The following is a 280014-nucleotide window of genomic DNA, read 5'->3' as shown; positions in this document are numbered from 1 at the left end:
TGCCTCAGCATAGCTTGACAAGCAGCGCGTAGGTCTGCACCAGGATCCGAACTGGCGAACCCCACACCGCGGAAGCAGAACGTGCGAACTTAACCGCTGCACCACCGGGCCAGCCCCAACAATTTCCTTTTTAGACTTGATAAAATAAGTTGCCATACTCCCTTTAATCAATTATTTTTCTCAAAAAAAAACCCATAAAAGTACTTTCTATAAATGAAAGCTGTCTCTATCTCTGAATCACAAAGACAATATAACCTATTGTTTTAAGCAGCAATTTATTTTTTATTTCATATTAATGTTTCAGCTCATGAAGACTAAAAACATTTTACAATTATACATGTGTTTAATTATGAGATAGGTTTTCCCACTACAGTGTCAGTTCCATGAGGAAGGAACCCTAACTAGCTGGTGGTGATGGTGGTGGTGGTGGTGGTTATTTTAGTTTGTTTTGTTCTGGAATCAGTTGTTTTTAGTATTAGAGGGAATACATTTTTTTATCTTATTTGCAGCATTTCTACATCTGTATGTTTTAGATGTTTCTCTTGCAAGCAGCACATAATTTAATTTTATTTTTTCCACTCTGAAAATCTAGGTCTTATTTTTTTTTAAAACTTTATTGACATAGAATACACTAATTTTTAGGTGTGTAATGCAATGAATTTTGAAAAATACCTCTGTAAGCTACGTGAAAGTGAAAACATAAATATTTCTTCACATCAAAACGTTTCCTCGTGCCCCCTCCCCAGTTATCCACCCCAAAAACTCCCAGACACAGGCAACCACTGATCTATTTTCTGTCACAATACATTATATTTGTATTTTTCTAGAGTTGCATATAACTGGAATTACATAGTGTGTCTTTTGTGTCTGGCTTCTTTTCCTCGGCATGATGTCTTTGAGTCTCATCCTTATTGAATGCAAAACTGTATTTTGTACAAAACTTTATTTATTTTTTTATTTCTTAGTAACATTTCTTTGCGTAGATATGCAATTGGTTTATCCATCTACCCGTTGATTGATATTTGTATTATTTCCTGTTTGAAACTATTATGAATAAATCTTCTATGCACTTTGGTGTACAAGTCTTTGCATGGACATAGGTTTTCATTTCTCTTGTGAAATAGATAAGGGTGAAATTACTGGGTCAAATAGTAAGTGGACGTTTAACTTTTCAAGAAATGTCCAAAATCTTTTCCAAAGAGGTTGTATATTTTACACTCCCACAATGCTCTGCTCCCCATCCTCACCAACACTTGGTATTGTCAGTCTTTAATTTCTCCCCTTCTAATTGGTGTGGATGTTTTCTCTCAGTGGATTTAATTTGAATTTCTCGGATGGCCAATATGTTGAGCATCTCTTGATGAGCTTATTACCTAGTGAAGTGTTTATTAAAATATTTTTCCTGTATTTTTATTAAGTTGTTGGTCTTCTTACTGTGATTTCTCATATGTTCTGGCTACAAAGCCTTTGTCAGGTATATGTTTTGCACACATTTTCTCCGAGTGTATTGCTTGTCTTTTCAATTTCTTAATGAAGCCTTTCAAAAAGCAGAAACTTTTTATTTTCACAAAGTCTATTCAATTTTCTCTTTCATGGGTCATGCTTTTTTTAGGTCTTACCTAAGAAATTTTCACTTATCCCAAATTTGCAAGGACTTTCTTATGTTTTTTTCTGGAAATTTTCTAATTTGAGTTTAACGTTTCAGTATATAATCCATTTTGAGTTTATTTTTGTGTATGGTGTGAAATAAGGGATGAGGTTTACATTTTCCCACTGAGAGATCCAATTGTTCTAACACTTGGTTGAAAAGATTATCCTTTCTCTATTGAGTCACCTTAGCACCTTTGTTAAAAATTAATTGAAAACACAAACATGGATATATTCTGCCTCTCTATTCTGCTGATCTATATGTTTATCATTACACTTGTATCATATTGTCTTGATTACTGTAGCTTTATAGTAAATCATGAAATTAACCAATGTAAGTCTTCCAACTATGATCTTTTTAAAATTGTTATCTATTCTAGGGCCTTTATTTTCCAGAAAAATTTTTGAATAAGAATATTAATTTTTCCAAAAGCTTCCTGGAATTTTGATTGGGATTGCATTGACTCTATAGATCAATTTGAAGAATTTAAGAATACCATGTCTTCTGGTCCATGCACATGGTATATCTCTCTGAATATTTAGGTCTTTTAAATAACACTTCTCAGCAATATTTTATAATTTTCATTGTACATACATATTTTGATACATTCATCTATAAGTATTTCATTTTTTTGCATGCTAGTGTAAGTGGATTTTTTAAAATTTCAGTTTCTAGTATTTTGTTGCTAGTATATAGAAATCAATTTATTTTTGTAAAATGACCTCGTGTCTTGCAAACTTGCTAAACTCTCCTGTATTAATTTGCTAGTGCTACTATAACAAAGCACCACAAACTGGGCAGCTTAAACAACAGAAACTTATTGTCTCACACTTCTGGAGGCTGGAAGTCCAAAATCAATGGGTCGATTCCCTCTGAGGGCTGTAAGAGAAGAATCTGTTCCAGGCCTCTCTCCTTGGCCTACAGATGGCTATCTTCATGTTTACATGGCATCCTCCCTACATGCAAGGCTGTCTCCAAATTTCCCCTTTATATAAGGACTCCAGTCATATTGGATTAGGGCCTGTCTTAGTTCAGGCTGCTGTAATAAATTATCGTAGATTGAGTGACTTAAACAACAGATATTTATTTCTCATAGTTCTGGAGACTGGGAAGTCTGAGATCAGGTGTGCCAGCATGGTCAGGATCTGGTGAGAGCCCTCGTCCTTACCAGATGGCTGACTTCCCCCTGTGCCCGTATATGGCAGAGAACAGAGAGAAAGTGGAAATAAGCTCTCTGGTGTTCTTTCTTATAAGGGCGCTAATAGCAATCATGAAGCTTCTACCCTTATAACATAATTATCTCCCAAATACCTCACCTCCTAATACCATTACACTGAGGGGTTACATGTGAGTTTTGCGAGGACACAAACATTCAGTCCATAACAGGGCCCAACCTAATGACCTCATTTTAAATCCATAAACGCCCTATTTCCAAATAAAGTCACACTCTGAGGTACTGAGAATTAGGATTTCAACATATGAATTTAGGGTGAGGGACACAATTTAACCCAAGACATCACAAAAGTTCTAGTAGCTTCTTGTAGTTCCATTAGGATTTTCTACATATGTTATCTGTGAATCAACATGGTTTTACTTCTTCATTTCCAGTCTATACACTTTCCATTTATTTTTCTCCCCTTATTTCGATGGTTAGGACCTCAAGTATAATGCTGACTAGATGTGATGAGAGTGGACATCTTTCTTGGTCTTCCTGATCTTAAGGTAAAGCATTCAGTCTTTCACCACTAAATAGGATGATAGCAATATGCTTTTATAGATGCCCTTTATCAGATTGAGGAAGTTTCTTTCTATTTCAGTTTGTTGACAGTTTTTTTCATGCTCAGGTATTAGATTTTATCAAATTGTTTTGCTGCATTTGTTGAGATGATCATAGGGTAGTTCCCCTTTATTGGGTTTATATGGGGATTGTATTGTTTGATTTTGAAATGTTACAGCAACCTTGCAATACTGTTATATGCGCCACTTGTTCATGGTTTGTACTCCTTTTTATATGTTGATGGATTTGACTTGCTAATATTTATTGAAGATTTTTGCAATGATGTATAGGAGGGATATTGGTTCATAGTTTTCCATCTTGTTATGTCATTAAGTATGATTGTAAACTGGCCTGGTTTTGGCATCAGGTTAAATCTGGCCTCATAAGATTAGCTGAGAAGTGTTTCTTCCTCGTTTCATTTCATTCCGTACATAGTTGTATATATTCCAGTTGTAGGTCCTTCTAGTTGTGGCACGTGGGATGCCGCCTCAGCATGGCTTGATGAGCAGTGCCATGTCCGCACCCAGGATCCAAACTGGCAAAACCCTGGGCCGCTGAAGCAGAGTGTGCCAACTTAACCACTCAGCCACCGGGCCCGCCCTCCTCATTTCATTCTGAAAGAGTTTGTGTAGAATTGGCATCCTTTATTCATTAATGCTTAGGCCTGGAGTTTTCTCTGTGGGGGATTTTACTTAGGAATTAAAATTTTTAATTGATAGAGAGTTTTCCAAATGTTCTATTTTTACTTTACTCAGTTTCAGTAATTTGTGTCTTTCAAGGAATTTTTCTATTTCCTCTAGGTTGTCAAAATTATTGGTACATAGCTTTTCGAAATTTTCTATTATTATCCTTTTAGTGGCCCTGTGGTATGTAGTTATCTTCTCTCTTTCATCTCTGATGCTGTAATTCATGTTGTCTCCACCCACCCTCTCTCTCATCGATTCAGCTGGAATTTTATCAATTTATTGATCTTTTCAAAGAACCACTTTTTGATTTCATAGATTTTTTCTCTAATATTTGTCCACTTTCTATTTTATTGATTTATGCTATCTTTATACTTACTTTAAGTTTAATTTTCTCCTCTTTTACTAGCTGCTTAAGGTGGAAGTTTAGATAATTGATTTTAGATGTTTCTCTTTTTCTAATATAAGCATGTAAAGTTTATAGTATTAACTTTACCTGATCACACAAATTTTCTTTGTTGTCTTTAAATTTTTATTCAGTTCAAATATTTTCTAATTTCCCTTATGATTTCATATTTCACCTGTGGGTTATTCAGAAGTATATTGTTTGATCATCAAATATTTGTAGATTTTCTAGATAGCTTTCTGTTATAGATTTTAATTTATTTCTTTTGCGACTAGAGAACATACTCTGTGTGGTTCCAATCATTTTTTAAATTTAATGAGACCTAAACGAGTCACAGCATATTGTCAACCTTAGTGGGTGTTCCACATGCACATGAAAGAATGCATATTTTACATTTTATCAATGAAGTATTCTACAAATATCAATTGTGTCAATTTTGTCTTCTCTCCTGTAATTGTGGGTTTGTCAATTTCTCCTTTCCATTCTGTCAGATTTTGCTTCATGTAATTTGAATCTCTGTTATTAGATATATACATAAGTCATTATTCTTGATAAATTCTTCCTTTTATTATTACTGAATAAGCTTTTTTACCCACAGTAATATTCCTTGTTCTGAAGTGTACTTTCTCTGATTTTAATATAGCCACTTCAGCTTTATTTTGTTTGTTGTTTGCACTGTATATCTTTTCCTATCTATATTTACTTTTAAGCAGTCTCAATAACCATCAATAAACTTTTAATTCTCAAATCTGTAACTCTAGCCCACATCCCTCTCTTAAGTTTTACACCTATCTTCTGGATATATCTACCTGGATGCTTCAAGGAAAACTCAAACTCAACACCTGTAATAAGGATTTCCTTCACATCAGCGCCTCTTCCTACTTCTCCGTCTCAGGAAATGACATCCTCCATTCACTCAGTTGCCCAACCTGGAAACTTGAGTCATCCTTGCCTCCTTCCTCTAGATGCTATCGATTCTGTCTCCTGTAAATATTTCCCTAATCTGCTCTCCTCTCTACTACCCCATACCTAGTCCTCCCTGCTATCAACTTTTGCCTTCATTACTGAAACCTCCTAGGTGGTCTCATGGCAGGTGCTTCCTTGCTGAAGTAAGGGCCTTGATATGGAAGGAATGGGACTCTAAGACCTGGGATGGGAATATTCATATGGATCCACCTATGGCAGATCCTTGCATGATGATTTTCCTAGACAAGACTCTCCTGTTCCCACTCCACCTCCCCTCATTGTCTCTACACCAATAACTGGAATCAAGCCTCAGCATTGTCCAAAGGGAGGCAGACAGTACGGTTACTGGGAGGAAATAGCTTCCTCATCAAAAGAGTTACAGGATCTGGCTAATATGTACCAGCAGGAATCAGGGAAACACCTTTGGGAAACATCTTGAGGAAGTTTGGAGAGGGGGATTACAGAATATAAGGCTGTGTAGGCTAAGTTTCACTCACATGGGAGCATTCTTTCACAGTTCAGCAGTTAACATTCTGGCAAGGTCACCTGGAGCTGGTGCTAGTATACTGCTGAGATGGTTCCCTGAAACTTGAACATGATGATGGCCTTTAACAGGCAAAGTTGATATACTAGAACCATACTTAAGTTTATTGAGGACAAGATTAAAGTCTTAAGGAGGTAGGAATGTTAGACTAGATTTATTACTTAAGACTACCACCTGCTTATTTCCAGGAGGGTTCAGAGGATATTGCCTTCACTGAGGCAATAAAAAATGTTCCAGTAAGGGTCACCTGCATCTTTAAGAAGTTCAGTGGTAGCTGACCTTTGTAGGCCAGGGTTGATAGTAGGAGAAGCTGCTATGGAAGTGGGCTCCCTACTGTCAATGTGGAAGATAGAATTTCAGAAGGGCCAAGGCCAGGGCCAGGATTTAACCACCTTGGCAATGACAAGGTGGAAGTAACTGCTGTAATGAATAGCCCAGCTGGAGCACAGACTAGAGTGAAGGGATCTGTGGCTGTGGCTAACAGACTATTGTGATCCTAGGTGAGAGATAGAGGGATAACACACTTGGGTTTAGCTTGATTTCTATAACCAAAAGAACTCAAACAGTAGCCCAGGAAAAAGCTGAGAGCCACTACAGTGCAAAATCAAGAGAGGGCCCTGCACTTGGCCACATCATCTGGCATATCTAACAATGCTAGTGATAACTATAGCAGATATGGCTGACCCTCCAGCAAGCCTCAACAAGAGATTCATTGCACAGACCCCCTGGCGTTCTGAGCAAGGCCATGTTTTCTCCAGTAGACAATGACTCACCATTTGAAAAGCAGCTCCTGTTGGGCTACTGGCTTTAGTAAAGACTGAGCACCTGACCTTGGAACATCAGGTATGTAACCAGAACTGCCCATCACTATCTGAGTATTGTCAGACCCACCAAGTTAGAGGTTCTAGTTGGTGCAGCAGCAAACCATTCTATGGTGAGGCCTGAGCAGGTCCAAAAGGCACAAATAACTTCACAAGTAGTGGCCACAGGTTACCTGCTCTGTTTCACCAGGGCTCCCTTTCAACACACATCTATAGTCTGATGGTGGGTTCCCCAAACAAGCCAACAGAGGAGAAAAATGCCTGATCTTCATTCACAAATAGGTTGGCTTATTATGCTGGTGTGTCCTGAAAATAGACTGCTGTTGCCTATAGAACCACTAAGGGAGGACTCCAGTGGGCAGAGCTAGAAGCAGTACAGTTGATCGTCTACTTCATATGGAGGAAAAAGTAGCCTAAGATCAAGATATATTCCTGGGCAAATGACTTAGCTGATAGATTGGGGGCCTGGAAGGAGCAGGTACACAGACCTTATGGGAATAGGAACAAAGTGTGTAAGTCTTTGTGTCTTATGTCAATGCCCACTAGAGAGTATCCACCACAGAGAAGACACAAAACAACCAGGTGGACAGAACAATTAGTCTGGTGGATTGTTCAGTGGCAATCCTCAGTCACCCGAGTGCACAGTGGTCTTATCATCAGAGTAGCCGTTGTATCAGGGATGGTGGCTATAGATGGGCCGAACAGCATGGGCTCCCTCACCAAAGGTGGTCTAGCCACTATTTCTGCTACATAATCAATCTGTCAGCATCAGATTGACACTGGGTCCTCAGTATGGAACTATCCTGAGTAGAAACAACCAGCTTCTTGGTGACAAGTCAATTGCATTGGATCCCTTCCACTCTGAAGGAACTGATACCTACTCCAGATATGGGCTTATCTTCTCTTTCTGAAGTGCCTCTGCCAGCTTTACTCTCTGAGGGCTTACAGAATACCTGATTTATAGTCATGGGATCCTGCATAAAATTGTCTTGGACCAAGAGACCCCTTGAGAAATATGTACATGACCATGAGATTGCTAGTTCTACCATATCCTACCTATTTCCTGGAAGTAAGTGGTCTGATACTGTTACGGGTTGAACAGTGTCCCCCATAAATTCATATGTTGAAGTCCCAACCTCCAGTACCTCAGAACGTGACCTTCATTGGAAACAGGGTTGTTTCAGATGTAATCTCTTAAGATGAAGTCATTAGGGTGGGCCCTAATCCAATATGACCATGTCCTTATATTTTGACACAGAGACAGAGACACAGGGAGAATGCCATGTAAAGAATGGAGTTGCCACAAGCCAAGGAACACAAAAGATAGCTGGCAAACTACCAGAAGCTAGAAGAGAGGCATGGAGCAGATTCTCCCTCACAGCCTTCAGGAGGAACCAATCCTGCCAACTAGATTTCTAGCCTCCAGAACTGTGATACAATAAATTTCCATTGCTCTAAGTCACCTATATTTTGGTATTTTATTACAGCAGCCCGAGGAAACAAATACAGATACCATATTGCAATCACCTATTACGGTGCTAGTTCAGGTATAGCATCCTGTAGAGTTGGGGAACTATCCTCCATAATACGCCATCTCTATTGAGCCAATATATCAAGCTGTGTCCTTAATAGCTAGAATATCCAGGTCCAGACACCAAGAAATCGAGCAAGAATTAGCCCTTCTCATTATCATTCCCAGTAATCCATTTGTGCTTCCCATTCTACTTTAGGCTCACTGGCTAAAGTGGGGAGTGGGGAACAGTACTCCTAGTGACACAAAAGGGTTCCACAAAACCTGAAGCTACCACTAGTCTCTTTGGTTTCCTTATGTGGATGGAACAGCAGACAAAGAAAGGAATTACAATACTGGTGAGGTTAATCAACCTAGATTATCATGAGAAGCTAGGCTTGCTGCTACATAAAGGGGGCAGGGTATAATATGTCTGGAACTCAGAGGAATCACTGGGGTACTCCTATGTGCCTTTGTGTCTGATAATAACAGTGAACAAGTAATTGCAGCCACCATCATCCAACAACAGCAAGGCAACCAAAGGCTTGACCACTCTGAGGTGAAGTTCTGGAACCCCCACCAGGCAAATAAATTAGACCAGCTGATGTTGGCCAAGGATGGGGAAATCTAGAATGGGAGGTGGAGCAGAGAGTTGATGAATATCAGTCACGGCATTGGGGCCAGTTGTAATAGCAGGGACCATAGCTTATTCCACTAATTCTCTGTAGAGATTGTGGCTGCCATTTTGAAGATACAACAGAGTGAATTTAATACGGGGACAAGTGGATCTGAGCAGGATAAGTTGTGGTCTATAGCAAGTACTTTTATGATATCCCCTTGGCCCACCTCTGATTTCAGCCACAGCTGTGGTACAGTTCTGTGTGGGCTCAGACTCTTTCCATCTAAAGTGCAAGCCATGGGCCACTCTACTTCTCTGATCCAGGGCTTTCTCCAAAGCTGAGGGAGCTGCTGAGCCAGCACACAAGCACAGCTTGGAAATGTGGGGGAAGCTATAGCTTCTAGGGGCAATCCTCAGTGAATGGGGTCAGGAGCCAGTGGATAATTGCCCTAGCATTCCATCTTTCACATGGACAATTCTGAGCGGTCCTGTTAGAATCAAGCCCCTGGTACCCACCACAGTAATTGCCAAATAGCATCCTTTGATTGGCTTTTCCTCCTTCCCCGTCTCACTCTCCCTGCCCCCCACTTTGCTTCCTGGAATCATCACCTAAATAAACAACTTCCATCCAAGTCTTTATCTTAGTTTCTATTTTTAGGAGAACCCAAACTAAATGTGCATACAAATATGATTTATTATTTTCAACAAGTGAAAAATCCATCTTGGACTCTCAAATGTTTCAAAAGCTTCTGTGATGTAGATGGAACCTCAACTACCCCATCTGTGAAATTACAAGTGCCATCATATGGGGGCTGGCCCGGCGGCGCAGCGGTTAAGTTTACAAGTTCTGCTTCTTCGCGGCCCGGGGTTCGCTGGTCCAGATCCCGGGTGCGGACATGGCACGGCTTGGCAAAAACCATGCTGTGGTAAGCATCCCATGTATAAAGTAGGGGAAGGTGGGCATGGTTGTTAGCTTAGGGCCAGTCTTCCTCAGCCAAAAGAGGAGGGTTGGCAATAGTTAGCTCAGGGCTAATCTTCCTCAAAAAAAAAAAAAGTGCCATCATAATGGGTTTCCCTGGTGAGGGTTGTTTTAGACCAGGGGTTTCTGGTAGATAAGGGTCATGCTTTCATGCTTGTTTTGTGCAAATCTAGACTTCTTTTGACTACAGAACCATGAACTTAACACATTCTTTGGGAAAAGAATTAATTCTCAAAGCTTGATATTAGGAGATTTTTGATCCCTCTAGGAAAGACAGCCTTGCTAAATATTACATATTCAACATATTAATGTGATTTAAATAAATATTCAACATATTGGTATGTTTTAAGTAAATTGATTACAATGGGGACACTACTCAGTGATAGCGAATTAAAGCACAAAAAAAGGGTCTTAAACTTTTAAAGAGCTTTTTCTATTCCCACCACTAGGTGATTCCCTATACCTTAGAAAACCTTTAAAATGAACTGTCCCACACGCTCTGACTCACATTTTCCTTTCTTTCTAGCTCCCTCTGTCCCTTCCCTCAGTGTAGTTAATGTTGTTGTTTACTCTTTTTTTAATATAACACTTGCTTGTTTAAAGTAGAGGAAAATAACAGAAAAAATGATGGCCCATAATCCTACTGCTTATATAGTATATCTTATTAATACAATAGTAACACATGCACATGAGAAGAAATTGTAAACATTCAAAAAAGATATAAAAATGAATTTGGGAAACTAGAACAAATATTGGACATCCTCTAGACTAAAATTCTCATTTTGCAGCTGAGGTCAGTGAGATTAAGATATTTCTGGAAATCCACACAACAAGATACTGGCCCAAAAAAATGCAAATAAAGAAAATAGTTTAAACAGATAAAATGTCATCATTCTGGAATTAATTACCTTATAGAAATTCCAAACACATTCTTATGACTCTTGCAATAGTAGTTTTTATGAATGAACTGAAACAACTTGTACATTTTTAAAATTCTAATAGCATTTCATAGAAAAAAGATGCTTACTTAGTGTTGATTTTTTCCAAAGTATTAAAATCAATGTTCACTATATTTTCTATTCCTTGCTCTGAAAGCTGATCATCAAAGAAAGAAAGTGGCTGGTACAGGTCCAAGTTTCCAAAATGACAAGGATATAGCCAAAAATAAGTCTCCCAACTTGCAAGACAAGTTTGATCAAGGAGATGACGGTATTTATCATCACGTGACCGAATTTAAGCTCAATTTGTCTCTAGCTCATTTTCAATAGTAGTTTTGATCCAGGTGTTAGGTTAACCATGGAGGGAAGTGCATGATTCTCCTGACCTCTATGATTAGGGGGTTTGACACTTTGGAATAAAAGTTGAAGAAATTCCCTAAACCAGGAATGAAAATTTAGTGTCCCTAAGAGTGTCATGGAAAACTTTTCTAAAATGCAAATTTTGAGGCTATAGCTAGTTCTGATTAGTAGGTTTGGGGTAGAGCACACAAATCCATTTTATGAAGCACCTCTGTGGTCAACAGATAAGGTGGATATACTTCCTGGTTTATTTCTATTGTCCTGGCATCCCTCTGGTTTACCATGTGTCCCAGAGTTGTTGTTAATTGTTGTTGCTTTTAACAAAATATTATTATTAACAGTTGCAAAATAAGACAGGACAGGTTTGGTAGATCATATCATACTCCCACATTCTACCACGGTCTTTTCTAGTAGTGTGTGAGATACAGGTGCGGTAAGCAGAGTTCAACATGTAACAAGCGGTTAAATCTGAACCATCAGTGATAACCCTTCTCACTTTTTCCAAACCTTTCTAGACACAGGTAACTAAGTCCTCCACTTTAAGGACAGCATGCAGGATGCTGGCTGATTAACTGTGGTTGCATGCAGATGGCTTGGGACAAGCAACTTGTGGTCTCAAGGGATGTGGGAGAAGTGCTTGTTGCTGCTGCCCCTGGTGGCCATCTGGTGGATGAGTTGGTTGTGCCTTAGTCCAGAGTGGGACCTGCAAGATGATCAAGCCATCAGGCTGGCAGTCGGCCAGTCGGGGGCATCATTGTGAAATGTGGGAAATTAGAAATTCGGTAAATATGAAATATATGTAGGAAGTGGGGTTTAAGCATGCCTGCCATAGAGCTTATAGAGAATGGTGTGGACAATCCTGCAAAAACGGTTTGGTCATATACTAGATAGTGTAAATCTACAACTATTTATTTACTTTATTGTTTGGTAATACTTTTTAAAGATTTTGCATTGAGCCCTCTCAACAGCAATGAACCCAAGAAAAAAGTAAAACAAAAATGACATTGAGTGAAAAATTAAGTACAGAAATTTTATTTCTCAGTGAAGTTAATGATGAATACATAACGTACATAAAATATTTGCCAACATTTACCATCTACCATGGGACCTGTAGGAATGAAAACCAGAAAACATAAATAAGCTATAGAGGCCCCAGAATTTACTTTAAGCCTTAGAAATTATTTTAAGGCTCTCTTGGACAAGTATGAAATATGAGCAATAGCTGTTAATGTGTTTGGTTTAATTAACGAGAGAACTTTGCAGACAGCTAAATGGCTCTTTTACTATGTGTCACCAGATGCTTCAAATTAAAAATTAATTAATTCTAATAATTGCTCAATTTTTTCATGGAATCAAAGTAAAAAAAGTTCCGCTGACCTTATTGTGAATGCTATTGTAAATTCAGTTAAAAAGTTTAACTTTGAAAATAAAATTGTTTTGTGTGAATCACATGGGTACAAATTCTGCATTCATTCTATCTCTTGTCAATAAATTTCTTACTAAAGAAGAAATCTATAGATCAGGGATGTTCTATGAAGCTTTTAAAGAATTGCAGTTATGAAAAACAAAATTTGGAAACAAGGAGATATTGAAATTTATCCTATAAAAGCAAGTGAAGAATTGAATAAATTAAGCAATGAGAGCTAAATCAATTAAGATTTAATTCTGAAATTCTAAAATTGTGCCCTAAAATATCTAGACTTGTAGAATAATCATTTGATGGAGCTCCTTGTTTTTATTTCATAAATGTATATTCCGTCCCAGAATGGAATGAAAGCTTAAAATGTTGAAGCATCTAAATTATACCAAGTATTTTAAAGAAGTATAGAGACAACCTACTGACAAGTCTTGTCTTGTAAAAGTATTTGTGAAAGAAATCTGCTCTGAATGGGGGCAAACAGAAGTTGTCTGTGAAAATACCTGCACTGAAATATTTACATATTTTACAGTAAAAAGAATAGAGTTGAGAATCTCCTCCATTTAGCAGAATTTGTTCTGAACTTACCATCAACCTCAACACCTGAAGAGTAATTTTTCAGTTGAGGATATCGTGGGCTCTCATATCGTGGGCTCTCGAGAAGAGTCAATTGAAAAAGACTGTGGTAATTTTATGAATAAGAAGAAGAAGCTGATATTGAAAAAATACATTATTCAGAAATATCTCAGTAACAGAGTATCAGCAAATCATACAGCTAAGAAACTAAAGTATTAAAACATGTACCAACAATTACTCTGCTTATATTATTTTTAATATTCAGATAATCAATATAAATATGTTTCAAAATTTTGCTTTAATATACACGGATATATATGGTTTTAAGAAAGAACTCTGGGGTTTTTTTGAGGAAGATTAGCCCTCAGCTAATATCTGCTACCAATCCTCCTCTTTTTGCTGAAGAAAATAGGCCCTGAGCTGACATCTATGCCCATCTTCCTCTACTTTATATGTGGGACGCCTGCCACAGCATGGCTTGATAAGGAGTATGTAGGCCCGCACCCAGGATTCGAACTGGTGAACCCAGGGCTGCCAAAGTGGAGTGTGCAAACTTAACCGCTGCACCACCAGGCTGCCCCTGAAAGAACTCTGTTTTCGAAAATGGTTTTTAATGGAACTTATTTGATAGTTCCAACAATATAAAGAAAAACAATTTATTGGTTAACAAATATGTTAAAATTATAAATTTTTAGTAAGTTTAGTCCCCTCTTTTATTCTCAAAAATATCTTAATTTGGCAGCTAAATTGTATAGTCATTCTATTTTAAGCCCAAATTTGAGAAACAGTTAAGTCATCCTTGCCCTAAATTGGTGAGAATAGTTCTGGAATATTTTTTAATGGATTTGGATGGAGGTCCTTTTGTTGTCATTTTAGGGTATAGGACATTGAAAAAAAGACGAGAGAAAGTAACATTTTAAAACTGTTTCAATTGATTCTAAGCAAAATATGACCCTACACACTGAAGTTGCGTAGGTTGAGCTTGTTGAATTTCAAGGAGCCGTGTGGATGACCGACGCAACCAAATGCCCAGAACTGAGGGATTTCCTGGGACATGAGACTTTCAATGCTAAAACTGTGACCGTCCCCGACAAGCTGAGATTGATGGTCTCCTTCCATTACCCCTGTGTGTTTAGATGAGGTCTGGTTGGCATGTGGAGGTGGGAGAATTCATAAATACTGAGCCTCTGAGCCACGGTTTCAGAAAAGGAACTCCTTCCCTTTAGAATATCACAAAATAAAAAAGCCACTTTTCTGCTGCCCCTATATTCCAGTCCTCATTTCTCAAACCAGAAAAAACCCAGACACATATTTTGTGATGATTCACTTCCTTCTCCTTTGTCCCCAGGAGATGCCTCACTTCAGCTTCTTCACACTCCAACCCTAGCACTAGTCCTGCTTATGAGAGGAGATGCAATATTTGAACAGCGTCTGGGGCCTGCCTGACTTCCTAGGAGTCCAGTTCCTTTGCTGCCCACCCAGAAAGCTGAACATTGAACCCTAATGCCGGGCACATAGCAAGTTTTCAATAAATATATGTAGAATTTGTGAATGATAGATCAAAGCGCCCCCAAATAATGGGAACTCATCCAACTGAATTCTCCCAGCTATCTGATGAAAGAAAGTCGTCAGGGAAGGAGGGAGGAGAAAAAGCTGGAGAATAACCATTTCCCTTTTTGCCCCACCCAAGATCTCAGTGGATGAGGTGAAATACAAACAAACCACAAACGAACTGAGGAAAACTGTTCATTCCTCTCTCCTTTGCCTCTTGGAAGCTGGAGACAGAGGAGCAGCTGAAGGAACCCAGCTTTTCTCTCTTGGCTGGTCACGGCTAGCCAGATACCTGAGGCATAAAGGGTCCAAAATTACCCCTTATATTTTTCCTTCCAGGAGATTCTGTTTCTGGGATCCTAGAACCAGAAAATAGGAACCCTTGCCTATTTAAAAAACAGATAATCAACACTTTTCAGATTTGCCTATGTTCCTGTAATTAGCAAGAGAAAGGTATTGCTTCATGAGAAAGTCAACTATGATAGATCATGTATTCAGGATGTATAAGGTGACCTGTTGACCACAGCAACTGAAGAGTGTTCTCCTTGCCATCTAGAGTCCTATGCTGTCTGACAACCAGGAGGCAGCATGGTGCGGGTGTGTACGTGTCAAACCAAAGAACACCTCCCAGCACCACCGCGTACCAGCTGTGAGATGCTGGGCAAATCACTCAACTTCTCTTCACCCCTATTCACCTAATAGGGCTGTTATGAGGACTAAGTGGGATAATCTGTGTAAAGCTCCAGCACCAAGCCACATGGTAAGTACTCAAAAGATAGCTATTGGTACTTACTGTTCTGGACAGCTTGTGTCATCTAATCCCCTATAATTTCTGCTGGAAGAACTAAGGTGGTTTTCATAGCTCATAGTAAGTTTACAAGGTGTATTAACCACAGGAAAGGTTACGCGCTGAGTTGGTGGTTGCCTAATTTGATGAGTAAGATTGTTTTCTTTTCTCACTTCTGTGTTGAAAATAGAAATTTAGGTCAAAGTTTTGCTTGAGGCAGAAAAGCCTTCTTAATTGGTTACCTGTCTGAAATAAGACAGTAACCCCTCTTAATGTCTGGACGCCTATCCAGCCCCTCAGCTGATGTTAATAGATTTCCTTTGGCAACCTGAAGCAGGAGCCTTAGGACAGAGTCTGTATATGGGCTCTTAAGCCAGAAAGCATTGATTAAAATTTGGTTTAGAGTCTTTTGTCTCCAAGCCCACCTGAATTGCAATTGGAAAACTCAAAACATCAGAATTCTTTGGTTGACTTTAACAGACAATTTACACTCGTGGATAGCTTCACCAGATCAGAGCTCAGTTTCACTCCCCTGGGGTACACTGTCAGGGAAGGCTGCACAGCAGAGAGTGCATTTGATGGGAATCTTGAGGATGAGTAGGAAAATCCAAGGTGGTCTTCCTACTAAGATGAGCTAGTCTAAAGAATTGCTGTAAAGAATTAGATTCTTTTAGCTAATCTGAAGAATTGTTCTCATAGGCCTCTAGGTTGCTAATGATCCTACAGCTCTAATCAGCAGGAAATGGACACACATTTAATCAACCCAAAGTCCCAAGGTACTGTGATCTAACAAGAAAGGTGAATTGCCTATGTCATTACCACTAAGTGGGGTAACTTGAACAAAACTGGCAGATCTTCATTTTCCCAGTATTCTCCTTGGTGCCTGAAACTGGGTGCTGGCATAACCTTAGGCCATAAAGTACTGTAACATGTTAGTTCATGCTGGGTGGCAGCAGGTTTGTTTTTCATGATTATGTAATCTGAATTCTTTTTCCAAGAAAGGATTTGGAAATGAGCTATTAAATTGGATTGCCAGAAAGCATATTGTCTAAACGCACATCTACGTTAACTACAGTAAACTCAGACCCTTCCTCTCAAACTGCCTCCTCACCCCTGTACAAATCTATAAATGATAAATCAAGCGTGACCCATGAGAAATGTCCAGGAGCTGGCTGAGGTTTACGGAAAGCATTAAAATGCCTACTAGGGATTTTTAGGGAGGGTATTTGATTTCTCTCAGTCTTAAATAGCAACCTCATCAGCCAGGGATGGGTGCTGTGTATACTAGCACCCATATTAGATTGGCTTTGAAAACTAATATGATGTTAAAATATTGTGTAAAGTGTGCATACTAGAGTAAGTTCAAAGACTTGAGGTTCTAGGTGGGTATTTATTGGCTAGAAGGCTATTTAGAAGAGAGTTCACATTGTTCTTAACTTCTAGGACAAAGCTTAAAACCACAGCAAGTAACTGCTGGGGGTTTTGCATTCCATAATCCTGGCCTCACAAGCTAGCTTCCTGTTCCCTCTTGGCTGGGCAGACTTGAAGGACAGACGATGAATGGTTTGATTCTTATTGTTGGAGAATCTTCTCTGGCTTTCAGCCCCGAAGGTTCTGGGTGCCAGACCAGGTGTTATTTTTCACTTGAAGATAATTGCAGGAGAACAGACCGAGTTAGGCAATTGAGCAAAGACCATATCTAATAAAGATCCACACACCCAAATCCCAAAAAAGGAGTGTTTCAGAATAAGCCAGAACCAAACTTGGAAAATTCTAATCATTCCCTGGGATTTTCTTGGTAGGTTTCAGGAATTAAGAGGAAAAACGGAAGAAGGAGGAGGAGGAGGAAGAGGAGGACCAGTGGGGGGAGGAGAAGATGATGACAGAGGAGAACGAGAAAGAGAAGATGACAAGATCTTGGGTCAACATGATTAACATGATTTTTTTTTTTTTCTGGAGGAAATGGTAGATTTTTTTCAAGTGGTATGATAATTCAGCGCTTTCCTATGTAACTTGTATACACAACTGTATGTGTATTATGAGATAAAAGTCAAATGCTAAGATTTCTTGTACTGTCTTCACCAGCTAGCTCTATGAAATGGGCCCTAGGTCAGAACCTACTGGAAACTATAAGTGAAGGAGATAGATTCTAACTCTGGCTCTGTGTGAGTGTGTGTGTGTGTGTGTGTGTGTGTGCGTGTGTGTGGTGTATAGCAAACAGAGAGACAGATACTGAGAGAGAGAATTCCAGAATTTGTCCTTGTATGGAGTAGTTATAAGTCTGCTTTGAATTTTAAGTGGAAAACAAATTAACAGAATACTAGCACACTAGTTATTCAAATAGCATGCCCAACTTAATTGCTTAGGAAAAACCATTGATCTTTTCTTCTCTGCCCCACTATTCTAGCAATTTTAAAGGTCTTGTGGCCAAAGGACAGGATCTTGAAGGGGTAGGGATGGGGGGAGAGTTGAATTTTAACTTGGCTGAATTGGGGACTAATTTCCTTAGCAGCTCAAAAGCTCTTAATGAAAGCTTTCTGCCAGACAGAACCAGGGCAGGCCACTACCCAGTCACACTGAGGCTGGTCCCTGAACCTCCTTCAGAGAAGAGGAGGCTTGCATCCTTCTCTGAGGCAGCCCCTCCCTTGGGAAGGTCAGATAATCTTCCTCAGTCCCCCCGCCCCCCTCCACTGTGCCCATTCTGACCTTTGTGCCCTTTCAAACTCTGCTTAGAATTCTCTCTTTCTGCCTCTGTTTAACTCAACCTTTCACCTCCTCCCAGGCCCAACTCTAGGTCCTCAAAAAGTACCCAACAAAGCACGTCAACCCAATGGCACTCTCATTCCTGTAAGCTATCATCAAGTTGCTACAATTTTCACTATTTCTGGTAGAATCTTTGAGCTAGGTGGTCAACTAGAGACAAAAAACATTCTCTTTTCTTTCCTAGCTGTACTTTTCTTTCTTTTCTTTAAAAAAAAAAACCCTCATGATCTCTCTGCCTGATTTTATCATTGTTCACTGTACCCACAGAGATAGAACATAACTGATTTGTCACTGCTCTTGCGTCTAGGCATTGTTATTTCAACTTCTCAATCCACTGCACATCAACCCAAGCCCATATTTGGTTTTTGCAGAAGTTCTCTGACATTAGAATTTAAAAGCATCTGAAAGAATGGAAACTATTTCTCCAGTAAGGACAGGAGAAACTGAGGAAGAAATTAGTACATAAAGGGTATATTATGTTACTTACATTTCTCTACTCTAGGGAACATAGGCAGGAAGTAACATGGAAGGACTTTTCAGAAATACAGTCCAAAGACACTAAGGAAAAACATCATGTTTCTATTAATAAAAATGTCTTAAAGACTTTTTATGAGAAACAAAAAGTAGAAATGTTTTTACTACTTTCCTAAGTTTTTAAATCTCTCCTAAAAAGAACAGAGGTGGATACAGGGAATAGAGCTCCCAGGAGAGAGAAGTAATTCTTTGTCATGAGTCTAGACTTCTCCACCCAAAGAAACCTAAAGGAAATTGAGTGCAGTCAACCCGCAAGGGTGAGCAGAGATAAGTGAAAGGCACTGATAATTCAGAATCTCATTTCCACCTCATTAATTTCTACCTCTGTTCCCTTCTATTGGTACTTCTAAAGGGAAGAAAGGTAGACCAAATAGAAGATAATATCCTGTCCCCACTCTTGCCTTCTCCCACCCACGAGGTGCTCAGTCAGTAGACTAGAAGATCATTATCAGAAGAAAAAGACAAAGCAAGTGGTCCATATGATTCTCCACCCAGTGAGCCTCTCCTCCATCACTTAACTGTGCAAAGATTGCAGGTGGGTGTCACTTATTTAAGATTGATGAGAATTAATATGAAAATCACTCTTGATCTTGATATGTTTCTTATTTGTCAATACCAGAAATGCTTTTGCCAAGTTTGGAAACCTTAGCCTAATTATGGCTAAAGAAGTCACTTGACTACAGTCAGCAGATTTCTGTATTTTTACTCTCCCTCCCATTCTTCGGGAAGGGAGAATTTTGCACTGTTTTCAGTAGGACATGCCTATTCATTATTGCCTACACTGGAAAGCGACTGAGGCTCTGTCTCTCTCAAATATTTTCCTTGATCACTTCACAATGTGTATTTTTCCTATTATTGTATGAGAAGAAGGGTGCTTCCTTGTTGTAAATCATTATAAGAAAAACACCCCTATTTTCTTGCAAGTAAAATTTCAGGATTCATAAATATTAGATAATACCTCTGGATGCTAATCTGGGGAACATCAGACATTAATTAAGCATCCTGGAATAATGAGGCTCAAGTGCAAAAAAGAATATTCAGGGTCACAGGAAGCCATGGTGAAGAAAGAGGAGGAAATTAAAGCAGAGATGTAAACAGTAGGGACTAGAAGGAAAAGGGGTCAGAGGAGGCAATTTCCTGTGAAAGTCAGAGTGAGCTCTACTCAAAACTGTGCAGCAGACAAGCTTTGCTTTCCCCTTTCCCTTTCCTTACCAAGACCAGCTTAGAGTTTCCAATAACAGCATAATTATTACTACTACTTGTAGAGTTTACATTTTGACAGTGTTTGACACCTAATATTATCTCTAGTTGGCAAAGCTTTAGACTGGAAAAATACAGGTGATGGGAAATTTATGGAAGCCATTCCTTAGCCCAGAAATTCTATTACATATCAAGCGTGCCTCAGTCCAACCCTGGGAATAGTAAGGAGGAAAAAATTCTGGGCCCTTATCAAGGGTGTGAGGAAGGAAGATGCACATGCCAACCACATAAGAATAAAGATGAAAAGTCAAATACTTCTAGCAGGATGTGATGATTAGTTTTATATGTCAACTTGGCTGGGCTATAGTACTCAGCTTTTCAATCAGACACTAATCTAGATGTTGCTGTGGTTACCATCTACAGTCAATTGATTTTAAATAAAGGAGATAATCTTGGATGATGAATGTGGGCCTCATCCAATCAGTTGAAAGGTCTAAGAGCAAAACTAAGATTTCGCTGAGGAAGATAAGAAATTCGGCCTCATGAGTGCAGCATCAGCTCCTGCCTGAGAATTTCCAGCCTGATGGGCTAACATACAGATTTCAGACTTGCCAGCCCCCACTATCTATCTATATCTATCATCTACCTATCTACCTACATCTATCTATCTACGTATCTATCTATCTCTGGTTCTGTTTCTCTGGAGAACCTTGATCCAGAGAGTAACCAAGGAAGGCCTGAGGAGGTGATATTAAACTAAGCCGCAATGAATAAGGAGACAACTATATGAAAAGTAGAGGTTAATTATGTTCCTTGCAAAGTGAAGAGCATACCCAAAGGCCCTGAGGTAAGAAAGAGCTTGGCATAAATACGGAAGTAGAAAGGAAATCAGGATGTCTTAACCACAGTGAACAAAAGAGAGATGACCCAAGATGGGGTTGGAGACGTTTGTAGAGGTCAGATCATGCAAGACTCTTAGTAAGATATCTGAACTTATTTTTCAAACTACTGCAGAAGGTTGTTGAAGGTTTTTAACCTGGAGAAAGATGGCTGCTTCGTGGAGAAGAGAATGGAGGCAGACGAACACTTAGATGTTACTCTAGTGGTCCAGGTGGGAAATGATAATGGCCTGGCTCAGTGTGTTAGCAGAGGAGATGGGAAGATGTGGGCTGCCTCAAGGTTATATGATGGAAAGGATGAAGACTGTGGGAGGTGAGGGCAGCAAGGATGCCGCTACATTTCGGCTTGTACAGTTGGGTGGATGGTGGTGTTACTAAATACAGTAGGATAGACTGAGAGAGGAACAGGGCTAAAGAACACAAATTAAGTGTCTAGTTTTGATTCTGGAGCACAGAAAAGAGATTTCAACATGAGATATAAATTTGAGAGGCATGATTTGTAGATGGCATTTGAAGCCACACCAATGGAAATTATTAATCAAGGAGAGAAGGAGATTAATCAAGGACAGAGAGTGCTCAGGACTAAACCCTGAGTAATTCCGACACTTACAGATAGGGTAGAGAAGGAGTGGCTAGAGAGATGGGGGCAGGGGGAAGGAATAAGAGTGTGCCAAGAGGGGTTGTGTTTCAAGAAAGAGGTAGCAATCAACTCTGAAATGCTGCCAAGAAGCCAAGCAAAATGAGAACAGAAAAATAAACATAAGGTTTCATACCAGGGCCTAGCACTGTGTATTGTATGTCTGGTATGTCTGCTTATTTACTTAATGCTTTCTCATTTACCACTTACCATTTATAAGAGGAAGACCACTATCATGGCTGATTCCAGGCAATCTCCTAGGTTATTGGTTTTCATAATTGGACATACATGGGGCCTGTTTGTTTGTTTTAAAGGAGGAGGAAGGAAAGAAGTTGGTACCTGGGCACTTGGGGATGAGGAAGGAAGGGAAGAAAGATGGGAAAAGGAAGGATAGGATGTTCTGCTGTCCCCAGCCTGGCCTCAGAGATCACATCTGATCTATAGGAAGGACCTTATATAAAAGATGAATTGTTTTGAAGAGTCACATATCCCAAGTTCTAAGTTAGAAATCTTACCCTCTTTTTTTTTTTGAGGAATATTAGCCCTAAGCTAACATCTGCCACCAATCCAACTCTTTTTGCTGAGGAAGATTGGCCCTGAGCTAACATCTGTGCCCATCTTCCTCTACTTTATATGTGGGACACTTGCCACAGCGTGGCTTTTGCCAAGCGGTGCCTTGTCTGCACCCGGGATCCCAACCGGAGAACCCTGGGCCGCTGAAGCAGAACGTGAGCACTTAACCACTGCGCCACCTGGCCAGCCCCTACTCTCTCTCTCAATCTTATTTTTTCTCTTTTCCTTCATAACATTTGATGATTAGTTTTATGTGTCAACTTGACTGAGCTAAGGGGTGCCCAGATAGCTGGTAAAACATTATGTCTGGATGTGTCTGTGAGGGTGTTTCTGGAAGAGATTAGCGTTTGAATTAGTAGATTAGGTAAAGAAGATGCCCGCACCAAGGCGGATGGGCATTATCCAATCCGTTGAGGCCTGAGGGGGGTGTGTGTGTAAATTTACGTAAGTATTGAACTCATACTTATAATCAATACTGGTGCACATAGTGTAAACAAGCCTATGGTTCTAGCTTTGGTAATTTACCTTGAAAGAAAAACCACCCCCAAATATATTTATTTCATAAGTTTGGAATTTTTATATTAGGTTTTTTCTAAAGTGAGGCACAGCTGAACTACTCTGATGAAATCTCAATTTTAGTACAAGTGAAAATGTCACTTTCTCCCCTTACAAACTCTGCTAAGACAGTGGTGAGCTCACCATGTGTCACACGGCAAGGCCAGAGACCTGTGCTCCGGTGACCCAGGCAGGGCTCCCAATAGCTGGAGTGGAGGGGCTCATACATGAATTATATCCCTATCCTGCCAATTTCTTATAACTCACTTATTTCTGTGCATTTTTGAGGAAATTGATAGTTCTTTACGGCCACATATTAATATTTACTTTCTTGGTAACAGAATTTAGTGAAGAAATGACTAATCCTCCAGAAATATAGGGAGTTTTCTCAAATTCTTTTCCTAGAGTACTTGCTTTCTATACTAAAATTGGTACCAGTAGCTTTGCTGACTGCAAATCAATGAAAACGAGTATTTAGTCATATAAAAAACACACATAAAGATGTAACTCACTTTGCAGAACAGCTATTATTTACATTAAAACTTTTGTTCCTTATTTTAACATTGTTTTCTTGCTTTGTATTATTTGCAAATATTAGGAATTTTGAACTTAGAATCTATTTATATCCATTTACAGTTCTGACAGCAAAGTGCTATTTTAGCCAGAAATGGTGTTTCTGTGCTCCTACTGAGGACTGTTTTTTAAAATCTTAATCCTGTTTTCATGATTTGATGACGTCATAATTTTTTTTGAAGTTTTATGCCAAGTGTCATTTAATTTGAATGATTCCTTTGTAAATGAAAGAATACAGAAAAATGTGGTAATTATTCTTTCAAGAAAAGTAGCTATTGAACATTTTCCCCATATTCTATTATTTTAAAAAAACACACCCTTTTTCTTTATCAAAAGCATGTATTCATTCAAAATTCTGTCTTAAGGACAGGAAGATATCAAAAGATGACAACAAAGACTTGCTTCAGTCTAGGTATGGAAGATGTTTGATAGCTCCCCCATACAGGTCTTACTCAACTGTGTATTATCAGCACTTAGCAAACAGTAGGGGCTTATTAAGTGTTTTTGAATTAATGTTAACATCCACTATGTACACAGAAAAGAGTAATTAATTTTAGTCAATATTCATCTGTATATGGTCTATAAGCAGTAGATTAAATTTTACATAAATACCATCATATAAGTGTTCATAAGGAATATGTAGAAAAATTGAGTAGAAAAGATGTTTTCCTTAATTAGAAAAATTTTCACAAGAAAATTTTTACATTGATTTTACAGAACATATGGAGCTGGCTTGGCAGATGGGTGGGAGTAGGTGGTTCCTGGCGTGCAGAAGGGCCCTGTGGGTCCTTCTTCCTGCTTCTTGTCAGAAGAGAGAGAGTAAGACCGACATACACACTAAGTGTTTCTTTCTCTGTTTATAAATAAGGCTCATGTCGTTATGATACTTGGTCTCTATTTATATTTTTATGCTTGCTGAGCTTTCTTTTCTCCTTCTCTTTCTTGGACAAGTCTACTGTGATTAACTTATCAGCTACTTTAACGCAATAATTCTAGCTGAAACGAATGGTTTAAAAACGGAGTTGCTAGGATTGACCAGTTGTTTTGGTGCCCTATACAAACCTTACCTAGAGACCCCAGTCTCCTGACTTCAGATTCAGATCACGGACCATGGGGTGTGTACTTGTGTGTGCGTTTGAAAAGTTATGTGTAAATTTAATAAAACTTAAAAATCAAAATCGGTAGTGGTGTTCATCACTTAAAGGAGCCCTTGGTTATACTTAAGGTTACGTATTTTTCGTGAAGATTCCTTCTGCCCAATCCAAAGCAAATTTGTTTCCTAAGTTTAGAATCTTTATGTTGTGTTTTCTCTAATGTGAGGTACCTCTGAACTTACTCTGACACATTCAAACCCCAAACTTAGCACAAAGAAAAAGGCCATTGTCTCCCCTATACTGTTAACAGTTTGGTATCTGTACTTCCAGACGTAAAAAAAAATCTTGTGAATGTCCTACCCAAAATATAGGGTGACTCACAGTCAGCATTTTGTAGTAGCTAATACTTAACTTTGGCTTTTCCTTGCACTTAAAAAAAAAAAAACATATATATAATTAAAGTGATTACCTCTGGGGAATGTTAAGATGAAAATGGGATGTGAAAACAGACAATCCACCTTTTAATTATATACTTCAATATTGTTTGAAGTGAGAATGTGTTCTTTTTGTAATATATTTCTTTTTTAAACTTTTCATTATTATTAGGTGTTTAACTTCATTATTTACTTAAACAAAATTAACCAGAAGAGTATAATGAACTCCCATGTACCCAATTGCCCAGCTTCAATAATCATCAATGTATTGCCAATCTTGTTTTATCTATATTCCCACCCATTTCCCACCTCTGTCTTATCTGGAAGCAAAACCCAGATATAACATTTCAACTGTAAATATTTCAATACATATCTCTAAAAGAGGAGGACTCTTGATTTTTAACATAAACACAATACCAGTCATCATATCTAAAATATTTTACAATTATCAGTGTTCAAATGCCCTCACAAATGGTTTTTTGTTTTAGAGTCTGTTTACTTGAATTAGGATACAAATAAGGTCATGTGTTGTGATAGTTGGTATATCTTTTAAGTCTCTTTTAATGTACAGCTTACCCCTGTTATTCCCCTCATTGTTGAAATGTATGTTAAAAAAAAAAAAGTTTTCCTCTAGAGTTCTCCATAGCCTAGATGTTGCTCTTTGCTTCTCTGAGATCTGTCTGAACATGTTCCTCTGTTTTTGTATTTTTTGTAAATTGTTAGCTGAATCTATTCTAGAGGCTTGATCAAATTCAGATTATCTTTCTCAAAGAAAAACAGTGATAGTCTAATATCTGATTCTCTCTCTTTTTGTGATGTTAGCGACCACTGAAGCTCATGCCTAGATCCATTACTTCATCAGAGGTTGCAAAATGATAATATTCTCATTTTATCATCCCTTTTATCTATTATTTAGGATATTTCCCTAATGAAATACTCCTCCTCATCTACTACTTGCTTAGCAGTGCTATAATTTCTTAGGAAAGACAAGGAGAATGATTTATTTCTATCCTTTTATTTATCATTTTTCAAAATAATGAGTTGATTCCAGTGATGACTAATTAGTTTTTTTAATTGTACCATTATGAACTTACCGATTTCAACACAGTTGAAATGTTATAACTAATTGCTGTTATTATCCTTATTGATGCTAAAATTGGCTCTTTAGCCACTGAGAGTCTCTTCAAGGTGGTTCTTGAGTCCTTGGCTTATGACCCTAGTGTTCTTTGATAGCTTTCTTTTACATTTCTTTCCTCAGACCTGGAGTCTGTCGTTTCTCTAAGGAGCCCAGGTTCTGTTTAGTGGGAAAGGTTTGGAAGGAAATAAATTTTTGAGTTGGTTGGATAATTTGACTCGGTCAGCTTTCAGGAAACCCTGAGTGTATAGGTGGTGTTAAAAGCACAAGGTTTGGACTCACAAAGACCAGGGTTTGAATCCAAGCTCTATCGCTTACCACCTTGGTGATCTTGGAAACCTCCAAGCACCTGGTTTGGGGCAAGACAACAAAGCAGCACAGACGGAGTGTTCTCTCTTGGAGAGATGCCACAGGAGATGATGGACCTCAGAGCTGCGCTCAGCAACCAGCAGCAGAAACCCTGGGGTGGAAAGAATGGATTCAGTCCACTGGCAGGAACACTGGCCAGGGGTGGGGAGAGCCTAGGGTCACAAATCGGGTCCAGGTTTGGGGGAAATGTTTTAGTTCTGCCCTCTCCTTGTCCCCATATTGCCCTAGGCAGATATCCTCCTTCCTTTCGGGACTTCGGAGGTAGGATATCAGAGTACAGGCTAGAAGCAGTGGGGTAACTTCAAGGCAGAGCTCCAGCCTGGTATGCTTATGAGCAGATGGCAATGAGTGTAGCTGGTCTGACCGGTCCCTGAGAATCCCCCTCCACACACACACATCCTGCTCTCATCCCTCTGTGGGCATCCACTTATCATACAGAGTGGCTGCTTCCAGTAAAAGGTTATTCAGAAGTTCTTTGGAAATCAGTTAAGCACAATACCTCACCTCTCCCACAAACCCACACAACAACAAACATACACACCAACTCACCTGGAGAAGCACAAGCTTGCTAGACGTCTGCCCCTCCCCACGGCTGCATTTTACCAAGTAAGGCAGCTAATGGTCCCGAAGGAACAAGGATGCGCTCAGACGGCAAATGCTGAGAACTGTAAGTTTGAGGAACAACAAACTGAACAATCTATTCTGGGGAAAGCAGGACTCATGGAAAACAGGAAAATAATTTAAAACCAGAGTAAGAAATATGCTTGAAGACATTAGAGAAGATACTGGAAACAGGAAGCAAGAAGAAGCAGTTCAGTAAAAGAATTAGAAATATTAAGAATGAATCCTGCCAGACAGAGAAAGACAGTACTGCATAGTATCACTTATATGTAGAATCTAAAAAAAAAAAAGAACTAGTCAAACTTATAGAAATAGGAGTAGCAAAGTGATTGCCAGGGGCCAGTGGGTGGGGGAAGCGGGGAGAGGTTGGTAGAAAGATACAATTTTCAGTTATAGGATGAATAAGGTCTGAGGATCCAATGTATAACATGGTAACTATAGTTGATAACACTACTGTATAATCGAAATTTACTAAGAGAGTAGAACTTAAATGTTCCCACCAAATTAAAAAAAGTAAGTAGATAAGATGATGGGTGTGTTAACCGGATGGGCACAATCTTTTCACAATGTGTATGTAGATCAAATCATCACATTGTACTCTTTAAATAGCTTACAATTTTATTGGTCAACTACACCTCAATAAAGCTGAAAAAAAGTTAAATTTTAAAAATGAAAAAAGGAATCCTGTAGTTATGGAACAAAAAATTTAAACATTGCCTAAATATTGGAAGTTAATATGTGAGCAGGAAGATTAGGTCTGCTAGTTCCCCCAGGAGGCATCAGGAAAGGTTAAGGATAAAGAATGGAAAAAGAGAGAAAAGAAATTTGGAGAATCAGGTAAGTGTCAAAGTCTGTTCATTAGGGACGCCAGAGGAATAAATAGGAAATGGAGGGAGGCCAATAGTTCAATAATAGTGACCAAGAATTTCCCAGTGTCACACTGCTAGTAAATGGCAAAGCCAGGAGGTCAGCCCAGGCCATCTAGCTGGAGTATATACCCTTAACTATTATTTCCTGCCTTAGATCTTCTATGTCAGATGTCAGTCTGGAGGAAGGGAATTAAGTTAGGAATACGGCACAAAGGGAAAAAATTATAAACCAAGCAGAAAAGAGGGAGTGCATGAACAGAGCAAGACAGTGTGTTAGGAGTGGGGATAAGTCTGGCTGTCACACTCAGTGTGACTGAGGTCCTTGAAAACAAACATCGAAATCCCCAAAACACAGAAACCACCATCTAAAAATAACAACAAAAACAGACAAGTTACTTCATCTCTAATCCTCAATTTCTTCATCTATAAATGGGAGAATGTGACCCCTACCTCACAGGGTGGTTGTAAAGATTAATTAACGTAATACATGTAGAATTCTGAGCACAGGAAAATAACAACATATACTCACTTAAAAATAATACAGTTTTTATTTATTCCGACATTCAATAAATATTTGTTGAGGATCCTCTATGCACCAGGCAGTGAAATACAATGGTGAACAAAACAGACAAGAATCTCCACTGTGATGCAGCTTCTGGGATCGGGGGTGGGGAGACAGGCAATGAACAAATAAACATCAACAGGTAATATAATGTGAGGTGGCATGAGTGCCACTGAGGAAATCAGACAGGGTAAAGGAACAGAGAATGGGATGTGAAGAGGTGTGATTTTGACAGGATGGTTGGGAAAGGTCTATCCAAGGAACGAAGTGAGTGAACAAGCCAGGAAACATCTAGAGGAGTGGAGTACTTGGCAGAGGGAAGAGCAAGTGCAAAGATCCTGTGGTGGAAGTGTACTTGGCTGTATGTTCAAGGAATGGCAGAACGGTATCAAGGGAGCAAAGTGAAGCAGGGAAGAGTAATTGGAAATTAGATCAGAGAGTCAGCCAGTGGCCAGATCATTTGGGTCTTCATCTGTCACCAAAAATTCAATTTCTCTTTCACCATTTGAAAATTTTGTCTTTGTGTAGTCCATGACATCGGAGGTGCCAATCGTGGAGGGAGGCCCAGTGTGCGCCATCTTACGTTAGCCAACTCTTAGTCAGAAGATACCTCTGCCTCCTAGCTGTAGCAGAGGACCCCTCACAACAGAGCTTCCCAGGCAATTTGCCTCTCCCCTCCTGGCCACAGGAAGGATTTTTCGATCCTCAGTGGTCATTCCAAACCAGACCTATCATTGCCCTTGTCCAGGTCCGTGGGAATTACTCACAAATGTTTGAAGTCACAGAGTCAGCCACAGTCTGAGTCACCCTTCACTCTAGGGGAGGCGGCCAGGAAGCAGCTGGGTCTTAGGGGAGGTTTTGATTTGGTGCTGTTGGATTCTCTTCCGCAGCCCTGCCCATGCCTGCGGGTAACCCTATCTCGCCCCCGCAGGCTGGGGCATACGTGTTCTTTAGAAAGGCGTTCAAATGCGGCCTGGCCCTTCCCTCCCCCAGTGAAGGTTGTTCCTTGTCGCTACCCACAGCCTAAGATTCTCTCATGTTCATCCCTCTCAGAGAGGTGTTCTGGCTACAGCTACCCATGTCAGAAACAAACGCACCCCGTTCTTGTTTTACTTTCATCTCTGAATTTGTAACCTGCCTGGAAGTCTATCCAGCTTTTACTTCCATAAATCTGGTAGCACCGTTTGCATCATTACTTGTTGACACTTTCATCTAGGTCTTTAAATTACATTAAAAAAATAAGCCCAGAACCAAGGAGATGAGGGAAAAACAAACTAAAAAATTGCTACCTGTTGGGGCTTTATTTAAACGTGACATCTAAGACTACTAGAAGAGTTGGGGGTCCGTAAAATGGGAATCCAGTTTTCTCAGGCTGGATATAGTTTCAGAGGTTCGGCGCAGCTGCAAATATTAGCAAACACAGACAGTGTCAGAAAGAGCAACGTACCTGGACTGGCCCCTTCACTCTGAACACCATCATTAAGAGAAGGTAAAGAGAGAGTACCGCCCCCTCCACCCCAGCCCAGCTCCAAATACTTTTCTTCTGAGGTTGGTGGGAAAGGACTGAAAAAGTACGTAATGAAGAGGGGGATCTATTGACTTTTTACTCAGAAATGTCCTGGTTGACTTGACTTCTTATAAAAGCATGATTAGCCATAATTTTCTTTATCTCCTATGAACATGATTCTAAGATTCCACTCAGAATTTCTCTTCGTTATTCTTAGCAACCTGGCACTTATTCCCACTATCATGCCACAAAATGGCACCAGGCAGATATTTCGGAGAAGATTAGACGAGGATAATTACAGCTATCATTGACCTGCCCTCATGAAACTCCACGAAGGTGTTGATGGCTCCTTGGCCAGTCGCGGTACCTTTTACCGCTGTGTACCTTCCTGAGAGCTGGCCCAGGTAGGGATACAAACAGGATGAAGAACAGTTTAACTCAGTTCATGGATGAGAGATTCATAACTAACTATTCTTAGAAATTAGGGTATTTCTGACCTTTGAGATTGATGTTATGAATGGAAACGACTCCACACTCCCAGAAAGTGTGACTTCACGCCAGTCAAAGGCAACCTCCAGTGTGCTAGAAGGACCATGGACCAAACCTGCCATTTCTTGGACTTTACACAGGTGAACACATAAACTGCAAGGAATCTTGGGAGCCAATGACATAAATAGTAGTGAGGTATTAAAGCTCTGTGAAAGGATTTGCTCTCTGATCTTACAGCAGCAGCTCCCATTCCCCTTTTCACTGAGTATACTCAGAAAAACATGGGAAAAGAAGGATTTAAAATAACTGGAGATGCATACTCTGGGTATGCACCTTCTCCTTAGCACAATTGACCATCAACCAGGTAGAGCTCTTCCCTGGTAAATTTCTTCAATAGGGAATTTTGACCACACTCTCTCCTGCTTATGTTTTTATTTCCCGTTTTTACTATACAATTTTAGCTACCACCTAACCCTATTCCTGACATATAGTGGTGCTCAATAAACTTTGCAGCAACATGATGGATTAGAAAGAACATGTACTTTGGAATTAGAAAGGTCCGGGTTTGGATCTTGGCTCTACCATTTACTTAGGTACTTAATGTCTAAGTACATGTCTAACTACAAGGTACTTAGTGTCTTGAGGTCTCAGTTTATTTCTCTGTTAAACAACAACAAACACTAACCTCAGTGCATTAGTCTGCTCAGGCTTGCAGATCAAAATACTACACACTGTGTGGCTTAAACAACAGAAGTTTATTTTCTCACCGTTCTGGAGGCTGGGAGTCCAAATTAAGGTACTGTCAGGTTTGGCAACTGGTGAGACCTCTTCCCTGGGCTTGCAGATGGCCTCCCTCTCTCTGTGTCCTCACATGGCCCTTTCTCTGTGCACATGCGTGGAGAAAGCAAGCTCTGGTGTCTCTTCCTCTTCTTATGAGGACACCAGCCCTATTGGATTAGAGTCCTACCCATTATGACCTTCTCTGACCTTAATTATCTCCATAAAGGCCCTACCTCCAAATACAGCCATATTGGGGATTAGGACTTCAACTTTAGGATTTTGGAGGGACACAATTCAGTCCATAACACTCAAACACTGTCACATGGATTACTTCAGATTATGTATATACAGGACCTAGCCTTGTTCCTGTGTTCCTGGAGCATAGCAAGTGCTCGATGGATATTGGTTTCCATACCTTCTTCCCTATGTCACTCACCTCCTTAGTGGGTCACTTTCTTCTCCACATGTGAGAAGCCAGGTTGGCCCTCTGCATAGATGGTATACACAGTTACAGAGAGTGGAGGGGTTCCCAAGACTTCATTTTGGTAAAAAACTTCTCCCTTCCTTATTGGTGTGGCTTCAGATGCCCCCTGGGCCACTGTCTCCATTCTGAGAACTGTCCTTCCCACCCAAAGGGTTAGGCCCAGCCACAGCAGCCTGTTTCTTCTCCAAGACCCTTGACTGACAACTCAAACCACATTCCTTCTCTTGGGAACTGGATTTGAGATTCAGTCCCTGCTGAAGGTGAGAAATCCAGTCTGCAGAGATAGAATGTGGTTGATGATAATATTAATAGGTAACATATTGAGAGCTCAGTACGTACCTGGTACTCTTCTAAAGGTTTTGCACACATTGACTCATTTAATCATGACTACAACCCCAGGACATAGCTATGTTCATTACTTCCCCTTTTACACGTGAGGAAATTCACGTGTCAGAGCTTTAGTATTTTGCCCAAGGTCACATAGCCATTAAGCCTGGAGATGGGCAAATCTGGAGGATGGCACCAGCCAGAGGGAGAAAAGCAGAGTCCCCTCATGGTTCTCTGGTCCCACCCTTCTCTCTCGTGGATTCCATATGTTCCAGTATCCTGCCAATGTATTCCGTTTTTGCGTGAACAATTTGAAGTGGGGTTTTGTTCTTTGTAAACGGAAGGAACTTGTACTAAGACAATTGGCCCTAACCACCAGATCTCAGGTGGAGGATGTTTTTGAGTTTAACAACTATGGTGAGCGTGTGTGTATGTTTTTTTTAAATGACTCTATTTCATTACAAAGTTTACAATGGTTTAAATCAAAATTAAGAAGCCCTCTGTAAGAGACTTTGGGGGTAGTGAAGCCTCCTTCTCTGGATAATAGATAGTCTTCAGCAGTAAGGGGTGGGTAAACTTCACTGGCAGCGTGCTCCACATGGGATATGGTGATGACTAGATATGTATGTGCATATGCCAGTGTGTAGGGAGATACACTGTGTGTTCCCATCCAGCCTGGAAAAGCTGGAAGGCAAGGCTGGGGCTGGGGGGAGGCAGGGAAAGTCAGGCAGCTGAGCCAGGAGAATATCATTAGGAAGCTTACACTTTTAAGACCCGATTCAAAGGGAGTTTTCAACCTAAGGTGAAATTAGTAGAGAATGATAAAAAAAAAAAAAATACATCAAAACTGGCAGGATACTTAATTGTGCCTAGGTTTTATTTCTTTTAAATCTTGCTGAAAGTCCCAATAACGTATGTGAATTATCGTTCCTAGAGTGTACTTGATTAATATATATTGCTGCCTTATGGAATTTTTAAAGAGTAAACAGTTGGCTGAATCTTGTATGTTTTCACTGGAAAAACTAACGATCTGCCTAGAGTAAGTCTGCCTGAAGTATGTGACTCTGACTGATATCGTTGCCCACGTGGTCAACTGCAGTTGCCAGAGGAGCTGGCACAGCGTCCCAGGAGGACAGATTCATCTTTCTCCTCCCACCTTGAGAAAACACAACCTAAAAATCTTTGGTATTCTTTCCAGAAGGAAGCAACAAGGAAGTAATTCATCTGCAGCCTCAGGTGACAGGCACGGATCTGGAGGCCCTCTCTCCTTTGACTCTGGTGAGGGCAGTCCCTTGGGAAGGCAGGGATCCTTTTCCTCAGAGATGGATAAAGGTAGGAGAAATGAAATGGAGAGGTAATGTGGTGACCAGGAGGCTTGGTGGCCGGGGATGAGGGTGCATCAGGAATGAGAGTTGAGACATTAGGAAAGATGATAAAATGGACACAATTTACAAAATGAAAAGGTACAGGTATGGAAGGCTTCCAAGAGACTGGCGAGAAAACCCAAATAAACACTGTGCACTTTCATTTTATCAATGCCTCTACAAAAGTCTCCTATTATTCCATTTGATCAGTGTTGGAGAATAGTGACTTCCTGCTTAGTCAACCTGGGGAAAGGCTGAACTTTGGAGGGCCCCTGTTACTTAATATTCTTTGCAGGTGTTACTAATCTAGCCTTATTTTTTTTTATATTTTTGCTGTAGGTCAGCAGTTCTGAATTGGAGAGGGCCAAGCATAACAGAATTGCTTGGGAAATATTTTCAAAATATACTTGCCCAATACATCAACAAGAGAATGGATAACCAAATTGTGACATGTACACATACCCACAATATGTAATTCCATTTATATGAAGTTTGAGAACTAGCAAAAGTAATGCATGACGGTAGAAGTCAGCCTGGAGGGGTGATATTAACTGACAAGTCACAGAAGGGAAATTCCTTTGGTGATGGACATTTTCTTTGATTTTATTTATTTATTTATTTATTTTCCTTTTTCTCCCCAAAGCCCCCCAGTACATAGTTGTATATTCTTCGTTGTGGGTTCTTCTAGTTGTGGCATGTGGGACGCTGCCTCAGCGTGGTTTGATGAGCAGTGCCATGTCCGCGCCCAGGATTCGAACCAACGAAACACTGGGCTGCCCGCAGTGGAGCGTGCGAACTTTACCACTCGGCCACGGGGCCAGCCCCCATGTGATGGACATTTTCTGTGTCTTGATCTGGGTGGTAGTCTTGTGGATGTATCCATATGTATGCTGGATGTACACTTAAGATTTGTGCTTTTTATTGAAAGTGAATTATCTCAATAAAATGCTGTCCAAAAATATTATATGCATACACACTCATATATACACCAACCGAAGTCTCTACCCTAGACCCAGAGAATAAGATGAATAAAAAATAGTGAGCAGGGATGCAGAAAGGATGTGTATTTTGCAAAAGTTCCCCATTTCTCCTTCCCTCCATTACCATAAACTGCCAAATATCCTTTCAGGAATTAGAATTAGGCTGGGGATAAAAACAAAAAAATACGTATCTGACTTTTAAATGTGTCGAAGGCCCCTGAAGATCATCTGAGTTTTCCTAAGACTGTCTACTTTCCAGTTTGCTTTGATGGGGAGAACTTGTTTTGTTTGCTTTCAGTGATTTCAATGTTTTTGAAGGTATAGAAAGAAATGAATGAGAAGAACATATTGGGGGTGGGAGGAACCATGGAGGCCCACGAGATTCTGCTTGGCATCCTGTATTTATAGTTGGAATCAGGCTTTGAACAAGTTGAAATCTTTTGAGGGGACATTTAATACTGACAAGTTCCTAAACATACAAACCTTTAAAGGTGCAGTGATGTGTTTGGGGCCTGTCCCATCAACCAAACTCTTGGGCCCTCTGACGCATGTTAAGGAGATGTGAGTATGACGCAGACTTAGGGAACGGGCTGCTTTTTTTATTTTTTGAAAGAAGCTTGTGACATCCTGGCTTTATCTCTAAGCTTCCTCCATAGATATGCCATCTGCCTGGAGGAATATACCTTCCTCCAAATTCAGACCTAGGAAAAACCTCAGAGATGAAGGAATTCAACCAAGCTCTGACCTCTATGTCACACTCCACTTAAACTCAGGCCTACGGGTGAAGTGGCTTCGTCAGGGTCACAGGGTTGGTCAGAGACAGAACCAGAATTCTGTGTCTGCATGCAAGTCCTTTGCTCCTTCTACACCACAAGGGCCTCAGCATGCTGTGCTCACAGTTTGGTATCATGGTGGCTTCACTGCACAATACACAAATGCCACTTCCTTTCCTCTAAGACTCTAAGAGGCCTCCCATCTCACAGGAAAGAACAGGAGTTTAGGTTTTACCTTGAGAGCCTGCAGCTATTTCCGTGTCTTTAATCTTAATCCTGTTTTGGTCAAAATTCAGAAATTAAGAGTTTGCATTTTGGGGCCAGACAGACTACGGTCCATTATCATATTTTCCTAGCTGTGTGACCCTTGGTGAGACAGGTAATTGCTTCACGCCTCACTTTCCTCACCTAGGAAATGCGGACAGGAACACAGGAGCACAGAGTGCTTGCCAGGCTTCCGGGAGCACAGTAAGGCACTCCCTAATTTTCTTTGGAAATTCAGCAAGTCCATATTGAAGCTATCCAGCTATTTCTTAGAAAGTTTGAGAAACTGATGTTAATTCCCTTCAGCGTTTTCCTTCCATCCCTTTGAGGTCTTCTCTACTTCTTTATAGTTCTGGAGATGGGCAAATGCTCAGAGAAGTCAGTCCCCACAAATTTGTACACGATGGGTACGAAAAGCTTTGCTGTTTCATTTCCCATTTTCTTCCCCAAGAGGTCCAGAATTTTAGTATCAGTTGTGGGACAGTGAAGTAATACAGAACAATATCTTCTGTGACAATGACTTCAAGGATCCTTTTCAAGCTAACAAAGGTTGAAAGGGCTGGGCCTGAGTCCTGGTAAGATAACAGACTCCGAAGACATGTTTTTAGCAATGCAAAGGACCACAGAAATGTAGGCAAACCCTTTAATTTTACAGCTACAGAAGCCAAGGCTTTTGGGGGCTGGCATACCCCTCAGTCATCCAGTCGGTCACCAGCAGGGCAGGGCAGGGCCTAAAACATGGGTTCCCTCTCCTGGCTCAGTGCTTTTTCCATCATACCAGCTGCGTCTCATTAACTCCACCTCTGAAAGTACTAAGGAAGTTCCCTCCCAGTGCCTACCGAGGCAGGGTGGGGCGGTTCTGTGGCATGGAAAGAACCTGGAAAACCACATAGTCCCAGCATAAAGTGCGTTTGCGATTCCGGGAGGGGGGAGGGATGGTGAGATGAAGACACCAAGTCCGGTACCCTGAGGTTCCGGGTGTCCTGGAGGGAGAACTCTTGAGATAACCTGCTCCGTGAAGCCACCTTACTTTGTCCTGGTCTGTCTTCGCCTGTGCAGCGGCTGCATGGGGACGTCCTTCTCGGAGGAGTCCCCGAAATAAGATGGGCTATCCTCGCTCTAGATCGGAGCGGGCGAGTTCCTCCCGCTGCCCCGCCACTGCGGTTTGCGGAGGTCTAGGTGGGATTTTCCCTTCTTCCTGCCTTCCGCCCCCGCCGGAGCGGCGCTAGGTTGGGTTGGCTGCGGTCTCCTGTCCTTCTCCCCTCCCACGCCTCTTACTCTATAGGGAGTTTCATCCCGTCCTCCGTCCTCAGCCTTCACCTTGGAAAACAGTTTCCCAAGCGTCCACATTAAAAGTGCGCGACTTCTCGAGGCCTGCAGAAGGAGCTCCTGCAGCCCGGCATTCCTCGGATTCCAGCGCTGTGACGTCCCCAAGGCCGGCGCGCCTCCCGCCGGGGACCTCGGGCTCCACGCGCAGCCGCTCCCCCCGCCCCGGCGCGCTCCCGGCCGCGCGCACGCCCCCCGCCGCATTCCTCCCCGCCCCCGGCCGCGCGCCCCGCGCTCCCTCCGCCTCCCGGCCCCCCGCGCCGCCGAGCCCGGCCGGGGGTGGGGGAGCCGCGGCCGCCGGCGCCTGCTCCGTCCCCTCCCACTCGCACGGCCCCTTCGTCCCTCCTCTCCCGGCTGCTCGCATTTCCTGCCGCTCTGGCTCTCCCGGCCCCTAAAAGTTCTTCCCAACTTTCTCTCCCCCGAGCGGGCGCAGGCAGCGGGCTGGCTGCTGCGCTCCTCCTCGCTCAGCTGCCTGCCCTCCTGGCTTAGGTCCTCGGGGAGCGGCAGACCCCAAGTGGCCGCTGCCGGTCCTTCCCCTCCCACCTCGCCCAGCCTCCTCGCCTCGGCCCCCTCCGGCGGGACAGCCCCTGCTTAGGTGGTTCTCCTTTCTCCTCCTCCGTGCGCCCCTGCGCCGACTCTCGCGCCGGGATCGCGGAGGAAACCTCCCTCCCCTTTCGCCTCCTCCGGCTTCTTCCCTCGCCCCTCCTCCGCCAGCCACTGGAATCAATTCCTTGGGGAATTGGGGCGCCGCGGCCGCCGCGGAGGGCAGCCTTTCCGCGCGGGACCCCAGGCACCGACGGGGCCATGTAAGCAGGTAAGCGCCGTCTGGGGCGGGGGAGTCGGGCCCGAGGTTGGGGGCCGCCTCGCGCTCCGGGCGCCTTGCCGATGGCTTGGGCAAACGCTGGCAGCGCCAGCTTGCAGTCGGCGGCCCGGGACGCCTGGCAGGGCAGCGGGGGCGCGAGGTGGCCGGGCCGCAGGAGTTGGAAGTCGCGGTGGGAGCCGCTCGCGGTGAGGCGCACGGCTCGTCTGGGGCGTGAAGGTGGAAGGCGAGCGTTGTCTGGAGAGTTTGCGGTTAAACCGACCCCCTCGCCCCCTGCTCCCCATTCCCTTCTGCTTTTTGGGAACGAGAGAGGGCCTGGAAGGGGCAGCTGGAGATAGCCAAGGCGCTGGGGGCAGGACGATGAAAGGAACGACACTGCCGGCTCTCCAGCGGGAGAGGGTCTCACTTCCGGACCCTCCTCTGCCCCCCAAGGGGACAGGATCTCGGGAGGGAGAGGAGTTTGCATGCCCTCCCACTAGGCCCCAGCCGGGCCACAAAACTCCTGGGCTTCTCGGCTCCCACTTGGGTGGTCGGGCTGGCTCATAGGGAAAACCTGTGGCCACATAATTTCAGAACAGGTTTCCACCGCCAACCTTCCAAGTTCTGAGTATTAACAAGTTCTGAGACTGTTATTGATACACACTCTCCCCTTTCTCCCTGGCATGACCCCTACATCTGGGTTTTGCCTATTTGTAAGTGGGTTTTATGCCTTTTTGAGGGAGCAGTGAGGTAGCGCCCCCGCTGCCTCCCGTTCCCCTCCATCCGCTTCCTTCAGTTCCTGTCAGCCCCATCCCCAACCCCACCTACAATTTAAGGAGATTGTGGGGTTTCGGCTTCAGTCTGTCCAGGGACTGGCTGTTGGAGGCTCTTTGTGAAGGTGAGGAATCTCTAGATTGCAGGCTGCATATACGGTTACAGGGTTTCCACCCATGTGTTAATTTTTTAAAATGGATTAGTTCACTCATTCATTCAACAAACCTAGTATTGAGCTTCTCCTGCGTGCTAGGAACAGGGACTGCAGAGATGCTAAAACAAGATCCAGCTGCAGCCCCTTGGAAGAAACGCACAGGCTGATCGGGAATTACAGTGTGGTGAGAGAGGGGTTCCGTGACAGCCGGGGAAGGCTTGGTCCTGGAGGTGAGGGGTTGAGGTGCTGCTCATCTGGAGCAGTGATCAGGAGAGTGCAGTCCAGTAGAGGAAACAGCTTGTGCAAAGTAAGAGTCGTCCAAAAAGTGAGTCCAAAAGGATCATACCTAACTCCCAACCAGCGGGGTTTACGGTCAGGTTGCTGCAGTGTTGCAGAGATAGCATTATTAAAAAATTCTTTTAATATCAGAAATTAAACTGGAAGCGTGTTGGCCACTTACGGTAATGAAGTAGCTTGCAGAGGAGTACAAGTCTCTCTTTGTGGACACACCTCCATGCCCGTTGCTGATTCTACAAAAAGGAGCAGTTGTGCGACCATCTAAACTTTAATTGGCACTAATTGGCCTGTGCCTGGTTTCGTTAGAATGGTATTGGTTCCCTTTTAAAGAGCCGCTTGGTGGCAATAGGGGATAATACTGCAGCCTTACAGAACCTTGTATTCAAGTCACTTTATCTTTTGGTGTTGGGGTTAAAAGCTTGTGCCGTAGAAATGATAGCCTTAATGAGTGGGAGCTGAACAGCGTGATGCTCTTTTGCCTAATCTGAATGGGTGGCCATGATGTGCAAAATGAGTATGTGTTATGTGTCACTGTGTCCCTTATAGGATTCTCTGCTTTTAAAAGTCATTATTGCTTCAGCATAGTTGTAAGGGCTACTTTTCCTTCCTCTGAAACTTTATGAAAACGGAATATGTTCAAGTAGGTTGTTGTAACTTAATGGTCCAAGATTTAGCAATCCTGCCTTCAGAGTTCCTTGTAGAGCGGGAGCATTCTGTACATGGTTTGTCTTTCAAGGGCGCCTCTTCACCGGGCCGAAGCGGCATTGTAGTATTCTTCATAGGGGCTGAGTCCTGGCTGAGATGACAGAGGTCCAGCTTTCAGTGACCTCAGTGCATCAGAGTGGGAAGAGCACTCCGGCTTCCTACAGTTTTGGGTGTTTAGCCAAGCCCCTGCAGAAACACCTTCTCTTATCTCAAGAACAGCCCCTTGACAGGACTTTTCCTGAAGGCATAGGACCTGCATGAGAGAAAGGGCTGAAGAGCAGCTCTTTGTTGCTAATCCAGGTACCTGCCCGGCTTCCATCGTTGGCTTAAACACAAAGTTGTTAGTAACCCTTCAATGATTCAGGCTTTTGCGTACTGTGGGGCACGGACAGCTATCATGGAAAGAACAGTTAGACTAGTTTATTATGGACGAACCCAAAGAATTCAGAGAAAAATCAGAATTTTTAGGGAATTCTTATGTGTCTGGAACGGATGGGCCACGGTCCAAGAACTATGAGGATTTTTTTTTCCCCCAGGGACACAAATGTGAACCCTTTGATTGCACATTGTAGCCCACTGGGTTCCATAATCTTGTCCTTTTCCCCTGCAATCCTGCATTCGAACTTCTTTACTTAGTCATCAAGTACTGTGTATTTTTTGAACTGGTACTAAGCCTCAGAGCAGTGCTACACGCTTTGTGAGAGAGAAGATGAAATCGTTAGCCGGTTCTTGTTGCTTGCGCTGATTAGAAAAGAAGGAGGAAAAACAAGTTTTGGTGGAGAGGAGATTAAAATTAATGTCTGAAATAAGACTTTGTGACCTCTCCTTTCTGGTTTAATTACCCTTGCCCAGTCTGAGCCCCATGGAGGTCTTGTTGAGTGGTCCAAGGGGTGTGTGGGGCAAGTTCTGCAGCTTTTCCTGGCCGTCAGTGTGCTGGAGCAGGGGATCCAGGGTTGGGAGTTTGAAATATAGCTAGGTTTGAATTCCAGCTCTGCCATCTTTTAGCTGTGGGATGTTGGAGGAACTTAGCAGCCTTTCAGAGTCTCAATTTCTTCATCAACAAGATGGGGCCAGTGGTGTTTAACTTGCCGGGATATTATTTGTGGAGAATTCAGTGTAATGCCGTCTGTTCCTGTCCTAACACAGTGCCTCGTGCAGGGTAGGTGCTGGGTCAAAGATGGCTATTTATATGTTCCAGGAGTTATATGTGGCCATGAATGTACTCTTTGTGTGTGTCATTTTTTTCCAGCAGCCTGAATTCACGTGCGAGCCAACATACACATAAAGCTTTGTCTTTGACTTTTTTTTTTTTTTGGTCTGTTGGCTCAAAGCAAACATGTTGGCTGGCAGCTGGCATGTGGCCCCCATATAGGAGGAGGTTGAGAGTTGCACGACCAGGCAGGAGGACAGTTTGGGGAGGGAAAGCCACTTAGAGAAGAGGATCCTTCTCCCTGTACACTCCTTACTGTGAGAAGGGTCCAGTGCTAAGGGTCCTTGTATTTCTAATGTTGAAATCCAGTGAATGAAACGATGTTGGAATAAATCTGCCTGCCTTTAGCAAAAAGGCAGAAGGTAGTTGATCTTCACAAATGAGTGTCTTTGCATCCTTCGTTTCCCTCTTTGAAGTCCAAATATAGAGTCAACTGCTACACCTCTGGTGTAATGCCAGCCTCAGGTGGCTTGAACTTTAATATTGCCTTTCATCTGAGAAGCCTAAGGTATTTGACAAACATTAACGCATTGATCTTCCTATCACCCTCCCAGCAGGAGGGAATGTTAGAAGAAGGAAGCTCCTAAAATGTCAGTAGGGCAGGTGTAGTGTGTGTTCTGGAAGCAGAATGGATTGTTGTAGCCAAGAATGGTTAAATCCTGCATGCCGGATTGCGTGCGGGCCAAGAGGTCGTGAGAGGACCCCTTTGAGGGGTCGCGGGAGAAAGCTTAGGGAAAATGCGGATCTGGCGGGGATTTCTGCAGTGAGAGGAAATCCACATTGCCCAGACCAGCCATGCCTTTGCCGTACATTGCATGCATGCTGATTATGAAAATAAATACTCTGAATTATTTATAATTCTGAATGAAAGGATATGATGCAATGCTTGTGCATGAGGACTTAGCGTAGCTGAGGATGAAAGGTAATAGTGACTAAGTACCTTTTTGTGGGATGGGGTGGTTATGTGTCTAAGTTGGATTATAAATGGCATATTAACATTGTTTTAATTTCCTTTCCCTTTTTCCTGTTGGTTCTATGTTCCTTGGCTTGGTTTTGTTTCACTCTCCTGTCAAGCTTTTGTTTGACTTGCTTTGTGGGCCTTGCTATTGGAAAAAACATATTGTGGCCATTCTTAGATCAATCTTGTGTGTGAAATATGATATGTGGGTGATTTAGCTCAGTTCCTTGGGGGACTATATTAGGCCCAGCTCAAGGGTTTCGTCCTGAGCCTGGTCAGTTAGCTGATCCAGAAGTCTGTTGCATATCCAGAGGTCATGTAATCCTAGGGACCCATCCCATAAATGCTTAATGCAGGTCAACAGGGAGGTGTCTGGTGAGAAAATGTGAAGGGGATTGGCTGGTGGTGTGGCATCCTCTGAGAAACAGAATATCCTCTTCACGTTTGTGATGTTTGCGATTTTACTGTTGAACTAGACTCCTAAATTTGGAAGCTTTACTGTGTGGGCCGCTGACTGGATCTACTTTGCCTTGCAAGTTTTTAGCTCACAGGGAAAAATCACCCATTGTTGAAAATTAGCTAAAGTTCTTGATGCTTATCTTTGTGCAAAGTGTAGCCTTTCCTAACACTTAATTTCTTTGGAAGTCCATCTCCTGGGACTTCTTTCTTTCACACTCCATTCCCCTCAGTAATTGGGGCATTAGCTAAGGCAGTAGATCTCAAACTCCAGGGAGCATCAGATCACCTGGAGGGCTTGTTAAAACAGAGATTGCTATTCCCCAGGCTCACCCCAGCTTGATTCAGGTCTGGGGTGGGGCCTGAGAATTTGCATTTCTAAGGAGCTCCCAGGTGATGCTAATGCTCCTGGTCCTTGATCAACTGCATTTTGAGAATCAGAGAGTTAAGGAATCTCCTTTTGGTCCATCTACCCCTGTATTCAGGCTTGGTGTGGTAGTCAGTTGTTTTTGTCCGTTTTGGTTTGAATGATTCTGTTCTTGGTTGTTTGAGAGCTCTGGAGAGGCTGAGAGACCCTCCCTGGTCATTTATCCCTAGCCAGGCCCGTGGAGAGCATATCCAATCCAGACCCTTCCACTTGGTTCCAAACAGTTTGGTTTATCTGGTACTTCTCTCTGTCTGGGTAACTGATACACGTGGCAAATTCGACCTGTCTCAAATTGAACTCACTACTTTCTTGCCACAAAATCTGCTGCTTCTGCATTTCCTGTCTTAGCCAGTGACACTGCCATCTGTTGAGTTAGCTGCTGAAGCCAGGCTCTTGGAGTTTTCTTTAGCATGTCACTCTTTCTTAGCACCCTCCACCCCCTACTCTCCAGCCCCACGAGCAAGCCCATCCACTCCTTAGATCCTTTTGAGTTTGCATCTCTAAAATATCTTCAGTTTGCTCCCTTCCCTCCCTCCATCCTCACTGCCCTAGAGATTGTTCAAGAGCTTCAAAGGCTGTCTTTCATGTATTCTTCATCTCCTTTTTCAAAGGATTTTTAAAAACACAAATCTGGTTTTATGCTATTTAAATTTTTCTTTTGCTTCTTATTACCTGTAGGATAAGGCATCTTTACCCCTGACTCCCTTCCCGCTCCCCGTCTTCCACTCTTTCTCTCTCTAAGCGAGAGCCCTAACACTTGGTGGTGGTGGACTCCCCTCCCTTTGTTACATTCCAACCCAGCATGACCTCTCCCCTTGCTGCCAGCTTAGCCCTACGCATTCAGCTTCGCCTTCCTGCCCCTCCTTCCCTCTCCAGTTAGGCATTTCTTACGTCATAGTCCCAGAGCACTTCGCGCTTTCCTAGACTGGTGACGTCTGTCTCACCGTTTGATATATGTTTACCTCCCTGTCTCCTCTGTTAAGTTATAAGCCTTTCCTAGCAGGATTCATGTTTCGCTTGATTCAGAATCTCCACCCCACATGGAGGTTGCATAGCATTAGCCATGTCTTACATTTATTGGTGCTGACCCCATCCCAGTGTTCTCAGCACTTCAGATGATTTTATTAAAATCTTTCAGCAACCCGATGAAGTAGGTACTCTTATTGTCGCTATTTTGCAGCGAATGAAATGGAGTTGATTTTTTAAAGTGTTTATAGAATCAATGAATGAATGCATTTCTGAAATGCTGACCTGAGGGACTAGAGCCCAGCCTGGTTTGGAATTTACTATTTATTCCCTAATAGGAGATGTGGTGCTCTGGGGAAATTACATCATATTAATGATATATGTGATTTTAAAAATTAAGCAGATATCAGTGCTATTTATTACACGCATGTTGTGTGTTCATTTGAGGAGATGAATCATCCCTACATTATTTTATGAAGCTACTGATACTCTGCTTCTTAATATTGTTTTGCTTTACTTGGATACTTTCAAAAATGTGTTCATTTTCCCCCTCATTTTTCAAACCTAGGAAACCTTGCAGATCAGGGGAGTATAAATATCACAGAATGGTTCATAAGTAGGAACATTTGGGCATTAGGGCATAAAACTTGCAGGTTTAGAAATATTGACTAGAATATGCTTAATTTCCTTTCTATGCATTATTTTCTTTTATACTTTATATTAAAGAGGAAAAGACAGAATCACTCATCATTCAACCTCTGAGTTACTAGTTTTTAAAATGAGAGAGAGGGAGAGAGAGACCCTCTGTGACACCACGTCATGGCAGCTTTGTCAACTTGCCCTTAACCAAGATGTCCTGTTCGACATCTAGAAAGATAATAAGCAGCAATGATATCATTGATGTTATCCCTAAATCACAAGATTGGCTCCCGCCATTATTTTAGTTCTCAAGTACAAGGGATTAAGGCAGATTTCATGGTAATGAAAGTGAGTTTGTTATGAATTACATCTACACACTATCCACACTTCAGCTTAATATTTAAAGTTCTCCACAGATAATCTCCAGTGGTCCTCTCATTTCTTCAGATTTATGTCCCGCTATTCCCCTGGGTTCTGCCAAGCTGCAGCTGTTCCTCAACAGGCCCAATCATTTTCCACCTAAGTTTATGCTGTTTCCTCGCCCAGAATCCCAACACTCAGCATTGCCTGTCAAAAGCGTCTCTTGAGGCCCACCTCAAATTCTGCTTCTCTGGGCAGCCTCCCCCCATCTCGCTCCCTGGATGGGCCCTCCTGCCGCTTTGCTCCTGGCATTTACTTCTTTGTGCTTTGTGTGCTAGTTACCTGCCTCATCCCCCTCATTAGCCTGTCGGCAGCCTGGGAGCTGCCACCTGCCTTACTCCTCTCCGTTTCCCTCCCAGCGCTCGCTCAGCAGACTGTCCCTTCTCTTGCGCTGCTGGTTCATTCAGGTCTGCCTCCTCCTTGTCTCAGGAATGCCCCCCGAGGCTGAGGCTGCCCCTTCTCCCTTCATTTTGATGGTCACTGCTATCTCAGCATCTCTTGGTCACCTGTCTCACTGCTGTCACCTGTCCCACGGATGCACTCCAGAGACCAGACCACTCTCTCTACACTAGAGTCTTGTTTTAAACACATCTGATATTTTCACTCTCCTGCTTGACATTTTTCTTGCCACTTTATATTGTTAAGAGATACATATGTCTCTAGTAAAAGTATAAGGAAATGCCGGAGGGATAAACACCAGATCTGGCGGGGGGGGGGGGGGGGGGGGGGGGGCGGTGGGGGTGGAGGTGAGGATGGAGATGTGGTGTTGGTTTATTTCCTCATATGGGTGGTGGCAACATGTATGTTTACTATATTCTCCCATAGGTCTAAAATATTTCTTTTAAAAAACACAACCAGTTGCCCACGATTCAGTGCAGACTCCCCAGCAGAGCCTTCAAGGCTGTGTGCATCACAGCTCTTGTTTCCACCTAACCAGCCTTGGCTGACCTCTCTTGGGTCCTCGTCGTCCTTCTCCAAACATTTCTCATGGTTGAAACACTGTGGCTTTGAATTCCTTTTCACATCTGGCCACGTAATAATCTCCTCCTCTGTTCTTTAATTTCTAGTATGATTTTTATGACTTCTTAGGCGTATTGACTGGCATCCCCTTTTTATCACTGGGGACAGTTCATTGTCACCTGACCTGTCGTCTTGTGGTACTTGACCTGTCCTTTGCCATCATGCATCGCCTGGTATTATCGTTGCTTCATCCATCTCCACAAATTGTGAGCTCTTTGAGGACATGTTTTGTGGTTTATTTATCTTTGGGTTCTTGGCACCTGCTGCAGAGTAGATTTTCAATAACGTTTTGGGGACTTGTTGAGTAGTAGGTGTAAGATTAATGTTTTTAATTGAAGTAATTTTTTTTATGTGTGTCCCAAAAAACTTTAAAGCAAATTGAAGGGAATATCTCTTGGGCTCAATATCTGAAATTTAGATGTAAATCTAATGGATTTACATGCAGATTTTCTAATTCAAACTTAAGATTTGTTTAGAAATCATTCTTCTGCTATTATCATTTACCTTATGGTGATGGGTGATGGTTTGATCTTTTTGGGTCTTTTTTTTTTTTTAAGATTTTATTTTTCCTTTTTCTTCCCAAAGACCCCCAGTACATAGTTGTGTATTTTTAGTTGTGGGTCCTTCTAGTTGTGGCATGTGGGATGCCGCCTCAGCATGATTTGATGAGCGGTGCCACGTCCGCGCCCAGGATCCGAACCAGTGAAACCCTGGGCCGCCGAAGGGGAGCGCGCGAACTTAACCATTCAGCCAGGGGGCCGGCCCCTGGTTTGTTTTTGTTCCCCCACATCCTTCACCATGGAGTGTGTTGATGGTTTCTGTAGTAGTGTCCGAGGGTGTGTGTGAGTCCAGGTCTGGAAGTAGATCTGGGCTGTGAAGTGGTCCCACTTGTTGTTAGGGTGACTTCTGCCATCAACACTACTTGCTCTGGGACGGAGACGCAACACGTCCATTTGGAGGAGAGGCAGCAGAGTTTATTTTTGTGGCAGACGTGTCCCGCTGCAGAGCTATAATAACCGTAATGAAGGAGGATTATGCTGTATTATGTTTATGAAGGGTGTACTAGTCTGTTACCAGGGTCAGTGGTGACAGCTCAAGCCAACAATTAGGTTTCATTAAAGACTCCAGCAGGCAATTAGCATTTGCTTCTGCCAATGAAATCCTGTGATCTATTAAGCATATTCTTTTTTATTATACATTTTGTAAAATGTGTTGAGATGATGAAGCTACACATTTTTTTAGACGTATACAAGTCTCCAAATTATCATTTGAAAAATGGGGCTGAATTTCAGACTCCCTGTGTTTAAACCCATGGGTGATACTAACATACTGCGTGGGTTGTGCTGTTTTAAAATTGGTACATTTTGAAAAGATCAGGTACATTCTTTTATTCAAAGGTAAGAAATGGTTATGGAATGTTATATAATTATGTGACTTATGAGGGGAAAAAAGTGTGACTGACATGAGACAAATTAAAACTCCAAAATAATGAAATGACACCTACCGATCTTAATTATATTCTTTAGAAAATTATTGTTTTACTTCAGTAGCATCTAAAAATAAAGGCTGGAAAGGATGATTTGTGCTGTGCTTCTGCCGAGCAGCTGTTTGGTTGTTTTCAAAATGAGGCTTATTTTCCAAGTGCTGGGTTAGGTACAAGTGTGTAATTTCATGTGCCTGCATCCTTATGAATGTCTTCAGCATTTCAGCTTTGCCTGTAAACATGAAGTGATGTTTACACTTACTAAGCTATTCAAAGAAGTTTTCTCCTTCCTTCCTTCTTTCCTACTCCAGTGCTTTCTCCTCCCTTCTTTCTCCCTTTCTCCTTCCCTCCCTTCCTTCCTTTATAATAAACCTTCGTTTGGAGAGTTCTGATAGCTTCTGATTCTGTATATGTATTTAAAGTTGATATTTATCAGGGATTATAAAAGGAGAAGTGTACAGTGGCAGCCCATCAGGCCAGACATTCAGGGCAAACATCTGTAATGGATATCTCTTTCCGTGGGATAATTAGACGGTCTCCCCGTTGTTTGATTCTCAATTTGTATTATTTTTTCTCATTTGTAGACTGATAAAATGATAATAATGACTGAGCATAGCAGTTTGAATCTGTGTACATGGGCGTATTAAAGACTCCAAGAAGTCTTGCAGTCAACGACAGTGTCAAAGCCGAATTCATTTTAGTAAGGACTTATTTTTTATTTTCTCTTTTTGAGGAAGATTAGCCCTGAGCTAACATCTGCCGCCAATCCTCCTCTTTTTGCTGAGGAAGACTGGCCCTGAGCTAACATCCGTGCCCGTCTTCCTCTGCTTTATATGTGGGACGCCTGCTAGAGCCTGGCTTGATAAGTGGTGTGTAGGTCCACACCTGGGATCTGAACTGTTGAACCCCGGGCCACTGCGAACTTAACCACTGCACCCCCGGGCTGGCCCCCTTATTGTTTTTTTTTTTGTTTTTTTTTTTTGAGGAAGATTAGCCCTGAGCTAACTACTGCCAGTCCTCCTCTTTTTGCTGAGGAAGCCTGGCTCTGAGCTAACATCCGTGCCCATCTTCCTCTAGTTTATACGTGGGACGCCTACCACAGCATGGCTGCCAAGCAGTGCCATGTCCGCACCCGGGATCCGAACCAGCGAACCCTGGGCCGCCGAGAAGCGGAACGTGCGAACTTAACCGCTGCGCCACTGGGCCGGCCCCCCCTTATTGTTTTTTTTAAAAATTTGATTTTATGGAAGATATGTAATCTCAAGGGACACTAATATTATGTAGAATACTTTCTAGAAGAAGCTTTGTTTAGAAGGTCTCTGGAGGGGCCGGTCCCGTGGCTGAGTGGTTAAGTTGGTGCGCTCCGCTTCGGCGGCCCAGGGTTTCATCGGTTCAGATCCTGGGCACGGACATGGCACCGCTCATCAAGCCATCCTGAAGCCACATCCCGCATACCACAACTAGAAGGACCCACAACTAAAAATAGACAGCTATGTACTGGTGGACTTTGGGGAGAAAAAAGGAAAAATAAAATTTAAAAAAAAAAAAGAAGGTCTCTAGAATAGAGAAGACAAGACATGTTTCTTGTCTTGAAGAAACTCAGCATCTCAATTAGAGAGTATAGTGACTTAGATTATTGAGATGAGTAAACATTTTAAGTCTTCATTGGCAAACCAGACTAGCTTTATTTATTTATTTGTATTAATTGGATTTTTTTGTGTGTGGGGGAAGCACAGAACAAGAGCAAGTTTAAAATATCATGACTTTATTCACAAAACCAACTTGAAAGGAGTTTTAGTGACAGTAAACATTTAGTCTCATTTTATGTATTTGAAATACAGTGAAGAAGGGTGTTCAGATTAAGTTCAAGGCACCACAGGAACCTCACCCTTCAGAGAAAGATCCAGATATATTCAGTGGTCCATCTTATTGAGACCAGAAGCTGTGGTTAATGTACACACTACTGAAAAATCTTGGCTCTCCAAATTTTGGAAATCAGTGCTCCTCCCCTATTACTGATAATACTGCCAAGAAGAAAGCAGGCCAACTGAGGAAGTATAAACCATTGAGGGCTTTAGAAATGTCACTGCAATTACTTTATTAATAGCTGTGCCCATTTGAGTTGTTCTGTGTGACTGGGCCTTTAACAAAGGCATTGTGACTATAACATGAACAGCTTTTCCCCGCCATGGCCTCTTATTATCTCAAGCTGATTTGCTCAGTATTCCCTTCATTAATGTTCCCCACTCCCGTTTCTGACCTTTTCTAGAGCTTTATGCAGGGAAACACTTTTTCCTCTACAACCTTCAAACTCATAACAATCTTATGAAAGAGATGTTGTTTTTGTCTATAGTTATCCTTGGGAAATAGGAGTTAAAGAGGTTATTTGCTAAAGTCTCACAGCTAGTCAGTGGAAGAACTGGGATTTGAACCCAGTTCTTATGACCCCACAGCTCAGCTTCTTAGGTCCAGAAGTCTAGGCAGGTCAGGAACATCTGTTCTCTCTCTCTTCTTTCCTTCCTTCCTTCGTTGCTTTTCTCATTGCTTCCTTCCATCCTTCCTTCCATCCATCAGTTTGTTTAATAAATGCATTTTGATATTTTAAAAAATGGGGATGCTTTCTGTGGTCATGATCTTTCAAAGAATAAGCAACTAATAGTGTAGCCACAGGCCACGTGTGGACCGTTCAGCATTTGACTAGTACTTTGAGTTGAGATACGCTGTATGTATCAAAACACACACCAGACTTTGGAGACATAGTACAAGAAAAAAATGCAAAATATCTCATTGTAATTTTTTTAGGTGATTACAATTTGGAATGATATCTCGGATATATTGAGTTCAATAAAATGTTATTAAAATTAATTTCTTCTGTTTTGCTTTTTTAAATGTGACTACTGGAAAATTTTAAATTACCCATGTGGCTTGCGTTTGTAGTCCATGTTATATTTCTTTTGGAAAGATTATCAGACTCTTCCTGGGAACCCTAGTACCTGAGCAATGCCTCAGAGGACCGGGGAGCAGTGGATAGAGACAGAAATTAGAAATAGTTATTGGTGATGATAAGAAGCAAGCTTGATGGCACCTTAGATGACCAGCAGAGAGAGACTATTATTAGCTGGCGTTTATTTACTACTTAGCATGTGTGAGTACTTTGTCAAACACTCTAAGTGGATTATGGTTTTGATCCTTGCGACAACGCTGTGAAGTAAGCCCTCTTGTTGGCTTATTTTATAGATGAGAAAACTAGGGCTTAGAAAGGCTAAGGCACAAGATCCTACAACTAGTAAATACTAGTTTACCATTTGCAACATTATTGGCATGCAAATACTGGTAAATGAGGGAGCTGAGTGTCAGATCTGGGCGTGAATCCAGAGCAGGGACTTGTAACCACTCTGCATCACTGCCTCTCAAAGGCGAAAGAGAAAAGATCACTTAGAACCAATGGGTAGCAGCCCATTTATTCATTCAGTGCCTATGAAGGGTGAGCATTTTTCTTCCCAGAGTTGGCAGATAGCATCTTTGAATGAATATAGTACAACAACTGATTTCCTCAGAATGACCTCCAGTTATCAAGAAATGATGAAATTATGCTTAATATACTCCATTGACTAATCAAAGCTTGCCTTACCTAGGAAGGTATTTATCAGAAATTGATTTTAGAAATTTTAAGCACACTTCACATCGCTTTTTAACTGAAAGACATTGACTTATTTCATGGCAAGTACAGATTTTGCAAAGACTAGCATCGATCTTTCTCTCTCCTCAATATTTCTACAGTACTTTTAAAAAAAGTGGTAAAAGTCTACCCACAAATCTTTCTAGTTATTAAAAAAATTTTTTTATATTTTTCTAGTCTTTGTTCATATGTAAACATATTTTTATAGTTGTATTTTATGTACTCCTTCACATATATGCATGCTTTTCATGCTTCTTATGGTCTTATTAATATTTCAGTGTATTTTCATATAATTGATATACCGTAAATTCTCTTATTCTTATTTTTTATTATTGAAAATACATACATTTCTTGCTTTCCCATAGAAGATGATAGCAGGGATCTTCACATTAATAGTTTTTAAAAATTATTGTTGAATTTATTTTAGGATGAATTTCTATGAGTGAGATTGCTTGTTATGATGAACATTTTTATGGCTCTTGAATGATACAGATGTAACGCAATTTTGCACGTAGGTCATAAAGATAAATTCAAAGGTAACACGACTTTATTTTCAGATAGCTGATCTTTCAGATCTTGCTTTGCACAATGTTTGATGACTAGGAAGTGGATTATCCTAGCAAATAACTCTTGCTTTTGTCTGTTTTCTTACAGTTCCCTTCCTTGTAGTCCAACAGAAGAATTTGATGAGTCCTACATTCATACATTCAAAGACTGAATAATAACCCTTGCACTAGATTTGCTTTTCACCTAAGTGTCCACGAATCCTTATATCATTTAAAGCAGAAAAAACTGTATTGGATAGAATTATTTCTGTTATGAATATGATATGTATAGAATTATTGAAAAATACATTTATGTAAAGATAACATGTAAAAGGGAATTAAAGATATACATGGGTGCATACTTTATTGATAAAAAGAAATAATTATAGACTATTCCATCATTCTAAGTTAATTTCTGGTGCTTGTTGGCTTGCCTTATTTTATGTAGATGTCATTGGTGTCTGCCTATTATTCTGTCTTGTACTTTTTCACAAGCTTTTTTCAAACTTGTGTTTTCCTGTATCAGCTACTCTCTAATTTGCCATATTTTGATGACTGTTGTATTAGTTTTTGCTATGGTAACAAAAAAGTTTCCAGCATCTTAGTGGCTTTTGACAACCAACATTCATTCCTTGTCTGTGTTATGTGAGTGCTGTGGATGTCCTGTAGCTCTTGGGGGTTGACTGGGCTGGTGCCACTCCACATGTCTTCTCATTTGGGAACCCAGGCTAAAGGGACATGCTGTCGCCTGGCCGGGGGCAGGGTACAGCAAGAAGCATGCAATCTCCTTTAAAGCTGCTGCATAGATGTGGCGAATATGTTGTCTGCTCACATCCCATTGGCCAAAATATATCACGTGGCCCAGCCAAAAATCAGAGTGGGGATCTTCATTCACCCCACAGCATTCCCAGGCAAGTCACAGGGACGTGAATGGGAAATATTACAGGAAATGAGCAAAGGATTGGGATCAATAATCCCATCTTTTATGCTATCATTGATTTAACTATTCCCTTGTTTCCAGTTTTAACAATTATAAATAGCATTGCTATAAACTTTGTTGAACAAATTATATTTATTTACTTGGAGAGTATTTTCTTGGAATATAGTTTCCAAAGTAGGCTGTGTGGGTCAGAGGGCATGACTTGCTTGTAGATCTTGTTACATATAGCCAGATTGCTCTCTAGAAAGACTATCAGTTTACAGTGCCATCATCAATATTTAAGGATACAACTTTCCTCATATCCTACTAGTGCTGGGTTTTGCAGTGTTCATTTTGTTAGGTTCATCATTGCTTAGAGTTTACTTTTTGTAGTTACTAATTTTACATTAGTATATTAAAATTAGTATTTTAAAACAAACTTTTAGTATTTTTAAACAAAAACTTTTGGGACAAATTGTATTGTTATGCATCTATTAAATTGAATAAAACAAGAGCCACATAATTTTTTTTCCTGGTGGCTGAAAGTCATTGTAAAAAATACTCGTTTTCATCCTCTCTTTGTTTTCTTGTGGCCACATTTTTCTCAGTATACTGTTTCTTAAATACATTTTTATCCTGTACCTTAAAGCAAAACAGCTGAAAAAGTAGAAAGAAAACATCTGTTTTATTTGAAATTTTATAACTCTTTATCTGAATCAAATCATAGTAATTATTACTATAGAACTGGGTAAATGGCTGAACCTACTCAAATTGCTGAATTTTGTTGGCTGTTTTAAAGTCTTGGGAGAGGAGATTTATTTATGATCCTGCCTTAATTCCATGGTTTTCAGATTCCCCTATTGCTGTATGGTTTATATAGCAGAAAATATCAACTGAAACTTAAGAACCAGTCTTTCCTACAGTTTTCCCCCTCAAACTGTAAACTAAAACTTTTTATTACCCACTGTATCCTCTCACTTGGTTTACTTTACAAGTGTCACGTTGCCTGCTGCTACACGTGTCTTGGGCTTCTGCTTAGAAATAGTGGTATCTGGACATACCCATAAATATCCTTGCTTCTATTTCCTCTCGTAAGGCCCTGAGAGCTCACAGCAAAAGCAAGTAGACTTGCAGGGCAGGTAAGAGAAATCTTCAGGCTGCTGAATCCAGAGTCCGTAGGCAGAAGAGGCAGATTGTGTGTGTGTGTGTGTGTGTTGGGAAGTGGTGTTGGGCTTTGGGAATGATACCCGGATTTTGCAGCTATCATTGGAGTGCAAATGCCTCCCTCTTCGTTTAGTGGAGGAATGTTAAAAATCCTCAGAACTGAGAAACCCCTTCTCTGTGTTTCGAGACACAGCCTGGTAAAGCTTAAGAAATATTACAGCTCACTGGGGAGCAAGTCCAGGTGTGGGAGAAGTAAGTGACGTGGGAACCAGATGTCAGTGTGTGAACTAGAGTTTTTTGAACACTGGTAGTTGCTGATGGCAGAATGTTAAATGTGTGAGTGTTTAGAGTATTAGTAGGGTGAATATTAAATTCAGATTAGGGTTGAAGAAAAATGAAATTGAATACATTTGCCATGCAAGTCTTTGGATTTTTGTTTCTGAATGGTTTCTTATTTCAGTTTAAGTTCATTTTGTATAAGTCTTTTTAGAGTTTGTTGCAATTTCTTTGGAAGATGAGGACCAATTGGTTTATGAAATTTCGATTTTGTAATAGATCAATCTTTTGGGAAAACTGGATTCCAAGCCTCAAAGTGAGTGAGCACGAGGATGCTTTATATTAATAGAGAAGAAAGTGAATTATTATAGAAACTTTTAAAAAATCAGTGCAGTAAGACAGGATGCTTGTTTACATTGAAACATTACATGTCTGGATTGAATTTATAAAAAGAAGGTTGCTACTGAACTCTTCTCAAAGGTTGTCATGCTGGTGTTTTCTTAAGCTAATAGTTTTAAAGACAAAAGTCTTATCCTTGCAGTGTGTTCTGCTTCACTGAATTCCGTATTTTGGGAGAGTTGAGGCTAAGGGTGTAAAATGTGTTAAATGTATATATAGCTTTTCGGTCCAGGGTTGGTGGTGCCACCCATGGGACCCTGTACAGTGTTGCCTCAAATCAGTTAGTGTGATCCTCTCCACTCCCCAGTGCTTTCTCCTTTCTCTTCTGTTTTCCTTCCCTTCTAGTCAGTATGCTGGCCTACTAGTGGAGTCCTGTTATGTGGCGCTGTGGTCGGATTGTGTGCCCCCAAAATTCAAATGTTGAAATGCTAACCCCCAAAGGTGATGGTATTAGGAGGTGGGGCCTTTGGGAGGTGATTAGGTCCTGAGGGTGGAGCCCTCATGAATGGGATTACTGCTCTTATCAAAGACCCCACAGAGCTCCCTACCCCCTTCCCCAGTGTGAGGATACAAGAAGTCTGCGCCCTGGAAGAGGACATGAGGCTTAACTTGATGGGTGATTGTCAGGCCAAAAGTTGTAATTGTTTACCTAAGAAGGCCTGTGACTACTGGACTGTTTTAACATCCCTGCACCCACATACTTGGTCTTTCACCGACATTAAGTGTTCAGTCCAGCCATTCGCTTTTTAGACATATGACAAATTTGTGGTTCTTATAACCAGTTGTTTGTCATGTAGTAATTAGTCCTGTTTGTTGATGTCCATGAGCTGTTTGGGCTTGTTTATAGGGAGGGCAGTGGCAAAAACCGTGTTAATTTCCCTCATATGTCCTTGCCACAGATCCCCAAGGAAAGCATAAGCAGCACACTGTATTTTGCTGGTGTGCTTGGTTGTCAAATACAAGTGCATTTTGGGGGTAGCCGTCTTGTGAGTGACCTGTCATCTTTCTTGCTTTGAAGACTTTGGTCTCACAAACACATACTTTCCTTGTGATCAGGTATCTACAGCATATGGATTAGGCCATGATTCTTGACTTCTGTGCCTGTGAGTATCAGACTGAAGCCCCTTTTTTTTAAATTTATTTTTTTATTTTAATTTTAAAAAATTTTATTGAGGTCATATTGGTTTATAACATTGTATAATTTCAGGCATATGTTACTGTTTTTCGGTTTGTTTATAGGGTGCATCGTGTTTACCAATAGTCTAGTTTTTATCTGTCACCATTCGTGTCTCCCTTTACCCCTTTCACCCTCCCCCCACCCCCTTCCCCTCTGGTAACCACTAATCTGTTCTCCTTGTCTGTGTGTTTATCTTCCACTTAGGAGTGAAATCACATGGTATTTGTCTTTCTCTGACTTATTTTGCTTAGCATAATACCCTCAACGTCCATCCAAGTTGTCACAATTGCAGGATTTTGTCTTTTTTATGGCTGAGTAGTATTCCACATATATATATATATATATATATATATATATATATATACACACGTATACCACATCTTCTTTATCTGCTCATCAGTTGATGGGCATGTGGGGTGCTCCCATGTCTTGGCTATTGTGAATAATGCTGCAATGATCATAGGGGTGCATAGATCTCTTTACATGGTTGATTTCATGTTCTTTGGTAAATACCTAGTAGTGGGATAGCTGGATCATATGGTATTTCTATTTTTAGTTTTTTGAGAAGTCTCCATACTGTTTTCCATAGTGGCTGTACCAGTATGTATTCTCACCAGCAGTGTATGAGGGTTTGAAGCCCATTTTTTAAAACAACCATACTTCAGTTCTTAAAATGTCTCAAGAATATTCACACCAGTTATCCTTCCATGCAAACATAGCCACTGTGTTTTTTATATTCTTTCTAACCTTTCTATTAACTATATAAATATAATCATGTCTCATATATTGAATAATATTCAATTAGAATAGTATATTGAGAGAATACTTTTTATTCTGCTTTTTCCCCACTTAGCTTTTTAGACATACTTTTCCCTGTTTTACACAGTCTTTGTGTATAAATTTAATGGATGTGTAATTACTTCACTGAATTAATATAATGATCAATTTCCATTTGTTGATTATTTGGGTTATTTCCAGGATTTTTGGCTATTATAAATAAAGTGCCATTAACATCTTTGAACCTATAGTGTCTGTCTGCTTTTGGATCACTCCTTTGGGTTGAATTCCCAGGAGAGGGTTAATACATCACAGAAAATAACGCACACATTTTTATGTTCTTTTTTGGCAAAACCGCTCTTACAAGGATTGCCCAATTTACATGCTGCTAGATTTTCAGCTCACATTTAGTCATTGTTTTGTTTTGTAGATTAACAATAACTTTCTTATTAAGATATTGTTGACTTGATGTCAGGTCTCTTACTGCATTACTGGCCCTTCATAGGTGCTCACACATTTTGATTAGTTCAGCTTTAGGGAGGAGTGCTTATGGGATAAATGTTAGCATTTCCAGTGTTGTAACCATTCATCTTTGTGCAAACCGTATTGATTTTTAAATGGTGTTTACGGGAGTTTTTTTTTTGACAAAAAAGCTATGAAGAGGTGAAATTTTAAACCACCAGCCAGCATTTGGCCCAAAGGCTGTAAGCTCTGCTTACCTTCTTTCCCCAACAACCTGTTAGATTTTTCTCCTGGATTGACTGTGTTCCTTGAGCGGTGTCTCAGCCTGCATAGTGTTGTTAGACCGATAGAAGTTGTTGGGTAATGAAAAGGATTACTAAAAAAGAAGAGTTAAAAAGGAAATTAATCTTCAAAGGACACCTTGAACAGGCAACAGAGGGATCACTGCATGCGACAGGCTGTCCTTGTTTTATCACATAGATAGGATCATTTAATTCCCGTTATTCAGAATTTTCGAGTACTACACTGATTTGCCCAGATATTCGTCCTTTTGGTCGAGAATGAGCTGAGTCCCCTTGACAGTTAGGCTTCTTGGTATAATTTCTCAGTTGGCGTTGGTCACTCTTGGGTGAACTCATAAAATCGAGTTCCTTAACAGGCATAGCCAAAGACCAGCCCAAGATGTAGACAGAAGCCTTTGTTTACACCTGGACAGAAATCTCCAGATAGCCCTAAACATCCGGTCTGATTCTGAAGTCTTGATTAGGGCTTCCCTCTCCTGAAGGCAGTGCTGCCTCTTGGAGAACGGATGCCTTTTGGCCTTTCTCTGCCTGCATCGCCTGCTGTCTCTAACACTTCATCACTTTCTTTTCTTCTGATTTTCTGCTTTTTCCTCCGTTTTTGTCACCTATCATTTCTTCCATGCATCTCTGACTTAAAAGAAAAAAAATCAGAAAACCTCCTGGATTTTCAAATGGTTTGCCCATCAAAATGCCCCTTCTTTTGTGCTATGTCCCCAGTCAGTAGAAGGGTATAATCTTGAATTCCTTTACTACTATATATATATATATATATATTTTTTTTTTTTTTTTTTGATTTCTCAAAGAACTGCTTCTCTACTAAAGCTAGCTTTTCTTATATATATATTTCTTCTTTTAGTGTCTGGGGACCTTGAGTCCTTACTGAATGGATTCTAAAGGTAATCTCGTTATTGTGCATATTTTACTGGTAATTGAATACATTAAATGATGTGTTTTTCCTAAATTGCTATTTGACCTAGAAAACCAAGTAGTGACTTCTTTGAACGGTGTTTGTATTCCTGTTGGTATGTGTACCCTTTAACTCCAGCTTGATTTTAATCACTTTGATCACATATATGTCTAAAAAAACCACTACCCAGGAAAAAGGGAGCAGCGTTCTGAAGTGACTCTGGCTTGTTCCATGAGAGTCCCTTAGGCCATGTAAGATGAAACCGTTCTGGGCAGATGTGTAATGGGACAAGTCCAGTTTGAATTTTTGCAAACTCTCCAACCATTCCCCATCCTCACCCATATGGTCTAGTGAAAGATGCACTCCTGGGGAATTTCAGAAACCTGAGTCCTGGTTCTGCCACTAATTGGCTGTTTTGGTTTTAGGCAAGTTACTTAGCCACTCATGACTCAGTTTCCTTGTCTTCATCGTGAGTTAGCTGGTCAAGTAGAATACGATTCCTCAGGTTCCTAGCTCCACACTGCTTTGAAAACCCAATAGTTCTAGAAAACTTTTTTGTTTCAGCTTTGTGGTTGGATTTGTGGACAGAGCGAAAAAGGAAACCTCTGTGCTGTTACTCTTCTCAGAAGAAACGACTAGTCTGATTTATTTTTGTCCAGGAAAATATTCAAGTAGCATATTTAAATATCAAATTAAATTTTTTTTTTTTCCGTGATTGCTCATTTTATTTGAATAATTCTGTGGCATTTACCTCTGATCCTTCCCCTGAAAAACGGGGCTGTAACCTCTGCAGTATACTTGTTATTGCATTCACTTAAATTAATGTTAACTTTGTTGGATATATTTTCAGAGCTTCACCCTGGTCAAGGAGGCGTTTTAGGTAGTTTTAGGTGTTGCGCTCTCAAAGGTTGGAAGTCGTTGGGATGAGAAGATTAGTGGAATTTAGCAGAAGTTTCTCTGTGCTGTGGAAAAGGATACTTTTCTTGTTGTCCATCCATTGCAAAAGCGTTACTTTTCCTGACAGTGCAGGCATCACTTCCGTGTCTCTCCACAGAGATTCATGGTCCATACTGCTGTCACTGTGTAGGTCTTGAAAGTGTTTGTGGGTTGCTGTGTGTCACATATGTGCCTCTTCACCTTCCTCTGAACTGTGCTTTGTATCCTTTTAGGAATTGCAACATCATCTCTAAGGTTTTAGGTTTCCTGATGCCCTCCACGGCCGTGGATTTCTTTATAGCATTTGCTTATTACATTGATTTGTTTTGAGCATTTCATAACTTATTTTGAAATAGTTTGAGACATTCAGGGGGTATTTCGAATTCTAGGCTGGAAATCTCCAGTCTAGACAGCAGTATGTGATAGACCAGAGAGAAAAGAGAAGATTGGGAGGTGGGTCAGTGATTTCCAAATAAGGAGCCAGAGCTGACATGGAAGGGTTGCTGGATAGGAGCGTGGTCTGAAAAATAGATTTCACAGTATATATTTTGTCTTTCCTTTGATCCTATTATATTTTTAATTCTTTCATGTTTTTAAAAACATACTTTATGTTGCTTACTTTCTACTCTAAATAATTGGATTTTAATTTTAACCAAAAATCTTTACTTTTTTTCATTCTGGACACAGACATGCAGATACACAGTTTGTTTTTATTGATACAAATTGGTGTTCTTTTGCTTTCACCCCCTTGAAGCATGTGTACCGTTTGCATTTCTAGGCTCACTTTATCAAGGAGTGGTTCCAAAAGTTTTAAACCAATTAGCTGGGAACCAGGAATTGATTTTCCTCTAGAAACTATGTTAAAATTTGTGCTTAAATTCTCAGCTATCTGGTGAAAGCCCGTTACCTCTAATGTAGCGTTCTGTAGAGTGAAGCCACTCTTAAACACTATTTCAGTGCAAGAAGAGAGTCCTAGCTCCAAGCTCAGTGACAGGAGTTGGAGAGGGAGCCCCAGCAAGAGGAAGGGCTGCAAGCTTCATAGCTGTGGCCTGTGCTCGTGGGGCCAGCTGCCTGGGGAGTGCCGCTGGATTCCTCCGCTCCCCTTCCCCTGGGGCCTTCACAGAAACTGCCCTGAGGGCCCTCTTGTCAAGTGTCCAAAGCCAGTTAAAGTTACTCTGGGTTCATTCTTGGTTAGGAAAGACTGCCAATAAGGGATGTGGAACGAAAATGGGGAGATGGGGAGCAGGGGATAGCGGATGTGCTCCTGTGAGAGATTATGTTGACCTTTGGATGCAAGGTCCAAGGTCACTTCTCTAAAGAGATGGAGCATGGCTGTCTGTAGATCCTGTATTGTGAAAATGTCAGAATCACCCAAGGATTAACAGTTTATTCATCTCCTGTAAGCTTAGAGACCTTGTAAGTATGATTGAGTCTTAAAAGTCAGAATAATTTTCCTTATTTTGGTACATAGTCAGCTCCTGATCACCACTGCAATTTTTAGAAAATCTTGAGTTAGTATTTCCCTACTTCTTAGTAGGCCTAGTGGCTGTCTCCTTTTTCCTCTCAGGCTTATCTTGCCAGCATTTTAAATGTAATTGTTATCACTTGCAATTTTATTAAGTATTAAACATGAAGTTGCACATTAAATCACTAAAAAGACCAGGGCATTTATTTTCACAGTTTGTTATCTTTGATTGCAAGTAAAGTTTTTGCAGCTTTCTCGCTAATTTTTTCTTTTGGTGGTCTTTGTTTACACTTTTCATGTTCTTTCTTTAAAATAGCTGGGAGTCTGCTAACCGCACTTGTAGGCAATCTACTCCATTGCACCATCTGGTTTGGACTCAAGGAATATTAGCTATTTTTTAATGCTGGTGTAAGCCAAATGTAATTAGGAAAGCGAGTTCCGTTTCAGAACCTGATATAAAAGATGCATTGCATATGCATTCTTTGGTTGTATTCTACTGGTCTGGATGAGTTGAATTAGCTAATTATTGATCAGTCATTTTGCAAATTATCCTTTTAGAAAAGGAGACACTCATTTAATCTAAAGTTTGCCTTAGAGACTGTACCAGCTCCCAAATTAGCCATTCCATGCTCAAAGTTACTTTTGAATCTTTAAGTTGCTACATTACTTATGTGAAATCTCTCAAACTTGTGGAAAAAAATGATCTAAGATGCTTCCAATTTATTTTTTTTTGCAAATTAGATATAAACAAAACAAACAAAATAAAAATCTCATGAAACATGGTTTTTGGTCCCTCTGACAAACACTTAGGGGAATGCATACTGAATCAGTGTTGCCCTTACTTTTTCTGACTGTTTATTTTGTCACCTTTAGAAGGTTTTCCTATTGAACTCTTGTTTTTTCTCATTTCTATTTATTTATTTATTTATTTATTTATTTTTTAAGATTTTATTATTTCCTTTTTTCTCCCCGAAGCCCCCCGGTACATAGTTGTATATTCTTCGTTGTGGGTCCTTCTAGTTGTGGCATGTGGGACGCCGCCTCAGCGTGGCTTGACGAGCAGTGCCATGTCCGCGCCCAGGATTCGAACCAACGAAACACTGGGTCGCTGGTAGCGGAGCGCGCGGACTAAACCACTCGGCCACGGGGCCAGCCCCACATTTCTATTTATTTATACCGTCATCAACTTAGTATTTATACGTGTTTTCTCACAAGGCAGGGATCTGCTGCTTTAATTGTGTTAGTTGTTTCTTCAGAAAGCTTTTCTCTGTACCTGAGCTAGAGTAGGTGGCGAAGTCGTTTTTGCTGCTAAGTAAGGGACTGTCAGATACTTTGTGAAAACAACATACTTGTGTACACATTTACATGAGAGGTCTTTTTATTCACGCCATTAACGTGCCATGTGTTCCATGGACCTTGCACTGATTCATGCCTTTGCAACAAAACTTTTTTAATTGCATCTAGCTGTTCTTTTTTTTTTTAACTGCCACTTCCAAAGATAAATTTCGTTCTCTGCTTAAGAAAACAGATGACTCTTTTTCCCTAAAATTCCTTCTGTGAAATGACATGTGGACCTGGCAGTCATTGTGAATCTGTTTTATTTTCCCCTAGTGTTACCAAAAGCAAGGAAGTCATTTTAGCCCCTTTAAAGAGACACTAGCCTGGGGTAAATAACAATTTAGTCCAGGTGGGTAGAAAAGAATGCTTATGACATTCTTTTCATCAGCTCCATGTGTAACCTCCAAGCAGGAGGTCAGGCAGTAAAACATTTGAGTGAACTGGTGAAATGTTTTGTATTTATTTACAAGGCTCTTAATCACAAGACTGATCCCAATAAACTCAACAAGTCAAAGTGATGGAGGAAAGTATATGAGGCATGCAGAACAGTAAAAGTGGGGACTCGAAGGGGCCTTCAGAGTGCATTTTCCCTGCTCTTCTGTTCCCACTGTGGAAAGATGGCCATCAGAATCTCTGCTGCAGTGGCCATGAGTGGGTATAATGAAGAATGTAGTTATACTCATTCTGTTCCCATCTGCTGCTGAACTGCCTGACATTTTGCTTTTATTTTTACTTTTTGTTTATTTTTCACTGGGAAAGATTTGCCCTGAGCTAACATCTATGGCAATCTTCTTCTCTCTCTTGCTCTCTCTTTTTTTCCCACTTCCCCAAAGCCCCCCAGTATGTAGTTTTATATTCTAGTTGTAAGTCCTTCTGGTTCTTCTATGTGAGCCACTGCCACAGTGTGGCTACTGACAGATGAGTGGCCTGGTTCTGCCCCTGGGAACCGAACACAGACTGCTGATGTGGAGCATGCTGAACTCTAACCACTAGGCCATCAGGGCTGGCGTGGCATTTTGCTTTTAGATTCCAGGCATCCTGAAGTATTAGAATTCTGTTTCATTGAAATTTCTCCATTCTTTTTCTTAACCTTCTCTACCTGAAACTTCTCTTTCACTATTAGTGTATTCTGTAATTTCCCTTGTGCTGGAGTTGATGACTTGATTTCGTTGCTTACCACAGTCTGGTGTGAAGCAAAAGCATTTCAAAACCTTTTAAGTTTTGCCATTTTTATTGTTACTGTATTTTTAAAAATTTATTTACGTGAGCTTGTAGAGAATTAAAAAAAGGAAAGAGAACAGTGCCTCTGGATATGAGGTCCATTACATTTTCTACTGCCACACAGTAGGCTCTGGGGTCCCTAGACACGCCCTTGTCGTCTTTCCTGCAGCCTGGCTGTCCACCTTCTCATTGCATCGCCACCAAATGATGGGCAAAGCTTTCATTCATACCTGACTGCTCTGCTTTTTTATATCTCAAGTAAAAGATTTCATGACGTAGGAGGGTTAAACTCTTTGTGAATATTAATAATCCAGGTTAATTTGAAGGAACTTTGAATTTATATGCTACTAGAAAAATAGTTCATCTGAGCAGTTATCTTGATCAACTAGCAGAAATCTAGGCAGGATAGATTTAATGAGTAAGAGTAATTTAGTGTTAGCCTGTTGTACAAATAAGAGTGCTTTAGTATCTGAAGTAAGATTTTGTTATTATTTGGATATTTCCTTTTTCAAACCATCTCTGGAAAATATTAATGTATATTAGGAAGTTACTTCAGTTTATTAGGCACCGGCAAGCATTATTGAGAATTTATTGTGCTGGAGGTACAGAACAGGGACTATGAAAATGAATCAAGTGCTCCCATTTGGGGATGGGGATGGGGGTGGGGACAGACTCAGAATCAGATAATTTTAGTAGAGTGGTCAGGGCTTTGCTACAGGAGTGCAATTGATGCCACAATTGAGGAACATGCTTCTCTCTTGCTTCTTGAGGGATTTTTTTTTTTTAATTAAAGGTCCTGATCAACTTATCTAGGCAAGTAGTTTAAAACCAACATTTCTGGAATATAAAACAAAACACAGGGCAGACATTCTTAGGACATTTTCGTCAGGTTACTGTTTATTTTATTTTGCTGTTTGAATGTAAAGGCTATAAATTTTGTGGTTTAGCTTTTTAATTTTACCTGTTTAGCTGCATCTGACTTTACTTAAGATAAAATGAGAAGCTGTTCTATCAGAGGTAGAGGAAATAACAGAATAACTGAATCCCTTCCTTATTCTCTCCCACTTGGACCCAACTGACCCATCTGTCCAGTGGGGGATTGGATGGTTTCCCTTGAGTCCTCGGGCTCAAGAGAACCCATACGAAGTTCTTTTTCTTTTGGAGGAAGATTAGCTCTGAGCTAACATCTGCTGCCAATCCTCCTCTTTTTGCTGAGGAAGATTGGCCCTGAGCTAACATCTGTGCCCATCTTCCTCTACTTTATATGTGGGATGCCTCCCACTGCACGGCTTGCCAAATGGTGCCATGTCCACACCCTGGGATCCGAACCAGCATACCTGGGTCACCGAAGCAGAACATGCGTGCACACTTAACCACTGTGCCACTGGGCCAGCCCCAGGAAGTTCAGTTTTGAAGAGTCATCCTCTCTATATGAATAAATTACTTGATCGTTATCTACTGTTTTTCATTTTCTGTGAAATGTACCATCTGCCACGTGATGGAGAATAACAGATTTCTAGATGAAAGAGCTTCTATTTGGAACAGTTAGTGTAATGTAATGTTTAATCCACTTAATGACCTTAATGAACGAAGAAGTGAAATAAAATATTGTTGTTCTGGGGAATCGTTGGTCAAATTCTAAAGAAGTTTGTCTTTGAATCTACTTGGGAAGTCTCTCTTATTAGTACCGGTGAGTAGAGATGAGTGGTTTTGATATGCTGAAGTCATATTTTCGTTGGGTAGAAATCCCTCTAACATTTTCACATGACGTGGTACTTCTCCATTTCCTCCTAAGACAATAATTTGCTCTTTGGAAAAAGAATTCCATCAGGGCTGGATTTTCAGTTACAGATCCAGTTCGATCTTTTGACGAACTAATATCGTTCACCATGTGGTAGGTGAAGTGGATATGGTACTTGAGGGGTTATGAAAAGATGCCAAAGCATGCTTCCTTCTTTACAGGATTTTATTGTAAGTTCTTTGTATTTTAAGTCCCCTTTTCAGGTGACTTTATTATAAACTTTATATATTTTAAGTCTTTCCTCTTTCTTTCCCTCCTCCCCGCCTCCATTTTTTTTTTTCTTTCCATTTCATCTCAGAAGAAAGATATGTTTCACTTTGCTGGTATGTCCTTGCATCTCTTCATTTACAGCTCCTGGTTAATGCTGTGATGAGATTTTTGGATGTAAGTAGTTAAACTGATATTTCTTTCTTTAGCTGTTTTACTTATGTTATCCTCCTTAAATTTGGTGAGTTGACCTGGCAGCATCGTCTCAATCTTCTTCCTTAGATTCGACGGATGGACTGACTTCGTCTTGAACTAGTTGATGGTTGGTGTTCTGATGAGATATACTTGAGGAAGAGTTCTCCCTTCTCCACTTAGGTTCCTTAAGTTTTGGTGCAATAATAATTTCAGCAAGGAAGAAATATCATGCGTTTTGTAACGCATACATAAAGTTTGCTTTTGGGGAAGACTTGTATAGTCCACCTACTGTGCTTTCACAGAAGTGGAGGCAGAAGGAAGTAACTATGCAGGGTTGATGATCGCTCTGTTAGTGATATGAATGGAATATTGTGAAAGCTTAGAGATGGGACTGACTGCATTTGCCCAGCATGAGACACCCTTAGCAGAGGAGGAGATAGCTGGGTCTGGAAGGATGAATAGAACCTCCAGGAGGAGGAAGAGGAGAGAGAATGTCTCCAGGAGGAGAGAAGGGAATGTGAGCTCTAAGACTGGATGCCTTAAAGTGTGGGGCATGTTCAGGAAGCTAGGAGTCCAGTACGCCTGGTACTTAGGCGGTGGGGGTGGAGAATGGGAATTGCTTTCAAGCCTGGATATTATGGTAAAAAGGAATGTGTATGACTTTTCTATATGGAAAGATTAGAATTTTCCTAGAGGGGACACTTAGTACCTGCCTGTCTCATTGAGGTTTTTTCTTGTATCAAAGTTAATCCAGTGTTTTGAAACATAAACTTCCTTTCTGTTTCCGTTTGGTTCTGACCCCAAAGAAAATAAATATTCACAGTCTTGGTAGCTATGGATTGCCTGGGTAAGCGTTTAGTAATAGGTAGCTTCAAACAAACTTTACCAAACCACATTTTGTGTTTGTATTGCACTGGTGCTAATCTGGCAGGAATGATGTCCAGCAGGAAAGTCAACATATCTTAATAAGCCATCTGTTTTACAGGAATACTAGGTTTCTGGCAAATGTAATATATGCCTGGCATACATTTCACAGTGATGACTCTTTTAAACGTGTTCCAATGGGAACAGCAGCGTATTTCGCTGGTCACTATCGGCCTTGCAAAGGATAGTCTGAAGTGCTGTGAATTACTTTTCCATCTATATACCTACCTCGGTCTCTTACACTGTCAGCATGAAAAACAAAATCAAAACAAAACGTCATACAGAAATTATTTCTGCTGCTTCAGTACTGTGGCTTCAACGGTTAGAAGTGGGTGGGGAAGGGTGATGAGACTGGAGAGGCAAATGATTTGTTCTTATTTTGTGGCCGGACTTGTCAGCTATGCATGTGCCACTACGGGGAGGTTCTTCTTGGCAACCCAGGGGCGGAGTGGAGGTCGAGGGGGTGGGGTGGAGTCTCCCTCATCTGGGGTGAGATGGAGGTGTACTTCCTGTTACTGTGGTTTGGCAAGAGGGGTTCATGAGGATTATACCCGGATATCAGGAGCTTCTTTGAAAAGTTAGATGCAACCCTCTTTGTCAGATGTAGGACAAGGCCTAATGTGAATGTTAGTCCAGTGGCAGCTTGGCCAGGAAAGTTGTATTTTGGCAAATGTTACTTTTCCAAGGGCAGTGATATGTATAGCCAGACATTTTTGAGGGAAGGAAGTAAAATCCATTTATGGGATTAAAAATCCAATGAATATACTGAATACAGTTTTTAAAAACTCAGTGTCTGAAGGTTTTCATTGTCTTTTAATCCCTAAGATAAGGCTTTTTTCTGCCAATGGAGGGGTCTTTCTGGAATTTTGGATTGTTGACTGGTCAAAAGGCATTGAAGATATGCCATTCCCTGGGCCATCTTGCCATTTTGTTAAGTTAGAAGATGTATGGGGAGGAAACATTTCTTTTCTTGCAGTTCGTTCTGCTCGATCATTGCCGCAGATGGTCCAGGGAGACGGGTGCTGGTTTATTGTTAACTGGAGGCAGGGCACTGCCAGGAGCCTGAACAGGGCTAAGAGGGCTTAGACTAACGCTGCTGGCTGCTCTGGTCCTCACACTGAGTTTAGGGCACTCAGATTCTCTGTTGCATGCGGGTCCTGAGGGCACACAGCACGTCTCTTTGGGCGTCTTCAATGTGTGGTGGTGTGCACGGTGTAGTGATTGGTTTGAGCTCAGGTGATGGGATGAAGGCTGCATCTGAAGATGGAGGTGTTGGCACCCTCCAGTATCTCAGATTGGTCCCAGCTCTGCCCTGCTAGGAACTCATCAAAACTAGGTTCCTACGAGGGACCCCAGATGTGGGGAATCGTAATCTCTAGAGGTGGATCCTTGGAATCTGCATTTTAAGAAATTCTCTGGGTACCTTTTCAGTTGGAAAACCACGGGTTCATAATTTCCTGTCCACAGATGACTGCTCTAAGCCCATTTTGCAATTTTGGAAAATCTTTTCCTCAAATGATCCAGCTATGGGATGGTGGGTGAGTGGCCCAGAGCCGTTTTTATGAACCAACAGGGCTCCTATATGCAGGACATCTTGAAATCATGGTCCCTTCGTGATACCTTTGCAGAGAGCTTGAGAGTCTATTTCAAGCACCAGGTTTATTGCCTTTTAAAACAGGGTGTTTTATCCTGTTTAAGGACAGCCTCAGGCTATTAATTTTGCTCCCTGGAGCTATATGTTGAATGTGCATGCTGCACTGGAATTTGTAGCCTGGGAACATCCAGATGGTAAAAGACCACCTGGAGTTTCTAAGTCCTCTCTCAAAATTATCCTGGATTGAAAGAAGAAAAGGACAGAAAAGAAAAATGGTTGAAGACTGGGGTAGTTCAAAGAGAGTCTTTCACAATTGGGCGGTCCTGGAATTTCCTCCATATTTTAATTTTTTTTTTTTTTTGCCATAATGGTGGTGATGATGAGAGTAATAACAAACACAACAAAAAATAATAAGGGTAGCAAATATTTAATGAGGACCTACTCTGCCAGGCACTGTGCTAAAACCTTTGCGTACATTGTCTCATTTAGTTTTTGTGACAACCCTATGAAATGAGTACCTTTATTATCACCTCATTTTATAAATGAGGAAACTGAGACAGAGAGTTTAGCTAAAGTCAGGTAGTTAGTAGTGCAGATGTGGAATTCAAACCCTGTAAAGTCTGACTTGGAAGCCTGGGCACAAAATATAGTGCAGATTAAAGATTCAAATGCCTATAGGACTTGGCAGGAAGGAAAAATGAATGAAGCATGCCTGTAGTTGCATAGGGAGTGGTGGGGACTGCAGCCAAGCCAGAGAGTGCTTCCCCCATCAATGGGTGGTCACTTCAATCCCAGCTCATTGTTGCTAGATTGAAATTCAGGCCAATGCTATCAGATCTTTTTTTTCAAGAGCTAATGGAAATCTATATTTTGGTGTGAAACATCTTTTTTTCCTTCTTCTTCCCAAAGCCCCCCAGTACATAGTTGTATATTCTAGTTGTAGGTCCCTCTGATTGTGCTGTGTGGGATGCCGCCTCAGCATGGTCTGATGAGCAGTGCCATGTCCGCACCCAGGATCTGAACTGGCAACCCTGGGCCGCTGAAGTGGAGTGTGTGGACTCAACCACTAGGCCACAGGGCCAGCCCCTGGTGTGAAACATCTTGATTTTTAAATAGTGGCAACAAATTCAGATTTGAAAATAAAACTATCTGGGGGAAACAAGACATCAGAATATAAGCAAGGTTTTTAGTGTGTTTTGTTTACTGAAGTATGCACAGCACAGCATCTAGAACACTGTTTGACATATAATAGATGCTCCGAAAATGCTTGTTAAACAGATGAATGAATGAATATTTATGGACTGCGTTACACTCTCAGGCTGCCATTTTCAACCTCTGCTCTACTGCTACCTTTTAGGTTTTTCTGCTGCTTTCTATGCCAGCCCAGATCATTTTTTAACTGAATATGTAGATTTGATGTATTTCAAAGCTTAAAATCCTTTGGTTTGAGTTGGTGTTTGAACCAGCATTTCTGGTGTCGTCTTATGTTTTTGTTTGTTTCTAAATCCTTTTAAAAAATTTGTGGTAAAAAACAAAATTTACTGTTTTAAGCATTTTTCAGTATACAGTTCAGAGTGAGAAGTGTACTCACGTTGTTGTGCAACAGATCTCCAGCTTTTTCGTCTTTCAAAATAAACTCTATACCCACTAAACAACTCTCCCCACCCACTTCCACCCCCTGATAACCACCATTCTGTTTCTGTGAATTTGACTATTTTAGATACTTCATGTAAGTGGAATCATACAGTATTTGTCTTTTTGTGACTGGCTTATTTTCACTTAGCATAATGTCCTCAAGATTCATCTATGTTGTAGCATTATCGGAATTTCCTTCCTTTTTAAGGCTGAATCATATTCCATTGTATGTATAGACCACATTTTGTTTATCCAATTTGTCAGTGGACACTTGGGCTGCTTCCATCTCTTGGCTATTGTGAATAGTGCTGCTGTGAACATGGGTGTACAAATATCTCTTTGAGATCCTGCTTTCAATTCTTTTGGGTATATACCCAGAATTGAGATGACCGAATCATATGGTAGCTCTATTTTTAATTTTTTGAGGAACCTCCATACTGTTTTCTATAGCACTGTACCATTTTACATTCTCATTAGTGGTGCACAAGAGTTCTCATTTCTCCACATCTTTGACAACCCTTGTTATTTTCTGTGGTTTTTTTTTATAATGGCTATCCTAATGGGTATGAGGTGGTATCTCATTATGATTTTGGTTTTCATTTCTCCCGTGACTAGTGATGTTGAAATCCTTTCATGTGCTCGTTGGCCATTGTTTTGTATTTTACTATTGAGTAGCTCCAAATCTGTGAGCTTTCAAGAGTTGTAAAAACACGTTTCCTATTATTGCCTTGGTGTAGCTTGGGAGGATCTTCTCAAGGTAATTGTATTTGCCCCTGCACAGAGGCACAAGCTTATCCAGCCAACCTAACTCGAGGAGCCATTTAAGAATCAGAAACTAAAGCTAGGAACCCTGGCCTCTGGCTTTAACTTCTTGGACAACATACCATTCATTTTCAGAGGACCTACTGTATCCTGGCCTACGTTTAGACCTACCCAGGACAAACACATTGAGAGGATCCCCAGCCATTTTTCCATCCTAGAGGGGTCACTTTTCATCCTGAGAACATTATTCTGTGGAATCTGATTAAGCTTTTTGAGGTGAGGTTGTGGAGAAGAAGGGAGATGAAGAAGGAAGAGTGGCTGTGAGCCTTGTTTCAGAGAGCTGAACCATCTCATCGTGGCAGAGAGCTCAGTGTGTTTAGAAGGGATTGCTAAACTTAAAGTAGCTGTATAAGAAAAGTAAATGAATGATCTCTCACCCTACCACATTGTTAGTTGGTACTGGTTGGAGCAAAAGAAAGTTGGTTGAATCAGTGTGGTGAAAATAATGGTAATGTCTGAAACCCCAAATCCTGGAGAAGAGTAAATTTCATTCTGTGACAGCTAATTTGTAGTTTCAGGGTTAAAAGGTGTTATGTACACTTCTTGAAAATTTCATTCTATAATTTACTATCTAGGGCGAACCCCTGCTGACTCAGGATTAGTTGAAAAAAGGTACGTATGTTGAGGTCTTGACTTCTGAGATGTCCTTTACTAATAGACATTGATGTGGGATTAACCATCTCTGCAGCCTTCAAAACAGGAGGTGTTCCTGCCTTTTCACTGCCCGGTTTACAGACCTGGAGGGTTGGGAAGGATTGCTGGGGCTATTGTGAACCTGCAGGTTAATGGTTAACTCCTGCAGCATGCCAGACATAACACCTAATCTTTGATGAGACCTACCGCTCAGAATGAATAATGGTTAACCATTCCTTACCTCTGGCTAAGACCATATACCTTCCATGGTTTGTTCTCTTAAATATGTGAGACTGTGAAGATTTTTTTTTTTCTTTTGAAAATAAAATTTACATAGCACAGAAGTTTTATGACTCATTCCTTGCAAAGAAAGCAGGTGGTATCCATGAATAGTTTGCCGCCTTTTAGGGACTAGTAGAATGATTGCTACCCAATTTTCACTTAACTCCATCACAGCTGTGTAGTTGGAGACTAACACAAAATGGTCCTTCCCTCAGTGCAAAACGTGATGAAGAATAGCGCTCTTGTTAGCAGACGTGTCTTTTTAGTCTGCTGTGCTTTATATGACGGTAAGATTTTCTTATTTATGGGGAAAGGTCATCCGGACTGGAAAAAGATAAAAAATAAAAGCAAAAGGAGCAAAGAAAAATTTGATGTCTCCCTCCCCTCACAGGGACTGCTTCAGGCTAGTTGCATTGTCACTGACCTGGTGGCTGTCTCTGAGGAGCCAGCCACCTCATTCCTGGTTAACGAGCCGTGGTCACCTGGTAGAATTCCACCACCATGAAGATGCAGCTTCAGGTTCACCATTGGTTCTGTCCAACTGAAGCTTATGGTGCTCTTGCCAACTTAAGAACATGCTGTAATCTTTAGAAATAACTTTTATATTTTTTTAAAAAAAAGCTTGGCTGGAGATGAATTTTTGCCAGTTCTGAGAAGTTTGTTCTTAATGGTGTTAATGATTCCTCCCTTGTTATCAGGGTCCTAGTTTCCTTTCTTAGTAATCTGTCTCAGCACTTGTTCCTAGTTTCCTTTCTTCATAGTCGTCTGTCTGCCATTCTGTCTGCCGTCTAAGCCGAGGATGCCCAGCTGACATGGCCAGTGTCTCTCTGGTTTGGATTTATCCCTAGAGTTCATTGTAAATCTGTTCTGAGCTGACAAGTGGGTCCAGGGTGGAATATTTCTTGCTTATTACAAACTCTTAAGTTAAAAAGAAAGAAAAAAAAAAGACTAGGCTCTTTCCTTTGTAGCCAAGGTTTTTGGGAAAGTTCTGAGAGCTGGCTGCATCTCCCATTCCCGTGGAGCTTGGCTCCATGCACGTTGCTGGCAGCCCCATCTCTCCTCCAACGCTGCCTTTGCCAAGGGGCCAGGCATCTCCTAAATGCCACACTGCATATTTCTTAGTCCTTATCTTATTTGACCTTCTTTTGGAATTCGACATTAACTGTGGCCGCCTCCTCGAAGCATTACTTTGCTTGGATCCCCTCATGTTCCTCCTCCTACCCTGGGCCTTCCTTTTCACTGTCCTTTGAGGGTCCTCCGCCGGTCACATGTTGAGTGTAGCTGTGGTCTCTCGTCTGATCCTCTGCTTTCCTGACACAGTTTTCTCAGGGGTGTTCACAGCCATGTCCATAACTACTACTCTGAGCTCATCTGTAACTCAGACCTTTCTCTCTTCAGGGTCCCCACATTCCATTGCCTACTGGATTTTCCACGCGATTGACTGCAAGTATCTCAAACTCAGAATGTCATAAACGGAATTCGTTGGCTTTCTCCTCAAACCTGTCCCTTTTCCTGTATTCCCTACCTTGCTGATGGTGTCACCTCCTGTCGAGTTAAACAAAGTGGGGACTTGAGTCAACCTGAACTCCTCATTCTCTGTCACCCTTTATCTGCCACAAGCACCAAGACCTTTTCCTTACTCTAAGGTAGCTACTTCTGTCCTATTCCAAGCCACTCCTGTCTTTCAGATTCAGTATGTACTTTACCTGCTGCCGAGAGAGTCCCCAGAGTCCCAGACCTACTTCCTCATCCTGGGGTATACTGAGGCCTGTTCACCTGTTGGTCCCCCACCGATAGAGTTTAGCCGTGGCTGGGGTCATGCCTCATTGACCATAGTTTCCCAGGGCCTAGCAGAGTGGTACCTTGGAAATATATTATTTAGTGGAAGCGTCTGAGTCCTATTCCAGGGCTGATGGATATGCTACCCTTGACATTAAGAGATGAGGCTGGGCCATCAGTCTGTGGGCTTCCTGGTCCTGAAAGCCCTGTTTCTGTGCTGCCTATCATTTGTTTGCTTCAAGTTGGTTGTGACAGCTTTGGGAAGGTGATAGAGGGCAGGAGGCAGTTTTGGTGCAGTGGGAAGAATACAGACTTCTAGAACTCTGCTGTAAGAATCAGGGAACAATAATGCATCAGAAGCACCCAGGGAAGAGCTGGTCTCAGTAATGATTTGTTTGGGCAGCTGCCCATTGCCAGGGGCTCGGCTGGATGCTTGGGTGCAGCAGTGACAGGCAGGTTCTCTGTCTGGCTAAGTGGCCACTGACTGAGGCCACAGTCCTCATGTGTTTTCTGACTCCTTGAGCGCAGTGTGAAGGTTTTCTCAGAGTGGGGCTCAGCGGGAGGCAGGGGCAGGTGCTTTATGTTCCGTCATGTAAGTTGGAAGACTCTTCTTTAATGTGAAGTTGACTTTCCCATGTTCCTGTAACTAGTAGGGAGGAGCTGGGAAGTGGGGGCATCACTGGCAGCATTCTAATAACCCTTTCCTAGGTCTGTAGTTGGTGGAAGGTCCCAGAGTTTCCTGACTATCCCTCACACTTCTCAATGATGAGAACGCTCTGTGAACAGAATGGTTAGAGTCCCGGGACCCGTCAGTTGCTCTAGGCTTGTCCTGACTGTGGAAGTTCAGAGACTCACCAGTGAGGTAATAACACAAGTAAAAAGATAGAAGGCAAACCTTATTGGCATCGGTGAAGTCAGGTATGTTTACTGCTGAACAGATAGAAACGTTTTATATGCAGATAAAACAAAACGACCCATAATTATTGCTGACGTTAGTCGAGGCTCTTCCTGCAGCTAAATATGTCATGATTTTCCCTAATTGCCCCAACTGGTTGTTCGTAAACCAACATCACAATAGTCGGGTCACAACACTAAATAGGAAAGGGCTGCACTTTGCTTTCAGAGAGGAAAGATGAGCCCCGGAGAGGGCGGAAATGTCACCGTCCTGAAATGAGGTTTGAAGGGAACGTGCAATGCTGGTTTTGATTTTTCTGTTTCTTAAACTCTATTTTTAAAGTTTATCTTGTCTTGCAAATGCACACCTGCATGTTGGAGATGAGAATGAAAGACGGGAGGCTGGCGATAAATTGATGGCTATGTTTAAATAAGGTTCAGTCCTTCTGATTACTGAGCTGTGTCAAAGATGCCATGTCTAAAATGTCTTTCCCCACCCCAACCCTGATACTCTATGTGTGTTTAGGTCAGGTTACCTCTTATATGCCTTTGGGGATTATTTTGAAGATTTAATGAATTCTTATCAAGTACTTAGAAGAGTGTCTAACAGTAAACACTAAATAGTGCTTGCCGTTTTATCATTAATATTATTATTTTTCACAAAATTGTATTTAAATTTTGCTTTTAATGATAAGTTTCTCCAAATATAAACTAGTATTATGATTTTCACATTTTGAATTTAAATCTCAGAATCCCTCCATTAATTGGATTTTCTCTTTTTGGTTGGAATTTCCTTTTGAAATACTTTGTCAACTTTTTTAGTGTTAGGCTGCTGATATATATTATCAATAATCTATACTGATAGATTTTTTTAAATTACAAATTTCAACAGCTTCTCGTTTAATTTTTCTACTTTCTTGTTAAAAAACTTTGAGGGAAATCTGGGTATATCCTATGCAAATAATTGATATAAGAATGAAACACTGTTTCATTTATGTTTTCTACCTATGTATTTTCTGTGATACTGTTATTTTTAACATTGTGCTATGTTTTATTATGGAACACTTTCATATAATCAAGTAATTCTACCATGTTTTTGATAATTTCTTTTAATTTCTCAGTAGAGTCTATATTTTCTCCAAAGCTTAAATTAAAACGCCTGTCATTTTTCCTTATCTTTAAGTTACAAAAATGTTTAATTAATATTACAGGTATTTTTCAGGGCCTATGATGTGTTGGGTACCATTTGCATATATTTTTCTTGTTTAATCCTTGCCACTCTGTGAGCTGTATTTTAGGAAGGTGAAGCATATTTTGCACCCGGGAAAACAGTCTAATAAAGTGCACGTCATTTGCCTGGCTAGTGAGGAATAAAACTTGATTGAACCCAGGTCTCTACTCTAAAGCCTAGAATCTTAACTACTGCAGTCAAAAATTTTCAAAATAATAACTCTTGGAATTAATTGAGTATGTGGCATGAAAAATTAAGTTAATTTTTCTCTATACTGCACTAGGTGATCCCAGTTTATTTTCTTAACAAGTGTTTATTGAGCTTCTAATACATTCCAGGCACAGTGTTAGGTAGAAATTCAACAGGAGTAAGACAGGCATAGGGTTACTTCTTAAAGAGTTTATAGCAGCCTGTTCATAGAATTCTTATTATGTTTTTGTTGACTAAAGTTTCTGTGTTTAACCAGCTCTCATAGGGTTTATGCGACTGTAATATTATTTTAATCACACTGTAATATTATTAAAATCTGAAACGATGAATTTGGCACAGCCAAATGGTGCTCACAGCCATCCTCCCAAATGGGTCTGTGTTTCCTCATGTTAAGGATGCAGGGGACTGAGGTACCACATGCCCCACGGATGGTGGTGTGCAGTCCCGTCCTCTGCTGGCTTCAGATTTCTTTCAAACTTTCTTACAAAGACCTTTGAGCTGTAACAAATTATACTGGCCTCCCCCTTACCCCCTTCTGTGATAGCTAAGATTCCTTATGTACATTGAAATCGCGTGTGACCTGTGGTGAATTGATTACTCACCATTTGTTTCTGTCCGCCCCTTAGTGGTTCTGACATCTTAGACTGTTGTTCCTCTCAAAAGAGGTTTTACTACTTTATTCAGTAAGCCAGTTGTCTTCGAGCCACTTGTATTAGGAACTGAAAAAGAGTTATTTACTGAGTTCTAGAAGAAGAGTCTTGGTGGCTTTCTTCTGTTGCTGAAAGGATAGCACTGATTATAAGAAACCTCTCGAGAGAGCGCTCAGGAGAGGTGAAGCTGTGGTCTGGGGAAGAACCTGGGGAGTCGGGGTGTTTACACAAAATTTGAATCAACTTGGGGGTGTTGTAGAGGAGGCTGCACATTTGCCTAGGAAGGGAGTGGGGCGCGTCGGTGGCCCCTTCTCATTAGGAATCTGGGACCTGAGTCTATTTTTTGTCCCAGGCTGCTAAGATTATTTTTTAGGTATCTTTCATCATTGCCACAAATGTATCAACAAGTGGACCCATGTGGGTATGTGTTGCTTATTTGGGAGAATATTCTGCAGAGAACTTTTATTCTTGGGCACATCCTCATTGATGTCTTAGAATGAAGTCTAAGGCCAAAATGCCATAAACGGGAGTTGGGACTCTTTGTATAGAATGGGCACCAGTCCCACATGAGTGGCCGGCAGCATCACTGGCAGGTAGACCTGTTCGCCCTCTCCCCTCCTCCAGGGGCTGGCACAGATGTGTCTGTACAAAAGTTCCTGTAGGAAATGCAGTGGCTTTTGAAGTTGAATTTCCTGCGCTGTGAAGAGTGTTTCTTTATTTGGAGGCATCAAACAAAACTATTATTTTCTTTTTAGGAGTTGTCTCATGGGCATTTTTAGAAAATTTATACTCAAATTAGAAATAACGTAACGGCTTTACAGAGAGTTTGACAGATTAACCATTTAAAAAATTAGAGTTCCTTGAACTCGAGCAGACTTTCTGAGTTCACATAAATGGATCATTTTACTATGTAAAGCGTTGGCTTTGAAGTTTTCTTTTGAGGGCAGAGAGAAAATGTATTGAATTTACGTTATGTTTATTTTTGTTTGAATGGGTGAAAGAGGGACATAATGCAAAATTTTAAAAGTACAAAAGATTATGCCTAAAATGTCTTCATTCCATCCCTGTTCTCTTAGAGGTCAACCGTTAATAGTTTTTAGTGTGGTTTTCCAGAGATATTTTGTATACGTGCAAACACATACATATCCCTTCCTTCCTTTCTGCACACATCTAGTACGCCACACCACTCCTGTTCTCTATCAGCATTGTCTCCTGTCCTAGAAGCCATTCATTTCAGTGTATAGAGGACCTCCTCATTCATTTTTCCCCTTATATGGACACCCCATTGTTTATCCCATCCTCTGTGATGGAGTTTTTTGGTTGTTTCCAGACTGTGTAATTGCAAAGTTTTTTCACACATATATGAGTCTTAGAATAAATTTCTAGATGTGGAATTGCTGGGTCAAAGTTTTGTACATTTGTAATTTTAATGGATATTGCCAAATTGCTTGCCGTAGAAGTTATACCACCAGCAATGTATTGAGGTACCTTGTTGACTGTTAGCTTTGAAATCTTTCTTGTGGGGGTGGGAATTTGGGAATTTGAAAATACGCATGTTTCTATAATGTCTGTATTTAAATACATTTCAGTATATATTTTATTATTGCATCGTCATATTTGAGTCTCTTTTTGGAAGCTAGGTGTTTAAGTGGCAATTTTCAAACGTCGAGAGCTATCAGATTGAGAGAAGATGAAAAATAAGGAAATGTGAGGAACTCTTGGATTCGTGTCCTCTCTCCTGCCCCTCGACGTCTTTAAGATCCACCTCAGTATTGCCTTCTTCCGTGGAACTTTCTATAATTATTCTAGCTCTTAGTGATCCAGGACAGCATTTAGTGCGTGCACTCAATTATATGCTTTTATTAAAATTAATCTGTATCATGTTTGTGGGCCATTTCAGGAGAATCGGAGTCTTCAAGCAGAAAGAGCAAGGAGGGGTTTCACTCGTGGCTTTGCTCTGTGATTTTTGTCTCCTTCTTGGGACAGAAACAGTAACATTCAATAAATACAATTTTCTCAAGATTCTTAAAGCTCCCTCAAGCGCTTCACTATAACATTTTATTATAACATTTGAAGCATGTCTTAATATTTTTCTGAATATAAAAGTAATAATGATCATTGTAGAAAATGTAAGAAATATAGAAAATTTTGTAAAGCAGCAAATAAAAATCTCCCAGAATCCTTCTACCCATGGATAATCACTCCATCAATTCTTTTGTCTTTTTCTTTGTGTGTGTGTTTAATTAATTTGGGAACAGCATGCTGATAGAATTTTATATTCTCCTTTTCTCACCCTGCCTACAGCTGACAGTTTGGGGCATGTCCTCCCAGAACTTTCCCTGTGCACAAAGATATATAATATAAAATGTAAAGAAAGTTTTAAAAAATAAATGAGGAACAAAAATTCACTATGCATAATGCTGCGCTTACTTTTGCCACTCAGATAGGTGGTCAGCTGCCTGTCGTGTGACTATGTACAGATCCTAGTTCTTTTATTTTCATTTATTTATTTACTTATTTTTTTGAGGAAGATTGGCCTTGAGCTAACATCTGTTGCCAATCTTCCTCTTTTTGCCTGAGGAAGATTAACCCTGAGCTAACATACTGTGCCAGTCTTCCTCTTTTTACTTGGGGATGATTGTCGCTGAGCTAATATCTGTGCCCATCCTCCTCTGTTTTGTATGTGGGATGCCACCACAGGGTGGCTTGACAAGCAGTGCTAGGTCCACACCCGGGATCTGAACATGGGAACTTGGGACACTCAAGTGGAGCCTGCGAACTTAACCACTATGCCACCAGGCCGGTCCCTGGATCCTAGTCCTTTTAAACATGTGCAGCATGTCCCTTACACTGTTCCAGTTGTATCTAGTTTTCCCTGTTATAAGCAATGTGGAGGTGAACATCTTTTTACATAGATAGTAGAATCTTGTAGGATAGATTTCTAGAAGTGGAATGACTGGGTTAAAGGTCATGCACACGTAAGATTATGTGTATCTTATACAGATAATGCCAAATTTCCCCTTAAAAATGTCTTCCTCTGTATATTTCAACAAATAACACCATATCCTCCTCAGCATTGATGAGCAGCCTCACCATCAGAAATGATCAATGTCTTTAACTTTTTTCAATGAGATTAAAAATGCACTCTCATATGCATGTTTAATTTACATTTTCTTGATAGTGAGGTTGAATATTTTCATATGCTTTTTAGCCCTGTGTCTTTCAATTATAAATTGTTCGTTTTTCTAGTTTCTTATTATTAGGATTTGTTTGATATTGACTTTTTACATGTGATACTGTCTGTTACGTATGTTGGAAGTATTTTCTCCTAAGTGGTTGTCTTCTCACCTGCTTTATGTTGTCTTTAGCCATAGAAGAATTTTAAATTATGCCATAAAATCTGGCATGGCTACTGAGTTTGGGATCTTATTTAGGGAAGACTTCTATAACTTCACATTTATAATGTATTTTCTTCTGGCACTTTTATAATTTTGTTTTCTTGTATTTAAACTGAATAGATTGATTAAATATTTGAATTCTACTCTTCCTTCTTCTCTGTAGGTTACTCAAGAAAATTGGTATATTTTTGTATAGGATTTTTTATGATTTACCAAAGCAATTTCGTATAATAGTACATCAAGTTAAAACTGAATGATGGAAATTTACATGTTCCAGATGCATTTTTCTTGAGGATTTTCAAATCTTTCTCCAGCTCTCATTTAGCTTGTCTTTTCAAATAGTGTTCCCTGGTCACCAGAGGTCCCAAGACTTAGGACTAGATTGGAGGGGGAGTGTTGTAGAGGATATACAGGTGTCAGCAAGTCTTTAGTGTTTCATATGAGAATAAAGATGTTGCTTAAGGAAAAGAAACGGAAAACCACTGATTTGCTAATCTATGTGAAGTCGAGTAGATAATAGTAACCCATTTTCCCCAAGGGGTTCCCGGGCATTGGTGTTGGTCATGTGTGTGGTCACTGTGCAATGGAGCTGGAATTCTTTGCCTGAGGACCTGGGCTGAGCTCCCCGGGCAGGGCTGGGCTGAGCCTCCCTCTGTTTCCAGCCCTATCCTGTTACAGTTATAAAGTATGCTGTGTAGTTTGACCTTCTGCTCTAGAACACTTTGCACACTATTATTCCACATTTCCTCTTGGATACCTTTCTCATCTGTACACTGGGATCTAGTTATGCAGAAGCAATAAATACTTCAGAGCATAAATATTTTTGTTAAGGACTGAAGTACATTTCTAAATCTGTGAGCACAAAAGTGAAGTGGAAAATTACTGAGTACATTATAAGCTCAGGACCAAGAATGCCAGGAGAGTTTTATTTTTATGTTTCGAAAAGAAACATGAAGTGTTGCTTATTTGTGGATGTGAAAAATGTGTTAAAATAGTATATGATAACTATTTCAAAAAGTTTTTTTTTCTGCCTCATCTTAATTTGATAACTTCAGTCTTGTCCAGATACATTTTTTCCTGGAGTGGATTAATGGCATGTTATTTCTTATTTGGAAATAGTTTCCTAGCATTACTGCAGATTTTTTTGACCATTTAATTCTTATTCCTCACCTTAACATTATTTACTTGTTTTTCAGAAGGTATCAAATAAATTTTAGTTCTTAGTATCACCTTTCAAATCTTTGTATTTCTTGAGTATTCATTTTTTACCAACTTTCTTTCAATTATAATAGCTATAATAATAGATAACTTATTAGGCATTTATTTGTGGGCCAGATACTCTGATAACTACATGCATTATCTCATTTAATCCTTCCCATAAGCCTGTGAAGTTTAGTCACTATTATTTTTATCTTACAGGTTAGGAAACTGAGGCTCAGAAAGGTTAAATAGTTGGCCTTTGCCTAAGATTTTACAGTAGGTTAAAATTGAAACTTAGTGTTCAGATTTGGAGCTCTCTTACTTCAAATCCCAAGCCATAACTATTATAATGTCCTTAGGGTTTTTTTCCCCTTAATGAGTAACTGGATGTGTCTCCATCCCTTTCCAGTATGAGGTTGGAAGAGAGAATACAGCTCACCACAAATGCTGGTCCCAGTTCTCAGACAGTTGCTGCTTGATCTAAAGCGAGGCATGAAGTAAGCTCCAAGACCTGTTTAGTTTTGTGAGTCGGACAAGAGGAATTCCAGGTCTTGCAGGCATCTCTTTCCCTTCAGTTCACTTGTGGTGAAGATGACACATGGTCAGTGTTGCTAATTATACTTCACTCCTTCTTTTCCTTGAATCTTGTCAAGGAACACAGTCACCCTCTCTTATTCCCTGTCTTCCATCCAATACCGTAGTAGTGACTCTTGGCTTAAGAAATGTCACGGGAGGCCACTGTTCCTTTAGACTCCCAAGTACTTTGTTAGCTTCGCTTCTCTCTGCCTTGTTCATGTAAGAGCTGCTTCTGTATGACCAGTTTCCTACCATCTTCTCTTTCCACTCTTTCAGAAAAAAGTAGCTCTAACTTCTTAATGTTAGGTAACAGTGGAGCACTATGGAGTGTACAGTTTAAGTTGGTTAACTCGGCAGGTAAAGAGAAGTCTACCCAGGGCTTGCTCATATTTTGACCAGAAAGCATTAAAGCATATGTTTGTTTAGTAGGACTCTCCAATCTCTGTAACCTTGGCGGATGCTAGCCTATGCAATAGGGCTGACAAGACCACTGACATATGTGTAAGGTAAGGAGGAGAGAAGGGGGAAAAGAGAGGAAAAGGAAGGCACCAATATGGGAGAGAGGACATTGGTGGAGGGTCTCAACAATTTATTTGGTTGGCTTCGTGTAAGTTGAAGGCAACTTTAGAAACTATTGTTATTTTCTCTGATAGGTGCCAACAAGAGTATGTTCTGTAAAAGGTCCTCCTAGCATAATCAGTCTACCAGTATTTCAGATTTGAGCAGCTCCTGATCATACATAGGTGACCTTGTATGTCTACAAAGTGGGTCTGACATGGGCCAGCATATCAGCTTATAACATCTACTCTGATCCACTCTGACTCTGAGTAGATTAAAATAGTGTGTAAAAGGTACATTTCTTAATGTTCTGGATTTTCAGACTAAGATGTAGTATAGTAAATGAGCCCTTTTTGGAGGGAGAGATATAAAAGAAAAATGAAGCATGGAAGGAAAAATGTGGAAGTTTGCTCTGGCAGGCTACTCCAATGAACTAAATTTTGAGGGGATATCCTCATGTCTCCATCTCATCCCATAGTCTCTTTCCAAAACCAACTTTCTAAGTTCCAAAGTTTTCATTATAAGCCTAGAGGGGGCTACAGTTGTGCTTTGCTTTATCAAGACTGGTGAATGAAGTTGGAATCCTCCAGCAGCATTGGCAGTCTACAGCCGCTGAAGATGTCTTACGTCGCAGTTTTATCCAAGAACTAAAACTACACTGCAGCATCATGAGAACATATAAAATGAGGCTTGATTTCAGAATTTTTCCAGGCCGTTAGTCCCTTATTATAATGAAATCTATAGATTTTTAAAACCTATTAAAGATGTAATTTTAAAAACAATCATTCCTCTGCTACTGAATATGGGTTATACCATATTTGGCAAATTATATTTCTTAAAGTAGCATAAATATAACTATGAATTCTGCCATCTTTCATGTTATTATCATTTATGTATACAAAATAGGAAACACTTCTGTTGTCTAATTTATGGCCAAGGATGTTTGGATGAATATGGCATGAAATGTCTAATATTGTTAACTATGATCTAGTGTTCAACATGGCACAATTACTAATAGTGCTCTGTCAAAGGTAAATGTTTCAGTAGCAACTGCTTTATTCTGGGCTAGGTCATCGGGTCCCAGGGAAATGCTTGTCTTTGGGAGAAAAGATTAAATTCAAGGTTATATGTGAAAGATTTTTTTTCCCTCAAAGCTTTATAGAAAAACCTAGATGATCTTTAATTGTTTCGCTCTGGAAGGGATCTAGACTGGTTGTGGAAGTGATCCTTCTGCCCTCTGTTCACATTATAGGAGCAGGTACTCTGTTTGCTCAAAGCCTTGAGATTGGAGGTAAGAGAGGAACTGGGTACCAATGGCAAAGTCCTGTATCATTAGATGGTTTGTTTTTGACCTGTACTTCACTACTAGTAGCTAACGTTTATTGAGCACACACTATGTGCTACTTATGAGCTAAGTTGCTAAATCTAAACCCTCAGAACAGCCTTTTGAGCTAGATGCTACTTATCAGCCTTCATTTTATAAATGAGACAGTGAGGCTTAGAAAAGTTAGTAAATTGGTCAAATTGGTAAGAAATGAGGTCAGGACTTGAACTCAAGTATCCCTGGCTCTGGAGACTGTCCTGGAAAAAGCCCTTAGCTTCGGTTCTCTTTCCTTATTCATTTGTTTGACTAACCAACGCAATTGATATGATGCCTTTATGCATCATCTCTCTGTTGGCTCTGGAGCTCCAAAGTGGAATATGAAATGGCCCGGGACTTTGAGCAGCTCATGACTGAATGGCACAGTGGGATAAGTGCTGTGAGATGGGGCGGGGGCGGGAGGGGGCGGTCCATGCGTAGGGCTGAGCAAATCTAGAGAAGAACTATCAGACTTTAGAGAGGGGATGTCTAGAAAAGTTTCCTGGAAAGGTGACTCCAGATGAGTTCTGAAAGACAAGTAGCAGTTGGCTGGATGAAGATTGGAAAGTAGGGCCTCTCAGAGGCAAGAGCGTTTACAGGCTTGGAGATGAGAAATGGCGTGGTGGGTTCTAGCCCATTGCAGGTGATTGGTGCCTGTGGGGAGAGGGCAGCTGCAAGAGGGCATTTGGACTTGGCTCTGCCACTTCCTAGCTTTGTGTTCTTGAGCAAAGTCTCAACGTCTTCAAGCCTCAGTTTTGTCTTCTGTAAAATGGGCATAAATAATGTACCCATGTCATAGGGCTGTTATAAGAGTTAAATGACATAATGCCCTGGAACTCCTTAGCACAGTGCTTGACATGTAGTAAGATTCAGTGCAGTGAAGCTGCAATTACTAGTCACCATCATTGTTATCACTGACCTCTTCCTCCTCCTCATGGTTTAGGTAGGCAGGAACCAGATCTTAAAAGGCCTTCCTCATACCACCTTATTTCATCTTTACGAGTAACCTTAGCCACACCATAGACAAAGGAAAATTCTGATGTCTTTGACTGCCATCATTGGAGGGTAAAGTGCATTTCATATTTTGAGAAGTAGCAACAAGCTCATTTGGATGAAATGCATTCCAACATAGCACAGAGGTCAAGAGCCTGTTCTGATGTTAGTGCTTGTTATGAGGAAATATGTAAGGAGGAAAAGGCAATAATATTACTTTGTGTCACTTTTGCACCAATCTTCTTAAACACAGCTGTCAAACCTCTTTCTAGAGGAGGCCATTTGCCCTCTCTGATCTTAAGAATTCATCCTCACTAGATTATGAGCTTCCTGAACACAGGGACTATATTGTATTCATCTTGTGTCTACCGTGCCTGACACCTGGTTGTTGCTCAGTGGAAATTAGTTGAATGCATGAAAATTAATCATGTTCCTTATTGTTCTGGTATTTGACATTTAAAGAAAGGGCAGATATTGTTAAGAAAAAAGATAAGACTTATGACAGTGCATTATTCAGTGACTTTTGTGTGCTCAGCTATGACATTGCCCTGCTTAGATGTTTTAGTGACTTTAATCCTTTTGCGTGCCTGTATAGAGAGTTGTTTTAGAGACATTAAGGTGTTTTATGGCGGATGAACTTTGTGAGGACAGCACAGCTGTGTCTGTCTTAAGTAGTCTCATCCTTGCTGTCTAGCATGGTGCCTGACACATAAATTTTTGCAACAATGTATTTCTGTTAAAAATATAGGTTAGGATGTTGTCCTGAAATATAGTCTTTTTAAAAATTTAAATATATTTGGCATCTAACATTGTGTAAGTTTAAGTGTACAACATGCTGATTTGCTACATTTATGTGTTGCAATACGATTGCCATTATAAGCGTTAGCTAACACCTCTGTCTCATCACATAATTCTCATTTCTTTTTTGTGGTGGGAAAAATTAAGATCTAGTCTCTTAACAAGTTTGACGATTATGATACGATATTATTGTCTCTAGTCCCTACCCTGTGCATTAGATCTCCAGGACCTGTTTATTTTTATTTATTTATTTATTTATTTATTTTTTAAAGACAACGCAATTTTTTTTTTTAAAAGATTTTATTTTTTCCTTTTTCTCCCCAAAGCCCCCCGTACATAGTTGTATATTCTTAGTTGTGGGTCCTTCTAGTTGTGGCATGTGGGATGCTGCCTCAGCGTGGTCTGATGAGCAGTGCCATGTCCGTGCCCAGGATTCGAACCAACGAAACACTGGGCCGCCTGCAGCGGAGCGCGCGAACTTAACCACTCGGCCACGGGGCCAGCCCCCAGGACCTGTTTATTAACTGGTTGCAAGTTTGTACCCTTAGCATCTCCCCAATTCCCCCACCCCCAGGTCATCTCCATTTTACTCTGTTTTTAGAGTCCAACTTTTTTAGATTGCACGTATAAGTGATATCACACAGTATTTGTCTTTCTCTGTCTGACTTGGCTTATTTTCAGTCTTAATTTAACAGAGACGACAAATCTTGCTCTTACTTTCCTTGGCCCATAAGTGGGAGGATTGCCTTCTCGCCAAGTCAAGTTTGGATGGAGATGCTCTAATGTTTAAAAGGTTGGCTTATGTGCCATATGGTATATCCAAACCCTTTGCTTCCTCCCTCCCCTGTGTCATTCATTAGTGTCTTGTTTTAAGGCCTGAGTCTTTGGGTTGAATGGGTACAGTGTTTTGGGGCGTGGACTTTGGGTCCCAGCTCTGCTCGTTTGCTCTGGTTCATGTGACTGAATATTGGAGGTACGTTGTGGCAGACTAGGAAAGCCATCTTGCAATGCGTCCCCCTCACGCTCTCTCAGGTGCAGTCTCAGATGTGGCCTAGAGATCACACCGACAGCATCCTCCTCCTCTTCCCCTGCACGCAAGAGAGAGAGGCGCCCCCTCCCCGCAGCCCACTTATCTTTAAGTCACTGTTTAACATGTTATCTCGCAACAAAATGCTTTCAGACCTTTTTCATATGTTTTTTGCAAAGTATAGGTTCAATAAACTTTTTGCCCTATTGCTCTTATAATTGGATTTAAAAGCCTTTGACTTGCCTTCCTTAATTCTACTCTGGCTAGTGTTTGAGACCTCTCAGTAACTCGTTCCCTGCCTCCTCCTTCCTTCACTTTCCTTTCCTTTCTGTATTTCTACTTTCTCTAGTCATATGTGAACTACCCATGAAGTGGTGACTTCAGGATATGCCTTGGAAAATAGGCATAATTTACTTGAATTTGTTTTTGTACTCAAATTGGCTTAAGGGGAGAAAGTGCAGTGCAATTTCTGTTCACCCATGAAAATATAAAAGCATATAGTTTTTTCTGGTATTTATTCTTTTAACAAATTATTAAAATTTCAGCTTTATTGAGGTATAAACGACGTATAAAATTGTAAGATATTTAAAGTGGACCTCGTGGTGATTTGATATACATATGCATTGTGAAAGGATTCCCCTGACCTCATTGATGAACACATCCACCCCCTCACATCTTTATCTGGTATTTATTATTCTGTTGGTAGAATGAAAAGATGCTCTGGAGAGTTTGACCAAAGTGCACCAATTCATATGAATAGGTAGCAGGTTGGTGCATCTGGGTGACAGTGGGTCCACTTTTCCAGATTTCCTGAGAAGTGCCGAAGTTAAAACTTGGGATCTGCCAGTTTGTCACGGAAACACCTAAGAATTTTCCCACATCTTTTTTTCCCCCCCCCCAGTCCTACGGTATCAAGATGGGCCCCTGTTCATACCTGGGAGGAGCGTGAGGCTCCAGGGAGGTTGTTTTTGTTTTTAAAACAGGGGAGGAACGATACTGGTAACTGCCAGGTCTGTGTCTAGAGCCTACGCCAGGCACACAGTGAACAGACACTGGCTTCTAGTCCTCCACTCCTTTCTAACCTCGGTGCTTTCTTTTATTTTTGGGCCCTGGGCCCTCTAGCAACTTTGTTCCTATTGTCCTAACCCTGGGTACTCACAGAGCATGTTTCTCTAATGTGGTACCTAGATTTATACAACACTGTTAGTAGGTCATGAGCTCTGAGATTTATTTCCATTGGTAGAGACTGACTTCCGTGTATCCCTGCAGACTGTAGAAAAGTCATGATAGAGGCTTATATTTTAAGGTATTGTGGAAGATGAGAGACCACATAGCCTGATGGAGACTGTGTGAATTCCATTGCTAGCTAGTGTATTGTCTTAGGTAAGTTACTTAAAATTTGTAAGCCCCAGTTGACTCATCTGTGAAATGGGTATAATGCCTACTATACCCATAGTATAGATGTGAGTAGTAGAAATAATATATGTACAGAATTTAGTATGGAGAAAATGCTTCCTAAGTGGTAACTATAATCTCTGGTAAAATTAGGGTATGGCTTTTAGCCGTGAAGATTTAGTGACCATAACTCATTGGTGATCACAGTAATACTGTCCATAATAGTGCCAGCATCTGTAGATGTCTGTCCTCAAGGAATCACCCCATATATATAAAAGACTGGATGTCTTCAGCCCCATGGTCATCCCTCTTCATGGATTTAGGCTCAGTATAAAAGCTGTTAGTATTTGCATTTAGATTAACCTCCTGTATTATTTGAGGGGTGGGAGATGGGGCCTTGGAGGTCTAGGTCAGTTGTATCTCTGCGGGTCCTCTTCTCCCAGCCCAGTGTCCGTCAGCCCTTCTCTGTTCATCTGTTCTTGGCTATGAGGCCTCGCTCCTGGTGGTTATCATGGGCTTCCTGAGATTGAGTGGGATGCTCCTCTTCTCCTGGCTGAAGGAATTCCACGAGCTGACTCTAGGCCAGACAAGGGGAGCTTTCCTTCTTCGAGAAGCTTCCCTCTTTTCTCAGTCTGGGATGCTTCATGGTGCCTTTTGTCTTGTGGCAGCTTCCTGACTCCTAGGAGAGACCTGGGGCCCACCTATAAGTACTCAGAATAAAAAATATAAAACATAGTAAGTGCTCCATCATGTTAGCTAGGAGGGTGGTGGTGGTGGTGGTGGTGGTGGGAGGTAGGTAAGGACTTAAGCTCATTTGTACTCCATCTTCCTGGCCACCATCCTTCCAGTATAATTCGCGGCACTAATACTCTGGTTAGACTCAGTTCAGCACTTTCTATTCAATATAAATATGTACGTAATGTTTACAACTAAGCCAAATATGGTATTGAGATTACATTTTCTTTTTTGAACACAATTTTGTTTTTTCTTAACTTGGTAAGTGCTTCACCTTTTCCTTTGCTTGGTTTTCTTTAAACATCTGACTCAGTCTTCCCACACACCTCCAGCTGCTTTATGACACTCCTCTTATACAACTTTCCATATGATTCAGTCTTGTCAGATAATTTCACCCCCTCTCCCTTCTTTCTTGCCTCCTGGAGGCAGCCCTCTCAGAACCCTCTTGCTTCCTGTTCCATCTGGACTGGGAGGAGTAACACTTCCTAATAAAGACGTTCAAACAGTTCCCCTACTTTCAAATCCTTTCCTTCTCACGACCTACACACTTCACAAGACAAAACAACCTGCCGCCTCACAAAACAACGGTTGGTACCTTGTGCCTCTCGAAGTTAAGCTTACAGAGGGCCAACGGAGCTTGCTCTTGCAGGTTTTTCTCTTCTGTGTTTGTGTGTGTTGATGTGGGGGTTCTCAAATCCATTTCCTTGTTTCTTCAAACGTGGAGATTTTAGCTGTTGTCTTGTTCCCTCCTCGATTTGAAGTGATTTTTCAGTTCGGAAAAGGGTGAAAACATCTTTATTTTGCCACTTAAACTCAGGAATCTCCTAGCTTCTATCTTCAAATTTCTGATTTTTGACTGAATTAAAGTAACCAGACAGAGCAAGGAATTAAGTGTAGATATTCCAGAGCAATTATGTACTTTGTATTTCCTTCTTCTATTTTTCATTATCTGATACCGGTGAGAGTGGGCTTAACATTTTGTTTCTGTGTCTTCCTCTAGGGAGAGATCTTTTCCCTCAGATAAAGATTTTATGGGAAAATCCAACTTGTGTGCCATATTTTCTGTTGAATCGTAAGCCCATCTCAATGAGTTAGGTTGTAAAGATCACTTATCTTGTTTTAGTTCTACAACTAAAGGAAAACAAGGAGAATTGAGAGTTAATAGAGAACCACAGAGATAAAGGGCCATGAACTAGTACCTAGAAAGAGAAGGTAAGAAAGGTAAGATTGTTTATGTTGGAGAATCTGAGGCAGTGAGTGTCATGGTAACAGTGTTAAATAAGTGACGGTGTAATGTCGAAATGATGGTTCCCAGTTGCCCTTTTCAAGATGAAAGACTTTAGGAGGTAAAAGATAAAATTAGCAGCAGAGATTTACGTCTGTTTTACAAAGAAAAAATTTCGACACAGGGAAGATTGTTACTGGAACGAGCCATCGGTTTATGGTCACCTTGAGTACTGTTTCCTTGATGTGTTTAGCCACCATCAGAAAGTTCTAACTTAGTATATAAGTGACTCAGGGCCATTACGTTTTTTCCAAATCAGTTCACTCTCCATTAAGAGCATCCAGGCGCAGGTAGTAGAATGAAATTTTCATTCTTCCCTCCTTGCCTATTTTAGTTGCTGTATTAGAATCCTCGTTTCTCAATTGGACTTTACGTGCAGCCATATTCTTGAGAACTCTTGACTACAGCTCCAGTGTTTGCTTAATTTGAACAGTTTAAAAAAAACCATACGTAACAGTAAGATAACTAGAATATTTTGATTTTTATTCTTGTGTTGTATTTGTTTGGACCTCCCATTGCTTCTGTTTCCAATATTGCATTTAAGTGAAATAAAATGAGGTGGGACATAATCTTCAGCTATAACCTCGCCACCCTGGAAGCTCGTTTCTTCTTGAGCCATGTCACCTTTGCCGTCTCCCTCTCTACCTTTTGTAGATTATCCTGAGCCCTAGAACAGTCTTCAGATGTTTGGTGCGCATTTTCATCCACTTCTTGTTTCTTTCTCACCCTGGCCTCTGTCTGGGCTGATCACTTCCAGCTGCCCAGCATATCTGCTGCTCCCTGTTTTTATCCTTACTTAGGATTTCCTACGACTTGGTAGGCAGAGAGTGTGTCTTTACTTGTGCTTTGGGATTTCCCACAATCAGTAGTCTGTGCTGAGTGAATAATAGTTTTCGAGGAAATGATATATAAATATAAAGAAGTACAGTCATTTGATGTTCAGGCCAAGTAATTTCCACAGTTGCTGCTTGATGGAGGGCAACATGTTATATTTTTCTAAAGCTCTCCTTGGAGCTGCTGCTTCTGGCTGCGGTTCTGGTTGTGGTTCTGCGACACAGCACTGGAGCTGTTGAGAGAAGCGAGCTCATTTATTGCACACGGGATATTGGGAGGCGTTCTGCTGCCCAGAGCTCTTGTCACACAAGGACATTGGGACTTTGATGTATCGCTTTTGGGTTGAAATTTTCCTTTACTGAAGCTTTTCTGCCTTCTTGGGGAGTCATGCTTAAGGGAACACAACAGGGGAAAAAAGACTGCATGTAACCTGATCTTGGTTCTTTTGATTGCAAGTTTGATTCCTTTCTGTTTTATATTATGCAACTTTTTATTGAAATACTAAGAAAACACATTATTTCTGTCATTTGACAGGTAAAGAAATGGAAGTCATGGCAATTTGTCATAGCTTCTGCATTTGGCAGTCCTTTGGGAATCTATAATTTAGGAGTATGCAATAAGAGATTTCTAAAAATATACAGCTTTTGGCTTGATAACGCTCCTCCCTAAGAATCTACCCTAAAGAAAACATCAGTGGTATAGGCAGATCGTTTTGAATATTAGCAAAAAATTAGAATCAACCTAACATTTCAACAGTGGAGAATGGGTAAATAAATGTTAATCTATACCATAGACTGTTATGCAACCCTTTAAACTTGTTTTTGAAAAATTTTCAGTAATAATGGAAAATAATAAGTGGTAATCAGAAAGAATGAAAGCTATAAAACAGTGTAGTATAATCCCAACTATGTAAACAAATTGAAAATATACTTAATTAAAAGAATGGGATAAAATACGCAAAATATGCACTTGATCCTCTCTAGGGGGTGACGTTATGGGTGATTTTAACTTTTCCCTTTTAGTTTCCTATAACTTCGAATTTTCTTATAATGAATTTATAATAAGAAAGTATTACAGATTATTAAAATTTTTACTAAAAGTAGAAAAAGAATGACATTTCTAACCCTAATAACTCAAAAGAATGTAAAATCATGCAAGTTCCAGGATTTAAGTGGTTTTAATCAGTTCTGATTTTGAAAAGGAGTGCTTGATCCCAAGTGTTTTTTTTCTTGTTTTTTTTTGCTTTGGCTTTTAATCAAAGTGTGATTGTATGTGGTGCTGGAAGCTATTTGGTTAGTGAGATAAGTTTTCTAAATATTGTTGTTTCTAAAGGGGTCGTGTATGGTAATTGTGCATCTTACGGTATAATCTGATGGTGAAAGACGGCTTTGGAGTGAGGCTCTGCCACCTGCTCACTTTGGGACTTTGGCCAGGTTATGTAGTCTCGATTTCCTTATCTGCAAATTGGGATTGTGTGGAGTAAATGACATAATGCACGTAAAAGTCTTTAGCACAATTCTGGCACATAGTGATCACTCAGATGACATCGCTGAAATGATAAATGATAGCCGATATACCACTACTCCGGAAGGAAGACTTCTTCCAAATTTTCTCATATATAGTATTTAGAAGAGGCAGAGGTTAAGTGGTCGAAAATAATTTTTTGGTCTAACGTAATGTTAATACTCCAAAGATTGTGTAAAGACAAAGTAGATGTTGTGTTTCCCCTTTCTCCAAGCTGTATAAGCATTAACACATCCAAGATGACTGCTTTTGCTTTGTTTTTGCCTTATGTATTTCTCTGCAACTTTCCCAACAAGCCCATAGTCACAGAATTTTTAACGGATGTCACACTGAGTCCATGGATTCAGATTTAACTAATTTTTAATAACCGCATAATACCCTAAATAACATGGCTGTGCCAGAACTTATTTGGACATAACTCAACTATGGATATTCAGGCTGTTTTTAGTCCCCCACCCTTCTACTACAGACAGTGTTTACTGCAGCATCCTTATACATAATCCTTAAGGTCCGTTGCTTTTATTTTCAATCAGTTTCCCAAAAGCGGCATTACGGAGTCAGAGTGAGTGTTAATTATAGTGCAGAGGGATTGGGATTACAAAAGCTGTAGAAAGCTGTGTTGGTTCCTGTCGTCTTACAATCCAGTTGAAGAACAGATATGCCTTTATTTTCCCAGGGGTTTTTTTTGCTTAGGTACAAAGATTTCAGGACCCTGATTCTGCTGCCAGAGGAATGAAAGCTGTTTATTTCCAGGGAAGTTTGAAATCCTTCACATTCTGAACTGTAGGTATAATCAAGAGAGCAAAGGGAGCCTCTTGAATTAGGTTTACTCTGTGTAGTCTTTGCTCTATTTGCTAGATATGAATTTGCAGGAAATTGTACATGTTTAAGTTTTTGAAGTTTTCAGAGCTAAGAGTCCAACTTGAGAACTGAAGTACTTGACCTTGGCCCTCCTGTTCCTTACTGTGCTCACACCCCACAGGGTTGCAGACATCCCCTGCTTGCAGCATCTTGTCTGCGGAGGCCCGGGCTTGCTCAGTGTTGATGCAGGCTGAGCCCACCTTCAGTTTGAGGTCACTGAAGGTTACAGGAGCGGTGGTATGCCAACAAATGGTTTTACACCCGTCAGGTTACTGCACTAGAGGTAGACAGGTTCTTTTTGTTTGTAACATCACTGAAAGCTACTTCATACAACTTAAGTTTTTTCAAGTATCCACTTAAGGGGTGTGTGTGTGTGTGAACACGCGTGCGTGTGCGTGCCTCTCTCTTTCTGCTAGTCAGGGGACAGAGAGAAGAAAGGACAATTATGTTGGGTTTGTGGTGCGTGTGTGTGCATGTGTAGATATAGCCTACCTCCATGTAGGTTCCTATGTGGAGCATGACCGTTTCTGTTTAGAAGCTTTGTTTTCCTTATTTACTAATTAACATTTGGTTACATCAGTTGGGATTATGCAACTCGTTAACAGCTGACGCTAGTTCCTACCTGTTTTCATTCTTTCTCCCCACTGATTCAGCTTCTTGGCCCTGAAGAAGGATTGCATTACAGAGCTTTAGAACCGCGTGTTTGTATTCCTGACTCACTGGAGTGGTCACATATCTGGAACCCACTGGGCACCCGGTCACGGTTCCCAGTCAGTGGGACGCATCGTGGCTTGTTTTATATTCATCTTTTGTCTCCTTGTGATGAATAGCCTTAACTAAAAATTCTAGAACTCTTGGCTTGTTGGAAAGCAGTTTTTACTCTTGTGGTACTTAGCAGGCAGTCTGTGCTTCCTTGGGCTCCCTGCAACATTCAGTGAAACAGCAACAGTAAGAAGAGCAGGGAGAGCAGACACATAAGTAGTGCTCCCCGTGCGCCAGGCTCTGTGTTAGCGCTTGGTATATTACTAACTCGTGTCATCCTCCCAACAGCTCTGTGTGGTAGGGACTGTTACCACCCCCATGTTAGAAATGCAGAAAGTGAGGCAGCTTCTGAGCCATGGTTATACAGCCTGTACGTGGCTTATGCACGGATATTACTCCAGATCTGGGTGAGGCTCGCTGGTGGGGCTCGAGAAACCAAGGAACAGGGCGATGGGCCCAGAGAAGCTGGGTGCTGGACGTGCAGACCCCGTCGGAGAGCATTGGCAGAGTTGCTTGGCTGCTGCTTGCGTTTGGATAGGAAGTGACATGGCTGAGTCCTCCCATCCGAAAGCCCTGGACCTGCGAGGGAGCTTGAGGGAACTCAGGCATGGGCAGGAAGGAAACGGGAAAGGGAGGTGTGGAAAACTTTGCTAAGGGAGGTCACTTGGGACAGCCTCTCACAAAGAGCCCCTCTCTCCATTGGTTTTGTCCCTTTAGGGCACATATCCCAGAGAAGGGTGAAGCAAGCTAAAGGTGTGTTTACCTTCATCAAATTTCTTTTGTTTTGACAAGTGAGTCATATGACCAGGTTGGAAAACCTCTTCGGTTGCTCTTGTGAATGTGTTTTTGAAATAGTTTTTTGAAGAGGGTGTGTGCGACGTGCTAGGATTTTCCCACCGTGCTGTACAGCCCTGAGCTGTAGGAGGAAGCTGTCTAGGTAAGAGAGACTGGGGAGTGGGTGCTCTGGCATGGCCAGGACCCTGATTCTGCTGCCATGCCCTCTGGATAGAAGATCCTAGAGCTGAAAATGGGTCACCAGCCTCAGGGTCCATCTCCGCCCTATCTGAATAAAGTCCACTGTGGGTGAGCAAAGACAGGCTGCAGATGGTATGTTGTAGTCTTCCATATAGGATGTGGTTGCTTGCTTTTGTTGTTGTTATTTTTACATCAGTGGGTTCTTGTTTCCAACCCTGTTTCTGGGTGTTATCAGCATGGTTCCTTGAGTAACAACATGGAGTTAGATATTGTCATTAGTAACTGTGTGATCTTGGGCAAGTTCTTAACCTCTCCAGCCTCAGCGCCCTACTCTGTAAAGTGGGGGCAATGAGAATAGCCATCTCATAGGGCTGTTGGAGATAATGTTCAGCAGAGTGCCCCTGTCACTGTGTCTGCTTTGAAAATGGAAGTTCTCGTTATCACTCTCTGAGTCTTCTGATACTGCGGGAATCTCCCATTCTGGTTCCTGGCTGTGACTAGCTGTGACATTCCAGGGCACCCATCAGTGTGGGTGTAGACACTGACAGCAAAAAGAACTGGAATTGGAGAGTTGCAGATTCGACTGTGTCTCAAAGAAGGGTGGAGTCTCTTAGGACGAAGCATTCCTGGCATGAATAGACAGAGAAAGCTCTGTAGAGAAGGAAGCCCCGTCAGGTATGCTGATACAGCGGATTATGCAAGTTGGACAGGGAAGAATTCCCCATCTTATGCCGGGTTGATTGTTCTTTGTATTGTATCCAACTTGTCAGTTGACTTACAAAAAGACTTTTTCCTGCCGTGTTTTATAAATGAACTGAAGAACTCTGTCAATTTGATCTAATTAAATGCAAGTTACATTTTGAAAGGGCAGGAGGGGTTTGGGTGGAGGGAAGATTCTGACCCCTTTTCTCTGTAAGGTACCTCTGCAAAGTGGGCAGAGGTACTGTTACCTGTTTTACCAGGTTACTTTACAACATACCATTTAAGAAATACTTATTAAAAAACTCAACTTTTTAAATATGAAAAATTTCAAGCACATACAAAGCTGTAGAGAACGGTGTGAGCCTTGACACATCTCTCTCCCACCTTCAACGACTGTCAGCTCATGGCCAGTATTGCTTCATCTGTACCCCCACGTCATTCTCCCACCCAGTTATTTTTAAGAAAATACCAGACAATGTATTAATTTATCCATAAATATTCAAGATGCGCTTTGAATGCCTTCAAAGTTTCAGTAAAGTAAAAAATGAAAACTTCCATGTTGTAAGATCCTTCTTGTGGGAAGATCATATCTCTAGAAACCTCAGGGCAGTGATCCTCAAAGCAGGGAGTTGTGGAAATGATTTTTTTCAACAGTTACTTGGGGGGCTTTTTCAAACTACATGTCCTCCCAGAGTTGCCTTTTGCAGGGCACTCCCCCCCACCAATGGCAATCATAGCCTTTGATACCTAGTAGGACTGGTTTGCTTCTGAGTGCCTTTGATTACTCAAAGGATGTTCTGGCTCCATTTCCTGCTTTTCAGCGATATTCTACGTGGATGTTGTTGCTGCCTTTCATGTAGGTGGAGTATCACAGTAATGGGCACAATATAGCAGGAATCTATCTTCTAATTTCATATACAGCTTAAGAAAGACTTGAAAGGTCATTTACATGGTTAGTGCACAGGAAAATTGGAAAATGTGTTTTTGGAAAAATTTCTCTCCATCTCACCATTGAATGTTTGAAAGTGAGTTAGGAGGGGGGAAATGAAGGAATTTAAAAAGTTGACCATTCTACTTTTGTTGTTACAGTTATTTAGTAACTAAAAGTTTGGGGCATGTGTTTTAAACCTTGTATGAGAATTTTACTTGGCTAAAAATAATTCGATGTATGGATATAATTTGGGTATTCTATAGCAATGAAATTTATAGAAAAAACTTATAGTCTAATTTTCACCAGACAAAATGAACTTCCCTGTTGCTATTCTTTAAGGGGGAAATTAGAGAACACATTTCAATACAATCGTGTACCACGTAGCAACGTTTTGGTCAGCCATAGACCACATATATGACCGTGGTCCCAGAAGATTAGTACACCATAGCCCAGGCGCGTAGTAGGCTGTACGATCTAGGTTTGTGTAAGTACACTCTATGATGTTTGCACAATGACAGAATCACCTAACGATGCATTTCTCAGAGCGTGTTACCGTCGTTAAGCGACACGTGACGTACTTTTTTTGTTTCCATCCCCTTGCACCGCATCCCTTTTTAAAACTCTCCTTAGGAAAATGACATAGTACTTCTCAAAACTGAGCTGTGCCTTCTGCAGGTTGTACACTGGATGGACTGGTTGCATCAGTTTTTCTCTTCTCACACCCGGACCAGGGGTGCATAGTTCTGTGAGGTGTGATTGGGAGTTGTAATAATGTGGGATGCTGGACAAATGCCAGAGACTGTTGGTAAATATAGAATGTAGCTGAACAGCAGTTAGCTTGCGTTAGTGATTTCAGAACTTACCTTTAGGGGAAAAAAGGGCAAGTCTACGTAAGATAATATGGGAAATAAAAAGAAAGTGTGATGGCTGTGTTTAAGATTTGGATTTTAATTTGTCTTTCATTTCTCTAAAGACTGTACAAGTAATTCAGTAAAGAGGATTAAGCTGTGTTTGGTTGATATTACAAAGATATCTCTACCTACCCATCATAGTTAAAGACTGATTAGATTAGCCAAAGGCTTTTCTGTGTTATGAGAAAACTGTCTTTGCTTTGTGTTTTCAACTCTGCGGGCTTTTCGTTGATATGTTTAGGAAAAAAAATGGGAATACAAGATACTGGAAATCCATAGCTGATAGTTAAAGATGGAAACTTAGATATTAGAACTTTTCGGAAGCTGATTGACTTTTAGAAGTGTCTTAGAAGCTTTTCTGTATATCCTCTCTCACCATAGCCTATTCTATAAAAGGCCTTTAAAGTATGGTGTTTACAGAGCAAATAGCACAGCAAACTTGGCGCTCTACCACACTGTTTATCGTATCAGTAGTTCCATTGTAGTTTTTGCAAAGAACTCCCGTGGGGTGTGGTATGTCTCTGGTCTTTGAGACCCCTTCCGGTATAAGACATGTCAAGGGACATGGGACACCTGGATGGTGGGAACCTTCTTTTAGAAATCTGGGTTCAATTTTTTTCCCCCCAGAGAGCACCAGTGAGCTGAATAACTTTTCATCCCTGTTTTCCACCGTTTAAGCCTGTCTTAAGCCCCTAAAAGTCAGACCTAACTAAGGCTCCAAATTCCTCAAGCATCACTGAGGTCACCCGGAGGTCCCTGCCCTACCTTGGCATTAAAAACTCAACTACTTCAGGATCCGTTCTTTCTTTCCTCATAATGACAAATATTTATGAAGCTTCCTGCAGTGTACACAGCTCCACTTTAGTTTAGGAGACCACAAAGCTGAGTCTGACAGAGATCTTTCCCTTCAGGATTCTAATTGGGGAGCTAAGACACGCCCGGGCGTTTCTCTAGTGAGGGAGACTGTGATATGCCGTCCACTGTAGAGACACCGTCATGTGGATTATCAGACCAAAGGCAATCTGGAATCGATTTTGTACCAAAAGAACAGCTGCTAACCCAGACACTATACACATGTTCTTGACTGAGATACGAAGGCTGTAGTCCTCTTATCCACTCACGGTGGGCTCGTAATGGGGATTTTTGTCTAATGATTGGCTCCTTTCTGCTCCTGGTGTCAGAGTTTGGGGGATTACAAGGCCTCAGTGATGGGAGAATGTGGGGTTCAGTTTTACACTTGGTCCAGTTTCCTGTGGAATCGTCACAGCTTCATGTTAAACTCTGTATTCTTTGCTTTAGCTCTTTTCGTTTTTTTACAGACTTTCTCCACAGTAGGTGGTGAGGTCCCCAAGCCCTTCTTTTCACACCTGCTGTGCTATCCTTTGAGCAAACCCAGCTTACTCTGAGGGGGAGTAGAAGGGAATGTGGCCGCACCCACTGACTGAGCGCCCCCTCGAAACATTTTCTCATTTACTTCTCACATACAGGCGGGCTCAGTATTATCTTTATAGATCCGTAAACTGAGGCTGAGGCTAAGTCACTTGGCATTCACTGCAGGCCTCTCTGGTTAAAGCCACTTCTTGCACGAAGGTTTGCAGATCTTCCGTTCCCCCGAGAGCAGACCTTGGTTCTTAGAACCTCTCAGCTCGCCTGTGGCTCTCCCTCCTCCAGCAGCCCTAACGTTCACTTTCCAGTTGCTTTACTGAGACACCTGGGAGCTGGAGAATTCAGAGAGTTTGTGGTACTTCCCCTGTCATTTTTTTTTTTTTTTGCTGTCTTATTCCCAATTACTCTCGTCGCTAAAGGGCCATGGTCTAACTCTCTTATCCAATGCTACTTTCTTCCTAAGATGCACCTAAGAAAAAGAGGATTAGCACGTTATGTTTTGAAATGAGAATAAATTACTATTTGTCTTGAAAAAAATCATGTCAGCACTGTTAGTTTTACCATCTATAGTAACAAAAAAAATAAGTCGCCTTAGCCTCCACGAATGGGTCTCAGCAACAACTGAAGCTTGACATTGTTTACTACAAATGTTCTTGAAAAGTAGATAAATAAAATTCTATACGTGTTTTAAGTGACTTTTTATTTTTAAAGGAGCTTGCTGTTAAAAAAAAAAAAACCTTATAGTAAGTAGAATGATGAGTCCCTAATTTGATCTTTTCTGAAAAGCCAGTCTCATCAGGAAAATCAAGTGTCATTAACATGTGACATTTCTATGAGACGATGCATTTAGTTCTAGGTTTTGTAATGTTCATGTGATGATCTAAGCATGATGAGGCCCCAGACAACCACATGGGGGAAGTCAGAAAGGGGCCAGAGCCAGACTATTGAAAAGAGAGGACTTGCTTGGAGTCAACTTTATATCCAGTCTACTATGTGGTGGGATATCTTAGTCCTTGTTCTCTCTGTCTATCAAGAAATCAAGGACAAAGCAGAGGAACTGGGCTTCAAATACAGCAGGAAGCTGGGTTACGTTTAAGGTAGAACTGTATGCCTTTGTGGATATTTAGAAAGTGGATTAGTGACACGTGCTGTGGATGCTTTGAGAGCTTAAACGTGATGGATAATTCATAAACTGTTAAAATGTTAAAACCGAAAGGGACTAAGACATCATTTCTCTAGCCCCATTGTTACAGGTTAGTGTCCAACAGATTGTTTACCTGGGATAGTTGAGATGTAGCTCTTTCAAAAGGTAAGGGATGTCTTAAATGAGTGCCTGGAAGCTCCTTCCAAGAAGCACAGCTCTATGACTACACAAGTTCTGGGCGTAAATGCCATGAACTTTTAGTTTAGGTAGATGATGTGTGTTAAAGATGGAGAAAACACGTTTATAGCTCTGGAGAAGTTTAGAGTCAAACCGTGTTAATACTTTTACCGTAAGTTAGATTGATATATTAAATAAGCACAAATGGCTGTGGGAGTTCCAACAAAGAGAAAATGACCTCTGATGGGAAGGATCCACATGTCTATTGAAAGAGGCTGCAGCATTTAAACTGAGCCATAAGGAGTAGGTAAGATTGGAGCCTGTTTAGTGCCTGCATTGAGGGTTGCCTTTTTTTTCCCCCTTACCTTTCGGTTATGAAGACTTTTACATATACAGAAAAGCTAAAAGAATAGCTCAGTGAATATCTGTACACCCACCACCTAGATTCAGCAGCCATTAACGTTTTGTCATATTTGTTTCGATTCTGAATTTGTGTATGTGCTTATGAGTTGTTTTTTAGCCATTTATAAGTTACCTGCATCCTGACATTTTTACCCCTAGATATATACATGGCATCTCCTCAAACCATTCTCCTACCTAACCACAATTCTATTATCAAAAGTGGAAGAACATTAACAATAATACATCAATATTATCTAATTTCTATTCTCTATTTCAAATTTCCCTAATTGTCTCGTGTCTTTCATAGCTATTTTTTTCAAACCTGAATTTGATAGGTTCTCACACATAGCATTTTGTTTTTATAACTCCTAAATCTCTTTTACTCTAGAGTAGCCCCTCTCTAATCTCCCTTGTTTATTTTTAGTTTCATTACATTGACACATGACAGGACCAGTTTTTTTCCCCCCCTGAGGAAGATTAGCCCTGAGCTACTATCTGTGTCAGTCTTCCTCTGCTTTCTATGTGGATCACCACCACAGCATGGCCGACAAGCGGTGTAGGTCCATGCCCGGGATCCAAACCCATGAACCTGGGCCGCTGAAGCAGAGCACACTGAGCTTAACCACTATGCCACGAGACCGGCCCCCAGACCAGTTTTCTTATAACTTTTTTGTTGATACCTTACCTGGCAAGTTCCTTGCAAATTGAAGATTTATTTTAAAAGTTTTTAAAAACTTAAAATAGTCAGATCTTTTCTAGGAGATATATTGCCAGATTGTCAGATCTTGCCCCTGATAGACCATTTTCAGTAGCTAATATATTTTAAACTAATCTTTATTTGCAAAAATAATATAAATCCATTGTAAAATCTTCAAACAACTCAGAAATATATAAAATGTAAAGTGAGAGTTCTGTTTCATATCACTGCTCTGTAGCCCTGAGATAACAGTTAATCATCTTGGTCCCATTTGTTTGTGTGTTTTTGTTTATTTATTATAAAGCTGAGATCAGCTATAAACGTTATTGTGCAGTTTACTGTTTATTTCGCTAACTGCGTTATGGATGGCGTGCCATAGGATATGTAGAAGGGATTGTTTTTAATAGTGGCTGGGATGAATGCACACCAGGCCAGCCACATTCTTTTCGTAGGTGTTTAAGGAGAGACACACCCAAATGTAGAGAGTCTGGCCCAGGATTAGAAATGTGGCGTGGGCCCCCAGAGCAAATATTTTTCTCTGTTGGAGGGTCCCTGGCTAATACAGGAATTGAATCTTGGTGTTTTCTGCCCTGTGCTTCAACAAGTTGAGGGAATGTGTGAGTAGTAAACTCTTAAGGGGGTCTGTATTTGAATTCTGGCTCTTTTTTTTTGTCTTTTCCTTTTTTGGGTGGGTCCCTCCATATTCTTTCCTGAGATATAAGGAGATCTTGAGGTTGGCCTACCTTGGAGGTAAACATGATCCTCTGCCAACATAAATTGATTTAGAAATGTTAATATATTTTACCAAGCCAAAGTTTCTAGCATGTGTATTTTAAGCCATCATAAAACATATACCTGTCATGCGAAGGAATGTGCCGAGGGCAGACATCAAAGACTGGCCGAAGGAGTCTGGGGAGTGTGTTTTGCTGTGTTGTAGGGCTGTGCCCTGACAACCTCCTTGAGGCCTGGGGTACTGGCAGGGCGTGGTTTCTAAATATGCAAGCCATTTTATTTATTGACTCAAGAATTCCCGCAAGTAGTTATGCATATTTGTCCATCCCAGCGTAGCGTCGGGGCCTCAGAGGTAATTCTGTGGATGAGGGGTGTGAAGACAGGCTGAATCTGCCTGACTTAGGGAATCAAGTTATCAGAGCAATCATATGAGCAAGAGATGGTCCTTTGTGCTTAGTAGAGAACAGAAAGTTGAACAGAGGGGCTGGCTGGACATTTCTGGCTTCTTTGGAAGGTACATTTAATGAGCCTCCCAGTGGGAGCCTTGCTGGCGCAGGGTGGAATGGTGAAGCCCCTTTTGTTGTTATTTTCTTCTTGTGTTCTCCATGGCAATAATGTCATCACTCGCATGTGGTGGGACATCAGGGTGTTAATAAATCTCCTTATTAGTAAGTTAAATTATCTGTAATTTGGTGACAGGGCTTTTGCATCAAGAGTTTTGCAAAGGAACACAGTGCTGATAGGGTGGTGCCCCACATCTGTCTAAATATTTGCTGAAAAAAAAGCACAAATAGTTGTGATTTTAAGTACATTGTAGAATTTATATATTAAAAAAAGTTTTTAAAGTAGAAAGTTGCAGGCTAGATTAAATGTGTATTCCCTCCGTTTTCTGTCATCCACTCTAAGTAAATAAAGTAAATAAAATAAAGTATTAAATAAAAATATTTAGTTGAAAAAGTATTAAAACTAAGTAAAAATAAAAGCAGATAATGTTAATGAAAGTAAAGGGGCAGTGTTGGCAAAGAGTGAGGAGGAACAAGATAAGATTTTAAGTTCAAGATCAGTGAGTCACTTAAACCATGAACTCCACTTTTTCATTTGTAAAATCGGAATCATAAAATCTGCATGATAGGGTTGTTAATCAGGTTGAAATGAGATAATATGTTTAAAAGTTAAAGAAAAGCTGTTGAAATTCCACTCCTTCTGCTTTCTTGAGCAGACAGGATTGGGCAGTGGAAAAAGCATGTGAATTGCAGGTGTGTAGATTTGATTTGAATTCTGGCGTTGGTTGCCATTTACTCTGTGCATCTTTGGATGGGTTCTTTTAATCTCTCTGACCCTCAGTTCCTTAGCTGTCGAGTGGACTTTATCATATCATCCATGTAAGATGAGGTAAAGGGCAGAGGCTACACTAAGATGCTCGGGCGTTACAGAGCTGGCTGGGTCTTGGGGTCTGGATGTTCATCTGTCAGGGGTGGTGTGCTCATGTATGTAGAGTCTGTGCCATACCCTCCATGGCTTCCCTTCCAGCTCATGACCTTGCTGCTGCTTTTCTGTTTGCAGCCATCCTCCCGAGTGCCACACCGGGCATGGACACCTTTTTCCGTATCTGGAGGAGCACGGGTGGTAGTGTCATCACCCAGTCACGAAACTGCTAAGGCCATCTCCGGGGCGTGGGCGCCAGGATAAGAGGGCGGCATCCGAGGGGCACACAGCCATGCCTTTCGGCCTGAAGCTCCGCCGGACGCGGCGCTACAATGTCCTGAGCAAGAACTGCTTTGTCACCCGGATCCGCCTGTTGGACAGCAATGTTATCGAGTGCACACTGTCGGTGGAAAGCACGGGGCAGGAGTGTCTGGAGGCTGTGGCCCAGAGGCTGGAGTTGCGGGAGGTAAGAGTCTGTGTGTGGTGGGTGCCTGAGTGTGAACTCACCAAAGGGACCAGCCACCTGTCTCTTGGTGCCACCTGCCATGCTTTTCAGCCTCAGCCTTGTGTTTAGAAGAATCCTGTTGTTCTTAACATGGGCCTGATCTTACAGCCTTCAGTGGACCAGGAGACCTGCTCTGATGTTGTGAGAAGCAAGGACACCATCTAGAGCTTGCACTGGATGGCAGCTTGCCTTGTGTTTTAGCCAAATAGGAGGTTTTGGTTGGGGGGGGGGGGGTTGCAAACGAGAGACTCTCTGTGCCAAAGTCTTTGTCTCTCTTTAAAACAATTGAGTGGGGAGCTGATGTTTTGGCGTTCCAGCTGCATATCACGGAGAAAACTCCCACGTATGGGATGGTTGCAGCTGCTTTAATTTTGTGGTTTTTTTCTGTGTTTTTCCCTTCAAAGAGAAAAAAAAAGGAAAAAGCATTTAAAGAGAGCATGACCAGTGAGGCTTTTGGTGGGAGCTTGTAAAATGGGGATTTTTTTCCTTTTAAGAGTCCTCATGACCCTTGTTTTCTCTTTACTGTCTGGGGGGCTTCTCTGGGCTGTAAGCAAACCCAGCGTAGACCATTAAGACAGTCACGTGACCGCTCTTTAGAAGAGATTCTTAGTGCAGAATGTCCTTTATAACAAACTTTATAGTTCTAGTAGTTGATGCTTTTATTAGTCTTGCAGACATTCAGGAGAAGACACTTTTGAGAGAAACCCACACAAGCGTTTGTGTCTTGAGAGCCACATGGCATATTGGCTAGTGGGTAAGGTGGTACGGCTGAATGGTTGCCAGTGCTGACATGATTGCAAGCCCCCTGAGAGACAAGCCTTCCTGAGGATGAGGAAAAATCTCTGTAATTGTCCCAGGCCCTCTGGTCTCCTAGGGACCAAGTGACAGCATTGCCCAACACCTCAGGTGGTAGAGAGAGGGGCTGGTGCCTGTTGGAAGTGATGGCTTTTGATCTCTTTCCTCACCCCTCATGATCCTCCCTCTTTTCACGTGTACAAAGGAGCTGGGGTCGGGGAAGGTCTTCCTCCCCCCTTGGTGTCCTGCACAGGCTGACTCTTATCCTCTGGGGGACTATTTCACCTAAACACTTCTGTCTCCTGCTGGTCTTCATGTTTCTACTTTGGTTTCAGTGATCAGGTCTTCTTTTGAAGTTTATTTTCCTATGTAGGAGACTGTTCTGCCCAACAGATGTATGTAGCTTGGTAGCTGACACAAGAGAACAAACTTGTGAAGTGTTCTGACCTTGCTGGTTGATGGCTGGCTCATTTTTCGCTTATTAATAGCACATTTGGGTATACATACTTAAACATATGCATGTGCGTGGGCATGAAGGGAAAAACCTTAATACTGCAGATTGTTTGGGCAGTAGACTGGTCAAAATTCTTATAAACATTTTAGTTATAGGTCATTTAAAAAGATGCGCAGTGGTTTTACTTTTGAGTATTCCCAGCAACTCAAATTAAAGTAACTAAGTATTCTTTGCATGCCTTGGGAGGCAGTATACCCGTAGTTAGTAGTTATAAACACAGTCTTTGGAGTCTTGGACTTGGGTTCACATTATAGTCCTGTCACTTCCTTAGTTAGGTGTCCTTGAAAAAGTTACTGCACTTCTCTGGGCATCAGTTTTCTCACCTATAAAATGGGAATAATGATACTCACCTTACTTACCTTATAGGGCTGTTGTAAATATTAAGAAGAGAGACAGTATGGAAAATGCACAGTGCTGTGTCCAGTAATTTATAATTGTTCCAGTTTGAGAGTCTTAAGAACAATTTTCCATTAAAGAAAATCTTGAGCAACTGCAGTGCACCAGGCAGTGTTTTAGGACCCAATGAAACTAAGGGAAATAAGATACAGTTTTGTCGTCAAGATATGCGCAGACCAGGAGGAGAATCCAGCATTAAATACGCCATTCAGATTGAACGTGGTCCATGCTAAAATACAGTGCAGGGCAGGCCTGGAAGGCAGTGGCTTTCCTTAGAGCTGTGCAGTGTGCGGTCTGCCCTGCTGCACACTGCAGCCCTGGCACAGGGAGAGGAAGCCTCAGTGAAAGATGAACGGAACCTTCACTCTTTGAACCAGGACTTGCAGGATACGCAGAAGTTCAGCAGATGGGAAAGACGGCAGGGTCCCCCTGGGCCTGGGGAAGGTGGATTTTTAAAGATCCCAGGATGGGAAAGAGCAGGCACCATGGTTGGGGGCTGAGAAGGCGTCTCTGTGAATCACTAGGTAGAGCTAAGAGTGTGAGGTGCAAGGTGAGGCGTGTCTGGGCATGTGTGTGGTAATAATTACTCTCGGTAGACTGTTGTTTTTCTCAGAGGGCAAAGGTCAACCCTGGATTATCCCACAACTGCGTTGTCACAAAGAGTAAAGTGTTGATGTCCAGATTCTACTGTCAAGTGTGTGTTGCAGTGTGACTGATCTTCGAATGCTGCGTGCTGCGGTGGGGTTTGTGTTTAATGCTGGCTTTATTTTGACAAACCTTAAACAGGGGCATCCACGTTAGAGCAAGTCACTTTCTTTTTAAATTTTATGCTTTTGTTCTGTGACAGATGACATGGAAGGTATGGCCTTTTGTGACACAATCCTGTACCAACTTTGGAACCAAAGGATGAGATAGAACAGTTATCTAAACGTTGTTCTTCATTCTCACAGACACACGTCGAGGAGGAATGTGTTCTCCACCCAGAGGCAGAAGTAGGAGGGGTGAACACGGGTCTGCTCCACTTTCTTGCCTTTGTATTTGGGTCATTTTCCAAATAGAGCTGACAAGTGCTTTAGAGGAAAAAGTGAAAATCCATCTAAAATATAACAAGATGTTCAGTCTTTATGAAGCCTTGAAAACCAGATTATGGTGGATATTTGGCTTTGCCGTTGGAAGTGTTCTATAGTTTAGATGTATCCCAAACTTTATAATGGCTTTATATTCGGTATGGCAGACTGAAAAAAAGAAGTTTTGATTTAATTTTTGATCTACATTAATTACAATTTGTGTTTTACTGCTTAATTTTATTAGGTAACTTAAAAATAGATTTTATTTTTTTAGAGCAGTTTTAGGTTTCGAGCAACATTGAGTGGAAAGTACAGAGAGTTCCCATATAGCCCCTCCCCTCCAGCCGGTCAACATGCCACACTAGAGTGGAATGTTTGTTCTAATCCATGAACCTACAGCTGACACATTGTTATCATCCAAAGTCAATAGTTTACTCAGGGTTCATTCTTGGTGTTGTACACTTGGTGCATTTTTTTTTCTTAAAGATTGGCACCTGAGCTAACAACTGTTGACAGTCTTCTCCTCTTTTTTTTACCTTCTTCTCCTTCCCAAAGCCCCTCAGTACGTAGTTGTGTATTCTGGTTGTCGGTGCCTCTGGTTGTGGTATGTGGGACGCCTCCTCACCCTGGCTTGATGACTGGTACCATGTCCGTGCCCAGGATCTGAACCAGCCAAACCCTGGGCCAGTGAAGCAGAGCACGTGAACTTAACCACTCAGCTGTGGGGATGGCCCCGCCCCTCCCACCCCCCCCTTTTTTTTTTGAGGACGATTAGCCCTGAGCTAACATCCATGCCCATCTTCTTCTACTTTGTATGTGGGATGGCTGCCACAGCATGGCTTGACAAGCAGTGTGTTGGGCCGTGCCCGGGTTCCAAACCAGTGAACACTGGGCCACTGAAGCAGAGCATGTGAACTTAACTATTGTACCACCGGACCAGCCCACACTCTGGGTTTTGACAAATGTATAATGATACCTTTCCATATGGTGGAGTTTTTGAGGGTCAAATCTAGTTTTGAATGCACTGATGGGCTTCTATTTCAAATGGCATCCAGAGGGCCCAGGCCTGGTTCGTGTGTTCAGTAAACACCAGCCCTGGGGATGCTAAATAAGATTGGGTCCCTGCTCCCAGAAACCCTAGGGTTTAGAGAATAAGACAAACAAGAAACAAAGCAAACGGAACAGCCCGTGCCGAGGTGTAGAAACAGGAAAGAACATGAAATTGTCGGAGAAGGGCAGAGTTCAGTTTGCACTGATCTGTTTGTGTGTGGAGGGGTCATGGAGGGGAGGGGAGGAGTGTGGAAAGGCAGGTGGGAGTCTGCTTTTGAAGGGTTTGGTGTATTTGGCAAGGGAGTTTTAACTAGATCCTGTAGAACGTTGTTTCTAAAATGTGTCACAAAAAATAATAATTGCCACCTTCTAGAGTACCATATATTATGCTGAGCACCTTTGATATATCAACTCGTTTAATTCTCATCATAAGTCTGTACGTGACTACTCTTGCTGTCCCCATTTTACAAATGGGGGGGTCACAGCGCACAGTGACTTGCCTGCAGTCATTGGGTTGGCTCAAACCCAGGTAGGCTGACTGGGGGTCCCTGACGCAGATGGGCCAGAGACCCTATCACGTTCAGCATCTGCAGGCCTTGTGTTTACTGACTACACAACCAGGCCTGGGCCCTCTGGATGCACTGTTCTAGTTCCCAGGGGTGTGTGGTGGGAGAAGAGGGGCCGTGGCAGAAGGCTTTGGGAAAAATTCTTGTCAAGTCTATAGTTTTTAAAAAAATAAAGGTGTTGAATTCAGTGTTTCACAATTATTTTAGCTTTCTATTAAATACTCTCTGAATTGGGGAATACAACACTGCCGGGAGATAGAAATCCATCAAAGGATTTCAAAGGCGGACTATGTCACGGTCACCTTGCATTTTAGGAAAAGAACTCAATAGCAGAAAAAGACTGGGGATTGGGGTGACAGGGGGAACAGAGATGCTAGTTAGGTGGACATAATAATCCTGGCAAGAGGAAAGAAAATGAACTCCTTAGGAAAAAAGTTGTTTTTAATTGTAAGTTGAGAAAAAAAAATTAGGTATGAGTTTCTGGCAGGGAACGCTATTAAGGAAGAGATTCAAGAGATACAGGAGTTCAGAATTAGAGTTCTGATAATGTAGTTACAGCATTTTGGAATAATGGATTTCACCCTTTTCCTTTTCCCCAAATGAAATCGTAAGTGGAACTTGAAGGTATAACGTGGAGCTGTTCAGTTTGTGGAGAGGATAGATGTCTGGAGTCTCATCTTCTTGTGCCCCCAGCACAGTGTGGAAGTCACTGACCTAGGTTAAAAGAGAAATAGTTCAAACAACGTTGCCTTATGACTAATTCTATTTTAAAGATCAATACGTGGAGAAGCAGCAGAGGGTAGTGCCTAGAATGGGAGCTTGGACCAAACTGCCTGAGTTTGAATCCTGGCTCTGCCACTTATTAGCTACGCAATCTTGGGTAGTTACTTAACTACACTCTGCCTCAGTTTTCTCATCTGTAAATGGAGATGGTAATAGTGGCAACCTCCATGAGTTGCTGGGAGGATTAAAATAGTTTTTGCAAAGTTGCCACAGTATCACAGTGCCTGGCACATAGGAAGCACTCAGTATGGCGGTCTCCCCTCCAAGACCCCACAAAGACTATCTGGACTTTGCTACAGCACTTCCAGAGACCAAGCTCTCACCCTTTTATAAGTGTGCTTATTCCATTTTTAGATGGCTTTACTTATTAGAAGCAGTGATCTTACACTGAGCCAAAATCTTTCAATTCCTTGAACAGTTATTATTAATGTAAGATTATGCTGTCCAAACCCCGTGGCCACACGGGTTATTGAGCACTTGAAGTGTGGCTAGTCTGAACTGAGATGCGCAGTAGGTATAAAATAACCATCAGATTTTGAAGATCTGGTATGAAATAAAGTTAAAATATTTCATTCATCATTTTTATATTAGTTACATGTTGAAAACAATATTTTGAAGGTATCATTTTAAATTGATTAAAATTACTTTCACTTCTTTGTACTTTTTAAGTATATCTACTAGAAAATTTAAAATTACATATGTGGCTTACATATTGTCTTTCTACTAAGCAGTGCTGTTCTAATAAAGCCAAGGAGGCCATGTTATTAGTAATAAGGAATATAAAGAATTCCAGTAAAATGTAAAAATGTACTAGAATTATTTACTTTAGTGATAATACATAGAGGAGGAATAAATCATTTAACAAAGGTACCTGAGACACTTTTCATAGCTAAACTCTATTCAAGATAGAGAACTCTGTTTTATTAGGAAATTCAGCATTCTTGGGAATGGTGAGTTCAATAAGTCTTGCGCCTCTCCGAAGTCTAGACTTAGAGCCCTGGTCTTTGTAGGAGCCTAAAAACCATAATTGTTTTGCAGAGAGCATACCTAATCATTTCGCTTTGGCGGCCTGGGGTTCGCGGCTTCGGATCCGGGGCGTGGACCTGGCACTGTTTGTTAAGCCACACTGTGGCGGTATTTCACATACAGAATAGAGGAAGACTGGCACAGATGTCAGCTCAGGGACAATCTTCCTCACACACATGCACAAAAAATTAGTTTGGGGTGTTTTTGATTTGTTTGTTCATTTATCTGTAGAGGTGTTCGTATCCCCTACGTTAGTTATTAATAGGGAAAGATTTTCCTCGTCCCCTAATTTATCCTCTAACTTATCCCCTTTTTCTTTTGCAAATTTATGTTTTCATCTTTACTAAAAGCTGATTTATCCAAAGCTGTCAGCTACGGTAGAAATGTCCCACATTTTGCTATTTTCATAATGGCTAGAGTTTATAAAGATACAGAACCTTAATGTGCATTTCCTATCTTCAAAGAAAAGCTAACTTACGTTAAGGATATTTCCGTGGTTTGATTTTATGTGAGTCGTTTGGAAATTGGTAACATGTGTGTGATTATGGGTGTACTTGATTAAATGGAGCACCTCATTCCCGGGCACTGTCGGATAATATGGAATTTGCTGTATTTTATAGTTGTCTTAACCGTAGCCATGTATGTTTGTTTGCAGAGGACCAAAATAATCAACACTGATTAAGAATCCACTGAAGAGTAGACTGCTGGGGAGGTTTCTAGTCTTTGAATTTTGTATTTCTTTTTGTCTTTCTAAAGACTATGATGTGAAATCTTATTAGTGTAATGTCAATTCTGTAAGGTAAATATGGCACCAGTGTCCGTTTTCTAGATGTAGAGATTGTACGTGAAATAATTTCCCCTCTTAATTTGTAAGTCTTCATCTTTTTGTATATTCTTGAGTGAGTTGTGCAGCCCCGGAAGAGTGATTTTTCTTGGCTATGAGATTTGCTTCTTGGGTCTATGTTACTCTGCAATTTTTTTTCCTGTGTTTTTATGCAGAGATTGGCCAGGAAAATGAAGATGGTGCAGTTGTTAATTATAGACGTGTCAGTTGTAGAAACCCCAGACCTACCCAGAGTAGAGGCTGATTGCACACAAGTTGTTTTTTACAGTTATCCAACTGATGTACGGTGGTTTATTTGCCAAAGCCTTTGGAATGTAATTGTATGAAGGGCTCTTTCAGAGTCTGCTTATGGTCATCTTTTGAAGTATTTTCCATGCTTCAGTGAAAGTTTTAATGCTTGAGCGTAGTTCTTGTATATTTTATGTGGAGGCATACCAACTCTCTCTCTCTTAATTTACAACTGAAATACTGGGTATTAGGGAAACCTATTACAGCTTAATGCAAGATATTTTAAATTGTTGCTTCTGGCTGATTAGCTCTTCAAAATGCTTGAGATAAGATCATGGATTTAATCCCTGGTAATTGCCAAGACTGCGTCTGTAACCCTTACAAATAGCATTAAAGCGGTGCCATTGGTCACAAAAATGGAAAAACAAAACCCTCAAAACAATCTTTCCCTATTAGTAGCTAATGTAGGGGATGCTACCATCTCTACAGATAAAAACAAACAAATCAGAAACACTCCGAACTAATTGTGTGTGTGTACGTGTGAGGAAGATTGGCCGTGAGCTAATATCCATTGCCAATCTTCCTCTTTTTGCTTGAGGAAGATTGTCCCTGAGCTTACGTCTGTGCCAATCTTCCTCTGTTTTGTATGTGAGATGCCGCCACAGTGTGGCTTAACAGTGCCAGGTCCATGCCTGGGATCCGAACCCCCGAACCCCAGGCACTGACGCAAAGCGTGCGAATTTAACTGCTAGGCCACTGGGCCGGCTCCCCAAGCTATTTTTAAAGGCCTTTATTCACTAGAATCTTGTCATGATATCAGAAAAGGGTCTTACTTTGACCCTAACGTATTCACATACCAGTCTGCCACTGAGGAAAACAGCATGTGTTTGAGTGCATGCATACATTTGTGCTTCCTCTGTTAAAATGCAAAACTCCAAACTGAATAAACTAGGAAACCACTCGTAGGAAAATGACATGTTAGCAAGGCTCTCCTTACATTGTTTCTTAGTAGTGCATTTTTAGTCGTTGATTCAGAGATGTGGTTCCTCTGCCTGGGTACTGGGTCTTCTGTCTTTTTTCCTCATCGTTGTAATGAACTCCTTGCAGAATTCACAGCACCAGAGTTTTTTTTTTTTTAAATTCTTTTTTTTTTTTTTTTGAGGAAGGTTAACACTGAGCTAATATCTGCTGCCAATCCTCCTTTTTTTTTTTTTTTTTTTGCCGAGGAAGACTGGCCCTCAGCTAACATCCATGCGCATCTTCCTCTACTTTTTATATGTGGGATGCCTGCCACCACATAGCTTGACAAGCGGTGTGTAGGTCCACACCTGGGATCCAAACTGGCGAACCCCGGGCCACTGAAGTGGAATGTGCGAACTTAACTGCTGTGCCACCTGGCCAACCCCCAGAGCTGTTTTCTAAAGAAAACTAGAGAAATACAATGGGATTTACAGCTCCCCCGGAGGTGTCTTGAGGATTACCTGGACCTGGCTCCTGTTTGACGTTTCAGAGATAAAACAGGTGTGTCAGGCCTTTCCTCAGGCAACGTGCCGGGATCCTGTTGGTCGTGGAGGAGCCGGTTTCTATTTGGAATCATCCACTACATTGTCCTCAACCATCTGGCAGCGTTCAGCAGTGAAGCTCAGACTCCAGAATTCAGCTGGAGTTTCAGTTGGCGAGGCAGTTATGTACAGGCCTGGTGTGATCTCAGCGGGGCCTGACGGGATTCATGGTCCCTTGGCCAATACACAGGAAGTTGATTGGTGCACACGTTACTTTAAGTGAGAGGATAGGTTCTGATTCTGTTTCCTGTGAGGCACTGTATAACATGGCAGAATAAACCTCTGCTGCATTGTAAACTTGAGTAGAGCAGGCTCCGAACTTTGAGACAGGGCCCTGCCCCTCTACCGCACACTCTAGAGTAGGAATGTAGCTAGAGGAAGAATGAGGGAGGTAGGGTGGGAAAGGAGAAGGTTCCTTTGGGCATACCTTCACAAAACACTGTGGGCGTGGGGATCTCCTAAAGGGACTTTGCTTCCTACTAGATTACTGAATTCAACGCTTCCCAAATTAGGTTCTTCTGGCCATGAGTAGGTAGAAACTGTGTCCTCCAGATTACCTACCTCCCTCAATTCTACCCTGTACTGGAAACCTGATTTCTTGAGTAGTTATGTAATCATTTAATTGGCTAAAATGCATGGCGAGTCACCCTGGAATACCCTGTGTCCTTTGGAGAAGGCTATATTGCAGCAACAAAAAAATCTTATGCCATGAGTTAGGTTTTTGCATAAGAAGTGGTTTACCTTGTTATTTAGAGCTCTGTACTAGTAATTGTGGCTGAAGATTGTTACCATGGTTTCTCCTCTACCTCATCCTCATCCTTTTCAGTGTACGCAAGTGTGTGTTCATGTAGCTGTGTGCACACTTGTGTATGTGTATCTGTACTCCCTGAGAGAGAATTTTTTGGGGGAAGATCAGGTCTGATTTAATGATTGGGTGGGTGAGAATGAGAAAAGGAAATTTAAAATCCTAGACTTGAGGGGCCGGCTCCGTGGCCGAGTGGTTAAGTTCGCGTGCTCCGCTGCGGTGGCCCAGGGTTCGGATCCTGGGCGTGGACATGGCCCTGCTCGTCAGGCCACGTTGAGGCAGCATCCCACATCCCACAACTAGGAGGACGTGCAACTAAGATATACAACCGTGTACAGTGGGGGTTTGGGGAGATAAAGCAGAAAAAAAAAATTGGCCTCAGTTGTTAGCCCAGGTGCCAATCTTTGAAGAAAAAAATAACGGGAAGATTGGCAATAGTTGTTAGCCCAGGTGCCAATCTAAAAAATAATAATAAAAAAAAATACTAGACTTGAAAGCATAGGAGAAGTAAAAAACTAAATTTTTTTTTTTTGCAGAATCTACTGTATAATATTGATGCACTTACCCTGGACCCTTTATAATTTGAATGTTACTAATTTGAGTGGACGTTATAATTTGAATGAAGGATGGACCTTAAAATTATACCCCCAAATGTCAAGACTACTTTTAGTAAAAAATAATAGATCATGGTTGGCCTATTAAGCAATTGCAAAGTTTGCCCTCCCTTTCTCCACCTGTGCTTATAACAGAGCTCTTTTCCAACTAAAATAATTATTACATAGCAGGTTACTGTTTACATATATTACCTCATTTATTATATGCAAACTCACTCCTAGCCGTCCAAAATACGGTGGAATACCCTTATATGGCACTGTGCTCCATAAAGGAACTCAGTGTAATGCACAAGGGCCTTGGACCCTCTCCAGACTGTTTATTAAGTACCCAGATTACCTCATTTTAAGGTTAGCCTAGGCCTGCATCACGGATGCCCGAGGACAGCATCAGAGTGATGGTCCAGTGTCCCATGAACATCTCTGACACTCTAAAGACAGCCTTGGGGGAGGCACTGCTTTGTGATTTGTTTTTCTTATATCTTTTAGGTTTTTATGTTATTCATAGGCCTTCTAGTTTCTACCTTTGCCTGCTTTTTCTTGTTTATTTCCAGATAACCTCTGTTTTCTAATTTTGCGGTTCACAGGCATGTCAGTAGTGCTGGTGAAAAAAGATACTTGAGGCTTGCCTGCTTTCATTTATAGACGATGAAGATGATGATGATGATGATAGTAGAAGCAGCAGCATCAACAGAAAGCACCATTTATGAAGTAGTTACTTAACATGTGCCACATACACGGTTGACAGGCCTTATCTCATTTACACCCCTGACAGCCTGCAGGTGATAGTTGTCATCATCATCCCCACTTTACAGATGACAAAACTCGGAGACTGAGTGGCTCAGTAACTTGTTGGAAGTTACTGAGACGGTGAGTGCAAAAGCTGGCAGATGACCTGACTTCAAAGCCTGTTTTCTTTTCCTTCAGCCACATTTCATTTCCTCTACATCATCAGTCACATTGGAACAGCCAGTGGACTCTGTGAAGCTGGGAAATGACCAATAGGGTCAGAATTCACTCAAGCCAGTTTGTCTGAGTTAATTGAAATATAACCTTGGCTCTGTTTGTTGGCATTTTGTTGCTCGAGAAATGCATAGATTTCTGGTGTGAACTTGCCCTTTGGAACATCCTGGAGGAAAGCTGATCCAATCATTGTTCTCGTCTGAGGGTACACCCATTTAAAAATACCCCTTAGAGTGTTTGGGGCCTGTAGCTTTGTGTAGGCAGGGACATTTCTGGTTTTCTAGTAAAGTCAGAGTCAAGACTTTAGTACAGATTTTGGTGGGGGTTGATCTATGGGATTGTGGAGGGAGCAGCCAGCTAGAGTGGGAACATCAGCACGAAAATGCCTCTGGAAATTAAACATTGTAATGAAAACATTCTTTTGAAGGCAGACTTCCAGGTGTGCTGTAAACCATTCTAGGCTATAATTGAAATATGAAAGAATGCTTCAAAAGCTGTGATCTGTTTTTTGGTGATTGTTCTGCTAATCCTGAAATCTTAGCATGAGTTAATATAAGGATGGGGTTGGATGCATGAAAGTACCTGTTTTAATCATTTAGCATGTTGTTCAAAACTAAACCGGCTGAAGCTTCAAGTCTAGGAGGGAAAATCTCACTTTCATCTATCAAGTCCCACCGTAATCTGCCAAGAACAGCCACCAGGGGCTCCTGCGGCAGCTGCGGAGAGGACACCCTTCCACTCGCAAAGCTTGATACGGGGGAGAGATTTGCTGCACTTCATGTATAATGAAGTGGTCGGAGCCGATGTTTTTATAAGTACTTCATTAAAGCTCAAAAAGAGTGAATCGATTTTCTGTTAAAATCTGGTACTCTGCGAAAGTATTCCACAATGTGGAAGCTTTCACTTGGCAGAAGGTTTTGTCTTAGGAGCCGAGTAATAATTTGCTCCGCAGCAGGTGTAGGAAGTGCGTTTGCCTTTGCCAGCATGCACCGCGTGAGATCACGGGGCGTTCGGAAGGCACAGGAAAGTCGGCCTTGAGATCTTAGAAAAAGTCAACGCTGTCCCCGACTCTGCACCATCCCCCTTACCTGACATAGGTGCATCCGTACCCACGTGTACAATGGCACCAGTGGGTATGAATGCTGCACCTAGATACTCAGTGTAGATTACAGTGTTGTGTGCATGTGGTTTCCTTCAATTTGTCCCAAAGTTAGAAAGTAAAAGCTGGATCCTTGTGTGTGGGCTGGGGAAGCAAAGGTGACATAGGGCACTGGAGTCTGGTTTCCTGTGTGGTCTTGAGATGCCCCTCATAAGCGTGAACTGATGCGATTTTTCCCTTTGATCTAGACGCACTACTTTGGCCTTTGGTTTCTCAGCAAGAGCCAGCAAGCACGATGGGTGGAGCTGGAGAAACCTCTGAAGAAGCATCTGGACAAGTTCGCTAATGAGCCGCTGCTCTTCTTTGGGGTCATGTTCTATGTGCCAAATGTGTCATGGCTTCAGCAAGAGGCCACAAGGTAGGTGCATTTTTTCCCATGTTCCAAATGTGGGTGTGGATTAACTGTGAGGCTTCAGATGAAGTTGATGAGCTGGTTGATTGACGGGTGTGTATGTGTGTGTGGATGGAGTGGGGAGAGGGTGGGGTAGTGGGGATTTGTGCTCACCAGTTGCTTTGCAGCTTAAGAATTTTTGTTTGAATCCGGGTACCTAACCCCAGTGATCCCTTATAATACTAATAAGGTAACAGTGATCTTGAGTCAGGCAGAATTTTCTGTCTAGCACCATGGAAGTATTAGTTAGAAACTGAGTAAAATAGGTATGCTAGAATTTAATAAAAAATGAACCACCTAATACTGTTTGGTCCAGCCCTTCCCTCAAAATGTGCCCAAACAAAATGTAACGTCAGACTTTGGATTTGAGGATTGCAGAGGTAACTGAAAATGGGAGTAGGGTTGAGGACGATGTTGAGAGGGCATGAGTTTTGATTGTCCTAGGTTGAGTAAGAAGAGACAGGGAGCCAACTGGAGAGAGAAGACCTGGGGATTGGTCTCATCCTCCTGAGTGGCTGCTTTACCTGAGGGAAACACCTGCCATCTCTGAAATGGTGTTTCCCCCTCTCGGCCAAGTGAGGGAGTGGCATAAAGTTCCTAAAGCTCTGGTGGTCTGTGATTCTGTGAAGAAAACAAGTGCATTTTTGTTGGTGTTAGTAAAGCTCACTTACGGGTAAGAGTTTTCCATTCAAATATGTAGGGGAGTGTCTCCTCATCAAGTGGTTATTTCCAGTAATAAAGGGAATTGTGTAAACCCTCTACGTTTTGCCTTTTACTTGGATCACGGCCTTCAGAGCGCTTGGGAAGCATTGCCAATGACACTCTGAGAAGAAGGAACAGTATTCTACTTGATTATTGCATGTATAGTTTCTTAGATTTTAACTTTCTGAAATAAGAATGCATTTGAAATTTTTAAATAGATTTTAAGGTGAGCGTTTCCATCTTTTTTCTTTTTTTAAAAATCAAAACCTGTTATTAAATGGGTGGTGTTTGTATAAACAGAGGCCATGAGATAGCCCACAGTCTGACCCAGGAAACCTTTGTTCATTCTTCCAGGTGTCATTCATTTGAAGCACTTGGTTACATACCATTGCACACTGTTTTCAAGTTATTTCACTTATCTAAGTTATTTCTGTACAAGAAATTATTAACTCCTCAAAATGGGACAGTTTCCACTGGCTTTTGAATCCTTCTTGAGTACTTTACACAGTGTTAGGAATATAGCATTAGGTTAATAAGTACTTGCTGATTCGTGGCTCTTGGACCGTTAAATGCAAGGCAATGAGTGACAAGGATGAAACATGGACTGTAAATTAATGCATATTGAAAAAGGTTCAGTCTATAAGAAAAAATGGAGTATTGTTACTCTAGACAGACTTGTTCGGTAGGGTCTGTTCTTCAGGAAGAGCAGTTCAAATGCCGAGGGACTCAAACTGTGCTTTTTGGAGTTAAAGAAAAAAAGTTGCTTAAACTTAGAAAAATGAAGTTTTGCAAGAGTGCAGTAGCTGCCTTTGGATATTTGAAGACTTGTGGGGAGGGAATTCTCTGTCAGCTCTGGAGCACAAAATTAGGGGCAATAATAAGGGTTGAAAGACTTTGGTTATTTGGCTCAACAGAGGAACATAGTTTCTAATAATTAAACCCATAAAAATGTGGAACAAGCAGTCTCATAAAAAGGCAAGAGCCTGGTCTCTGGAGTTCTGTAGCACAGAGTGGATGACTGGTGTGGTGTCTTGTAGAGGAGACCGCCATATTGAATAGGATGTTGGAATAGATCAGTGGTCCTCACAGAGACCAGGGCTTGCTATATCGTAATTACCTGGAGCATTTATTATAAACATGGATTCTAGGGCTGTACCAGAAGTCTGAATTGGAATGTCTAGGGCTGAGGATCAGGAGGATGTATTGTTTAAAATAAACAGTATTCCTCATGTGGTTCTGATGTTCATCTGGACTTGAGAATCAATAAATTCGTTAACCTCTAAAGCTGTTTACAGTTTTAGATTTGCCATGTAAGTAAACTTAATGCTACATTATTTGCTGTCAATATTTGCATTCATAAGCTGAAGCAAAAAGTGTGTAACTCTCAAAAATTGAGGTTTTGAGTGAGAAGTTTTGGTGGTGGTGGTTATTGAGGCTGGAGACTAGGAAGAACTTCTTTCCTCTTTCTTTAGAATTTCTTTTTGCTCGATTAGCTTGCTTCATTTAAGATGAAGTTTGGTAAGGAGGGAAAGAAGTGTTTTCCAACACAGGATTTTGAAGCAAACTCTGTCACCATCATTCGATCAGAAATACTAACAAAGAAAATAATTGAAAACTTTGTAAGACATTTTTAGACTTAAACATTGGAACTAAACTATGTAGATTTCAGGTATAACCTTCTCTTTATGGCAAAAGATGTTTAAAGTTAGGAGCTGGGTTTGCGTGAGGAGTTAGTTGTGTGTGGGTTGAAAAAAATTTTTTTTCAGCATTGCAGGAATTTTTGTAGCCCCAAGGGGCCCTAAAACTGGTATGTGCCAAGGGGTATGAGAGCAAATGAGAGACTTCAACTGGGGAGATGGAGAAATAGGAGAGAAAAGTGCTGTAAGTAAAGAAAGCAAAATTGATAGAGGGAGAAAGATTAGGAAGAGAGAATAACGTGCTTGAGAAAGTTGAGGGCCATAACCCACAACCCAGGTATGAGTCATGAGACCCACAGTGGGTTGTAGGCGTATGGACTAGAGTGTATAAAGGAGACTTGGTTTGCACAGAATAACATTTGTAAATGCTCAAGGCCTCTGGGTTTGGTGTTAGAGATGAATACATGAGCCGAACTCAAGGTGGAGAATGCCCCTGATGGTCATTAGGAGCCTTTGGGAATCTGAGCCTTCTTGGGAGGTTTTAGAAGCTTCTGGGGTCTGAACTGAATATTGAAACTCTCTCCCAGGCAGAGCAGCCAAGGAGAAGCAGTGGTGGTGGGGCAGGATTCCAGAGGAATGTTTCACAGAAGGCCCCAACAACAGTCATTAGGAGCGGGGTGGTGACTAACCCTCCAGTCATCCGCTGTTATCGGAGTTACCAGGGCTCTCAGGTGGAGATGGGCCTTGGCATCTCGGAGAGCACCTGGGATCTACAGCATCTGACACAGAACAGTTAGTCTTTGTGATGTTCCCCGGAGTAAGATATTTGCATAGATTAGAAATAGAAATCTGTCTTTCATTGTGGGCAACCCGTTGGAGGAGGCAACCATTCAACCATCTGTGCTGAAAAAATAAGCCTTTGTCTGGAGCCAAGCAAACTAGTTTTCACCCAGCACATGTTTGCAGTGGTTTGGCTACTTCTATCTGAGAGTAAAACAGGTTCTATAGCATTAGTTGGGACTAGCCGTTTCTTCTCTCTGAATAAGGACAGAGAGTTTGGAATTAATACTCTATATTTTTTTTTTTTGGCATGTGTGTGAATCTGTACATATCAAGACACATAGGGGTGAAAGGAAGATATATTTAAAAGGTGTGTATTTCGTTTCTTGTACCCAGACAGTCCCACCCTTGAAAACTTGCAGGTTAATAGAGTGTTCAGAGCAGCACAACAAAAATTTGAGAGTGATGTGATTGCAAACTGTTTAACAAGGTGATTGACTGCATTAAAATCATCAAGTCCAGATTTTTTAAATTAGAAAATTGAGAAGCTCTGCTTTTTTGAAATTAATTTTAACGTACTCTGTCTTACCTTCTCTCCCGGATATGACTTTTGAAGAACAAATCTCTTCGTAAGTGAGAGAAATGTGCCAAGTTGCTATGATGGAGCTGAAGAAGAAATGGACAATTCAGGCCCTACATTTAGGTGATAATTGAAGGAGAAAACAAAAGATATGAAAAGAGAATACACACAGGAGCACACATGAAAAGAACAAAAAATAAAACTCTTGAGATCTTTTATAGAAGTGTGAAAAAACTGGTGAAAAGGACACCCTCATAGACAGATGGAGGATGAGTCATGAAACCATAGGAATTAAAGAGATTAAGAAGAGAGTCTGTTAACCCGGATCCAAATTGTAAGATATATTACCTTGGGGATTTAAAAATGTTAGTTTTCCCCCTTTGGTTAAAATGACTCAAGGGATGGGACCACCATAATTTTTTCCATTTTGCTTTGCGTCTCCTATTCCTTTTCGCCAGCTTTCGTGTTCAGCAAAGGGACTCTCTGCTAGCAGTTATCTTCTCCCGTTGTGTTCTCCTGACTCAAAGGAAAGATTTTTGTAATGTGTTTTAATGATTTGCATAGCAACAGGCTCATTATAAACACATGGTTTTCAGATTTTTCTGGACACAGAAAGAAAAAAGATGGTTTGTGAGAGGTGGAGAAATTCTTAGTCAAACAGAAGGGTACTTAATAATAGCGAGAGGAAGCCAGAAAACTGCTGGCCAGCATCACTGCTTTTAGTTTGGGTCTGGGTTTTTTCCAAGTCTTTCTCCAGTGAGGAAGTCCCTCTTTAGTTTTTTCAATACTAAGGAGAAAAGTTTTCCAAGCAAAAATAATGTCTGAAGAGTGGATTGAGGCTTCAAACTTGAAGTTGCTGGCTGCACGTATGGTTTCTAAAATTTTTAATTCTGGGACATTTTTCTTCTTACCAAAACATGTTTGTCTTTGCATTACTCACTGTTGAATGGTATGTTTGCATAGTGCAAAGGAGCTTCTAATTGCCCTAATGAGGTCAGATAACCTTTCCTTCTGTTCCAGGACATGTGTGTAGCCTGCTGTTCAGATGGGGCTGTTCACCCTCCTAGAGGGGAGCCACTGTGTAGTCTGGAAGCAAAGCGGTGGAACCACTGCCATAGCCAGCAGTCACTCTACTCGCCAAGGACAGTCTTAGCACACTGTGGTACATCTGGTGGAAAGTCCAGGTCTGTGGGACCTCTTCCAAGCTCCCTCCCTCTAGTAGGGGCTGCGTGTGTGTTTTCTGCTCTTCTCAGCCTCTGTGGGTCTCTCTGTACGTCTCTCAACTTCTCTGAAGTCTTGGACTACGCAGCCATGTTCTAGTCTGCTAGGTAAAACTGCCTAGCAGTTATTACCAGAAGGATTTAAAAGATGCTTAATCTGTGTATAAGCTTGTGTGGGGCATTGTTCCATTGTTACATGTAGTTCCTGTCTGGGAACAAGTTACTGGACAAAGTGTCATTCCACTAACTGGGAATAAATACCCACACTGAAAACTGCACTGTTTATGTACCAAAAAGTGGGTAAGTGCATTTTTTGGTGTGATGATGAGTGACAAGGCAGTTAGGTTATTACATTTTTAGACTGTTCTTCCAGTTACATATATGGACCTGTTGCATCTTGATGGCAAAGCCAGGTTAGGTGAAGTCTTCCATAAAGGCCAAAATGGTGTTCTGACTTTTTTTTTTTAAACTAGATTTCAGCAAGTAGTTCCAATGACCTTACGAAAGCTTTCTTCATCTTTCCCTTCTTGTGAATACTGTCGCTTTCCCCTCTTCGACTCTCACAATGTGCCTTGAGTGCTATTGTAAACAAGTCAATGTTCAACCAGTGTTTAAAGTGTCTCTTTTAAAAGCTCTAATTATGGTAATGTTTCCATTTCCTTTTACAACACCATTTATTTTGTTCCTCCGGTTCTTTGAGTTCTTTTATTATTTTGAAATGTCATTTTAATGGCTATTTAAAGTTTACCCGTGGGCTGGGAGATAGGGACTCCCTTCAAGTGAGACTTAAGATTCAGCTTGAATTCCCTGTGGATAATATAATTCGCCGAGAAGGGCAAATCCTCCTCCTGGCCAGCTCCAGCTGGTGAATGGGAACTTGTTCTCTCTCTGTTGATGACTGTAAACCGAATTGTTTCTACCAGATATTTTAGATATTTTAGAATACTCTAGGTCCTGGGATTTAAGCGCCAACATTGTGCTGTGTGGTTAATGTATTGTGTGATGAGATGAGAGAGGAAAATGGCTGTCTGGAACAAACAGGGCAACCTCAAGGGAAGAAGAGTTGCTTACCTAAAAGGAGATCAGTTGATGAAAATGTTCATTGCCATTTGCATTGTTTTTCATTTCAACTTTTATTAAGCATCTGTCCCATGTTAGACGTTTTGCTAGTCAGTGGGAGTATAAGAATGAACAGATCCCAACACTCTTGCCTCTCCCGCAAAGAGCTATATCTCCAAGCAGGCTTTATTTCATTTCCATGTATTTGGTTTATTGGAGATTTGAGTTTGTTCTTAAAGCTTGCATTACTAACCCTGCTTACTTCCGGGAGAAGGCTTTCTCACTGTTTTGGTGAAACCCAGAAAGCCTGGCAAGTGTCTTCCAGGACCAAGGCCAGCTTCATGGGCCTGCGACCCGTGCAGTTAGTTGCACAGGGCCGCATGCTCATGCCCTGCGCTTGGTTTAACGCTCTGCTGTTGCCCCCTTGAAATTCTTAGGAAGGTTTGGACAACAGACCCTGCATTTTCGTTTTCACTAGCCTTTGCAAATTATGTAGCCAGCCTGCCCGGGACAGCCTCCTACTTCCATCTCTTTTCATTCACCCCTGCTTGTTTTGTTGTTACTTTTATGAGTTGCTCTTAGCTATGGGTGGATCTGAGTCTACTGTTATGAGTGTGATCAAAGAGAAAAAACAAATTTGAAAAAACCTGTAGGGGAACAAAAATAAAATTTTTGCTACCTATGCAAATATGAAAATAGAAACGTGGCCGTGGTGACCATTTCTGGTCCTGGACCCGACTCAATGGAAAATCCTGCAGAGCCTGGGGAGCTGTTATAAATCAATTTAATTTCCTTTCGGGGAAGCTGATTGATTAATTTATGTCAGTCCTTAACTACGATTTCTTTGTGTTTCACTGTGGAGAAGACGACTTCACAGAGTTTCTACTCTTCTTGATTAAATCAAGAGTACACCTTAGTGTCTGCTTCATTGTATGAGTCTTCAAATGCATGGAGCTGCTGCTTGTTCACCCCCCTACCCTCCTGGAAAAGATATAGTTTGTAAGATATGCAGAGAGGTAGTTAGCTATTTAGGCAACCCATTGCCACTAGAACAAGGAAGGATAGACAAATGAAATGAAGTTAACCTTTAAACATGATTGGTGTTTCTTTGATAGTCTTTTCCTTTAGGGGAGAGAACACAAACAGTAAAATAAATCAGTATTCTTTAATAATGTCATTTGACATTATTATTCATTGTAAGTGTCTTATAATGAATGGAAAAATCAAAATTTCAAAAGGAAATAAATCAGAGGCATAAGTCACATTTCAAAAGGAGCCTTCATATAATGTTAGGGTTCTTGAATGCATCTGATATTTGATTTTCACCCTTTATAAAGCAAGATATACTTATGTAAGTTTTAACCATTAGTAAAGCAAAGTTTCGAAAAAATAAGTAAAGTAGTATATACCTCAAAAAAACTTTTGCATTTAACATATTGAAATTATTTTATTTTTAATCATACGGTTAATATGTATTTACTAGTATTTGATGATCTATTCTAAGCTCCTCAAAAGTGAACAAAAATCATGTGTTTCTGTGGGGCTGTTTTGAAAATAATTTTTTCAGCAAGGGTAGTAATTTTATTCTTTGTGTATTTCTTGATTTTCAGTTCACTCATTCATTAATTCCAAATGGTTCCTTAGCGACTCACATTGCAGAAGACTGAGAAGGATTCAGTATTTGACCCATGAAATAATAAAGATTTGTAATAAAGCATGGATTAAAATTTTGGAATATTCTCTTTTTTCAAAAGTTGGGTAGAACATGATGATCCCGCACAGCAGTGTTTACTTACCTTCAGCTGAGGGGTGGAGAGAGGGGAAAGACAAACAGAAGCTATGGGTAGAGGTGTTTTGTCATGTCAAAGCATGCCAGCTATGCTTTTTGAATTTTTTTAAAGACCTCCACTTCCTTATAAAGGATTTCTAGGATTTGTAGGAGAATTATTATAAAGGGTGGGATTGGGGGTGGTGTGTTAATTTCAATAATGGATTTAAAACGTCTTGAGGGGAAGAGGAGGCAAAAGGAGTAGATGTTCTAGAATCCTTTGCCCTGCATTTTCCCTGGAATCTTAAGCACTAGGACCTGAGTATGGCAGAGTGGGTGGGGAAGACGGAGGACCTGACAGATGTGCTGTAGTCACACCCTAAAGAGGCCCAGAGTGCCTGAGCAATAGCAGGATCTAGAAAGCACAGAATTCTTTTTTGTGCTTTATGATATAGCTGCTGTCTGAACCAATGTAAGATCTCTAACCCTCCCCAGCCTGAGGTTACAGTCATGCGCGGTGTAATGACCGGATACGTTCTGAGAAATGCGCCAGGCGATTTCATCACTGTCCGAACATCACAGAGTGCGCTTACGCAAACCTAAATGACATAGCCTACTACACACCTAGGCTATATGGTACTAATCTTATGGGACCAGCATTGTATATGCGGTCCATTGTTGACCAAAATGTCGTTATGCAGTGCGTGACTGTTATAATTCTTTGAGGTTCTGTAGAAGAATGTAGTTTGCATTCCATCAGCTGATAGAGCAGTAATGATAGGGGAAGCATTTATATGCGAGGTGCTGCACTGAGTATCTTAAGTGATTACCTTTTTCAGTCCTCACTAGAGCCGTAGAATAGTGGGCACTATTATTATTCTCTGAAAAAGGATTGTGTGGTTTTTTTCCTAGTAGAAATTTTATTACTAACAAGTGGAGATTTCATTGTCAGATAAATTGCATCTCTTACATTACTTTTCCAGAGAAATATATCTGTCCACATGTCTCTCTATTTCCCAGCTTTGCTGGAGTAACAGGGGGTTTAGTTTCTACAGAAGAGTCAGCAAAGAAATCCAGGGGGCTGAAGTATTTCTAAAGCTGGCGAGTATCAGCTGGTACCATGAGGGCTAATTCTGGTGTACAGGTGGGGTTTGTTTCATGTGGACCATTTTTTAAAGAACTGAATTCAGATGCCTTATGGATAGGTACATGCTGTCTAATTTGCCCTGGTTCCTCGACTTCTACGGTGTTACCATCAGCAATATTTACGTATGCATGTGGCTGCCTGGCCCTGTAGGCATTTAAGTTGTGACCGCCGATTCTTGCACTTTCATATAACTTCAAGTGCTTCTCAGTACTTGGCTCCACCCAGACCTCCTCGGTGGCCCAGTTGGATTTATGCCACTCAGCGTCTAGCTGTCTTAACACTTTAGCCTTTTGCCAGAGACTGTAGATGGTTCAACTGGATGTGAAAGTATCATTTCCCTTACTTCCTCATTTGAAAACTTTGTTTCTATGTGAAATCCCTCCAGGATGCTAGATTACATGTCCTTGTACTTCCTGTTGTAGAGATGTGGCTCAGCTTTGTCAGATTGCTTCTCTTTATTGCTTTCAATGTGTGTCCCATCTCTGAGTACCCATAAAAGTTTCCATCCATAAGGAGGGTACCAAATGTCTTGTAAGCCAATAAACATCATCCACATCTTAAACAAACACAGCCTTTTTGAGAAAGTATTGGTTTGCCATTTCTAGTATCAAGACAGATTAAGCTTTACCAGAATCGTAGCTTTATATCTAAACATGAAACACCACAGATTACAGAGGCCAGTTGCTTTATTTTACAGGTGAAGATTCTGAGAACCAGGGAGATAAAGTGACTTTGCCCATGTCACACAGCTGCTTAGTGACAGGAGCCTGGCTCTTCAGCCAGTAGCAGAATGGTTTTAGGTGAACGAAACATGCAGACGTGGGAGAGCCCATGGACAGGATTTATTTAAACTTCCAAAAGCCTTGCCCGTCCTCCCCTCCCTTGCCCTGTGACAGCTAAGACACTCTGTGAACTGAAAGAGATGAGTTTGTCAAAGGGAAGAAAGTAGTTTAAACATAAAGAAACAAAGAAAAAGAAGCACAAAGCACTGCTTTGAATGGAGCCATTTAAATCGTGAGCATTATGTAGAGATTGGAACTAAAGATGGGTTTTACTTAACATTTTTACCAGTGATCTGCCGCCCTGGGCACGTAGTGAAAGTGCCAGCTTCCAGATGACACTAAGCCCTTGAGAAGAGTGGAAAATTGAGACATTGGAAATAGTAGGAAGGTGTCAGCAAGTGTCACGTTGCCAGGTGTGACTATGAAATAATGATATTGCTTTCTGGTGTAGTTTGTGAAAGTAGGGGAGGAGTGATCCTAGCCAGGGCATGTTGCAACATGTTTCAGTTTACAGCAGCCGAACTCTCTTTCAAGGTCAGCCTGTCAATCTTGTGCCTGCAGCTGGGGAGAGTGAGTAGACATAAAAATGTGTTACCGTTACTCAGAGCAAAGCCCAGCAAATTTTATATATGTTTAACTTAAATACAAGTCAGACACATGATGCTTTAATGGAAAATCAAGGAGATGAAGCAATGTTAGAAACAAATGTTTTGACCAGGACAGATGTTTTAAAGACGGTAATTGGAAGACATTTACGATGATAACTAAAGAGAGAAACTCATAGATCTAAGGAAAACTCAAAAAGGTTAGTAATTTAGATCCTTGAAATAACTGACCAACTGTGAAAAGATAGATACTGATGGGAAAATTTGAATGCAAGTTATGTATCTGCCACACTGTGTTGTATATTTTGAATGTTGGAATCAGCAAAGAAGTGCATTGTCTAATCTTCAGGGAGAATAATAGCTGGGAATAGATGTAATTCAAAAACAAAACTTTGCTATAGTAGGAGCACAGACTTGAAGTCAGAAGACCTAGCTCTCAGATATTTATTTGTTTCTTAGTTAAGCTCCGTAAACTCCCCAAAATTCAGCTCCTGTATTTACAGTCAGGAGATGATACCAGCATAGCTGTCGTGAGGGTTAATTCAGAAAGCACCTATCAATATGTTCAGCACATATTAGGTATTCAAATGACATTTGTTTTTAAAATGAAAAAGCTATACTAGAAGGTAGCAAGAAATTGCTGCATTCCTCAGGAAGATGTGCAAGTAGGTATCAGTTACCTGGTAGAAGAAATAGTCCTGGCCTGACACTCACCAGAAGCATACAGGGAAGAGCATTCTGGGAAATGTAGTTCAGCCTAGCAAGCTGAGACATTACAGTGCCACCAAAGGCTTAGTACATAATTGATGATTAGCAGAGCGCAAATCACTATAAACCCTGTTTTAGTAGAAACTTTATTGAGTATAAATTTGGTACTGACTCATGACTTCCAGAAATCAAAATTACCCTCAAAAGACAAAGGATTTGATGTCGTTGAAGAGAAGCTCAAATTCGTCCCTTATTTTCTCAGGCACTTCTCAAAGCTGGAGTTGCAAAAAGTGTATTGTTATCATAAACATATATTTCCCAAGGAGGTTCCCCGCCCTTGCCCCAATCCCATACAGGGGAGCAGATCTGGTCCAGAAGGCCCAGGCTGGTCCTGCTTACTGCGCTGAGGTTATCAGGCGAGTGCGAGGAAACAGGATAAGGCAGGCCTGGCCTTACAGCTTCACAGATGGTCAGAGCAGCTGTTCAGGGTCTGGAAGCCAGGTTGGCCGCCGCAGGAGGGCCCAGGCTGACCTGATGCTAATCTTGCCGTACTTGTAACTTGAAGAGGGTGTAGTCTGAAGAAGATAAACAGATTCCAATTAAAGATTATTTAAGGAGATGATGGACTCTTGGTAAGTGATGATGATTAAGAAAACTAAACTAAGACATTGGGGACCTGTTGGTTCTTTAAATGAGGTGCTTAGACTGCACACATCAGAATTGCCTGTGGCATTCCTTAAAAGTGTAGTTTCTTATTCTCCACTCCTGCCTTCCTGAATCGGAATGTGTTAAATTAGTGACACCATGATTCTTAGCCTTACTTAGGTGGTTACATGGAACGTAACCATATCCTGATGTTCTTTCAGTCGTAGCTGGTGTTTTATGCTAGTAAATCGATGTTGGAGACTCTGAGGGTAGATTTTGACAAACTGGGAAGGGATTAAAGAGTTGCAAAATTTGGAACATCTGGTTTAGGCGTTTAGGCTGAGGACTTAGAGGATAGATGACGTGGTCTTCTTTAGTAGGATAACTCTGGGCATCTTCGTGGAGGTCCAGGAATGAACAAAATGGAAACCCAAGTTTGCAAGAATTTTGGTCAATTTGTATTTCCTCTATTTCAGAATATAACATTTTGGTTAGTTAAACTTCGATAATGTGCAATAGATTATGCATAATATATTGAAGTTTACGTACATATATAAGTTTAGGAGGTATATTTGTTGTACAAGAATTTAGCATTATGTGCGTCCTTAATAAAAGTAATAGTAACAACTGGCCTGAATGATACTACTCTTAGACCCTAAAACCTTAAATGAGACTTTTTCCACTATTTCCTCTGGCTTTGAAATTGTAGATTTAATTTTAATTTAAGAAAAATGAGAACTTTTCAGAACTGAGAATTCCGTCTGCAGATTTCAGTAATTCTTTTGCCATTCTCTGATTTGTGAATTTCTACTGAATTTAGGTAAATGTAAGATGAAACAACAGGTAAATTGAGAAACAATCAAAATCATTTCAACCAAATAAAATTCTGAAGTTGTGAAAACATCAGTTTCTTTTCATGATCAGTTTTTTAAAAAAGATACTATTTTCTAGACTGGTTCATGGAATTCCAGCTAACAACCCGAAGCATAATGTATTTCAGTAGGAAATAAGGGAAGAAGGGCTCAGTTTTAGATAGCAGTTATCTTAATTTTCTGAACAAACTTCTCTGATCACCTCCTTACTATACATTGACAGATTTTGTGTTGCACACACACTGCCCCGGCCCGTGTTTTTCTGATGTGCTCCCTCTGGTTCTGAGTGCTGAAAGTGCTATTCTGAGAGCTCATATTCTGACAATCTTTCACAAGAAAATTCCACTCTTATTTTAAAAAAAAAAATGGCTTGGAAATATTTTCTCCACAGGAAGTTGGAAAATACCAGATAGAGGAGAGCTGTATTGTTTACACCTGGTTCTTTTTCAGAAGGGCGTCATGGATTATATAACTGTCATGCTCTAAAGTAGGCTTTTTTTCCTTTCTGATTTAATGTGATTATTTGCTAATTTATGACATTGTGTAATTATAACTGTAACATGATTGGAAATCCATTTAGAGCTTTGGACATCTGTAGGAGAAGAATGTTGAATTGAATTACAGAGATTCTTATCCACTGCTCTGTGATACTTGTGTTTTACCTGAAAACATACGCATACTCATGCACATACCAGGACCAAAGCATTTTACCTCCTTTACCCCTGACCCAATATATAAATAATTGGATTAGAGTGCATTAAAATAAATGAGAATCAATCTAGCTTTTGATTATGGGAATGAAATACATATATATTTAGTTATAGATTATAAATATATATAGATTATAATAATCATCTTGTGAAGGAGGCTCTTTTGGCCACTGTGCACACGCTCCTCTTAGGGTTTTCATTTAAGAACCAGCATTTTGTAATGCTAAAGGAAACTACAAATCATCAAATCGGACTCCTCTGTAAAGAAAATCCTGATCAGAGGCAGAGCAAAGGAGCCCAGGTGTCTTCTTCCATGTAGGCATTTCCACTTGGAGTCACACTGTCACCTACACCAATAGTAACTTTTTAGATAAACTTTTTGTTGAAGTATAACATGTACAGACAAGTGCAGAAATCAAAGCGTATACCTCGAGTGAATCATTGCAGAGTGAACATGCCCATGTAGCCAGTCTCTAAATCAGGAATCAAAACATCACCAGCTCCTCAGAATCCTTCTTCCTGCTCCCTCCCGGTCTCTATTCCATAAGGGTCACTCCTATCTTGATGTCTAACATAGATTAGTTTGGCCTTTTTTTTTTTTTTTTAAACCTTTTAAATGGAATAATCTAGTGTGTGCTTTTTGGTGTCTTAATTCTTTGGTTGACATTTTGTGAGAATCATTCATATTATTGTGCACAGTTAGAGATTATTAATTTTCATTGCTGCATAATATTCTAATACAGGCATGCCTCATTTTATTGCCCTTTGCTTTATTGCACTTCACAGATAGTGGGTGTTTTTACAAATTGAAGGCTTGTGGCAACTCTGTATCAAGCAAGTCTTAGCAGCACCATTTTTCCAACAGCATTTGCTCACTTCATGTCTCTATTTCACATTTTGTAACTGTGGCAATATTTCAGACTTTTCCATTATTATTTGCTATGGTGATCTGTGATCTTTGATGTTACTATTGTAATTATTTTGGGGTACCACAAACCATGCCCATGTAAGATGGCGAACTTAATTGATAACTGCTGTGTGTGTTTTGACTGCTCCACCCACCAGCTGTTCCCCCATCTCTCTCCCTCTCCTCGGCCCTTTCTGTTCCCTGAGACACAACAATATTGAAATTAGGCCAATGAATAGCCCTATATTGGCCACTAAGTGTCAGCATGAAAGAAAGAGTCACACGTCTCTCACTTTACATCAAAGCTAGAAATGATTAAGCTTAGTGAGCAAGGCATGTCAAAAGCCAAGACAGAACAAAAGCTAGACCAATTGCTCCAAACAGTTAGCCAAGTGTGAACGCAAAGGAAAAGTTCCTTGAGGAAATTAAAAGTGCTACTCCAATGAACGCATAAGTGATAAGAAAGTGAAACACCCTTGTTACTGATATGGAGAAAGTTTTAGTTGTCTGGACAGAAGATCAAACCAGCCACAACATTCCCTTAAGCCAAAGCCTAATCCAGAGCAAGGCTCTAAATCTCTTTAATTCAGTGAAGGCTGAGAGAGGTGAGGAAGCTGCAGAAGAAAACTGAAGCTAGCAGAGGTTGGTTCATGAGGTTTAAGGAAAGAAGCCATTTCCATAACATGAAAGTGCAAGGGGAAGCAGCAAGTTATCCAGAAGGTCTAGCTAAGACAGTTACGGAAGGGGCTACGCTAAACAACAGCTTTTCAGTGGAGACAAAACAGCCTTCTATTGGAAGAAGAAGCCCACTAGGACTTTCATAGCTGGAGAGGAGAACTCAACACCTGTCTTCAAAGCTTCAAAGGACAGGCTGACTCTCCTGTTAGGGGCTCACACAGCTGGTGACTCTAAGTTGAAGCCAATGCTCATTAACCATTTCGAAAATCCTAGGGCTCTTAAGAATGATGCTAAATCTGCTCTTCCTGTGCTCTATAAAGGGAACAACAAAGTCTGGATGACAGCACATCTGTCTACAACATGGCTTACTGAGTATTTTAAGCCCACTGTTGAGACCTACTCATAAAAGATGATTCTAAATGTTACTGCTTATTAGCAATGTGCCTGGTCACCCAAGAGCTCTCGTGGAGATGTACATCAAGATTAATGTGGTTTTCATGTCTGCTAACTCAACATCCTTTACTCAAGGAGTAATTTTGACTTTCAAGTCTTATTGAAGAAACGCATTTCGTTAGGCTGCCATAGATAGTGATTCCTCTGATGGAGCTGGGCAACATAAATTGAAAAACTTTTGGAAAGGATTCGCTGTTCTAGATGCCATTAAGGACATTTGTGATTCATGGGAAGAGGTCAAAATACCAAAATTAACAGGAGTTTGGAACAAGTTGATTCCAATTCTCTTGGAGGATTTTGTGGGGTTCAGGACTTCAGTGGGGGAAGTTAATTGCAGATTTGGTGGAAATAGCAAGAGAGCTAGGATTAGAAGTGGAGCCTGTAGATGTGACTGAATTTCTGCAATCTCGTGATAAAACTTTAATGGATGAGGAGTTGCTTCTTATGGACAAGCAAAGAAAGTGGTTTCTTGAGATGGAATCTACTCCTGGTGAAGATGCTGTGAAGATTGTTGACATGACAACAAAGGATTTAGCATATGACATCAACTTAGTTGGTTAAGCAGTGGCAGGGTTTTAGAGGACTGACTCCAATTTTGAAAGTTCTACTGTGGGTAACGTGCTACCAAACAGAATCACGTGCTACCAAGAAATCGTTCGTGAAAGGAAGAGTCAGTTGACGTGGCAAGCTTCATGGTTTTCTTATTTTAAGAAATTGCCACAGCCATCCCAACCTTCAGCAACCACCACCTCAATCAGCCAGTAGCCAGCAACATCGAAGCAAGACCCTCCACCAGGAGAAAGATTATGATTCAGTGAAGGCCCACATGATGGTTAGCATTTTTTAGCAATAAAGTATTTTTTAATTAAGGTATGTACATTTTTTTTTAGTCGTAATGCTATTACGCACTAAATAGACTACAGTATAGTGTAAACGTAGCTTTTATATGCACTGGGAAACCAGAAAATCCATTTGACTCACTTTATGGCAATATTCGCTTTCTTGTGGTGTTCTGGAGCCAAACCCGCAGTATCTCCAAGGTAGGCCTGTACGTGAATATACTACAATTTACCCATTCTCCTGTTGAAAGGCATTTGAATTGTTTCCATTTTGGAGCTACTATGAACTGTTTTGCTGTTTACATGTCTAATACATGTATCAAGACATTCAAGTACATGTCATATGGACATTCTTACACCTGCCTTTGATGGATGTACTCATTTCTCCTGAGGATGCATATACTAGTTTTACCCAAGAATTCTCCAAAATTCTTATTACTACTAGTAAAAAAAGTTTTTATTGTTACCACCTGAAATACAGTGAAGTGGTGAAAAGCACAGGCTTTCAATTTCAAATTTGAATTCTAGCTCTGCCATTTGCTCTGTGTGCAGCCTCAGGTGAGTTATTCATTCCTCGTAGGACTCTGTTTCTTAGTGAACAGAGGGATCTTGTGAGGATTAAACTTGTTAGTAAATGGTAAAGCATGCTGTATAGTGCCTGACACTATTATCATTATCATTTGGCCTCCTAACTTACATCTCTACCATCCATCTGTGTAATATTGCGTACATACTAACTCTAAGCATCTTTCTTTTTCTTTTTTTTTTGTTGGATTCCGCTCCCAGTGTCTGACTTTATTATTTATTTATATTTTTATTGAAGTATAATTCACTTACAATATCCTATTAGTTTCAGGTGTACATCACAGTGATATTTATATACATTACACAACGATCACCATGATAAGTCTAGTTACCGTCTTTTACCATAGAAAGTTATTACAATGTTATTGACTATGTTCCCTGTGCTGTACATTAAATCCCCATAACTTATTTATTTTATAATTAGAAGTTTGTACCTCTTCATTCCCGTCACCTATTTCACCTGTTCCCCAACCCTTCCCTGCTCTGGTAATGACCATTTTGTTTCCTGAATCTGTTTCTGTTTTGGTTTGTTTCTTTTGTTTTCTGGATCCCACATTTAAGTGAAGTCATATGGTATTTGTCTTTCTCTGACTTATTTCTCTTCGTGTAATACCCTTTAGGGCCATCCGTGTTGTTGCAAGTGGTAAGATTTTATTTTTTATGGATGACTGATATTCTTTTGTGTGTATATATAGACATCTTCTTTATCCATTCATCTATCTCTGAACACATAGGTTACTTCCATATCTTGGCTATTGTAAATAATGCTTCAATGAACATAAGGGTGCGTCTTCGAATTAGTGTTTTCATGTTCTTCAGATAAATACCCATAAGTAGAATTGCTGGACCATATGGTATTTCTATTTTTAATTTTTTGAGGAACTTACATACTCTTTTCCATAGTGGCTGCACCAACTTACATTCCCACCAACAGTATAAGACAGTTCCCTTTTCTCCACATGCTTGACAACACTTGTTATTTTTTTGTCTTTTGGTAATAGCCATTTTGACAAGTATGAAGTGGTATCTCATCCTTGTTTTGATTTACATTTCCCCAGTGATTAGTGATGTTGAGCATTTTTTCATGTACCTGTTGGCCATCTCTATGTTGTCTTTGGAAAAATGTCTATGCAGGTCCTTTGCCCATTTTTTAATTAGGTTTATTTTTTTGATATTAAATTGCGTAAGTTCTTTATATATTTGGATATTAACCGCTTATCAGATGTATGATTTGCAAATATATTCTCCCATTCAGGGAGGTTGCCTTTTTGTTTTGTTGATGATTTCCTTTGCTATGCAAAAGCTTTTTAGTTTGACGTAACCTCATTTGTTTCTTTTTGCTTTTGTCGCCCTTGTCTGAGGAGGCTGATCCAGAAAATGTTGCTAAGACTCATGTCAGAGAACTGACGGCCTGTGTTTCCTTCTTGGAGTTTTATGGTTTCAGGTGTCATATTCAAGTCTTTAATCAATTTTTAATTTATTTTTGGATATGGTGAAGGATAGTGGTCCAGTTTCATTCTTTTTCATGTAGATGTCCAATTTTCCCAACACCATTTATTGAAGAGACTGTCTTTTCCTCATTGTATATTCTTTATATTCTTGCCTCTTTGTCACAGATTAGTTGACCATATAGGTGTAGGTTTATTTCTGAGCTCTATATTCTATTCCATTGATCTCTGTGCCAGTACCATAGTGTTTTGTTTAGTATAGCCTTGTAGTATAGTTTGAAATCAGGGAGCATGATACCTCCAGATTTTTTACTATTTCTCAAGATTGCTTTGGCTATTCAGGGTCTTTTGTGGTTCCATACAAATTCTAGAATACTTTGTTATATGAAGTTTTGTTATATCAGGTTATATGAAAAATGACAATAGTTATATGAAAAATGACAATGCAAATAGTGACAGTTTTACTTCTTTCCAATTTGGATGCATTTTATTTCTTTTTTCTTTCTTAATTGCTTGGCTAGGACTTCAAATACTATGTTGGATAAAGGTGGTGAGAGTGGCCATCCCTCTCTTGTTCCTGATCTTAGAGGAAAAGCTTTCAGGTTTTCACCATTGAGTATGACGTTAGCTGTGAGTTTGTCTTATATGGCCTTTATTATGTTGAGGTGTATGTTGTTTCTGTACTCACTTTGTTGAGAGTTTTTACCTAAATGGATGCTGACTTTTGTCGAAGGCTGTTTTTGCATCTGTTGAGATGATCATATGATTTTTATCCTTTGTTTTTTGTTAATGTGGTGTATCACATTGATTGATTTGCAGATGTTGACCTACCCGTGCATCCCTGGAATAAATCTCATTTGATTGTGGTTTATGATCCTTTTAATGTACTGTTAAATTCAGTTTGCTAATATTTTGTTAAGGAATTTTGCATCTATATTAATCAGGGATATTGGCCTTTTTCTTTTGTGGTCTATCTTTGTCTGGTTTTGGTGTCAGGGTAGTGCTGGCCTCATAAAATGAGTTTGCAAGCATTTTTTTCCTCTTCACTTGTTTGGAATAAATTGATAAGGATAGGTATTCACTCATCTTTAAATGTTTTGTAGCCTTCACCTGTGAAACCATCTGGTCCTGGACTTTTGTTCTTTTGGGACATTTTAAATTACTGATTCAATTTCATTACTTGTAATATGTCTATTCAGATTTTCTGTTTCTTTTTGATTCAGTCTTGGAAGGTTGTGTGTGGGAATTTATCCATTTCTTCTATGGTTTTCCAATTTGTTGGTGTATAATCGTTTGTACTCTTTCATGATCCTTTGTGTTTCTGTGGTGTCAGTTGTAACTTCTCTTTTATTTCTGATTTTGTTTATTTGGACCCTCTCTTTTTTTCTTGTGTCCGGCTAACGGTTTACTGATTTTGCTTATGTTTTCAAAGAACCATCTTTCAGTTTCATTGATCTTTTCTATTGTTCTTTAGTCTCATTTTTTTCCACTCTGATATTAGTTATTTCTTTCCTTGTACTAACTTTGGGTTTTGTTTGTCCTTCTTTTTCTGGTTCCTTTAGGTATAAAGTTAGATTGTTCATTTGAGACTTTTCTTGCTTCTTGAGGTAGGCTTGTATTGCTTTGAACTTCCCTGTTAAAACTGCTTTTGCGGCCTCCCATAGATTTTGAAAAGTTGTGTTTCCGTTTTCATTTGTCTCAAGGTAGTTTTTGATTTTCTCTTTGATTTCTTCATTGACTCATTGCTTGTTTAGTGGCATGTTGTTTAGTTGCCACATATTTGTGGTTTTTCCGGTTTTCTTCTGTAATTGATTTCTACCTTCATACTGTTGTGCTTGGAAAAGGTGCTTGACGTGATTTCAGTCTTCTTAAATTCAATGAGACTTGTTTTGTGGCCTCACATGTGATCCCTCCTGGCGAATGTTCTGTGTACGCTTGAAAAGAATGTGTATTCTGCAGTTTTTGGTTGGACTCTTCTGTATATACCTGTTAAGTCCATCTGGCCTAATATGTTGTTTAAGGCCAATGTTTCCCTATTGATGTGTGTGAGTGATCTATCCATTGAAGTAAGTGGGGTGTTAAAGTCTCCTACTATTGTTGTATTACTGTCAATTTCTCCCTTTATGTCTGTTAATATTTGCTTTATATATTTAGGTGCCACCATGTTAGGTGCATAAATATTACAAGGATTATATACTCTTCTTGGATTGACCCCTTTATTATTATGTAATGCCCTTCTTTGTCCTTTGTTAGTCTTTGTTTTAATGTTTATTTTTTTCTGATATGAGTATTGCTACCCCAGCTTTCTTTTAGTTTTCATTTGGGTGCAATATCTTTTTCAGTCCCTTCCCTTTCAGTTTGTGTGTGTCTTTAACTCTGAAGTGAGTCTCTTGTGGACAGAATATAGATGGGTCTTGTTTTTTGATCTATTTGGCCACCCTGTGTCTTTTGATGGGAGCATTTAGTCCATTTACATTTAAAGTAATTATTGATAGGTATGTACTTATTTCCATTTTGTTAGTTGTTTTTGTAGTTTTCTCTGCTTTCTTCTTCTTTTGATCTCTTCCCTCGTTCCCTCATGATTTGATGGTTTTCTTTAGTGTTATGTTTGGATTCTTTTATTTTTATTTTTTGTATATCTAATGTAGGCTTTTGGTTTGTGGTTACCATGAGGTTCACATCTAAGCATTTTTCTTAAGGGTTGTTGTTTTCATTATTTTTCTTCTTTTATCAAAAATGTTTAATGACTTGCCATTGCCTAGAAGATAAAAAGAAACATACAAAGGCATTTGAAACATTACAAGGCTATGTCTTCCCTATTGCTTTTTACTTTTTTCCACAAACCCTTCTTACTTGTCTGCCTGGTGTACTCAGTGTTTCTTGAGACCCTGGGCTTCTCAGTCCTTCCTCCTCCTTTGCCAGTATTTGAAGTATCTCCCTTTTCCTTCTTCCTTGCTGCCTTGGAAGCCTCCTCTGCCTTCTAGACTCATCTCTGGACATTCATTTGACCATTTATTATTTTCTAAGTATAAGGCACTCTAAAATGCAAAGTGGCACATGATGTCACTCCTGTCCTTGAATGAGTTTTTCAATCTATTAGGGAAGATTAGATGGACACGTAAAGATATCTGACCTACAAGGTAGTATATGATAGATGCCAACTGGAGGTTCCCTTCATGGATGGAATGATAAGGGGAAACTGGGAAGGTGTGTTAGGGTTCTCCAGAAAAACAGAACTAACAATATATATATTATATGTTTTTTATATATTTGTGTGTATATATATGTGTGTGTGTGTTTGTATATATATGTGTAAAATTTATCCTTTGATAAATTTTAAGAGAGATTTATTTTAATGAATTGACTCTCATGATTATGGAGGCAAAGTCAAAAATCTGCAAGATAGGCCGGCAGACTGGTGACCCAGAGAGGAGCTGCAGTTTGAGTCAAGAGGTGGACTGCTGACAGAATTCTCTCTTCTTCAGGGAGGTTAGTTTTTTTCTTATGGTTTTCAACTGATTAGACGTGGCCCACCTACGTTATGGAGGGTAATTGGCTTTACTCATAGTGTACTGATTTAAATGTTAATCCTGTCTAAAAATTATCTTCACAGAAACATCTAGAATAATGTTTGACCAAACATCTGGGTACCAAGACCTAGCCAAGTTGACACATAAAATTAATCTTCACAGGAAGTGTCAATTGAATTGGTCTTTGAAGAAGGCATTGGATTTTGATAAGTGAATCAAGACTGTTGGAAGGGAAGACAAGCTAGGCCAGGGGCTATAAACACGCTTTCTTCTGAAAATACCTAAACAGTAAGGAAACTCCCATCAGTAGCAGCAACTCACTAGTGGGTGAAGGTGGAAGGTCTGAAGGGAGAACATTCCTAGCAGAGGAAATCATAAGAGAAGAGAAGAAAATTGCACTGTAATCTCCTCCACGATGTTCTAGAATGTGGTAGGAAGCATCTAAATGGTAGCAGAAGGAGCCATGGATTTATGTTTTGGCTTCACCCCTTCACTTCTTGTGTAATCCATTCAAGCTGACTACCCTCCATGAGCCAGTTTCCACGTCTGTAAAGTACAGATGATGAAGTTTATTCTTCCCTTTTGCCAACATGGACATAGCCACTTGTTGAATTATATTGAATCTGTGTGGTTTCAGCCAGAAATAAAGAAGACCAGGAAGCAGCAGTTCTGCATTGCTTTTGGTACCCTGGGTATTTGCTGTGTGACCTTGGAGAAACCAGTTAGCTGCTCTGTTATTTTCTTCAGCTAGTAACGAATGTCTCCTTTACCACAGCGGAATTTGAAAATTTCCGTCTTATAGAAATAGTTCACTATTTTTGCATAAGCTTTTGATTTCTTGGAAGAAAGAATTTTTTGAAGTTGAAGATTTTCCTGTTACTGTTGGGTCCCAGGTTCCTGGGGTGCAATCTTTTTCTCATCCTGGAACTAAGTTATGCAGTTCCTTCTTTGCAGTTTTGATTTGGTGATCATTAAGGAAAAGTATTATCATCTGAATCTGGAGTACCCTATATTTTCATAATAAAAATGAGACCATTTTTACTTCTCATCATAAAACACTATCTTTTCAAAAAATTTATCCGCCTTTATTACTTCCTAAAAATATTTTATTAAGTACCACATATTTATCCTTAACGTGGAATAACTAGTATAACAACACAATTTTACATAATTTATATTTTAGCTTGGACAGCTGTTTTGGGCAGTATACCAATCAATTGGATTCTTCATTCGTTTATTTATTCATTCATGTATTCATGTGTACATTCAAAAAGTATTTAGTGAGCATCTGTTGTGTGCTAGGAATCATCTAATTAATGGAGACACAGCAGTGAACAAAATAGAGAAAGTCTCTGGCCTCATGAAGGTCAGATTTATGAAATATTTATAGTAGCTTATGAATGTCTCCTTCCATTTTATAAAATTCAGATTGGGAATTATAATAGCATATGATACCTAGTTATTTAAATGAATCAAATCAGGTACCAAGTTGTATTCTCTAAAAAAATTGTGAAACAATATTGTTCAATTTCCTAATAAGATATACTTTCATGTAATAATTATTACAGGTCCCCTCTGTAGAGAAGATGATAAACATACAGAAGATGTTTCTATAAACATATATGTGATAAACCATAGAAGAGTCCACTATAATATGTCTGTTCTTATTTAAATAAGTTTTTGATCAAATTCTCCTTTACACTTGACTTAAATTTTTGATCATGACTTTTATGAGAAAATCAGCCTGTCTGTAAAGCACGGTCATTCCTTTATGTAAGAATTGATGGAAGTTATACAGAATGTATTAATTTGAGAAAGTGGAGAAATCCTTGGGATTTAGTTCTGTGTGGGATGCTTATAAAACTTAGTTGCCAGTGTAAAGATGATAGTGGTTCTAGATAGCTTTTCATAAAAATAATAAAATTTTTATTATTCATTCATTCATTCATTCTTTTATTTATTTAGAGGAAAATTAGCCCTGAGCTAACGTCTGCTGCCAATCCTCCTCTTGCTGAGGAAGATTGGCCTTGAGCTAACATCTGTGCCCATCTTCCTCTATTCTATATCTGGGACGCCTACCACAACATAGCTTGATAAGCAGTGCATAGGTCTGCACCTGGGATCCGAACTGGCAAACCTGGGCTGCCGCAGAACATGTGAACTTAACCGCTGCGCCACCAGGCCAGCCCCCCAACCACACGCAAAATAATAAAATTTAAATAACAGAAAATGCAGAAAATGCGTGGACTAGTAACTGTTAATTACACAAACTTGTAATCTTTTATGTGTTTTTTGGTCCAGTTACACTGCAAAGACTGTTTTTAGTGTTATTATCCCTTAATTTGATGCTGATGATGTCGTTTTTTTTTAAGTATGACGGTTTTCTAATGGGGGTCAAGTGGGATGGGAAGTGCTTGTGATTTGGGCTTTCTGGAGGTTTTGCCAAAGACTGGGTGAGACTAGTGTTTAATTTTCCGTTTCTTAGCCCTTGTCCTTCTGCTCACTCCACATTTGCTATATGGGCCTCCTTGCCATTCTTGATCTAAACTCAAAATTCAGATCATAGAAAACAGGTAGAAATATCTATGAACTTCATTCTGTAAAGGTATTTCTTTTCTGGAAATTTGAAGCGAGGATTTGGGGGTCAAGGAAGAGGAAGAAGAATGATGAAAAAAAGTGAATCCATTACTATAGCAAAGAGACCCCCACCCCGGCTTTTACAGAAAGATGAGATCAGATGTTTGGCTGAAGTAGTTTGATGAACTTGTAAGTTTTAGTGAAATATAATCTGGCTATAATTTTTTTTAGCTATTAATTAAATCCATTTCTCTAAAAACTGTGTGTTAAAGAGTAGTCTGGCAATTTTCCAAAAAGGAGAAGTCTATCTGAAAATTTCATTTTAGCTGCTCAGGCCAAAAATCTTGGAGTGGTCCTTGAATTCTTTCGGTCTCATACACCCCGTATCCAACCTTCACAGCGTGTCCAGAGTCTGACCACTTCCTTCCACGTCCGCTGCTACTGCTCTCGCTCAGTCCACCGTCATTTCTCCTGACGGGTGTCCCTACTTCCACCTCGCCCCTTAGAGTCCGGTGTCTACCCAGCAGTCAGTACCATCCTTTTAAGCGTATGTCAGTTTATGTAGCTTCTTTGCTCAGCACCTTCCACTCATTTGCCATCTTACCGAGAAGAATTGAAATCCTTACATTTTGCCCTGGAAAGCCTCTATGGTCTACACACTCCTTCCCTTTCCCCCATCACTGCCTACCGTTTGTCCTCTTGTTCATGCTTTGCTATACCGACTTCTTTGCCATCCTCGAACACATCGCCACGCGCTTTCCTGGAAGCCCCTGTATCTGCTGAACAAGCGCATCCTTCCCCCCAGAAAGCCACATGGCTCACTCCTCATTTCTGTCAGATCTCTGCTCAGAGTTCACCTTATCAGAGCCCTTTCTTGCCCACCTCCCACTTTGTTACTCTCTATACCTCTCATCCGACTTATGTCAGTGAGCTTATTTATTTACTTCATTATTGCTTCTTGTCCCCACTGGAGTGTAAGTTTGTTGTTGGAGAGCAGGGACCGGGATTTTTTTAGTTCACTGCTATATCCATAGTGCTGAGAACAACTCTTTTTTTTTTTGAGGAAGATTAGCCCTGAGCTAACTACTGCCAATCCTCCTCTTTTTTGCTGAGGAAGACTGGCCCAGAGCTAACTTCCATGCCCATCTTCCTCTACTTTATACGTGGGACACCTACCACAGCATGGCTTTTGCCAAGCAGTGCCACGTCTACACCCAGGATCCAAACCAGTGAAGCCCGGGCCGCTGAGAAACAGAACGTGCGAATTTAACCGCTGTGCCACCGGGCCAGCCCCTGAGAACAACTCTTGGCATGTGATAGATGCTCATTACATTTTGTTGAGTGGATGAATTAATAATTGAATGTATTCACTAGTACATTTCTAACATTCTACCAGTAAATTGGATCTAAGTTGGTTTAATTTTTAAATAAAAGTGCTATAAGAGCTTAAGAAATCATTATAGTAATAGAATTTGACAGCTTTTATAATAATTTTTAACTGGAAATTTTGTGTTGGCTTCATGAATATATTAAAATATAGAAGGCCATATATTTTCTGCAGCCACAATTTTTAGGAGAGGCTTGCTGAGCTTTTTGTTTAATGAGAAATTTGAGTACCTACTTAGTATTTCTTTTCCCTAGGAATCCTGTCCTTTGAACATGGCCTTATGCCCACAGCGCATGCTCAGTGCAGCCACTGACCATCCAGAACCAGCACCCTGTCTTGAGTTCTTGGTTCCTAAAGAGGCTTTTGATGTTCCTATTCTGGTTTCTAATGAGATAGCTTTAAGTTCTTAAACATGGAATGAGAAGGAGGAGTGTGTTTATAGCAACCTTCTCCATGAAATCGAAGACATGAGGAATTTTCTCTGGTATGGGAATTATAGTTCTCTGCTTGACACTCCCCCTTCCTTGTCCCTATACTAAACAAAGGGCTTCTTTCCACCTGTGTGTAGTCCATTGTCACTTCGGGTCATCATTTTTTTCTCTAGGAAATTGCACTTTCTGCCTTAAAGCTTACTATGTGTTGGGGGTTGTAAAGATTGCCCTGTAGAGACTGAGGCAGGTAGAAAATTACGACTCTAAAAGAAGAAAGGACATCTAAAATTATTTTTAAATTGCATTCAACAAAAGACGTATCTAGTCCTTTAATCCTAGAGCCCCAGAAGGGCTTTGAAAAGAAGAATTGTAGAGAGACATTTTCATGGCTGAAAATATCAAGCACAATTTTGGCAGAAATCACAGCACAGGAAGATGCTAGATTCTTGGGCAGTGACCTGTTTGCTGGTTTGGTATTTTATCTTTGTCTGTTGTTGCCACACTTGATATCCTCAACTGCTTTTGAAGATTCTGCAGAAGAAAAGTATTCATTTCCAGCAGCAGAAATTCAGTAAATGACCAGGGATTCGTGTTGTAATGTGCTTATAATCTTCCGTAGTTTTTTTCTTCCTTCCAATTTTTCCTTTGAGTTTTATGCCCTAGACTTATAGAAACTACAGAGACTGCCAGTTTATTACAGAGGCACCATGTTGTAACGAAAGAGCGCTTGGCTGTAAGATCAGGAGACTTGGCAAGTCACCTTGCCTCTCTGAGTCTCCATTTCCTCGTGAGTAAATGGGAAATAGTGACTATTTTAAAGAAATGGTGTGAAATATTACACACGAAAACACTTGGAAAAAACTCCATGAATGTAAAACACTGTTATTATTAAGGATTGTTTGAATCCTTTGATTTCTTAACATCTAGAAAATTTGTTTAAAATTTCAATTGTGGAGAATTTAAGTCTTCCAAAACTTTTGATAGACGTGTAGTGTGTTTTTATTATTTCTTTCAGAGAACCCTAGGAACGGTGTAAAATTTCTTTCAGCCAGTCTGTAATTAACTGGCTTTGATGGAGGGCCACATCATATAAGCTGTCATGATGTCCTGCTCTCATGTACACGTACAGTGAAGACCTACTGTATGCCAGGTGTTGAGGGGGAATGCCACGATGAACAAAGCAAGCTTATAAAATAGTCAAGGAGGCGAGAACAGATCCACATAGTTAAACCAATTGCCTGATCAGTACCCTGTTAGAGTTACAAAATGCAGTGGGAACACAGCGGGTGGAATGAATGATTCCAACTCAGTGGCTCTGGAAAGGCTTTGTATGATGCAATATCTGGAGTTTAGGTGATTTTGGGGTTTTTGTTTTGCTACTGAGTCCTGTGTTGTTTTATGCCAACTATTTGCGTGGCTAACTTCCAAAACATTCTTTTTACCCTCTGGGTTTCTCTGAGTCAGTGAACGATCATAATGCTTTCTGCATAGTTCCCAAATCTAAGATCTGGGTCTGTGAATTATTGAGCAAAGAGGGATGGTCCCTGCCCTCAAGTTCTTTTGGACTCAATAGAGTTGGAGGAGCCTTTCATCGCTAGAAATACAGAAAGTCTGTGATACTGAAGTGCTGTGATTGGGGAGGGGTTGGACATGGGTCTTATTGGCCAAATTGAAAGTGGGGTGGGATGGGACGACAAGTCTATTCTATGAAGGTCATCCAGCAGGGTCTCAAAGCATCTCCTCTGTTTCTGACCTCTGGGCAGAAATAGCAGCTATTTTGCTACTTCCGATGAATATCCCATCTAGCTTGTGTAGTTTTTTTTTTTTTCTTTTTTCTGTCAATGTTTTAAAATCTTTGGGCAATATTCTTTCAACATGGGTTGCTCTTTTAGTGTTCAGACATTTTTAAGCTGTGAATATGAGAAAAAGTGCATGAAGTGACTAAAAGAGCATGGGATAAGTGGGTACCCGCAGAATTTAAGCACTAATACCTGAAGCCCAGTGATTAAAAATATGAAAAACTTAGATTGGTCAATAAGTAAAAACAGCAGCCAGAGGGTAAAATTAGACTTGGCTAGCTCTTAGTTAGGGACAGAACTTGAGTGGGGCCATGGTTTTGATGACAGAGATGCTGGAGGGAGGGATGTGGATGGTGTTGTTCACACAGGGGACTGAGGTGTCAGAATCAACTGAAGACAGCTAAAGGCAGGAACGATTCTCAGCCCATCACCATGAAGACACAAAAGAATCACCATCAATGACAGATCTTTCCCTTCCAACACGCATCTCAGACTGAAGGTCCTCATAGTTGGAAGGCCTTGGCCTGGCTTGTCTCTTGCCTTTTAGTCAATATAGAATCTTAGGTTGTTTCTTCAGTCCAGCAGGTGTGTGAGAGTTGGATAGACTAGCACATTTCATTTTTAAGAGCTGAAGAAAGCCTCCTCCTCATGCTTTTCTGCTCTGATGGTAGGGAAACTAGGTTGAAAAAGATGGAATCCTGGTACCCATTGGTCTCCCCATTCAACTCCATCCGTACTGAGTTTCCTGGTCCCTAGTAATGGTCCAATACCTTGTTTCTAGCTGTATGGCTTAATATAATATAGACTAAGAACTTCTATTTCAACCATAGTCTCTAGGAATGTATATTTAACTACTTTCATTCCATCATTCCTTCATGAAACTTTTATAAATGCCATAGTCAGTATTTCCTACTCATTTCTGGGACATTACTTCGTTGACAGAAGAATTGGCTTCTTTTGACAGTCGTTCACTTGTGAGAATGTAGGTCTATCTTTAATTAGAGTTTGTAGGGAATAACTCATGCCCATCCACAGAGATGATCTTCTTGCCTCACATTCGTTGATTTTTATTTATTTTCTCCTTCAGACCAGGCAAATTGCTAACAACAGGACTGCTTTTCCACCTGCTCGCTCACCAAACTTTTAAGAATCTTATGCAGACTTCTTAGCCGTGAACCTGGCTCTTTACCAGGAAGACAGATCTTTGGGCAATTGACTCACCCAGCTTCCAGATGTAATTTAAAGTGCTTTTTCCCACAGTGGAGTTGTAGATAATGTTATGAACACATGGTTTTCAGGGCAGACAGGTGTGTAGTTTGTGCTGATGAGTCAACACATATTTATCCCTAGTGTAAGAAGGAGAAGGCTCCGCATTTGACAGCGACAGTGTAGAGGAGTGGATTTGCCTACGCTAATCCTCATGGAGCCTCATTCCCCCATGATTTGTGCTCCTTTTGCCCACCACGAGGGTCTATTTCATGCTGTAATTGGTTCTTGACTGTGATTCAGCCCTGAGTTCCTTCTTTGCTGCTTGGTAGCTCAGAAAACAGTTTAAACCATTTACAAGTAAACCAGTGGTCCACCATGGAAGAGTTTCATTTTGGTTTTTTTTGGTAAGACTTTTTAGAGCAGTTTTAGTTTACAACAAAATTGAGGAGAAGTACAGAGATTTCCCTTGTACCCCCTGCTCCCATCTATGCAGAAACTCTCATTATCAACATCACTCACCAGAATTTTTACCAAGGGTGACCTACGCTGACACATCATAATAACCCAAGCTCCATAGTTTACCTTAGGTTTTACTCTTGGTGTTGTACGTTCTATGGGTTTGGACAAATATGTGATCACATACAGTCATGCATCACTTAATGATGGGGATACATTCTGAGAAATGCGTCCTTAGGTGATTTCATCATTGTGTGAACATCATAGAGTGTACTTATCCAAACCCAGACGATATAGCCTACTACACGCCTAGGCTATATGATACTAATCTTAGGGAACCACTGTTATATGTGAGGTTTGTCTTTGACGAAAATGTCATTATGCGGCGCATAACTGTGTATTCATCATTATAATATCATACAGGTATTTTCACTGCCCTAAGAATCTGTATGCTCTGCCTCTTCATCCTCCCTCCTGCAACCACTGATCTTTTTACTGTCTCTATAGTTTTGCCTTTTCCAGAATGTCATATAGTTGGAGTCATACAGTAGCCTTTTCAGATCGGCTTCTTTTGCTTAGTAATATGCATGTAAGGTTCCTCTGTCTTTTCATGGCTTGATAGCTCCTTTCTTTTTAGTACTGAATAACGTTCTATTGTCTGGATGTACCACAGTTTATCCATTCACCTACTGGAGGAGATCTTGGTCGCTTCCAAGTTTTGGAAATTATGAATAAAGTTGTTAGAAACATCTGTGTGCAAGTTTTTGTGTGAATGTAAGTTTTCAGCTCCTTTGAGTAAATACCAAGGAGCACATTTGCTGGTTTGTATGGTAATAGTATTTTAGTTTTGTCAGAAACCACCAAACCGTCTTCCAAATGTACCATTTTGCATTCCCATCAGCAATGAATGAGAGTTCCTGTTGCTCCGCATCCTCACCAGCATTTGGTATTGTCGGTGTTCTGAATTTTGGCCATTCTAACAGCTGTGTAGTACTGTCTCAGTGTTTTAATTTGCATTTCCCTGATGACAGATGAATAGCATTTTTTCATGTGTTTATTTGCCATCTGTGTATCTTTTTTTTTTTTGTTAAGATTATGATAGTTAACAACCTTGTGAAGTTTCAGTTGTACCTGTGTATCTTTTTTGATGAAGTGTCTGTTAAGGTCTTTGGCTCCTTTTTTTCAACTGGGTTATTTGTTTTCTCATGGTTGAGTTTTAAGAGTTCTTTGTATGTTTTGGTTCAGTCTCTTATCAGATGTGTCATTTGTAAATATTTTCTCCCAGTCTGTGGCTTGCCTTTTGCAGAGTAGTAGTTTTTAATGTTAATGAAGTCCAGTTTATCAGCTCTTTCTTTCAGGGATTGTGTCTTTGGTGTTATAGCTAAAAAGTTATTGCCATACTCAAAGTCATCTAGATATTTTCCTCTGTTATCTTCTTGGATCTTTATGGTTTTGCACTTCGCATTTAGGTCTGTCATCCATATCGAGTCAATTTTTGTGAAGGGTATAAGATGCGTGTCTAGATTCATGTTTTTGCATGTGGATTCAGTTGTGCTAGCACCATGATGAAGAGACTTTCTTTGCTCTATTGTGTTGCCTTTGTTCCTTTGTCAAAGATCAGCTGGCTGTATTTATGGAGGTCTATATCTGGGCTCTCCATTCTGTTCCTCTGATCTGTTTGTCTATTCTTTCTCTAATACCACACCGTCTTGATTACTGTAGCTTTATAATAAATCTTCAAGTCAGATAGTATCATTCCTCCAACTTTGTTCTTTTCCTTCAATATTGTGTTGGCTATTATAGGTCTTTGAAGGAATATTTTTTCCCTTTGCCTCAAAATAAAAGTTTCTTAATTCTTCCAGCTTGATATGTGATGGGTTACGGTTCTGAAACTTTTAGGTGCCTCTTTCATACCCCAGAAATAACAGCTAATAGTCTTACTATGAGCTGATAAGTCTCCCACCCTCCCTTCATCTTTGTTGCTCTGTCAATATTTCATCTACCCAGAAATGTTTAGTGTCTACTTAGTACCAAGTACTGACATTAAGTGATAAGACCCAGTCCCTAGTCTGTGAGGAGGTTATGGTGGAGAGCGGGTGCTGATGACAGTGCAGGAGTGGCCTGGATGAAGTGTGGTGGGGCTGGGAGAGGGGTCCCTTGACTGGTTGAGAGGGTGTGGGAAGCTTTACGAAAGGAGATCGATTTCAGCTGAGCTTTGAAGGATGAGTAGGTAATTGTCCAAATGGAGGAGGATGGGCAAGGGCACTGAGGGAGAGCAAACAGTAAGGAGGCCGGAAAGAACATGGTAGACCTCGGGAAGCACAGTAAACCTAAGTATATGGTGTGTGCTGAGACATGAAGTTAGAAAGAAGGTAGTTTTGAGTGGATCGTGAAGCACCTGGTGTGCTATGTCAGGAGTTGGAACTTTTTCCTGATAAGGGTTATTGGATGTTCTATTTTGTCAAGATAAAATTCTCATAAAATTTACCATTGTAATCATTTTAAGGTATACAATTCAGTGGTTTTTTATATTCACAAAGTTGTGTAACCATTGCTACTATGTAATTTCAAAACATTAGCTGTCGTTCTCCCTTACCCCAGCCTTTGCCAACCGCTAATCTACGTTCTGTCTCTATGGATCTGCCTATTCTGGACGTTTCATATGAGTGGAATCATACAATATGTGGCTTTTCGTGTCTGTCTTATTTTACTTAGCGTAATATTTTCAGAGTTCTTCCATGTTGTAGCACGGGTCAATACTTCATTTCTTTATGGCTAAATAATATTCCATTGTATGGAGAGACCACATTGTGTTTATCCATTCATCAGCTGCTGGACATTTGGGTTGTTTCCTCCTTTTGACTGTTATGAATACTGTCTCTGTTCATGTACCAGTTTCTGTGTGAACACGTGTTCTCAGTTCTCTTGGGTATATATCTAGGAGTGGAATTTGTGGGTCATAGAGCAATTCCATGTTTAACTTTTTAAGGAATTGCCAAACTGTTTTCCAAGTCATTGGAGATTTTTTTTTTTTGAGGAAGATTGGCCCTGAGCTAACATCTACTGCCAATCCTCTTCTTTTTTGCTGAGGAGGACTGGCCCTGAGTTAACATCCATGCCCATCTTCCTCTACTTCATATGTGGGATGCCTGCCACAGCATGGCTTGCCAAGCAGTGCATAGGTCTGCATCCAGGATCCAAACCAGCGAACCCCGGCCCGCCAAAGCGGAGGGCACGAACTTAACCTCTGTGCCACTGGGCTGGCCCTCGTTGGAGATTTTTAAGGCAGAGCAAAACAGACTCAGATTCTATTTTAACGTCACACACTTTAGGACAGTATTTTCTTTTCTTTTTTTGGTGAGGAAGATTGGCCCTGAGTTAATACATGTTGCCAATCTTCCTCTTTTTTTCTTGAGGAAGATAGTCCCTGAGCTAACATCTGTAGTAATCTTCCTCTATTTTGTATGTGGGATGCTGCCACCATGTGGCTTGATGAGTCCTGTGTATGTCTGCACCCAGGGTCCGAACTTGCAAACCCTGGGCCACCAAAGCGGAGCCCATGGACTTAACCACTACGCCACTGGGCTGGCCCACCAGTATTTTGTCTTGAGGCTAGGTATTTCTACTCCTGTTGTCTGGTTTTCCTACTTCAGGGCATCACACCCCACAGCAGTGAAACCTACTTGGCTCTTTTAAATCCCATCAATGTTATTGCTGTAAAGGAATCTGTACCCAATAGCATAGAAGGGGACAGAAAGAAGTGGTGTCAGGGTACTCTCTCTCCCTCTATGATGTATTGTAGAGAATGAGTTTTGCTTTTTTAAAGAGAACCCCTGATTAAATGATAGGCTATTATTAGGGAGTTTATTGTACTTATAAACTGCACTTGGATTCCCTGTAATTTGTTATAATTAATGCAAGAGTTCAAGAGCAGAAAGCAAGGATCAGGTTGTGGCATGCTTTTCTCTTTGGCAACACCTTGCTATCATTGGCCTTTTTTCACTAGTAGTTAAGGCTTGTGTGTGTTTGTGTGTATTTAAACAAACATTATCCTTTTTAGGAAAGAATTGCAATCCTTTGACTCACTGAAACTTAGGGAGTCTCCGTAAGAAGTTAGGTATCTCTGGCAGAAGAGGGTATTGATCGATGAACGTTGCAAACTTCTGGAATGGAACTTTTGCCAAGGCACTCCTGTCCGTATGTGTTTGAGTATATGCACATGTTTGTATTTTCATGCACACGCACATATTGGCTTGTGGTGTGAAAAAGTCTAGAAGAAAAACTTTCCCTTTTAAGGTTATCTTTGTCGAGTTATAGTTTTAGTCTTTTCCCTTCTTTCCCCCTTGTTGGGTTGTTTCACTTTTGTGTAGTTTCTGGAGTGTTGACTTTGCAGTCTGCTTGACAATGCAGGGTTTTAATTGACTGTCAGTTTGAAGGGTCGTTAAATATAAAAGCTTTTAGATAGTGCATGGGTCAGGCACCAAACACGTTATTATCCTTGAATCATCATAAATGAACTCTTCCCAGGGGTTTGGAGGATGGAGGGACAGAGGCAGGCAGGCGTTCAGGTTTATCTAGTTGCATGCCTGCGTGCACACTGTTTATCTGGCCCTGGCAGACGGAGAACAGGGTGGGCCACCTTGTCCATTATCTGGATTTACAGCTGTGAACACCTTTTGGAATGGATGGAATGTGCTGTTTCTCTCCTGTTGGTATCTCTGTCCATCTAGCAGTGAAAACTATGCTCCTTTGCTGTCCTGTACTCCAGAATGCTAGGACAGCTTGTCCTCAGTCCCCTCTTTTTTGTCTTTTGTAGTACAGAACTTTGTCCATTTATGTCTTATTTGCCCAAAATAATGTCAGCCAGAGAGCAATGCTAATGCTTTGGTACATACTGCACTGTCCTGGGTTCCAGTTCCTTCGAGCAAGATTCTTCTGAGATTGTTAATTGTGAAGGGTGTTTTCTAGTGAGGAAAGGGCAATTGAGGTCTCACCCTTTTCTTAGTAATAACCATGACAAAACAGTCTGTCTGTCTCTCTCTTGTTCTAAGACCCCAGTAGTTTTATGGAAAGGCTGCACAGACTGAGGAATTTAAGGGTACTATTGATTTGTCCCCTACCCCTGCCTTCTAAATTGTCACACCCGTACAGACCATGCACAAGGGAAGAGAGAAGTTGGTTTGACCTTGAACTGTAGGAGGGAAAGGCAGACAGGAGCTGTATGATAATAACAGTGATCCTGCAGGTCGGTGAATGCAGCTTCCAGATTGCTTTCACGAACCCATTGTTAACTGAAAAGAAGCATTTTCTTTCTTTCAGATCTCCTTGGGCAATGGGGGTAACGAGAATAATGCACGAGTGAAATGTGCTGATCATACAGCATCATCAGGGAGTATTAGAATAGCAACAGGATGAGGCTACTCAATGCAAGAGTGCGGACTGGGTGTGACAGTGATGGTGAACTGCAATTTACTTTTTTTAAAAAAAAAAACACATTTTGGAACCCGTTGGTACCCCTGCTGCTGGATCTAGCCTTCCTTCCAGGGAGGAGCCTACAATGGGAGACCCCATTGCTCCATTTTACTTTTGTCCCTCTGTGTGTTATAAAGTTGTCGACAAGTAGTTCGAATGCATATGTAGTTCAGTCTTCTTTCCCTTCCTTCTACCTCTGGAGGAGGAACGTGAAATATCCCAGAGGCTGCTGCTGAGGGAAGAAAACAGATCTCGAATAATTTGTGGGTCAAGCTATGAAACTTGTCCTGTCATATGTTTTTACCAAAAGCTCCTCACGTCGATATTTGCCTCATATTCTGTGGCTCAGACTATCTAAGGATGGGGGAGGGCAGCTTGGGTATCAAAGCCCTTCCTTAGAAGCATCGAGATCATAAATATCACCAGGTAGTGGAGTTTTTATTTTTGTTTTTGTTTTTAGACTTCATTGAAACTGATGACTAGTCTGCAATGGCTGGGAATCAGATCCCACTCTTATCGCCTGTGTGCTTGCCGTGTGGTAGAAGAGCTCTAGGCCCTGGTGTGTCTGGCCCTGCCTTCAAGGAGCACTGTTACCTTGGGCAAGTCATTCTCCTCGCTCAACACAATTTTGTTCTCTAAAGGTGAAAGGGTTAGACTTGGGTTTTGAAATCCTTCCCTTATGAAATAGCTTAGGCTCAATCATGCTGCAACATATATGATGACCCCCAGATCTCCATGGCCTTCAAAAACAAAGGCTTGTTTCTTGCTCACCTTACCTGTCCACTGTATCCTCTACCTTCTTTCCCTGGGCTCAGGCTAACCAAGCAGCAGTGCCTGCCTGGACACTGCAGGTCTCAGGGCAGAGGGAAACGGAGACGGGACCAGACACTGGCTCAGAAGGCTTTTGCTTGGGAGTGGCACATGTCACTTCCACCCACATTTCATTGACCCTATGGCTAGTTGCAGAGTTAATGAGGTAGGCAGGTATGACCCTCTTGGAGGGGAAGCCCCATGGAGAACAGGAGCAGACATTTGGAACAGTAATGGCCTACCTCCCTTCTGTCTCCATCATTTTATGATTTATGGTGAGGATGTGGAGTCCTTGAGTAGAAGCATGACCCAAATTAGGTCTTCAGGCTTGCTCATTTTCATGGCACTTCCCTGCTGAGGCACTTCCGCCAAACTGGACTCGGAGTGAATATTTCACTTGTGGGAGGGGTGGGAGGAACATTTTAAAAGCAGTGTGAACTTGGGCTCGGAGTTCCTCTCGTCTGTTTGTGGTTCTGTGGTAGTACAGTCCATACTTTTCAGAACAGCACATGGAATTTCTCAATCTGAGAAGTATTAACAGACCTGCAAGTAAAACATAGTTGCATAAGTGCTTAGATAAATTCCTCATATATGAGTTAAAAAGAGAGATTAAAGATCTTAGCTGTGCATCTGTAAACGTTGAGGATAGTGTTATGGGGTGTAATTTTGAAAGAGTTCTTTGATACCACTGTCAGAGTACTGAATGCTCTATTGATTTGACATGGTATGGCATTTTTTAAAACTTTCTTTTCAGAATCTTCGGGGGAGGAAGGAACATGTAAACACCACTTATTTTCTTGAGCTTGGATAGAAGTATTCCAGATGAGACCTCCAGAGACTGGTTCATAGCGTCTGTCGGTTTCCAGTTGTAATGTTTAATATCACTGATTATCAGAAAGCCTTTTCTCTTTCGCCCAGCGAAACCTGCATTGAATGCATAAATTAATCTTCTCTATAGATTAAAAACAAAAAACTTTGGAAATAAAACTTTTACGTTGATTCAACAAGCAAAATTATGTTCACCAATTCTTAGAGGGGAGCAGAATCCTAAGCTAAAACCATTCATCGGACCTCAGTGGTCTGAGGGACTATTTCCAGGTCTTTGAATATGAAAAATATTCAAGAGTTTTCCTTGTGAGCTTGAGTTTTCAAAGAGGATCCGTTTGGAAAGTTGGCAGATACTTACTTTCCTGGCACCAGGACTGGTTTTTTCTTTTCCCCTCCACCCAAAGCTATGACAGGGTGGAGTACACTTCCATGAAATTGCATGTTTCCAAAATAGGATTCACTGTTATATTTTACTGCCGTTCGAATCAAATCTCTAATCAAAAATAAGTAAAAACCAAACATTCTAGAAATAGAATTTCAGCTCATATTCTCTAATTTAGTTTCGTGTAAGATAGAATTATTATATTTTATATAAGTGCCTTTTGAGCAAAAATGTAGCAAGCAAACAATTTCCAAAGTGGTCCAAATTTTGTCCTCGTTTCTGCTGTCTCGTATGGTAATATCCACAGTCTCGTGTGGTGATAGCACCATGTCATTAACGCTGCTCAGAGTCTCTCATAGTCTGGATGGCTTCCAGGAAAGAGCACTGCATTCTTCAGCTCTTTGGTTTTGTATCCCATTACAGACCTACATCCAACCTAAGTGACCAGGAACAATCCTGCTGTTGCTTCCTAGTGGATTGGGGATTCAAGGTCACCTAGCATGGGATAGATCTGGAATTTGCTTGTACATTATAGAAGTGATAGTTGTAGATGAAAGTTGGGATCAGCAGAGTAAGAAAGCTAGAACTAGTGTTTTCCTGGATCCTGTGGATTAATTAGTTGGTGGTCTATTCCTAAAGATATCAACTGAGCATTTTCACCTCCAACATGACGTAAGAAGACTCTGGCTATGGCAGATAATGCCAGGATGACACCTTTTAAAATGTTTCACTTGTTGGTTCTTAAAAAATTGAACCCGTAATAGTGCACTAGAGAGACAAACATGACAGCAGTGGTCCAAGAGATGATGAGCATGCCTGTAAGTCAAAGGCCTTCTCCAACCTCTCTAGGGTGTTCCTTGGCATCCAGCCGACTTATATGTGGGGGAAGTGCTTAGGGAGTACGTATTAATATCCATGGGCTTGTAGAGCAGAAAATAAGTTGAAACCACTTGAGATGGGAAGGAGTGAATGTCATGTGGAAGAGATTCAAACATTGTCTGATTAGGAGGAGTAGGTGAGCTTCACCATCCTTTCCTACCTTGAAATTGTGTCTTCTGGTTTTTTTGTTTGTTTGTTTTCAGAATCCCATTGTACCTTTCTTCAGTAAACTTTAAAATTCCTTTCTATCCCGATCCCGAGATTCTGTTTTAAGTTCTTTGGTAGTTTTGTTTATTTGTTTTTTGGTATCCTTTAACTTTTCTGAAGAAAGGCACAGGGGGATTTTCTGGCAAGAGGATGAAGTTAACACTTTTCCTCATCGCTGTTTTCTTATTCCCCTAGTTTTGAAAGTCTGGTCTTCAGATTCGAAGTGGCTTCTCTTCAAAGACCTATCCGCTTTCACAATGAATGCTTGGCGCTTAAAAGATCTTTTGCTGACCTAGGACCACTTGCTTGCATAGGTTTCCACGGAAGGGTGTTCTCCTGTCTAAGAACCAGCTGGGGATAAACTAAAAGATCTTCCATAAAAGGCTCACAGGCAATTCCTGAGGTCTCTTGAAGGGAAGTTTCCCGCATACAGATGGGTGGACCTTTTGCTGTTTTCTTGAGAACTGGCCCAGAAGCACAAGACAGGTGCCGGAAGAAAACCAAGAAACAGGCTGGGGAACAATGAAAGAGCATGGCAGAGAGGGCTGAGGAACAGCCACCTCGAAGGAAGGATGAAGAACACAGACAGGAAACGTGCTACATGGTGTGAGAAGAAAGCTTCTGAAGCACATGTTTTCTCTCCTAGTTAAAGTTTTACCGAGCTTTCTCCCAGGAGATGAACAAAAAGTGTGCATTGTTACATTCTGGTTTTAGACATAAATCTGTTCCTTAAATAAGTCTATAAAACCTTGAGATTTGCCTATAATTGACAGGGTGCACACTCCTTGAAGCAAAGGTGTGAATGTAAAGCGTTTTTGTTGAAGCTCTTGGTTTGCAAAATGAAACTATGGAAGCTTGACACCCACCGTATGTAGACTTGCTCTCTTTCTCCGCTTGGAATGGAGACAATCAGACAAACAGCAGGGACTTGGGTGATGGGGGTACATGGGACCACCCTTCTGTAATGTTAACTTACTTGGGCGAAACATTTGAAAACGCGCCCAAGATCAGGGGCTTAACTTTAGTGAACAGGGGGAAAAAGGAAGCCAGAAGATACCATGGCATATTTAACTGTAGCAATTCAGATTTCTTTAGACTTCGATATTTTGATTTACTCTTTTGATGTTTCTTTAAATTCATAGACAATTATTGCTTCAAAATATTTTCGTTTACTCTGACTCTCTCCTATGAAGAATGAAGAGGCAGGTCATGACTTCCCCTTTTCCATCCATCGTGTATTGTTGCCAAAAACTCCCTCAAACACACCCACGCGCACACACACACACCCACACATGCCCACAGTGCCTTCAGTTTCACAGGGTTTTTAAAAGTATCCTACCAAGTATTTCTTCCTTATTGTTTGTGCACATTCAGAAACAGCAGAACTGCTACTTTGTTACCGGCAAAAGACTTTTAACCACAAGTTCTTATATATAACCTCTGTTGTTATTTGTTGGGATTTAGAATCCATGATGCCTCTAATCAGCTAGGGACACAATGACTAGGTGAAGCAGTGTCCACTGGCCTCAGGGTGGTGGTGAGTGGGCACGAAGGTTTTCTAACGTATCAGGGACTTATCTCTGAAAATCAGTGAAGACGCTTGTATATACATTAATTAACTTAGTCAAATGATATGGACAGGCAGTAAAAGTATTGATTCAGTAGTGAACCCTGTAAAATGACTATGAATATTTTAGGTCAAAGATAGGATGGGAGGAGGAAAAATGGGTTGCTTTTCTATTATGTATTAATTTTGACTAAAAAGAATTTTTAAGTAACTCCAAGTGTTGGTCCTACTGATTTGAGTGTCGATTTTTCCCTTGAGAGACAAAATGGTTGTCTTTCCCCTGTCCGGTAGACCCAAGAGGATGGAAGAAGCAGAGATTGTGCTGGAGTGGGTGTAGAGCCGGATGCTCCCCTCAGACAGGCGCTCGATCGCGGTGCAATGATATCTGTCATATCAAGCTGGAGCCAGCGATGGTTAGCTCTGAACGCTGATTGCCAGTTTCCAAAGGAGGTGGGCTTTGGCTCACTCCTGAGTTTCCTTGATTGACATGTCAAAGTTTGGAAAAAGCAGAGAGTTATGGTTACCAGGAGCAAAAAGGTCGTTAGTGTTGGCCAGGAATTAATGCTACGAAGGTCTGGCTGTTGTAGAGGTGACCGTGTTTTAAGAGTGTGGTCAAAGAGGTGGAGTCCTGGGAAGTAAAGGTTTGGTGTGAGGAGATTTCTAAATTTTTAGGTGATTCTAAGAGTGCAGTTTTATTGGCAAGGAAACAGTACAGTGAATGAGCTTCTGAGAATGGTGGTCTACTCTGGGCTTTGATGTGTATGGGCACATTCCGTCCGTCTGCACTTTGCTGGTTTGAGAACGTACTTCAGGTTGGAAGGCTCGAGATTGCATTAGATTAGATTTTTATGAGTCACAGACACGTAGGGTGAGCCACACTCTGAAAAGCTTTATCCTATCCATTAGCAGAATTCCAGATTATTTGGCCCTTTTGTCATCCAACCTACCAGACTTCTGAGTTTAAGAAATGCTGTGTTTCCAGTATTTTTTCAGGAATGCACACTGTCGAATGTAGCTTTGGCAGCTGTGTTGTTGTGGGTGTCCAGGTGTGGAAGAGCATTTTCATTCTTGATCTCTGTTATGAAGAACTGGTCCTTATCAGTGATTCATCCTGCTGGCCCACAATGAAATGATTTGATGAAAACGTGCTCAAACTCAGAATGAACGGGATGTGCCACCTGCCACATCAAACAAAGATAAACACAGGCAGAGGTCACTTTCCATCTTTTATAGAGCTGACCTTTATCAACATCACCTGTGTATCCTGCTGTGTACACAGGGTTTTACATCTAGAGACATCAGTGTCGTGGGAATACATTCCAAGTATGTGTTTTTAAGGTTATTTGTTTCTCTATTCCCATGAACAGATATCAGTATTACCTGCAAGTCAAAAAAGATGTGCTGGAAGGGCGGTTGCGGTGTACGTTGGAACAGGTGATTCGGCTGGCCGGCTTAGCTGTACAAGGTAAGAGAGAGTGATGACCAGCATGTGAAATTCCACTTCCTGTTTGATTACTCTGTTGCTGGCCTCTCAGAGGGGAAAGTTAGATTTACTTAAATGATCCCTTAGTCATGCCCGCTTTTCGTTTCAAGATATCTTACATTGAAAATGTGGAGTTAGTGATTTTTGGTGGGAGGATGGTGGATTTCTCAAAGTCCTTTGCAAAATTGCTCATGCTTGTGTAATTTCAGTTTTATTTGAAGAAATAGCAGCTTTCATCCTGCCTTTAATTAAAGCTACATTTCAGGGTTTATGGAACATTTTCTCAGAATTATTCCACTGCCCAATGTGGTCATATTTTGTGGCTCAAGGCAATGACTGTGTGACTTTCACGTCAGTTTCTAGTGTGATAGCTTTAAACGTTATAGTATCATTTATTTTTACACAAAGAGAGAAATTTAAAACGTACAGTTGTAATGTGAAACAATAAACATGTATTGGAGCGAATTCTTCTTTTAACCTGTCCTACTTAGATTTGTCAGACAGCTATTTTTATCTTTTCTAAATTGTTATATATGTTTTTTACATATATTTATGTAATATGTTACATAATTTAAAAAATATTTATATATTACTCTTTATTGAGTGGTGGTTAAATTGTCTTTAGTCATATTGAAAACAAGAGATAATGTAATTTTTTAAGAGAAACGTGTTTCCCTTTCAGTCATTATTTTCTTTAAAATCAATTAATGTTCGAATGTAATCCAGCCAGCTGTTGAGTCCTTGCTCTGTGGACTGCTGTTCTAGAAGCTGTGAACGGAACTTCCCATCCCAGACTGAACTGAAGTCGAATCTTCTGGGTTCCAAAACGTCTAAAGAGGCAGCCTTTGCATGGCCTCCTTCATTCCGGGGTGTTAGCAGTTTAGCAATTTTTGTTGGACGTACGATTCCTACGTAGTTAGCTTCTGCTGTTACCCCATGGGTGAGAGTACACAAAATATTTTGTATCCCGTCTGTCCAGTTAAAGACTGAAAGGGAAGAAACTATGCCCAGTTATAACGGAACAGTCGGTGGTTATAACAGAAAAATCATTGAAATCAGGGGGGAGACACTCTCAAGAGGGAGGAGAAAGGAAAGATCCGTTACGTCCCCCATCTTCAAATTGAGTCTTTCTCCTTTGAAAAAGCTTTTTTTCCCCATTCGCTTTATTTTCTCTCTTTTTCCTCTCACTCTTCAATCGTTAGGCTTGTTCCAAGCGTCCTGGATATATCAGAGGACACTAGTGATAGCTTTCAGGCTGAGTGAAGTTGGTGAAATGAACTCTGAATTCCCTTTCCACTGGGTCCTTGAAGCCAGCTGTTCAGTCTGCTGAAACCTCCTCCAGTTACAAGCTTTGTAAAATAATTTTCCTTGGGAACCGTTGTTGGGCAGTTAGAAAGATACATCAAAGGAGATATAGGGTGTGATGAAATATGATAACTGATGACGTAACTTGAAAATAGGCAGAGTGCACGATCTTTGCTCTTCCTGAATACCTCACCTAATTGATAATGAAGTATGTGCTGAGTTTGTAGGTGGGTCTTTGCCTTCTCAGCCATGTCTTTACACTGGCCTTACTGTGTGGATCTTTACATTCTGTACCTCTTGTTTCCTTAAAGTTACCTGAATCCATGTCTACATGATGCTAAATCTTGTACATGAAATTAAAATTTCATGCTGGCTTTTTCTTTTTTTTTAAGGAAGATTGGCCCTGAGCTAACATCTGTACTAGTCTTTCTCCACTTTGCACGTGGGACACGACCACAGCATGACTTGATGAGTGGTGTGTGGGTCCACACCCGGGATCCAAACCCACCGAAGCAGAGCACATGAACTTTATCACTAAGCCACTGGGCCGTCCTCTGTTTTTTTCTTTTTAAAGAATGAATAGGATTATTAGGAGCAAGACATTTGTGATATAGACTCACTGTATTCATTTTTGCATGTGCTCAGACATACCATTGTGAGATGGAAACAGGACAAAACAGAATTTCTGGCATCTTGCTCCGTGTGCAGTTGTTTAGGAGGTGGAAAGATTTGCAGGGTTGCTTGCCAAGGGTGATTGACAGAGGGAATTTCCAGCTGCAGATATATGAAAAGATGCAGATGGGTTTGGCTGTTTAGTTCTCTAAATTAACCTTGAGTTAAAAAGTCCCCTTGGCAGATATTCCTAAGATACGTATTGATGCATATTTAACAAACAGACAAATACAGGTTTGTTTTAAAAATTTAAATAGCCTTTAAGGAATCACTTTCCAATTTCCCCCTTCTTTCTAGAAAACTGCAGCAGTGCTCACATGCTGATATTTACAGTATTGCTAAGTAAAAGTGGTAACAATATCAAACACGTCTTGGCACAGTTTGTATTTCATAATAATGCAGAAATAGGATGAAGTGGGAAGAACAAATGTGGTGGTAAGTGTACCCTATCTTATTCCATCTTTAATTTCATGTAATAAACACCTCTCCCCCTTCTTTTCTTCTCAGCTGATTTTGGAGACTATAATCAGTTTGATTCTCAAGATTTCCTCAGAGAATATGTCCTATTTCCTATGGTAAGTGTAATTTCCTTTTTCTTAATTAATTTTCTCCCTTCTTTGGATGTTTAATTCTTTCCTTTGAAAAATCTCGGAGGATTTTACAGACATCTTTTCCCTGGGGAGGAAAGTCCGCTCCTTTATAAAGTGGAGACGAGTGCTATAAAACGCCAAGATGGAGAGATGCCCCCTCCCACCTCGAGACGCTTCCTGTCCCCCACCCCCACCCCCAGTGCCTTGACTGGGGCTCTCTTCCTTTCTGAGCCCCCAGAGCTTGTTCCCATCCCACAGCCTTTGTACTTGTGCTTCCTCTGCCTGGATTGCGCTGCCCCAGATCTTCCTAGGACGCGTCATTCAGGTCTTGACTCAAATATTGCCCCCTAAGAGAGGGCTTCCGTTTCCTTGACCATCTATACGATACACTCCAACCGTCAAACACTTCCTGCTGAGTCACCTTTGATGTGTGCACTTCAGAGTTCTTTCAGTACCTAAAGTTATTCATTTTATTTATTTATTTTTTTCATTTATTTATTGTCAGCCAGAATGTCAGCTCTGTGTCCCTAAACAGGGACCCTCTCTGTCTGTTCACTGTTGTCTGACACATAGTCTGTGTTCATAAAAGTTTGTCAAAGGAGTAAAATGTCCATTCCTGGGTTAAATTAGGGATGAAGCTAGGTTTTAATCCCTGGGGAATTTTCGTTGATTTGTTTTTTGGTAGCTTTGGAGTAAATGAGGAGAGGTTTAATGAGGACAGATTAAAACCTTTGAAAAGCCATTTTAGGGAAGAGCTCCAACATTCTGGCTCTGATTTTAGAAATCGTGATTCTTCACCACCTATTTTTTTGATCAACTGTTTTGCCCAAAGCCCTGACCTGGGTAACTAACCCCCAGGGGATGAAGTTATATAAGAAATGGTGTGCTTGTTCCCAGGCAGACAACAGAGTGGTTGAGTAGATATGAAGTTTGCAAAAATCAGAATGCAAAACCAAGTGCAATAACGGACGGGCTGGATTTTATGTGGGGAGAGGTGACCTGTGCTTGGGGAGTTGGGGAAGGTTTAAAGACTAAGAGGGTGTGTGAGCTGCATCTTAAAGGATGGGCAGCATTGCAGCAGACAGAGAGGTAGGGAGCAAGGAATGATGGAAACAGAGAGAGAAGGAGCAGAGGCAGGGTGGCGTGGGTGATGGGATACGAGTCAGCTGGTCAGTGTTGACTGGTGCTCACTGGTGCTGGAGGGGAGTAGTGGGAGATGAGACTGAGACTCCTGAGGAGTAGGAACGCATGGGCTACATCCAGGGGTTTGCAGACCCCGTGCTTTGAGAACCGCTGGATTAGAGCAATGAGACCATTTGTGGGAGGAGGTCAGATGACAATTTGTTGTGGTGTTCTTGGAAAGAGGTGTGAATTAGGTGTTGGCAGCAAAGAAAAACAAGAAAGCAAAGCAGGAGATACTTTTCAAGTGAAATGGGTAGAACTTGGCATCTAATCGGCTGTGGCATATGGGAGAGAATAGAGTGTCTCGTGACAAAGGTTTTAAGTTTTAAGAGACAAGGATGAGTAAAGCTGCATTATTATCCATATCAATGGATATGGACAAATAAACGAAAATTCCCCCGGGGATTACCCATATCAGTGCATGATATGCATTTAAATTGGTCCAAAGCTTACTATATACTCATAGCTTAGGAAAATACTGCCACTTCTTTAACTTTTCTTGAATAACTCTATCCTTATTCTTCTTCCCTTCAAGAAAACAGCATTATCTACTGGGCCTGTTGTTTTTTATGCCTTATTAATTCTAACCATTAAATCAACCTCTGTTCAAAGAGATTAGCATATTAATTATTGGAGAAGTTCTTCATATGACTTAGTGTCAACATGCTTGAATGAGCATCTCAGCAGCTGGCTTCAAAAGTCAGGAGGTTTTCCGGTGGCCTTGGTTAGGGGAAAGGACAGCCCCTACCTTCGAATTTTAGAGAGTGTGCATTTTTGTGTCAAATGGAGACGATGAGTTGGGTTGATAATTTTCCACAGTCTTTTTCACCTTTCTCTCATTAAAGGTCTTCATCACATAACCTTTAGGCAGAGACCAGGCTTGGGTGCTATTTAGAATTTTCATGGGCAGTCACCAGCATGCTATTTATGAGTCTGGAGATGGGAAAATGCTTTGACAGGTTAAAGTTCTAAAAAGCAGTAAAAGAGTTATTTTGTGTATCAGACGTTTTTCAGAATAGGCCTCTGTCTCCACTGGGCTCTGAGCAAATCAGGTATTTAAATAGCATAGACCTTGTGGCGTCACATCATGGACGACAAATATTGATTATTCTTGGATCTAAAACTTCCCTCTTCAGGATAGTAGCTCCTAGTGACAGGTGGCTGTTTCCATTCAAATTTCAATTAATAAAAGTTCAGTAAAATTGAAAATTCAGTTCCTCAGTTGCATTAGCTGCATTTAAAAAACTCTCAGAAGCCACATGTGGCTAGTGGCTGCTGTACTGGAAAGCTTGGATACAGAACATTTCCATCATCACAGAAAGTCCTATTGGATGGCACTGAAGATGACATGGCAGAAGCTGATGTGAGTGTGCATATCTGAATCGTGAATATCCCTGGTCTTCTGCCATCAGTCGTGAATTTTTATCCGCTCCCCCCGTCCCTGTGTTATCCTGGATGCACTGTGGCCCGCGGTCAGGAGGTTTAGGGTAAGGGAGTCAGGCTGTTCTGTGCCCACATCCTGGCTGTGCCACTTACTTGCCTGTACGACCTTGGGCAAGTTATTTAACTGAAGCCTCCGTTTTCTCATCTGAAAATGAGGCTAACAAGCCTAGTCTGATTGTGAGGATGAAAGGAGAGAATGCATGTGAAGTACTTCACTTGTGGCATGGTAAATTTCTCAGGAAGTGTTTATTTAGTTGTTGTCATCGTCATACTATTATTATCCACATTATTATTCTGCCCCTTGGTGCAAGCTCAAGGATGCTAAAGAGTGTGCTTTCCAGGTAACAATACTATATGCATTTTGAAATGTAAGCAGACAGAGGACAAGCAGAGGGTACAGTCATTAACCAGTTTTGCGTAATTGAACACTCTTGTTTGACAATATGAAACTTTCGCATTACACATTGAGTTCAGTTCAGCAAACATTTATTGATCACTAACTTGGATGTGGAGAGCTTAGAAGCTGGCATTTATAAAAGCCCTCTGATAGCCCTGGAAGTGGTATGGAGAAGAACTGCTGACTTTAGGTGCCTGTCATCTCGTAGAGGGAGGGAGACAAGGATAAAGCATGAGTATGCAAATAAGTAGGTAAGAAACACAGTCGGCAGACTATGGTAAGGGCGGTAAGAGAGGCACACACAGAGCGGAAGGGGCAGGCGCAGGGGAGGCAAGGCTTACATCCAGCCAGGGGAAGATGGAAGCCCTGTCGAGGGAATGGTAGCTGAGACGGTACCTGAAGGATGGGGTGACATTTCACATGATGTGATGGGCCTGGATGGTTCTTCCAGGAGGGGTCACGCATGAGCGTGAGTGAGATGTGAAAGCAGTCTGTGTTGGGAGGAGAAAGTTTACCTGAAGCCTTGAGCCCTTGGGAGACGAGGTCTGGAGGGGAAGGCTGGGTCACATTGAAGAATGGTCTGAATGCCAGGCCCAGGTGCTGACCTAATTGAGTAGGCAGTAGGGAGCCATGGAAGGTTGTAAACTTTCTGCTTGGTTCCACTAGAGCTTTCAAAGAGAAGAATGCATTCCTTTGGTGGGGGAGGGAAGATGGAATGAATGGCTGTGTTTGATCTTATAAAGTAACCGAATTTGTCAAATGGCATTTCTGCAGCAGAGAAAAGAACAAAGTTAAGTACACAGACGCTCCACAGGTGTGCAGCTGTGTACAGGCACGCACGCTGCCATTTTTCATTCGTGTGGGGCCACTCTCGCACGTCTCTGTGGCAGGGGCACATACCTCAGGGAGGCCCCGGACGCAGATGGAGGCGGTTGAGTTGAGTACAATAGCAGAGGGGTACCTTGGGGCTTTTTCCTCTTTGAAAGTAAGAAGCAGAGGTTTAATGAAGCACTTTTTGATCTTCACTTATCTTTCTTCATTTTATTCATTGCCACATGCCTTTCATTAGCTTTTCAAAATTAGTATTGGGTTATTATGACTACTCAATACCTAGGTGCACACACACAGCTAAATTTCTAAGCCATGTGGTATCTTTGTTATTCCACAGTGTAAATTTGAAAATGTCAAGCTTCTTTCCTATCACAGACTTGAGTCATTTCAGTGGGTGGCTGAACAGGAAACAGCAAATCAATCAATTAACACATGAAAAATAAAAGCTGCCGGAAATTCTCTCCACCTTCTCTCAGGTTTCTCACGACCATCTGCAGAGCTAGAGAATTTCCACTATATAGTTACACTCTCATTTTCCAGCCTCAAAAATTACTAATTTTTCACATTTTCAGGATTTGAGAGGGGATGTTTCGTGCAGATTTGAGGTGTACCTTTTTGGAGGTAGTGTTTCATCCGTGAAAAGTTGCTAAATCGGAGGTAATCTTTGTACAAATGGTATTCTAGAATTAAGAGACTGAGGCATTTTGGATGTTTTCTGCCAAAACATTAGCCCTGTCCCCCTACTTTCGATGTCTGTGGTAAGCCTGAGCGGGCCTTACCAGGATGCACAGCTCAGAGCCCCTTCTGATACCCGCTCTGGAGCTCAGAGGAAAGTGGTGCACGCCTCTCTTCGCCTCTGTGCTTGCTAGCCCTGGATTGTGGAAGCTGCTCCCTGGGAAGGTTGGAGGCAGCTGGCCCCATGGCTTGAGCCTCCCCAGGCCAACACAAGGGATGCAGCCGGCTCTAGCATCACCACATCTGTCAGTGTCTCAGGAACTGATTGCTCTGGTCTTCCTGTCTTAGATTTCTTCCTCCAGACTCCATCTCTCCACCCCAGACGGTGCTTTGCTGGTAAATGTTTAACAAGCCCTGTAAATACTTCTACTGTCATTGAAGAGAAGTTGGGAAGAGATGTCTGCCATTGGCTCTAATCCCATGGGAGCTGGCACACCAGTGGTCCCGGGGGCCTGGGATGCAGTTGATCGAGACAGCTGTTATCTTATAGAGCTCTCCTGAGGTTTTAGCCGTCCTGGCCTCTTCTGCTTTACACTCTGTCAAGTGACATCCCAATGAGCCTGCACTGCCTTCAAGTGGCTCTGAATTAGTTTGCTGGTGTCATGAGGGTGGACAAAAAAGCCAGGCACAGTCTCTTCCTAGGCTCAGCTTTTGAAGGACTGATGGCCTAGAAACTCATTTGCCTGTACCCTGCTTGCTAAAAACATGTAAGTACTTACAAAGCATTTTTTAATACAAGTAAGTCTGAGAGCCAGGCAGATACAGGAAAAGATAAATGAAAAAGAGCTATGCCCGGGCCCTACAGAATTTAGGTGGCAACCCAAAATATGCCTTGAAATAGCCTAAGTTACAGTAGAGAGCCATGTTATGTAAGTAAAAATGAACCCTCAGTCCTAAAAATTGCAATATTTTGTTCGAAGGAATAAAGGGGAGATTGAGGAAGCAAGGCTAGTTAGGAATGTTTTCTGCAGAAGAGAGCTTTTAAGGTTTGCAAGCAAACTAGTGAATGCCTTTAACTGCCTTCTCTTCGGATAGGATTTGGCCCTGGAGGAGGCTGTCTTGGAGGAGCTGACACAGAAGGTTGCCCAGGAACACAAAGCCCACAGGTAAGGCAGGCAGAGGGCCCAGCACGTCGCTGCTGTCCTGTCCACAGCAGGCAGGAGGCATTCGGCTCCCTGCTACCCGCCCCTGGCTTGAGTCAACACAGCTCTGTTTTCCTCCAGGCTGTGATTCAGCTCTGTTCTGGGAGGTGTGTGTAGATTTGGGAATTGTGCTGCTTGCCCTCCCTTCCCTTTCTTCTCTCTCACTCTCTCTTTTTTCTTTCTCTCTCCCTTTCTTTGCTTCCTTTTCTTCTTTAGCACCAACAGGCCCACACAGATGTGGAGTTGTTGGCCAGGAGAATTCCTCTCTGTGACCTTCCTAAAAATGGGTGGCTGGATCTAGGAAGCCAGGGACTGCTTGTGCTAGGAATGAAGACCTCCAGAGCAGCTTTTGGGGGGAAGGTCAGGATCAAGAGAGAAAAGGAGGGAGATTTTAACTTAAGCTCTGGGAGATTGGTATCAGGGCCACCTGGAGCTCTTTGGGACCAAGGGAGAGCAAACACCCTTCCCTTCCAACATCAGAGGGCCTCTGCAGTGGTCCTGGGCTCTCTCGTCATGGCCACTTCGCTCCCAAAATAGCATCCTCGTCAACTTTCTCTTTCTTTCATTTTTCTTTTCTTTTCTGTTTTTTCTTTTTTTAAAGCAGGCAACATTATTCACAGGGATGTCTGGAATAATTATTTAGTGTTTATAGGGCTGTGGCTCTTAATTAAATCCTTTACCTTCCTCTCATTATTCCCTGTTAAGTAAAAGCCTACTGGGGAATATGTTAATGAATTCCTTAGTAATGCAGGATGCCCTCGCAGTCGGGTGATGATTGCTCTTCCCAGAAACGAGAGCTAAACCACAGCTCTGGAATTTGCCACCACGAGGATAGGAGCTTCCACTGACTTTATTGCCCTTAATCATTTCTTCCTTCACTGCTCTTTTGGTCTTAGTGGAATCCTGCCCGCCGAAGCTGAGCTTATGTACATCAACGAAGTGGAACGTTTGGACGGATTTGGACAGGAAATATTTCCTGTAAAGGTAACATACCCTGGCCCGTCCTCGCTTCTCAGAATGGTGCAGGCATTTGGAAAACCAGTGTTGATGGCAGTGGGCCAGAACGGCATGCCTTTCTTCTTCTCCGTAGCATAGTTGGCAAGTCCAGTTTACTTGAGGTAAAGCAAACGCTTTTTCTTAACTAAGAAATTTTGAAGTTTTCTGTGGTCTTGAGTAGAATATCTCATTTGGAAGACAACCGTCTGAGTGAGCACCAGACCCCAGCCCATCTGGCGCTGTGAAGGTATCAAGGCACACGTCCAGTCTCACAAGGGGACAAGTAGCTAATGTCATGTGTGCCTTAATAAAGACCCTACCCAGTAATTTTCTTCCGCAGGCTTATTCTCTCTTTCCTTCTTTGAGCTGATACAGGGATAATTGTGAGGTGGAATGAAACATTTCCTGTATGCAATCATACTTTATTTCTGCACCTCTATAGCGTCTGCATTGTGGGTTTCCATCCCCTTTGGTGTTTTCTGGAAACTATGCCTAGGAAACCATTACAGCACATCACGTCCTTTGCAACAAATCCACCTCCTGAAGTGGGTGTGGTTGGGGGGAGGGGTCATGGTACATGGTCATTTTTAGAGCTCAGCCCATATTCCAAACTCATTTTCCTCTCTCTGCTGACCAGCTTCACAAAAGACGGAGTTTTATCAGAAACCTAAAAGCAACTGGCACATTTCTGCAATTTGGGAGACGCCTGCCATTTCAGCACAAACATTTCACTCCAAACTGGCTCCACTGGCTGTTTTATAAGTGTTCTGTTCCCCCTCTGTTGCGCGTTTGCAATTTGCCTTAATGAGAACTGCCCATGTGCATCAAGTAGAATCGAGCAGGGTGGCCGCAGCTTGCGAAAAGGGCTAAATGGCTTTTTTTTTTAGATTTGTTTAATTTTCTTTTGCTTCTCTAGTGGCTGCCCTTCGTAGGGTTGTAAGCCATTTTCCTTGCAATAATGCCTTATGAAGCCATCTGCATCCCACTTACATTGCAGCAGCCCATATATAGTCATGATATTTTAGGGTCATTGAAAAATCAGAGTAAACTTTTCTCCACTTCTGGAAAACTGACTTCTCAGTCCCTGGAAGTTGGGGTTTTGCGATTGTGGGCCTTTGCTTGGGTTGTTTTTAGTGATTCTGAACTGTGGGAAATAGGGGCAAGTGAGATATTGTTGAAATCCACTGTGCTTGGTTCTGATGCACTTTCTAGTATGTTCTTTAGTGGGAAAAGTACAAGGAGGGTACTGTACCTTGAGTGGGCAGGCAGGCACCGCTGACTCACTGCTCAGTAACGTAGCCAGGCTTCTTCTTTTTTATTTTTCCCCACATATTTGTTCATGACTAAGGTGACATGACTCCTGGTGACCCAAGGATGATGGGTGGGGCTGCAGTACCAGTGGGGGCAGTGATGTTGTCTGCTCTGAGATAAGTGAAAATGCAGACAGGGAAGTGTGCAAGGGCAGGCTGCAAATGGCATTGGAGCCCTTTTGGTGAGGACTGATCCTTGTTGACCAAATAAAGTAAAAAAGCGTGTTACAGATGTGTCCTGGGGAAGAAAATTTCCATTTAGCGGGGGCTTGTCCATGAGTGGTTCCTCAAAACTGTTGAAGGCTGGAGGAGTCCTGGTCCATTTCCTGACAGGTCTGCCCCTCCTTCTCCACAAACACACGTGTGGCCCTGCCTCAGTCACTCTTGTGTTGTCCGAGCACATGGACACGGGGAGGGTGCTTCTGGAATGGGTCAAACAGAATCTGGAGCCTCCATCCTTGGAGCTCTTAACTTTTGATCAATGCAGTGCAGCAGGCATCCGTCCGGTGTTTTTTCCATTGCCCTGTCCTGGTGAACTGCTCTTCCCATGTCCCCATCCCCACCAGACTTCTGTACCTATCTACTGGCGCATTGCTCAGGGAAGTCTTACTGCAGAATTTTCCTTTATCTTCCCCTCTCCATTTCTCTTATCTTCTTTTCTACATATATTTTTCTGTAGTATAATTTATCTTTTACCTTCTCGTAATTACCAAAGCTTTTTTTTTTTTTTTTGCCTTCTTCCCAATTCTTTCTCTCCTAACGCTTTCTGCTTTTGCCACCAGCAGTTGTCTTAGCCTTACCCTGTTAGAAGACTTCTCTTCTAATGTCAGCTGAGGTAGGTGGGTTGAAAAGAGGTCACTGAGAAGGAACACTGTCATCTTTGTGTTTTTTTTTTTTTTGAGGAAGATTAGCCCTGAGCTAGCATCTGCTGCCAATCCTCCTCTTTTTTGCTGAGGAAGACTGGCCCTGAGCTAACATCTGTACCCATCTTCCTCTACTTTATATGTGGGATGCCTACCACAGCATGGCTTGACAAGCGGTGTGTAGGTTCTCACCTGGCATCCAAACTGGCGAACCCTGGGCTGCTGAAGCAGAATGTGCAAACTTAGCTGATGTGCCACCAGGCTGGTCCCTAAGGGGAATTGAATATTCTGAGGGAGGTAGAGGTCCTTCTTTTCAATCTTATGCCTAGTTGTACGTGGCCCTCTTCTCACTCCACAGAGAGGACATCCCCCCCGGTGAAAGCAGGGGGCTGAGTGACAGTTTACTCCCTGGATCTTGAACCTTGTTCCCACTCCACTCTCAAGAACACTGGCAGCCAGGTTATGCTCTCCCAGGGAGGACATTGGAAGGCCCTGACTAGACCAAGAGACCAGACTGAAGATAAGACATCTGAATTTCCCCAACATAGGGCCCAGCAGATTGCCTGATAGTGAAGTCTGCAGTCCACATGCCCCTCCTGTGCCCAGAAAGCTCCCAACCAGTGTTTAGCATCCCACTCTGTTACGTGAATAGACAGCCCAGCAGCACCCTACACAGTACCCTAATGGTTGTGACAGAGGCCAGTGCAATGAGAACGAAACAGCCTGGAAGACATGGAAACTCGGCAGGGTGAAGGACCACCTGCCCAAAATACCATCCTTTGAGGCTCAGGTATATATATATATTACCTCCTTGAAGGAATAGAGTACTTCTTAAAAGGAACATTCAGAAAATAAAAGTTAACTTTCGGAAATTAAAAATATGAAAGCAGAGGGGCTGGCCCTGTGGCCAAGTGGTTAAAGTTCTGTGTGCTCTGCTTTGGCAGCCTGGGTTTGCAGGCTCAGATCCTGGGTGAGGACCTACTCCACTCATCAGCCATGCTGTGGAGGCATCCCACATACAAAGTGGAGGAAGATTGGCATGGATGTTAGCTCAGGGCTAATCTTCCTCAAGCAAAAAAAAAAAAGAGAGAGAAGGATTGGGAATGGCTGTTAACTCAGGGCAAATCTTCCTCACACACACAAAACAAATTTGAAGGCAGAAATGTAAAACTTAATAGATAGGAACTAAAATTAAGAAGATCTCACCAAAAACCAGTAATGGAATGTAGGAGGCAGGAAATAAAATTAGAGGCTAGCCCAGGATGTCCAGCGTCTGAATAATGGGAGTTCTCAAAAGAGTTAACAGAGAAAACAGAAGGTAGTAATTCGAGAAAATATCCCAGAACTGAGGAACATGGGGTTCTAAATTGAAAGGCCAAGGATAATGGATGCAAACAGTCATACTACAGCTTTTGGCGATGGAGGTTGGTGCCTTGAGGGAGAGGAAATGGTGGGGCCAGATTTTAAAAAAGCTTTAGAAAATACTCAGTTCTTCAAACTATGTGCATATATAATTGTATATATATAATGTGTATATGTAATCCAATTATGTGCATGTATAATTTTGATTTAAAAAAGAGAAACAAAGGTAAAAAAAAGATATTATTAGATGTTCACGAAAGAGAAAATACTAACTGCCAACAAATCTGAGAAAATCCTAAAATTCTCTCTTAAACAGGAAATGTGTTGCAACAAACTGAGAAAAAAAGGTAGACATAGTCCCTAGGATGTGCAGTAGGGGATGTCCCTTCAGGACCTGCTTGCTCTACTGCCCTCATGCTCTCTCTGATTCATTTCACTTATGGGTGAGAAGCGGATGCGGTCCCCCTGGGTAGGCTGCTGCACAAATGCTTGATTCTGCCCTGCGGCTGGTCATCTGTTCCATCACAACAATCTTTTGTTGATCTAATGCAGGACAATCATGGAAACAGTGTGCACCTGGGCATTTTCTTCATGGGGATTTTCGTGAGCAACAGAATCGGAAGACAAGCAGTAATATACAGGTAGTCTTATTTGTCTTTTTTTCCTTTTCCCTTTTTCCCCTTGAGGGACCCTAGAAAACCCCACTGAATGTGAAAGTTATCCAGAGGAGTTAAGAGCCAGACTGTCACCGGAGTCGAGCTTTCTCAGCTCAGATGAGATGAGCCCTCTGCAGAGATTTAAGCGGTTGTGGAGAAATTCTCCTCACTTTTCCTGGAGGCCTGTTTGGGGGTGGGGATTGGAGGAAAGCCTTCTTCCCAGCTGCCTCCCCGAGATGGCATTGCTGAACCTCACTGAGCTGGAAGAGTGGAACTGAACTCCAGGAGTCTGACTGGAAACAGGCTTTCCAGTCAGTCTCCTGCTGGTTACCTTTGTTGGCATCATCCATGACCAGTCAGGAAACCCACACTGGCTCCTTTCCATTGTCCTGCACCCTCTGCCTACCCACGTGTGCTAGAAGAGTGCAAACTAGTTTTTATATTAACAAAAGAGGATTATCTGTGAAAATGTGTTTTGAAAAGTCAATCCATTTGTTATAAATTAAAGGACTTTTGTACTTTTTCTTGTTTTATGCTTTTCCCTCTTTTCCATTTCACATGAATGGATCCAGTGTAGGGATGCAGCAGAGCGTCCCGCCCATTACATGTCAATGAGCTTGCTTTGTATTGGTGCCCAGAGATTCCAGTGTAGTGTCAATAATTTAAAATGCTTGCTTTCATTTACAAGGGCAGTATGGCCTGTTATTTATTGGAGGGACAGCTTTCCTGTGTGTGCATCTGATTGACAGAGCCGTGCATCTAGGGCAGATGATAAAGACAGCTCTCAGAGGCAAAACACGGTCCACCTTCTGGAAGTGACTCTTGGCCAGCCATGTGCTCTCTGGATCAGCAGTTGCGGCAGGTCATTTTGAGAAAGTTTCCACCAAAAGCTTCCTAATTGGCTTTTATTTCCCGAAGTCCCCACCCTGGCTTTATTTTTGTCCGTTTATTTTCTCTTGCTCTTTCAATAAAGACATTGAAGCAGGAGTCAGAAGAAAGATCTTTGTAACTACAGAAAAAACTTTTTGACTTTTGGACATATTCAGTCAACTCTATATACCTACAGCAAATTATAAATTAATTGAGTGAAATAGAGGAATATGTGCAGAATCATAGCTATAAATTTTTATGCCCATTTAAAGCTATCCAGGCGTTTGTCCCGTACCGTTCTCCAGAGCTAAATCATTGCTTCATTTTCTCCTAGAGCCTGGAGAAGAGAAGTAGACACGTCTTGCATTCCAGCTATTGAGGTTAAATAGAAAAAAATAGCAATTTGAAGTTTGCTGATCGTAAGCCACACACAGGTTTTATTCAGTTTCCAGTGTTCTTCCTTTAGCACTTATCTTGAAACCCCTACAAGATACAAATTTACTTTTACTATAGTGTCATCTTAATCATGCCACTAGGTGAAGTCATACGGCGGAGTGAGGAGGAGATCCAGAGTTTTGGAGTTGCTTTGAAGGAATGGAGCCAGAGGAAACCAAATATCTCTTATCTCTAGGGACCTTCACTGAGGAGCATGTAATTATGAGTCCACGTAGATGTAATCTGATGGGATTGTAAGTCCGCAGCAGCTGTGCTGAGCTCCTGTGGAGTGTAGCCCCGGCAGATGTAGGTAAACACAGTTGGTACTGGTGTAATGGAGAGGTGACTGCAGGAAAATCTGGAAGCCCCAGGTATAGAACTCACCTCTCCCTGATGAGCATAGTGAATGTGGCTAAGTCATGTACTCATTTGTGCCTGAACTGCCTCATCTCTAAAGTAGGAACAAAAATAGCTGCTTTGTCTACCTTACAGAGTTGATTAAAGAACCAAACTCTGTACAGATGGGAGGCAATAGGATTACTTTTAACTGTTTCAGCAAACCTTTCTTGTATGCTGTGTGCCAGGTACTTGGCTCAGGGTTTGGAATACAGAGGCGAAGAAAGTAGATCTCTCCCTGGGCCATGGGCTCTGTGGTCCAGTTTGGTTTAGTTAGCAATCTAGTCACAGAAGTGAACAATTTGTAATCCATTGTGGCGACTGATGAAGGACTCCCCCAGGTTCTTTCCCAGCATATAAGTGGTTGGGGAGGAGGAAGGGCTTCCTCGGGAAGGTGACTCCTGAACCGAGTCTTAACGGAATCATGCAGGCGCAGGATGGTGCAAGTCTAAGGAGCAGAAGCATGATGGAGTGAAAAGGCAGTGGGCCCCCTTTTTATGAGTTGGGGCACAGAATGAAGGGTAGATAGCAGTAAGAGATGGTTAGCAATTGGTTCCAAGTAAAATGGGAAGCAATAGCTTGCCTTCTCTTGTCTGGTGGTGATTTCTGCATATCTCATTTTAGATAAGGTCTCCATGAGGAAAGGGAAAGAAATTCTGTGTGTATGTGTGTTTAGATCACAAAAATGTAGGCACGTTAAGCACTCCCCAGGCATTTTTCCTCGGTGGCATAACCAACCTGTAATGTACATTGCGACACGGAATCTATGTGGATTTAGATTCTTCTGCCTAGATTCCTGGAAACACGCGACTTTTAAATAATATGCACCTCCATCAGGGATCACAGGAAAGCCTTGGTCAGTTTGGAAATGTAAAAAAGAAGGTGGCAGAAAGGGCTTGCAAATTTTCCTCATAGCTAGTCATAGAAGAAACGATACTTCATAAACAGTAGTATCTAGATAGAGTTTACATAAGATTTTAAGGTATTTAAATAGATGCATGTTGGGTTTTCTTTACTTTCCTGCTTTGAGAGAAGGAACATTTAGCTTTTAAAAATATAGGCAAATCATAATTCGGAAAATGAGGCTCATCAGTGGCAGATGACCCTGCTGTGCTGATTCATAAATGCATGGGAGGTCTTCGCGCAAGCACAGTTTCATTTCTTTTAACCAGGTGGAATGATACTGGGAACATCACTCATAACAAGTCGACGATCCTAGTGGAGCTCATCAATAAGGAGGAGACTGCCCTCTTCCACACAGTAAGCAAAATGGACAGACAAAGGCAGGCTCGGACAAGCAACTCGCTGTTTGACTTCTCAACTCATAATAACCTTTCCTTGCTCTCCATGTTTGAGAGAATAAACGTTCTGTTGAGCCCATAACTTTCCAATATTGCCCAGTGCTGCCATTACTCATTTCAGAATCGTGGTGGTGATTTATTGTTCAAAATGCCTGGTTTCCAGGCTGAGTTTTGACTCTTGGATTTGGGTTTCTCCACCTGCCTTGTTTGTGATGGATCATGTTATGTGGCAGGCCGTGTTCCTCAGCATTCTCCTTACAGCCTTATCCAGGAACCCTTGATTATATTGCATGGCACTGTCATTTGCTGGCTGACCTGGATTTTCGTAGCCATTACAGCCCAGCCTAACCTGAAGTAAACTGAGTGACTGCCCATCTGTTGAGTGCCTCCTCCAGAGGCAAGGCTGTTCATGCACCTCAGTACCTCTCATTTCTTGATGCTTGACGTTCATCCCGTGCTGTGCCTTGATTCATTTATTTATTTTTAAAGGTCTTAGTTTGCAGTTATGTACAGACATGGCAGTTCATCACTTTCACCCCAGCATCTTGGGCATAAAGGATTCTTCCGCAGGCAGCATCGTCTGCCATCCTGTAGTGGGCTTCTTAGGGATGGCTGCCGCTGAATTTCAGCACGTTGGTTTGCGGTTCAGCATATTATTTTGTGCTTGCCATGAAGGGAGGGAGGGATGTGCCCCTGCCCAGAGGAATCCTAGTGAAATGTATATATCATCAAACAAATGTTTATTTTTTCTGTCTCTTCCCAGGATGATATTGAAAACGCCAAATATATTTCACGGTTGTTTGCTACAAGGCACAAGTTTTACAAACAAAACAAAATCTGCACTGAGTGAGTAAACATTTAGTCCACCCTCTCACTAGATGGCTTGCTCAGATTAAATTCGTATGCTTTTAGGGATGTTGTAGATTGCTTTTTCCATTCATTTTTTTTCGCCCTCATTCCTTGTGGAAGCTAAAGGAGTTGGCTGAAGCCAGGCAGGAGTGAAAGAACTTTAATGATAAAGACCGACTAGTGTAGTACGAGTGCCTAGAGAGAAAATAATTCACAAATTGACTGTGAACGCTTGACTACCTGGACGGGTTGGCCCACATTAGTGCCTTTCCAACCTCTGCCTTGAGTTTGGAGGAGCAGAGCAGTTCCCAATTTGCCAGGATGCCCCTTCGTGTCAGATGTGGAGTATGTTCAGAAGCGTGTAACCGAGTGACGAGCCAACTTGAAAGAGAAGACGCTCCCTGTCATCCTCAGCCCCGTTTCGCTTACACAGTTGGCTAACCCTGCGTGTGCTTCTGGGTCATGTCATCTGCCTGTAAATGAGAGGCCAGGGTAATTAGAGGAAGACTTGGAAGACACTAATGGATGTCACAAATCCATGTGTGTTTTTTTAATTTAATTTGGAAATAAAGATGATAATGGGAGTCTGATGAGGGAACTTAAATGTGATCTGACCTTGGCTATAGCGTGCTGGGGCTCACACTGTCGTTGCCTTTACCTGGTTGCGTTCAAAAGACGTTCCTCAGCAGAGTACATCAGCACTTGGGGCACCCAAGGTGTTTAATTTTGTTTCAAAAAGCTTTGGGGATGTAAATGCAAGAGACGAACTGCGTTTCCACTCCCCCAGTGGACACATCCAAGGGCGTGTAAGTATTGTCCCAGAGCAGGTCCGGCTTTAGAACTGGAGCATCGGGTCCTGGCAGACTTTTTTTCTCTACGTGATGGAGGCTCTTTCAAACTAGTTGCTGCCGTTGGTCACTGTCAGAGTCTGAAATTCTATTTGATCGTATGAGGTCTGCCTGCAAAGTTTGCGAGTGCGGTCAGAAGAGCACTGATGAAGGAGTGGCAAGTTAAGCAGCCATATCTACCTTACAGACTCACACTTGCACACACGCATGCCGTTCCTTTGACCAGATTACCTATAGGTCACTCTACAGTTCTGTCGTCGCCTTTGATTTGTGGGGGTGTCTTTGACATTAACAGGAATTCTATAGTCGCGTTCCATAGGGGCGAATTAAAAATGTTTTTTGAGAAGTAAATTTCGCTGTAGTCTTCTGGTTTCACCATTTCTCAGCAAGTGGCTTTATTATAAAAGATGGTCACTATTTGTATTGCTTTTGTGGTCTTTTCTTTGAATATAAGCAAACATCACATATCAGATTGAAAACTAAGGAAATTATATTTTTTCCTTTCTGCTTTTGTAGTAACCGTTCCATTCTTCTTCCTAAGCGAGTACGGGCGGTTCTTAACCTCCTATCTGATAAAAACTGGGACTCTTTAAAAAGTACACACACACACACGCCCCCCGCATACACAGTAAATTGTGTACACAGCTTCAGAGTCTTAGCACAGGATATGTGAAGGCCTGGGATATCCCTCTGGAGTTTCATGAAACTAGCATCATCTTAACAGCATCCTTCTCCAGAGGGCTCCACTGCATGACCTCTAAAAAACTGTCACTGATTTTAATTTCCCTTATAATCTTTCTATATAAATAAGCCTCATTCTTCTAAAATTACTTTATAAAACTTATTATGAAAGTATCATATGTTCCAAATGTTTTGAAAATAAAGGATAAAAAACGAAATCGAAATTGTTCTTAACTTCACTACCTAGAAATAACGTTTGTGTTTTTCAGTAAGTCTTACTTGTCTATTTTCTCCTCTTTTCTCTCTCTCTCTCATTTATCTGATCTTCTTGTATCTGGTAAATAATAATAACCCTTCTCATCTTTTCAACTTTTCATGTAGACAGTCGAATTCTCCACCCCCTATCAGACGCCAGCCCACCTGGAGCCGATCCTCCCTGGTATGTATAAAGCCTTCAGCTGTCAAGTAGTCTGACTGTTGGGGATAATTTACATAAACTGGGGAAAGGTGACCAGAGCATCATGACCAGGCAAGATCTGGTGAGAACACAGAAGGACATCAGTCCACCAAGCAGGGCTGATGCGCATAAGTTTGGTCCCTCTTGTGCCCACCCAGGCCCCTCACTTCTCTAAGTGTGGTTCAAGGTTCACCCCGTGACTCTTATTCCAGGCTGATGAGACCATATTCCTTCAGCACACAACCTACTGTGTGTTTTTATCTACATGCTTTGTCACTCTTTCTCGTTGTTGCGTATAGACATGTCTTCAGTTATAAGCTCCACAAGTTCCTTTGTATTCATTACCGTAGACAGAGCTTAATAAACTAGACAGAGAATGCTTTTTAAATGAGCAAGCACTGAATGAGTCTAGCTGATGATCCCAGGTAGGGTATTTGGTGGGAAGATTAATTGCGCACTGTCTAATTTTAAGGGCAACAAAACTTGCATTGATCCACTTTTCTACCTAACTTTAACTTTTTTTTTTAAACTGCTTTCCTCGTCATGTGAATCAGGAAACACAACTCCAATTTCAATACGTGTGTCCTGTCTTGGGCTGTGTTTTATTTTGTGGATTACTCAAGGGTAATATCAAAGAAAGAGTGGGAGAGCTGGATTCCTTTAAAGTATCTACTTGTTTTAAGTCATAATTCTTTTATTTTAGGTTGTGATTTTTTACACGAAATCAAGCATATGGCCTTTAGATTTTTCTAGGTAAAAAGTTCCTTCGAGTTAATAGGAGACTAAAATTGAATTTTTTTCATACACAACGTATGCCCTATAGCACATCTCTAACTTGTCTTTTAACACGCATAGACGTGAACACTTAGAATTCTAGAGTTGGGCCATTACATCATCACAGAATAATTCCCAAGCACCTATGTGAATAGTCTTAATCTCGATATTATGCACAATCTCTCACAAGTAGACTATGCCTTGGTGACCTAGAGGTCACGCTGGGCTTTTCCCTTGAAGTGCCAATAGATTTCTTCATGGCACTGGCATCTTTATCCTTCTCCTTTGTTAATATTGTTTTCCTTTTCCCCTCTTTAGAGTCCACATGTCTTCTTAGTGAGATAATTTTTCACTTACGTCTGTGAAACACCATGGGAGGCAAAGTGTTTTAAGACTATCTTGTGATTTAATCTCATCCTAATTATCCAGAGAAGATACAGAGGCTTTCCTGTTTTATTTGGATGAAGACAATCTACAGGAAGCCAGATTCATGCTTTTCCCTTTCCTCTGCCCTTTAAGATTAAACCATTTCACCAAAAGTTCCTTGGGATGAGTGAGAATAAAGCCAGATAACATTGTCTCCTTTTGGCTTCCATGCTGACAACCATGGCTACTGATTGCTGTTCTTCTCCTGCCCGTCTGCTGCCTGTGTGATGGCATTTAATTTGTTTCTGTTTTAGCAGGTCTGGAAAGCAATAGAATAATATATTGGAATATATAAAGACATAGAATAAATAATATAATCCTGAAATGGTGCTTGGAGGATTAGCTGTTATTGTCCTCTGCCTGTACACTTATGCCAGTTCAGAAACAGTCACTTACTTACTGGATTTTTTTTTAAATAAGAGTAAGAGAAGTCAGTGAACCAATTTTGCTTTGCCATGTGTTTCTGTTCTCTTGTATGAATCCCTTCCTACTATGTCTTTTTTAAGCCTCAAAACTGGCTGTCCTACTCTGGAAAAATTGAGTTGAATTAGGTATTACCAAGAAGAGGAAAAATATTTTTAAATTGCAACTCAAAAACCAGCCAGAGGATTTGAGAATCCTTAGGAGAGCTGATATGTAGCACCTTTTCTTTCCTATCTTGAACTTCTTTCTTAGATTAGTTCTAATTCTTTATTTCTTCTCCTCCGATTCTTTTTAATTTTTGGATCCTTTGTCTTCGTTACCTTCTTTATTTGCCCTTTTGATGCTTAAGCATTATATGTGGCAGGGGAGAGAGTAGATGAGTTTTTACCCAGCTTCCAACTCTGGCCAGTGTTCTTCTGTTGAGGGATACTGAGAAAGTGTGACCCCTGCTGGCTTTGGGTTTTTTTGGGCTTGGTGTCAGCTTCTCTCCTAAAGCAGTAACATTTAAAGTGATACCTATAAGGCTAATTTTAAAGTCATCAAATAGAAATATAAGAGAACATCCTGTTTGGTGGTTTAAAAGTTTAAAGTTTTTTTTTTTTTTTTTTTTTAGCATCAAAACTCTTCAAACGAATTCTTATCTAGAACCCCAATAAATAAATAGAATGGATCACGTTTGAGGCAGGGGTCTGGAGGAGGCTTGATTTGATTGACAGGAAGCTGAGACCTACGGAGGTTCAATGACTCGAGCTAGATCGCATTACAGTGTAACCGTATTTCCTCTGTTGGCTCACCGCATACTGAACCCATCTAAGCATTTTTTTTTTCTCTAAAAGATTTTACCCTTCTCTGCATCAGGAAGTTATTCAGGTTGAGTCTAAATGGCCATCTTTAAGAGTCTTATGGAAAAGATTCTTCATGGAAGGGATGGGTGGCTGAACTGAATTCTCAGCAAGGCCTTTCCGCATTTGCTTCTGTAGTGGGAGGGTCAGCAAGTGGTCTTGAGAACTACGCACTCATTGTTGTGGATCACATTTTAGGTTTTTACATACATTGGCAAGTGGGCCCGCCTTACCACTGCCTCTGTCCCTGTTTGAGGCTGATGTGGTGCTGTGAACCGGGGTCACAGATCCAACTGTGCTGATGTGTATGAGCTGGTGGCTGCAGGAGGGAGCCAATTTTGGATACAATTCTCATTATTTCTTGGGTGGAATATAATAATATGCATGTTCTGAGTTATTCCTTAAAAAGGCATTGGGAGCTTTGCAAGTCTGTTAGAAAATAGGTTGTAAATAGGTGCATTCGTGTTGATGGTAGCCTCTTTTCTTCCTCCCTTTGAACCAACCTTGTTTCTTGTTTCTCCAGTCCTAACCTTAGTGATGAGATGGGGGTACAGATGAGTAGAAGAGGGTTGGGTTAAGGGGGGACAGGCAGAGCAGCCACAGTGTGCCTCCCTGTGGACGTGGGTGAGTGATGGGGACTGTTGTGTGTGGGCTGGTTCTCTGCGAGAGTCAATGGCTGCTGCGCCGAGGCCTGCTCCACCTGTGCCGTGTTCTCTGTTTCAGCCCCGGCAGCAGCCGTACATCTTGCCTCCCATGCACGTCCAGTGTGGCGAACACTACTCGGAAACACACACTTCACAAGGTAACTGGCCTGCCGTTTTCCCTTCTTAAGATGAAAAGTTGAGTACCAGTAAGCAGAAGGTCTTTTTTTTTTTGAATGACAATGATACTTTTATTTTAACTTTGTCATTGTGTGAATGGCAGCAGACAGCAGCAGCTTTGACTTGTGAAAGGCATCAAATGTCATTTACCCTTGAGAGAAAAATTTCCCCAGAACTGGCTGCAGAGGGAGTTGGGAGAAGGCCCGTGAGCCAGCTCCTTCTCTCCTAAGTGGACTTAGAGAAGAGAGAGGGACAGCCCAGCCCAGCGCACGACTCTCTACCCTCACTGCCAGGTTGTCACAGGCAGGCAGGTTTTCATGCTGCCAGAGAACACAGACATCCAGAGTAACTGAATAAAAACACACAAATAATCTCAACCCCTCATTTCACCATTTCTTCCCATCTCTCCCCCAGCCCCTTTCTCAGTGCCCTTGCTGTTGCCTCAGAGGGAAGGAAGTCTGCTTTATTCCTCTTTTTCTCCCCACACACTCCCATGCAAAATGTGTGAAAAACCCCATTCCAATAATCATAATAATAATTGATGTTTATAGAGCAGTTCCTCTCTGTAAGCGCTGTTCTAAGCATTTGCAATATACTGTCTCATTTAATCCTCAAAATAAGCCTATTATTTCCATTTTACAGATATAGGCACTGGGACACAGAAAGGGTATTGGAGGAGCCTGGATTTGAGACTTGCTATCTTGATAAGAGCCAACACCCTTAATCCTTACACTAACTGCATCTCAGAGGAATGGTACTAAACGTTGGATGTCGACAATATCTTAAATGCATAATTAATTTCTATGTTATATGCTTGGCTGTTTTGAATCTCTCTGCACTGTCAAAGTGCGAGCATGAAAACAGATAATCAAGATGATTTAATTGAACAAAACACTACTTATTATAGGCAGACTAGCACAGTTACTCTGCTCTCTGGGAAGGCACCAGACCCTGCTAGACGTGGATAAATACAGTAGCTCTGTCTCTCTGTTCTCCTGGTGTTTCTTGCCTGTCTCATCTCATCTGGCTGTGTTCACACCCCTTCTCTTCAGGCAGCAGAGTATTTTCAGTCACCTTTTCTGTTTTTCACTTTTTCTGCCTTTGTTTTCCTCTGCTTTGCTCCTGCTTAAATCTATCATGTGAAAATGAATGTACTTTGCACACAGAAAAGTGTTTTGGCAAGAGTTTGTCCTCCTGGGGTGTGTGTGTGTGTGTATTTTATGGGATGTGTGTGCATGTTATGGGACGTGTTTGTGTGTTAGTGTTATAGGAACACCAGACACCTAGAATGGGCCTGACTTTAGAAATCTACTTTTTTCTCTCTTTAGGTACCTCTTTAAGCTATTACTAGTTTTTCTGTGAATTGACCTCTATGATACATCCGATTCTAGAGAAGAGTTTTAGGCAGTGGCTAAAAGAACTCCTCTTTCTTATTTTGCCCTCCATTGGTTGCTGATCAGAGTGAACTAGCCGTGCCTGCTGACATCCTGACTACATTATTTGTCTTGTGTCTTTATGGATGCTCAGTGGTCCCTTGGGTAACGGGACCTTTTCCATTGTGGTCAGGAAGATCAGCTCCAAGTACTCAATAACTTCAAATCTATGGGCTTATTGAAGTTCCTGACTTCCTGGCCCAAATAGCCAGTCCTGTTGTTGAGCCCTGAACAAGAGGGAAGGTCTGCCCAACATGAGGACCATTGTTGGTGCCTGATTTCGAAGCTTATGGCAAAACGGAGAACTTACCCAGGCGATACTGTTCCGAATACGTGTAGCTTTCTTTGTTCAGATTCACTTTTTCTTTTTAGTATACTTTAAAGCATTCCTTCTGTATGTTGGCATCTTGTCTAAGAGATTACCAGCTTTTCTATGGAATAGGTGGGTGGAGACATGGGATTTCCCGTGTCATGACTTCTGTAAGTTACAAATCACCCCCATGAGTGTGAGGATGAACTTATTGAAGCAGGATGGCATGGAGGTTCACGTGCCTTTGTTTGCCTTCTTGTAGACAGCATTTTCCATGCGAATGAAGAAGCCTTGTATTGCAACTCTCACAACAGCCTGGACTTAAATTATTTAAATGGCACTGTCACCAATGGCAGCGTGTGTAGTGTTCACAGCGTCAACTCCCTCAACTGCTCCCAGAGTTTCATCCAGGCTTCTCCCGTATCCTCCAACCTCAGTATCCCTGGGAGTGACATCATGCGGGCTGACTACATCCCTAGCCACCGGCACAGCGCGATCATCGTACCATCTTACCGACCGACACCTGATTACGAGACAGTCATGCGGCAGATGAAGAGGGGGGTCATGCACACAGACAGCCAGAGCCAGTCTCTGCGAAACCTCAACATCATCAACACCCATGCCTACAACCAGCCAGAGGATCTGGTGTACAGCCAGCCCGAGATGCGGGAGAGGCACCCCTACACTGTCCCTTATGGGCCACACGGGGGCTACAATAACAAACTTCTCGGGCCATCTGACCAGGTAAACCCAAAGAATAACATAGTACCAAGCAAGCCGGGGGCAAGTGCCATCTCGCACACAGTGAGCACCCCAGAGTTGGCCAACATGCAACTTCAAGGCCCCCATAACTACAACACGGCCCATATGCTCAAAAACTATCTCTTCAGGCCGCCACCCCCCTACCCACGGCCCCGCCCTGCCACCAGCACCCCAGACCTGGCCAGCCACCGCCACAAGTACGTCAGCGGCAGCAGCCCCGACCTGGTGACCCGCAAAGTGCAGCTCTCGGTGAAGACCTTCCAAGAGGACAGCTCCCCGGTGGTGCATCAGTCTCTCCAGGAGGTGAGCGAGCCCCTCACAGCCACCAAGCATCATGGCACCGTGAACAAGCGCCACAGTCTGGAGGTGATGAACAGCATGGTGCGGGGCATGGAAGCTATGACACTGAAGTCACTCAACATCCCCATGGCTCGCCGAAACACTCTCCGGGAGCAGGGACCCCCGGAAGAGGTGCCAGGGAGCCATGAGGTTCACCCGCTTCCCCAGTATCACCACAAGAAGACTTTCTCTGATGCCACGATGCTGATCCACAGCAGCGAGAGCGAGGAGGACGAGGAGGAGGCTCCAGAATCGGTGCCACAGATCCCCGTGCTCCATGAGAAGATGGAGTACAGCGCCCAGCTGCAGGCGGCCTTAGCCCGAATTCCAAACAAGCCCCCGCCCGAGTACCCCGGACCGAGGAAGAGTGTTAGCAATGGGGCGCTGAGGCACGACCAGGTTAGCCTTCCTCCTGCCATGGCCAGAGCCAGGCTGCTGAGGCACGGGCCGGCCAAGGCCGTCAGCGTCTCCCGAGCTGACCAGCTGGCCGTCAACGGGTCTTCTCTTGGTCCATCCATCTCTGAACCTGACCTGACAAGCGTGAAGGAGCGAGTCAAAAAAGAGCCTGTGAAGGAGAGACCTGTGTCGGAAATGTTCTCCCTGGAGGACAGCATCATAGAAAGAGAGATGATGATCAGGGTAAGTGTCTTCCTCGCCCGGGGCTGGTTTGGGGAGACAGTTAAACGTGCTGGTCTCCCCCTGCTGGCTTCTCTGCCCCTTTTCCGTCATCATACTCCGAGTGTGAAAGCTGACATACTTTAGGCACTGAAGACGGGGCGAGGCTCATTCAGGGAGTGGGTTGGGGATTTTAAGAATCCCTTGGCATTTAAGCAGGTAGTACCTTATTTCACAAAACTTTGTTTTTTGCCCCTTCGAATAAATCTTCCATTCTCATGGATGGCTTCTCATAGGGATACTTGGTGCAAAGTGCAGTCAGGGAGTTAAGATGTGACAGGTTGGTGGTGATGAGATCCATGTCTTGGCCAGCATTTTGCTGTTTATTCAGGGTCAAACTTCCTATTTGGTGAGCTGCTGGGAGCATGCCTTCCTGCATCTCTTGGTATTTTGTTATTGTCCAGGGAAAGCATTTTTTTCCCAATTAGATATGAAAAGAGCAAGATGCCTTCAGAGCACAGCTTTCTGTGTGGATCTGTCTGTCCAGATGGCTCTCCAGTATAGACTGGACCATGATGTGTCCGGCTCTATTTTCAGATTTTTCTTTCAATAGCTGTTTAACACAAATCCAAGAGAATTACAAGAAACTCGGAAGTTTAGCACTGAGCTTCAACTCCACATTAAGCTTGTTCTATCAAGAATTCACACACAGGTATGTGAATACACACATACCTACACATACACATCACACACTCATAACATTTAAAGATGCCTGTATTAGACATAAGTAACCTTTAGAATATGTGCCATCTGGAGGGCCTGTTATGTTGTCAGAGCAGACTGTGAAAGCAATAGGACCACACGTAGAACAACCAAGTGAGTTATCTCGTACTAAGGAGAAAATTGCTAGATTGTAATTGCTACTTTAAAAAGTATCCCAGAACACCATTGCTGCTTCTCCTGGAAATTTTCACTCCTCTAAACAGTAAAAAAAACATTTCATTCTAACAAATCAAACTCCGATTGGCTGCTCCTCTGCATGGACCACATCTGTACCATAAGGTAGCCGGGCTTATGTAGTTAGGAACTCCAGAAGAATTGTAACTTACGATTTGTTTTGATGGAGTTCATTCCACTCCCTTCATTTATAAGTCTCCCTGATTCTCCAGTGGGAATCTATCTGGAAAGAACAATTAAGGGCCAAAGTTTTGAGGAAGCCAAGTTGCTGGGTTCAGGAATCTAATCCATAGCAACTTGATTAGTTTAGACAAACCCTAAGAGCAGCCCCACCGTTCTGGCCATCCGTAGAGTGGTGCTAAGAATTTGGTACAGGCGTAACTTTTTCCACTTTTTGCAAACCTAGAGGGAAATTGTGAAAGATGTTCTTGTGCCTTTGGCAAATGAAACCTTTTGGCTGGGGGATGGAATGAAATGCGGGGGTGGGTGCCCTCAGGGAGAGCTTTCCCAGCTTGGAAAAAGTAATTCATTGGTTGAGGGGGATTTTCAGCACTTCTTGGCCCCAGGCCCCTTGAACATAACTCAGAATCAAGAACCCATCAGTCTAAGCATTCAGCTTTGCTATTTCCTTTGCTAACTTGATATTTATTGCCTCCTACGTGGTCCCGTGGCCTCATTTTGGCCGAATTCATCCTCTTGTTACCTGTGTTACACCAAAGCCTGTAGCCAAACGCATGACACTGGTTTCCTGCATAGAGCTTCATGCGTTATCACAAAGTAGCAAGGTGGTTTTCCACTATTTTCCGCATATGCTCTCCCATCCCATCCATACAGGTAATAAATAGTGAGTGGCCAATTTTACTCCTTAACTTGCAGTTCAGAAACATTGTTACCCCAACCCAACTTCGTTTTCGCTGTTGACTTTTTTCCAAATCCCACACACTCTGGAGCTCAAGGACTGCTGCCCTTGGCTGTGTCCTGACCTTAGGGTAGGATTAGGAGATTCTTCAGTGAGCCAGGGTGCCAGGCAAGATGGTGATGATGCCAGGGACACTGAAGTTTGGGATGGTTCTCCATCTCTTTTTTTTCTTTTTCTTTCTTTTTGCTGAGGAAGATTCACCATGAGCTAACATCTGTGCCAATCTTCCTCTATTTTGCATGAGGGTCACTGCCACAGCATGGCTTGACTAGTGGTACAGGTCTGCACCCAGGATCCGAACCTGTGAACCCAGGCTGCCAAAGTGGAGCATGCCAAACTTAACCACTACACTATGGGGCTGGTCCCGCCATCTCTTTTTTTTTTTTTTTTAAGATTTTATTTTTTCCTTTTTCTCCCCAAAGCCCCCTGGTACATAGTTGTATATTCTTCGTTGTGGGTCCTTCTAGTTGTGGCATGTGGGATGCTGCCTCAGCGTGGTTTGATGAGCAGTGCCATGTCTGCGCCCAGGATTCAAACCAACAAAACACTGGGCTGCCTGCAGCAGAGCGCGCGAACTTAACCACTCGGCCACAGGACCAGCCCCCTGCCGCCATCTCTTTTTTAATGAAGAAACTCACCCCACGTCTCTGCTGCTTCTCTGCCCTCCCTGCCATGGGCAGCTTTTGCCTGGCTTGTTAGGAATGGATGGGGAGAGAAGGCAGTTGGCCTCTCTAGGATAAGAAAACAATGAGAAGCTTGAACCCAATGGGAACTGGATGGGGGCAGGTATGGTGAGAATTTGCCCTGTGGCAACTCTCCATCATTCTGGGGCTGCTTGTCTACTTGATGGGTGATTCAGGCCGGCTGTCTTGATGGCTCCTCCTTCTGGCTCCTGCTGCTGATTGAAAACATTTTACTGCTTGTAGCCCCCTAACTCAAATTCAGGTGCAGGGACGAGAAAAGGACAAATCAGATCTTTGAGTTATTTATTGTTTATCTCTGGTAGTAAGCTGATAGGATAAGTGAGAAGGAGCTAAGAGATATAGTTTATCATGGGGTCTCAGTTTTCACTAGGTAAGGAATAATCATTTCCTGGGAAAGACAAGCTAGTTCCTTTTTGCCTTAGGCCCAGTTAGGGTCCCCTGTGGGTGCAGGTGGGAAGGAAGCAGAGGCTGTCAGGAGGACCTCCGGACCATTTTTCCGTAATTACTACTTTCTGAAAGCTTTGTGGAAGAGTGAAACTGATTCTCAACTCAAAGAGGTGGTGGGAAAAAATTTCTCCCTCACAAAAACAAATAAGCCAACAAACACCCCAAAATTTAAATCTAAAATCTTCAAAATCAGCCTGGGATTGAGAAATCAGGGCCATTCTTCAGACTATTATACTTTTTTGCTGAAAATTCATTGATCCTTTTCTCACTTTCTCACAGTTAATCCTCCTCTGAGATGCTCCTTCTGTTTGATCCATCAGCTGTATCCCTGGGCGGAGCCTCCTATTGGCAGCATCACTCACAAAGGCCAGGGCTCCATTTTGACTGTAGGTGGCATCGCAATGACCAGGGGACGCATATAAGAGTGTGATACCATCCCTTCTACCCACAATTAGAATAATCTGCTAACCCCATGTCATCTCTCAACACCATGGCTCCATCAAAACACCTCCCTAGGGAGTCCGTTTATAAATGATAGACTAAGAAAAAAATACCTAACGGCTGGAAAAGAGACCAGGGATGAGATGACCCCTTCACCTGTGGCAGCCAAAGGAATCTGAAAATTAGCTTCACTTCTGTTTGGATCAAAATCTTAAACTTATTAAAAAACCCATCTGTTTGTGTGCTTATGAAGTCCCTCTGTTCTTCTGTCTTCTAAGACAAAATTATTTGTAGGAAATGCTCTTATTGGCTTACCTTTACTTAGTAAAAGGAGATGTTTTCATACCTCAGGCAGTTTGGAGGACTGAGGAAGTGCAGTGGTAGATGTACTAACCAGGGCCCGGACGGATCCAGTGTCAGAGGGTCAGTGCAGGCAAGGCTAGAGAGGAAATCAAAAGACCACAACCAAGGGCCAGGTGTTAGCATCAAGCCTTTCCCTCTGGTCTGCTCAGCCCCCAAGTCCATATCCTCCCATGGCTTAGTCACATCCTGTGATGTCCCACCATAGTCATTGGGAGCCATGATGTCCATTCCTTTGGGCCCTCTGGATGAAGCGTGAAAGGGAATGCCTGGTGGGTCATCGTAGATGGCCCCAGACTTTAGTGTCAGTAAGTTTGCTAAACCACCTCAGCTCTCATTCTGGGCATGTAGCTCAGTGACCAGAGACTCAATATAGGATTGACATCCTCAGTCTTAGCCCCTCCAAATGGAAACTTGGGAAGGTTTTTCTCTGCAATTTATGTATCTAGATCTCTGAACCATGCAGCAAACAGTTTTTATATGTTTTTTTACCATTTAATCTGTATAAAAGGTCCATGATTGTGCTTGGATTCAATTATTCATGAAACTGCTTCTCTTTTCCTCGTCCTGTCTTCCTTCAGTCCTTATCTTCCTAAAGTGTCTTTCTTGTACCCTGTTGTTTTGTGAGCCCCGTGGCAGGGTGTGTTCATATGGAGTCTTTGCTCTAATTTGTTTGTTTGTTCATTCGTCCATCCATTTTTAAATAAGAGCTCCAGAATCCTGCAGGAACCGGCTTCCTCAGGCCCATGGGAGGGACGGGAAGCCTCTGTTTGAATTTGCCGTACAAATGGTGATTGTCTGCATTCCTTGGCTGGGGAGTTACAGATTTGGGGAGATTAAAACACATTCCAGCATTCTACTGGTATTATAAACAATGAGAACATGCCTTTTCTTGCCACAAGAATCTAGAGAAGCAGAAGATGGCAGGTCTGGAGGCGCAGAAGAGGCCACTGATGTTGGCGGCACTGAATGGACTCTCGGTTGCTCGGGTCTCGGGGCGGGAAGAGAGTCGAGTCGATGCCACCCGAGTTCCCATGGATGAGAGGGTAAGCACTGGGCTTGTCAAACATGTGATTCATTCTCTGTCGTCTTAGAATTCCAGCGCTCTCTCCTTGCCCAAACATGCCAGCAGAAGCTTTGTGTGATGAATTAATTCTTCGATTTGAAATGAGCAAGACCTGGTCTGTGCTGCATCAAGTCCATCCTTTCCAACATCCCGTGTCTCTCTGTCAAGCTGGTGCAGTGATGCTTGAGAGAGACCAGCCCCTAACATGCTCTGTGACCTTGGTTAAGTCACTCAGTTCCTTTGGGGCTGTTTTTTTTTTTTCTTTTCCAAAAGTGAGGAAGTTAAGCAGTTACTGGAACTCTCCATTTCTGCGACTTTTGTGAACGATTAATCTTTATTAGGAACTGGTTATTTTACCCAAACATTTATAGAATTCTTTTAATAGGCTGTCTTCTTATTTGTCTATAAAATGTGGCTGATTTATGGTTGTTGGGATAATGCATTGTGATGACTTTGGTTTTGAAAAGCAAAGAGAAGTCTCATGGTGGTTTTAGAGGCGAAGAAAGGTGCTCCTGCAGTCCCTGAAATTTCTGTCAGGTTAAGGAACAGGTCGTGTAAATTTCATAGAGTGCTCATAATATGAGGGTTTTAGGTTTCTGTCAGTATCTGTGAAGCATTAGAAGGGTTTTAGGGCCAGAAGAAACTTTAGTGATATCCTTTAATCCAGTTTATACCTTGTTATTGTAATTAGTAGTTTGGCCATGGGAAAAATAAAAGGAGTGGAGGGTCTAATCCTCTGAACAGGAGAACTGTGGACCAGTATCATCTTAAAATTTAGCTCAGGACAAACAGCTAAGTAAGTGGAGAAAAGAATGTTTGGATAATTATGATTAACGATCTCCTTGTCACTAGGACTTTAAACAGAGGTGTTAATAACAAAAATACTGATTTTGAATTTCAGCTCTTGCCTGGTCTTGCAGATTTGTTCTGTTTAAGGTATGAGCGAGAAGGAGATTGGTTATTGGACAAGAGAAATTAGCGATCTGGTCAATAACGAGAACAAATAATCAAGCTCTCGTACATTTTGAAACTGTTTATTAACGCTATCACTGTAAATATTTAAAGAAATCTGGCTGTTTTCTTGGAGTTTTGGATAAAATAATGTGGAGAATTGAAGATTAATTTCTGTTGCAGTTCAGAACCCTGAAGAAGAAGCTAGAAGAGGGAATGGTGTTCACAGAATATGAGCAAATTCCAAAGAAAAAGGCGAATGGCATTTTCAGCACAGCGGCTCTGCCAGAAAATGCCGAGCGCAGCCGAATCCGAGAAGTAGTGCCCTACGAGGAGAACCGAGTGGAGCTGATACCGACCAAAGAAAATAACACAGGTTACATCAATGCCTCCCATATCAAGGTGAGAAAGGGGAGTGCTGGGTTCACGGTGAAAATGCAGGGAGAAAAAAACGTCCAGGCTGCAACTGTGCGTCTTGGCTTGTCCCCAGACCTTGAGGGGAGTGTTTTTGAACTTCTGTGCTCCTCTTAGGCAACTGGAAGGGCATGCCTGCCACTGCAGAGAGAGGGAAGCCTCGCAGCTTCCGGGGAAGCCTCAGGTCAGCTATTTCTGAAGCTGGCTCATCACCCAGGATTTAACTTTCTCTTCTCTCTGTGGGTTGGTACACTCCCTAAAACCTGCAGGAAAAGCTGAGGATTGTCCTTTTTGGTTTGTAATTAGCGGATGATGGAGAGTGGAAGTCACAGAGATTGTATTTCTGCCGTTGGAGTTTTTATGATGTTCAAGAGCAGCAGGAACTCTTCCGTTCTCCCTTGTAATGTGACAGGTGATGCCTTTTCCAGCTGCGTGATATTTAGAGGAGTGGACTCCTTTAAACGTAAACCATAAAGGTGTGGTCGACAGTGAATTTTGCAGGATTTGCTAAATTATTCAGTGCATTAGTGGCATTAAATCTTTGTTTCTATTTCAGATACTTCCACCCTTCACATCTCAGTCTTTCATATAGTATTTCATTTGTCAGCTTTGCTTGACCCTAGGTAGAATTTAGCGTTATGGATAAAAGCGTACATACGGTTAAACATTCCCTAAATAGCTCACCTTCCTCAGTGTCCCTAATAACAGAACATGTTTGTTTAGAAAGTCGCCATTTGCTCAGAGCTCTGAAGTGGGAGAATTTGTTCATATAGTAATGTTAAAATAATTGTTCCAGGATGTTTTTAAAAATACATAGTTCACAGTATAGTCTGTTGTGATCAGTAGCCTTAGAAACCTGTTTCTGGCTTTGTCCAGAGTTATTTTCTTTCTTCATTGGACTTTTTAACTCTATAAGAATCATTGGTAGGTTCCTTTGAGCCTCTAAAATATAGCCAGATGTCTGGCGCATGTATCAGTTAAAATGATTTTGATACAGAATATGAAAAGTATACCTTGATTGGGTGTAGTGTTTTTGTACACAGAGCAAAGATAAACATATATATATATATATATATATATATATAAGTATCAGAAAGTACTGTCAAAAGAAATATGAAAGAGCAACTATCACGGATCATATTGTGCATTTTATTCTTATTTTTTAGAGTGAGAACTAAAACAATAAAAAGTGAACCCCAGGAAACTCTGAAGTAAACTGACAACAGTGAGTTTCATGGGCTTAGTTTTAGATTGTGAAACAATGACCAAAATAATGTACTCAAACAAAGATGCAGGTGACACAGCTGCTTCTTGATAGAATGTCTATGAAAATCTTACGTGGTTATATTATACTGTCTTCTTCTTTTGGCCACATCTCCTCCACCATTTTCCATCTGCTCCCTGGAAAAAGCTGTCACTCTGCATCAGCTGTGCCCATGGGGTATTGTTAACAGAAGCGTTACTTCCTCAGTATTCTCCGAGGCCCACATTTCATCTTGTGGGTCCGGGTTAGACATGGGTGCGTTTAATAGACCCATAGAGCTTGCAAGAACTTGTCTTTGTGTTTTTGGAATAGAGTTGTATATCTTCCAATGTTTTCTCCCTGGGTTCCAAGAGCCATTAACACAGAACAGAGATTTATTTGCTCCAGAGGTGGAATCACGTCTGTGAAATCTACCTCAGTAGCATTGGTTGTTGTGTTTTTAATGCGCTTTTTAATACCCTCCTGTCAATACTTGGAATATGCCGAAAGGCCCCAGGCAGCAGCAAACTCTGGAAGTATTTATGGTTCCTATAGGTTGGGTGCCAGAGAGGCTAATGTTTAAAATCACAATTCCACAGATCAACCAAACTCCTAGCCAGCCAACAAATATATGAATGTTATCTCCCACCAGTACTTGGAAAATGGATTTTGCTTGCCAGCTTTGACCTGAACATGTCTTGTGTAATGAGACAATAACTGACTTTGTTTTCGTTTGAATCAAGTTAGCATATAGTTTCATAAAATAAATGAGGGGAAAAAGTTTCAAACAATGATCACTTCATTGCTCCTAGAACTATCTAGAGATCTGCACTGGTGGATGTGGAAGGGGGCCTGATTTTGCAATATCAAGGCACAGGAGTGGAAGAGAATACAGAAAAGAAGCTCTCCAAAGGCCACCATTTCAGCCTGGTAGCATGACCTATAACACTTGGCGCACAAATTCTTATTTATGATTCTCTGCCACTGATATTGATAGCTGCAGAATTATCCTTCCAAGATCAGCCTGAGCTGTATGGGGTAATCCTTTTATTATCCAAAATCATCTCATGATTCCCAAATTCGCTTGGACACTGTGGTACTGCACAAAGGGAAGTTAATGGTAAAATATCATGTATTGTTGACTTAAGTGCATTCATAACATCGCTACTGTATGTGGCACCAGAGAAGAGCGAGTACAACGGAGGTTTATCATACACTTCATATCAGGTCAGCGGTAGAAAGACATGGTTCCCAAAGGGGTGTTATTCCATAGTAGACTTTTTTTATTGTTTAAAAGGATGCCCCAGAGCACTGTTTCTCAAACTGCAGATCACAATATAGTAGTGGGAGGGTGAAATCAATTTAGTAATCAGGACCAGTTTGGGTCTTTTTATTTTAATGACATAGACTAGAATAAAGAAAGGAATGGAAATTATCAGACTGCCGTGCACATAGTAAGCATAGCTATTGTTTCTGTAACAAATTATATTAGGTTGTATACACGTATAATCATGTACTATTTTGGGTATGGATATATATGTCTCTCTCTCTTTGTATATATGTATATATTTTTAATATGTACTGGTTTTCACGTAATTACTTTGGATTGTAGGCAAAAAAGCTTAGGTGTATTTTAATAGGCTCGAGTGGCAAAAAGTGTTTTCATGTGAGAACGTGTCACTAGCAATCTTGATCTCAGGGTTTTTGATTAATGGCAGTAACCCATTTGGCCCCCAAAAAATTTATCCAAGGTTTTCAGGTGGATACACATGGACCTGTGGTCAGCAGGTAGTTCTGTCCTGGATTTGAGGTTCATTCACTCATGTTTTTCTTGGTTTCCAGGTGGTGGTTGGTGGGGCAGAATGGCACTACATAGCCACTCAGGGGCCCCTGCCACACACATGCCACGACTTCTGGCAGATGGTGTGGGAACAGGGAGCGAATGTGATCGCCATGGTCACCGCAGAAGAGGTAAGAGGAATGGCTGTGCATACGGCCGTCTGTTCCCGGGGGCGGGGTGGCCAGAAGACGGGCTTCATGTTGGTGACTTTCCTGCCCCTTCCTCCTTCCTACAGCTCCATTTCTCTGCAAATCCTTTTCTCTTTGGCATGCATCTATTTTCTCTTCTTACTTCCACATAGATTTGTTTTGTTTTCCAAAGACAATTTATTGTCGCCTCCCATTTTCATCCAGCTTTTAACTCTTTTCCTTGAACTGACGTGAACTAAAATCAAACGAACAAACAAAACGAACCAAACTTCAGTTCAGCCGGCTCACGTTCGTGTGCCAAACAAAGCAATAATCTTTCCCCTGGAATCTGAGAACTTCGGGCTGCTCTGGGTAAATTGACACATATTCCCAACCCGGGGGCATGACCAGCTCCACATGCCATCGTGGTTATCAGCTGCAGAAAGACCAGAAGCTGTTGTTCCTGTAGAGGTCTCTATTCTTTGGGGAGAGAAAAAAGAAATCTTTTTCTTCCTTTGCCAGGTCAAACATAGTTTTTCCTTTGTAACCAGAGAACTCTACGTGGTGTTATAAAAACTGGCGTGCACCACCAGTCAATCTAGCAATTTGCTTGGAGCTTGCTGTATTTAGGGGAAGAAGTTTTGTGTTTCTTCTCTTGTCACGTTTTCAAGTTTTTATTTTAACGACTTCCTTTTTTTCCTTTCATTAAATTTTAGCTTATGCTTTGAAGTCATTGAAGGGACTAGCTTCATCTGTCTTTTACTAATATCTATGGTATTGCATACCTCTTTCCTAACAGTTTTAAAAGCATGGGGAACAGAGAGAACTGAGAAAAAAGTTGTTATTCCCTTCATTGACTGTTCTGAGCAGTTGCTTTTCCAGAACAGCTCATTAGAAGATAGTGGTGAAGGGACTTCAAGCCCTTTAAAGCCAGTTGTACTTCTCTAGGCTGACCTACTGTTTGACCTTCCTACAAAGAGTAAAGTCTCCTTAAAATCTCTAGAATAGTTTTATCACCTTTCCAGATTGCTTCACTGTAAGGGATTCATTCTGCTTAATACAGGGTACCATCTGTGCTACCCTCAGGGGCAGGGGGGTAAACAAGACTGGCATGATCCCTGCCCCAGGGGGCTCCATCCTAGTGGGAAGGACAGTAAAAAGGGAACCAATAAAGTAAGCTCAGATAGAGGTAAGTGCCATGGAGAAAATGGGACCAGGTGATGGGGTCGAGTGCCCGTGGGGGGCGACTTTAGATTAGCTGGGCAGCCAAGGGCCCTCTGTGGAGATTGCATTTGAGCTGAAAGCTGAGCCTGCAAACTTAACAACAGACCCCATTTGTAAATGGTTGCAAATGCACACCCTCAGGAAAGATTATGAAACTAAGGGAGACAGAAAGGGGTGTAACCAGCTCTCTGTTTGAGTTGTTGATTGAACTAAAACAAATGGGTGAGGCTGAAAAAAAATGTGAGATTGACACTAGAGGATAGAGACAGCATCAGTAGTCAGTGGTCAGTGTGGTATAACAGAAGGCACCTGGGATGAATGTCAGAAATGAGAAGCATGACCTAGAACGATTGCCAGAATCGGTCACTCCATCACCTTCGATTGGCTTCCCACTGTCCATGGAATGAAACCCAAAGTCCTTACCGTGGCTGGGAGGCCTTTCTGCTCTGCTCTCTGCTACCCTCTCCAGCACCCACCAGACTGCAGCCACCCTGAAGACCTTTCTGTCTGTGGAACACACTACGCTTGTTTCTGCCTCTGGACTTAGCACCGGCTCTTCTCTCTAACATTCAACTGCAGCTCAGTTGTGAATCTGTTAACTTTTCCATTAATATAATACAATACCGTTGTAAATCTTACTATTGTTCTTAGCTAAAATTTATGGGATCTATTCTGTGATAGACACTGCACAGTGCTACTGAGTTAGTGACTTAGAAGCTATTAGCATTTTCCTCTGTCTTTAGCTTTCAAGATTAAGAGGATAAGCGCTTCCCCTGACTTATTTCTAGTTTTGCTTTTGTGTGTCATTCAGGAAGGTGGACGAACCAAGAGCCACCGATACTGGCCCAAACTGGGTTCCAAGCACAGCTCAGCCACCTATGGCAAGTTCAAGGTCACCACAAAGTTCCGGACAGATTCTGGTTGCTATGCAACCACCGGCTTGAAGGTCAAGCACCTTTTGTCTGGACAGGAAAGGACCGTGTGGCATTTGCAATATACTGACTGGCCCGATCATGGCTGCCCAGAGGATGTCCAAGGATTTTTGTGTAAGTTTTTTCTTCCCAGTTGAGGTTTGATCAACTGCATCAATGGTCTTATCAGTTGGAGGTGAAATGGAAAGAAAGGATGCTTTTTCTTAAGTGACAAAAGTTTTATGACATTGAAGTTTATGTCCCTTCATATCATATGTGTAGAACAGAGAAGACTAATACATGTCATTTATCATATTCTCTTTCTGTTTTATGCAAATAAGCTAAAACTCTGGTAAACTAATTGTTTCTACTTGATTTAGACCTTTAGCTACTCATTAATAAAGCACTATTCTGATACATCCTACATGTCTGAGCCTTGAAAACATTATGCTAAGTAAAATAAATCAGACACAAAAGGGCAAATATTATGTGATTCCGCTTATGTGAGGTACCCAGAATAGGCAGCTTCATCGAGATAGAAAGTAGAGTAAAAGTCACCAGGGGCTGTGGGGAGGGGCAACAGGAAGTTAATGTTTGATGAGTACAAAGTTTCTGTTTGGGATGACCAAGAAGTTCTGGCAATGAATAGTGGTGATGGTTGCACCACATTGTGAATATACTTAGGGCACTGAATTGTACACTTAAAAATGATTAATATGGTAAATTTTATGTTATGTATATTTTACCGCAATCAAAAAACCACAGAGCAATAAAGAAAACACTTATTTTTTATTTCTCCTGGAAGTTTGCATCTCACAAGCCCTGTATTTCCCTACAGCCGTAAATCCGAATGAGTACTTTCTCATACCTGTGATTAAGACACCGAGAATTACTGAAGTCAACTTGTAGTTTTTGCAACTGCCATTTTTGCATTCATTAATTTTTGTATGTTTTTTCAGGATATGGGTATCTTAGAAACGAATTCACCCAGATTATACTCAGAGTTTTATTTGAAATGTCAAAAACTGGATATGTGCCCAGTATGTGCCAGGCACTGGATTGGGCTGTTAGAACCCAGAGATGAAACAGTCTGTTTCAAAGGTACTCACAGTCTCATGAGAAAGGCCCATGACGACAGTCCAGGGGTTATGATCTGACACTGTCGTCTGGTGGCCGCAGTGCTTTCTCTTCCTCTTCACGTGTTCGCATAAATGTCCTGCACTTGTGGAGAAGCCTCATTCCTTCCTTACCCAGCTCAGAAGGAGGCCCTTGGGCTCTCTGCACATCTATTATACCTGCTATGTTCTTGACTCTCCAGCTGGCGGAAGACCTGTGACCACCATGAAGGAACCATCCTCTGGATGTTGGAGAATGTCAAAACCTTGATTTTATTTTGATGTACATTTAGATGGGAGCGGGGTGGAGAAGAGAGCGAGACTAAGTTTTTAAGTACCTAAAAGTACCATTTCACAAGTTCCAGTTTCCTATTAGAGTGACGATGGTACTTGAGGAGTTGAACACTGAAACTAGAAAATAGAAAGATGATTGGAATCAATGGATCTAGAGCAAGATTTAGAGAGGGTTAGTGATTTTGAGGTCAAACGGTTATCTGTAGCTCAAAATATTAATAAGGAGGGCCGTGACCTTTGCAGAACTTTCTTTCCTCATAACAGTGTTCTGTTTATTCCTTTCTGGTAATCTTTTGCTATGTAATTGACTTATTAGAATTTTCTCCAAGACGCAGCAAATGGAAACAATAAAAGTAAATCAGGGGGCCAGCCTGGTGGCGTAGTGGTTAAGTTCACACACTCCGCTTCAGTGGCCTGGGGTTTGCAGGTTTGGATCACAGGCTTGGACCTACACACCACTCATCAAGCCATGCTGTGGCAGCATCCCACATATAAAATAGAGGAAGATTGGCACAGCTCGGTGACAATCTTCCTCAAGCACAAAGAGGAAGATGGGCAGCAGATGTTAGCTCAGGGCCAATCTTCCTCACCAAAAAAAAAAAAAAAAAAAGTAAATCAGTTTGATTGGCAATAGCTCTGATAGAAGATTAAGTTCAAAAGGTGGTTAAAATTAGTCACAGCTTTTAATTCAGAACCAATTTAAGGAATGCCAATTTAAATTACTGAAAAATATAAAGAATACATTTAAACAGTATATATTTATTAACTTACATTTCTAAGAAACTCAGGACAAGTGTGCTGAACAGGGTCTTAGAAACATTGGCTCTCTAGATTTTTAAGAATTTAAAAAGGTTTTTGCTCATGTTTGTATTAGATTACCTGGATGCAGAAGACCTATGCCAAATTGTCTTCCGGCCTCCAAGTGTCTTCACTGAGCTACAGCTTAAGGAACTCTATTAATATGATGGCTAGAGAAAGCATTCATTTAAATCCAGTTTCTCTGTGTTTCATGAAACTCCATTTGATGGTGGCATCTGCTTTATTGATCAATATTCCTTTTACTTCTGTTCTTAAATTTAGCACAAGAAAAGCCTTGTCTTTCGTATGTGAGCATTGCCTTCTGTCAGACAGAGAATGCTCAGTCGCCTAATTTCTTTTCCTCCTCACGGAATAATCATGAAGAGAATTCCATGCACAGTATTTAGCTCTTGTTGGCACCCAATAGCCACTACTATATCTAATCATCTCAGATTGTCCTCCCTCTTTTTTGTTTCATTTTACATTACTGGTGGTGGTGGTGGTGGTAATAGGGTTTTTTTGGTAAACTACTTTAAATGACTTTGTAATTAGATATGGTTATAAGGGAAAATAGGAGTTCTTATTAATTGTATGTAAACAGATACCTTTAAATTACTAGAATGGTGTGAACTCACTTTTTTTCCCCTTCAAGAACCTGAGTGTTTCTTTCCCCTTGTTTTACATCGCTGCATTAGGATGAGGTTTTCTGAGTATCAAGAACCTTCAAATCTGCTCTCCCCTGAGCTAACTACTACAAAATCTCAATTACCAGTTGACCTTTTCTGGTTCTTGAACTGTTTGAGGATTACATTTATATACTTTTCCTTTTTTTCCATGATCATGGAAAAAAAAAGTCATTAAGGCTTGTATTGCTGTAATTTTTCATTTGTGCCCAATTGGCGTACTGCACAGACCCCTGCACGGCCCTGCTGAGCCAGGCAGATGTTGGAAGGGATGGGGGGTGGCACCACCCCTCCCCCTGCAGCCATGTTGCCTCCAGAAAGCAAGGGGGTGGGGGGCTCATCTTGAGCTACTCACATAACCACATGGAATCCCAGCTGAAAAGCAGGCCCCCCCCAAGTCTGTTTTAAAATCTAAAACTGAAGTCAAGCCTCAGTTGACATTCACTCATTCAGTGAGGGGAAGGAAGAAGGGGCAGATGGATGCTCTTCCCACCAGAAATTGGCTCTGACAGGCGGTCGTTTCAAGGGGACCTAGCTGGTGTTCTGATCCCAGTCTGTTAATAGTAGGAATTGCTGTAAGTAATGTCGAGAATCATCTGCTTGGGGGACTTTGGGATTTGCAGAGGGGAAAACAGAATTTAATTTTTAAAAAAGAACTATTTAATTTAAAGAACAAATTCTCCCCTGGCCTAATTGACTCCCAGCTGGTTCTTTCTGGATCCCGGACCCTACAGTGGGTACCAGCCAAATAATTAGTGTCTTGTAAGAAGTGTAAATTATCATCACTTGAAAAAGAAAGATTCACCATCAGGTTCGCCCCCCTCACTTGTATGCAAAGCCATGTAGGACTTTGGTGACAAGATTTGCATTTTGTCTGGCAGCCTACTTGGAGGAGATCCAGTCGGTCCGTCGCCATACCAACAGCATGCTGGAAGGCACCAAGAACCAGCACCCTCCGATCGTCGTCCACTGCAGTGCCGGGGTGGGAAGGACCGGCGTGGTCATTCTTTCTGAGCTGATGATCTACTGCCTGGAGCATAATGAAGTGAGTCATTCTGGGTTTTTGAATACTCCCCCTTGGGGACAAATCTACACCATGGCCAGACCTTCCCCTGTGCCCTTTCGTTTCCAATGCCTAATTTCCTCTCTCCTGACAAGAGTTTTCCAAACCCGTGATTCCTAACTGGACTCTGACATTTCCAGACTTCCTTATCTTTTGTCTTTCGCTGCTCTCTGTAGATACCCAGACAATATAGACGAAGAGATGAAAGTGTGAGATAGGAAACATTTAGGAAATCTGAACTTAGTCGGCATTGACTTCCAGAAGTCTGCAGTGTTTTGTAGACCATCTGGTCTTACAGTGGGTAGTTTTCTGTGGTGGGTTATTTGGTTACGTGTAGTTTAGACGCATCTTGCATTTCTGGGATGTGTTTTGGCCTAAATGCTATGTGAAAATGTGTATACTCTAAAACTGTTTCTCATTCTTCAGAGGGAGGTTTTATTTGATGGAGGTTCTCTGTTCTCGTCCTGGCTGGCAGTGGTGTGCTGTAGCAGAGTGGGGTACATAATCTGAGTGCACAGACAGGGCCTGCCTGTGCCGAAGCTGGCCGCCAAGCCCTGCCCCCCAGAGGAGTGGGCTGCAGTGGAGCTGGGGCCCACAGGGGACGTGGCAATCCGTTACTGCTCCCTGGGGGTCTGGGAGTTACACAGAGGGCTGGTCAATTTCAGAGAGATCAGATAAACAGCAATCAAAGGCTGAAGAATGGTTCTTCTGCCTTCTGTTTTCATGGGGCTTTAGGGTTTTTAAATGGCTTTCACTTTTTCTTAGTCAGGGTCCTCATGGCAGCCAGGTAGAGAAGCCAGGTACATGTCACTCCTCCTGTTTTACAGATTTGGAAACTGAGGCCCAGAAACGATGTAGTGGCTTGTCTGGTGCCACGTGGCTCTTAAGCACTGGTACCAAGGTGAGAAGTGAGGGCTCCTACCTCCTGGTCCACAGTTACTTGCTGTCTTCACTCTGCCTGCAAATGCCCAGTATCATCTGGTTCTTGTTCAATCAAATTATACAGCTTGGAGAATCAAAGGAAACTTCTGAAATGGTTCAGTAGTTTTAAAATTAGGGAACGTTTTAAGGCACATTCTGCAAAGAAATTTATATAATAATGTATGTGTCTACTCAATATCATTAACGGTTTGAAAATCAGATTAAATACTGCCCCACAAAGTTTGTTTTTTTAAACTTCCAGGAAAACAATAAATGCTGTTTAAACATGTTCAAAGGATTTTTAAACTCCCTGCCTATAAAAAGTTAATTGTATAACTTTCAGTCTGTCCATAGGAATGTTTGTGCTGCTAAAACTGGGGGGAAGAGGAGTTTTACTAAATGTGGCCTATTGTTAAAAAAAAAAAAAAAGCAGACATCCTGTTAATGAACAAAATGACCATCATGGAATCGACTTAACAAAAGTTTTCATCTTCTATAAGTTTTTACCCTTTTGTCTCACATGAGATTTCTTGATTATTTGCTTCCTATACCCTGTCACTATAAGAAGTCTCCAGTAGAGTGAATGACTTGCCGCTAAGTCCCAAAGGTCCCAAAGCCACTCAGTGCTGGGAAGATGGAGTAAGATAAAGTGGAATCAGCGTGCTGTGCATGTGGCTTGAGCATAGCCGAGCTCCGCTGGTGGCATCTGTGGGTTCCAGGGACGCAGAGGGCCTTATCAGTCCCTCCCCACTTACATATCTTCCCCCCGCCTCTTGTATCCCTTGCTTCTCCAAATTCCCTTTCTTCTTCCTCAGCTCCCTCTTCTTCCTTTCTGACTTGAGTTGTCTTGTCTGCCCTGAAAATTGTTCTGTCCTGAGCTCTCTGGAGACCCATCAAAGGCTCAGCCTCAGTGGTGTGATGATGTGCACGCGCACTGATCACCAGATGTTATTGGCCCAGGAGAACCTAAACACCACGCGTCAGGGCCAGCATGGTGCAGAGGGAGGCATTCGGCCACTGGGGCCTTGTGTGGACTTGGTGAGGGCTCGCGGTGATTGAATTCTCTATGGTGTGTCCGCACATAGCGGATTTCCTCAATGCCCAGTTGCATGCCAGAACATTCTTTGCTGGAGCGTGGTCAGTCCAGAAAGGACTTCTGTTCCCATTGATATTCAAAGATAGCAAGATGACTCATGGTTTTCACTTCCCTTCCCCTGGCATATATATAGCCAGCCTCTCTGTCCTATTTCCCAAAATGCTATTGGTAGATGATCACGGAGAAAGAAGTCCTCTGCTTTGTTCTGATGCAGCTTCAGCCCTGGCTAGTAAGATTGAAATCCTTATTTCAAGAGAAGAGTGGGACATTTTAGTTTGTTCATTGGTTTTTTAAACGAAGGTTTTGACAAAAAAATATGAAATTGTTTGTCCCATTTTTCTCCTGTCCAAATTTTCCTGCCTTCTTTCCATGGCCTCTGGATTTAGCATACTTTATGTTTTAGGCTGTAATTCATAGTTTGGAGTTTTCTTAGTGAAATGCCTTTTCTTTCTCTTGGAACAAAGATGCATACAGTGAGGTCGGGTAACTGTGAGGTGGGGACGGGAAGGGACTCTTCCAGGCTGCTCTGAGAAGCCTCTTTGTGGCCCACAGCCATGACATTTTAATGCCCATACGCTTTTTCAGACAACACTAGTTTTATGGTTTGCAGTACTCTTGGCCCCCTGGATTCAGCTGTCTCACTAGCCAAAGAGCAAGATGTCTTGATCTTGCTGCTTTTCCGAATAAGTTATCCTTCCTTCCTAGAGTCGGGAGGAGAAAATGCCTTCTGAGCCAGAATCAGCTGCCACATGTTTTCTTGGGTTAGGGACAATGGCCAGCAGAGCCTGTGGAAATGAATCTTCAAGCCAACTGGGACTCTTTCATTGAGGACCAGGGGAACCATCTTTGTCGTGTCTCCAAACTGCCCCATATTAGATAATATACTGTCCTTGGGGCTGAGTCTTACAGGCTGTTGAGATGGTAATGATCATGATGGAGGTGGTGGTGGCAGAGATGGAGGGGGAGGTGGAGGAGATGGTGGTGAAAGTGGTGGAGGTGGCTGCTATTTTAGCCAGCCCTAGTGGTCTAGTGGTTAAGATTTGGCACTCTCACCCTGCTGCCCAGGTTCACTTCCCAGTCAGGCAACCATAGTCAGTTGTCATATTGTGGCGGCTCTGTGTTGCCAGGATGCTGAAAGCTGCCCCACCAGTATCTCAAATACCAGCAGGGTCCCCCATGGTGGACAGGTTTCAGCAGAGCTTCCAGACTAAGACAGACCAGGAAGAAGCACCTGGCCACCCACTTCCGACAAAATTGGCCATGAAAACCCTGTGGATAGCAGTGGAGCATTGTCTGACATGGCACCGGAAGGTGAGAGGATGGTGCAGAAAGACCTGGAAGGGTTCTAGTCTGCTGTACACAGAGTCACTGTAGCACTAACAACAGCAAAACCTGTATCAAGTGTTTCCCTTGTGGCAGCACTATTCTGAGAGCCTTACAGTATTAGCCCAAGTAGCCTTCACAGTACCCCTATGAGAGTGGTCCTGTTAGCACCTTTGCATAACAGAAGAGAAACTGAGGCACTAGTAGATGAAGGAATGTGCCCACATTCCAGCTGTGATTCAGCAGATGAAGCCTGACCCAGAGCCTGTGCTCCTGCCTCCTGCGGGACTCTGCCTCTGTGTCACAGACTGATGGGCAGGGGAGGAGCAGCCTTATTCTATCCTTTCATCTACAGTGTCCAACACAGAGTAATGCTGTCAAATGTCATGTTAATTAATTTCATTATCAGGGGGCTCTAGGTTGTATATCTTGATATCAGTCACTTTGGAGAATAGTTTAGGCAAAGACCCACTAGTTACCATCAGAACTTTATGTCTAGACTCTATATTTTGACTGAAAGTCTGAGGATTCACATACCTTTTTCTCTTTCCTTATTACCAGGGACTTGACTTTGTCCCTTTTGAATCTGTGGGGTGCATTACTTAACTGGTTTGAGAGAAGAGCAACTAAAAAGGATGGCGTGGGTTGACTCGTAGCTACACAAAGTTTGGAAATAGCTGAAATTACTTTTGAAAGCAAAGTTTGAAAGTAAAGTACGAGAAGGCATCCAGCTGAGTTTTTATTATTTTCTTTTCGGTGCTTGCTCAGTCCTTGATAACTTTGTGGGTGTGGTTGATTGCCTGAGCAGGGGGAGTGTGCAGAGGGTATGTTGGCGTCGTTGGCGTCATTGGCTTCAATGTGCTTCTGCCGTGGCTGGTCCAGGAGGATGGAAGTGATGCAAGTGAGGGGACCAGGACAGCTTCTGGTCTGCTCATACACCATGAACCACCCTATTAATTCCCTTCCATTGAAGATAAATCTGTATTCTCAATGAATTGACACATAGGCAAGCTCATTTAATACTCAAGACATTTTCAGTTAAAGGCTTTCACTCCAAACGTGACTGGCATTCAGAGATTGTGCTTTGACGTTTTAAAGGTTTACCCGTAAATTATCTTGCTTGATCATGATTATGATCCCGTGACGTGGCACGATGGGCATGCTTGTTCTTATTTGATTAATATTAATAAAATAGTAGTGAGTAGTCTTCATTAAGAGCTCACTGTGTGCCAGACGCTGTGCTAAATGCTTTACATGCATTTCATCATTCGATCCTGTGAGGTGGGTACTATTTATCGCCCCATGTTATTGCTGAGGAAATGTTACAAACTTGGGCAAGGCCACACTGCCATTAGAGGAAGCATCATTATCCTTGTTTTACCAAGGAAGAAGCTAAGACCCAGAGATGTCTTCAGTCCTACCACTGGGCGTGGTAGAGTTGAGAGTACCAGTTGGGTTTAACTCCAGCCTCTGTGTTTTCTCTAACAGACTGGTCTCTATTTAAAATATCACACCCGTGGTACATGATGACCAGGTGCTCCAGTTGTTGGTGTAAAGTCTTTGATTGGGAAAACCTAGAGGGGGCCCAGTTCTTTGCTTTCTCTTGTACCTGCATGTGGGCAGTGAGCGAATGCTTCCTGGATGAGGGAATGAGGAATGACCCAAGGGAAGCCCCCCATCTCAAGATCTTGTCCTTTTTCTCTTTTATTGCAGAAAGTGGAAGTGCCCATGATGCTGAGGCTCCTCAGGGAGCAAAGGATGTTCATGATCCAGACCATCGCTCAGTACAAGTTTGTCTACCAAGTTCTCATCCAGTTCCTCCAAAACTCCAGACTCATTTAACCCCCTGATCCAGCTCCTGGAAGAGGAATCCTGCTCCATCTTGCAGATGGGGAGGCACCTCCAGACAACATCTGCTCCTCCAGTCCGGTGCAGATGGCTGGAGCCGGCAGGCCACAGGCTCCCTGAAGATGGGAGCCAAGATCATTCAAAACTTCATGTATTATTTTATATGAGATAATTTATTTTTTTCCCCTTTGGAATAACTTTTGTGAGTCATTGTAATGCAGTTTTCACAATAATATAGTACTTTTCTTTTGAACCACATTTTGACTGATCTGCATTGTAATACGTCAGTAGGGAAAGGTTGCCTGGTGGATCATTTTGGGGACAGAGGCATAAGGGAATGCATCTGTAGTGAAGGTGTAGCCATATTTATAACCAACTGAAATTCATCAGCTTAATTGCTTGTGCCCAAATCAAAGATGGAAAGAAAATGAATTTATCCTAAAATATAAAGATATCCTAAAATATGAAGGGCAAGACCCTTCCCTGAAGGAGAAGACACTATTCTCTTATATTCTGGGGCTCGTGAGGCTTGATGAACAGTTTCCTCTCTCTTCCTTTCTGTTTTCACCCTCAGTTGTCTCTTTTTTTGCCCCCAAGCTTGAGCGAAAGGTGGGAAAAGCTCCGGGAAATACTCCTTTTATGGTGCAGTAATTGCCATCACTCAGGCTGAATGAGGAGCTCTGTGTTCTGTCTTTCTCCACCACCTTGTGCTGGGCTCTGGAGCCTGGGTCTCCTTGCCGGGAACTGCAGCCTCAGTGTTTGCTGCTTCTCCTCATTTGCCCAATGGGCCCCAGTCTGGTGGCCTTTGAGGCCCTGGGCCAGGCCATCTGTGCAGCTAGGCCTCTTGCCTGATTGAGAAAAGATAATAGAGCAGAGAAAGGAGGCAGGCAGGCTCTTGATCCTGTTTCTTATTCACATATGATGTGTGTGCTGGATGAGGGCCTGAGGTCGAGGTGCTGGGTGCGTTCTGTCTCTGCATCAGTCATGAAGTCATTGGAAGGGTTATAAAGGAAACCATTGGGAAGGCTGATTTATGGGGGTTCTTTGGCACTCAGGGAGCAGGGGCCTGGCCAGCAGCCACACCAAATATGACCCCCACTGTGCTGCTGTCGTCTCCAGGCTTTGGTCTGCGAGAGCAGAACTAAGCCCACTCAGGACCCTGTAGTCCAAATCTGGGCCCGTATGATGGAAGACGGTGGAATTTGTGCCAAAGTCCTTTGCTGCTTTCCTTTTCTCCATACGATCCACTCTCTGGTCAGTGAGGGCATTAACGCTGCTGAGTTTGAAGCTCGGTTCTTGGTTTGTCTCTTACTGTGCCTTCATGGGTCACTGTCCTTCTGAATTTCTGAGGTTGAGGTTAGTACACAATAAATCATCTTCCATGCATTTTCCCTCTTGCTGAATTTTGGGGAATTTTCCTCTCTACTGTCTAGTTTTTCTTGGATGCAACTTTTAAATTGTGGTTTTGGTCTTAGAATTGACCATTGAGGTGCTCCATCCTGCCTTCCTCCACTGCTGCCTTTTTCTTTTTTTTCCCTGAGCTGAAAATGCAAAGAACAGCATCAAACAACCAGAAAGAGTGTGCCTTTGTGACTTTGTTACCACATGCTGGCAGATGGGTGTGGAAGCAGATTCCCGATGAACGACTTCGGGCTCGCCATCAACTCAGTTTCACCTCCTCCTAGGGGTTGTAATTCTCTGTATTTAGACTCCGTGTGTCTGGAGATGGAGGGCCTCCTTTCTTTTCCTCCAAGGTCTGCAGAATCAGTCAAGGAGTATAACTTCAACTGAAGTCTGTAGATTCGGGGAGCCTGGTGTATGTTCTAAAAAAGAAAACCGTTAGTATGACTTGTATTTTCAGTGGAACAGAGCTCATAACCTTCACTATGAGACGCCCAGAATTTGATCAGCAACAGGCAAAGAAGTATTTGTTTCCTTTCCTTAGAGATTTTCCATCCTTGGGATAGTCTGCTGTTTGGGATGTTTTAACAGTTGGTCTGCAGCAACTGGTTTATTGTTTGATGAACAACGTCAGTATTTCTCTTTCGTCTCTTAGGCCCCAACATGGGCACTGTTCAAATTAAGTCTCACGTGGGCAGCATGTAGACCTGCTGTCTCTTTGAGCTCATCGCTCGTGGTCCTCCTTTCAAGCCGTCCACTGTTGCCACTTTATGCTACAGAATATTCATTAGTGCCCAAAATGCAGGGAAGAAGTGGGTTTACTATCCAATTTCCTAGCCAACGTTTATATTGACACCCAAAGGAAAACATTTAAAAGTTATTCCACATATTTCATTTTTAAAAACAAAAGCTTTTCGTCCTTTAGCACATTTTGCATTCCTTTTCACATCTCCAGTAAATGCCAACATATCTCCCATTAAATTAGCAGCAGCCATTTAAAGTCCTTTCAGTGGCATCTGCATAATAATTGCCCAGAGATGCTTTATATCTGGGAAGCCGGCCAAGGAATAAACCTTGAAGCAAAGTGTATTAAATTAGTTATCTAGTTAGAGCTTTTGGAATGAGCTCCTGATGATGCGTCAAGTCTGAAGCTGGAGCTGTCAGGGTTTGTTGCTGTAGTTTGGGTTTGAAGGGAGAAAATTAAAAATGGAGGGCAAAAAAAGATACCATCTCATAACAAAGCCATCCACCACTTTCAGGCCTCTGGTCTTGAAGTTTCCAGTTGAGATGTTTTGTTTCTTTCATCCACGCTCATTTGGAGACATTGACTCGGTGTTCATCCTTGTTTACTGTGGTCCCTGGATCATGGGGGCTGAGTTTGACGTCTTCATCCTTGAGCTGAGCCGAACCTGCTGGCAAAGCTGAGTCAGGTCCTGTTGAGCATTATTGGTTTCCTTGGGTCCTCAGGAGGACCACCTTTTGGTAGCATTTACATTTTTATACACCACTTTCCCTGGATAGGAAGTAAAGGAGGATTTAGCTGCGTTAGAGAGGGATGTCAATGCTGATTTCTTTATAGGAGAGGAAAGAGGGCTGAGCTCCTCACCTCAGTTGGAGGGGCCCAGGAAGATTAGGGAAGGTGAAAACATCCTCACATGGAATATTTTGAGTAATAAACTTTTGAGGAGCCTAAACAGAATTTTACTTTTACAACCTTTGTGGTCCTAGATTGAGAAGAACTTAAGTTTTTTGACTGTAATGAATCTGTCATTGTTTGCCTATGAGTCCCTTGGCCATCTCTGGCCCCTTCCTCCATCAGCCTGGATAGATGGTCTTTGTGGGCTCTGCTGGGAGGGTCCTGTGGGACTTGACCACTGGTTTGCCCAGTACTCACTGAGCCTTTATCCTGCCTGCTCTCAGCTCTTGCAGTTCAGTTATAAACTCCAGTGGGCACAGTAGGTCAGCATTTTTCTCTAGCTGCCTACTTTTCTTATCTTTTCCAGCTTAATATAGGTTGACCCATATGAAATTTCCAGTAGTTGGATCATATTTTATGTATAATGACAGGAAATTCATATGAGTCAACCTAATATGTACAGTTTGTTTCTTCTCCTTGATATAGTATGGATCCCAGCACGCCGTATGTCATTTCTCCAAACAAGTGCTAATGAACATGAAGTGTGTGCCGTGGGCTCTTGGCTCTTTTTGTGAACCTGCTGCCTCGCTGTAGTGACCCTTGCCACACTCGGTGAGTGGGCCATCTTCTGGGGCTTGGAAGTACTCTTTGCAGAGACATTAGCACCCCGTTGATTCTCATAGGCAGGGTTGGCCATCAGGCACATCATTATGGGGTTTTCAGCTCCCATCCTTTCTTGATGTACCATCTGTGTTAGCTGACTTCAGCCCAGTGGTAATGAAACATGATGTGTGCACCTGAAGGTGTCCTTGGTCAGAAAGCAGAATGTGCTTTTTAATTTCTCTCCTCCGCTGCCAGTGGTATGCTTGATGGTGAAAGTGGGTATGGTTACTGATTTTCTTTTTGGGGAGATATGTCAGTCACTTGAGGTGGATGAGGGGGAGAAGGTACAAGGGCATTCTAAGATGTATGCCAGGGAGCTTAGACTCCTTCATTCCTCCTCTGTGTTGGGAATAATTGTTGGGGGTCCTAGAGTAAGAAATTTCCAGAAGCACCAAGTAATTACTATTGGGCTCTTAAGGTGGCCCTTTTTGGGACTTCAGCTTTTTCATGTTTTACCAAAGATTCTTCTGCTGCTGTGTTTTATTTTCTTGGCTGTGGATTTTATCAGACACTCGTCACGCTCTTGTTTAGTGATTTCTTCGTGAGCTAAGGAACAACTAATCCAGCAGGGCTTCCACATGGAGACATTGAGGTTTTCCATGGACACCACACAGATGTTCCAGTGGCTTCCAGCTTTACGGGTGAAGAACTAGTTGGCCCTATAGAGTGGCTCTCTAGAATGTTAAACTTTGTTTGACACTTGCCTTGGACTCTTGAGCAAGAGAGCAGAATGCCTCTTGTCTTTGCCTCAACTTCTAAGATATTTTGGGGGAAAAGACTTTATTAATACATCTGTTGAAATTAACAGCAACGTGCCTGGGAGAAATGTGAGGGTGTATCCATCAAATTCTGCCAACCCAAATGTGTTGCCCCGAAAGTCAGTTATTCATGGGGTCCTGTGAAACTCAACAGCCAGCTCGGCTAATACTCACCCTTTCTCCTGTCTGCTCTCAGGTTTTACATTCGGGTTGTAAACCCAGGTAGGTGCGCATGTTTATCGAGCTGACAACCTTATCTTTTGCAGCTTAATATAGCTGCATCTGCTTTCACAAGGTCAAACTAAAAAGTTCTCTGTTAAATGTCCGTGAGCCTGGCGTGGAGTATCTGGCATCAGTCGGTTTCAGAGGACGGGGGAATATACTGTTGTTTGGTGCAGCAAAGGGAAGGATGCGCCTCAGTTACTCCTCTTCAGAGCAGTCAGCCCTCCCATTTTAAAAATAAGTTCAAGGACGTCTCGTTGTAAGGCGGGAGGGCTAGAGCTGACATGCAGCCCGAGTATGACAAGCATCTGCATAGAGTCACTCTTCCTTCTGGCCATCAGGGTCATTCTTTCCAAAAAGTGCCAGAAGCTTGCCCAGAGAAGAGCTATAAATGGGAAGAGGAAGGGTTTTTAGCTCAGCCCTGAAGTTGCTATCAAAAAGTGTATTGTTTCACAATTTTCTGAGCTCTGGCATGTCTCTCTCACTCCCTATATCCCTTTCTGCAAGGCCAGAGGGATGGAAACGGTGAGGTGGCACCCCTCGGAAAGACTGGGCTGTGATGTTGGGATCTGTCTCACCCTTGCTTCTGGTTTTAAACTGTCTTCACTGTCGCAGGAGAGCTTGATGAGTGTCACGGGTTCTGATGCATGCCTCGATTTGCTGCTCAAGAATGCCGTCTCCCCTCGCTTGCTGCTGGCCCTTCCTTTCCTTGAAGCCTTATTAGCAGGGGTTTCTGTGCATCCATATGGCTCCCAGAGTTAGCAAGCACGGCTCCTAGGCATCTTGATTCCTCTCTCCTGCGATCCCAGGGGGGAATCAGGGCACCGAAGTTGGGAGGAGGTCAGTACCGTGACTGCCATTTTCCTTGTCTCACTGGGGGGCACGGGCAGGGCTATTTTCTGATGTTACCCTCTTCATTCCAAGAGCACCTCATTCCTTGAGGGCTGTCCCGACCTTTCCTTGTTTTTCATTTGCCTTCTGGATCAGCTCTCAACAGGGCACTTTTTCTTTCCTTTCCCTACTCTCTTAGTGCAACCTCTACAAAATAGTTAAATCTAGTCATAGAGAATCCTTCTCTTAAACCTCTCCAAATTATGTAATTAGGAAATCTAATTTTAACTTTTAAAAGCTTATATAGTTTCAAGGAATAAGATCTGGCAAACGGAAATAACCAGCATGGAAAGAGCTCCGAAGCTGTTGGCAACCAGGAAGCTGCCCTTACGTACTCTTTTTTTTCCCCCTGGAGATGGACATTATCATTCAGTACTAGAAGAGATGAAAGAAAAGATGGATTTGATTTTTCAGTCCTGTTTAAAAGGGTGATTGCAACCATTCTTGGTATTTATTTCAAGGTGAACTTACATAGATTCACAGTGGCTGCGTTTGGCATAGTGAAGTGTGTAGTCAAATCGATTTGTTCTAGCTTCTTCCTGCTGAACCATGTTCCCTTCCTCACAGCCTCTACACAGACTGATCCATCCAGTGAAACAGGTCAAGCTCTGGGGCTCTCCAGGAACATTTACGAGTTGTGATCAGGTCTCAGTTATCTAGGAAGGAGCAGGATAAGCTGTCCATCCAACCTGTGACTTCTACTCTTTCTTCCCAGCCTCCTCCTTCAGGGAAACACAGAAAGCTGAAAAGATTGGATCGGAGTCTTTTTGTGCCTTGGGGTGGAACCATTTTGCTAAAATCTCAGGAATCTTGCTCTGAGTTTTGCTAGGGCAGCTCTCAGAGCAGGGGGTGCCTGGCATTCTCAGCATTTCTCAGGGGCCTCCCACCTCCCTCACCTGCAGTGTCAGCTAATAAATACCTTCAGCAGAGAGCGGAAAGCTGTAATTCAGAGCCATTTCTTTATCAGCTTGAACTCTGTAAAATGTTACTGCAGTTCCCTTTGACTGAACTTTCTTGCCACTGTTTGGAATCTTAAAAATCTATTCACCGTATCCTTTTAGAAGTAAGCTTGCTCTTCATCAGAGATGATTTCCTGTGTATGTCCTTTGTTCCTTCAGTAGTCAAACTAACCTGCTTAAGGATACTTACATGGCAAGACAAAAAGGTTTACATATGCAGATGACTATTAAACGTATAACCTTATGTAATTTGTGTTACATCAAGTAACCGGCCAATCTAGTTGGTTTCACTGGACTGTTGTTGTGGTATCATTGAAAACAATTGACATTGAATAGGTTTCATTTTGAAACGATGTATAGACAAGTCCCCAACTTAGAAACCAGTTTGTTCTTAAGGTTCTTGGGTCAGCCCCCCGAAGCCTTCTGATCTCCAACACGGCAGAAATGTAGGGCTGTGTCAGCCAGAGCTGGTTGACTGTTGTGGGCTGACCTGGAAATCGAGCCACCTATGAAGTTGTTGCTGTGAGAAATGCATTCCAGGTTGGGCCTTGGGATCCTGAAAACACATTCTTCTCCCCGTGGTGGCCGGCCTCTTGCTACCTTGCAGGATGGAAGTCCAGTCTCTTGACAACAAACTACATTTATAAGGGGAGAGAGGGAGTGGGAAGCGTATAGGACATTCCCTAATTTGGGGAGTGATTTATCTAAATATTCATGTCCACTTTACCTTGGTATGAACTCCCTCTCGATTTGATGATATTGAAAGCCTTAAATAAAACTATGCATGCTCTTCTATGTGCTTTTTTATATCAGTAAATAAGCTTATGCTTGCCAGTTTCATACACAATTATGAGGTGTATAAAACTGACTTTTGACAGTATTTTTTGCACTGTTTCCTATCTGTTTTTATAAAGTCTTATTTAGATATTGGTCCTAGTTACATATTATGTTCTCACTCCCCTTGTCATTGCTGTAAAATGTTTCATATGTGCCTTTACAAATGTGAGATCTTTATTCTAACCTTTTTTGTAAAAGATATCTATTGATTTCCATATGCAATAAACTTTTTTTTTTTCAGAGAGAATAGTTGCATCTTCTAACTCTCTTCTGTCCTGTGTATGTTTGCATTAGTTGAAAGCACCAACATCTGTTACCTCTAGGATTATGTTGGGATAGGCAGGAATGCCTGGGAAAATCAGCTTTCTGAGTTTTTTAAAGCCCATTTATTACCACCCACTTTTCATTCCTGTATAACTTGATCATACTGAAAATTTAGTTTGAAATTTCCAAAGTTGTCATTGTTAGAAGAAACCTTTTGTAAGGGGTGATGGCTAGGCCAATGAAGAATACATAGAAATGGGTCTTTTGCACAAATGCAGTGATAAACCTTATTAAGCTCCATGGCCCTTTCTCCAGCTGATGTTTACTCATATCCCAGACTGTTGACCTGGAAAAGATAAGCACCAGGCAGATATAGAACCCAAAGTCTTGTTTTTGGCTTTCAACTTTATTAACAGCCCAACTCATCTCTACCTTTAAAGGTGGCTGTCCTGCCGCATAATTTTCAGGCAATCAACTGTCGTAGACATACACATGAACCCCTGGTGATCAGGGTGGATATTTTTTAATGTATCTTTGATAAGTCACAGGGCAAAATAACCACTTCTGTGAGTAACCCGCCTACAGCCCTGTCACTGTACCAGGAGTCATTCATCTACCAGAGGCGTCAGCTTGTTCCATATCATGAAAATGAGAATCCTGTGGGCCACTCTGTGGTGGAAGGAGATGGCAGCAAATCTCATTAAACATATAAATAGTTCTATGTATATGGTGATGTGGCCATAAGACAATTAGGTTCTTGAAAGAAAAGCCACATAGTATTAAAAAATGGTAATAGACAAAATTCCAATGAAAATGGAGAGTAGTCAAGTGGAATGGCAAGAGAAAAGGTACATTAATTTGTTTTCTCTTTCAGGGACTGTGTAAATAGACTTGGTTTATTTCCTTTGGTTGATAAACAGAAAAAGTAGTCTTACATAATTTAGAAATAAAACTAACCACTAGTAAACCTGATTATCTCCAAATAGAATATTAGCAGAGCTGAGGAAGGAAATTTTAAAAAAGAGAGAAGAAAACCCAAAAGAGCAAAGATACGTATAAGAAAAATATGCAATAAAATGACAAAAACAGGATCAAACATGTCTATTTTATGTGATTTTACATTTTACTTAACAAATGGGGAAAACTTGTCAGACTTAACAGGAAACATAAGAGAAAAGAACTCCATAATAGCTATAGAAAGCATAAAATCTGGGAATTAAGAAGAATGTGTCGGACTTGTATAAACCTAACTGAACCCCTCTAAGGCAAAACGTAGACAAATTGATAAACTCACCACATTCTTGGATAGAAAGACTCACGTGAGGAAGAGCTGAGCTCTCTGTGTCATTGACTCCATGCAATTGCAGTAAATCTCACAGCAGCACTTTTCCGGGGGGTGGGGGTACGGGAGGCCCAGAGAGGACTTGACCAAATGATTCTCAAGTACTTTGGAGAGTTAAACATGGGAGAATGGTCAGAAAAACTCAAGAGAACATAAGATTAGCCCCAGTAGATACTAAAAGTTTTGCAGTGCCACAATAATTAAGAGTATTTTATTGGTATTGGAATAGACGGATCAATGGAGTGAAATAGTGCAGAAATAAACTTAGGTCTTAGGGCAATGATAATGGTACCAGTTCAAATCAGCAGGGCAATAAATCATCCAATAAATGATGCTGGCCTGCTTTCTCTCTTTCTTTTTCTTTTCTTTTTTTCTTTTTTTGAGGAAGATTAGCCCTGAGCCGACATCCACCACCAACCCTCCTCTTTTTGCTGAGGAAGATGAGCTCTGAGCTAACATCCACGCCCATCTTCCTCTATTTTATATGTGGAATGCCTGCCACAGCATGGCTTGACAAGCAGTGCCATAGGTCTGCAACTAGGATCTGAACCGGAGAACCCTGGGCTGCCAAGGTGGAATGTGCAAACTTAACCGCTGCACCACCAGGCCAGCCCAATGCTGGCCAGAAGGGCTAACAATTTTGAAAATTAAAAATTTTAAAGAGTACAATTGGATCCCTTACTATTAAATAAAACAATTCCAGATAGATCAAAGACAAAGAAAAAATAGTTTTATTCCTTTTCATTTAAAGATGAAAACAATCTGCCTTTGTACAGCAAGTGTCACGGAAAATAATGGACAACAAGGGGAGAAATATTTTCAATACAGAACGAAGAGCAAATATCTCAATATTCATTGTCTCTTAGGAATCATCATGAAAGACGTGAATAGCAAAGTAGGCAGTGGCCATGAAGATCAACAGGAGAAACACAACTCCTAAGTATACGAAAAAATGCCTGATCTCATTAAAAAATGCATATAAAACAAAATATTTCACACATTAGATTAGCAAAAATTTTTTAAAACAATACAGTGTTATGAGGGTAGAGGAAAAAAAATACCAAAAATATTATATCCTATTGGTAACTGATGCCAGTTTTTTAAAAAGGAAATGTGGCCGTGTTTATTCAAATAAAAAAAATGTTTCCACTATTTGATCCTGAAATTCCACTTCTAGGAGTCTGTCTCCAAAAATGCTATGACACATCAGCCAAGTTCTGTGTCTGAGATTGTTCACTGTGGCATTGTTTATCACGGCAGCAAAGTGGGAAAACCACATGTCCATAAACAGAATGGCTGAGCAACTTATGACATCCACATTTGATGCAACGTTCTGCTTCTAAAAAGAATGAAGTGAATCTGTGAATGCTGGAATGAAAAGAGATCCATATTGTTAAGTCAGAGAAGGAGATTACAAAATATGTCAGTACCATTCTGCCTGTGTTTTTCTAAATCTATTTATATACATTATACAGGCAGGGGAAAAATTGGGACCACATAAGTAAACTGCCTACAGTGGTGACCTCTGGGGAGTGGGACTGACAGGGAAGAAGGAACAGCTTGCTTTTTTTCAGATATGTTTGTATTATTTAAATTGGGAAAGTATTACTTTTTTTTTTTTTTTTTGGTGAGGAAGATTGTCCCCGAGCTAACATCTGTGCCAGTCTTCCTCTATTTTATATGTGGGTCGCTGCCACAGCATGGCTTGATGAGTGGTGTAGGTCTGTGCCCAGGATCCAAACCCATGACCCCTAGGCTGCCAAGTGGAGTGTGGGAACTTAACCACTATGCCACTGGGCCAGCCCCCAGAAAGTATTAATTTTATAAATTTTATAAATCCTATAGAGACAGTAGGCTAAGCACATTTTAGGCTTAGCTACATTCGCATTCTTAAAACATCATGCTCCACAGAGCCAGGACGATGCTTTATGCATCTATGCGCTCACAGAGCTACACAGAGTGCTTTGTATAGGGTAAGTGTTCAATAAATGTCATTGCACTTCACTGGACAAGCAATGCATTCTACCTGCTGACTCCCACTGTGTGCAGTTAACTGTGTGTCTGAGAGCTGCGTGCGGGGGTGTGTAGGCGAGTAAGGAAGGGTAATGTACCAGATTTACAGCTGTTCAAGCTGTCTGCAGATTAGGACTATGAAAGAAAGATGAAGTGTAAACTCCACCAGGCTTTGTTACCTAACGGGGATGTTCCTGCCTTTGGACTACAAGAAACTCCAAAGAGAAACATCCCTGACCTCCACAGAGAGCACCCCTCTGGGCTGTGCCCCTCTCTGCAGTGGTTGCTAACAAACACTCCCCAGGTTGCTGCCATCCAGGCTGTGGGGAAGCCTGGCCGCGCGGGGAGCGATCCTGTTTGCTCAATAACACAGAGTTGGTAAGGAACATTTTTCTTCCTTCGCAAGCTTACCCTGGAGTGCTTCCAAACAAGGAGAGTACGGCACAGAACAATCAACAAAATGAGAGACGGAAAGTCTGCTTTCAGACAGATGAGAAAAAAAAGCCAAGGAAGAGAGGCATGCCTCATGCATTGAATGGACCCCAGACACTAAGGGAAGAATTGAAACAGGCACATTCTCCCGCCAGTGAGGGGTGCCCAGTCAATTGTTCTCCGCCACAGATATCTTTCTTCCCTTCTTGCAGCTTCCCTCTTTCTTCCTCCATCACAGTGGACCCTGAAAGCAACTGCAAGCTAGAGGCCACGTGACCCCCCTGCCCCAGGGGCGGCCTGAGCCCACCTGATTCAGAAGAGGTGTCAACAAGCATGACACCCGCTCCAAGACCCAGGCCCACCGCCACTTTGAAATCCTCCCGGAGATAGAAGAAAACACAAACTTTAAGTACTATAATCTTTTTTTATTCTCTTTCACCACTGAGGTTGTTCAGAACATTATAATAGGCATGAAGGGAAAAATAATTGAATTTTTTAAACTCTGTCTAAAGTATATTATAATATATGAAACCATGCCATTCTCTCTTAGAAAAAAAAAAAGCATCCAAAAATTAATTTAAGGTTAAAGATTAAGACCAACTTCCAAGTAAGCCATGTGTAAGGTTTAAGTGCAAGTAGTATTTTCATTCCAATGATTTTAGGGAAGTGCCGGAGTGACGTGTACGATTTGAAATATTCAAATCCTTGGAGGTTTCTGCGCTAGTATTTAAATAAAAACTAACACGTTGGCATAGTTTCAGTGGCTCTCGATTTCCTGTTTGATCTCAGAAATGTAGGGGTGGTCTTTGCCATGAGCTACTTCCATGATGGCAATGGCCTGGGAAAGAGAGAGAAAAAGAGTTGAGAACCTGCAGCCAGTCCCCTCGCACCACCACCCCGGCAAACTTTAATCCAAGTCGGACTTCGCTTTAAGGCACAGGATACAATCCGGCTTTTAGAGCCTGTATTCTCATCCAGAGTCTGGCTTTAAAAAAAATAGAGAGACAAGATTATCTGGTAACCAACTGGTCACCCAGTCTCTAAACATTCTGAGTAAAACATTCGGCAATAGCTGCAGAAATGATGCAGAGAAATTGATTTCATGACTTTTTTTTTTTGGCTTCAATATTCTAGATATTTCAGTAAAAAATGCTTTGGGGACAGAAGTATTTGGCTGCGCTAAACCACGTAAACAGGCAATGCTGAAACAGAAAAGGCCACAGTGAACTTTAATCAAAACTCCTTTGATTTTGGTTTACATCACTAATAAAGATGTGATTAAACCATTTTTCCCTTTCAAACAGTGCATGCTTTCCTCTTAACACATATTCTTTAAAGAACTTAAAAACAGGTGCAGGTTTCATTTGAGGAAGCTAGAGAGAATGTGTCCAATAAGGTTTCTTTATAGTGAGGCAATATAAAGTGGAAGAGGTGCCAGAGGTTCCATCATTTCCTAGCTGTGTGACCTTGGGCAATATACTTAAGTGCTCTGTGCCTCATTTGCCTCATCCCTAAAGTAGGAATGATGCCTACTTCTCAAGAGTTTAGAATAATGTCTGTAATAGTGCCTGGCAAACAGGAAGTATATATCGAATATAATCTATAAGAATTTATTTTGCTCTTTTGTATTCAACTATATTACTCATAGATAGAAAAACCTAAATTACTCCACTCCCTCAAACAGGGAATTTGGGATGGGCCTATGATTCTGACGGGCGTTCCTTTCCATTCTACCATTCTCTTTCTGGATCCCAAACCAAGAGGTGGCAGGCCAAGTAACGGTGTCCGCCTTCAGGAATCTCTGCTGTGAATGCCTCCCCTCGCCCTCTGCATTCATTTCATGGCTCACGTTCCTTGCTCAGATCTACTCTATCCTTCATTGATCTTGTATTTAATTACCCACCAGCACGTCACAATTGTGACCACACTGGGTAATCTTATCTTCCCTCAACTCACTAAGGCAACAAATATGTTATCTTAGATGGCAAATTCCATGGTTTAAAAAAAAAATTTTATGCGTAACTCACACTTGTAGCCTGGCCTTGCCCTGACCCTTCCAGTGGGGATGCGGGACCCTTACTCCATCTTTCTGAATAGTCTATTGGGAAGATTTGGGGAACGTGGAGAATTAGGCATCTGGGCCTAGTTGGTGGCCCTCACTTTTACAAACATTCTCTGACAGGAGTAAAGAGACTGTCCCAAAGATAGTTTATCAACTGCTAACTTCTACATGAAGAACCATGAGAATCAGCACTCAGGGCGGTGACCCTGAGCTGCTGTAAGGTGTGAAGGTCAGAGTCGGGTGCCCTCGCCCACTGGCAGCAGGGCAGCTTTGAAACACTGAGGGGAGCAGATGCTGCCCAGGGTCCCAGTTTGCCCTGTGTGTCAGTCACAGCAGGAGTGGGTGGAGCTGAAGCTTTCAACTCAGAAAGAACCCAGTTGAACAAGGACTCTCATTTTTGTGAGAATGAAAAGAAAAAACACACAAGAGGGTCCTGGCCTGGAGCTAGTACTCAATGGACAGTGATGGTGATCATCACAACACTTTAGAAACCACAAAGGCACAATCCTAATAGGGAAGAACTCTCCATAGCCAGCTGCCTTGATTTCACCACAATCAGGCATAAACTATCACAAATCTGTAAATCCTATAGGGTAGACAAATGGAAAATTCCCTCACCACGGTCTCCTGACCCATCCAGTGGTGTCTGTCCGCTTCCATGGCTTCACATGGGACAGGCGCTGTACCTGCTTCTCCCCAGGCATGGGCTGAGCCTGCAGTCATGGCCAACCCCTCTCAATGTGTACACCCCTTTCCTTAGGGGAGGGCTTGGATACAAACCTGGCAAAGGCTTGATGACCTTCTCCACCGCCACCTGCTCAACCCACCCGCTCCCACTTCTCTGGCCAGAGGATGGGTCAAGAGCTGGTCATTGTCCACGACCTCAGTCACTCAGCATTATCAGGCATGAAGGAAGGATGCTAAGGAGGCCAGCCGGGCACTGGGAATCCCAACCTCACGTCACAGACTTACTTTCTTCAGGGCTTTCTCTCCAGCAGCTTTGTTTTCCAGGCCCATGTACAGTCTTCCTAGCTTCAACCACATGGAGGCCACGTTGAGGGAGTACAAAGGATAATGCTTACTGGAAGAAGAGAGAGGACAACAGGCTGCCTTGTCAAAGGCCGCCAAGCAGCCCACAGGCCACAGCAGTCAGCCAGTGGCTGCCGAGCGCATGGCCACACTCTCCACGGCAGCCAGGCTTCTCCAAACCCTGGGAGGCTCTGGGTGGAAGGTGTGGATGGTTCAACCCTGTCTAACCACTTCTAACCAAGGAAGTAGATGCACCTCATTTTATGCAGTTTGTGAGTTTCTGAAAAGCTATATAAAAACTGCAGGAGAAATCCTATACAGAAGCATTTATAAAAACACAACATGCAATCCCAGTCCCAGAGTTTTGTTTCAGGTGCACCCAAAGCCGGGCACTGGGAAAACATCTCTTAAAGTACATTCCCTATTTATGAGGACCTTAGGTCTAGCCACTCCTATTAACAAGGCAGTATACTTTAAATATACACACGCCAATATGTCTCAAGACCCCAGCCTCCTCTCACACTCTCTGATGTCAGTTGGTTTAGCAAAACTATAAGCTCTCTGACATCAGGAGAACTGTTTCTTCTAGATAGTCTCTCTCTCTTGTCCAGTGAAGGGCTTTACATACACAAGGTATTCTCTGTCTGGTTTTAACTGAAGGCTGACTGATGGTGCCTGCCTAGGAAAGAGCCATTCCCTAGGAACAGAGACCAGAAGGCAGCTTGTGGGCAAGAGAGTGTATGAGTGTGTGTGTGTGCGTGTGTGTATGTGTGTATTGGAGGTATGTGTTTACAGGCTGGTCTGTACTGCTCTACCCTCAAAATCCATCTAAAAGAGACATGTTGTAGCTGTATGCCTGGGCAGGGGGCAGCATGCTGCTTGGAGGAAGCCCTGGGGCCAGTGTCCCCACAGAAGGCCAGAGCTGGGCCTCCAGGAGGGTCTCACTTAGCTGAGGAAGGCTCCAGCACTGCAAGACCCTGCTGGGAGAGGAACCACAAGGCTAAGATGAGCTCATTCATTCTCATTCTCTCTCTCTCTCTCTCCCTCCCTACAGATCCCACAGAGGGAAGTGTGCATGAGGCTAAAGGACTTCCTCACCCACCCTAAGAAGAAGGATAGGCTTTGAGATTATCCCCAGTGCAGCAAATTGTTTCTAAGAGCAGATTTTAGGATCTCGATTCCCCTTGGGCTCCCCCTGCTGACTACTCAGGGCAGCGAGAGGTAAGTGGAGGGTGACTTGGCAGTGGCAATTCAGACTAGGCACAAACTTCACAGTCCCCAATCTTAGAAGGCAAGGGAGTACTGAGGGCTTCTCAAATTCATCTGGAACACAAGGATTACGGAGATGATCACAGAGAATCTCTAATGTCCAGAGATTCTGATCCACTTGGTCTTGGGGAGACCCAAGACAATTCATAAGGTAAATAAACGTGTTTGACAAGCACCCCAGTGACCCAATCTCGGCCATCCCAGCCATGAAGTAGCTAGTCAGAGCCAGAGGACGATGCCACGAGCTCCATCTGTCATCTACTTTCAGATTTAATAACCCTCTCAACAAGAAACTTCCCCGTAGTTGATATTCATTATTCCCATAAGTTAAAACCCAACTTGTTTTATTCAAACCTAGGGGGGATACTGAATAACCACAGCCAACCCAATGGTCCCAGAGTTTCTCCATTTGCAAACTGGGCTGCAATTTTTAAAAGCACAGGGCGGGGAGAGTGTGAATAATGATGGAAAAGCAGGGTTTTTGAGACCACTGCTTACCAATTAAGAAGTACCATTTAACCAGGAAGGCATAGGAGGGAAAAGAAACCAACTGATGGCTTTTTAATACTGGTCTGAACTAACCACTAGGGAGATAGCGCCCCAGATAGATCCTGGGGGAAATCCTGCCCCAGCACCCCCTGCATAACTCAACCTGCCTCCATAGGTGTCTCTTCCAGATGGTGGAGGAAACAGGCTGGGCCCGATGGAGCAGCACCCTGCACTGAACCTCCGGATGTGGGTGCAGAGAAGAGAAAGCTGTTCTAGGCATGTTCCAACACAATACGGTCAAGAGGCAAGACAGCCAAGGGTACACATTCCAAATCACCAAATTCCATTCCATGCTAAGATGATGGGAACAGCCACTGCAATCACCTGTAGGGCTTAATGATTTTCTGTCCGTATCTCAGGGCTCCTTCCCAGTCCTGCATGTACAGGCAGACGCCCATGGCCTGGTACATCATGTGCAGCATGTACACGTTACTGTCCTCGAACACCGAGCTCATCTTCTCCTGGCTGAGCTCGCAGATCTCCAGCAGCTCACTAGGGGGTGCTCTGGAGTCAAGGAAACGACAGGCCGGGCCCACCTGGCTTGCAGACTTCCCAGGACTGCCTTCAAGGAGTTATTTCATCCACTCTGCCCCTCCCCTCACCCTCCAAAAAAGTAAATTACAGAAAGCCAAGCAAAAGTGAAAGGAATCACATTTTTCTTGAAGAAACAAACTAGGAAAAATGGGAAGACCTCAGCTGTTAAACACAACTCAAGAATTTCAGCCACAGGGAACAGACTCGAGTTCTGCTGTAAACATGGCTGATTAGGGTCACAAATCTTCAATCTTCCAATTAAATTTAAACCCTCACCCAAGCTGAGCACTTTAGCTGAAGCATTTTTAAGGAAGAAGTCCCCACCACGGGAAAGCTTTTTTTACACTGAGAGAAAACGTGCCTTTCTCCAATTTCCTTTTACTGGTTTTAGTTCTTCTCTCAGTAAAAAATCGAATGCCTTTTCAACACCCAAGAAAATGCTATAAGGTAGTGGTTAAGACTATAGATTGTATTAGTCAGCAGACCTGGGGCAAAATCCTGGACCTGCCATGGTAAACTCTGTCCCTTGGGCAAATTAGTTGCTAGCTAAGAGTCTGTCTTCATCTGCTACAGGAGGACAGAACAGTCCCTTGTGAGTGTCCTTGTGAGATGAGGGGAGATGATACTCAAAGCCCTCAGCGCTGGGCCTTTCCCCAAATAAAATACCCAATAAAGGAGGGCCTTCAAGGAACTGTTCTCGACAGTTTTAGACAATAAAACTCTCCCGCTACATTGAGCTCCTGACCAAACTAGTCAAACCGGGAGAAGTAAGATAAGATCAACATCATAAAACTTTGATGTGGTTGACTCAAGTCAGGGGGAGTCACCAAGTCTTTACACATTTTACCAGGAGACATTCTTCCTTCAAAATGAATCTTAAACCCATCTTTCTTCGGTTCCCTCTTCCCAACTCTCCAACACCCCTGTAGCTGAGGGACACTTGAAAGGATATATTTGTAGTGCTTGGCCCTCCGGAACTCCTCGATGACATTGCGCGCATATCTGACCATGTCACGGATGGCTTCTGCCTTAGGGGGATTAGTGAGCTTCCGGATTTCCACCTTGGCCTTATCCTGAGGGAAAGGTCCACAAGTGCAAGGGCGTTACCTCCCACGAAACCAGACTGATGGGGAAACCTCTCACATAGCACATTTTCCCAAGCAGAGGTGGAGGCTTGCCCATTCTAAAGTTACAAAAGAACGACAGGAAATCAGGCAAGGAATCCAAGAGAAATTCAAAACTCCACTACCTTTTTACAAAAACAAACAAATGTATTAATTTTCTAGACAATCCTTATCTAGGCAGGACACCTAGGCCATGTTTCCGACGAGCAGAAATGTGTTAACACATCTACGAATCAAGAGGAGACAATAAGGAGAGGAGGCATCGATAGTTTGGGCAATGTCACATAATTTGGGCAATGCCAAAGAAAATTCCGCATATTTTGGTGAATAGGCTGAAAAGCCCGAAAACGATTTTCATGTACTTTTTCCCTTCCCTCTCTTTTGAGCAGTCATTTCTTTTCAAGAAATAGCCATTGGGCAGATCCTCTTCTTATTTGTACAGTGTAATAGAAATGTTTTCATCAGCTACGAGGAGCAGGTTGGAACAGAGACCTGATCTAACCGGATCCCCCTGGCTGTCTTAGTAAGGTGGGTTAAAGGGTCAAAAATACCAAAGGAGGAGACACCCCAAGTCAGACAGGGGCGATCACATGGCAGAAGGTCCTGAGACACAGAGCGTGGGCAGCGCCCTGGCCGGCTCAGGGGGCTCACCTTGTCCCTGGTGGTGCACTCCTGGCACTCGCAGGTGAAGAAGTAAGAGTCTCGTAAGCGGTCATTCCTATCTTCTGTTGGGTACAGGAGATCAATGTAGCTGGTAAAAACCTAAGGGGGTCCAAAAAGTTGACACCTCAGTCTGCTGCAGGTAAACTCGCTCCCTGTCCTTCCTCTGGCTCTGCCAACATCTGTGGTGGTCTGCTTGGAGGTCCTGAGGAGGACCACCGCTTAGGATACGCTCTTTACTTTAACATGCCGAATTCCTTAAACTCAGCAGCCCCTTGGTGTTGCCCTCCTTGGGGTGGACAGATAGGGCTTCTCCTCCCACCTTCGACAGAAGCAAGGAGTCCCTAAAACAGTAGACGGGAGTAAAAGCATCCTCGCCTCTTTCCTCCCCAAACTTAGGGACGTGGAGAGGAAGCTGAGGATCTGTCCAGCAGATGCCTTTGACTGTGTATGAAAGCAATAGCCGCCGCCCCCCCACCATCCCCGGGGCAAAGACTCCACTCATCCTTGGAGTTGGCCCTGCGCTGCGTCTGCCTGGCTTCTATTTAGCCTCTTTTAGTTCACAGTCAGAACGGCTCAGATGCATTGCTGGGTGGGTCAAGGGGGAGCATGAACACACACATACTGATATGTTTCCTTTTCTCCTTCCATCAGCTGGCAATGGAGCAAGAAGCTCGGCTCAGCAGGTTGGGACAAGTCAGCATGCTGCTTCTAGGACACAAGCATGCTGCTGCCTTTCCCAGCTGGGCCCAAGAGCTTGGAAAAGTCTTACCTTTGGGCTCCTGGGTCCTCCCATCTTTGCTTTTTTTCCTAATGGGGTCTATAAGAGACTTGGAGCTTATGGAGGAGGCTGGCATTAAACTGCCCATTATCTTCTCATGGGGATGGCTTTGCTGCTCATCCCACACCATCAGGCAAATGTCTGACTGAACAGATGGATGTCACAAAACTGTCAGCGTGCCAGGAAGCTCGGGCACTGGCAGGCAGTGGGGGACTCCCAAGGGGCTAGGTGCTGCTCACAGGTGCTGCCAAGCTCTCCCTCACCCAAAGAGCGGTAGGGGAGACCTTGTGGCTCTTCTGACACCCTGGGGAATGAGCTTCTTCCTCTTTGAAGGGCGGGTCACCCCCAAAGCAGGGACTTCCCCGAAACGAGATTACTGCATTTCAGATTTGTGAGAACACTGGGGCAAACCAACAGGAGTAAGCTCTCCCCGCCTCCCATGGCAAGAGCCTGCCTCAGTTCTTTGAAATGACTGACGGACACAAAGTGCAGCAAACAGAAGGGCCCAGAAGATGGCGACAAAGGCCGCTCAGTGTCACTGCCCAAGGTCCAGACAGAGCCAGGCTAGGTGACTGACTGCTCATGTCTCCAGTCAGCCCACAGCACGGGGGCCTGGTGACTGACATTCTGATTATAACTGTCTGTTCTAGAGGCATCAGGGCAGTCTCCACTATACATTTGGAAACCAAGACACCCAAACCCAAATCGGGATACCCTCACCATGATGAATCTAGCAACGGGTAGAAAGTCTAATGTGTACACTGGGCTTCAGGTCCCGGGCCAGCTGTGGGTCAGTTAACAAGTTCCAGAGAAAGCAAGACCTTTATCATTTAGCCCACTGATCATATTTAAAATTTAAAATACCCAGACATGCACTCACAATAGCATTAAAGATTATTCAACTGAAATTTAAAGTGTGTGATGATATTCCCTAAAAATTTACGTGTCCTGCTAGGGATTTCATTTATCACACATCGAGCAATCTGCCAGGCCAGCCTCTTCGAGGTGAGGTGTCTCTGCGGGCAGTCACGGAATCACAGCATGGGAAAGGAAAAGGGAACCACTGAGCAGGGGACAGAACACCGGGTCCTCTCCACGGCCCTAAGTTAAGGAGGGAAGCTAAGGGTGCCTCTTGGCCACAGCCCTACCAGTGGGTACAACCAGCCATGAATGCCCTCCCTAAAAGCCAAGCTCTCCGGAGTTCACGAAGTGAAATGCTGATGTGTTCCTGGAGTTAGAGCTCTTCCACCTCTGCTGAGGTGCTCTTTCTCTTTTAGATACAGTGCTTTTGACCTTTCTTGGGGAGCAAAACAGGCCAAAATTCACTAATCCAAAAGAAAAAAGAGCTCAAATTGAATCGTTTGGCAATAGGAATACCCAGACCCTGAAGAGAATCAAATATTTCACATTGATCATTTTGGCAGTCTTCTTCCTCTATAAATCTCCATAAATCCTTGTGAGGAATTTAATTCAAATTTACTCTTTCCTGTTTTTTTCTTGGCCAAAGATGGAAATGGCGAGCACCAGGCGGAAGACAAAAGTCTGGGACTCTGAGCCACAGGCCACAAATCTGAGCATCAAGCCTGGTGGGTGTGAGGATGGACACAGCGTGACTGCTGGAGCCATTCACAGCTGGTCTTGTCCGGTGAGGCTGTGCTGGTTTTTCTACACTGTCCTTTACAACAGCTGTTTGAAGCACACGGCCACAGCCACCTTTGGCCACACACTCACCTCCTCTCCTGGGTTGATTTCCTGTACAGCTCTTACTTCTGCCAGGGTCCCCTTGTAGGTCACAATGACATTGGGGCAACAACTATGATTCATCAGTGCAACACTGTCAATCAGAAGAGAAAACCCAATATTGTCAGTGAGGCAGACAGACTGTTCAGGTAACTCCTTGGCTACTTACTTGCTAAGTTACAGGAGCTGGGTTTTTGCAAGACATTAACAAAAAAATCTAATATTTGGCCATCGTATTTGAGGAGGTGGTTCTGCATGCATTTATAGTAATATCTAACATCTTAAACTTTAACAATATTGAAAAGGGAAATGTGCAAGTCCAAATGGTGACGTCTAAACCAAAAACAAAGAGCACACAACAATAAAAACAGCAGAACAACAAATCCCACAGAAATTCCTTCCTGTTAGAGGCAGGACTCAAAACCCAACTCCTGCAGTGAACTGCTCCTCCACCGTGCAAGACAAATGGGTTGTTATTTCCAAGCACTTTTTATAGTAGTGGATTATTTCTACCATCTTTTCTTCAGATGTTGAGAAATCGCCACGGTGGGAGATGCCAGCTTCCTAAGTGAGGGCCTGTGATCCCCCCAGAGACCTGGAGAAGCCCATCTGAGTCTCGCGGCACCTCAATTTCCTCATCTGGAAAATTGGGACACCACTGTTCCTGCTGCTCGCTGTCTGATTTTCAGGGCCGGCGAGGATAGAGAGATTCGCCTGTGCGAGGGGCTTTGAGCTTTCTGATTATATCAAGGTCAAAGTTCTGAGAACAGAAATTTCTAAACTACAGGGGAAAAGTGCTTGATCTCTGAAAATGCTGCCTTTGAAATCACAAGGCCGCTATGATTTCAGCCCAAAGGGATTTTTCCCCCAATTAAAACTGCCTGGAAACTGGGGCTCATATGGGCACTCACATCCATATGTATCACTGCTCTGGTGGCCGGTGTCACCTGCCTGAACCCTCAGCGACCAAAACCCCTCTCCTGTTTACCCCAAAAATACAAAAAAGCCAAGGAGTTGCAAAGCCTGATGAGGATGAGCTGCCCTGGGTTGTCTGGGTACGAGGGGGAGCCGTCCTCCACCGTGGGGTTGCTAGAGGGCTGAGTGACGTCAGTGGCTGGCCGTGAGCCTGGGACAACATGTAGCAACTTCCTTGTTTTGTCTTTGGGGATGGTCACCTCCGCCCTGCATCACAGCCCACCTGGCTCCCTAGTAAGTGGTGCACAGGGAACCAGACCCTAGGAAATACACAAATGCACCCAAAGTGGTTATTAACGGAAAAGCAGATTTCTAGAACCATCTTGCAGAAGTATTAAGTAACTCATTTCAAGACAGCTCCTCCATATCTTTTTAATGAAGGTGGGGGGAAAGGACCATAAGGCAAAGAACCTAAAACAACTCATGCTCTTGGTATCATCGTTGTCTTGGCCATCATGGAAAAGGACGAAGCAATACTGTAACTCTTATCCTTTCTTTCCGTCTTTAAGATACTGAGAGCAGAGACATTCCAGAGTTCATTTCAGGTTGTCAACAGGAGCCTTTCTCTTTTTCTTCTTCCTTCTCCCAGGGCAAAAGTTCAAAAGAGCCTTTCTCAAAAATACTTGTTTCCTCACTATTGGAATTCAAACTGCAGATGACACATTTTGGCCATAGGCTAGTAATATTACGTGAATAAATTTTTTTGTTTCTCTGGTTCAAGAAAGCCTATGACAGCTGCTCACGAGGCACAGAGCTGGACAGATCCATCCTTATGTTTCAGACCTGTACAAGGCCCAGAGCTGGGCAGCAACAGACACACACACACCAGGGGCGCACACATCACCCATGGCTAACGCACGGGTGTTAAGAGTTTCCTCCATCTGCTTCACCCTAAAGCCAAGGGGTCCTGTAGTACATATTAAGCAATGCCACTTTAGATGGAACTAATCCACACTGTGGATTCATTTAGACAAGGGATGCAGGAAGGGTTCCTCTGCTCCATTTGTAAAGAGGGGGCTTGATTTCAGGCGACTAAAGCGTTTTGAAAATACCCTTTCCGTCAAAGAGACAATGGCAAAGCCATTCTCGGCAATCTACTAAAGTCAGAGCCATAAAGATCTCCATTTGTCAACTGGCTAGCCTTTCTTGAATTACTTGAGTATTCCTGAAGTAGAGAAAAAAATCCTATAGTTCTTTGAAATTTTCCCCTCGTTCACCACTTTAGCATATTCTCCCTCCAAACTGTGCTGTGTCTATACTGGTATTTTTCAAAAAGGACAGATGGAGAAGAAGCTCATATATTCCCTACAGAAGCCTGTGGCCAATTCTTGGTTGCAAATTACTGTTTTACTTTTGAGTAAAAGAAACCCAAAGATTTCTAGAACGACAGATATGCAAAAAGCAAATTTCTCAGCAGGGCATGGGCTGTTCCTTCTGTGCACACTTTCAAATATTCTTTAATAGCAGCTCTCTGCCCAGCAGGACTTAACAAGCAACTGTTCTCTTAACTACTACCTTCGGGCCCTTAAATGGAGGGGAGATATTTTGAACTCTGGCAGAATTAAAAGGGCGTCTTAATTCACTTGGCGTTTCATGTCTACCACACGCAGTTAGGCAGGTTGTTTAGAAATTTTTTACAAAAATCAAATTAGTGTTTAAAAAAAAAAGTAAAAAGACAAGAAATGAAGTCAAACTCCGCTTACTCGGGAAATATGGCTGATCCCAAATGAGAAAGTTCTTCGTCTTCGATTGTGAAGCCATTACAGTTAACCTGCAGTGAGGAAGGAGGAGAAAGAAAGAGAAAACTGAGCTAAAGCTTCTCTCTGGCTAGAAATCATTTCTTTTATTTTAACAAATTAACCAGGAAGATGTTCTGGTTTAGTGATCGTCAAACCTTTCTTTTGGCCACAGTCTCCTTTGTTCAAACAAACTTTAACCATCAGTCACATGTGTAAACAAATAAAAGGATTGTCAGGGTTCAGGCCCTCCTTGGTCCAGCCTTCCCACCCACGTACACACAGTGGCCCAAGAATGCCACAGCCCCCTAAGGCTCCAAGGACCGAAGTCTGCATGTATGCATGGGAGTTAGGGCATCTGCAGTCTAAGCCCAGTTATGCCACAGATCTGTCACGTGATCTTCAGCCCATCACTGAGTGCCTGTCCTCGATTTTCTCCCATTAAAAAAAAGCCACTTAATCCCCTGCCCATCTCATCCGGTGAGGTAGTAAATATGAAAGCCCTTATACAGCTAATCTAACTGCTCTCTATCCCCTTGAGAGGCAGAGAGGTCAAGGGCCTGAACTTAAGGAACTCAGACCTTTATTTCACATCGCAGCCAAATCAACCACTGGCTACTTTCTCATCCTTGAAAAGAAATGTTGCATTGAAAAATACCAAAGGCAACTCTCACTGTTCTGGAAGTCTAACTTAGAGCTAGCAGGCTAACAATTAGTAGTATACATCCCCAATTTTATGTTGTTCCATAAATTCATTCCTTCCGCAGACATTCATTGAGAGCCCTTATGTGCTGGAGGCGCTGTGCACAGAAGGATGAACAGGCCCAAACCCGTGCCCTCAAGAAACACCCAGTCTATTGGGAGATAATTCAGTGAGTGTTTCTCATTTGTATCTGAAATTTCAGAGTTGGAAGGGGACTCAGTCTCTTTACTTTTGAGATGGTGAAACTGAGGTCAGAGAGGAGCAGTGACTTGCCCAAAGCCTGGGGTAAACGCTGAGAGCCCTGCTCCTCCCCAGCTGCTGTGAAGGCTGTCTGTAAGGCATGTGTGCTGAACGATTTCATCCTGTGGGCTGGAACCATGCTCTTCAACACAGGAGAGCGCACTGGCACACTTCAGGCCAATGGATGGACTTTTTAAAATCAACATCCACGGAGCATTTATTCTGGACCAGGCACTATGCTAGGTACTGCATACTACCTTCTCATAAATCGTCAACACTACCCTGGCATAATCCACTTTACAGATATGGAAACTGAGGCTCAGGGAGGTCAATGATTAAGTAATTTGTCCAAGGCCATATAAGTAGCCAGTGGCAGAACAGGAGTCAGAATTCAAACTAGACACTCTGACAGCAAAACACAAATGTTTCTTTCCACTACACCATGTTTCTTCTAAAACTGTTCTGATCTATGAACGTCCACGTGGCAATTTTACTTAAAATTAAAGGGCCAACGTCAAAGGCTTGGAAGTCTTGGTACACAGAGAAGTAAAGGCTATGATGGGTTTGACTTGTACTTTTTACAATTCAACATATTTACAATCGTGTTTACCATTTTCAGCACAAAAAGAGACGATCACTGCAGGTTAGCAGAACCATACACAGCCTTTGTAATGCTGAGGGGCTAAGCATTTTCTAAGTAGAAAACTTAGCATACTGTTTTTTGTGCCAACTTCAGGTACCCTAACTTATTCTGTCATCAGGACATTAACCAGTTACCATTAACCTACAGCCATCAATCAACATTAGGTAAGGGTATATGAGGATATTCATTCATTCACTAAAATCTACTGGAGCAAGAACTATGCGTCTTGCACCTTACTAGGTACTGAATGATCCATATACGGCCTCAGACTGGACACTACGATGCCTCAGCAGTGTCTGGTACCCACGAGAGCACAACAAATGTTTGCAGAATGAAAACAATGAATGAAAGAATTTAGCAACAATTTTCACAACCAATCAAGGGACAGAGCTCCTGACTAACTCTAAGGGCTGGGAGACTTTGCCTCTTCGCCTCTTAGCCTCTTCCTCTGCATGGAGCCCAAGTGGACCAGCCTATGACTCCAGATTCCTTCAGGCTCGAATGTTCCGTGACCATCGGTCGGTTTATTCCCTCTGCCCTCCTCCTCTTAGTGTGGAAGAGTGAGGGTGTTACTTCATAAGTAAAGGCTCCTGTAAGCACAAGTGTCATCACTGTTCCTTTCTGGGAGGTGGTGATGATGTTTAAGCCAAACTGCATAGCAATTTGCCTGCTAGAAGGAAAGTGAACCTGCGTGTTAAGAAAGATGCATGGGCCATAAGCCTTTTTTTCAAGTCAAACCAGGCGTAAGTGCTTTGCTAAAGCTATTCTCATAATTAGCATTTAGACTAGATGTAGGCTGCACACCAAAAATACATTTCCCAACCATGCATATGTTCCCAGTGATTAAAACGCACCTCAGTGCTGTCGGAGGAGCACAGTCACCTTCTGCTGCCAGCTGTTGCTGGGCCACAAGTTAACCCACAACACCCTCTCATGAACCAGGAGGAGGAAAGAAGTGAAAAGCTGGAACAGCGGACATGCAGCTGGGGGCTGAGGGGCAGAACCAGAGGGTGGCGTGGGGCTGGAACGGCATTTTTCATTTTTGCTTTAGATTTTTCTTTGGGGATACAGAATGCCCCTTTCAAATTTACATAAGAAAAAAGATACATGCGTGTGTGTATGTGTGTATATACAATCTCAGGATGGATATTATGATTTGGTAAATATAAATATAAAGTCTATAAAGGAATTAATTATCTATAGTTATATCTGTGTGCGTAGGGGTGTGTGTGTCTTTTTCCTGGATTTTCTGAGTCAGTCCAAATTTCAAAGACTCTGAGTCATTTTCACCACAAATATACTTCTGCTTGTGAGAGAAGCGCCTTGATTCTTGGTTAGGAAAATATGGGCCCACATCTACTACAGCAACACTGAGAAGTCCTGTCAGCAGGCGCTTCTGTGCTGGAGGAAAAGTGACCTTTTTTCCAGAGCTAGAAGTAAAGAGACCCTATATTTATTTCTTCTCCCACATAACCATGCTTCATCTAATCCAGAAAAAAAAGTCAGGTATCTAGTTTTTAAAAATATATAACAGAAGTCAATTCCTGAACCTTCCACTCTCACCCAAATCCAGCGTCTGAGGACACTTAGGCAAGTATGATGCAAATCCAGGATGATAGGATGAAAATCAGGAAGGTTTCTTATCACTTCTAGTTTAACACTTATAACTGGAACCTATTTTTCCTTTTACAAAGAACGGCATTTTTTTCTGATTATGACAGTCACACGACAGAACTCTATCTATAGAAACATAAAGTCTATCAAGGAATTCACCAAAAGGCTAACAGCGGTTCCCTTAGAGGTGAAGCGGGTGGGAGAAGGAATGAAGACTCACTTCTTTCTCCTTTATATGCGTCATTTTTAAAGTGGAAGGAAGAATTATGAGTGCTTTTTTTTTTTTTTTTAAAGATTTTATTTTTCCCTTTTTCTCCCCAAAGCCCTCCCGGTACATAGTTGTATATTCTTCGTTGTGGGTCCTTCTAGTTGTGGCATGTGGGACGCTGCCTCAGCGTGGTCTGATGAGCAGTGCCATGTCCGCGCCCAGGACTCGAACCAACGAAACACTGGGACGCCTGCAGCGGAGCGCGCGAATTTAACCACTCGGCCACGGGGCCAGCCCCTATGAGTGATTTTTATCTTTTTCTTGTTTTCAGTGTTTTCTTAAGTTATAAATGCTCATTGTAGAAAATCCAGAAAATCATCCAAAGAAAAAAAGGAAAACTTTCCGACAACTCAGAAGATAACCACCTGTGAACTTCCATTTAATCTTTTCCTAAGTATATATGTACATTTTTATATTATACACATTTTTTATTCTGCTTTTACATTTAACGTATCATCAATGTTTTCCCACGTCTTTAGACATTCTCTGAAATATAACTTATAAAGGTTATATAACTTTCCACCATAAGGCTATGCCATAAATTATACACCAAACTCCTACTGATGGCCATTTATAATATTTCCTTTCTCTTCTTTTTTTTTTTTTTAAAGAACCCCACAATACAAAATTTGTGTGCCAATCTCTGACCATAATCTCTGATTATTTCCTTAGGACAGGTTCCTGGAAATGGAATTACTGGGTCAAAGCTTATTCTGCTCTAAGTCAAAATTTGTTCTAAGACAAAAATATGTAAGGACCCACCCAAGCTCTTATGTTTCTAGAGACTGAAGTTTCTGGCAGGGGAATGTAGCTACTTGCACCCATCAAGCAGTACTCCAGTATTTCTCTGTCTGGGAAGGTCACCTTCAACTGGATGCCCAGCTTGTAGGGGAAAACACAAGGATGTATGAGGGAGAGAAATCCAGTCTGGCAAGTTGTGCCAGGAAGGGCCACTCTTGAAATAACAGGGAGACTGAAACAGCCAGATCACGCATTCAGCCGAAAGGTGACACCTGCTCCTTCTTCCCTCGTCCTAACAATGTCCCAGCTTTGGCCTTTCCACATGGCTGGTTTCCAGTTCTTCAGTCGCTTTTAAGTTCCTCTTGTCTAGAAGCCTCTCTAATTTTTTATTATATCTGATTTTGGTAAACCTAGGCTTCTCTAAAGGAAATTTCTTAGCAACCGTCAGGAAAGACTTCGTGTATTAGACCCACCTGGGCTCCTCTCTGTGGTGACTATCTTTCCTAGGGCCATCAGAGAGAGCCTCCCACTTGGGGACATCTGTATACGCCTCTGCTTTGTCAACACAGTGTTGGTGGGAGTAAAAAAAAAAAGCACGACTGTCAGAATGGAAGGTTTAAGAGGAGGAAAGTAAAATGTAATGTAGGCGCCTCAAATGGTCTTCTCTTTTCAAAGATCTTACAGCACCGGGGCTCCGGCAACTCCTCTGTTTTTATAAACTCTCCAGCAGCAGCAGAAGCAGAGGCAAACTTCCTATGCTCCACCCATCAGTGAGGGCCAGCCGAGAGAGGACCTGAGCCGCTCAAGGTCACCTAGCAGGCTAAGCAAAACAGGGTCCAACAGGTCAAGAGCCTTGTCGTCAAGTTGATCCCATCATTCTATTTCCATTCAACTTCACTGACTGTGTGCTGGGGAGAGGGGCTTGGAAAAGGAAAGGCTAGACTAAGTGTTACCTGATGCTGACCTTCTTACCTGAGCAAAGAGTACTACCAGGCTATCATTGTCAGGGAATTCAAGGTGCTTGGAGTAAAAGTGATGGAGAGCGGCAATGTCACTCTGAATCAAATCCTTCTTCTCATTGTCTAATTTCTCCAGATCTGTGGATGAACAGTCCGTTATTCACCAGGTAGAAAATTCTTGATTTCTAGCTACATCCTTTTTTTTACTTTAGTAAGTGGCATGAGGGGAAGGAAAAAAAATGTAGACCCCTAGAAAATGTTCTTCCCATCACTTGGTCTAACTGATATGCCCTGAGGGAAGAAAGGCATGCCATTTCTTTCTTCTCTTCCTCTGACAACTGGAAATCACTCAGCACATGAAATTTCAACTGACCATTAGCAATGAGGTCAGGAATAAGTGGCAGTGACTGATAAACAGCTTCAGTCTAGTCAAGGGCCCCCCAATTGGCCGTGGAATCAGTGTCATGGTCAAGAAACTGGATGGCCCCTGATTTAATGCCTTTCATTAAGGACATTAGCTGTTTACAGGACCGCAATTCAGCAAAGACCCAAAAATATTCAGCATGCCAGGAGAGCCAGCAGGAGATAGCTTGAGACACAATCCTTCATCCTGCGAGTTCCTCCTTTCCCTGAATTATTTCCTAGTAATCCTGTCAACTCAAAAAAAAATTATAGTCATTTTTCAAAACAGCATACAAATCTAAATAAAAACTAATAATTAAGAAGTCATCACCATCACTAAGAATATAAGCGACCCCTTTCTTCCTTCAGTCCCGCCTAATCCACAATAACTGTGTGGCTAAAATAACTCCTCGGCCAGTCACAGGAAGACTTACGTGATTCAAACTCCTTCACAGCTAACAGTTTCTCGGAAGGTGTTCTCTCGGCATGGATTTTCTAGTAATTGGGGAAGAAATCACGCAGATACAGATTTTAACAACCAGTGCAGAAAGTGGCACTTTCACTTTTACATCCACATGAAGAAAAAGCAACAATTCTCAATGAAGTAAAGAAGGCCATCCAAGGAGTCCGCCACTGGGGCCCTGAGAGTGTTTGCCCAACACCGAAATCCAAAAGACTCTTTTGAAAAGCTTTCTAAAGTGTCTGCCGCATTCCTACCACTCTGATAATGCCATGCACACAGTAGGCTCAAAAATGCTTGTTATGGGAAAGAACACTGGCTAGAAAACAACTTTTTAGGGCCCCGACTTAAAAGGACTGAGTCGGCAGATGAACCATCCTATTTATTATTTCTCCTTCTAAAAAGGAACAAAATCAAACCCCCCATCCATTTTACACTTTCTTTAAGCATAGGCTAAAATGATCTCAAATTCTGTGTTTCAAAAAGAACACTTTTGGTTGTATCTGTGAGCTCGGATTCACTTTAAACGTGTTGCTGGCTTTGTTCTAGACACCCCAAGAGGAGCTAACAATAGTAAACCCGCTAGGCTTTGAGGACATGAATAAACTTGGTGTTGACAAGAGTTCAAAAGCAGAGCTCAAGAGCTGGCCCGAGGCCGCGTCTTTGTAATCTGGCTATTCAATTTGGGGATACAGGTGGTCTGGCAGGGCGCTCTCACCTCCCTAGTTAACATGTTAAGCTTCCCCTTGGTAGTTGGGTAGCCTGTCTCCCCTAATCCTTTGCAAGCTACTAGAATACAAATGGTCTGCTTTTTTAATCATCAAGTCCTATAGAGATGAAAAGATGGCCAGGTAACTTTCCATTTAATAGACTATTAGTAGGAGCAGTAATTATAATAAAAGTTGAATGAAACTGGTATAAACTCATCATAGCATTCCGACCTCCCTCCTGGTGCCAAAATAGTTCAATAGTTCTTTTTTGGAGTCGAAATCTTCCATTCACGGGATACGCTCCATAAGATTCATAAGTCATCTTGCCTGGGGAGGCTCTTCATTCAGGAAAGTACACCAGCTTCTTCTGAATTCTTACCCTCAACATTATAAATGACATCAATGAGTTGGGGGTGGGGGAACCAGCAGATTGGTCACTCAATGCTCCCCAGATGCTCAGAGATCTAATCTGATGGTTTATTTACCGGATGCCTCACCCGATCACACCAGTTCCTCCTACCCCTTCCTTCTGATCAAGGACTCCGCAAGTATTTAAAGATAATTGCTACTGAGGATCCCAAAGTTAACCTCCTCCAGAGAAAACAATTCTGGTTTTTCGGTCTCACTTCACAGGCAACTCTTGAATGCCTTCGGTTACCCTGAGCTGGTGAAGTGGCATTTCTGCAGGCGCCTGACCCAAGCTGAACAGAAGGGAACAATGACCTCAGAGGTCGGAAATGCTTGACTTCTGTTTATGCGGCCCAGGATCCTGACTTGGTCTGGGGACAGCTATGTGCTACTCATTACGATCACATTTGGCTTGGATAAAAAATAGAAAATTGTAAAGGTTGGGGAGGTGGCAGGTATAAAGAAGATGTGGATGAAATTTCAGCTTTAAAAGACTGACAGGACAGAGGCCTTCCCTACTACTAACTGATTATTTAGCGAGCACCTCCAAGGAGAGATGCCTCCTAAGCACACGGCCTATTTCATTGGGTCACAGGGACAAGTCCTATGGGGTCTGGAGACCGGGCATCACATTATCATGTGATCAGTCAAGACTGACCAAACCCGGGAAGGCAGCCAGCGCCGCATCATCTTTGGAGGAACTGTTTGATGCCCATTGTCTGTGCCCACCAGAGGCACTTCTTTCTTTCCTTCTTCTTCTTCCTTTTACCCCCTTCCTCTCTCCCCTTGCCTCGATTTCTACTTTTCCACTCCTTCTCTTTTTTCTTCTTTGCATATGCCACGCTGGTCGTTCCATCCCACTCCTTGCCTGCCTAGGCACGAGCAAGCCAGGAGACAGGGAAGAGAACAACATTGCAGAGGATGGTGAGGGGTCGGGAGGGGAGTGGGCAGCATGCTCTCTGTCAGAAAGAAAAGGGGAAAATCTCGAACCCCCGCAGGCCAGTCGCTCAGGATCCCTAGGACGCTCTAACTATTTTCATTCCGGTTTCCATGCCTTGAAAGGCCATATTTTTCTATGTAAACCTGTCTCATGAAAAGCTCAGAATTTAATGGCTGTGGCTATGTTCCTGGCCTGGGACAGGCGACATCTTAGTTGCACAGGGCAAATTCAAACCGGTTTATGCCTGGAGTGCTGTTCCCACCCCTGTCCATATGGATGTGACAGGAAATAGAGTCCAAGAATGTTTGAAAGAATGTTTCACAAGAGATGATCACCATAAGTCAGTTACTCATCTTTCTGACCTTGAAGAAAAAAAAATAAAACAAAATGCACTTGAATATGATCCCATTTCCTCACCTGTTTGGCCAGAATCCTTGCAGTTAGCCTTACGGTCTCTGAGGGATTCCAGTTCTCCCCAAAAACAACCATGGGAGAACATTCCAGCTTGTGCATGGGCCAATCTTCTTTCTGGAAAGGTTAAAAAAAATTATTAAAAACACACACACACTCTGGAATAAAGTGCAGGAAGAGAGGACACAGTAAGTCCTCCTAGTTAAGGTCAAGTGAAATATGTTTCCTTTTGGAAAACACGACGATGCTCACAAAAGCTAGAGAGAAAAACATCCTTTAAGATAGATATGGTTGTTTAACCTTGACTCGGGCCCGGCCAAGGTTGTTGGGATGAGAAAATGTGCTTTGTGCTTTTTCATCAAGCATCTCGTGTCTTTCATCTCGCTCCTCATTATTCCAAACAACACATATACATTTCCACTATCTGTGGAAGTTGTCGACTCATAGGAGTGAGTGATTTGGGCATTAGCCATTGCTTTGGCTCTGCTCCCTTACAGTTGTGTTCCGGCTCTGACAGTGGACAGACCCAACAACTAGTCCCCTTTTATAGGTGACAAAAATAGAACACAAATGAAGGCTTTGTCAAGGGCTCTCAAAGAATCCGTTATGGGCACCTACTGGGAATATCTAGGAATACAGACTTCCTAAAGATTCATTTGACAAAATAGGAAAACGATTTCTTTCTATCACATGTCTTGAAGCTTCTATTGCCCAGGTTGAAGGGCGAAGGATGTACACTCGTGACTGGAAGGGTGGAGACACCATCAACTGAGACGGGGAAGGCTGAGGGAAGAGAAGGACAGCACGGGGTTGCGGAGGCCGGGAAGAAAGCGCTCTGAGGAGGCGGCCGTAAATGATGATGCTAGCGCTGGCGACAGGGTTAGCGTGGGATGCCTGAGAACTGATGGCACATCATGGAGGTCATCGCTGACTCTGATAAAAACCAGTTTTGGTGACATGATGAGGATGAGAAGCTGCTTGGAGTGGATTCAAGAGAACGGGAGGAGATGTGGACACTGGGAGAAATGGGGCAAAGGCACAGGGGACAGAGGAGAGGGAGTAATCTTTGGGATGAGAACTATCAGAGCACATTTTGGTACTGATGGGAGGCTTTGCACACTCTCTCACAGTGGAATGGGGTACTGCCTTGTTCTTCCCTCAGCCTTTCCCATCTCAGAAAACAGCAAGTCCATTCTTTCAGATGCTCAGGCCAGAAATCCACAGACTCCTTGCCACCTCTCTCTCACTCACACTCCGCATCCAGCTGTCTGGAAAATCCACCGTCTCTGCCTTGAGAACACATCTAGTCTCATCACTTCTGACCACCCCCACCTTCCTACCCTGTCACAGCCCCGACGCCTCTCATGGAATTAGCCCTTGCCTTCTACCCAGTGCCCACTTCTGCCCCTGCCCCCTACCAACTGTGGTCAGTAGAGCAGCCAGAGTAATCAATCCTATTCAACAAAACTCAGATCATGCCAGTTCTCGGCACAGAACCATCTACTGGCTTCTCACCTCAAAGCAAAGGCAAAGTCCTAAAACTGACTTACGAGGCCACACAAGATGGGAGACCCATCCGCTCCTCTGACCTCATCATCTCCTACCAGGCTCTCCCTCGCCTCATTCGACGTCGGCCACACGGTCTCCTTGTCCTTTGAACAGACCAAGCACGCCCCTGCCTCAAGACCTCTTATGATTGCTGTGCTTCCCAGCTAGAGCCCTCTCCCCCTAGATGTTCATATCGCTCCGTCCCTCACTCCTCCAGGTCTTTGCTCCAATCTCACCTCTTCAAGATACCTGCCATGAACACTCAGTCAAAAACAGCACTCTCCCCATCACTCCCTCTCCTGGCTTTATGTGTCTTCTTAGTACTTCTCACCGCCTGATATATTACATTATTTATTAGTTTTTTGGTTTAGTATCTGTCTCCTCCCATTAAAACAAAGGGACTTAGTCTCTTTCGTTTGCATGCATAACCCCAGAACCTAGAACAGCGCCTGACATTTACCAGGCACTCAGTAAAGTTGTTGAATGAATGAAGATGTCTCCCTCCACCCTCCCCTCCACCCCCATCCCAAGGAGGAAGCACATGACGCCACCAAGTGATTTACTGAAGTATGTACATGGTACAGACCCTTGGCTCAAATTCTGTGCCGAGATGTTCTGCAGAGTTCAATAACTCTGTGCCGAATATAACTAAGAGCAGGGAGAGGAAGAAATGACAAGACATGCACAAGGAGAAGAGGATCTGTTTTTAGCCAAAGTCTAAAATGACAGCACAGTGATGAGGCAAAGAGGTAGGAACAGGTGGGTCCAGCTCCCTGCAGACAAACCAGCTCCCTCTCCAGATGCAAAGCAAAAAGGAAAAGACAAAGAGGGCTTCAGGCCTGGGGATATCTGAGGGAAATGGAGACCACCAGCTGAGGACAGATAGATAATTAACATCTATGAACAATCGTCCGCTATGACCCCGGGAACTCGAAGAGAAGGGCTTTGCAGGGCCTTTAAGATGCTGGTTTTCTAAATTATAGGTGGTGTCTTTGGTGTTTAACAACCATGAGCTCCTGGGAGAAAGAAGTTTAATATTAACCTTTCTTAATATGATTCAGTTATTATTTATTAATAGAATTAATTTATTAATATAATTAATATAAAATTAATGTTAATATAAATAATGCAATGTTGACATTTATTGATGCAAATGTCCTCAAAGGGAAGAGAGGCTAACTACAAGGAACGCTCTGGGAGGAGAGCAGAGTGCTGTCAAGCAGGAGGACACTGTTCTGGGGCTCTCAGGAAACCTACATTCTTATCCCTGCTCCTTGGCAAAGAAGCTACATGACACTAGGCAGGACTCTTAATCCCTGTGCATCTGTATTCCGGGCTGTAAAGAACATGATCCCTAAGTTACTTAGCAGGTCCAGAATCCTGAGTCTAGGATTTTACACCTTCCAAGAGTGATAATCAGACACATAGATTGAAGAATACCAAGAAATGCAGGACCTTCAAATAGGGATAACCAGGCATTTGTGCAACCATAAAAGGTCATTGTGAGCATCCAGTAAGCTCCTCCACGAGAAGCACTTAGAACAGCGCCTGGCACACCGTGCACTCTCAACAATGTTGGTAACTGTTCATTTACTGGCTCATTCATTCATTCAATAAGGCCTGCAATGGACCCGAGAGGCAGGGATGGGAGATGAAGTCTCTGACTTTAAGTAGTTTCTGACTATGTCAGAACACAAGGTCGAAGTAAGACCACCTGTAATGTCCCACACACAGCAGTTAGATCAGAGAGCTGGATAAATTCAAGGAAATGCAGAATGACATAAGTTGTTCAAGGGAAATTCACCAGGATAATAAGTTGTCACTTTCTGTTGGAAGGTGATGAGAGATGTGGATTAAGGGAGGATTGACAGAGCTGTACCACAGCGGCACTACTCAGCTTAATTATTAAAAAAGAAAGGTAGAGGAGGATGGCATCTGGAAGAAATGTCAGATAGGTTCTGAGCAAATCTCAATACACCTTCTTCATTCATACAGATGGTTCGCACATCTTAGAGAAACTGAAGGGCAATTTGCCCATAAGAAACTACAAACAGCTTGGACAAAATTGAAAAGGAATTTCAGCCAGCCTGATGAATAAGAATGAATGTTATCAATTCATAGTTTGTTTTTGTTCTTGTTTTCTTAGTAGTGGCAGTTTCTTTGTACACAGAATGGTTTTGCAACACTTTATGCTTTTTAAAACATTTTTGTCAGTTTTTCTAAAACTTTTTCTACTATGTTTCTTCAAAAGTCAAGCTATTACTCCTGCCATGATTGCAATCTTTATAAAATTTTATGTAAACTTGGATCCCATTTTCCAGAAAAATAATACAGTCATGCGCCACATAACAACGTTTCAGTCAACTACAGACAGCATATATGACAGTGGCCCCTAAGACTAGTACCATGTCGCCTCGGTGTGTAGTGGGCTATACCACCTAGATTTGTGTGTAAGGACACCCTATGATGTTCCCACGATGAAATCGCCTGACGATGCATTTCTTGGAATGTATTCCTGTTGTTAAGCGACGCGTGACTGCATACAAATAAATGCATACATAGGAAGGATTTAGAAAGACAGCCGCCAAAGTGCTACCAGTGATTTTCTCTGGAAGGATAAGATTATGGAGACTTTTTCTCTTCTTCTTTCAGTCTGTACCTTCTGATTTTTCTATAATGAGCATAGATTATTTGTGCAAGAAACAAACAATTAAATCTACGTAAAAGTAAGACAGAATTTTTTTGTATCCTTTATAAACTTCTAATTCATTTTCAGCCACTGTAATAACTGCTCTGCATGATTTTGCTTTTTGTGCTTGGACAAAAATGCTTAAAGATGCAGAGAGAGTTGCAAAATTGTCTCAGGGTGTACCAGCATCTCCAACACTGGAAGAAAAGAGTGATTGCTGCGTCCTCCAGTTTTCTGCTGAGCAAATGATACATTGTCTTCCTGGAGAAGCAGATCGGATTTTTATTGTGAAGTCCCCTTTTCTAACTCTTGCGCTCGGTGTTTCTCTTGCAATGGAGCTTCCAAAACAGACATAGTCTACTTAGACACATGCATATGTGATTTCCTGAAATGTGGAATAGCATGCATATGTGATCTCTTAAAATGTGGAATGGTAAGAAAATGCCACAGGATTTCTGCTTTCCATTACATTACCTTCGAGAGGAAGAGTGCAAAAGGAATCAGGTCCATACAGACCAACTCACACAAAGATGACTACTGTCACTGAACCCCATCATGAGGACAGAAGCTTTGTTTTATATTTCCATAAAAGAGTGATGGGATTCATTCATTCATACACATTTTTTCCTACCAGTGACGTTAAACACTTAGAAAGAAGAGTGGCTTGGTTGAGATGCTTTCTATGTCTGGGTTAAGAGACCAAAGCTAATTTAACGAGGATTAGACCTACGACTCTGGCCCCACTCACTAAAGACCCACAACAACGACAAGGTCATGTGAGCATTTCTCAAACATCTTCTACATTTCAGTTATTTTCTAGTTGATCAAAGTCAAGAATTTTCTCATATCTTGAGTCGCATGCTCCTCACACAGGCTTTTTTATCCCCATCGGGGCACGCTCCTTCCTACTTCCAAAAGCACACTCATAGCCCATGACCTCCATTTCCAAAACACAAACAGATTTTTTTCTATTTGTTAATGTTTAAAAAATAATACCCTACATGCAACCCTAGAATGTTCTCCTCCACAGCGATTCCTCTATACAATAACTCTCTAAAACTATTCTCTTGAACATGTCATGGTACAATTTAATGAAGAAGTGTGAATAACACACTTAGCTTTCTAGGCATATTTATAAAAATAAATAGAGTTCATTAAAACACACAGGTTACAAAACAAGCCTAACTAAAAAGGAATTTCGATTTCTTTTATATTCCCTCCCATTATCCTTTCATGCATCATCAATTAAAATCTTTCCTCTGGCAGGATCACACTGAGTCAAGTGAATGAAGAGGGAAGTAAACAGGACGAGACACCTATAGTCAGATTATATAAAATAAAGCAAAATCCTAATGCACCGAAGATAGAGCAGAATAAACATAGTGACTGGGATCTCCCAAGATGCTGTATTCTGTAGAAACAGGAAACCCTCCAGGAGGAACGTGTGCCTTGGCCCTCTTGGAGAGGTTTCTGGCAAAGACAACAGCACTGAAGGGGCTCTTGGATTTCACATCCATCAAAGGCCACTTCTCTTTCTTTTGACACATTCCCTTAGCACCTCTTCTCCTGGACGGCCCTCAGGACTCCCAAGCAGAGCGATGGGAAGTGGAGAAAGCCCTCCCCTAGCTACAGTCTAGTCCCAGTTCTGCCACTGTGTGACCTTGGGCAGGTCACCCAACCACGGTGGACATTGTTTCCTTATCTACAGATGAATTGGATCTGACAAGCTCCATTCCAACCCCACCATCTGCTGTGTGATAGAGACCACCTGTGACTCCAGGTGGGGGAGGTCGACCTTTGAAGAAGGCCCAGTTAAGCACTGGCAGCTGAAGGCCGTGCTTTCCTAGGGGAAGAATCACTCAATTACCTTCCTCATCACTGCTCTTGTTTTGTGCCACATTTTATCTTGGAGCAGTCTCCACTTTGATCCCATCCAAGCATTCCTTTAGGCAGAACCCTGAATACATTTTTATCTGGAGTAAATGCCCCAGATTCCTCCCTAATGATTTTACGTATGAAGCCCTTGTACAGCCATTTATTCCTAGGCATTTACTTTTATTAAACCTTTATGACCACTCTCTCTCATTATCGTACACTGCCCTGCACTTACGTAGTTCTTCAGTACTAAAGGATGCAAAGCCTTAATGGCCATTAGCCTTTTCCTTCAACAATAGGAGACAGATGAAACTTACAGGTCATATCCTGCCTGTCACCTCTAGAAACAAGGGGCTCCAGGAGCTGTGTTATCAGTCGTCCTCTAGGAGGGTACTTTGATCACCAGAGACTTAAGAGACGCATAGAAACATTGAATTGCAGAAGTACACTCCAGGGCTGAGGGAGCGCTGGCCCAGGAACTGGACGAGTAGCAGGGGAGAGTCCATATCATGAGCCTGACATGGCAAACTGTCTTGGCCTAAGGCCTTTGGACACAACTTAGAATCACATGACTCTATCCTCCATCCTGGGCTTCCTCGCTACCCAAGAGATCTCACTATAATTTGACCACCTGTACCATTTGTCTGTAGGGGGAGAATGCACGGATTGTCAAACAACACTGCGTGCTGTAAAGTAATAAACGGGCACTTGTGGTACTTACAGGTTGGTGTATTTGGTGCATGTGAACGTCCCAAGGGAAGGCACCCCTCACTGTGTGCTCATAAACGAGGTTTCTGAGTCTGCAAATCTGGGAGACTAGGTCCTAAAGGCAGGGGAACCACATGGCCACCTCCAAAACCCCAACTTTAGACCATGATATTTCATCAAAATCATGCCACCTAGTGAGGCCTGATGAAAGATGGCTTAGCAGCACACTCAGGACACCCAGAGATAGCTCAGCATCTCATACATTCTGATGTTTTATATTAATGCAGACTTCATAGTTAACCAGAGAAGTTAAGACTCATTTTGTAATTAGCGTCACTTACTCTATAACGTACACCATTAGTGTTCTCAAGTTCTTAGAATCCATCCATTCTCTTAGGTTAAAAAACAAGTCCCTTAAATCTAAAGTACGCTGTATACTTTATTCTTTGCTTGAAGCTAAGCTTCAGCCCAGCCTAAATTATTATAATATTATTTTTCCTGTGCCCTCATACCTGTACACAGCATCACAGTGTATATAGAATTTTCTTATCTACCATATCACTAGGTCCTTAGAATTCATCAGGATAGGCACTATTGTCTTCATTTACATTTGAAGAAACTGACACTCAGGGATGTCCTGTGACTTGCCAAGTTCATAAGCTACAGGGTTGGGATCTCCTCCTCCTACTATTCCGTGTTATATCGTCTCGACTGTATGTGATTTATTATCTTGCTTCTCTAAAGAACCAGAACATAATGAGTTAATTTCTCTAGACGTGTTTAACTTAAATATAGAAACAGCTAACTTATCAGGCCTGGAATCAAGTCACGTAATTCCCAAGGCTCGCTCATCTCTCCAATGCTGCAGCAATCTAACCCCAGAATGCTCTCTCCACAATTGGAGGAGCAAAGTATGATTTCGCCTCTTCAGAAGAAGGCATGCTCCCTGAAAACTCAGCGAGGAGCCCACTTAGATTCTCGCTGTCACACAAGCTGGCAATCTCTGGAAGCCTGCCGTGGGAGACACAGGGAAGTGGACTGTGCATATGGCCTTCAGAGCCAAGGAAGACATTCCCAAGCCAGTGGCTCAGCCTGTGCCTGATTCTGGCAAGGAGCTGTTGTGACCAGAGCTGTTGTGGCCGAGCTCTACGGTCAGATGAGACATCAGGCTTAGCAACGTCTCCCACTGCTAAATAAGGCTCTCTGGGGACTTCTGGAGGCCAACTGCACAGGGAGAAGAGAAAGAAAACAATGAAATAGTGGGTAATCAGAAGTAGACCAGGGGTAGAGGTGGTAGGGGAGGTGAATGACACCACGTACGGGAAGAAAACAACATAAAAAGAGGTACAGATATGCAGAAAACCCTTCCTGTCACTTAAAGCCACTGTTTAATAATATTAGTATTTCCCAAAGTATATGAATAGGTTTCCATTAAAAAATAGACCGGGGAGGGTTTACGGAGGTCAAAGATCATATTCTCTCCAAATTCAAATCGTTAGAACACGGAATGCATTTTCTGTGGAATACCTCTGAACATTTGGTGGAACTAGCATCTAGTAGAAAAGTTTGGAAAACACTATTCCTAGTTCCTCAAAGAGCCTAGCAAGAGCTCCTGCAGACTCCTCCATAAGCTTCCCATTCCCGCGTTAGAGGATTTCCTTGAGACTTATCCACCAGACCAGACGAGCCATGGTGTGCACACAACCACCTTCCTGAACCCGCTCAGCCCCCGCTGCTTCCGAGGCACTCGTTCCAAGTACGAGTTTAGAGCAGCCGCCGTCTGGCTCTACAGAGGCTGTGCCAGGGGCTCCCCTAAGTCTAGCTGGAGTCAGGCCGGGTCCAAACAGCCCAAGAGTGACGTGTGGCCTGCTACAGGGATTTATAAAAATACAGGCCTGTGTCAGTAAAAATTTTAGAATTTTAAAGATAGCATTTCAACACTTTTCATTTGTCATCTCTGCATGTTCCATCTGTTGCTGGCAGCCTTGGGGGCAAACTGTCAACCTTGGTAATATACCTGCCTGCATCTAACATGGCTCTCCTCCTACTTCTCCGGCACCTCATTTTTGGTCCTGCATGTGGCCCCAAAATGTTACTGCTTATCACTGGCTGCCCGTTAGTCTTGGGCCAGCACCCAGGGGTATCCAGCCACATCCTACGCCACAACTAAGCTTTCCAGCTCTGGCTGCAGGAGGGCGCTGGGGAACGCCCCGACAAGGAAGAGGAGGATGTTGGGGTCCGGATCCTCCGAGGAAACAAGGCCCTCCCTGCCAGGTGGCCCAGCACCTACCTGACACTCCACATTGCAGTAAAATGCCTGCTTGCATCTTCCACATTTGGACAATCCTTCTTTCCTTAAAAACAGAAAGGGCACTGTAGTGGCGAGAGGCACAGAAACGTGAAGCTGCACATTTTATCATGCAATCATAAAAGCCATCTGGTCGGTAAGCAGAGCCAAGATTCACCTTACCTTACTCTCCCACTGAGAAGTGGCATTTTCCCAAAGGAGATTTTGACCAGATTCAGTCCTTGAGTAGGAGTGAGTTAGTCAAATAGCACATGCTCCAACAGTTACCGACCCTGACAGCGTGAAGGGCACTTTCCAAAGAGATGAATACCGTGCTCTTTGACTCATGAGCCTGGCTTGGGATGACACAGCTGTTAACATCACCTGCACCATTACTCAGTAGTTTGGGGCAAGTCAAAGGCTCTTATGTCCTGATTTTCTCACCTGCTAAAGAGGGATAGAAACAAACAAAACCCTCTTGGAGGTTTGACATCATAAAGACAGAGGATTGGGGTACACACTTACACTGGTGACAATGCAATGGGAGCGACAACCTTTCTTATTCAGACACGCAAGTAAGGCAGAAGATAGAATTGAGTATGTCAGTAATTCAAACGTTGTCCAGAAAGCTAAGTTAAAAAATAATGCAACCGAGCAAGCGGGGACGTATTCTGGAACAAAACATTATTGGATCTGATTGGTACGCCCAGCCACCTTGTTGATGCACTATGGAGCAATTCTTCTGCCCCTTCATAAGTAGGTCAATGCTCCCTGTTCATTGCCATATTATTTTCCTGCTTCCCAAAAAGGACAGGGATGCTGTTGTTTCCCAGCTGTTAGGTGCTGGTGTGTTTGCTGTGCTAGACAAGCCGGAGCTTTTTCAAAAACTGTGAAGTCACTGAATTAAGCCACGCACAATAGAGTTTAAAAAAATCTTTTGAGGTGAAGAACAAATACAGGGTTAGATCAGAGCACTGTCTGTAAAACCTGCCGTCTAATTCTCACGCACCCAGCTCTCTGACTTCTAGAAATGCCGCCACCACGACGGGCAGTCTCGCTGCTGCCAGGGGTGCTGCACTGCAGCCGAGCCACACCATCCCCACCCCTCCTGCAGCGTGCCGGGAGGAGCTCATAGTTTATAATACACATAGAATCACGCTGCAGAGCCCTCCTCTGCTCTTTGTCAGCGAGTGGTAGTCACCACACTCCTCCCACGGAATCGAGAAAGTGTTCCCAAAATGCTACTGTTGGAACTAAACAGACTGCCTTGCAGTTTTCATGACAGTGCTTGGATTCCAAGAAGCAGACTGAAGAACGTGTGGGAGGAAAACACATCTTGTGGTGGATGCAATAAATAAATATTCCAAGTCTGCATATCTCAATAGTTCAAAAAGGAACCCGCTAATTTAGCTGAGTGTATTCTTCAGCCTGAAATACCCCTCGAGGGTGCACTGGAATACGATGCGGTCCCTGCTCTCTTGCAGTTTATACCAAGGGGAAAAGGACAGAGGTGCACTCAAAAACAACCGTGAAGTGACTTGCAGGCAAGCGCTAAGTGATGTGGACCGTGAAGAAATGCCAAGGGGATGGAAATTAAAGATGGGTAAAACCAGGGATGGAATTTTGAAAATTCTTTCCCAAAAGAGGGGCATTTGCAAATGGCTAATGGATGGGTAGATGTCACCCTATCAGAATGTCCATCTGAAAAAAGTCATTTGTTAATGTTTGCTTCTGCAGGAGGAGAGGCCACAGAAGCTCTTTGAGAATTTGATGGAAGCAATTAATTTCTCAGACCCCCAAAAAGCAACAAAAGATTTTGTAAAATTTCAAGGGCTCGTGAGCCACCTAAAGCCCATACACCGACCACTGAAGAGCCTCTGAAACCAGTTAAGAGCCCTTGATATAAAAGAATAGGAAATCATCACAAAAATATCTTTATTAGCGCTACACCATACAAAAAAGCAAGGACTACAGAGGTCTTCCTGCACAGATGCCAGCCGCAAAGTAAACAGGAAACCAAGGTTTGTTTTCAGCTTTAAGCTGGCATCCCAGGGAGAGAGAAGGCAATTGGACTCTAGTGAGCTAGTGAGGATTCTAGCGGGATTTCATCAAAATAACAGATCTCCTAGAGGCCGGGCTTCATTCAACCCAGCCAGTCACCAAGGCCACAAACCACAAACAATGAAGAAGACGGAGAAAAAGCTAATTTTAAGTGTTAGCAGTATGTACCATCGATCCCAGTGGTTCTGAAGTCATGGTCTGTAGACTTCTGGGGTCCCAGGGACCTTTCAGGGAGTCAGTGTGGTCAAAACTATTTTCATATAATACTACCATCTTGACATTTGTGCTGCAGAAGGTTTAAGGTGTCAAGGCGCCTGGAAGGCAAAATTTCCAGGGCCTTCGTACAAATCACAGTGGCCCCAAACTGTCCAGGATTCTTCACTTCCACACACTCACAGCAAAGGGAAAAAAAGCCAGTTTCACTTAAGAATGTCCCTGATGAACCAGCAACAAATGTTAAGCTTATTAAATCTCGACTCCTCAGTATGCATCTTTTTGATATTCTGTGATGAACTGGGAAGAAAGCATAAAGTATTTCTGCTGCCTACTGCTGTATGATGGCTGTCTCAGGAAAGGCACTTGGTGACCCCTAGTTATAAACTGAACTAGCCACTTTTCTCTTGGAATACCATTTTACTTGAAAGAACACCTTTAGACAAACTGTGGTTATTCTGACTTGAGCATTTGGCAGACACGTGACGGAAACGAATGAAGTGAGCCTGTTACATCAGGGAAAACAATTGGCAATATTTGTTGCCAATGATAAAATTTGGGCTTTCAAGCAAAAATGAGAAATCTGGAAAACATATATCTGCCACCCCGAGCTTGACAGTCTCTCATCTGATGAGATTGGTGGTGATATTAACAACTGTGATTTTTTTGGATATAGTTTGATGAAATGATTCAACTTTTAGAAGGTCCACATAATTTAGTGCACCAATATTTTCCAAATGACCAGCGTGTGCTGTTTAAAAAATTATGCATGGCTAAAAGAGTCACTCAAAGTACAAGACAGACCAAGGGATTTTTAATGTAACTGAGTACATGAAGTTCATTGATACGGCTTCAGATTGCACGTTACAGCTAACTTTTAAGACAGTATCACTTACGGAGTTTTGGTGTTGAATCAAAGAATATCCACAATTAACTGAAAAGCTATTAATATGGAACTCCCTTTCCAATTATGTACATATCTATATGAGGCTGGATTTTCCCCATATACGCCTACCCAAACTACCTAATACCACAGACTGAATTCAGAAGCATATTTGAGGATCCAGTTGTCTTCTGGAAATGCAGACATTAAAGAGATTTGCAAAACTGTAAAACAACATCACTGTTATAATTCTTTTGTTCTGGGAAACAGTTCTCATTAAAAAAATGTTATCTTAACAGTAATGGTTGTTGCCATTTTAAAATGAATGCTTTATAATTGTTTAATTTCAAATATGGTAAATATTGATAAATATAATCCATATGAACAAAAGTTTTCTCGAGTTCTCAATTTTTAAGAGTATGGAGGGGTCCTTAAGACCAAAACGTTTGAAGACTGCTGATCTATCTTAATAAGTACATCAGCTCCATGAATATATTATTATTCCTATTTTTCAGATGAAGATAAGGAGGATCCTAGAGGTGAAATATCTAACCCAACGTGGTCATTCAGCAAGTAGGTAGCAGAATCTGAATTCACATATCGATGTGCACATTTTGTCTTCATCCTATAAGAGCATCCTTTCTTGAGTACTGTGACAATTATCCAGGAGGATATACCACTTGAAGCAAAAATAATCTATATGTTTGGATAAGCTCAAAGTAATAACAAAGCCTAAGTAAAAGCATTCTGTAGTCTGGTCTGCATCATGTCCCAGCTCCAATGGCATCCCATTAATGTCACTTTGCTTCAAAGATGCAATGGGGAGTATCTAGGATCATTTTTCAAAAAGAAATTTGGGGAGGGAGCCTCCCCACCAAGAGGGTCTTCCAACCAACTGTGAGACAGGAATTGACTTCACCTGAAATGGGTTGAAACAAAACAGGATTGATTTTGTATTTAGTCTGCACAAAGAAGGTCCCTCCCTCTCATTCAGTGCAGTAAATCTAAGTATTCCTCAGACACACACTGGGCAAGTCCAAGCTGAATCACGTCCTCTGGGAACCGAGGGAGAGAACACTGCAGCTCTCACAAACAGCTGAAAAGTTCTGCCTGGCTCTGAAGCAGAGTTCACCGTATATATACTCATTAAGTCGACCACCCGGTTATACGTGACTTTTCTTAATATAGATCGTCCTGAGCCAGACTACCTTCAGAACAGAGAAGGAGAAAAGCTAAGCCAGTCCCTGAGAGGGAATAGCTTAAGAATCTCCTTTGGTAGGAGCAATTCTAGATGAGGTGGAGTGGGGACAGGAGAGGGAGCTCTGTTGACATTATCCAGATATGTGTCTCATGCTTCAGTTCTTTCCACAGCTAGGGAGAGATGTAAGCTTTTATAAATCTAATGTTTGAAACTCAAACCAAAATTTGCCGAGCTGGTACCTGCATTGTGTACGTGCTTGAGAGAGAAAGGAGAGAACGAGAAAGAGATAGCCTGTGAGTGGTTGACTCTCGCTGACTGAGGAGTTCAGCCAGAGAGAAACTTCATATGGGATATCCACTTTCACTGCAGGAATATACAAGGCATTTGGAATAAACTCTGACCCTACAGAAGACACAGCCATAAATCTTCCATTTGCCGTGTAACCTAATCTGAATTATCCAGGAGGTTTGGGGAAAAGATACCAAAACAAGGAAAACAAAATTCCCCTTGAAGACAGATTAATAAAGGTTACTTGGAGGAATGAACTGAACCCCAAAGAAATGGAACTGAAAGACAGTGAAAAGTGAATCACGAACAGCCTCCTACAGACGCTCTCACCCTCTGCAGCACACGCCCATCTGGGCCTGGGGCAGAGCCCAGCAACTCTCATTTGCTTGGTCTGTGCTGAGATTTTTTTGAAAGCTCTCCAGGAGCTCTAACGCACTTCTAGAAGGCACAACCATGGGCCCAAGCCTATGGTCATCCATCCGGGTTGAGCATTTTTTTGACAGCAGAAGTTGCTGAATAGGGTTGAAGGCTTCTTCTCTGCAATGCAGGTTGTTCACCATGTAACTCTTCTTAGGGATTAGCTTGTTTAGCGACCTTGATGAGGAATGTTTAAATAAGAATAAAGTGGCTGACCTTCCTAAGTCAGTACACACCTTCCTTGACTTATGAAGGGGTTACGTCCTGATAGACTCATCGTCAGTTGAAAATATCCTAAGTACAAGCATTCAATAAACCTAACCTACAGACCATCATAGCTTAGACTAGCTTACCTCAAATCACCTAATACAAAGCCTGTTTTATACTAAAGTGTTGAATATCTCATGCAATTTATTGAATACTGTACTGAAAGTGAAAAACAGAATGGTGGTATGGGTACAGCATGGTTGGGAGTGTATGGGTTGTTTACCCTGGTGATCGTGTGGCTGACCGGGAGCTGCGGATGCTGGCGCTGCCCAGCATCACAAGAGAGGCTGAGACTGCCCATCACCAGCCCGGGAAAAGATCGACACTCGAAGTATGGTTTCTACTAACTCGTATCACTTTTGTACCATCTTACATAAAGCCAAAAAATCGTTAAGTTGAACCATTGTAAATGGGGGACCAGCCTGTATTCTGGAAGCCGGTGTGAGACTTCGAACAGAAGCCTCAGCTTTGTCTCCTCCTCCTCCTCAGCTTCACAATTTAGGATGAATCTGATGAGTTGCCTTTCCCACCTCCCTATCTCAAATCCTTTTTTCGTTCTGGTGCTTGAGGCCCTATGTGATCTCAGGCAAGTTATTAATCCTTTCTGAACCCGTTCCCTCCACTGTAAAATCAAGATATAGTTTCAACCTCATAGGTTATGAAAATTAAATGAGAAAATACAAGTGGAGTGTACTACTACACTTTTAATTAGCCTTCACTCTTTTTTTTAAAGTGATATCAACTATTGAAATACCTTCAGTACAATCTCACTCAGACTCATATTTAGACAATTTATGTTTCCAAAACCTTTGTTTTATTGGGAAATATCTACCCTGCTGTGAATGGAAGGGCTCTTTGAACTTAAGAAATGGTTCCGTCCACAAAGGGAGGAAAGAAATGTTATAGGAAAATGCAAGCATTTGATTATTAGTGACTGGAACAGAACTTGGAAGACACGCTCCTGTCATTTTCTAGTGGAGGAGACACATGCAGTGATTAATTTTCTTGCTTTTAAAATTCGGAAGCCATGAAGATCAACAAGTTAGCGATGTAAATAACAACTCCTGCTAGTTAATGCGTTGCCGCAGGTGCTGTTGATCCAGATAAAAAGGATTTGATCCTGTGAGCTCCCTACTTTCTGCTACTGAAATGAATGCTTAGTGGGTTTTACCATGAAAGAAAATGATACTGGCATGGAGGGGGTTTGCAATAACAATTACTTTTAACTAATGGTGACAGAAGAAGTGACAAGTAGGCTCTGTCGAACAGAGGCAGCCCCAGTCAAATGAAAAAGAGAAAAGGAAAAAAGCCCAGCGGCGCAATATAACTTCACATGGGTTGAAACAAGACAGTCAGAAACAAAGTTAGCCTCCCACCCAGAGAGAGTGTGGTCACACTAGCAAATTTTTATTTGAGAGAAATAAAAATTGGAGGAATTGTGGCCGAACCTATTATAACCCTGGTCAGGGGACAAGGAGAATACTAAGGCCATAGGTTTTTGTGTAATAGTGAAAGACGCTCCACATAGCACTTTAATCCACAATGTCACGGGGAAACAGGACCCACGTGAAGCGGGAAGCTTCTTCCTGAACCTTCCCCTGGGCTTTGTTCTGAGGCTTGTTAAAAGTTACAGCCCGGGGCCTAGATCTAGGGGAGACAGGAAATATTTAGGGCAGTAAGGTAGCAACTAATAGGTTTTCCCAACTATTGGAAGAGGAGCCGTGATTTACAAGGCGAACGCTAGGCTTGGTGGTCCTGGCGATGGCTGGCTGGCCTTGTTATAAAATTATGACACTGGGGAGAACTGGGGTGATGGAGGTCAAAGGGTACAGATTTTCAGTTATAGGTTCTGAGAGTCTAATGTATAACATGGTGACTCTAGCTAACAATACAATATGGTATGCTTGAAAGGTGCTCAGAGTAGATCCTAAACATTCTCACCACACACAAAAAAGTTAACTATGTGAGGTGACAGATGTGTTAATTATCTAGATCTTAGTAATTACACATTCCACAACATATAGGTATATTAAATCATCACATTATACAATTTAAACATATACAATTATATTCGTCAACTATTCCTCAATAAAGCTAAAAGAATACTGTAAACACGACTCTACACATTACTGATTCATTACAAGTCAAGCTCAGCAATGAAAAAAAATGATGATTCTGATTTAGGATTTGTTTTAATGCAGGCTCTGGTCGAAATGAAATTTACCTTTGCCTTAGCAACAAAAAAATTCACCAAGCTTATGGACACAGGAGCGAAATACTCAGCCTACGGAACAGTGAACATTAATCAATGTTTTCAGCCCCTGGACGACACCTACCTCCAAACCTCATCTTGTAGGTCCTGTAAAACCCCTAACAATTGAAGCCTGCCCCAAGAACGAAGGTATGCACTTTTTAAAATGTAACATCTTCCTCTGGAAATGCTTTCTCTCTTAACTTCTGTGGGAGATCAGAATAACACTTCTTGCTTCTTGATCTTTTACTTCTCTGATGCCTACTGATTGGGAAGTCAAAAGGAAAGAAGCAACTAGTGCCTTTCTTTTTAACACAGTTCTCTCATAAAGGAACAGACAATAAGTAACATCCAGCACTTCCTCCAATGGGACAAATGATAGACGTTATCATTAGTACTCTGTAATGGACAGCAATAATGTTGCATTCCCCTATGACTGCTGTTGCCTTAACGTTCACAACACCCAGGTGACGAAATATTAAGGAAAAGGACAAAACCAAGGTCATATAAATTTAACTAGTTAAAAACTGAAAATCCTCCACACAATATTCCTCACTTCAACATTCCAGCCACAGAGTAGGGGAAAAAAAAGTGAAAATACCTTTATAACCTAATGCTCAATGTGAGTTCCATAACACGGCCAGGCCCTCTGCAGCCAAACACGAGCATTAACTCCTTGCCCAGGAAATGGGTGACCTGCTCTGAAGCTGACTTACATGAAAAAACCCCTGTTTAATTGCTTACAGAAGAATTTTAAGAGGTGACACTCTCTCATCCCTTTGGTTTTATTTCCCGATAGACAAACAATTAAAAACTGAATTGCCAGTTTGTTTAGGTAAATTATCCCAATTGTGGACTTTACTGTGAGAACTCAAATTTATCAGATATCATTTGAACAGATTTAACAGACATTTTTCTTTCAATTCATATCGATTCCACTTGTATTTCTGAATAAAGAACATTTTCTTATATTACAAAGCCTTGTAGATGAGGCAGGAAGGAAATACATTAATCTACCTGAGCCAAGTAATTTCTATTCAAAAAGTATTATTTTCTGTGTAAAGTATTGTGCCAGGCTCTGGAGGAATGATATTTTTGTAAAAGTTGAGCTATTTGGGGAAATAAGCCCTACCTTCATGAGAATGGTAAATATAAAAGCAAAATGATTCAGCACCCAAATGGCCCAGCTGACGCTGAATTGAAAGCAGGAAGCTGCTCCTAGGACCGAGCTCTTTGCAGACACGGAAGTCAGAGTACTTACAGAGGATGTGGTCTTATTCATCTTTGAATCCCCAGGGTTAGAGCACAGTGCCTGGAATAGGAGGCTGTTCAATCAATGTAAATAGCAAACGACTGTGAAATAAACATAAAGTAGTAACTAAATAAAATGAAGAGATCCGTGGGCTGAAGTATTTAAGAGGAAGTTTCATAAAAGAGATGGAATTTGAGCTGGATCTTCCTTGAGGAGGCACAGACTTTGGGCACAAAGGCTCACCTGGGAGGGAGGCTGAGGAAGGAAGGGTTCACGGCAGAGAAAAGCATTCTAGGTTACGAATGGACAAAAGGAAGGATAAACAATGACACAGCACCTTGGCTGGATGCTGCAAAGACCACCCAGATGGTGTTTAGGGTGTAAGTGAAAAAGAGGCGGAGGGTAATGCTGAGCGGTTGGCAGGGGCACTTACTATGGAGTCAAGATCCTGTCCTGAAGAAAACAGGGATAAATGAAGGCTTCTGCGAGTAGTTACAAGGATTCATTTCCCAGAATGATCAGAATTGTCTATTTAGATAGGTGACAGGCCTGCCCAAAGAGCCACCAGGAAAACAAGTTGCAGAAATGAGACTATTCCTTTAATAAATATTTACTGAAGTAACAGAGTGCCAGGCCTCGGGCTAAGTGCCGGGGCTAGAAGGATGAGTAAGCTCTAGCTCCCCCACCCCAGGAGCAAGTGCGACGAAGGAGGGTCGTACAAGCTGCACTGGGAGCAAAGATGAAGGGAGCTCATCCAGTCTGCAGAAATCAGCACAGACTTCTTAGAACCTGAGAGTCAGACAGGGCAACAGGGACAATGAGGAGAGAATCAGCAGGACGCATGCGTATGCGGGTATGCGCGTTTGTACGCATGTATGCACATGCGTGTGTATCACTACAAGCACTTTGGGACAGCAGAGCAAACAGGACTCAAACAGGACTCCTGATGCCTGGCTCTAGGGGCTCCCCATCAGGCAGCCCCGACTCTCCAGCGGAGGTCCAGCACCGCCCTTCTCCGAAGATTCATGCAAAGAGAAGGTGGAGATGTGCTTCTCTCCCCCCTCGCTGTACCTAGAACATATTTAGTAGCTGGGTGACTCGGAAGGCCTGAATACGTGCCGAAATCAATTGCATATTGAGAGAAATACGTAGTAGATTGTCTCTAAATCCCTATTACTTTGTGAGCCTGAAAGTTTTTAAGGTGAAAAAAACGCTACAGGTTTTTTTTTTAAGGGATATTTAGAAATATTTACTCAGGTGGATGAGTAGACTAAATTTCATTAACTTCCCAAAAATGTCTACCCAAAGCTGCTGCCATTTTAACACAATGCAGGGATGTTACAATTTCATTAAACCTAGGTCCCATCTGATCAAAGTGCTCCCTTAGTTTGCATAAGTCATAAATTAGGGTGTGAGGGTAAACAGTTTGGTCACCAGAATTTTCTTTATGACATACATGGATTACCAGTTTTCAACTAACTAAAAGAAAGAAAAAGAAAATATTCAACCCCAAAACCTTACTGCCCTGAACAAAAAATCTGCTGAAACGTTAAAAAGGTCTAGGCACTGTGGGTTAAAATAAAAATTAATAAAACCTACTACAATATAAGCTCGGTGGTGGTGGGGATTTTTCTTCCTTCTCTTCACAGTTGTTTCCTAGGGATTTAGAAGGCAGCAAGTCTCCATTAATGTAAATATTTGTTGAGTACATTAAAAACAGAATCCCTCCCCTCAGGGAGTTTACCATCTGCTCATAATTAAACGTCTCTGACTGTTGAGGGTTTTTCTTTTCTTTTTTTTTTTTTTTTTGAGGAAGATTAGCCTTGAGCTAACATCTGCTGCCAATCCTCCTCTTTTTGCTGAGGAAGACTGGCCCTGAGCTAACATCCATGCCCATCTTCCTCTACTTTATACGTGGGACGCCTACCACAGCATGGCTTGCCAAGTGGTGCCATGTCCACACCCAGGATCCGAACCGGCGAACCCCAGGCCGCCGAAGCAGAACATGTGAACTTAACCACTGAGCCACCGGGCCAGCCCTGACTGTTGAGGTTTTAAGAAGATGTGAGGCTGTCACTGTGAACAGCAATGGTCACTCTACTACAGATTTGTGCAACTGACAAGAGAGAAGAGATTTTTCAGGTGTCACATGGCTGAGTGTCTCCTATGCAAATATTATCACAGTGAGGAAAATCAACAAAATAGGAGCCCATGACCCACATTCCTGAAGAGTCTTTCCTGGCACAGACTGAAGAGAAAAAGCTCCCCCTGTCCAAGATCTTTTCATTTTGTCACAGATGGCACCATAACTCCTTCCAAGTGCCAGGATATAAAATCCTTGAGATTTTTATTCAGCTCAGATGAAAAATTGTACCTTGCTGGTCAGCCAGATTTTCTTTGCACCTCCCTCCCCCAGGATATGCCTGTCTTCAAGCCCTGGTATGAAATTCTCTTCTCCAGTGACTTGTCCTTATTTCTCCTCTCCTCCCTGGGACTCCGGATCCCCCGGGCACCGACGCGCCTTGTACATCATAGCACACTTGCTGATACATACCAGGGTCTTAGCGATCACAGCAAACATTCATTTTGGTTTCCAGGGACTAAAACTTGCCAAAGAGAAGCATGTAGGAATTCTCAGATCCACTCCTTCCTATAAAATCTAACCCAATCCATTGGAATAAGATACATGCAATATTTCCACTTAGTCATCTGTAACCTTCCAATTTGTGTACGAGTTATCAGATTTTATGTTAATAAATTGGCACAAAGAGTTCCGTGCTATTTTTAAATTTATGATTGGAGAAGAATCTGTGAGACACAGCTGGATACTCAGCAAATGCATGGACTAGAAAGATAAGTTGTTTCCTGAACCCTCAAGACTTTTTGGGTATTATTTTCCTGCTAAATCGCATATTTCTGTCCTTCAGAGAAGTCTTGAAGAGATCTGATTTCCGTCTGTTCTATTGTGTTGGTGTGAACGCCTTTGCAATTGAAAAGGAGGCCTCCGAGGGTGGTAGGAACAGAGTCAGCAGAAGTTACACAAAGTGAGGTGTGCGGCTTTGTGACTGGTTAGAGCGCCCGTGCTAATGAGGCCAAGGTCACGGGTTCAACCCCTGAAAAGGCAGTTACTTCAGTCAATTCCCTGCCGGAGGACTGCACCCCTAAAGTACCAGAGATTTGCTAGAAATCCAAAGATGTGAGGGTTGGGGATGTGGGTGGGAGAGGTGATGGCGGTGTATAGAGGCTGATAATGCAAGTCGCTTAAGAGGGGACAGAGACCTCTAGTCCTGAACTGGCTGCTCTCCAGGGACATGGGGCCGGCGCAGGGTGGCCTCTCAGCTCGGAACTGCTACAGAAAACTGCCGGGCTGCCAGGCTGACGAGAGGAGGGCTCAAAGTCTGAATGTGGACCAGTCAAAGCAGGGTGGCCTGGTCTAGGCCTGTCTAGTTCCCTGGTGATGCTCAGGACATGCAGACACACATATTCAAAGACGTGGAGGCAAACCCAGAGAGGGGCAGTCTGAGAGGAGCGGGAGACGGAATGGGGAATCAGCAACAGAGGGGACATTCTTGTAAATCAAAGAGGCCTTGCCCAGATCAGATGAAAGCATGCCCAGAAGTGAGAAATATGATTACTTTACTCTACACCTGAGGTCCAAAAGAAGGGGGTGTGTGTGGTGGTGAGGAGTGACTTTACTTCTTAATGACTCCAGGAATATAAACGATATTTATAATTATTGATTGCCTCCTTGGGAAGCAGAAATAAAGTGGCATAAAATTGTAGTTATTTTATATTTCCTTTATATTGACAAGGAAAAGAAAAGAGCTATTAACCTAAGGCAAAAGAGGTAAGTCTAAAAGACCAAAATAAAATAGAAACTGTCTTTATAATTCTCTAGTTCAAGTTCTAAAGCAGACAACTTTGCTCTCCCAGGTTCTCACCAATTCGGAGTTCTCCTGAAGACCAGTTGCTGCCTAACTATAGCACAGAGCTATGGATCTTCCCAAAGAAATTTAGGACATTTCTCAGCATTTTTTAAAGAAGCTTCTGATAGCTAGTGTGCAATGTGCTTGTCCCACAGGAATATCATCCAGGGGCCTCCTAGCATAGCTGCACCATACGTTCTATTTCCAAACCTCATTGATTTAACTTCGCATAGAGCAAGGTTCTGAAGAATGGCTATGTTAAAGAAAAAGAAAAGTGGTTATACTCTGATTCTGCCCTCTCAGAGGGCACAGAAAGAAACTTTTCATATGTAGGCATGAAGACTAAGATGACAAACTCATCTTAGTTCTAGCATAATATTTAAAAATATTCCAAACTCACAAAAGGACCAAAGTTTTGTTATGTAATAATTGAGACATTAAAAAATATATGTGTCTCTTATGCAAATTCCAAAGCCTTGTACTAAAAACATCTCTGAACCCACAGAAGCAGAAGATATAGATCCAAGACAGCTGAATCCATTTCTTTGTCAAACTTAGAAACAACATGCTAGTTTGTTCAATTACCTACTGGGGGAGGGGGAAGCATAGAAAAAGTGGGGATCAAAATCGCATTCCCTGGAGGAGAAATCAGAGATGAATTAAGTCCCTGCGTCCAGGTGTGAAGCACACAATTCACACTCAGAATAGGAAGACATGGCTCCACAAAGCCTGGCCCTTAGGAGGCACTCAATAAATATTTGACCAAAAATATGTGACATGCAAGGAAACAACTGACCCTTTCCAACACTCAGTTTCTTTCCCACATAGAATGGGATAAGGCCCTCTCTACCCCAGCCACTCTCGGGAGGATCAAAATAAGACGTATCTGGAAACGCCTGAAGAGCTGCAAAGAGCAACAGGATTTAAAGGAAGGTCATTTTATGTGGGATCTTCAGAGTTTTTGGACTGAGAGATTTCGTGCAATTGCTTTTGCAGGGGAAAGGTGTTGGGCATTGATTTTCACTCCTCAGGGTTTGGATTTCACTCCAGGACACCCTGCTGCTCCTCCGTCTCTTTCATCTCCAATTGTTTCCAAACGTGCAACTTGGTCCCTGAGCCCCTAAAAGCTATAACAGAAATTGTGTCCCCCCTGTCTGAAAAATTAGTGAGTTACAGCAGTTGACACATCTGAAGTCTTACAGGACTGCTCCTCGCCACAGCGGAAAGATTCATACTAAACAAAAAGAACAGAGCAGCCAGGCCGTCCTTGCTATGTGGAAACTTCTGTTTCCCTCCTTTACTCTTTTCAAATATTTGTTTAACCTCATGGTAGAAGAGTATTAAAACATCTAAGCACTGTGCAGCTAGAAAAAGCTCTTTTTTTAAAAAAAGCTTTAGCTGTGTAGCTTCATGATATCATCTCCATTAGGTTTTTGGAAATACTGAAAACTGATTCCAGACACCCACATTATTTTGGGGGACCCAAGGCTGAGAACCGCTGCTTTGAGGTCTAGGTCAATGTGCCATCTGAATGACAACTCCACTGGTCAACAATTTCCAGTACTTCCTTCCCAGGATCCCCCACCCCAACCCCAACTTCATAAAAATGTCTCTGAAATTATAATATTTTACCACTCTGTTTAACATTAAGCCGGCAGAGCTCATCAAACAAGTACACACGAGACACCAAGCCGATTTTGACAGCTTACTACGTGTTAGGCTGAACTGACCACGTGACTGCCACTATCCCAGGACCAGCTCCGAAGGTGGGTATTAATGCGCACATTTTACACACAAAGGAACCTGGGAGTTCAGAGAGGTTAAATAATTCTCCTAAAGACAAATCATCAGGAAGGGATGAAGCCAGAATTCCAACCAAGTCAATCTGAGACCAAAGTCCCTCCTTTGTCTCTAAATAAATACAAACTTTGAAATGTTGAAAGGGACAACACAATATCTCATTATCTAATAGACAGAAGGCTGGGTTTTGTAATCTTTATTGTAACCTTTTAGAGGAAATCTGTTGTATGTTTTTATCTTACTACCCATTTTTTAAAAATACATGTAGAAAGGGGGGAATCGTCTATGAGAGCATGTGCCCAATTTTTCATTGAGAAAGCAAGATAATTTGAATAGATTTGAAGCCATTTCTCTCCTTAGTGACTCCAATTCTCAGAATTAGCAGAATCACAGTAGCCCTGGGACAACACCGCCTTCGCCCGTGCAGCTTCAGGTGGCCAGGACCAGGACAACTTCAGACAGCCTTACGAAAACAGCATCAAGAGTTCACGGCTCTTAATCCTGGTTAAGATCAAGTGGAGATTCCTTTGACAGGTTGGTAAAACAATGGAAAAGAGGAGATGAACACAGCTACTGAATAAATGCGGGGGACACGACGTCTTCATAACTGCTGAAAAAGGACATCTTGATCACTGTGCTGTGCTCCTGCAAACATTCTAATTTTTAAAACAACCACTCTGAGTAAGCCAGACATAATATAAATTCCCCGAAACTGGGTTCCAACAGCTCAAATCTAAGGAGACTAAGTGGGCCTTCCTACCTTTCTCCCATATTCTGAACAAACTAACGAAAAAGACAAGATTCTTGCCCTTCAATGATCTTAAATGATCAAGAAGGGCACATGTGCTCACCCAAGAAACTGCACACAGAATGAATATTCAGATGGTACACAGGTTTACCGTGGATTTTTCTCTTTCTGAGACAAATTACATCAAGTGTTACAATATGCCAAATACCAAATTTGAAATATAACATAATTCTGTCATAAAAAGTTGGCCAATGGCCAAAAAACATTCGTGTGTGTGTGTTTGTTTGTGTGTCTGTGTGTACAGAGAAAACATATCGAAGAGGTCTGATAAGGACAGCTCCCAATTGAAAGACATTTATATTTTTAGGAACTGCCTTCTAGCAGCTGAGGCAAGACACACATCTTCCCAGGCATCACCCACTGAACTGAGAAAATGGGATACAAATTTAAAACGCCCAGAAACAAACCTTTGTCTGAACTGCGCTGACAGTAAGTATCCCATTATTCCATTGTGACCTAAGAAACTTCCCATTATTTTTAACTTATAGAACAGACTTATTCCTGAAGAAATCACTTATTTTCCTTCAAAATAAGTTAAACTCTGATACCATGACTATGACATGGAAAATCTCTACTGGCTTATTCATCTTAAGCAATACTGTGTATGTTAAACTTCTGGCACAGAAAGGCTGAGAAGCAGTTGTCTTTTTGAGGGACGAGGAGGGGAAGTAGTGCATTTTGCCCTGTACGTTTCCCTATTTGAGAATTCTAGTCATTCTCCCCCGAGGCACAATGGGACACAGACATGTTCCTCTAGTACAGCTGGACAGACTGATTTGTCCTCGAACACATACAAACAGTTGACAGAGGAAATGGTGTTCAATCTATGAGAATAATTTAACCACTACCTCTAAACTAACTGGATTTAACAGAAATCATAGCGTGGGGTACAAAGACTTCTCATTTCGTAGGCATCGCGGTATCATCACTTCTTGTACATTTTAGTTGATTTCAAATGACTCCTTGGGGAGAGAAAGGAAACCAACTGTGGGTGTTGACAGAAGTTCACCTAAGCCACAGAGAGAAAGGTCGGGGCAGGTGCAGGAGACCACCCCAGCCACGTGGCAGCCCTAGTGAGGGGTCTAAGGCAACAGTTAGCGACACTAACTTCAGAAAAAGGGGGGGGGGAGCAAACTCCGTCACATATGGCAGGGTGATCTGCGAAGTTGCACCTGACTGCACACTAATCTTTCAAAGTTGGGGTGTGCGCAGTAGACACAGTTAGGAGACTCAGAGCTAAAGGGAAGCATCTCTCAGCTCTGCTTCTCCCCTCTGAACCCAGAGGGATTTGATCTTTACTTCACTGGAGGGGAGGACCAGTGACAATCATCTGAGACCTACTATGTGCCTGGACTGCAGTCCTCTCTCACCACGGACTCCGGGGAATCACCAGGATCCCTGAGGGAGGGAGGCACCTTCTGTGCTGGGTGACCTTGCTTTGCTCCTGCCACTCCAGACACCCACACTGCTTCAGACTCCGAGCCACAGCGAGGCTCAGAAGATCAAGGGACCAGTCACAGCAGCCTTTTTAACTTTGGGAAAACCCAATGCTCACTTCACTCAAACGTCGCAAAGTGGTGCCATGACCCTTTAGCTCTTGGCTCACCAATTCAAAGAGCCACATCACATACAGCCCTTAAGCTGCCCACGGCATGATTCTGTGTCTAGTTCCTTTCCAGGTCCCCCCGAGCGGAAGACAGCTCTGGCAGGGAGTCTGCGCAAGATTACTAGAGTATTTAGCTTTTGTCCCTTCTTTTGCTAAGTCTTATCGCAGAATAAGGCGCACAGATCTCGGAGATCGAGTACTTCAGTGTATGCTGGACTTGAGACCTGTACTAACAGGTACCTGCAGGACCTCAGGCTGGCTTAATCTGGGAATCTCCATTTCAAAGATGAAGAAACTGAGGTTCAAAGAGAGTAAAGCAGGGCTGGTTCCTCAGAAAGCAGTGGAAGGCCAGGTACAAACTTAACTCCAACGCCACGCTTCCTGTCTCGGTCATTTCACGGAGCACCTCACTAGGGGGGAAACGGGCAGAACTGAACAGACCAATTTCATTCCCTTAACTGTAGCGTGAATATACATACAGTCACACTTCCTGTCTGGGCATTCGTTTTCTCGCCTGTAAAATGGAGAGAGTGTTGCACTGGTGATTTCTAATGTGCCTTTGAGGTCACTGTCCTAAGGCTTGAGGATATAATTACGTGTTAGTGTATGTGAATACATATGGACGTAGACATAGACACATATGATATGCTACAGGTAAATACCATTTCCAGTCGCACACTTTGCCTCATCCCCCCAGCGACCACGTTTTCTCAATCTCAAACTAGGGCTAGATAAATCCCATCAGTGCAGCCCCTCAGAATCCCGGGTGTGTGGTCAGTACCCCTCGGGATTCTCTCCCAACACCAAGTGCAGAGAGTGAGAAAGGAAGAAGAGGGGCCACGTACTTTACATGAAATATGAGGTGTCATTAAGTTCCTTGGAGGAAACGGCAAGTCTGCGGCAGAGCTGAGCTGTGGGGGACACAATACACCGCAGGAAGCACAAGTTAAAGGTGACAGACTATGGCTGCCGGAACCCGGACTGCACCGAGAGGGCAGCGCCTGCCCACGCTGGGACCAAGCCTGGACCCGAGCCCAAGTGGGAGGGCAGGACCCTGCACTCCCAGGTTTGCACATTGCGTGTGAGCAACTCTGAAAACGTGCCGTGCAAGGCGTGCCGCGGGAACTTGGCTCCTGTTTCCTAACGCACGTGGCACAGCCCGGCGTGGGGTTCACACGCACCACCCGCCCCCGCGCGCCCCCGCGACCGCTGCCCCTGGCGCGGGCGCTAGGACCCCGCGCGCCGCGCGCACTCGCTCCCGCCGCGGTCCGAGCCCCGGCGCGCGCCCCCGCCCTCCCGCGCGCGCGCCCCGCCGCCGCCCTACCTGGCGAAGCAGTGCTCGCAGTGGTTGCCGCGCTCGCTGACCGTGAGCACGTAGGCGTAGGCCGGGCAGGAGAAGAGCAGGTCCCCCACCTGGAAGGGCTGCAGGGCCCGCAGCCCCCGGCCCTTGCCGGGGCTGCAGAAGCGCTCCAGGCCGCCGTCGCCCTCGGCCCGCATGGTGGCGGCGAGGCGGGCGGCTGCGCTGGCACGGAGGGCGCCGGCTGTGCCCGGAGTGGCGCTCCCCGCGAGCTGTTATTGGAGAAGCGTCACCCAGAGCCGCGGGGGCGGGGTGGGGAGCCGCCCGGCGGACGCGGCCCGGCCGCCAGCGCTCCCCGGAAGGGACGGCGGCCCCGCCCGGTCCTGACGCGCCCCCGCGGGAGGGGGACAGGCCGACCGCCCAGCCCGGCGCGCGGGACCCTCGGTGGCCGCTCCGCACGCGCCCCGGGCCGTTTCTGGTGTGGTCGCGACAAAGCTGCAGCCCTGGCGGCTCCTGGAAGGAGGGCAGCCGGCGTCTGCGCCTCCGCGGCGTCTCTACGGAGAGCCGGACGCCGTCCCGTCACCCGTGGGCGGGATGGGGTCGCCTAGGGGGACAGGTATCCAAGGCCTCCCCTGGACAGTCGGCGTGGCCCATAGGATGACCCGCCCGGGGTAAATTGAAGGGGGCAGAGATGCTTCTCAACCTTCTGCTCTTATGTGCTGATGGGACACCCTAGGAGGAGTCATGGGGAACACCGAAGAGAAACCACGGTGGGAAAGTTTGATGTGCTGACAGTTAAAGGGTGCTTTCCCCAGGTTCAAAGTTTTTCAACCTTGTGAGGCTTTAAACCTGGGGCGTCTCTCGAGTATTCGGTGTGAACACAGTCTTCCCTCTGCCCCCTGGTAGAAGTTAATTACGTGGACGGAAGAGGAAGTACACAGTGAGCCGAGCTCCCTGGGCGTCCCTGCGGATGGGGACCATGGAGAGGAAACTGGAGGCAACTGCCTTCAAGGAACTTAGGCTTCTTGCGGGCAACGCCAGGCTGTGGCCAGAACAGTAGGCTAGAACTTGTAGTGGTTTGAATCGGTTTGCTCACTGTCATCTCAGAAAAGTCAGTTAGGTTATGATGAGTCATGGTGCGGATTTAAAACACGTAAAGCTCATAGAACCGTGTTTGGCACCCAAGTCCCATGCGCATGCTTGCTGTGGGTGTTACTCCCATGAGGAAGAAGGATATAATCTGGGTTCCACAGAGGATTGTGTAAAGGCTGAAACTGATGTGAATACAGTGAAGACTCAGTGTGAAGAGAGAATTGAGCAGAAAACGCTGATACTTAAAGCTAGATTTGATCTGAAACTGTCACACGTCCAAGTGCAGGCTAGTTTAGCAAAGGGAAAGCTGAATATGATTTGGAGTATGTCATAAGATCTGTAGAGTTTTTGACACTTGAATAAAATTCCTAAAATGAATAAACCTCTAGCCTTCCTGTAAAGAAAAATGCATTATGGATACTATTTCGTTTATGCATTTTAAGAAGCATTCACTGAGCACCCACGGTGTGCCAGTCACTGGGATAGAAAGATGGGCAAGACTTGAGCCTGGATCTTTGCATTTGACACGTTGACAAGCCAATGATCATTACCGTTAGTTATTGAGTATTATGGGTCAGGCTTTGTGCCAAGTGCATTATCTCCTTTAATCCATGATTACAACAGCCCAGGGAGTCAGGAGTTCTGTCTCCCATTTCCAAAATCAGGAAACTAGAACTCCGAAAGAAGGATTTCCAAGGCCACACAGTAAGTTGCAGAATTTGGTTTCAACCTCAACTCAGTCTGAATTTGAGGCCCATGCTCTTAACCCACATGTCCCTCTGCAGACAACTACAGCTCACTGAGATAAGTGTCATCACAGTGGCTTGTACAAAGTGTTCTGTGGGAACACAGGCAGTGTGTGACAAGCTCAGCCTGGGTAATGAGAGTTTGATCAAGGCAGGTGCCACATTCAAGTAACGTTTGAGCTGGGCCTAAGGATGGACGGGACCTGGCAAGTGCAGGAAAGGAGAACAGTTTTCCAGACGGAAGGAACTGCATGCAAAGACGGAGGGACTTGAAAGAACCATGTGTAGTTGGGCCCCCTGGAGCCGTTCTGAGTGGAGCGTGAGCTCTCGAGGAGAGGTCAGGAGGTGAGGCAGGAACAGTGGAAGGGCATCTTCTCAACAAATGAATTTTGTCCCAGAGGTGATGTGGGAGTCACTGACAGCGTTTAAGCAGAGGGGTGCCACAATTGATGGGTCCAGTGTTTTAGACCGAGTTCTACTGGCAGCTTTGCAGATAGACTGGAAGGGGAGAGCACTGGACCCAGGACCACCAGTTAAGGGAGCATCTGCAGTATTTTAAGTGAGAGGTGAAGCAAGCTGGAATGAAGGCAGTGGCCTGAGGGAAAGAGGCAAAGATGTTGACGGTAATTCCAATTTCTTGCTTGGCATCTGATTTTTCCATGTGAGGAGATACACGGCAGGCAGATAACAGATAATGTTGACTTTCTAACTTTCTAGCTTTAGCCTGATCAATCTTGTAGGCTCAAGACAGGAAGCATAAATATCCTAGGATTTGGGGAATGAAAGAAGCATTTTCTTTACCAAAGAGGAGAGCGAGGCCCTGTAGAGTTAAGTAACTTGCATAATAACCCAGTGGCAGAGCTAGCAGGAGATTCCACGACATATTCAACATTTAGATATTTGTTACATGCTGACTGTGTTCCGGCAACAGTCGTAAGGGCTGCTGATGTCATGGTAGCAAAGACTGACTTATTCCCTGCCCTCACAGAGCTCTGTGCAGTCTGGCAGATGAAGTGGACATTTATCAGATAATCACACAGACAAATACAAACCGTCAGTGGTCTGAGTGCTGAGGCAGTGCTTTGGGGGTTTGACCTAGTCTGAGAAAGTTTTTCAGTGAGAATAATGCCTGAACTAAGTTCTAAAGGATGACTAGCACTTAATCAAGAGAAGACAAGGAGGCACAAGCATTCTAAGCAAAGGGAACAGCATGTGCAAAGTTCCATTGATAGGAAGAAGCATGACCCATATGAAAGACAGAGTAGCTGGAGCAGAGCTAGAGGGAGGGTGTTGTTCGAGATGATTTTAGGAGGTAAGTAGGTCTTGTTGGACAGGCTTCAGGAGTCTACTCTGTTCAAAAAAGCCTCTGACAGGTGCCAGACTATTATGTTAGAGGAGCTTTATGCCAGTCATGCTACCTAAATAGACTCTGACAATTATGTTTTATTATAGATGGATATTATGTGTTAGCGAAAGAATTTTCTCAAACCTTAGAAGTTTCTGGACACATGCCTACTTAGGCAAATCTTGGATAAATTGGGGGGGCTCTGTAGTTTTTTAACTTCCTGATTTCTGGGGGAATCTAACCAGCACAAAGATGGAAAGACTGACATAGAAGTAAACAAACAATTATAATACAGTAAACAATTGACTGTTTCAAGGATTAATTGTGCAAAATAACCTACTTCTTTGCTTTTTTTATTGCAATTAATTTTTTCCTCTTTCATCAAGATTTCCAACAGCCGAGAGAAATAACAGCCTAGCTGCCGAGTTGTCTTTCCAGGTGAGCCGCGGCTGAAACAGATTTATTCTCGGGGGGAAAAGGTGACTGGGATTTAAGAACACTGGAAAAGAAACAGCCTCATTTCAGAAAAATACCTGTGTGAACTCAGGTGACTCAAACTGGGGAAATGGTAAGTTAAGCAACAGCCGTGAAGTTAGGAGCTTAAATTACGGAGAAAACCGTGTTTAAAATAAACGGCCAAGGAATGGCAACAAACCAGCTGGGGCAAACCGATGACAGTACTCTTAATGCAGCTCATGCTTGTCACTCTGCCACTCCACATTCTCACATTCCGTGAAAGTCGCCTTCCAGCTGCCAGAGCCCCTCCACCTTTTCCACTCCCTTCCGCCCCAGGGCTGGGAAGGGATGGAGTCTGAATGGAGATTTTTGGTTAATTCACCTCACTGTAGCCCAGAAGAAGCAATATAAGGATGAAGGCCCCCTTTGCCTAATTTCTCTAACCTAGACGTCAGTCTGATTTATGAGTAAATATCCTTCCAACCAGAGATTAGCACATGAAAGAAATAGCTCTGGCCTGGGGAAATAAAGCCTTAGCCAAGAAGGAATGCAGATGAGCGTGAACAATGGCCCTATACCTCGTGCCACTCTACCTCTGTATGCATGTCATCTATTGCTTACACATTATGTGCTTATTCCATGATGGACCCTTGTCATACAAAGGTGAAAAGGCCAACATACATGCGAGCACTTATGTCGTAGCTGAATAAAGGCATCCCAAAACGTTCGTTCCTAATTCCTGGCAGCTGTAAATCTTGCCTTCTGTGGTTTGCAAAGGTCTTGCAGATGTGGTAATTGAGGCTCTTGAGATGGCGTGGTTAGCCTGGATTGTCCAGGTGGGCCCTCAGTGCAGTCACAGGTGTCCTTACAAGCGAGAGGGAGAAGAGATTTAACGCAGGCAGATGAGGAGGCTGCCCTGGTATCACCGAGGCAGAAACTCGAGTGGTGCGGCCACAAACCCAGGAATGGGGACAGCCACCAGAGCCGGAAGAGGCAAGGAACGGATCTCCCCCCAGAGCCTCCGGAAGGAGTGTGGCCCTGCGAACACCTTGATTTCAGCCCAGTGATGCTGATTTCACCTTCCAGCCTCCAGAACCACGAGAGAATAAATTTGTGTTGTTTTAAGCCATCCGGTTTGTGGTGATTTGTCGCAGCAACCACAGGAAACAGATACAAATTGTAATACAGCAAATAGGGGGACGAGCAAAGGGTAATAGAAAGGCTTCACAGTGGACCTGACATTTCAGCTCCTTCTAGAAGGAAGACTGAAAATTGACCAAGGGGAAGAGGGGCCCCCAAAGTGGGTTTAAGAACCTGAAGGTGGGGGCCAGCCCCGTGGCTGAGTGGTTAAGTTCACGCGCTCCACTGCAGGCAGCCCAGTGTTTCGTTGGTTCGAATCCTGGGCGCGGACGTGGCACTGCTCATCAAGCCACGCTGAGGCGGCATCCCACATACCACAACTAGAAGGACCCACAACGAACAATATACAACTATGTACTGGGGGGCTTTGGGGAGAAAAAAGAAAAATAAATAAATAAATTAAATTAAATTAAAAAAAGAACCTGAAGGTGGAAATTCACTGGGGTAGGAAGAAACTTGACAACCCAGGGAAGTATTTTTCTTTTATTTAACAAATGCTTCCATAGCTCTTACTATGTACCAGGTACACTTTTAATTTTTTTTATTTTTATTTATTTTTTTTAAAGATTGGCACCTGGGCTAACAACTGTTGCCAATCTTTTTTTTTCCCCCTGCTTTATCTCCCCAAATCCCCCCTGTACACAGTTGTATATCTTAGTTGCAGGTCCTTCTAGTTGTGGGATATGGGACGCCACCTCAACGTGGCCTGACGAGCGGTGCCATGTCTGCGCCCAGGATCCGAACCCTGGGCCGCCGCAGCGGAGCACGCGAACTTAACCACTTGGCCACGGAGCCAGCCCCCTGCACTTTTTTTTTTTTTTAATTAATGTTATGATAGATTACAACCTTGTGAGATTTCAGTTGTACATTTTTGTTAGTCATGTTGTGGGTACACCACTTCCCCCTCTGTGCCCTCCCCCCACCCCCCCCTTTTCCCTGGTAACCACTGATCAGATCTCCTTATCAATATGCTAATTTCCACCTATGAGTGGAGTCATATAGAGTTCGTCTTTCTCTGACTGGCTTATTTCGCTTAACATAATACCCTCGAGGTCCATCCACGTTGTTGTGAATGGGCCGATTTTGTCTTTTTTTATGGCTGAGTAGTATTCCATTGTGTATATATACCACATCTTCTTTATCCAATCATCAGTTTCTGGGCATGTAGGCTGGTTCCACGTCTTGGCTATTGTAAATAATGCTGCGATGAACATAGGGGTGCAATGGACTCTTGAGATTTCTGATATCAGGTTCTTAGGATAGATACCCAGTAATGGGATGGCTGGGTCATAGGGTATTTCTATTTTTAACTTTTTGAGAAATCTCCATACTGTTTTCCATAGTGGCTGTATCAGTTTGCATTCCCACCAACAGTGTATGAGGGTTCCTTTTTCTCCACAACCTCTCCAACATTTGTCGCTCTTGGTTTTGGATGTTTTTGCCAATCTAACGGGTGTAAGGTGATATCTTAGTGTAGTTTTGATTTGCATTTCCCTGATGATTAGCGATGATGAACATCTTTTCATGTGTCTATTGGCCATATTCATATCTTCTTTTTTTTTTTTTTATTTATTTATTTTTTTATTAATGTTATGATAGATTACAACCTTTTGAGATTTCAGTTGTACATTTTTGTTAGTCATATTGTGGGTACACCACTTCCCCCTCCGTACCCTCCCCCCACCCCCCCTTTTCCCTGGTAACCACCGATCAGATCTCCTTCTCAATATACTAATTTCCACCTATGAGTGGAGTCATATAGAGTTCGTCTTTCTCTGACTGACTTATTTCGCTTAACATAATGCCCTCGAGGTCCATCCACGTTGTTGTGAATGGGCCAATTTCGTCTTTTTTTATGGCTGAGTAGTATTCCATTGTGTATATATACCACATCTTCTTTATCCAATCATCAGTTTCTGGGCATGTAGGCTGGTTCCACGTCTTGGCTATTGTAAATAATGCTGCGATGAACATAGGGGTGCAACGGACTCTTGAGATATCTGATATCAGGTTCTTAGGATAGATACCCAGTAATGGGATGGCTGGGTCATAGGGTATTTCTATTTTTAACTTTTTGAGAAATCTCCATACTGTTTTCCATAGTGGCTGTACCAGTTTGCATTCCCACCAACAGTGTATGAGGGTTCCTCTTTCTCCACAACCTCTCCAACATTTGTCGCTCTTGGTTTTGGATGTTTTTGCCAATCTAACGGGTGTAAGGTGATATCTTAGTGTAGTTTTGATTTGCATTTCCCTGATGATTAGCGATGATGAACATCTTTTCATGTGTCTATTGGCCATATTCATATCTTCTTTTGAGAAATGTCTGTTCATGTCCTCTGCCCATTTTTTGATCGGGTTGTTTGTTTTTTTGTTGTTAAGCAGTGTGAGTTCTTTGTATATTATGGAGATTAACCCTTTGTCGGATAAGTGGCTTGTAAATATTTTTTCCCAATTAGTGAGCTTTTTTTTTTTTGTTTCAATCCTGTTTTCCCTTGCCTTGAAGAAGCTCTTTAGTCTGATGAAGTCCCATTTGTTTATTCTTTCTATTGTTTCCCTCAACTGAGGAGTTACAGTGTCCGAAAAGATTCTTTTGAAACTGATGTCAAAGAGTGTACTGCCTATATTCTCTTCCAAAAGACTTATTGTCTCAGGCCTAATCTTTAGGTCTTTGATCCATTTTGAGTTTATTTTGGTGTGTGGTGAAAAAGAATGGTCAATTTTCAATCTTTTGCATGTAGCTGTCCAGTTTTCCCAGCACCATTTGTTGAAGAGACTTTCTTTTCTCCATTGTAGGCCCTCTGCTCCTTTGTCGAAGATTAGCTGTCCATAGATGTGTGGTTTTATCTCTGGGCTTTCAATTCTGTTCCATTGATCTGTGGACCTGTTTTTGTACCAGTACCATGCTGTTTTGATCACTGTAGCTTTGTAGTATGTTTTGAAATCGGGGATTGTGATTCCGCCGGCTTTGTTTTTCTTGCTCAGGATTGCTTTAGCAATTCGCGGTCTTTTGTTGCCCCATATGAATTTTAGGATTGTTTGTTCAATTTCTGTGAAGAATGTTCTTGGGATTCTGATTGGGATAGCATTGAATCTGTATATTGCTTTAGGTAGTATGGACATTTTAACTATGTTTATTCTTCCAATCCATGTGCAAGGAATGTCTTTCCATCTCTTTATGTCATCGTCAATTTCTTTCAAGAAAGTCTTGTAGTTTTCATTGTATAGATCCTTCACTTCCTTGGTTAAGTTTATCCCAAGGTATTTTATTCTCTTCGTTGCGATTGTGAATGGGATTGAGTTCTTGAGTTCTTTTTCTGTTAGTTCATTGTTAGTGTATAAAAATGCTACTGATTTATGCACGTTAATTTTATACCCTGCTACTTTGCTGTAGTTGTTGATTATTTCTAATAGTTTTTCTGTGGATTCTTTGGGGTTTTCTATATATAAGATCATGTCGTCTGCAAACAACGAGAGTTTTACTTCTTCGTTACCTATTTGGATTCCTTTTATTTCTTTTTCCTGCCGAATTGCTCTGGCCAGCACCTCCAGTACTATGTTGAATAGGAGTGGTGAAAGTGGGCACCCTTGTCTTGTTCCTGTCCTCAGAGGGATGGCTTTCAGTTTTTGTCCATTGAGTATGATGTTGGCTGTGGGTCTATCATATATGGCCTTTATTATGTTGAGGTACTTTCCTTCTATACCCATTTTACTGAGGGTTTTTATCATAAATCGGTGTTGGATCTTGTCGAATGCTTTCTCTGCATCTATTGAGATGATCATGTGGTTTTTGTTTTTCATTTTGTTGATGTAGTGTATCACGTTGATTGACTTGCAGATGTTGAACCATCCCTGTGTCCCTGGTATAAATCCCACTTGATCATGGTGTATAATCTTTTTGATGTATTGCTGTATTTGGTTTGCCAAAATTTTGTTGAGGATTTTTGCATCTATTCTTCATCAGTGATATCGGCCTGTAGTTCTCCTTCTTTGTGTTGTCCTTGTCAGGTTTGGGGATCAGAGTGATGTTGGCTTCATAGAATGTGTTAGGGAGTTCTCCATCTTTCTCAATTTTCTGGAACAGTTTGAGGAGAATAGGTATTAAGTCTTCTTTGAATGTTTGGTAGAATTCTCCAGAGAAGCCGTCTGGTCCTGGACTCTTATTTTTGGGGAGGTTTTTGATTACCGTTTCTATTTCCTTACTTGTGATTGGCCTATTCAGATTCTCCATTTCTTCCTGATTCAGTTTGGGGAGATTGTAGGAGTCTAGGAATTTGTCCATTTCTTCCAGGTTGTTCAATTTGTTGGCATATAGTTTTTCATAGTATTCTCTTATGATCTCTTGTATTTCATTGGTATCTGTTGTGATTTCTCCTCTGTCATTCCTAATTTTATTAATAGCCCCCTGCACTTTTTAAATATCTTCTCATTTAGTCCTCCCAACAACATTTTATAGATGAAGACGCTGAATCACTGTAGTCAAATAACTTGTCCAAGGGAGCAGTGCAGTGAGGACTCAGCCAGGCTGTGGCAGGAGTCCACGCTCTAGACCATTGCACGGCACTGCCTTGCGGTTCGGCCCAGGCTACAGCCCTACGCAGGAGTGGCCCAGTGATGAAGCATTCCCTAAGGCCATGTGCGTAGGAGTTAGATGCACTGTTTTGGTACTACGGAGCCAGAGAAGAAATTTGGCTGACATGATCCGGTTGTTGCTTTAGAGAGGTCATTTCTGCGGCTGAATGTAGGATAAATTACAGAAGGGTGAGGACAGAGAGAGAGAAATAGGGACTCTAATGTAATAGATAGTCCAGAGGAGAGATGCTGGCATGAACAAGGGCTGTGACAGTGGTGATGGAGAGGAGGGATATGGATCTGAAGAACTTAATTAATTAACAGGACCTGGTGATGAGAGTATATGAAGGGAAAGGAGACAGGGGGATATGAACCACAGAAAAATATGTCCCATGACAGCTGACATCACCTCCATCCAATCCCTCAGGTTCATTTCCTCCCACCTTGTGTCCCGTGAGTATTCCACAACAAGATCTTGTTATTTCTTCCATCTCTATATTTCATCTCCCATCATTTCCTTTCTTACGCCACTTGGCTCTTACAGCTTCACTTCTGCATTACCGCGATAGCAGTAACATTTTGAGTTAGCCAAAGACCATACATCCGGCTCTGCGTTTCCTCTTATCCCCCTAACCATGACCTCCCGTTCAGTCAGGGGCATTGACTGGGAGAAGAAATGATATTGCAGAAGAGGAGCAAAGGCTCCTGAAGCCCAGGAGGGTCTCAGGAGATTCAGGGCTCCTGTAGTAGCAAATCCATGATGATGTAGCAGCAAGGACTCGCCCTGCCCAGGAAGATTCTCCAGGACTGGGATGAGAGGGAGAATTGGAAGGAAAGCCAGAAGGAAATTGGGCTGCTTATCTGAGAAAGGGGCATGTGCCTTAGGTTCCTTCCAGGCTGAACCCTAGAGGAGTGGGATAACATAACAAAAAGCGCCATAGGTTTGAGGGGATTAGGAGCAGAGATAATCTGTGTCCTAGTCTCAAGTAGACCCCAGAATTCCCTGCATACTAGAAAGTGCTTGTGGGAGAAATGACTGAGAACTCTCAGAGGTTTCCCATGCGAAGCAGGAGAGTGAGTTCCCGTGTACCTGAGAGGGGCCCTATAGTAGACAAGGGAGCCATCCGAGAGAGCCACTGTGGATGACAACAAGGGACAACTCAACAGAGACTGTGTGGGCTGATGACCAAGGACGAGATGTTCAGCCCCTGCCAAACACTCAGTGCCTTAGCATCGCGGTGGCACCCAAACATGAGAGGCACCCCCAGGAAACTGACTGACGTGACGTTTCTGCCACCCAGGGAAAATGAAGGCTTATAATGAAAATTGTTGCAGTTTCTTAAACACCTGCATTTATAGATGAGCTGCATCTGTCTGGTCTCTCCCTATTCTGTGTGCCTTATTTACTGCTGACAAACACATTGTCTTAAAAGAACTGCTTTAATAACGAGACTTTCTGTTGAAGAACTTTCAGTTGCTCTTTATTGTATATCTCATCAAAGATAGGCTCCTTTTTCTGGCTTGAAAAACCCTACCTCTACCTGTCTTACTCAGCTCGCGTTCTATCTATTCTGAGAAACCTTCTCCAAACATTTCTCCCCAGCGTGATGTCTATTTCCTAAGGTAAGTCCTATCTATCTGTAACTTCATGGCATGTAGTCAACTTTACATATGTATGGCCCCACGTAAGTTAAAAGGTCTTCAAAGAAGATGCTGTATATTATCTTTATTTGGTTGTCTTCTCTGTGGATAGCTCGATACTCATTACGTGTTAGATTCTCAAATATATTCTGAGGGACTGAAGTGCTGAAAGGGCTGATAAAATTTTGATGAGAGATGATACTTTGATTTTAAGGGTATGTTATACTGGTAATATTTTTGAACTAGTTCCTAGACTTTATTATACCATATCCCAAGGATTGAATAAACAATTCTAGGTTGTGAATCCATGAAGAGTTTAAAATCTTTATTCTGAAATAGTTAAAAACAATTATGAAAGGGGTGAGCGTTTTGTTATTGTTTAGAGGGGGGTATATTGTTGTTATTTTCCTGGTCATGGAATCATCCATGTTGGCTTGGAATGCTTACGAATCCAGATGGCCAAAGGCACCCAGGTCACGCTCTGTTGTCTCGCTGGCAGGCAAAGGTGTGGACTCAGAAATAAGCCTCTGCTTTCAAGCTGGAGCACAGCAAGAACATCCCTAATGCATAATTTGCAGTCCTGACACGAGCGTCTCAGCTGCATTGCAGCGTTGTTACTGCAGGCAGAGCTGCCACAGAAGACGAAACTATTTATATCAGTGGAAGGAGTAAGAAAGCCAGAGAAAAGTACAGAAATAACTATTTGAGGGTCAGATTGATCAATTCTTAAACTACCAGGCATATTCTCTTGTATTTGGAGGGAAAAGAAAGAAAGCAAAAAACAAACAAACAAACAAACCCAAAAAACACTTAAGCCAGTTTGACCTCAAGATTCAGGAAATATAATAGTTCTAATTAAATATGAAAAATTGAATAGAAAGGCAACAAAGACTTAAGAAAAGACTCCATTACTGACATATTTGGTTTTCATCTAGACTTAGAAGCTTTTTTCTTTATCTCTGGAAAGTCTCACTACTTTTTTCCCCATTAAAAAAAAAAAGTACTCAATGTAACAAAGTTTCAAAGACTTGCATATTTCTATTTTGCTGAGAGCTGTTAACAACTTTCTTATTGGGGGAGGCAGTGTCGTCCAGTGGTTGGAGGAGGAGGACTGGGTACAGACTTTGATGTTGTTACCAAAGGCTCGTCCCCTTGAGCAAGTCACCTGGAACGGGATTCTCAGTGCTCTGTGCCCTTTCTAAAACCCCACCGATTTTAAGGGAGGGTGGAAGAGTTCCACAAAAAGAAAAGATGAAGCATGATATTTAAAGCTGTAAAGCCTTAGTCTACCTGTTTTATAGGTTTCATCTTTACATAAAATTTGAATATATCACTATAGCTTATTTCTTTGATAAGGGAAGAAAAATACAGGAGGAAAAAGGTCAATGGCTGTGAAGTGAAGAAGCTGTGAATTGAATTCTCCTGCAAAAGCTGAGAATGGTTGACTGTCGTCATCTTAACTGCGAGCTCTCCCAACACTTTCACAACAAATCTTTGGTTTAGTTTTTTTTCCTAATAAGGGTTAAAAATTAGTAACATTAAATGTTTATTTGGGAAATTATTAAAATTTAAGGTAGACACAATATATTTTCTTAACCGGGAAAAAGAGAATTTGTTACTTTGCTTGATAACAAATGAATTTATACAATATTGTCGTTAAATACAGCTAATTTAAGACCCGAACGGTTATTTGAACTGCTTGGGAAAGGACACACAGGTCAAAGCTGTGGTGGAGTCAAAGTTAAGTTAGACCCAGATCTCATCCTCCAGGAATTAAAATTTAGAAGAGGAAACATGATTTACGCTTAGAAAGTTATGAAAGCCTGCTAGAATGGAAGCCTCATGAAGGCAAGGAGATTGGTCTGTTTTGCTCCAGGCAATGACTGACACAAGCTGGGTGCTCAATAAGTGTTTGTTGGATGAATGGATACCACAAGGCAGAGAGTGTTGAGCCATATAAGAACTGTAAAAAAAGGAAAATCAGTAATAGAGGGACAGGTAACTTCCAGCATCTTTGAAATTATATATGTAACTTACAGATAATTAAGCTGACAATCAGGCCCTGAAGAGAATCTCCTATGCATTGCTATTGGTTTTCAAATTCATCAACTGCTCTGCCATCCTCTTCGAGTAAGAGCATGAACACATCAAGTAATGGACATATAACTTCACGTGCTGGGCCTCGGTGAAATGAGGAAGTTAGACTAAATGAGTGTTTCTGGGGACAAACGTGCAAAATCCTTTTAGATAGCAGAATGATTAAATGTGTGATGATTAAATCATAAGACCTCTGACAGCCCATCCAATGTCTGATTTCACAGATAATATTGTTACTGCACAAAGGGCACTATTGCTCACTGCAAGACAAAACCAATCGTCAAGAGGCAAGATGGTGGCAGCGAAAGGGCATTTTATTACAGCTCGCTAGCAAGAGGGAAGATGGCTGACTAATGTCCACAAGAACCATCTTAAGGGAGGCACAGAATCTTGAAGCACTTATAGAGGCCAGTGGGCTATAGGGGAGGGGATTAGGAATGTTGACCCAGGAGTCGCCACACCAGATCTTTCAGTTGTCATTGATGATGGCTGTCAGCATAGATTCTCTGTTCAGGGGTCATCACATTCCTAAGGAACTCAAAAGAATGAAGTTATCATCTTATCACAGCTGGGAGGTACATGCACAAGCAGGGGTCATAAAATCTACAGAGCAGGTGGGTCTCCTGGAGGGTGCAAATCCAGCTGGGTTAGCTAGTCAGAGGTCATTCAAGATGGTTACAAGATGGTTTCTTTGCTACAATATGGCTTCCCTTATGTCAACCTTGTGTTGAGCCAGTAGCAATATTGCCTAGGAGGGAGACCTAAAGGAAAAATATTAAATAAATAATGATAGAGGTGTCATGCAAATATGACAAAACTCATAAAGACAGCACATTAATGACAGGTTTGGGAAACAGGGGAAGAAAGATCATCAAAGTCATTTTAGTTTTACTGTTGTATTATTTAAATTAGCTTCAACCAAAAACATTGCCTTTTCCCACCCTAAATAATGTTAAACCTAGTTCACTTTTTAAATCCTCTGAATCATTTCTCAACAACTTTCTGAATAGTTGACTAAATATAAGTAGTGTCTGTTTGTCTTGGGGTGTTTTCTTAAAGAGACCTCTTCACTAGGTAACTGTGACTCAAAAAGTCGTGCTAATGCCTGCTACAGGTTTCACAGTCTGCGGCAAAATGAGACAAACACGAACAACAGAATACTTATGTTTATAAAGCTAAATAGACTCATCTTAAAGGTAATTTTGTAAAAACCTGAGATTAGGACCTTTTCAAGGTTAAAATATGTTTTCTTTTTAAATGATGGAGGCTGTAGATGGTATTCAATCTAGGCAGAATACAAATTGTCAATCCTCTGTGGATCTCACCACCTTTTAAATAAATGGTACTATTTTCTGAAATTTAGAGGCATGAATGTTAAAGTGGAATTATAGTGCCATTACAGAGACTACGTGGAGTTATTCCTTCCTGCAGATTGTTGAGTCTTCAAATAACCTTATGCTAAATATTCTGAATCATGACACCTTGATTTCCTTTAGTTCTTGGTCATAGACATCAATGCTTGAACACCTACCAACTGTGCTAGGTGCTGGGATTAACATATTAAAGGCTCTGCAAATTCTTACAGGAAAGAAATCTTTTAAATTTAAGGTTTCCCAACCTTTTTCTTTTTTGGAACCCCTGCTTTTTTTGTGTGTGTGTGAGGAAGATTGGCCCTGAGCTAAATCTGTGCCCATCTTCCTCTGTTCTATATGTGAGATGCCACCACAGCATGGCTTGACGAACAGTGCTAGGTCCAGGCCTGGGATCTGAACTCACAAATCGCAGGCCGCTGAAGCAGAGCAGGTGAACTTAAGCACTACACCACTGGGCTACCCCCCACCCCCACCTTTTCAAAAATAGAACCCTACTAGTATTTTACTAGTTTTATCTGGAGCAGAATTTGGAAAATGCTAGCCTAGTGTCAGTATTGTTGAAAACTACTAATTAAGTGCCTGTTCCTACCTGCTACTTTTCTAGAAACTTTGAAAAAATCTTAGGAAGTTATTTAGAGGAAAGATGTTTTAGGCAGTTCAGAAGAATGCATCTTTGATCTAAATTGCCAAATTAACTTCCAGAGTGAGTAGTATTTTGGTATGAATATTTTGGTGGGAGACTAGAGATTTATTTTCTTTTTTTAAAATAGTATTCATATCATTAGAACAAAAGGGATGCTTGAACATAAAAGGAGAATGTGGGCTATAAAGTTGTTTTTGGCTCATCAGTGGATGAGTTGGGGAGAGGAGTGAATTTACATTGGGAGATAGAGTAGACCGAGGAGGAAAGAATCGAAGAGAGAAATGAAATTATTAAAAGGAATTAAGGACAGAGGTTATGAAGGTTAAAGAGCAACACGTGAAATAATTAAAATAAAATATTTGGAAGAAAAAGAAGGATACAAAATCCTATTCATAATATATAAAAGCCAATAAGAAAAAAACCAGGGTGGGGGAAAATACTGAAATTGTAGTGTTTGGGTTCAGGTGCTTTTTTCCTTCATCTCTAATTGTCATTTTCATTTTTATTTTTAAAATATATAATAAAATTGAAAAGAAAAGAAATACTAAAGGATCAGACAAAATTAGGAGACGAGAGGCTTATGGAGGAGGAGGAAGATAGTGGTTGAGTCGAACAAAGGCAACAAATAGATTAAAGTGAGTAAGGTGGAAGAGAGAACATTCCATTTGTCCTGGAGGAGATCATTAATGGCTCAAGTGCTGTGAAGTGGACAAAAGCCAGTCTGTAGTGGGGTCAGATGAGAGAGCCAGAGAAGAATAATTTTTTTTTTTTAGGACCTAGGATCATAATAATTCACTTAGAGGTTCCCCCCCAGCCACTGTTACTTTAGTTGTGGTTTTATCATGTTGAGATTTTGCCCATATCAGTTTTTACCAGGAGCTGATAAATGAAAACCTTAAAAAAAGAAATCCTATGAGTAAGTTTCTTTGCCCTTATATTTGAACTGAATAATAAAGAAACGATCAATTCTCTTTCTGAGCTGTGCTAGAAATGCTACCATATAGAAATCTTAATAATATACTCTGTGCATGCCATTTAAAAACAGAAGAACTTGGTCGCCCAAGGTCATTTCAGATGCCTTTTTTCCTAAGTGATTTGTGTATATTTTATTCATAAAAGACAAATTATTATGAAAGGATATGAAATATAGGTTTAAGAAACTCAAAGAACAAAGTGCATTCTTTGCTCTTTGAATTTCTTAAAATTAAGTTCTTAAGACTCCTGCGGCTCACCTTCAAACAAGCAACCTTGAAACTACTCCATGAAACCCGCTTAAAGGACGAACCAAAGAGTTTTCACTTACAAAAAAAAAATAGCACACGGGAGAGCGAAGGTTCCAGGCTTCCAGTCTCCATACTTATTAACTAAATTGAATGCCTGTGGTGGGTCTCATGGGAGCACACAGCAGCAGCCTCTTTATATTACAACTCAGCCAGAAGCATTTATTCCCTTGTAATTAAGGCCAAGGGTGCAGCCAGTGAGGCGAATGGAAGCAATTATGTGGATTATTCAGTTCCCTCAAGATTTCTCAAGAGTTTGTATGTTTGTGGCTTTCTGTTGGTTTGAAGCCCCTGTATAGCTCCCTTTGGTTCTCCTTGGTTCTGTAGCTCCAACCTCAGGAATGAACAATAGCTAACACTTAGGCAGCACCTCTCTATGCCAGACGCTGTTTCAGGTGCTTTAGCTACGTTATCTTCGTCTATCCTTTTAAAACTGTGGGGGG

The 280014-nt window shown here is 42.1% G+C and overlaps 2 protein-coding genes across 3 annotated transcripts; one reads left to right on the top strand and one right to left on the bottom strand.

Annotated features, from left to right (window-relative positions):
* Positions 1-36942: 36942 nt before the first annotated feature.
* PTPN14 (protein tyrosine phosphatase non-receptor type 14) lies at positions 36943-211034 on the top strand. Its single transcript, XM_014865778.3, has 19 exons — positions 36943-37508; positions 102353-102680; positions 115277-115446; positions 156506-156603; positions 159106-159173; positions 164812-164882; positions 165815-165902; positions 170002-170090; positions 172979-173066; positions 173871-173953; positions 175867-175924; positions 179131-179209; positions 181234-182711; positions 187418-187561; positions 188716-188934; positions 192032-192160; positions 194193-194427; positions 198064-198227; positions 203299-211034. The coding sequence occupies exons 2-19, from the start codon at positions 102507-102509 to the stop codon at positions 203425-203427; spliced, it is 3564 nt and encodes a 1187-aa protein (XP_014721264.3). The 5' UTR covers positions 36943-37508; positions 102353-102506; the 3' UTR covers positions 203428-211034.
* A 2931-nt stretch (positions 211035-213965) lies between these two features.
* Positions 213966-263576, bottom strand: SMYD2 (SET and MYND domain containing 2). Of its 2 annotated transcripts, XM_044758053.2 has the most exons (12): positions 263214-263576; positions 244920-244983; positions 235816-235926; positions 233315-233375; positions 232492-232616; positions 227278-227345; positions 224591-224693; positions 222070-222180; positions 221247-221367; positions 220085-220259; positions 217886-217994; positions 213966-215689 (listed from the first exon to the last, which is right to left on the bottom strand). In XM_044758053.2, exons 1-12 carry the CDS (start codon positions 263384-263386, stop codon positions 215609-215611), a joined length of 1302 nt encoding a protein of 433 aa, XP_044613988.1. In that variant the 5' UTR covers positions 263387-263576; the 3' UTR covers positions 213966-215608. The 2 variants fall into 2 exon arrangements, with proteins under 2 accessions (XP_044613988.1, XP_070353919.1); XM_070497818.1 differs by lacking the exons at positions 232492-232616; positions 233315-233375 and having other exon boundaries at positions 263214-263522.
* Between the last annotated feature and the right edge of the window lie 16438 nt (positions 263577-280014).

Source organism: Equus asinus, chromosome 25, assembly GCF_041296235.1.
Source record: "Equus asinus isolate D_3611 breed Donkey chromosome 25, EquAss-T2T_v2, whole genome shotgun sequence".
NCBI classification, from domain to species: Eukaryota; Metazoa; Chordata; class Mammalia; order Perissodactyla; family Equidae; genus Equus; species Equus asinus.
This window is presented reverse-complemented; position numbering and strand designations above follow the sequence as displayed.

Excerpts from the sequence above, each read along its gene's own strand:
- SMYD2 (XM_044758053.2), bottom strand. The coding sequence starts at position 263,386 with ATGCGGGCCGAGGGCGACGGCGGCCTGGAGCGCTTCTGCAGCCCCGGC. Across the intron at positions 221,368-222,069 it reads AGTGCACCACCAGGGACAAG|GATAAGGCCAAGGTGGAAAT; the intron begins GTGAGCCCCCTG and ends CCTTTCCCTCAG. Across the intron at positions 215,690-217,885 it reads GAGAGAAAGCCCTGAAGAAA|GCCATTGCCATCATGGAAGT; the intron begins GTAAGTCTGTGA and ends TCTCTTTCCCAG.
- PTPN14 (XM_014865778.3), top strand. The coding sequence starts at position 102,507 with ATGCCTTTCGGCCTGAAGCTCCGCCGGACGCGGCGCTACAATGTCCTG. Across the intron at positions 173,067-173,870 it reads AGACTGCCCTCTTCCACACA|GATGATATTGAAAACGCCAA; the intron begins GTAAGCAAAATG and ends GTCTCTTCCCAG. Across the intron at positions 192,161-194,192 it reads CCATGGTCACCGCAGAAGAG|GAAGGTGGACGAACCAAGAG; the intron begins GTAAGAGGAATG and ends TGTGTCATTCAG.